We start from the raw sequence: 275,207 nt of genomic DNA, 5'->3' as shown, positions 1-275,207 counted from the left end.
CTCTTGCGTCAGTGTTCTAGAACTCCCAGTCTTAGTGTTTTAAATGATCCTTCGGGACGACATATCACCAGCCCAATGTTCCATTCTAACCACGAGATTTCCAAACTGCTCTACACACACTCTCTGATCCAATGCCAGAACACATTGAAACAGAGGAGTGTCTTTCCAAGGGTTGAATGGAGACACACACACACAGCCAACACTCCTAAGGAATCCACACAAACACAGAGCAGCAATCTAGGGCCAACAACACAATGAGAGAGGGCTGTCATAAGAAGGAGTGCGTGCTATGTCAAATGTTGTGTCTTTGTGTCTGCTTTTATAGCAGTGTTTTGACAGTGAGTCAGAAAGCTTGGTGACCTTTCAGGACATCACATCCAGTATTTCCTGTTTCCCATACATCTACAGATGTAGGATCTTAATTTGAGCCAGTTTGCTACAACATGAAAATAATCCTGAAGCAACAGGAAATGTGAATTATTATAATAATTATTATAATAATTTTTTATACTTTACTATACTGTTTTTTATAAAAAATGTTATTAACCAGTTAAAAACATAAACACACGAACAACAACTTACAGATGCACACGAACAACGATTACATCTCATCTGCCCAGACCCACATGCTCACACCCCCATCCCTACTGCTTGCATTATTGTTTGCCATATGGCCTTAAATTGTCCCAATTAGTTTTTCTCAGTTGCCCATGCTATTTCAATAATAAATCATTCGATTTTTTCTATTGTGTTAATGATGGAGGATTGATTGATATCCAGGTCATTAGTATACGTTTTTTTTCTAGATGAGTGATGAGAAGAGAATCGTCCAGCCCGTTGGGAATCTCACTACACTCCTATTCGCTATGTCTTAAAATATGCAGGCAGACGGATTAAAAGTACGTTTACATTGTAATACATCTGACAGCGAACTTTCTAGCTCCACCCATAACTTTTGGACTTTATAGCATTGACTCACTAATCCATGCTTTCTGGGAATGCTACAAAGTCCAAAAGAAAGGTGAATTATTATGTGGATTATTATAATTAACGACAATGGGGAAATCAAGACTGAAATTTCTAAGTGGAAATTACAAACTTCAGAAGCGTTTTCAAACCTCAAGTACACTACAGGTAAAAAATGCCCTGCATTGCAGCAAAGTTCTCCTGCAACAGGGCGATCAAATTAAGATCCTACATCTGTAATAATGTACTATATTATGTGCATCTTCACATAATGGATAATTATGACCTGAATAAGGGTTGTGTGCCTATGTGTTGCATGTATCTGTATATCATATTTGTTCTAACAATGTTTAATTGAGGGTCGTAATAAAGTTATGAAGCCTCTCTCCCTCTTCGGTATTTACAGTTCCACTGCTGGGTTTTTCCATACTGACACCAACAATAAAAGCGGCCTGCATCCTTAGGGGTGTGTGTGACTTCACAGGGGTGTGTGATGGAGGGGTGGCCTCTGTAAGCCTCTCTGCCAACCTCATATAAACCCATGCACACCCACACCACACACCCATCCAAACACACTCTCTCACACACACACTCCGGCCGAGTACAGAACACACACAGAGATGGACTTTCTGAAAGGATCTGGGAAGCAGGTGGATGCAGTGATCGACAAAGCAGGTGAGAAAAAGATATGTGTAAGAAAAGTGGATAATGGTGTGTTTACTTGGTTGAATGATGGGGGTCATTCATGTGAAGCATTGATAAGTTTAAACCCTAAAGCACAGCAAAATGGGTTGTTATATAGACTAATGTATAGTTTAGCTTTAATTTAGTGTTCATTTTTGTGTTATCAGCCTTCAAAATGTTCAAACTGGGCTTTGGAATTTTAAACGGCGCTGCAGTTGATGAGTCAACAACATTCTTACACCAAATATTTTCATTTTTGAAAAACTTGGCTCTGTACTTTTTGGCACTGCTCATACTTCTAAAATTAGTTATTTGGGTTTGTCTAGATTTCAAAGTAGAGGAGCTAATTTCTACTAGAAATGGAAAAATATACAAAGATTCTGTGGCATCCCGTCATGACAGTTCTTGCTGATACAAGCTCCCTAACAAGACATAACAAGAGAAAAATCCACCAATTATCTCATCATGTGGAGCCAGAAGGTGCGAGTGCATGTTTGACAGCCCCCCTCTCTCCCTCTGTCTAGCTGTTGTGGTGAAGGAGAAGGTGGGAGAGATGATCGGAGGAGGAGCTAAGGAGGAGAAGAAAGATGAAGGTGATCTGTCTATTCTGGGTTACCATGGACACTAAATCACACAGACATATAGCCTTGCCTGTAACACGCTACCTACATACAATACACACACAACACACTACCTACACACAATACACACCACACATAATCTACACTACAAACCAATTCAGTTTCTCCCCCCTCATAGAATAACAAATCACTTCTGCTCTATTCGTTGCCTTTCTATCTGCATTCAGTCCGTTGCTGCCTGCTTAACGTGACACCGCTGTAAGAGATATAATGGTAGTGTGTTGCAGTCCCATGTCTTTGTATGTACAGTATTGTTGAAATGGTGTCTGATGTTGTGGTTGTTCCTCCAGGTATTGGTGGCATGGTGTCTGATGTTGTGGTTGTTCCTCCAGGTATTGGTGGCATGGTGTCTGATGTTGTGGTTGTTCCACCAGGTATTGGTGGCATGGTGTCTGATGTTGTGGTTGTTCCACCAGGTATTGGTGGCATGGTGTCTGATGTTGTGGTTGTTCCTCCAGGTATTGGTGGCATGGTGTCTGATGTTGTGGTTGTTCCACCAGGTATTGGTGGCATGGTGTCTGATGTTGTGGTTGTTCCTCCAGGTATTGGTGGCATGGTGTCTGATGTTGTGGTTGTTCCTCCAGGTATTGGTGGCATGGTGTCTGATGTTGTGGTTGTTCCTCCAGGTATTGGTGGCATGGTGTCTGATGTTGTGGTTGTTCCTCCAGGTATTGGTGGCATGGTGTCTGATGTTGTGGTTGTTCCTCCAGGTATTGGTGGCATGGTGTCTGATGTTGTGGTTGTTCCACCAGGTATTGGTGGCATGGTGTCTGATGTTGTGGTTGTTCCTCCAGGTATTGGTGGCATGGTGTCTGATGTTGTGGTTGTTCCTCCAGGTATTGGTGGCATGGTGTCTGATGTTGTGGTTGTTCCTCCAGGTATTGGTGGCATGGTGTCTGATGTTGTGGTTGTTCCTCCAGGTATTGGTGGCATGGTGTCTGATGTTGTGGTTGTTCCTCCAGGTATTGGTGGCATGGTGTCTGATGTTGTGGTTGTTCCTCCAGGTATTGGTGGCATGGTGTCTGATGTTGTGGTTGTTCCTCCAGGTATTGGTGGCATGGTGTCTGATGTTGTGGTTGTTCCTCCAGGTATTGGTGGCAAGGTGTCTGATGTTGTGGTTGTTCCACCAGGTATTGGTGGCATGGTGTCTGATGTTGTGGTTGTTCCTCCAGGTATTGGTGGCATGGTGTCTGATGTTGTGGTTGTTCCTCCAGGTATTGGTGGCATGGTGTCTGATGTTGTGGTTGTTCCACCAGGTATTGGTGGCATGGTGTCTGATGTTGTGGTTGTTCCTCCAGGTATTGGTGGCAAGGTGTCTGATGTTGTGGTTGTTCCACCAGGTATTGGTGGCATGGTGTCTGATGTTGTGGTTGTTCCTCCAGGTATTGGTGGCATGGTGTCTGATATTGTGGTTGTTCCACCAGGTATTGGTGGCATGGTGTCTGATGTTGTGGTTGTTCCTCCAGGTATTGGTGGCAAGGTGTCTGATGTTGTGGTTGTTCCTCCAGGTATTGGTGGCATGGTGTCTGATGTTGTGGTTGTTCCTCCAGGTATTGGTGGCATGGTGTCTGATGTTGTGGTTGTTCCTCCAGGTATTGGTGGCATGGTGTCTGATGTTGTGGTTGTTCCTCCAGGTATTGGTGGCATGGTGTCTGATGTTGTGGTTGTTCCTCCAGGTATTGGTGGCATGGTGTCTGATGTTGTGGTTGTTCCTCCAGGTATTGGTGGCATGGTGTCTGATGTTGTGGTTGTTCCACCAGGTATTGGTGGCATGGTGTCTGATGTTGTGGTTGTTCCACCAGGTATTGGTGGCATGGTGTCTGATGTTGTGGTTGTTCCACCAGGTATTGGTGGCATGGTGTCTGATGTTGTGGTTGTTCCACCAGGTATTGGTGGCATGGTGTCTGATGTTGTGGTTGTTCCACCAGGTATTGGTGGCATGGTGTCTGATGTTGTGGTTGTTCCTCCAGGTATTGGTGGCATGGTGTCTGATGTTGTGGTTGTTCCTCCAGGTATTGGTGGCATGGTGTCTGATGTTGTGGTTGTTCCTCCAGGTATTGGTGGCATGGTGTCTAATGCCGTGAAAGGGGCTGCAGCAGATGCAGCTATGGACAGTGCTGCAGACAAGGCCATGTCTTTCGGAAAGAGCCTTTTCAACTGAATCCCCAAACATGGACTGAACCATGTCTCAACCCTGGACTGTACCATGTCTCAACCCCGGACTGTACCATGTCTCAACCCCGGACCGTCCTTCCCATCAACCAATCCCATCTTTATACTATTACTGAGATCTGTATAATGTTTATAGGATGTCATAAACATGAATAAAACACCAATCTTTCAACACTAGTCTCTGTCTGTCTGCACGTCACATACTGCACTTACACATCACAGTTTTCGCCAAATTTTATTGGTTTTCAACAAAAAAAGGCAATACAAATTTCCCCAAGCAATTTCCGTGCAAGGGCTTGGACGGCTTTTTGGAGAAGAAGAACGCTTGTTCCCATGATCCTCTCCTCCTCTCTCTCCCTCACGGCAGAGCGGAGGGTTTGGGGGAGGGTCAGATTGGACAAGATAGGAGCAGAAGGTAGGGAAGGTTGGGGGGCTTATGGCGGGACTGATATAGGGAAGAAGGGTGTAGAACTTTACTAAGAACCAAACCCAGTAGAACCCTGTGTTCCTCAGCACAACCCTGAGCCCTGACCTCTAACCCTGAGCCCTGACCTCTAACCCCGCTGTGAGGAGAACTGAGGAACACATATGATATCACCATTCCCTGACAAAGTGAGAGCTTAAAACTATTCTTTCTTTAAATAAAGTATATGTTTGGAGATAACATTAAATGGATTTCAGTATAGGTGGGGTATGTGTGTCTCTTCAGTACAAAGCTCCCTCAGAGCTAAGGCAACTTCATTGTTGTGGTCTGAAACCATGGCAACACATGGGTCAAACAAGATAAAATGGCCGACAGGGAACTCTGATAGGAGGGGGGGGGGAGTCTTAAAGCTATCTTCCTGCTACAATCTGCTCCTTTCACAAACTGAACGACAATACTGAAACAGAACGACACAGAAATACTGAGTTACCCACGTGATACTGGGAGATATGGCGAGGTCATGGGACACAGAACGTGTCAGTGTGTGTGTATAAAGGGGAGGCGGGGGTCTCTAATGTAAACACTGGTATGTACTGAAGCCTGATTGCAAAAATGGGGAGGCAGGATGAACCAATAGCAGGGTGGTGTGGGAGTGGTCTGGCTGTGACAAGGTGATCATGTGACGGTGATGCCGGCCTCGTTGTAGACCTTGAACACCTTCTCGATGGCGTTGACGTACGCAGCCGTCCGCAGGTCCAGACCCAGGTTGTACTTACTGGCTGTACGCATGATTTGCTGCAGGGAGACAAAACACACTACAATTACACACACCAGACCGGGTCACACTGGCAAAACAAGTGGTATGCACACACACACACACACACACACACACACACACACACACACACACACACACACACACACACACACACACACACACACACACGTAGTGTGGTTGAGAGGTGCCCCAGGTCAGCAAAATGCAATTATAGGTTCTGTATGGTCTGACACACCTGTTCTAACTTTGCACGTACACACACACACACACACACACACACTCTCTCTCTCTCTCTCTTACCCTAGCAGACCTCTCCATGGTGTAGGCCAGCCCAGAGTGGACAATGTCCTTCTCAGAAGCACCCTGTAAAGGAAAAGAGAGATGTTATCCAACTAGCCTGGATGTAACCCCCCACATAGGTTTACATATGTATAGATATAACCCCCGTATGCATATGGTTGACTCTGTGTGTGTACTCACAGCGACTCTGGCCTGGAAGTCAGCGGTGGGGACAACAGGGATTGGTCCTCCCTGCTTTCCAAACTTCCTCTCCAAACTCTCCTGAACGGACACTGACAGAGAGAGAGAGAGAGAGAGAGAGAGAGAGAGTACTTGATGGTAAGTTACAGAAGCAAGGTATTATATGGGGAGACTGGAAGGTTAGAGGTCAGGACTTACTGAGGAGGTGGTAGTTGGAATCTCTCTCGTATTTGAAGGTGAGTCTTCCATAGCTGACGTGGTTCAGGTTCTTCAGCCACTCAAAGTAGGAGACAGTCACACCACCTGCGTTCAGGTACATGTCCTGAGGGAGGGCCAAACAGAGAGAACGGTCAGAACAGACACATATCTCTGGGATTGTTGAGTGTGTCCTGTTAATGAGAGAACTCAACCCAGCAAACATGCCCACACACAGAGTGGCCTGCCCTCACTTTGCCTGAAATAAGCACATTGTTAGCCTGTGTTGGGCTGGTGTGGGCCAGGCCAGGCCGTGTTGGGCTGGTGTGGGCCAGGCCGTGTTGGGCTGGTGCGGGCCAGGCCAGGCCGTGTTGGGCTGGTGCGGGCCAGGCCAGGCCGTGTTGGGCTGGTGCGGGCCAGGCCAGGCCGTGTTGGGCTCGTGCGGGCCAGGCCAGGCCGTGTTGGGCTGGTGTGGGCTTGGTGCCCACCTTGCCCACCAAATACCCACATGGGGCCATTGGGGTCATGTTTGCTGGATAGATACTGTGAATGTGTGTATGACTGCCTTAACATGCAAATGTGTGTTTTGTAAGTTTGTGTGTGTGTGTATATATGAATGTATGTATGTATGTATGTATGTATGTATGTATGTATGTATGTATGTATGTATGTATGTATGTATGTATGTATGTATGTATGTATGTGTGTGTGTGTGTGAGTGTGTGTGTGCCTCTTCTTACAGGGATGACCATGACATTGTTCTCCAGGAAGATCTTGTCAGCATCAGGGGTGGTGGGGCCGTTGGCTCCCTCAGCAATGATCTGGAACAAACAACAATAAACAACAATGACAACAGGGCATTGTGGGTAGTGTAGTTTAGATGGGGGGGGGTTGTGGGTAATGAAGTACCTTGGCCTTGATCCTGTGGGCATTGTTGCGTGTGAGCTGCTTCTCGCTGGCGGCAGGGATCAGGATGTGACACTGAGCTTCCAGAAGGCTGCCCTCGTACGGCTTAGCCCCGGGGAAACCTACGATCGAACCGTGTTGCTGCACACACACACAGTTTAGTCAAATGCGAGAGACAGAGGAAGCCTTTCTTGGTTATAGCTCATATTCAGAACGAGGGGGCGGAAAAGTGAGAGAGAAAGAGAGACAGAGAAAATGAGACTGAGGAAGTTCAAAAGGAGAGTAAGAGAGTATTCGAACCAGTTTGTAGTCCTCCAGCTGCTTGGGGTCAATGCCCTCTGGGTTGTATATGTTGCCGTCATACTCAGCGATGCCCACACACTTAGCACCGTACCTGTGGAGGTACCGCATGGAGTGGAGACCCACATTACCAAAGCCCTGAGAGAGAGAGTGATCATTACTATGGCCTCCATCACACACACCATCATCAGCTCTGCTACAGAGTACACTAAAGACATTACACTTGGACCCTGGCGCCCCCCATGTGGCCCACCTCTGTCACTGCAGTAGCCTCAGACCCACTGATAACTAGCTAATAAACTGACACAGCAAATCAGCGGACAGACAGAGAGGACTGAAACCAAGCAGGTAATATAAAATATTATCCCGTCTGGTACAGCTGTGAAATATACCTTTAACTATAATGAGCATCGAGACACAGAATGCTGCTATTGGCCCTTAACAATAGATGGTTGACAGTCGTTTCCACAGCAGCAAGGTCTATAAACTGAGATCAGCTCCTCCCCTCAATATATCTCTACATTATCCTCTCTCTCCTCTGCTATCTACACGATGTCACCACACATCTGCGTATTTGCTAAATCTCCAAGAAAATCGAATCACACAACTACATAATCCAGCCACACACACACACGCACACACAGTCTGTGTCAGACACGAAGGTGAGATGTTTTTTTTTGTTTCTATAAAATGAATACTTGCTAGTCACTGAATACTAACGTTGGTTCGGATATTCAAATATTCAATTAACCGTGCCCATCAATGTTCCCTCAAAATTTTGCCGACTGTACAAGCTTGAAGTTACAGTTTAAGACAGTTGTCAAGTAGGCTACTGTGGCTATTTTCTCATAATGTAGGCCTACCATTTGTAAACAATGGAGAAAATGCATACCATAACATTTTAACATGGAAATAGCTGTTCTATCATTCAGCCTACAGTAGCAGCCAATGTGTGGTGTTCAATGTAGGCCGACATTGTCACGAATCCCACCGAAGGTGGCTCCCCTGCCTGCTCGGGCGGCGCTCGGCGGTCGTCATCACCGGCCTACTAGCCGCCGCTGATCCCTTTTTCCTTTTCGTTTGGTTTGTCTTATTGTTTGCACCTGTTCCTCATTTGGGTCTTTTGATTTTGGGTATTTAAGCCTGGTTAGCCCGCCCAGTTTTGTGCGGGATTATTTAGCGTCAGGTTGTGTTTTTTGTAGTTGGATGTGCTGGCGATCTACTGCTGTTATATTTTATGCATGCTGTGCACCTGTTCTGGGCACGTTGCATTTGTTCCACGCCGTTTGTGTTGGCGTCGATCGGGTTGTGTTTTGTTTAAATAAACACAAAGTTCCTTACCTCTGCTCTCTGCGCCTGACTCCTACCACCACTCCTAGCAACTACTGACAGACATTCCATGAGACTTTTGAATAAAACATGCAGGGCTTGACATTAACCTGTTTATCCACTTGTCCTTCAGACAAGGAGGTGACTGAAAATGCTGTTGTGTTGTTTGATGCAAGAAACCACTTTACAAAATAAAATTATTATTTCCATACCATTATTACAGAGAATCAGATCAATTATGACACCCTCTGCCTATTGTCTACTTGGGCTTATTCAAGATGTCTCAAAATACACCACTGCCCCTTTAAGAAAAGAAAAAGCTCTTTACCCGAATCACTTTTCAAAGATGTCTAGAAATGTACACATTTGGTGCTCTTGTAGGAAGCAATCCGTCCCCCATTGCTGACTACAAATAATCTATAAATGGGCTAATAATTTACTAACTACACTGCACACGTGGCTAAATACAGCTATAGCTTTGATCTCAAAACAAGCACATCTACTCACGACCCTCATGCTGTAAACACAGTCCAGTTCAAAGTGAACGGCACAGATCCATTATTGGCAATGGTCTATTTGCATATAGGCCTACTGCAGCTCTGATTGGTTATGCCACACAGGTCTGTGTAGAGTACGGCTGAGTTGTGAGTGTCAATGCAATAGAATCCCACTCCGATACGTTCTGCCTACAACAAAATCTCTTGCATAGTTAGTTTTGTTGTTTCGGTATGTTGCATTGAAAGTGGCTAGTGGTGTGTTGATTCGATCACAATTCCCACAGTAAAGGGAAACGTTGACCGTGTTAACTAAGGGGGAAAACTGTAGAAAGTTGAGTGATGTTCAATCTCGCGCTTCTCTGTGCAGGCTGATATTTCTTCTGTGAGGCAGTCCCGGGGGGGAACTGCGCGCCCGCACACACGCACAGCTTAGAGGGAACATTGGTGCCGATCCTTACTCACTACTAGTGTTGCAAAGTATACCCAAACTTTGGTACTTTTTTTGCAAAAAAATAAACGTTTAGTTCAGTACTTCTTTAAAATGTTTCTTACGTGATTGAAGAGGAGTGGAACACCATTCCACAGTCCACAATCAACAGCCTGATCAACTCTATGTGAAGGAGATGTGTTGCGCTGCCTGAGGCGAAGGAGATGTGTCGCGCTGCATGAGGCAAATGGTGGTAACACCAGATACTGACTGGTTTCTGATCCACACCCCTACCCTTTTCTTTTTTTAAAGGTATCTGTGAACTAAAGAAGGCATATCTGTATTCCTAGTCATGTGAAATCCATAGATTAGGCCTTAATTAAATTGACTGATTTCCTTATAACTCAGTAAAATCTTTGAAATTGTTGCATGCTGGATTTACATTTTTGTTCAGTATATCTAAATTACTTCTGAGTATTTAGTCATTTGTATAACACTGGGCTGAAATACACTCCAACATATTTTGTAAAATATACTTTCGAGAACAGTAATTTGTATTTTCAAAATACAAAATACTTTTCTATACCATTTTTTAAAGCGGCTCACAATTTTGTGGCTCCTTTTCAGCCTCCATTGGTATCAGAAGTCTGATGGCACTATGGTGTGATAGGAGCGTCTGCTAAATGAACTAAATATATATGTATATGTAAAAATGAACAATTGCAAAGCATGCTGAGTAGTATTCTAATGAGCTCGACCCTGAAACAAGGACAATAATAATAATACCCAGTGTGCATTGCAGTCCATTTTGGTTTGTTCATATTCACATATGCATTTTGGTCATTTATCCAGAGTGACTGTCAGTCAGTGCATTGAACTAAGGTAAATAAACAACCACATATTACAGTAAAAGCAAGTAAAACGTTTCTATAACAGTTACTGAGAATGTTGCTGTTCGGGCCAGCTACTTGCCAAATGTATTTCTGTATTTTAAAATACATGTATTTTAATTAAATAAAAAATACAAGTAGATTGATCTTAATGGTATTTTGTAATTGCATTTTGTCATTTTTGCCCATTTTCAAAGCTGATTGAGTGAATGAATAAAGTTTTTAGAAACAGTCTCCCTCGCCACCAAAAACTCCTTCACCTCCCGAGTGCCATCTGGTTTCCACTTGATGCCATAGCCACAGTCAAATCCCACAGCCACATTCTGCCTCCCAAATGACCTCATTACTTTCTTAAAAAGATACAGCGCACACTTTTATAAATGAAGAGATTGCTTCTTCTATGCAAATGTTGTTAATTGGTACAATAAAATATGTTCTCTTAGTAGTTGCCAATAAAGTAAGTCCTAAATGGAAAGGATTGTTTGTCATCTGTAGCCCCATGAAGTCAGCTACAACAAGCTCAATAACTCACTGCATGCACACACTCCTATTGAATAATACGCATTCACCTGTATTGTGAATGGACCTAGGCTACATCTCCATTTAACCAGTGTATCAGTAGAGATTTACCATTCAAATAAATGTTCACCATTCTGCTGTTTTGTAGTTAGATTGGTATAAACAAAGTGAAATTGATTGTATGATTATATCATTGATTCATTAACACATACATACTACGCTCTCTAAAATAATGTCTGGATCAAGTGCCCTTCTGTGACTTTGGCTAATAAGCTTTCTTTTTTGTTGTTGTGGTATCATTTTAGTGTGTGTGTGTGTGTGTGTGTGTGTGTGTGTGTGTGTGTGTGTGTGTGTGTGTGTGTGTGAAGGAAGTCTCGTGTGTCAGAGGGAACTGAGAGTCCTGCAGAAAGCTGCACTTTGACCTTTAGTCCGTCTCACACGTCGCGGCACAGAGTGGGAAGTGGGACCTACGGACCAGTGTAAACCAGATCTGTGTGGTGTGATACTGCTGCTGAACCCTGCCACCGCGTCTCTGACGTCCCAGACCGTCACAGAGAGACCAATACTAACTCACCCCTGCAGATATTTAACAAAGTTCACATCAAAATCTGTTGACCAGATCAGCGTAGAACAACTTTTACGCAATCTTTGACAAATGTCAGAGTGTGTGTGTGTACCTGGATGATGAAGGTCTTGTCCTGGAAGCCGGGGGTCAGGCCCAGCATGCTCATGTAGGACGCCTCGTTGATGAAGTTCTCAATTCCGTGGAACACTCCGCGACCGGTGGCCGAGATACGCCCGTGGATACCGCCCTGACTGATGGGCTTGCCTGTCACACACGCGTGGGCGTTGATGTCCTGCACAGAGACACGCCCAGAGAGACACAGAGCCACACACACACACACACACACACACACACACACACACACACACACACACACACACACACACACACACACACACACACACACACACACACACACACACACACACACACACGTTAGAGTGTATGTTTAATTGCATTAGATCTGTTTGTCAGACTGTGAGATCGAGTCTTCAACATAGTTCAGCATGAGAGGTCAGTGCAGGACACATACTGCTCTGGGGCCAAACTACAGAACTACAATACCCATACTGCCCTGGGGCCAGACTACAGAACTACAATACCCATACTGCCCTGGGGCCAGACTACAGAACTGCAATGCCAGACTACAGAACTACAATACCCATACTGCCCTGGGGGACCAGACTACATAACTACAATACCCACACTGCCCTGGGGGCCAGACTACAGGACTACAGTGTATGTGTGTTTGTGTGGTAACTCACGGTATGTGCGATGGTGTTGGCGTATGTGTCCGCGATCCAGGACATCTCCCTCTCTCCAGTGCTCATGTCCGGAGCAGGAACATCAATACCAGGCCCTGAGGAGGGTAAGGGGGGAGGAGGGGTGAAGGTTTCTGTGAGGACTGGAAGCAATTTACACACAACCTACATCAGGGGTCCCCAATTACATTCAACCGTGGGACGATTTTTCCTTGAGCGGATAGGGGGCCAGAACATAGTTCTGAATAACACATTTTGTACACTGCAAATTAACCGCAGAAATCCCAAACAGATAGTGATTAACAAAAAACAGAATCATTACAAACCTTGATTACATTGAGATACGATCACATATGCATCTTGATTTATGCGTGGGAATACTTGGGAACAGATTTCCTAAATTAAAATCACTTTGAGCCGATTTCCTGGTGATTTTAATCTTTTATGTCCAACATCAAAAATGATTAAAAAAATATATTATTTGGCTCAGAAAACTTGGGGGGCAAAAAAAATGTAATGACCCATGGGCCACCTAGTGGTGAACCCTGCCCTCCATCTTTATTTCTGTCTCTTTCCCACACGTAAACACATACTACACAGGTTTGAGATAAAGTTACTAGCAATTAAATATCTATAGTTATACCTATTCTATATATAGACAGTGGCTGACTGGAGGGCTCAGAACGCCCACTTTACCCTGGTGGCAGACAGAGACATGTCTAAATGCCAGTCTCTCTCCCTCTCTGTGGTATAAACAGGATGGTATGCAGCGAGGGACATTCTCATGTGTTCACTGGGCCCCGACATCCAAAAGCAGAAGTGGACAGAGGGAGGGAGGAGAGGGGGGCGAGGAAAGGGGGAGGATCTGACTGGAAGAGGGGTCCACTACCCACGTCACCACTGTTACACAGAAGCCTTTCCACTGCAACAGCAGTGTTCCACTTCAGCAATAAGGCCGAGGGGGTGTGGTATATGGCCAACGTGGAGTGCCTGGATACAGCCCTTAGCCGTGATATATTGGCCATATAACACAAACCCCCGAGGTACCTTATTGCTATTATAAACTGGTTATCCTGTCTTCTCTGTGTTTTGAGGTAGCACGTGACAGTCATTAGCATACAGGATCATAGGGGACAACTGGCTACATGAAGGACACACTTACCAATAAAGCCTTTCTTGGCCAGCTCAATGGTGAACCTTCTTGTGATCTTCTCCAACTCATTGTCCTAAAGAAAGAGAGATAAATGATTGATCACAGAGTGCATGAGGAGAGAGAAAGGTTTCCTGTGTGTCTGCCAGCTAACAGCTAAGCATTTCAGCTCCACTTAGCTCTGAAGGGCATACTACACCACACACACACACGCACGCCATAATGTGGTGACAGATAAACAGATAAAGCTGTAGCGATCATCCCTAAAGAGCCCATCTCTCTAGGATATGAATAAAGAGCCTATCTCTCTAGGATATGAATAAAGAGCCCATCTCTCTAGGATATGAATAAAGAGCCTCTCTCTCTAGGATATGAATAAAGAGCCCATCTCTCTAGGATATGAATAAAGAGCCTCTCTCTAGGATATGAATAAAGAGCCTCTCTCTCTAGGATATGAATAAAGAGCCTCTCTCTCTAGGATATGAATAAAGAGCCTATCTCTCTAGGATATGAATAAAGAGCCTCTCTCTCTAGGATATGAATAAAGAGCCCATCTCTCTAGGATATGAATAAAGAGCCCATCTCTCTAGGATATGAATAAAGAGCCTCTCTCTCTAGGATATGAAGAAAGAGCCTCTCTCTCTAGGATATGAATAAATAGCCTATCTCTCTAGGATATGAATAAATAGCCTATCTCTCTAGGATATGAATAAAGAGCCTCTCTCTCTAGGATATGAATAAAGAGCCTATCTCTCTAGGATATGAATAAAGAGCCCATCTCTCTAGGATATGAGCAAAGAGCCTCTCTCTAGGATATGAATAAAGAGCCTCTCTCTCTAGGATATGAAGAAAGAGCCTATCTCTCTAGGATATGAATAAAGAGCCTATCTCTCTAGGATATGAATAAAGAGCCCATCTCTCTAGGATATGAATAAAGAGCCTCTCTCTCTAGGATATGAATAAAGAGCCTCTCTCTCTAGGATATGAATAAAGAGCCTATCTCTCTAGGATATGAATAAAGAGCCCATCTCTCTAGGATATGAATAAAGAGCCTCTCTCTCTAGGATATGAATGAAGAGCCCATCTCTCTAGGATATGAATAAAGAGCCTATCTCTCTAGGATATGAATAAAGAGCCTATCTCTCTAGGATATGAATAAATAGCCTATCTCTCTAGGATATGAATAAAGAGCCTCTCTCTCTAGGATATGAATAAAGAGCCTATCTCTCTAGGATATGAATAAAGAGCCTATCTCTAGGATATGAATAAAGAGCCTCTCTCTAGGATATGAATAAAGAGCCTCTCTCTAGGATATGAATAAAGAGCCTATCTCTCTAGGATATGAATAAAGAGCCTATCTCTAGGATATGAATAAAGAGCCTATCTCTCTAGGATATGAATAAAGAGCCTCTCTCTAGGATATGAATAAAGAGCCTCTCTCTAGGATATGAAGAAAGAGCCTATCTCTAGGATATGAATAAAGAGCCTATCTCTCTAGGATATGAATAAAGAGCCTCTCTCTAGGATATGAATAAAGAGCCTCTCTCTAGGATATGAATAAAGAGCCTCTCTCTAGGATATGAATAAAGAGCCTATCTCTAGGATATGAATAAAGAGCCTCTCTCGCTAGGATATGAATAAAGAGCCTCTCTCGCTAGGATATGAATAAAGAGCCTCTCTCTCTAGGATATGAATAAAGAGCCTCTCTCTCTAGGATATGAATAAAGAGCCTATCTCTCTAGGATATGAATAAAGAGCCTCTCTCTCTAGGATATGAATAAAGAGCCTCTCTCTCTAGGATATGAATAAAGAGCCTCTCTCTCTAGGATATGAATAAAGAGCCTCTCTCTCTAGGATATGAATAAAGAGCCTCTCTCTCTAGGATATGAATAAAGAGCCTCTCTCTCTAGGATATGAATAAAGAACCCATCTCTCTAGGATATGAATAAAGAGCCCATCTCTCTAGGATATGAATAAAGAGCCTATCTCTCTAGGATATGAATAAAGAGCTTCTCTCTCTAGGATATGAATAAAGAGCCTATCTCTCTAGGATATGAATAAAGAGCCTCTCTCTAGGATATGAATAAAGAGCCTATCTCTAGGATATGAATAAAGAGCCTATCTCTCTAGGATATGAATAAAGAGCCTCTCTCGCTAGGATATGAATAAAGAGCCTCTCTCTCTAGGATATGAATAAAGAGCCTCTCTCTCTAGGATATGAATAAAGAGCCTATCTCTCTAGGATATGAATAAAGAGCCTCTCTCTCTAGGATATGAATAAAGAGCCTCTTTCTCTAGGATATGAATAAAGAGCCTATCTCTCTAGGATATGAATAAAGAGCCTCTCTCTCTAGGATATGAATAAAGAGCCTCTCTCTCTAGGATATGAATAAAGAGCCTCTCTCTCTAGGATATGAATAAAGAACCCATCTCTCTAGGATATGAATAAAGAGCCCATCTCTCTAGGATATGAATAAAGAGCCTATCTCTCTAGGATATGAATAAAGAGCTTCTCTCTCTAGGATATGAATAAAGAGCCTATCTCTCTAGGATATGAATAAAGAGCCTATCTCTCTAGGATATGAATAAAGAGCCTATCTCTCTAGGATATGAATAAAGAGCCTATCTCTCTAGGATATGAATAAAGAGCCTATCTCTCTAGGATATGAATAAAGAGCCCATCTCTCTAGGATATGAATAAAAAGCCTATCTCTCTAGGATATGAATAAAGAGCCTATCTCTCTAGGATATGAATAAAGAGCCTATCTCTCTAGGATATGAATAAAGAGCCTCTCTCTCTAGGATATGAATAAAGAGCCTATCTCTCTAGGATATGAATAAAGAGCCTATCTCTCTAGGATATGAAGAAAGAGCCTATCTCTCTAGGATATGAATAAAGAGCCTATCTCTCTAGGATATGAATAAAGAGCCTATCTCTCTAGGATATGAATAAAGAGCCTCTCTCTCTAGGATATGAATAAAGAGCCTATCTCTCTAGGATATGAATAAAGAACCCGTCTCTCTAGGATATGAATAAAGAGCCTATCTCTCTAGGATATGAATAAAGAGCCTCTCTCTCTAGGATATGAATAAAGAGCCTATCTCTCTAGGATATGAATAAAGAGCCTCTCTCTCTAGGATATGAATAAAGAGCCTATCTCTCTAGGATATGAATAAAGAGCCTATCAGTTGTTCTGTGGTGAGTCTGTGTTGACAGAAGGCCGGCGTCTGCTCTGTCCTTTCCTCTCCAGCATGGAAGAAATCAGCGAGTTTGTCTGCGTGCGTGTGTGTGTGTGTGTGTGTGTGTGTGTGTGTGTGTGTGTGTGTGTGTGTGTGTGTGTGTGTGCGCGCATTTGTGTGCATCTGTGTGTGTGTGTCTGCATGTGTCTGTGAGTGTGTGCATTTGTGTGTGTGAGTGTGCATTTGAGTGTGCGTGTGTGTCTGCGTGTGTGTCTGCGTGTGTGTCTATAAGGGTTTACTGGAATAGATCATTGATGTGACATGGGGTAAAATATACTTCCTGTGCATTAGAGCGTTCCCACAATAATCATCTACCCTGGTGTGTGGTAGAGAACAGCCTCCAGTAAGCCACACTCTTTCCTCCATACAACACAAACACCTGTCTGTGTGTGCGTGTGTGTGTGTGTGTGCGTGTGTCTGTGTGTAACGGACTTACAGAGTAATTTTTGACGTTGATCTTGACACCAGCTTTAGCCCCCCCGAATGGTACATCTGGAGAGAGAAAACAGAACACACACACACACACACACACACACCATTGCTTTAACAACAGCTATCTGAAAATGCTAATAACAATCTCTCAGATCAGTGTGTATGTTTACATGAAATCAGGAGCACTGAGGCATGAATGAGATGTGAGCAGAGAGGAGAGGCGAGGAGAGGAGAGGCGAGGCGAGGCGAGGCGAGGCGAGGCGAGGCGAGGCGAGGCGAGGAGAGGAGAGGAGAGGAGAGGAGAGGAGAGGAGAGGAGAGGAGAGGAGAGGAGAGGAGAGGAGAGGAGAGGAGAGGAGAGGAGAGAAGTGGAGAGAAGTGGAGAGAAGTGGAGAGAAGTGGAGAGAAGTGGAGAGAAGTGGAGACTTACCGACCACGGCACACTTGTATGTCATCAGAGAGGCCAGAGCCTTCACCTCATCAACAGACACCTCTTCACTGTAACGGATCCCTGCACACAGACAGACACAAACGGAGTCAACACACGGAGCCCAACAATACCACACACACACTCTAAAGTTGACAGGAAGACAGGCTTGAGTCTATTCTGTGTCCAGTACAGGTACACTACCTGGGGTTACACTGTGTCCTACACCAGCAGTACAGGTACACTACCTGGGGTTACACTGTGTCCTCTACACCAGCAGTACAGGTACACTACCTGGGGTTACACTGTGTCCTCTACACCAGCAGTACAGGTACACTACCTGGGGTTACACTGTGTCCTCTACACCAGCAGTACAGGTACACTACCTGGGGTTACACTGTGTCCTCTACACCAGCAGTACAGGTACACTACCTGGGGTTACACTGTGTCCTCTACACCAGCAGTACAGGTACACTACCTGGGGTTACACTGTGTCCTACACCAGCAGTACAGGTACACTACCTGGGGTTACACTGTGTCCTCTACACCAGCAGTACAGGTACACTACTTGGGGTTACACTGTGTCCTCTACACCAGCAGTACAGGTACACTACCTGGGGTTACACTGTGTCCTACACCAGCAGTACAGGTACACTACCTGGGGTTACACTGTGTCCTCTACACCAGCAGTACAGGTACACTACCTGGGGTTACACTGTGTCCTCTACACCAGCAGTACAGGTACACTACCTGGGGTTACACTGTGTCCTCTACACCAGCAGTACAGGTACACTACCTGGGGTTACACTGTGTCCTCTACACCAGCAGTACAGGTACACTACCTGGGGTTACACTGTGTCCTCTACACCAGCAGTACAGGTACACTACCTGGGGTTACACTGTGTCCTACACCAGCAGTACAGGTACACTACCTGGGGTTACACTGTGTCCTCTACACCAGCAGTACAGGTACACTACTTGGGGTTACACTGTGTCCTCTACACCAGCAGTACAGGTACACTACCTGGGGTTACACTGTGTCCTCTACACCAGCAGTACAGGTACACTACCTGGGGTTACACTGTGTCCTCTACACCAGCAGTACAGGTACACTACCGGGGGTTACACTGTGTCCTCTACACCAGCAGTACAGGTACACTACCTGGGGTTACACTGTGTCCTCTACACCAGCAGTACAGGTACACTACCTGGGGTTACACTGTGTCCTCTACACCAGCAGTACAGGTACACTACCTGGGGTTACACTGTGTCCTCTACACCAGCAGTACAGGTACACTACCTGGGGTTACACTGTGTCCACTACACCAGCAGTACAGGTACACTACCTGGGGTTACACTGTGTCCTACACCAGCAGTACAGGTACACTACCTGGGGTTACACTGTGTCCTCTACACCAGCAGTACAGGTACACTACCTGGGGTTACACTGTGTCCTCTACACCAGCAGTACAGGTACACTACCTGGGGTTACACTGTGTCCTCTACACCAGCAGTACAGGTACACTACCTGGGGTTACAATGTGTCCTACACCAGCAGTACAGGCACACTACCTGGGGTTACACTGTGTCCTCTACACCAGCAGTACAGGTACACTACCTGGGGTTACACTGTGTCCTCTACACCAGCAGTACAGGTACACTACCTGGGGTTACACTGTGTCCTCTACACCAGCAGCACAGGTACACTACCTGGGGTTACACTGTGTCCTCTACACCAGCAGTACAGGTACACTACCTGGGGTTACACTGTGTCCTCTACACCAGCAGTACAGGTACACTACCTGGGGTTACACTGTGTCCTCTACACCAGCAGTACAGGTACACTACTTGGGGTTACACTGTGTCCTCTACACCAGCAGTACAGGTACACTACCTGGGGTTACACTGTGTCCTCTACACCAGCAGTACAGGTACACTACCTGGGGTTACACTGTGTCCTCTACACCAGCAGTACAGGTACACTACCGGGGGTTACACTGTGTCCTCTACACCAGCAGTACAGGTACACTACCTGGGGTTACACTGTGTCCTCTACACCAGCAGTACAGGTACACTACCTGGGGTTACACTGTGTCCTCTACACCAGCAGTACAGGTACACTACCTGGGGTTACACTGTGTCCTCTACACCAGCAGTACAGGTACACTACCTGGGGTTACACTGTGTCCTCTACACCAGCAGTACAGGTACACTACCGGGGGTTACACTGTGTCCTCTACACCAGCAGTACAGGTACACTACCTGGGGTTACACTGTGTCCTCTACACCAGCAGTACAGGTACACTACCTGGGGTTACACTGTGTCCTCTACACCAGCAGTACAGGTACACTACCTGGGGTTACACTGTGTCCACTACACCAGCAGTACAGGTACACTACCTGGGGTTACACTGTGTCCTACACCAGCAGTACAGGTACACTACCTGGGGTTACACTGTGTCCTCTACACCAGCAGTACAGGCACACTACCTGGGGTTACACTGTGTCCTCTACACCAGCAGTACAGGTACACTACCTGGGGTTACAATGTGTCCTACACCAGCAGTACAGGCACACTACCTGGGGTTACACTGTGTCCTCTACACCAGCAGTACAGGTACACTACCTGGGGTTACACTGTGTCCTCTACACCAGCAGTACAGGTACACTACCTGGGGTTACACTGTGTCCTCTACACCAGCAGTACAGGTACACTACCTGGGGTTACACTGTGTCCTCTACACCAGCAGCACAGGTACACTACCTGGGGTTACACTGTGTCCTCTACACCAGCAGCACAGGTACACTACCTGGGGTTACACTGTGTCCTCTACACCAGCAGCACAGGTACACTACCTGGGGTTACACTGTGTCCTCTACACCAGCAGTACAGGTACACTACCTGGGGTTACACTGTGTCCTCTACACCAGCAGTACAGGTACACTACCTGGGGTTACACTGTGTCCTCTACACCAGCAGTACAGGTACACTACCTGGGGTTACACTGTGTCCTCTACACCAGCAGTACAGGTACACTACCTGGGGTTACACTGTGTCCTCTACACCAGCAGTACAGGTACACTACCTGGGGTTACACTGTGTCCTCTACACCAGCAGTACAGGTACACTACCTGGGGTTACACTGTGTCCTCTACACCAGCAGTACAGGTACACTACCTGGGGTTACACTGTGTCCTCTACACCAGCAGTACAGGTACACTACCTGGGGTTACACTGTGTCCTCTACACCAGCAGTACAGGTACACTACCTGGGGTTACACTGTGTCCTCTACACCAGCAGTACAGGTACACTACCTGGGGTTACACTGTGTCCTCTACACCAGCAGTACAGGTACACTACCTGGGGTTACACTGTGTCCTCTACACCAGCAGTACAGGTACACTACCTGGGGTTACACTGTGTCCTCTACACCAGCAGCACAGGTACACTACCTGGGGTTACACTGTGTCCTCTACACCAGCAGCACAGGTACACTACCTGGGGTTACACTGTGTCCTCTACACCAGCAGCACAGGTACACTACCTGGGGTTACACTGTGTCCTCTACACCAGCAGTACAGGTACACTACCTGGGGTTACACTGTGTCCTCTACACCAGCAGTACAGGTACACTACCGGGGGTTACACTGTGTCCTCTACACCAGCAGTACAGGTACACTACCTGGGGTTACACTGTGTCCTCTACACCAGCAGTACAGGTACACTACCTGGGGTTACACTGTGTCCTCTACACCAGCAGCACAGGTACACTACCTGGGGTTACACTGTGTCCTCTACACCAGCAGTACAGGTACACTACCTGGGGTTACACTGTGTCCTCTACACCAGCAGTACAGGTACACTACCTGGGGTTACAATGTGTCCTACACCAGCAGTACAGGTACACTACCTGGGGTTACACTGTGTCCTCTACACCAGCAGTACAGGTACACTACCTGGGGTTACACTGTGTCCTCTACACCAGCAGTACAGGTACACTACCTGGGGTTACACTGTGTCCTCTACACCAGCAGTACAGGTACACTACCTGGGGTTACACTGTGTCCTCTACACCAGCAGCACAGGTACACTACCTGGGGTTACACTGTGTCCTCTACACCAGCAGCACAGGTACACTACCTGGGGTTACACTGTGTCCTCTACACCAGCAGTACAGGTACACTACCTGGGGTTACACTGTGTCCTCTACACCAGCAGCACAGGTACACTACCTGGGGTTACACTGTGTCCTCTACACCAGCAGCACAGGTACACTACCTGGGGTTACACTGTGTCCTCTACACCAGCAGTACAGGTACACTACCTGGGGTTACACTGTGTCCTCTACACCAGCAGCACAGGTACACTACCTGGGGTTACACTGTGTCCTCTACACCAGCAGCACAGGTACACTACCTGGGGTTACACTGTGTCCTCTACACCAGCAGTACAGGTACACTACCTGGGGTTACACTGTGTCCTCTACACCAGCAGTACAGGTACACTACCTGGGGTTACACTGTGTCCTCTACACCAGCAGTACAGGTACACTACCTGGGGTTACACTGTGTCCTCTACACCAGCAGTACAGGTACACTACCTGGGGTTACACTGTGTCCTCTACACCAGCAGTACAGGTACACTACCTGGGGTTACACTGTGTCCTCTACACCAGCAGTACAGGTACACTACCTGGGGTTACACTGTGTCCTCTACACCAGCAGTACAGGTACACTACCTGGGGTTACACTGTGTCCTCTACACCAGCAGTACAGGTACACTACCTGGGGTTACACTGTGTCCTCTACACCAGCAGTACAGGTACACTACCTGGGGTTACATTGTGTCCTCTACACCAGCAGTACAGGGAAACAGAGGGTGAGTGCCAACTTGGGCTGACCTATATTGGGCTATGTCGCTCTGACAGACCACGACCGAGAGCCAAGGGCACCGAACACTGACCGGAGACTGCAGCCAGCCCACTATAGAGGACAGAGAGAGGGCGTGCATGTGAGTGACATCATCTCAAAGCGCCACGGCGTGTACTGAGGCCCAGTCCAGAAAACAGCCCCTACGCTAGCGAGCCACTAGTCCCCTGCTGCGTTAGCAGCATGGTGTTCAGGAGAGGAGGGCACACATTAGCAACGCCTCCATAACATGACCTTAAGAGACCAGACAGCCTACAAGTCCCCCATATTAAGCTGGAGCTGCTGGAAGGCATGACCTTAACAACGTAGACCCTGCTTTGAACTACACTATAGACAACACTGACTGAGGTAAGGCCACTTTACTTTGATACAGCAGCAACAGGGAATGTCAATTATTATGTGGATTATAATTAAAATGGACATTCTCCTGCAACAGAGTGATCAAATTAAGATCCTACATCTGAAGGCTAATTCAATTCACTGAACAAGAACATTCTTTATACCCATAACCTTTCAACCATTAACCCCTCCCCCTTTGATTCTCTTCTCTCCTACCGCAGCACAGGAAAAAAACATGTTGAGAAACATTCCAATGGAATGAGTCTCTGGGTTGGCTAGGACACACACACACACACACACACACACACACACACACACACACACACACACACACACACACACACACACACACACGAGTGTAAGTTATGTATATACATGAAAAATGTATGAAAACAGATGATACCCATGAACAAACATACTGTACACCCACACAGACAAACCCAACCGCCCAAGAGCCCACAGAGATGTCCATTGATGTGGAAGGGAGCCCACCGTGGGTTGTTAGTCACAGTGGAAATAAGAGCCGCAGGCTTCCTCTTCTGCTTGGAAAGGAGAAGGACATGTTGGACGTTTAGCAGACTAAACATTCTTTGAGAGTGAGCCACTTCCTGACACTCCCTAACACTGAGTCACGCCTGCACAAACACAGTTCTCTGCAGTGGTCCAGCTAGAGAATGTGAGGTTCTGCAGTATTGTAGCAGAACCAGGATTTCTATGTAGAGCAGTGTGTGTGGGTCTGACTGACTGTCTGTCTGTCATATCAGCAACAGCCTTTGTACTTTGTCTACACATACAGTATCAGCCCATTACCTCTAGTCTCTACCCCACTAGTACACTGACTGTAACAGCCTTTACCCTGTAGTCTCTACCCCACTAGTACACTGACTGTAACAGCCTTTACCCTGTAGTCTCTACCCCACTAGTACACTGACTGTAACAGCCTTTACCCTGTAGTCTCTACCCCACTAGTACACTGACTGTAACAGCCTTTACCCTGTAGTCTCTACCCCACTAGTACACTGACTGTAACAGCCTTTACCCTGTAGTCTCTACCCCACTAGTACACTGACTGTAACAGCCTTTACCCTGTAGTCTCTACCCCACTAGTACACTGACTGTAACAGCCTTTACCCTGTAGTCTCTACCCCACTAGTACACTGACTGTAACAGACTTTACACCATCTAGCCTAACCATCAGGCGTTTGTGTCCCAAGTAACTGTGTTTTCCACTGAGCTAACCCTAACCCAAGGCATTAGCTAGGGGAACTAACAAGTCTTCAGGTCACAGGCAAGGTCATACTAACCAGCTCTGTTACATAGTCTACGCTGACAGGACGGCAATACGGCTGGATCACACAGAACGGAGGGTATGGAAACCATGAGAAGTGTAGCTGTAGTCAGAGAAGAGGAGAATGGAAACCATGAGAAGTGTAGCTGTAGTCAGAGAAGAGGAGAATGGAAACCATGAGAAGTGTAGCTGTAGTCAGAGAAGAGGGGAATGGAAACCATGAGAAGTGTAGCTGTAGTCAGAGAAGAGGGGAATAGAAACCATGAGAAGTGTAGCTGTAGTCAGAGAAGAGGAGAATGGAAACCATGAGAAGTGTAGCTGTAGTCAGAGAAGAGGGGAATGGAAACCATGAGAAGTGTAGCTGTAGTCAGAGAAGAGGGGAATGGAAACCATGAGAAGTGTAGCTGTAGTCAGAGAAGAGGGGAATGGAAACCATGAGAAGTGTAGCTGTAGTCAGAGAAGAGGGGAATGGAAACCATGAGAAGTGTAGCTGTAGTCAGAGAAGAGGGGAATGGAAACCATGAGAAGTGTAGCTGTAGTCAGAGAAGAGGGGAATGGAAACCATGAGAAGTGTAGCTGTAGTCAGAGAAGAGGGGAATGGAAACCATGAGAAGTGTAGCTGTAGTCAGAGAAGAGGGGAATGGAAACCATGAGAAGTGTAGCTGTAGTCAGAGAAGAGGGGAATGGAAACCATGAGAAGTGTAGCTGTAGTCAGAGAAGAGGGGAATGGAAACCATGAGAAGTGTAGCTGTAGTCAGAGAAGAGGGGAATGGAAACCATGAGAAGTGTAGCTGTAGTCAGAGAAGAGGGGAATGGAAACCATGAGAAGTGTAGCTGTAGTCAGAGAAGAGGGGAATGGAAACCATGAGAAGTGTAGCTGTAGTCAGAGAAGAGAAGAATAGAAACCATGAGAAGTGTAGCTGTAGTCAGAGAAGAGGGGAATGGAAACCATGAGAAGTGTAGCTGTAGTCAGAGAAGAGGGAATGGAAAGTGTGACTAAGCTGCAGAAAGTGAAGAGGGATTTGATCACTTCTCTAAAACAGGTTTGAGGGAAGCATCTGCTCTGCTGGCGTGTGACGACCTCTGACCTCCCCATGATGATGCGTTTGCCATCATTAAACATCTATACGCCACACTAATCAGAAAGTCTATTCAAATTTGACTTGTCACATGCGCTGAATACAACAGGTGTAGACCTTACAGTGAAATGCTTACTTACAAGCCCTTTACGAACAGTGCAGTTTTAAGAAAATACAACAACAAAAAGTAAGAGACAAGAATAAGAAATAATTAAAGAGCAGCAGTAAATAACAATAGCGGGGCTATATACATTAACACACAACCAATGTCCCCTCCAGTGTTCAAATATACTCTCTGTCAGTCTGTCAGAACATGCACTTGATTCAGCTTGCCTGGCACAATGGATGGGTGGTGACTTTGCACTTTAAGGCCAGTTGGTTCAACAAGAGAAAACTCACTGGATGAGCTAAATAAAGTGAACACTCCTCCCTCCTCCTGTCAAAACGCTGACGAATAGGAACGCTTAGTGAACACTCCTCCCTCCTCCTGTCAAAACGCTGACGAATAGGAACGCTTGGGTACATTACCACCCCTTCCCCTACTCCACTCCTCAATCAACTGTTCCTCCCTCTCTCGCTCCCCCCTCACGGGAAATGTCACATCCTAATCCTCACAAATCACCCACAATGCAGAGCTGAACAAGTCTTGAACCTTGACTTGATCCCTGAACTACCACCCCCCCCTCCTAAAACAGACACACCCTGCAGCCCTGGCCCTACCACACCTGGTGTCTGTACAAATGCAGCATTATCTCACACACACACACACGTATTAGCCAATCATTGGTGACAGCCAACTGTCTACTTGTACCTACACATGGACAACAACAATCAGTGACAACGTCTGTATCTAGCTGCTAGTTACTGGGAGTGTGTGTTGATCAGATACACAGCTACAGAAAGACTAACACCAACATAGAGTGTCTTGATAGGGCGTTGGGCCACCACAAGCCACCAGAACAGCTTCAATGAAATGTGGCAGAGATTATACGTGTCTGGAACTCTATTAGAAGGATGCGAGACAATTCTTCCACAAGTAATTTCAGAATTTGTTGATGGTGGTGGAAAACACTGTCTCAGATGTGTTCAGTGTTCAATCGGAGACAGACAGACAGACAGACAGACAGACAGACAGACAGACAGACAGACAGACAGACAGACAGACAGACAGACAGACAGACAGACAGACAGACAGCTTCTAGCCTGGTAGCCATAATAATAAAATAATGAGCAACTGGGCTTTTTTTATACATGACCCTAAGCATGATGGGATGTTAATTGCTTAATTAACTCAAGAACCACACCTGTGTGGAATCACCTGCTTACAATATACTGTGTATCCCTCATTTACTCAAGTGTTTCTTTTAGTTTGGCAGTTACCTTAGCAACGTGCATGCCCCGCCCACCTGAGGATCTGTCTATTTCCTGTGTTTGAGGGGTGTAAATCCACTTGTCACTTAAATATCGCTGGCTTGATTGCTTTCCTTTTAGTACTGTGACCCTTTTCTACTCTTGCTTGTGCCTGTTGTTTTTTCCCCCCATTAACGTTACGAAATGTTTGTAATGGCCTGTCAAACACACCCCGGTAATGGCTGAAACGAGCTGGAATACACTGTCTTTCTGTTGCATCTATAAGAACGTTAAAGCTTCGTCAGGGATTTAAACGCATCGCCTCCACACATCACAAGATCATTTTATTTTGATGGGCGTTCCTTTTTGGTGGATTTTTTTTTAAATGAACACAAATCTGAAATTAAATTCAAGCAACTTCCAAAAAGGAACAGTCAGATTCTAGATATAATGTCTGATCTCTCAAACAATGTAAAGCCTGTTGATTTTTTATCTGAGGGTATCCTGATATTGACACACTTGTTGAATTATGCAACAGAACGTGACAACAACAATAATTGATAAGGCAGGCTAGTGCAGGTAGGTATAGCCAGGTAGGTATAGCCAGGTAGGTATCGCCAGGTAGGTATAGCCAGGTAGGTATAGCCAGGTAGGTATAGCCAGGTAGGTATAGACAGGTAGGTATAGCCAGGTAGGTATAGCCAGGTAGGTATAGACAGGTAGGTATAGCCAGGTAGGTATAGCCAGGTAGGTATAGCCAGGTAGGTATAGCCAGGTAGGTATAGCCAGGTAGGTATAGACAGGTAGGTATAGACAGGTAGGTATAGCCAGGTAGGTATAGCCAGGTAGGTAAAGCCAGGTAGGTATAGCCAGGTAGGTATAGCCAGGTAGGTAAGGACAGGTAGGTATAGCCAGGTAGGTATAGCCAGGTAGGTATAGACAGGTAGGTATAGACAGGTAGGTATAGACAGAACAGGTTTCTGGTGGTCGCAGCCCTGTTGCACCATTTTATGTTCATTTATTAATAGATAAAAATACACCAAGTGTATTTATGCAAATTCAGCACGTATGAGTGCATTCTAAGAATTGTTTTTGTTGCTTAAATTTTACAATAAATGTAATACCTGAATTCCAAACAAAATCCCTGAATTCCATTCATTATTTGTTTGTGCCAGTAAAATGTTTTATGTGACATAATTCAATCAATATCTGATGGGTTTTAAAAAACTGATCGGCGGCTATGCTACTAGCATAGCGGGGTTGTACTGTCACCCTGAAGGTATTTTACGGTCATCAGACATCGTCGGACTAAAATATGAGGTAAAACTGTCATTCAGATGGTCTCAGCGACATGAACATAACATAGCAGGTTACCAAGTAGAGCTTCGTAGTTACGTTTTGATGTATGGGTTGTCATGGATCGAACCAAATTCCCCATTTCCATGACGAGTGCTAGCTTGCTGGTTGTGTGGGAGTGGCTGATGTCATTCACTTATGGCAGTGAGCCGGGAGAGAGGCAGTGCTGAGCAGAATTGGCTGTATGGTTTTATTCTTTCAACTAAAAACTAAAAAGAAGTCTGTGGCTATAGCCCTACATTCATTAAAAACATAGCTAAATACCAGTTCATTGAAAATGTGTCCCATCCATATTTTTGTGCAGCTGGCAGGCAGCTCACTGACTCCGTCTCATCTGAGCCTAGACTAATTATTTGCTGGAAACAGTGCCGTTTATCCACCCATCACCAGAGCAACTCATCAACACCCAAAATAACATTCCAATGTAAGCCAACCTCCGCTTACTTCTGAGGTAGACCTACAGCTATGTTATTAGACTAGTAGCCTTCTGTCTTAGTTAATTACCAAAAGTGCCCTCTTTGACCTCTTGGGTCGAATGTTATTCATATTTTATTAACCCGGCTTCCCTGTGGCTCAGTTGGTAGAGCATGGTGTGTGCAACGCCAGGGGTGTGGGTTCGATTCCCACGGGGGGCCAGTACAAAAAAGAAATGTATGCACATTTCTGATACAGCTAAATGACTATAATGTATAATGTATAACCCATTCATAAAAATAAAAATTAAACTGATGAAAATCCGGTGTTTCTATGTCAAACGGTTTTGTTATATTTCCATCTTCTGTGATAAAGTGTAATATAAAGTGTAATATTGGGATGCAACTCAAAATGTAATACATTTAAACTCCATATCTGACATTGTCCAGGTGTCTTCTTTCTTTAAACCCATAACCATGTGTGTGAGGTGTATACTTTTGTATCAGAGTAGATTTGTTTAAGACCACCAATAATCACTCTGTGGTACCCCGATTTAACCCACTGCAGTATTCATAGGAAATGTGTGTCAGTGTGAGGCTGTGTGTGTCCATGTTATGTGTGAGGCTGTGTGAGATGTGTGAGGCTATGTGTTATGTGTGAGGCTGTGTGAGATGTGTGAGGCTATGTGTGATGTGTGAGGCTATGTGTGATGTGTGAGGCTATATGTGTGTGTGTGTGTGTGTGTGTGTGTGTGTGTGTGTGTGTGTGTGTGTGTGTGTGTGTGTGTGTGTGTGTGTGTGTGTGTGTGTGTGTGTGTGTGTGTGTGTGTGCACACAGGTGGCACAGGATTAGGCGTATGATTTGTCACTCTAGGCCTACTAAATATAACATAAGTGTGATATATACAGTACCAGTCAAAAGTTTTAGAACACCTACTCATTCAAGGGTTTCTTTATTTTTACTATTTTGTAGAATAATAGTGAAGACGTCAAAACTATGAAATAATACATACGGAATCATGTAGTAACCAAAAAAAAGTGTTAAACAAATCAAAATATATTTAACATTTGAGATTCTTCAAAGTAGCCACCCTTTGCCTTTTTTTTACCATTATTTTACCAGGTAAGTTGACTGAGAACACATTCTCATTTACAGCAACGACCTGGCGAATAGTTTCAGGGGAGAGGAGGGGGATGAATGAGCCAATTGTAAGCTGGGGATGATAAGGTGGCCTTGACGGTATGAGGGCAAGATTGGGAATTTAGCCAGGATACCGGGGTTAACACCCCTACTCTTACGATAAGTGCAATGGGATCTTTAATGACCTCAGAGAGTCAGGACACCCGTTTAATGTCCCATCCAAAAGACAGCACCCTACCATGGGATATTTTTTAGAGCAGAGGAAAGAGTGCCTCCTACTGGCCCTGCAACACCACTTCCAGCAACATCTGGTCTCCCATCCAGGGACTGACCAGGACCAACCCTGCTGAGCTTCAGAAGTAAGGCAGCAGTGGGATGCAGGGTGGTATGCTGCTGGTAACATCTTGATGACAACTTTTCACAATGTTGGCATTCTCTCAACCAGCTTCATGAGGTAGTCACCTGGAATGCATTGAAATTAACAAGTGTGCCTTGTTAAACGTTCATTTGTGGAATTTCTTTCCTTGTTAATGGATTTGAGCCAATCAGTTGTGTTGTGACAAGATAGGGGTGGTATACAGAAGATAGCACTATTTGGTAAAAGACCAAGTCCATATTATGGCAAGAACAGCTCAAATAAGCAAAGAGAAATGACAGTCCATCATTACTTTAAGACATGAAGGTCAGTCAATACGGAAGATGTCAAAAACGTCAAGTTTCTTCGGATGCAGTCGCAAAAACCATCAAGCTCTATAGTGAAACTGGCTCTCATGAGGACCGCCACAGGAAAGGAAGACCCAGAGTTACCTCTGCTGCAGAGGATAAGTTCATTAGAGTTAACTGCACCTCAGATTGCAGCCCAAATAAATGCTTCACGGAGTTCAAGTAACAGACACATCTCAACATCAACTGTTCAGAGACTGCGTGAACCAGGCCTTCATTGCTGCAAAGAAACCACCACTAAAGGACACCAATAAGAAGAAGAGACTTGCTTTGGCCAAGAAACATGAGCAATGGACATTAGACCGGTGGAAATCTGTCCTTTGGTATGATGAGTCTTTGTGAGGTGCAAAGTAGGTGAACGGATGATCTCCGCATGTGTGGTTCCCACCGTGAAGCATGGAGGAGGAGGTGTGATGGTGCATTGCTGGTGACACTGTCAGTGATTTATTTAGAATTCAAGGCAAACTTAACGAGCATGGCTACCACAGCATTCTGCAGCAATACGCCATCCAGGCTGTGTAAGGGCTATTTGACCAAGAAGGAGCGTGATGGAGTGCTGCATCAGATGACCTGGCCTCCATAGTCACCCAACCTCACCCAATTGAGATGGTTTGGGTTGAGTTGGACCGCAGAGTGAAGGAAAAGTAGCCAACAAGTTCTCAGCATATGTGGGAAAGACTATTGGAAAAGCATTCCAGGTGTGAGTGTGTACAATATGACCACTTTACTTTAAATGAACTTGCTGTATTTTTTCACCCTGTTGTACAGACGAATTAGCATATTAAGAACCATTTGCATAAAGCAATATAAAAGTTATTCTAATTTCATAAATTATTATAGACTCTTAGTCCTGCATGACTATTTGTTAATAACATGACCACCCTAGTTTACATTATTGGGCTTAAAGTACTGAAATGATGTATTATGCCTCATTTGCGTATTAAATGGTTCATTTGCATAATACAGCATTTTAATGTAATGTTTTTATTTTGTTTGAGTCATCTCTGTGAACCTTGAAAATGTCAAAACAATATGACCATCCTATCTTGAGCTATTTAGAGTTATTGGACAAAAGTAAGTAAGCATTTCACTGTAAGGTTTACACCTGTTGTATTCGGCACATGTGGCAAATCAAATTTGGTGTAGAATTTAGGAATCCGGAGAGGTGATTTGGTGCCTTATTGAGAACAGATTATAGTAACATTGACCTGTCCGCGACCTTTTCTGATCACTTGACAAGAAGATATTTCAGCAATGGTAAGTCTTCTCCTCATGAAATAAAACATTCTGTGTTCCTGACAAGCCGCTCTACAATTTGGAATGGAAAGTATAAACCCAGAACCCATTTTTTACATTTTAGTCATTTAGCAGACGCTCTTATCCAGAGCGACTTACAGTAGTGAATACATAAATTTCATTTTCATTTCATGAATTTTTTTTTTTTTTTTTTTGTACTGGCTCGCTGTGGGAATCGAACCCACAACCCTGGCGTTGCACACACCATGCTCTACCAACTGAGCCACAGGGAAGGCCCAGTTTTATTTTGTCCCCTAACACCCTACTTGTGTAGCTAAGAGATGCAGCTAGCTATCTATATAGTAACTAGCTAACGTTAGCTAAACAGAGTCAGTGCAGCTGTTCTGTCAGCTGAGTAATGCGATCGTCAAATTAGCTACCAAGCTAGCTAGTTCATTTAGCAACCGCACAGCCACTCGAAGGACAGTTGAGAAGCAGGAAGCGGCGCTTGGCAGTATATCTTACCCCCCTTGCAGGGCGTCCTGTGCTGGCTGTGCTGGGCGCGGTAGCCCTCCACGACCTCCCACTCTCCGTTGTCCCTCTTGATGGGGAAAGAGACGCTGAGGACGTGGTTGCAGGGCTTGATGATGCGGAGAATCCCCTTCACTCGTTTCATCTTCTGTTCGGGGGTCTCCTTGCTCTTTAGGTCCTCAACAAGCTTGTCCTGAACGATGGCGGCTCCGCGGTCGAAGAAACCCTCCACCATGCGAAAGAAGTTGGGGTCGTCGGGCTGTTCACTATACTGTCGGACCCGCATCAGAGCAGCGGATGCTGGGAGAGCAGAGTCCACGCAGCCCGAGGCCAGGGCACTGCCCGCCCCGCGGGATAACAGCTCCCCGAAGTACCGGTACATTATTGGTCTAGTTGACTAACCGTTTAACGGGGAAAAAAACAACAGCGACGGGGGGTAGCTATCTATCTATTTATTAACCAGTGAGAGGGATGACTGAACCGCACAGCAGCACACCTTCACTGTGTCCCCTCTTTCGACTGAATGGCCGTTAGAAGTGCGCGCCCGTTCGCTTTAAGTCTGCGCTGACCACCTCGGCTAGGACGCCTCCGGGACCGGGATGCACGCGGAAGAGGAGGGCACAGTTCTATGAGGAGGTTCATTTCGGGGCGCGCGTCCGCAAGAGCCAGAAAACAAAGCGCGATCCCGTGTGTGTCTCTCTGAATGCAGTTGTAGGTGGCCTATGTCAAATGTTTATTGTGCAAGTGCGATATATAGCCTACATATTCACAGATAAATCCAGCTTCTGAATCTTCTAATGAGACAATTGTGGAGTTATTCTGATGGGATCCTGAGCATTTAATTTTGTGGTATTCTATGTCTTTATGCCTGCACACAAACATGTCCACTGTAAACAAATATACATAATTAACACTGCAAATAACTTTTAAACGGCTCAAAGGTTTTTTTGGGTCAGTATGGTTCCACATAGAACTACTACCCTTACCAAAGAACCCTTGAGGAACCCACATTTTTTATGTGTAGGCTTCTCAAACATTTAACACTGTTATGGTGTCTTCATGGTTCCACACAGACAACACTTTCCGTGTTGATTTAACACTCTGGAGAGTTTCCTGTGTACTATGATAGTCTGACTGAAAATAATGGAAATCAAAAAATATTAGTTAGTTATTTTAATGAGAAAGTAAGACCAAAGAATGTAGGCCTACACACAAAAGAATGTGGGTTCCTCAATGGTTCTTTGGTAAGGGTGATGGTTCTATGTGGAACCATACTTCCCCCAAGAACCCTTTGAGTCCTTCAATGGTTCTTTTGAATTGAATTTCAATTGAATTGAATTTGTCAATTTGAATTGAATTTGTCAATAAACATAGTAAGAAAACCTATGGATTTTTTATATAATATGGCTGTTAAACCAGAATTGAAAACCCTGTATGGTTCTACAAAGAACCTATGAGATTGAGAACGGTTATTTATAGAACCATTCTCCATAAAGGTTCTATAAAGAACCATGAAAAAGTGTTCCATATAGCACCAAAAAGGGTTTAAAAAAAAGGGTTTATTTCCTCTTTGACACGCTGTGGTTACAAGCCAAACAACCCTTATTTGGCACTATATAGAACCTTTTGTTTTTAGTGTGTATGACTGTGAAACATGCAGAAGGTCGTAATGGTTATTCCATAAAAGTTACCCCTATATAATGAAAGACAAGATCCTATCGTCAATGCACCTGTCTGTTACAGATTGCTCTCTCGTTCGCTGTCAAATCACGTAGTGAGACCATCTTTTAGAACAGATCAGATGTATACTTAAGAAAGGAATAACAGACAAGGTCATCGAAAATACTAATTGCACATCATTCAGTATAAGCTGATGTCTTCATCAGTCTCTGGTGTATAAGTAGAAGCATGACAGGAAGTGTCTGCTCAGAGAGACAGATCTGCACCCAGCGGAGACTGGCTGAGGTAAAGAACGAGCTGAGCCAGTGGTTCTGAGATGCCGATATGGATCTGCACTTTGTCTCCCTCTCCTCTTTCCCTTCCAAAGGGTCGCCTCTCCTGCTTTGATCAGCTCAGATAGAGGGAGGGAGAGAGATATCAAAGAGTGCGAATATCATTTTATTGTAGTTATTGTTGAATGATTATATTATTTATGGCTGTCCTCAATTGCTGTGTTTGTCAGTAGGACTAATTTACTGCCTGGTCTGGAGTCTGAGCCAATCATAAACCAGAGATAAGACAGCCTCCAATCAGGATGTGGCCCTCTGACCAACCTGTTTTTCCTTTGCTGGGTCCAGGGTGCACTCTCTTCTGTACCACCACGAGTAGAAGAGATCTACCAGAGTGACAAGACAGTATGAAGGGTAGTGGTCTAATACCTAGCGCTCCCCTCCTCTCACCCCTGGCAGAGGTCCATTTTGAGACGTGCACCCTCTCTTGTCCACTGATGCCCTGCTTTAACAAGACTCACACACCGGCAGCAGGTTCTATCTGGTGCTCTCTCCCTGGCAGCTCAACTCTCACTGCTCTCTCCCTGGCAGTTCAACTCTCACTGCTCTCTCCCTGGCAGTTCAACTCTCACTGCTCTCTCCCTGGCAGTTCAACTCTCACTGCTCTCTCCCTGGCAGTTCAACTCTCACTGCTCTCTCCCTGGCAGCTCAACTCTCACTGCTCTCTCCCTGGCAGTTCAACTCTCACTGCTCTCTCCCTGGCAGTTCAACTCTCACTGCTCTCTCCCTGGCAGTTGAACTCTCACTGCTCTCTCCCTGGCAGCTCAACTCTCACTGCTCTCTCCCTGGCAGCTCAACTCTCACTGCTCTCTCCCTGGCAGCTCAATTCTCACTGCTCTCTTCCTGGCAGTTCAACTCTCACTGCTCTCTCCCTGGCAGTTCAACTCTCACTGCTCTCTCCCTGGCAGTTCAACTCTCACTGCTCTCTCCCTGGCAGTTCAACTCTCACTGCTCTCTCCCTGGCAGTTGAACTCTCACTGCTCTCTCCCTGGCAGCTCAACTCTCACTGCTCTCTCCCTGGCAGCTCAACTCTCACTGCTCTCTCCCTGGCAGTTCAACTCTCAATGCTCTCTCCCTGGCAGTTCAACTCTCACTGCTCTCTCGATAACAGATCTGCAGATATTCACGGCCACACCATTGACCATTCCTGTTCTCTCTTTAAGACAGAGCCTTGTGTCTACACCGTTCCTGTCTACCTGGACGTTCTGGGACATTCGTTAGAATTTTTTTTGTAATTTGATTTGATTATGTTGTGTAAGGAAGCTAATAAGCTACCAATGACTGATGGAATAGCTAAGCTACAGCAAAGCTACCCTTGAGTGGAAAGTCAGTAACTATACTGAGTAGCCCTTTACAGCAGTCAAAGACCAAACCGCCCTCTAGTGGCCTCATGGGTGGAATGTTATTCATATATTTCATCATGAATACACTTTTTTTCCACCAAAAATCCGGTGATTCTATGTCAAACGGTTTTGTTAGACTTCAGTCTTCTGTGATGTATATAAAGTGTAATATTGGGATGCAACTCCAAATGTAATACATTTAAACTCTATATCTGACATGGTCCAGGTGTCTTCTTTCTGTAAACCCATAACCATGTGTGTGAGGTGGATACTTTTGTATCAGAGTAGATTTGTTTAAGACTACCGCGAAACACTCTGTGTGAACTACGAAAAGTAGCTTTCAAACGACAGGAAAATGTAGAGACGCTCCATGTAGTGTAAATAGTCCCCAAAACTAGATGGACAGTCAGGGAGTAGACTGATCAGATCAAGTTCATTCTGGAGTTTAGTTCATTATCTGTGGATAGCATCCACACAACTACACACAACCCCACCCGTGGAAATATGAACACAACGACAGGTTTTTAGGAATTCTGACAACACACGTGCGTGTGTGTGCGTGTGTGTGTGTGTGTGTGTGTGTGTGTGTGTGTGTGTGTGTGTGTGTGTGTGTGTGTGTGTGTGTGTGTGTGTGTGTGTGTGTGTGTGTGTGTGTGTGTGTGTGTGTGTGTGTGTGTCTAGTACCTTTGACAAATTCCTAAAAACCTGTCCGAGTGTCCCGTATTGCCACTGGGTGTGTAGCTAGCTGTATGTAGTCGTGTGAGGTTGTACGTTGCTCTGTGTAGGAGATCTACAGATATTCAACCAAATTGTGTTGAGACTGTCTGAATAGAAGCCCTGACCCCAGCCTGCACCTATTGGACTCTGAACAGCAGATAACATCTGATCCTCCGGGTCCTGGTACAGACACACACGCTTACACAAACCCAGCGCGAACATCACATTATTATTGGATTTAAGGTGAGGCCATCTGGGATCACACACACACACACGCTCACCTCTCCACTGAGGAAAAGGTGTGTGGTTAGCTGCTGTGTGTGTAAAGGCCGAGTCTGTCTCAGAGCGATGTGTAATCAATGCAATGTTTCCTCATCTGTCTGATAAAATAATGTCCTGCCTCTGTAGTTATAATGTAATAATTCCTTATGTCCTATCTCTATTCTGCCAGGCCAAGCACCTCCATGAACTGACGGATGAAGACTGGCCATGAAACAGCCACCTCAACCTTTCACTGTTATATTTACCACCAAACACATGTCAATGTCACTGGACACACACACACACACACACACACACACACACACACACACACACACACACACACACACACACACACACACACACACACACACACACACACACACACACACACACACACACACACACACACATGTCAATCAAAGGTTACTCAACATCTGAGCGTGGTTCACCGAGGCACTCAACACAGAGACAACACAGTTTCAAACCCAGTCAGTCACACATCACTTCACTATGACGCATCTGTCCTAGAGCTGTGTGTCTCCTGATTACAATCCCTGTCCCATTATAACAGGTGTTCTATTAGTACAATACTAATAATGATTAGAGAGGGATGGACTCTGACCCTTCTCTCTCTCTCTCTCTCTCTCTCTCTCTCTCTCTCTCTCTCTCTTTCTCTCTCTCTCTCTCTCTCTCTTAACTCTCTCTCTTTACTCTCTCTTTCAACTCTCTCTCTCTTTACTCTCTCTCTCAACTCTCTCTCTCTTAACTCTCTCTTTCAACTCTCTCTCTCTTTACTCTCTCTCTCAACTCTCTCATCTCTCTCAACTCTCTCTCTTTACTCTCTCAACTCTCTCTCTCTCAACTCTCTCTTTCCTCTCTCTCAACTCTCTCTTTCCACTCTCTCTCTTTACTCTCTCTCTTTACTCTCTCTCAACTCTCTCTCTCTTTATTCTCTCTCTCAACTCTCTCTCTCTTTACTCTCTCTCAACTCTTCTTTTACTCTCTCAACTCTCTCTTTCTCTCTCTCTTAACTCACTCTCTTAACTCTCTCTCAACTCTCTCAACTCGTTCTCTCTTTACTCTCTTAACTCTCTCTTAACTCTCTCTCTCTCTCTTAACTCGCTCTCTTAACTCTCTTTCTCAACTCTCTCAACTCTCAACTCTCTCTCTCAACTCTCTCTCTCAACTCTCTCTCTCTTAACTCTCAACTCTCTCTCTCTCAACTCTCTCTTAACTCTCTCTCTCAACTCTCTCTCTGTAAACTCTCTCTCTTAACTCTCTCACTTAACTCTCTTAACTCTCTCTCTCCCTCCCTCTCTTAACTCTCTTTTTATCTATCTATCTATCTATCTATCTATCTATCTATCTATCTATCTATCTATCTATCTATCTATCTATCTATCTATCTATCTATCTATCTATCTATCTATCTATCTATCTATCTATCTATCTATCTATCTATCTATCTATCTATCTATCTATCTATCTATCTATCTATCTATCTATCTATCTATCTATCTATCTATCTATCTATCTATCTATCTATCTATCTATCTATCTCTCTTTCTTAACTCTCTCTCTTTCTCTCTCTCTTAACTCTCTCTCCCTTAATTCTCTCTCTCTTTCTCTCTCTTAACTCTCCCTCTCTTAACTCTCTCTCTCCCCTCTCTTAACTCTTTCTCTATACCCTTTCCTCTCTCTCCTTTTCTTTCTACCCCTTTTCTCTTTCTCTCTCCACATTACATTTTTCTCACTCACTCCCTCCCCCTCTCCTCCTCCCCCCTCTCCTCCCCCTTGTTGTCCGCTCTACGCTGCCAGTCAGTGATTTATCATGGTCATGTGTCAAAGGGTGAACGCTGGCCCGTCATTGGCTGATGACCGGACAACACCCACCGACCACTGGCTGAGGAGGGGGGAGGGGGATGAGGAGGTTGTAAACAGAGGTCTGTTCAGGAGGGCGACAACGTTACCGAACGTTCAGATATAAATACACTGTGTAGAACAAACATGTAACTCATGTCACATAGAATATGATAAATAAAGCGTTAGTTCTTTTTACGTTTCCAAAGAAAAGAGCTGAGCTTGGAACTGAGGAGAATCAGAGGAGCGAGATGGAAACTGTTACAGTCAAAACTCAATAACCAGGAGAATTCTCCCTCTCTCTCTCTCTCTCCCTCCCTCCTCTCTTTTTCTATCTTGCTCCACTCTCTCATGAGAATGTCTCAATATAGACCTATGTAAAGTCAAAGTGTCCCTCTCCATCTCCCTCTTGTCTCTTCACAGTGAGCGAATTGAAGAGAGAAGAGGGAGGGAACAGAAGCGTTATCTATACAATTATCTTCACCTTTGATTAAATCTCTTACTTTAGTTAAGTCACTAATTTGTCAAAAAGGGCTGTTCCAGTCACATAGGTTAACCCCTCACTGACTGACTGTTACTGTTTCAGGGTGACACTTCCTGGTTTTGACCCTGCTTATAGTCAAGGTGACCCAGTGGAGTGTGAGGGACATGGGGCCTGGTGGAGCTCCAGGAGCCTGGCTCTTGCCTGAGCAGCCTAGCCCAGCCACAGCTGCCTTCCCAGGGTTGAGAGAAATGTGATATGGGGGTATGCAGAACGTTAATGTGCATGTGGACAGAGAGGGGGTGGGGGGGTTAGGTTGCCCCCAGCAGATCATTCAGACTACTATGCTGCCTCCATCTGGCCACCATAGTGTATTACACTGCCCTGTAAAAACACAATAGTAACAGCTGATAAGAGGAGCATTGACACCTATTAGCCACTAGATGGCTCCAGCAGCCCTCCAGCACCTGCTGATGCTCTCAGTGCAGTTTACATTTAGATTTCAGTCATTTAGCAGACGCTCTTATCCAGAGCGATTTACAGGAGAAATTACAGGAGAGTGCCTTGCTCAAGGGCACATCAACACATTTTTAATCTAGGGGATTCGAACCAGCAACCTTTCAGTTACCCGCTGGGATACCTGTCGCCCCGACTCAACAGTCTACAGTGTCTTCCTCTCATCAAATCATTTCAAAGCAAACTTTATTTGTCACAGGTGTAGATCTTACCATGAAACACTTACTTACAAGCCCTTAACCAACAGTGCAGTTCAAGAAGATTTAAGAAAATATTTACCAAATAAACTAAAGAAATAATAAAAAGTAACACAATAACATAAGAATAAAGAGGCTATATACAGGGGGTACCGGTACCGAGTCAGTGTGTGGGGGTACAGGTTAATTGTACATCCCATCTTCTCCTCATATAACCCATATATCTCATTCATCTGATCTGACTACACATCAGAACTGAGGAAAGTAGTATGGAGCATGACTATAATGTTTACTTTGTCTTGTCCAGTTTTTTTCACATCAGTGCAGGTTGAAGGAAGTAGATGAAGAAAATAAAATACAGTAGATTATTGAGACCAGGGCTGTCTACAGTAAATTATTGAGACCAGGGTTGTCTACAGTAAATTATTGAGACCAGGGTTGTCTACAGTAAATTATTGGGACCAGGGCTGTCTACAGCAGGTTATTGAGACCAGGGGTGTCTCTGTAGAAGGAAACTACAGTACATTATTGAGACCAGGGGTGTCTACAGTAGATTATTGAGACCAGGGCTGTCTACAGTAAATTATTGAGACCAGGGCTGTCTACAGTAAATTATTGAGACCAGGGCTGTCTACAGTAGATTATTGAGACCAGGGCTGTCTACAGTAGATTATTGAGACCAGGGCTGTCTACAGTAAATTATTGAGACCAGGGCTGTCTACAGTAAATTATTGAGACCAGGGCTGTCTACAGTAGATTATTGAGACCAGGGCTGTCTACAGTAGATTATTGAGACCAGGGCTGTCTACAGTAGATTATTGAGACCAGGGCTGTCTACAGTAAATTATTGAGACCAGGGCTGTCTACAGTAGATTATTGAGACCAGGGCTGTCTTTGTAGAGGGAAACTACAGTAGATTATTGAGACCAGGGCTGTCTACAGTAGATTATTGAGACCAGGGCTGTCTACAGTAGATTATTGAGACCAGGGCTGTCTTTGTAGAGGGAAACTACAGTAGATTATTGAGACCAGGGGTGTCTCTGTAGAGAGACGCTACAGTAGATTATTGAGACCAGGGGTGTCTCTGTAGAGAGACGCTACAGGGGTGTCTCTGTAGAGAGACGCTACAGGGGTGTCTCTGTAGAGAGACGCTACAGTAGATTATTGAGACCAGGGGTGTCTCTGTAGAGAGACGCTACAGTAGATTATTGAGACCAGGGGTGTCTCTGTAGAGAGACGCTACAGTAGATTATTGAGACCAGGGGTGTCTACTGTAGATTGAGACAAGGGGTGTCTACTGTAGATTGAGACCAGGGGTGTCTCTGTAGAGGGATGGGTCTGAAGTAGAGGGAGTGTGTAATGCATCAGTGTGTGTGTGTGTGTGTGTGTGTGTGTGTGTGTGTGTGTGTGTGTGTGTGTGTGTGTGTGTGTGTGTGTGTGTGTGTGTGTGTGTGTGTGTGTGTGTGTGTGTGTGTGTGTGTGTGTGTGTGTGTGTGTGTGTGTGTGTGTGTGTGTGTGTGTGTGTGTGTGTGTGTGTGTGTGTTGGAAGGTTGAGAGGTGAAGAGTTGAAAAGGTTCCCACGAGAACACCCCAGTTGTATGTCTCTTTGCAGGAAGCTGTGGTTGCTGTGGTTTCGTTTCGTGTCTGTCTGTTTGTTCACGTCTCAGATGGATCTCCAGTTGGCCTCAGGTGTGTGTGTGTGTGTGTGTGTGTGTGTGTGTGTGTGTGTGTGTGTGTGTGTGTGTGTGTGTGTGTGTGTGTGTGTGTGTGTGTGTGTGTGTGTGTGTGCGTGCGTGACACTGCAGTCAGGTGGTGTCGCCCCATATGTCATGTGACCCTGACGAAAACCTCACAGGATGTATAGCCTAGTTGTATGCTGCGTTCTCATGCTATCCTAGTTATCGGAAGTTCCGACTGGGAAGTTTCACTTGAACGATCCTCTAAATCGAAAATGTTTTTTCCAGAGTTGCGAAGTTTCACCACTTACCTTTGACATTTTCAACCAAAAGATGACGACAAATCAGTTTTTGACAACTACAATATGGATAATGTAGCTGGTTTGACCATATTGTCAATGTTAAGCAAGCTAGCTAACTTTATTATGAGCACGTTAGCTAGCTTATCAAGCTAGCAAAAATCTTATTGGTTGAAACATTTTCGACCAAAAAACACATGAATGAAACAAAGTCGCATTTCCGACAACACAACTAGGAAACAGGAAGCTCTGACGAGTACCTGAACACAGCATAAATTCAGAAAGGCCAGGGAGAGGTCGTGATGATATGAGAAGGGGAAAACCGTTGTATAACGTTAGTCAAAACCCAAGACTTCCTGCATCTTTGATTATAACCTTTGCTCAACAGTCTATCAACCACGAACCACAGGCCAAAGGCAACAAAAGCATTGTACACTGCAGATGCGTGTTCCACAGAGAGAGAAGTGGATATGATTATTTATTAGCAAACCGTTAATATCTTCACAGTGTCTGTTTCACAATATGTAGCTACAGCTATACTAAATAAAGCTAAGATTTTATGTAGAAAATGCAGAATTGTTTTATAGAATGAAAAATGTCCTTCCTGAAGAGGTCCAGGGAGGGGCTAGAGGTTACTCCCCTCAGTTCATCTGGCCCAGAGAGAGCAGCTGAGTTGGCTCCTCAACACCACTGAAACACATACGCACACACACACATACACGCTGCCCTTAGACACACACACGCTTACAACAACAATGTGACAACAACTGTGACACAGTTGCAACAATGCTACAGCTACAATGCTATCCCTTTAACATTATCTCTACAATGATATCTCTTTAATATTATCTCTACAATGATATCTCTTTAATATTATCTCTACAATGATATCTCTTTAATATTACCTGTACAATACTCTCTCTTAAATACTATCTCTACAATGATATCTATTTAATATTGTCTCTACAATGATATCTCTTTAATATTATCTCTACAATGATATCTCTTTAATATTATCTGTACAATACTATCTCTTAAATATTGTCTCTACAATGATATCTATTTAATATTGTTTCTACAAGGATATCTCTTTAATATTGTCTCTACAATGATATCTCTTAAATATTATCTCTACAATGATATCTCTTTAATATTATCTGTACAATACTATCGCTTAAATATTATCTCTACAATGCTATCTCTTAAATATTATCTCTACAATGCTATCTCTAAAATACTCTTTACAATACTATGGCTACAGCATACAGTGAGGGAAAAAAGTATTTGATCCCCTGCTGATTTTGTACGTTTGCCCACTGACAAAGAAATGATCAGTCTATAATTTTAATGGTAGATTTATTTGAACAGTGAGAGACAGAATAACAACAACAAAAATCCAGAAAAACGCATGTCCAAAATGTTATAAATTGATTTGCATTTTAATGAGGGAAATAAGTATTTGACCCCTCTGCAAAACATGACTCTGTACTTGGTAGCAAAACCCTTGTTGGCAATCACAGAGGTCAGACGTTTCTTGTAGTTTGGCAGCAGGTTTGCAAACATCTTAGGAGGGATTTTGTCCCACTCCTCTTTGCAGATCTTCTCCAAGTCAATAAGGTTTCAAGGCTGACGTTTGGCAACTCGAACCTTCAGCTCCCTCCACAGATTTTCTATGGGATTAAGGTCTGGAGACTGGCTAGGCCACTCCAGGACCTTAATGTGCTTCTTATTGAGCCACTCCTTTGTTGCCTTGGCTGTGTGTTTTGGGTCATTGTCATGCTGGAATACCCATCCACGACCCATTTTCAATGCCCTGGCTGAGGGAAGGAGGTTCTCACACAAGATTTGACGGTACATGGCCCCGTCCATCGTCCCTTTGATGCGGTGAAGTTGTCCTGTCCCCTTAGCAGAAAAACACCCCCAAAGCATAATGTTTCCATCTCCATGTTTGACGGTGGGGATGGTGTTCTTGGGGTCATAGGCAGCATTCCTCGTCCTCCAAACATGGCGAGTTGAGTTGATGCCAAAGAGCTCCATTTTGGTCTCATCTGACCACAACACTTTCACCCAGTTGTCCTCTGAATCATTCAGATGTTCAGACGGGCATGTATATGTGTTTTCTTGAGCAGGGGGACCTTGCGGGCGCTGCAGGATTTCAGTCCTTCACGGCATAGTGTGTTACCAATTGTTTTCTTGGTGACTATGGTCCCAGTTGCCTTGAGATCATTGACAAGATCCTCCCGTGTAGTTCTGGGCTGATTCCTCACCGTTCTCGTGATCATTGCAACTCCACGAGGTGAGATCTTGCATGGAGCCCCAGGCCGAGGGAGATTGACAGTTCTTTTGTGTTTCTTCCATTTGCAAATAATCGCACCAACTGTTGTCACCTTCTCACCAAGCTGCTTGGCGATGGTCTTGTAGCCCATTCCAACCTTGTGTAGGTCTACAATCTTGTCCCTGACATCCTTGGAGAGCTCTTTGGTCTTGGCCATGGTGGAGAGTTTGGAATCTGATTGATTGATTGCTTCTGTGGACAGGTGTCTTTTATACAGGTAACAAACTGAGATTAGGAGCACTCCCTTTAAGAGTGTGCTCCTAATCTCAGCTCGTTACCTGTATAAAAGACACCAGGGAGCCAGAAATCTTTCTGATTGAGAGGGGGTCAAATACTTATTTCCCTCATTAAAATGCAAATCAATTTATAACATTTTTTATATGCGTTTTCTGGATTTTTTTGTTGTTATTCTGTCTCTCACTGTTCAAATAAACCTACCATTAAAATTATAGACTGATCATTTCTTTGACAGTGGGCAAACGTATAAAATCAGCAGGGGATCAAATACTTTTTTCCCTCACTGTACATAACGTGAACACTCTGTGGCCCCTCCTACCTGAGGATGTAAGTGACACAAGCGACGAAGAGTGGCGGTGAGGGCTTAGATTGGTGTGGATCTGATGGGCGGGGTTTGGAGATGACAGCACTGTGAGTCTCTGCCCACATGTACCCTCCCCCTCTAACCAACACCCTGTACACCCCACTCACTGACTGACCCTTAGAACACACTGGAGGGAGGGGGGGTAGAGGAAGAGCATCTTGTTAGTTCCTCTAATACAGGACATAAAAGTGTGTGTGTGTGTGTGTGTGTGTGTGTGTGTGTGTGTGTGTGTGTGTGTGTGTGTGTGTGTGTGTGTGTGTGTGTGTGTGTGTGTGTGTGTGTGTGTGTGTCTACTCACGGTTTAGGTGGCTTTTGGTCAGAGTGTGTAAGTCCAGAGTGTGACACAGATCATACACAGAGACACCCAGCAACTCCTCTGGACGATAACTTAACAACCCAGTCACCCTACAACACACACACACACACACACACACACACGCACACACACAAACAGATGATGGTTTTGTGTATATTTTATGTGTGTTTGTGGGAGTGCGTGTGTATCTGTATGTTTGTGCATGCGTGTGTTTGTGTGTGAATCTGAGTGTGTGTGGGCGTGTGTGTGTTACCTTTGGTCACAGTAAGTGAACCTCATGTCCATGCTGTGATGGCTGGTGAAGGTGTGTGTGTGTAGGAGTGTGTGTGTGAGGGACAGGGGCTGGCAGGTGAAGAGCACACAAGTAAGAGAGGGTCCTGACACACACACCTTCAAACACCCTCGACACTGCAGCACCTGACACAACAACAGTAACACACACACACACACATAAACACACACATTTAACTGGAATTTACAAATGGTAAATACACCTTTTTCTAGTCACCAAAAAGATGTTGTTTGTCAACCCTATCATGATGACATGCCACAGGGACAATTTGGCAGGAAAAGTGTTACTAAAGGTTTGTTTGAAGTTAATCGTCACCCTCCAGCCGGCTGATCGGAGGTTGACAGTTCTTCCTTTGTGAGTCACTGTACACTTCATCCTCATCAGAAAGTCTCTCAGCCCTCCACACCCGTTCTGCCCTGGAAGTACAAACAAACACAATTCAACCATCACACAACTATCACACAACCATTTCACAACTATGACAAAACCATTTCACAACTATCACGCAACTGTCTCACAAATATCACACAGCTATTTCACATCTATCACACAACCATTTCACATCTATCACACACCCATTTCACATCTATCACACACCCATTTCACATCTATCACACAACCATTTCACATCTATCACACACCCATTTCACATCTATCACACAACCATTTCACATCTATCACACACCCATTTCACATCTATCACACAACCATTTCAGAATCATGTCTTGACTTAGATATTCAGCAAATTTTGGGAACAAATATTTTGTAATGAAATGCCATACCTAGTCAGTAAAAGCAGAACACACCCCTAACGCACATACAGTACCAATCGAAAGTTTGGACACACCTACTCATTCAAGGGATTTATTTTATTTTTACAATTTTCTACATTGTAGAATTATAGTGAAGACACCAAATCTATGAAATAACAGATATGGAATCATGAACCCAAAAAGTGTTAAACAAATCAAAATATATTTGATATGTTTGATTCTTCAAAGTAGCCACCCTCTGCCTCGATGTATAGCTTTGCACACTCTTGGCATTCTCTCAACCAGCTTCACCTGGAATGCTTTTCCAAAAGTCTTGAAGGAGTTCCCACATATGCTGAGGACTTGTTGGCTGCTTTTCCTTCACTCTGCGGTCCTACTCATCCCAAACCATCTCAATTGGTTTGAGGTCGGGTGATTGTGGAGGCCAGGTCATCTGATGCAGCACTCCATCACTCTCCTTCTTGGTCAAATAGCCCTTATACAGCCTGGAGGTGTGTTGAGTCATTGTCCTGTTGGGAAAAAAATGATAGTCCCACTTAGCGCAAACCAGATGGGATGGCAGATGGGATGGCGTATCGCTGCAGAATGCTGTGGTAGCCATGCTGGTTAAGTGTGCCTTGAATTCTAAATAAATCACTGACAGTGTCACCAGCAAAGCACCCCCACACCTCCTCCTCCATGCTTCACGGTGGGAACCACACATGCAGAGATCATCCGTTCACCTACTCTGCATCTCACAAAGACACAGCGGTTGAAACCAAAATTCTCAAATTTAGACTCATCAGCCCAAAGAAAAGATTTCCACCGATCTATTGTCCATAGCTCATGTTTCTTTGCCCAAGCAAGTCTCTTCTTCTTATTGGTGTCCTTTAGTAGTGTTTTTTTTTCTTCAGCAATTCGACCATGAAGGCCTGATCCATGCAGTCTCCTCTGAACAGATGTGTCTGTTACTTGAACTCTGTGAAGCATTTATTTGGGCTGCAATTTCAGAGGCTGGTAACTCTGGCTCTTCCTTTCCTGTGGCAGTCCTCATGAAAGCTAGTTTCATCATAGCACGTGATGGTTTTTGCGACTGCACTTGAAGAAACTTTAAAAGTTCTGACCTTCATGCCTTATAGTAATGATGGACTGTCGTTTCTTTTTGCTTATTTGAGCTGATCTTGCCATATGGTCTTTTACCAAATAGGGCTATCTTCTGTATACCACCCCTACCTTGTCACAACACAACTGATTGGCTCAAACGCATTCATTTTTAATTTTGTAATTTTTTATTTAACCTTTATTTAATTAAGAAGGAAAGAAATTCCACAAATTAACTTTTAACAAGGCACACCTGTTAATTGAAATGCATTCCAGGTGACTACCTCAAAAAGCTGGTTGGGAGAATGCCAAGAGTGTGCAAAGTTGTCATCAAGGCAAAGCGTGGCTGCTTTGAAGAATCTAAAATCTAAAATATATTTTGATTTGTTTCTTTTTGGGTTACTACATGATTCCATATGTATTATTTCATAGTGTTGATGTCTTCACTATTATGCTACAATGTAGAAAATAGTAAAAATAAGGAAAAACCCTTGAATGAGTAGGTGTGTCCAAACTTTTGACTGATACTGTATATGTACAGATGTAGGATCTTAATTTGAGCCAGTTTGCTACAGAAGGAAAATAATTGTGCAACAACAGGAAATGTGGATTATTATGTGGATTCTAATTAATGGCAATTTTTTTGTAGGGGTTGATATAATTTTCGTTAGGTCAAATTAAGTCTGAAATTTAAAATGGAAATTACAAACTTTAGAAATGTTTTTACATCTCGAGTACACTGCAGGACAATTATCAACAACAAAAGAGCAATCAAATGAAGTTCCTACATCTGTTTACACACCTGCAGTGAGGTCAAGGTTGTCTCTGATTTCCTTATGGTCACAGGGGTGTGTGAAATCATATATGCTATGCCCCATCAACTCCACCTGGAGAAAAACATTCATATATAAATCACTCAGGTGTGTGTGTGTGTGTGTGTGTGTGTGTGTGTGTGTGTGTGTGTGTGTGTGTGTGTGTGTGTGTGTGTAAGTACCTGAGTTAGACCCATGTATTCTCTGATGTTATCTGACAGGTAGATCATGTCTCCTTCTGTCGTTACCACGACGACAAAGCCACCCAGAATCCTCAGGTACAGATCTGTCTCCCCCATCTCCTTCTTTCGCTCCTCCCTCCTCTCCCCGAGCTCCCTGTCTCCCGCCTCCCTGTCTCCCTCCTCCCTCCTCTCTCTCACTCCCTCCTCCCTCCTCTCCCATGTATCCCTCTCTCCCTCCTCGTCCCTCCTCTCCCACGTCTGTCGGTCAGCAAAGCCTAAGATAAAGAGACATAAACAACATGAGTGTGTGTGTGTGTTTGTTTGTTTGTTTGTTTATGAGTGAGTGTGTGTGTGTGCATGAGAGAGAGATGTTTATTTGTGTGTTTGTGTGTGTGTGTGTGTGTACCAGAGAGCAGTGTGTGTATGCGTAGGTAGCTGATGGTTAGTCGTATGATGGAGGGTTTGTCTAGCTGTGGGCGGAGGGAGGAAGGGAGGGGGAGGAGTTGAGACATGTCAATCAACACCTGAGACTCTGCTCTCCGCCTAGCCCTCGCTGCTTCACAACTCATTATCCTAAGGGAGAGAGACAGAGAGAGAGAAAGATAGAGAGAATTAGTTCAATCATGATGACAGGTGTGTGTGGTGGGGTGCATGATGGGTAAACTCTTCATACCCTACATCTAAGGCACACCACAACAACCACTTTCTATGGAGTTCCATTAATGCCTAAAAAGTGTTGACTACTCTGTACCATCCAAAGGCACATGTCGACTGACTGGTTGTCTTGTGGCGTGAAAGACTGATTCAAAGGTTTCCTTGAAGATTGAATAATAAGGAAACACAGTGGGATTTATTTTATACAGTATTTTCTGCTCGTCTATATCAAGGGTGCCAGTAAATTTGGACCTGATTGTATGCTCAAGTATACAATACAATTACTCAAGCAAATACATGTAGGTCAAATGCGCTATGAATAAGATAATGTATCATTTAAAAACATTTACATCTGTGAACTGATTCTCTATTTTTAGTCATGATATTAAACGTGTTTTCTGTACTACGATCTGATGTGAAGCTAAAGATCCTACCTCCTCCTCTCTCTCTCCGGGGTCATGCTGTGTAGAGATGGTGCTCTCAGCTCTTCTGCTCCGGATTTCGTAACACAGTTTTCACTCACACCAATCAATAAATGAAAATTTAAGTTGAACAAAATCTACTAAATGTATTAGTCCGGTCGGTTCGGCTGGTCTGATGGTAGACAGCTGTCGTTTCCTCCACTATCCACTTGTGACTGGCCCCTAAAACCCCAATGCGTGATAGGTCAATTTACTAGGATCCTGCCCCAAAACACACCTTAACATGGTTCATCCACACACGTGTGGAAACATCCTGTGTGTGTGTGTGAGATAGAGAGAGAAACAGAGCTAGACAGAGAGCAAAAGAAAGCTTGTTGCAGAGTTATGCAGTTATGCTGCCCTCTACTGCCAGTACTGATGTGAACCTGCACCATCACAGGGCGGTTGTCAGGAATCAGGACTTCAATCTGGAACATAGAGGTAGACAGAGGGCTCTAGATTTATAGAACCAGTTTCAGCATGGACATTGCCATTGAGGCCTTCCACCATTTTAAAGTGGTCAACTGGGTGGGGATTCCTATGGGTTGGGAGTGATCAGCCAAAGATCAGAGCATCGTCTTCTTCTTCAAATTGGGCTTTATGGTTTGTAAATGTCTTTAAACTATATCACCGCCACATAGTGGCCACAATAAAATGAATTACACACAATATTTGTTTCAGGACTCCACCATTGTAGGTGGTGGTGAATCACCAATATCAGCTTAATGCTTTTTTTTTAAAATGGAGATAGCCTAAATGGCACTGCCCATGTTGTCACAGACACCATAATGGCAAAGATACAAAGATGAGTCCTCTTTTTTCACCTTCCCTCGGTTTAAGGAAGAAGAAACTCAAGCCCAATTCAGATTCTCCCCCTCTCCTCCTGTATCACCCTCCCCTCCTCTATTCCCTTCTCCTCTGCATTTCTGTTTCCAAAACTTCTCATTTACCACCTCCCCTACATACTCCTGAACGTCCCCTACATACTCCTGAACCTCCCCTCCATACTCCTGAACCTCCCCTCCATACTTCTGAACCTTCTCCCCTCAAAACTCCTGAACCTCCTCCCCTCAATACTCCTGAACCTCTTCCCCTCATTACTCCCAAACCTCCCCTCAATACTCCTGAACCTCCCCTCACTACTCCTGAACCTCCTCCTCTCAATATTCCTGAACCTCCCCTCAATACTCCTGAACCTCCCCTCCATACTCCTGAACCTCCCCTCCATACTCCTGAACCTCCTCCCATCAATACTCATGAACCTCCCCTCAATACTCCTGAACCTCCTCCCATCAATACTCATGAACCTCCCCTCAATACTCCTGAACCTCCCCTCCATACTCTTGAACCTCCCCTCAATACTCCTGAACCTCCTCCCATCAATACTCATGAACCTCCCCTCAATACTCCTGAACCTCCTCCCCTCAATACTCCTGAACCTCCCCTCAATACTCCTGAACCTCCCCTCAATACTCCTGAACCTCCCATCCATACTCATGAACCTCCCCTCAATACTCCTGAACCTCCCCTCCATACTCCTGAACCTCCCCTCTATGCTCCTAAACCTCCTCTCCTCTCTCCTCTATATACTCCTGCACCTCCTCTCCTCTCTATATATACTCCTGCACCTCCTCTCCTCTCTCCTCTCTCCTCTATATACTCCTGCACCTCCTCTCCTCTCCCCTCTATATACTCCTGAACCTCTTCTCCTCTCCCCTCTATATACTCCTGCACATCCTCTCCTCTCTATATATACTCCTGCACCTCCTCTCCTCTCTCCTCTATATACTCCTGCACATCCTCTCCTCTCTATATATACTCCTGCACCTCCTCTCCTCTCTCCTCTCTCCTCTATATACTCCTGCACCTCCTCTCCTCTCTCCTCTATATACTCCTGCACCTCCTCTCCTCTCTCCTCTATATACTCCTGAACCTCCTCTCCTCTCTCCTCTATATACTCCTGAAGCTCCTCTCCTCTCCCCTCTATATACTCCTGAACCTCCTCTCCTCTCTCCTCTATATACTCCTGCACCTCCTCTCCTCTCTCATCTATATACTCCTGCGCCTCCTCTCCTCTCTCCTCTATATACTCCTGCACCTCCTCTCCTCTCTCCTCTCTCCTCTATATACTCCTGCACCTCCTCTCCTCTCTCCTCTCTCCTCTATATACTCCTGCACCTCCTCTCCTCTCTCCTCTATATACTCCTGCACCTCCTCTCCTCTCTCCTCTCTCCTCTATATACTCCTGCACCTCCTCTCCTCTCTCCTCTCTCCTCTATATACTCCTGCACCTCCTCTCCTCTCTCCTCTCTACTCTCTCCTCTATATACTCCTGCACCTCCTCTCCTGGTAATGTATTATCAAACTGAAATGAAAAACAATGCAACTTCATATTTCATATGTTCAATAATATACAACACTTGATCATTTGCATTAGCACATACCAACTGTTTATTTTTTATAATAACCTGCTGAACAACAATTCTATTGGATATAATTAATTTCCTGCAAATGAAGGACAGTATGATTGTAAGCTCAATATAAATGTGTTTAACGGTCAAATTTTTCAATATCAATAGTTCTTTATTTGAAATCCCAGAAATGTTTGCAGAACTGGTCATTAAAGGTACCCCTTTTTCCTACAGGTGAAACTGTTACACCTTTCACTGAGAACACAAGGACAGAATAAAGCACAAATGCAGAATAATGAGAAAATACAAAGTACTCTTAAGTACATTTATACTACAAAGGAAACAAACTGTTTTTCTAATCAGTTACTAGTCATGCAGCATATAGAACACACATTTATAATCAAACAATTAACAATCAATAATCTGTGCAATAAACACTACATTTATCAGATAACCTGGGTGACTTCTGTACTGAACAAAAATCTAAATGCAACATGCAACAATTTTTAAGATTTCAATTGAAATAAGTTCATTAGGCCCTAATCTATTGATTTCACATGACTGGGAATACAAATATGCATCTGTTGGTCAAAGATACCTTAAAAAAAAGGGGTAGGGGCATGGACCAGACAACCAGTCAGTATCTGGTGTGGCCACCATTTCCCTCATGCAGCGTGACACAGGTCCTTCGCATGGAGTTGATCAGGCTGTTGATTGTGATCTGTAGAATGTTGTCCCAGCAAACCGCTCGCCACACGACACCATACACGTGGTCTGCGGTTGTGAGGTCAGTTGGACGTACTGCTAAATTCTCTAAAACGACATTGGAGGTGGCTTATGGTAGAGAAATTAACATTCAATTCTCTGGCAACAGCTCTGGTGGACATTCCTGCAGTCAGCAGGCCAATTGCACGCTCCCTGAAAACTTGAGACATTTGAGGCATTGTGTTGTGTGACAACACTGCAGATTTTAGATTGGCCTTTTGTTGTCCACAGCACAAGGTGCAGCTGTGTAATTATCATGCTGTTTTATCAGCTTCTTGATATGCCACACCTGTCTGTCAGGGCTGTGCACTGCTGGTGGAGAAGTCAGGTGCAAGAGAGCAGGGAGTATTGAACAAGCGCACACTTTATTATGGCAGTAGAGAAAATAACAGAAGAACGCAGCTTCTTGAAAACCTCCAGCCCACAAGGCAAAAGTGTAAGGCATGATAAATGTTCAATACAAGACACTGTAATGCAAAATAAACAAACCGTGTGCAAAAAACACAGAAACATGAAAACCCAGTCTGGCGCGTAACGATAACCACGTAACACGAAACAATTACTCACAAAGACATGGAGGGGAACAGAGGACTAAATACATGCAGTGTGATTATGGAATGAAAACCAGGTGTGTATGGAACAAGACAAAACAAATGGACATATGAGAAATGGAGCGACGATGGCTAGAAAGCCGGTGACGTCGATCGCCGAACGAACAAGGAGAGGAGGCGACTTCGGCGGAAGTCGTGACACTGTCAGGTGGATGGATTGTCTTGACAAAGGAGAAATGCTCACTAACAGGGATGTAAACAAATTACTAACAGGGATGTAAACAAATTTGTTCACACAATTTGAGAAATAAGATGTGTGTATGGACATTTCTAGGATCTTTGATTTCAGCTCATGAAACATGGGACCAACACTTTACAAGTTGCATTTATATTTTTGTTCAGTGTATGTTAGCAGAGATTAATTTAAAGACATGCTCTGGAACTTTGATGTTATGAAACCCTTTTTACATCAGCCGATGTCACAAAGTGTTGTACAGAAACCCAGTCTAAAACCCCAAACAGCAAGCAACGCAGATGTAGAAGCACGGTGGCTAGGAAAAACTCCCTAGAAAGAAACCTAGAGAGGAACCAGGCTCTGAGGGGTGGCCAGCCCTCTTCTGGCTCTGCCGGGTGGAGATTATAACAGTACATGCCAAGATGTTCAAGCGTTCATAGATGACAGGCAGGGTCAAATAATACCGAGAGACTGAAAAACAGCTTCTATCTCAAGGCCATCAGACTGTTAAACAGCCATCACTAATATATAGTGGCTGCTGCCAACATACAGACTCAAATCTCTTGCCACTTTAATAAATGTAATAAATTGATTTAATAAAGTTATCACTAGTCACTTTAAATAACGCCACTTTAATAATGTCTACATATCCTAGATTACTAATTTCATATGTATATACCGTACTATATACCATCTACTGCATCTTGCCTATGCCACACGGCCATCGCTCATCCATATATTTATATGTACATATTCTTATTCATCCCTTTACATTTGTGTGTATAAGGTAGTTGTTGTGAATTTGTTCGATTACTTGTTAGATATCACTGCACTGTTGGAACTAGAAGCACAAGCATTTCGCTATACTCGCATTAACATCTGCTAACCATGTGTATGTGACCAATAAAATTGGATTTGATGGTTGTAGAGTGGTTGTAGAGGGTGCAACAGGTCAGCACCTCAGGAGTAAATGTCAGTTGGCTTTTCATAAATGTCAGTTGGCTTTTCATAAATGTCAGTTGGCTTTTCATAGCCGAGCATTCAGAGTTCGAGACAGCAGGTGCGGTAGAGAGAGAAAGTCGAAAACAGCAGGTCCGGGACAAGGTAGCAGGTCCATAGCCACAGGCAGAACAGTTGAAACTAGTGCAGCAGCACGACCAGGTGGACTGGGGACAGCAAGGAGTCATCAGGCCAGGTAGTCCTGCGGCATGGTCCTAGGGCTCAGGTCCTCCGGGAGGGGAGGGAGAGGGAGAGAATTAGAGGGAGCATACTTAAATTCACACAGGACACCGTATAAGATAGGAAAATTTCACCAGATATAACAGACTAACCCTAGCCCCCCAACACAAACTACTGCAGCATAGATACTGGAAGCTGAGACGGGAGGGGTCGGGAGACACTGTGGCCCCGTCCGGCGATACCCCCGGACAGGGCCAACCAGGCAGGATATAACCTCACCCACTTTGCCAAAGCACAGCCCCCACACCACTAGAGGGATATCTGTAAACCACCAACTTACTACCCTGAGACAAGGCTGAGTATAGCCCACGAAGATCTCCCCCACGGAACGAATCCGAGGTGGCGCCAACCCGGACAGGAAGATCACGTCAGTGAAACCTCCCAACTTGGGCTGGATGTGTCAATGTGTAGTTCATACATCTATGAGCAGAATTATTGTCTTTCCTTAATTATCAACGAGATCCCTAGTTTGAAAGCATCTGTTTTTCTGGAAGCTGTGCAGCACCATTTTCCCCCCACATGCCCCCCTAGAAATTTGAGTTCAATCAATGAGCTTCAGCCCCTTGCCATATTACTGACAGCTAGCAAGATGCACATGACAGCAGAGCAAGAGAGAGAGAAAGCAACAACATGGTACACATATCTGCACATGTGACCCGTTTCAGGAAGCTGTCACACATCACTACTTCACACGTCACTACTTCACAGGAGAGGCATTTGAAAGCATACGGTTAACTAGCTCGCGAACGTTAGCTTGCTGGCTAGCTAGCGAACGTTAAATGTATAACCAGTGTAGTAATATTATTTATATCTAAAGTGTCCACATCCTGGCTCTGTGTGTGTGTGTGTGTGTGTGTGTGTGTGTGTGTGTGTGTGTGTGTGTGTGTGTGTGTGTGTGTGTGTGTGTGTGTGTGTGTGTGTGTGTGTGTGTGTGTGTGTGTGTGTGTGTGTGTGTGTGTATTTTTACCTGGAGTAGGCTACTACTTTTACCACTTTTAGTCTTGTAATCTTCGGTTGTTTACTACACTACCTTAGTCACTCTGTTTAGCACATGTGAATCCTTAAGGAGTTGGGTTTAAGAGGTTTAAGAGGGTGTGAACGATGATGAATGGGTGTAGACAAAGAAGAGCTCTTCTGTAGGTGTACCAAAACATTCTAGGGCCATTTTATCAAAAGTGGGGTTACAAGTTCATCAACTTTCAAAGCAGAATTACTTTCCCATTGTGTCCTCAAATGCAGTGTATGATATACCATTTTGTAGCTCTGGGTCTCTACTTTTATCTGATGTAAAAAATAAAATAAAAAACATTTCAAATGTTGCAACATAAGACCGAATCAAGGTGGTCAGTCACGTGACGTACGCAGTTTTTGGGGACCACTGTTGTCTCATGAGTGTTACATTCAGAACTATTGTAAAGGAGAATCCCTTTACAATGCTTAGAAATACTCTATTCACATTGTACTTCCCCTTAAACCAATGTAAGGAACATATACATTTCAACAGGTGACAAATTCAATTTAAAGAAGTTTCCTCAATGTTGGCTCCATGGATAACTCATTCTCAGAGATGCCTCTGATTGGCAGATTCTGATTGGTCCTTTGGACCAATCAGATCAGCTCTTTTAACAATAATTGGTCAAAAGATCAGAATTGGGCTGCCTGTGTACATTCAGCAAAATACTTTGTTTCTCCTTTAAGGGCCTCAGGGCTGCCTCGTTCCTCCTGCAATGAGACAAAGGTTGAGTTCCTGTCCGACTACACCGCAGACACATGTCAGATCTTACAACGCCTGGATAGGTATTTAACATACAGTATCAACTAATACCATTATATGATATAACAATCTGATGCCCGACTGCAGTTGATGACGTTGCATGCAACCATTGGATGACGCAATGCAACGCCTGCACATCTAAAATCGGACAGGAAGTCGAACAATGGGCTTCTTCAACATTGCCAAAAGTAGCAGGGAGCCCACACTGGAAATGTTCTGTACTTGTAGAGCAGGGTGGAGGGCCTAGTGTCTGCAGAGTTTTTTCCTTTCAATGAAACCCTAGAAAACTATGTATGGCGAGTTCCTTACTAATTACTGATCTTAATTCATCCATCAAGTACATTCGAGGAGCGGAAACCCACAGACACTCGACCCCCCGTGAAATGAGTTTGACAAGTGTTGTAGAGTATATTGTTTAATTGTATGTTGTCCAAAAAACAAATAAAATCAAAGGGTACTTAAGACATTCACTTTTATATATTCAATTATCCATAAATGAATGTACAGATATTATATTCTTAATCTAAACACTAGATTTCAAATGACAACACGACTGTTTGTAGCAGCATCTACAGACTAATGTAGTGTCTTAAAGAAAGCCTAGGAAGGCCAAAACGTCACACATTTCCCAACTTCATTCAGTTATTTCTCAATACAGTGTTCAACAGTATGCCACACATCCTTTGACCCCCAAATAACCTTTCTATGGATTTCAGTCCCAAAACATCTTAAATATCTTTGGGCCATTCTTGTATGGAATCCCCCCAATATCTGATAACACATTGCTAATGAACAGATAAGAGGATTAGGGCCTCATCACAAATATATGTAGATATGTTTTATTTTTAATGAAGTGATGATGATATTGGGGGATAACAAATATACTTTTATTCAGATGGAGTCAGCCACACTCAGACTCTTCTGTAGGAATGCCAAGGATGCAAGCTGGGGCTCCACCAAACACAGAAATATTTAGAGAATGAAACCAAAAAGAGAAGCATATTCAAATTATTTTAGAATATTATTGACATATACCAGAAACCTGAACCTGTTTTGACTGAGTAAAGCCCTCAAGGATTAGCAGTCTTGTTTTTTTTACTGTCAAACAAAGGTATTGGCTGTAAATATGTTTTGTAAGAAAACGTGACTTCTCACTGCCATGTTCTGCTAGCAGCACATAAGTAGCATATCCACCGCACACGCAGTCATGCAGCTTGCTTTCATCTATCCCACACAGAGTCCAACCTCCCTCCTTAGCTCTCCAGACTGTATGCCTTTACACAGCGCTCCTCACTAGAGGGTGGTAAAGACTCTTGAATGCTCTCTCACACACAACCAGGACGTGGGCAGGTAGTAGGTCACAGTATTTAGAGCAGAGTGAGGACTATAGATAGTAGCATAGACTTAGACACACAGTAATGAACTGTCACTTCACTCACGCACACACACACACACACACACACACACACACACACACACACACACACACACACACACACACACACACACACACACACACACACACACACACACACACACACACACACACACACACACACACACACACACACACACAGCCCTATTCCCCTCTATGTTGTGTGTGAACGCCTGTGTTGGGGTACTGCACTCCCTGAGCCCCTAGGCTCATTGATCACCATGTCCTAGGACAAAAGAAGGAGGAGGGAGAGAGACAGGAGAGGAGGAAAGTGGGGTAAGCTAGGGAGAGAGAGAGAGAGAGAAGATGAAAGTGGGGTAAGCTAGGGAGAGAGAGAGCGAGAGAGAGAGAGAGAGAGAGAGAGAGAGAGAGAGAGAGAGAGAGAGCGAGAGAGAGAGAGAGGAAAGTGGGGTAAGCTAGGGAGAGAGAGAGAGAGGAGGAAAGTGGGGTAAGCTAGGGAGAGAGAGAGCGAGAGAGAGAGAGAGAGAGAGAGAGAGAGAGAGCGAGAGAGAGAGAGAGAGAGAGGAAAGTGGGGTAAGCTAGGGGGAGAGAGAGAGGAGGAAAGTGGGGTAAGCTAGGGGAGAGAGAGGAGGAAAGTGGGGTAAGCTAGGGAGAGAGAGGAGGAAAGTGGGGTAAGCTAGGGAGAGAGAGAGAGAGAGAGAGAGAGAGAGAGAAAAATGGGGTAAGCTAGGGGGAGAATGAGAGAGGAAAGAACCAGCCCAGCATCCTCGAGCCCCAGCCCAGCATCCTCCAGCCCCAGCCCTTCTCTTTTGCTGTGAATGAAAACAACATCCACAGTGACAAAGCATATCCTAAAGCAAGACAACTCAATATGACACAGCGAGACACACACACACACAGTCTAATAACCTCATCTGATGCATTATTGATGTGATGAAAAGATGACAGTGGCATTAAAGGAGTAATCTGCAGTTTTTACATACATATTTGGACATAAATTAACATTGATTATTGAACAATGTAACTTATAAATGCCTCATGAGCATAGTTCAACTGTCGTACCCCATCACCCCAAAATATATATTTTTTTACTCCTGTGTTTGTAAACAATGCAATTGTAAACAAACACTGTAGGGTTTAAACTATAATTTTGATCTCATGGATGGCCAGTCCTTGCAACCATAGCTCTGTCTATGAATTTGAGAGTGGTAACATTTCTATATCCCCATAGCTGTTTACTAAAACAGTTGGCGAGGTGGCCACTTTGCTGTTGTTTCAACTACAGCTTGCCCCTTTAAGTCAAACAGTAAAACAGTGTTAGAGTTAGTTTTGTATGGCCTGGTGCCCCGGGTGGGCGGAGTTTGCTCATTTTAGACCTTTCCATTGGCCCTTAAGTGAAATCTCCACCCACCCGGGCCATGCCAAACAAACTTCACCAGTATGACATTCTCCCTCTCTCTGCTGAACCCAACTGAAATCTCTTTCCTAGTCTCTTTTTTCTCTCTCTTCGTTTTGTCTTTCTCACAGAGTGTGTAGGGAGGGTGAGGTAAAGGAGTTACTATTACATAAACATTGTAGGAGGAGGAAGAGGAGGAGAGGGCAGGGCAGGGTCGGCAAGTGGTTGAAGGAGGGGGAGGAAACTGCTATATCGCAGTGCTACACACACCTACCTCTGTGTTGGCCGCATCACTACATGATAAGTGCACAACTTGTATGTGTTTCTGAGGTAAACTGGGTCTGTCAGCATCTCTCTCTGACCCCTTTCCTTCTTTCTCTGTAGTCCTCAATTGAAGCTCTCCATTAAACTGGACTGTGTCATCTCTACTCTGAATGACTCTTCGGCGTTTATGGTCTCTCCATTGAGACTGCTGAGAGAGCAATGCTACTCAGGAAGCACTTTCACACACACACACCTGATGGTCTCCGGCGAATGCTACATTAAACATTTAGCAAACCACTCTGGGTCTCTGTGACATCATCTCTTAGCACCACTCAGCTTCAGCATTAATAGTATGGATAATGTCTCTGATAACGATAACGTCTCTCACACTCTCGCTCTCATTCTGATTCACTGGGCTAGAGTGGTCTCCTGTCAGAGCAGACACATTGATTTATATATATATTGATCGCAGGTTGAATGTGTGTGTGCGTTTGTGTGAATGAGGAGAGGAATTCCTGTTGCTTATTGAGTAGGAGTCAAGATCCTAAGACAATGCTGCCATCGGGATCTCAGCGAGGCCAATGTGTAGACCTACAACTGTCCCGAATCCTGACACTGTCAATAATCGTTGCATGCAAAATGGGTTTAGAAACCTCAGAAACTACTTTCATATCACCCCAAAATAAAGTTTTACAAATGCAAAGATACAGAGCACCATTTTAACAGATTCCCACAGGAGTTCTTTGTGCGTTTCCCTGAAATACGACACTTCTTGAGCTAATGGAAACTCGCAAGGTAACACACCAAAAATGTTGTCTCAAAGCCATAGCTGCGGGAAGTATACTGAACAAAAATATAAATGCAACATTGGTCCCATGTTTCATGAGCTGAAAAAAATAATCCCAGAAATGTCCCATATGCACAAAAAGCTTATTTCTCTCAAATTTTGTCCACATATTTGTTTACATCCCTGTTAGTGAGCATTTATCCTTTGCCAAGATTATCCATCCACCTGACAGGTGTGGCAAGACACTCATTCCACAGGCGCACCTTGTGCTAGGGACAATATAAGACCACTCTAAAATGTGCAGTTTTGTCACACAACACAATGCCACAGATGTCTCAAGTTTTCATAGTCACTCAAACCATTTTCCACTTTCCCCTTTTTATTATCTTTATTATCATCTTCTCCTTCACCAGATCTTCCAGAAGGCTTGTGCAATCCCCCACTCCATATTTATTCAGAATATGTTCCACTTTCTTCCTTTTTTCTTGTCCACCATCTTACCGCGTCTCAGCTCATCACCAACAGCTCAGACACTGAGGTCCGGTTCTAATGCTCTACCGTTCACGCCAGAAATGAATGAACTTACAAACAGCCAGAGCTTCAGTAGTGGCTGGCTGGCTGACTGGCTGGCTGGCTGGCTTCTTCTTCTTCTTCTTAGTTCCAAGGACTCAGATTGGAAATCTGCCAGTTTAATAAATACCTGACCATAGAGTACTCCTGCCATGGGCGCCATCTGTCATCACGTGACCATAGAGGTGGGTAGAGGGCGATAACCAATCAGGGAATTCTGTACTGCTGGAATAGTTCTCATGGCCTAACTTTTTGTTGATAGTATGACCATCTGTAGATCATCTATATGGGAATATCCAAATAAATTGTGACCGCACAGAAACCAGGTTGAAGTCTAGCTTTGTGTTTTCTTTAAGTTTGTGTCGTGTTTGCTTTATTTTTGTCCTGCATTTTTGTCCACATGTTTTGGAACTCCACATGTTTTTGTAAAATTAACCTGGGCCCATTTTTTCAAAACTTTGAATCTGGATCAGAATCATCTGGATTCTGTAATCCTCTTTTTTGCTATCCAGGATCCGATCGATCTGGTTGTTTTTTAGCTGTTTGTTTGTCTGTGAAAAATAAGCAGATAGGATCATTCTGATCCAGATGCCACAATATCAAAATCACAGAATCTGGATTTTCTGAGCTTTGAACTGGCCTACACATTGCCATCTACTGGACAGGTTGTGTTACTACTTCTACACTGTCATAGTGAAACAAAGATGAGGAAACTATACATTAATTAAAGTAAGAGAAAAAAAATTGAGACTGCATATCACTTATAATTAAGTAGAAGCATTTAATTGACACTTCACAATGTAACAACTGACCACATACCTATACTAGGATCAATTAAACATAATAAACCTTTGGTTGTCAGATTTACTTTAGTTGCATTGACATTTCTTGGTTGTAGTGGCTTTCACTTTTCTAAATCCACCCTGAATCCATCCTTCCAGTGGGATAAAGATAATCCCCATTTTCATCACAAAAACCATCTTAATCACTACCTTTGACTTTCAAAAAACACAAAAATGAAATTTGATCCTGATTAAAGGTCAGATTAGATTACCAAATCCTTATCCCTCTCTGTAGGATCGGAATCAAATTTTCCAAAATCACATAACTTGCTGCCTCCGCTGTTTTGCTTTCAAGCCAAGCCTACTGCTTGACCAACCCTACATGATGGTGATTCAGTGTGCAATAAAGGCATTGCTTCATTTCATCCCTTGCATGGATGATCAACAGAATAGATGAGAATAATGTAATCTTTTTTTTTGGGGGGGGGGGCTCCTGGATTGAACAGGTGAAGACTTTTGGCCAGGGGTGTTCAGCTCTTACCTTATGAGGTCTGGTGCCTGCTGGTTTTCTGTTCTACCTCATAATTAATTGCACACACCTGGTATCCCAGGTCTAAATCAATCCCTGATTAGATGTGAACAATGAAAAAACTCAGTGGAACTGGCTTCCAGGTCCCAGAGTTGAGTTTGAGGGTTGTAGATAATGGCCACCCAGTGAACAAAATTATGTTGAAATGAGGTTCATTTGGGTTTTGAATGAAAGTCGAAATATGTTTTTTCCGGATATTGAAAAGACATTTACAGAAGTTGAAAATACGTATTTTACAGATGTTGAAAAGACATTATTTCTACAGCCAAATTTCAATCCGTACATGCATTCACTTATATCTTCATGTCAATGAAGAAAGCATTATCAAATTCAACATTTTTTATTAAAATAGGAAAATAGAGAAAAATGAAGATTGCAGTATGGAATATGTATTATTCCTCCTATCACATTCCCTTACTGTGCCTTCGGAAAGTGTTTAGACCCATGAACTTTTTCCACATTTTGTTACAGCCTTATTCTAAAATAGATGTAATTGTTTTTTCCCCCTCTTCAATCTACACACAATACCCCATAATGACAAAGAAAAAACAGTTGACATTTTTGCAAATGTATTAAAAATAAAAAACTGATATCACATTTACATAAGTATTCAGGCCCTTTACTCAGTACTTTGTTGAACTACCTTTGTCAGAGATTACAGCCTTGAGTCTTCTTGGGTATGACACTACAAGCTTGGCACACCTGTATTTGGGGGAGTTTCTCCCATTCTTCTCTGCAGATCTCCTCAAGCTCGGTCAGGTTGGATGGGGAGCGTCACTGCACAGCTATTTTCAGGTCACTCTAGAGCTGTTCGATCGGGTTGAAGTCCAGGCTCTGGCTGGACCACTCAAGGACATTCAGAGACTTGGCCCTGAAGCCACTCCTGTGTTGTCTTGGCTGTGTGCTTAGGGTCGTTGTCCTTTTGGAAGGTGAACCTTCGCCCCAGTCTGACGTCCTGAGCGCTCTGGAGCAGGTTTTCATCAAGGATCTCACTGTACTTTGCTCCCTTCATCTTTCTATCGATCCTGACTAGTCTCCCAGTCCCTGAACAACATCCCCACAGCATGATGATGCCACCACCATGCTTCACCGTAGGAATGGTATTGGCCAGATGAGTGGTGACAGGTTTCCTCCAGACGTGACTCTTGGCATTCAGGCCAAAGACTTCAATCTTGGTTTCATCAGACCAGAGAATCTTGTTTCTCCTGGTCTGAGAGTCCTTTAGGTGCCTTTTGGAAAACTCCAAGCGGGCTGTCATATGCCTTTTACTGTGGAGTGGCTTCCGTCTGGCCACTCTACCATTGGTGGAGTGCTGCAGAGATGGTTGTCCTTCTGGAAGGTTCTCTCATCTCCACAGAGGAACTCTGGATCTCTGTCAGAGTGACCATTGGGTTCTTGGTCACCTCCCTTACCAAGGCCCTTCTCCCCCGATTGCTCAGTTTGGCCGGGAGACCACCTCTATGAAGAGTCTTTGTGGTTCTAAACTTCTTCCATTTAAGAATGATGAAGGCCGTTGTTCTTGGGGACCTTCAATGCTGCAGACATTTTTGGTACCCTTCCCAGATCTGTGCCTCCACACAATCCTGTCTCGGAGCTCTACGGACAATTCCTTATTCCTCATGGCTTGGTTTTTGCACTGTCAACTGTGGGACCTTATAGCCAGGTGTGTGCCTTTCCAAATAATGTCCAATCAATTGAATTTACCACAGTTGGACTCCAATCAAGTTGTAGAAACATCTCAAGGATAATCAATGGAAACAGGATGCACCTGAGCTCAATTTCAAGTCTCATAGCAAAGGGTCTAAATACTTGTTATACATTTTTTGATACATTTGCAAAAGCTTCTAAAAACCTGTTTTCGCTTTGTCATTATAGGGTATAATGAGGGGAAATAATTATTGTTCTTATTTTAGAATGAGGCTGTAATGTAACAAAATGTGGAAAAAGTGAAGGGGTATGAATACTTTCGTAATGCGTTGTATGTTAGCTTTTTCAAACGCTTTAGAACTGACAGTGACTATATTCAAAGTTTCCAGACAAACAGAAAAATCAACAGAACACTTCCAACTACAATATAATTCTCAGTAACAGTTACATAAAAGTTGGTCTTGCTATGATTGTGATATGTGGTTGTTTATCTACCTTAGTTTCATATACTGACTGTAAGTATCTCTGTAAAGGCGTGTCTGCTATAAGCCCAGAATGTAAACGTAAACAGGAACACTTGCAAAGCATGCTGGGTATTATTCTAATTCTAGTACTCTAAATTTGGTCTGTCTCGACGTCAATGTCTCACAAGTTTGGACCGCGTGTTACAGTACAGTTTAGTTCAGTACAGTTTAGATCAGATCAGAAGAGTATAGTACAGTATATTATACTGCACTACACTAATACTCTACATTACTGTACTGAACTCTGCTATACTGTACTGTCTTAATTTGTGAAACATAGACATCTATGAATGGTTCAGATTTGGTCTGGACAAAACAAAGTACATCTGTGGATGTTGAAATCAAGGCCAGGGCGGACGGACCAAATTTCAACATCCATGAACGTTGGCGTTTGACGGTGGTCAATGGGCAGTGTTCCTTTAGGCCACGTTGCTGTCACATATCAACTTATCTCGGTCAGACCAATGATGAATTCAAGACATTGAGAGCAAGGGTTTTGAAAAGTCTTCAAACAGAATCCGTACAATAAGTCGTTTTCCGTTAAAGCTGATTCACACCGAATAATACTCCTACCCCGCTCTGATTACACGACTGCTCAAAAACCCTGCTCAACTCTCGCGTGACTGCCTCCGCTCTTCCCCGGTCTCTCTCCACCTCCGCCAACACCTCCCTTCTCTCTCTCCCAGCCTGTCAGTGCCGTAGCTAGTATCGGAGGTTAACAATCCTCTCCTAGACCCAGAGAGCGACCCAGCCTGCCGTAAACCTGACCGAGGCTTGGAACCCACTCTCAGCCATGGCTACTACTATCGTTACCTCCACCCGCTTTACCGATGAATACCAACTCTACGAGGAGCTCGGGAAGTAAGCGACTGTCCGTCATTAGCTAGCCTGGTTACTGCTCTGCCTTGCCGTCTGTCTTTCCTTCTTCTCCCCACCCCGTACGCTACTCTCTCCTTCTTTAGCCAGCTAGCTAACTGGGATAGCCTGATCCTATTGTCTTTATCTGGTTGTTTGACTAAAATGCAGCTCTATTGCGTGTCGTAGGTTAGGGACAGGACTTACAGCGTATGTTTTTACTTCACCCTGTCTGTAAATGCGATAGCACAGCTAGCAATGTCTACTAGTGTGTCAACGCCTTGTCTTTCCGTCTGCTGAATTAGTCAGGCAGGAAGCGTTTGAGCGAAAGCACTCTGACATTTGCTGGCATGGCACGTTGGCAGCCTGCTTGACAGCGCTGAATGTTAGCATACATGCTAGCTAGTTTAACTGTGTGTTTGTAGAATATTAGGCGATTTGTCTCAACTGCAGTTGTCGAACGTAGACGATAGTTATAGCCCACACCGCCTCCTTCCAAAGCTGAATTATGTTTGCACATTATGTAAAACACCACCCGCTTTCACGCAGCAGCCGTTCATAAATGCCATATGTAGCGTTATAAGCCTCTCAGCACAGACTATGCCGCTGTGGCTTAAAAGTGCAGGGGTGATGCTGTTTCTCGGAATCTCGATGGCTTGTTTTTTTCCCCCTGGGAGAACCGGGCCGTTGTATTATTACGGGCATCTGTCGGAGGCACGATCCTCTCTGGACTCTGTAGAGGGATGTCTTGTATTATTATTGCGTTAGCCCCAGACCCTGGGTATAGTCTAAGTGTCTAGGGCTTCTCTTATCTCGCTGGCATTTTATTGATCCACTGATTGGTTGATCAAAGTGCACACACCTGGGGTGCGTTCTGTAGGGCACAACGTTGTGGACATGTCAGATGTTTCTCTGACATGTAGTCTACTCTTGTCATTATCAACAACAACGGTGTAGTGATATAGGGGGAACAGTCAGTTGTTCTTGAACCAGTAACTCAGCAGTTACAGGGAAAGGCACACTATCCCCTGTGTCATAAAGGCACATACTATTTTATTAATATACACTGAGTTCACAAAACATTAGGCACACCTGCTCTCATGACAGGCTGACCAGGTGAAAGCTATGATCCCTTATTGATGTCGCCCGTTAAATCCACATCAATCGGTGTAGATGAAGGGGAGGAGACATGTTAAAGAAGGATTTTTAAGCCTTAAGACAATTGACAGAGATTGTGTATGTGTGCCATTAAGGGTGAATTGGCAAGACAAAATATTTAAGTGCCTTTGAATGGGGTATGGTGGTAGTTGCCAGGCGCACTGGTTTGAGTGTTAAGAACTGCAACGCTGCTGGGTTTTTCATGCTCAACAGTTTCCTGTGTGTATCAAGAATGGTCCACTACCCAAAAGGAAATCCAGCCAACTTGATACAACTGTGGGAAGCATTGGAGTCAACATGGGCCAGCATCCCTGTGGAATGCTTTCGACACTTTGTAGAGTCCATGGCCTGAAGAATTGCGGCTGTTTTGAGTGCAAAAGGGGTGCAACTCAATATTATGAAAGGTGTTCATAATGTTTTGTAGACTGTTTATATAACATGCCATTTAGGAGACACTTATAGTGCTGTGTTTTATTCATTTCTTATGGGTGGCCCCAGCAGGAATCAAACCCACATTCCTGGTGTTGCAATCATCATGCTATACCAACAGATCTACGCAGTTACTGTAGCAGTGGGCTAGTGCCAGTGAGCTAGGAGAGGAGTTTAACTCTCTGTCCTCTAGTTTAGGTGTGGCCAACCCTCCTGGAGGGCTACTGGCTCACGCCTGCAGGGTTTAGCCTAGTTTCAGCTCTGCTCTAACACACCTGTTAAATCTAAGACTTTGATTCGCTGTGTGATAGAGCAGGGCTGGTCCAAAAGCATGCGGGTTGGTCATCCCAGCTCTATTGTACATACACTGGTAGCTAGCCTAAAGTCTATACTACAGCAAATCTAATCCTGGTCTGCGGTACGACTGGTTTTCTCTAGAAGGTCTGCTTAGTAGTTCATTGATTTACGAGGGGAAGGAAGAAAACCAACGGTGCTGTGGACCTGTATTTGAGAAAGGGAGCTCTGCAATCTCGGTGTCCTTAATTACGGCAGACTGCCATCATTTCAGTTGTATGGCTCCATGCTATGTATCAGTGTTGATGGTATGGCCAACGTGTGCGCACGCGTGTGTGTGCCAGTGTGTGTTGTCCTGCATGTTTGTTGCAACAACAACAAAAAATCCCCCTACCCAGAACTGACCGTTGCTTTCCTTGTTTCCAGGGGAGCGTTTTCAGTGGTGCGCAGATGTGTGAAGAAGTCATCAGGTCAGGAGTTCGCCGCCAAAATCATCAACACCAAGAAACTCTCCGCCAGAGGTACAGTAACACACACACACACACACATATAAAGGGAAAGCGGTGTGCCACTGCTAAATACATATAGCGGAAACACTGCTGTGAGCTGTCGGTTATCTGCTGTATAGACCTGTGTGTGTAACATGTCATAGTAGGGCTTTGGTGATATGGCCAAAATATCAAATCACGATCTTTCAACATTTTTGAGTTATTTGACTGTATTTTGTGTTTCTGAATAATGAAAGTTGTAAATGTGTTTAGCGCATAATCCTTGAATGACAACAAATGAATTCTAGGTGATCCGTTGTGATGGTTTTATACTCAACTAAACTAGGACAAAACTGACACTAAAGTAGTCAATTTTGTAGCACTTTTCATTTAATTTAGCATTGTTGGGAATGTTGTTTAAGAAGCATGTGACAAATAACATTTGGTTTGTATCAAAAATATTTTTATAGATGGTAAAAAATCTATACCAGTATTAGCGATACATCGCCCAGTCCCTATGTCAGATGTGTAGAGCTCTGCTACCCGTGCGTGACGGTCCTCAACATTGTACATCGGGTAGGGCCTGTTCGTTCATTAACAACGAGGGTATGGGCTGGGGGTATTATTTTCAAAAATGACACAAAAAAAAACGAGTGCGTGTGTGGTGGTGGTTGTTGATGCTAGCTAGTTGCACTTGCAATGGATATGGAGGATGTGAAACATAAAACTCCAAAGTAGAGCTTGTAAAAATCCCAAATGAAGTGGAAAAGGCTGGCATGTGGAAATCTAGTTTTGACCGTCGAGCCTGCCCCGTGATTTTGAAGTACGGCAGCAAGAGAACCGGCACCTCTCTCGAGCGCCACATTGAGTCAAATCAGAAATCACAAGTGTGTTGCTTTCTGTTGCAAAGATATTATGTCCTTCCACACAGTTCAAGGCAGGGTGTTTGTTGATATATCTCCAGCTAATAAATGTGTGGTTAGTCATGGCCGCATCTCTGCAACTGTGCTCCCAGACCCCACAACCATATCACGGAGATGCCACAAAACGGCACTCATGAAGAGGATTGAAGTGGTCAACAATATCAACAATGCAAAAGCTGACATAAATTACTTGGGGATGATCACAGATATGTGGACTGACGATTACCGCAAGGTAAATGACATGGCAGTAACCTGCCCTACGTTACCCCTGAGTTTGAGCTGAAAAGCAGAGTGCTGGCTACAGCAACGTTCCGCCCAGAAGATGCCAAGACAGGAGTAACTGTGCTTTGTTTTGATCCAGCCGTGCTGAAAAGTTGCCTGGGTAAAGGACCAGGGATCGAATATGATCGCTGCACCCTACCGATGGCTTGACTTCCAGGATCACTTGTATAACACCGTGCTAAAATACGCACTTGACACTGCTGAGCTGGAAGATGCGGTTCCGGGGGGGCAGAAGCTTTGCTTGCAGCCAAGTCATTGGTGAGATTTGTAAAGCTATCAGACTTGCAGCCCAGTTGTCAAAGGTTGTGTCTACACTTGACACATGCATGTGACTTCTGCTGTCAGAATACGAAGATCGCATTGAGAAGACTGGTCTAGACACACAAGTGTCTTTGTGGTGTGATTGTGTTCAGATCTGTCTGACCACTTCAGAAGGTGGTCAGGGATGGATTGTGTGCGGATTTCTCCTCAGTCTGGTCGCAATCAGGATACCGAAAGCGCATACAGTGGGCGACGTCATCAGCACTCCCACAAGTCTCTAGAAAACTTGTGTTTTGGGACCGAGAGGCACCTTTTCATTATAACGTTGGAGGAAATGCATTCCTAGCGTGTGAGGAACGTGTTTGCTGGCCTTATAAATGCTAGGTAATATTTAGAAAAAATGGTTTTGTTTGTTTGGCTAGAGTTATGCTAACCTGTTTGCAATCCCTTTATCGTTGCTTGTTAGCTAGCTAGCTAGCTACAGAGGTTAGCTGGATAGTTAGCTACAGTAGTTAGCTACTACCATCAATTGTGTTTTCATATTTAGCCTATTCCACCAGGAATCCAGACACACTGTGGACACGGTAAAGACATTTTAAATGTACTTAGGTGTATACGCCTGTTCAGAATTCCATGATCTGAACTCTATGATCAGAATAATACATCTGCATGAACTGTCAAGTCTAGACATGGCCAAAGACTGAGACATAGGTGAAAACAAGATTCATCACTGTGTACCTCACCCTGTACTCCAAGGGAGTATACACTGAACTCTGAAAAGCTTGAGAGCCCCGACGTGCTGCTTTCTCATTGGACTTTCTCTGCCCCTTACGAGGCGCTGGGGGGGCTGGTCTTCCTGTGATGGGACAGGCTGCCATCCTGTAGGTATGGACCCCCCGCCCCCACCAGGTTATCTCCCATGGGCAGATTGCGTGTAGACCTCAGACTCTGCCGGGACTGAATGGGATGCGTGAGATAACAAGCTGCAGTAGTTGTGGGCTGTTTTTTTCCGGCACTGATTATATGGACAAACCAGGATTGGGCGAAGGCGGTGGTTAAACTGCTTTGCTTCCGAGTGCTTCACAACTCCTATTCATTTGGAGTGTTATGTTATGACCATATAGTTAAACTTGTCTTAACTTGAGGAGTCCTGTTATTGTTGGCTAAGTTCTGTGGGTGAAATTTGGACTGGAGTGGCAGACAGAGGAGTTACTTCGAAAGGTAACTGGATTTTTGAGCCTACTGCTTAGGTTGAGGCCTCACCTGAATGGTCAATAGCCTACATTTGATCTATTTGTGCTTGTTCTGAATAGCCTAATGAATCTAGTTAGTAATACGTTTGGATATTTAACCTGTGCTCAGTGTGCTGGTTCTGAACAGTGCTGATAATAAACTAAAAGTTGCCGCTGTAGACATTAGCCTAACATTACTAGCAACATGTTGGAATACCAGTTGCACATGGGTATTTCGTGTGTATTTTATTTGTTACGTTTAACCATATCAGCAATGGTTCTTTTATAAAGGGTTAAAAAAAAAAAAAATATATATATATATATATATATATAAACTTAAATACAGAAGACACATTTAAGTTGAATGCGTTCAGCTGTACAACGGACTAGGTATGTAGTTCATTAGTAATAAGGTCCTATTCATCAGTAATAAGGTCCTCAATCAGCTTTCTGAATTTCCCAAGAGGCACCACAACATCACATTTAAGAACATTTTGAAGATAGTTCTACAAACATGGTGCAAGAACTAAAAGCTGATTTACCGAACTCAGTAGAGACCAAAGGAATTCCCAGAGTTAACCATCCTTGAGACCGGGTGTGGTAACTCGTATGTCTAAAGTTTAGTAATGATGTTTGGTACAGTGGGACGTTTTGTAAAAGGGCTTTATAAATGAAACATAGCAATGTATCAACCTATGTGACATCAGAGACGGCCAACCAACTTCCTGGTAGAGAATGCAGTGATGAATACTAGAATTGTCGCCCGTAATAAAGAGCAATGCACTATGATTAAAGAACATTTTGAAGAAATTAACAATGAATATTAAATCAGTAAATTCATACATTATGATAATAAACAAAGATGTATATGTAATATGCTCGCACACGCTTTTTCAGTTCTGCACACACATTTTCTATAGGATTGAGGTCAGGGCTTTGTGATGGCCACTCCAATACCTTGACTTTGTTGTCCTTAAGCCATTTTGCCACAACTTTGGAAGTATGCTTGGGGTCATTGTCTATTTGGAAGACCCATTTGCAACCAAGCTTTAACTTCCTGACTGATGTCTTGAGATATTGAAGCAACATGTCCACATAATTTTCCTGCCTCATGATGCCATCTATTTTGTGAAGTGTACCAGTCCCACCAGCAGCAAAGCACCCCCACAACATGATGATGCCACCCCCGTGCTTCACGGTTGGGATGGTGTTCTTTGGCTTGCAAGCATCTGCCTTTTTCCTCCAAACATAACGATGGTCATTATAGCCAAACAGTTCTATTTTTGTTTCATCAGACCAGAGGACATTTCTCCAAAAAGTACGATCTTTGTCCCCATGTGCAGTTGCAAACCATAGTCTGGCTTTTTTATGGCGGTTTTAGAGCAGTGGCTTTATCCTTGCTTTTCAGGTTATGTCAATATAGGACTCGTTTTACTGTGGATATAGATACTTCTGTACCCGTTTCCTCCAGCATCTTCACAAGGTCCTTTGCTGTTGTTCTGGGATTGATTTGCACTTTTCGCAACAAGGTACGTTCATCTCTAGGAGACAGAACGCGTCTCCTTCCTGAGCTGTATGATAGCTGCGTGGTCCCATGGTGTTTATACTTGCGTACTATTGTTTGTACAAATGAACGTGGTACCTTCAGGCGTTTGGAAATTGCTCCCAAGGATGAACCAGACTTCTACAATTGTCTTTCTGAGGTCTTGGCTGATTTCTTTTGATTTTCCCATGATGTCAAGCAAAGAGGCACAAGGTAGGCCTTGAAATACATCCAGGTACACCTCCTATTGACTCAAATGATGTCAATTAGCCTATCAGAAGCTTCTAAAGCCATGATATAATTTTCTGGAATTTATCAAGCTGTTTAAAGACAGTCAATTTGGTGTATGTATACTTCTGATCCACTGGAATTGTGATACAGTGAGATAATCTGTCTGTAAACAATTGTTGAAAAAATTACTTGTCATGCACAAAGTAGATGTCCTAAACGACTTGCCAAAACTATAGTTTGTTAACAAGAAATGTGTGTATTGGTTGAAAAACAAGTTTTAATGACTCCAACCTAAGTGTATGTACACTTCTGACTTCAACTGTATACATGATCTTAAATTAATCCTGCAGCGACAGGAAATGTGGATTATATAATGGACATTTTTGTAGGGGTTGAAATTTCGAAGTGGAAATTACTAACTTCAGAAGCCTTTTTAAACCTTGAATACTGAACATGTAAAAAATGTCCTGCATTGCTATGCAGTCATAACAAGGCCGACTTTAAATTGAAGCAACCGGCTGGAGGCCGCGGGGAATGGACAGTGCCTCTGCTCATCCCATGTAGCCTAATGATAAGGCGAAGCTCCCACTGTGCAGTGGTACTGAATAGACAGCGCCACGTGTCTGTATTCAGAAACTGTGTGTAAACGGTAGATTTGACATGGTATTTGTTGCAATATGAAATATATATTGAAATATATATTGGTAGTATCTAATTTTCCAGGCCTGGGTAGGGCTTGAACGTCACTGGCCCGGCCCGGGTAGGGCTTGAACGTCACTGGCCCGGCCCGGGTAGGGCTTGAACGTCACTGGCCCGGCCCGGGTAGGGCTTGAACGTCACTGGCCCGGCCCGGGTAGGGCTTGAACGTCACTGGCCCGGCCCGGGTAGGGCTTGAACGTCACTGGCCCGGCCCGGGTAGGGCTTGAACGTCACTGGCCCGGCCCGGGTAGGGCTTGAACGTCACTGGCCCGGCCCGGGTAGGGCTTGAACGTCACTGGCCCGACCCGGGTAGGGCTTGAACGTCACTGGCCCGGGCAGGGTAGGGTAAGGCTTGAACGTAACTCCCGGGCAGGGTAGGGTAGGGTTGGGTAAGGCTTGAACGTAACTCCCGGGCAGGGTAGGGTAGGGTAAGGCTTGAACGTAACTCCCGGGCAGGGTAGGGTAGGGTAAGGCTTGAACGTAACTCCCGGGCAGGGTAGGGTAGGGTAAGGCTTGAACGTAACTCCCGGGCAGGGTAGGGTAAGGCTTGAACGTAACTCCCGGTCAGGGTAGGGTAAGGCTTGAACGTAACTCCCGGTCAGGGTAGGGTAAGGCTTGAACGTCACTGGCCCGGGCAGGGTAGGGTAAGGCTTGAACGTAACTCCCGGTCAGGGTAGGGTAGGGTAAGGCTTGAACGTAACTCCCGGGCAGGGCCATCCAGAGGTGCAGCTGATGGGATGTCTTGAGTTGACCATAAGTAGTGTGTGTGTGTGATCTCTTGTGATGACAGATGTTATCTTGTGTTTTAACATTTTGTTAAATATTCTGGTGCTGTAGACCAGTACCACCAGGTGTCTTTTTTTTTCTTCTGGAAGTTATTTGGAATAATAATGATTTGATGCATACTCAAGATTTACTTCTGTGTTCTGAGTGTGGGTGGTAGTTGCTGATGTGGTAACTATGTTTACCCAGAAAGCAAAGCTCCACTGTGGGCTGTTGTAGGTCTACAGGGCCGTTACTGTTCTCAGCATGCAGGCCTCTGCCACACGGTGTGTCTGGGGACTGTGTGCTGCATCTCAGCTCAGAGCTGCCCTCCTCTGCAGTCAACACACATTCTCTTGCTCGCTCTCCCTCCCTCCCTCTTTTTTTCTTTTTTCTTCTGTTCTTCTTTGAGCAGTCTTGGCTCTATGCTCTATGCCTGTTCCCTCTCTCCCTCCCACTGTCAGTAGCTAGGAGATTGGTCAGTATTGAGGCTAATCCAGTTAGACTAAATGTATCTCAGCAGGGGCCAAGACCCCACAGGATCTCACACACCTCCCTGTTAGCCCCTTTGTTGTGTGTGTGTGTGTGTGTGTGTGTGTGTGTGTTATGATAATGGGTATCACTGGGCTGGTATTTGGTATTCTGAAGAAGAAGAAAGTTTCAGCAATATCTAGAAGCTTTTTGTGGTAGCAGTCAATTATTAAGAGTTGCACAGTACAGCATGAAAGTGTGTGTGTGGGCCAAGATGGGAGGGGCTCCGACAGCCTTGCAGTGATCTGTGTCGAGAGAGGGAGAGGAGGAGAGTGTTCAGGGAGGAGGAGGAAGAGTGAGAAGGAGCATTAAAGGAGTACTCATACAGTACACACGGTGTGTGTGTGGTGGCAGTGTGCCTAGTAGGATTTGAGTGTTGTTATTAGCACCATTGGGCCTGTGTGAGCTAGTGCACTGCCCCATGGGTAATAAGTATCTGAAAGTAGCGCTAAACACCGTCATAATCTGAGGGGGGCTAAAGGTGTGTGTGTCGCGTACCTCTCCTTCTCCCCCTGCTGCAACATGGCTGTGGAGCAGATGGTCAATTACAGGACAGTAGGAAGTGCCAGTAATTAATTAGCCGGCAGCACTCTCTGCACCATCTACTACCCTTATGGGAAAAACCACATGATTTCACCTGTGACATTTCCACATGTTTTGCCCAAGTGAAACCATATGTTTTTGGAACAGTTCACGTGATCACAACCTTTCACATGTGGATTTAGACTTTCACATGAAATGTCGTTATGATACAAACAGTGCTTTTAACACTTACGCGGTGACACTGCAGAAACAGCAATCCACTCCCAACCACAAGGTTGCAAGTTCAAATCCACAAATAATAAATGTACAGTCGTGGCCAAAAGTTTTGAATGACACAAATATTCATTTCCACAAAGTTTGCTGCTTCAGTGTCTTTAGATATTTTTGTCAGATGTTACTATGTGTACTGAAGTATAATTACAAGCATTTCATACGTGTCAAAGGCTTTGATTGACAATTACATGAAGTTGATGCAAAGAGTCAATATTTGCAGTGTTGACCCTTCTTTTTCAAGACCTCTGCAATCCACCCTGGCATGCTGTCAATTAACTTCTGGGCCACATCCTGACTGATGGCAGCCCATTCTTCCATAATCAATGCTTGGAGTTTGTCAGAATTTGTGGGTTTTTTGTTTGTCCACCCGCCTCTTGAGGATTGACCACAAGTTCTCAATGGGATTAAGGTCTGGGGAGTTTCATGGCCATGGACCCAAAATATCAATGTTTTGTTCCCCGAGCCACTTAGTTATCACTTTTGCCTTATGGCAATGTGCTCCATCATGCTGGAAAAGGAATTGTTCGTCACCAAACTGTTCCTGGATGATTGGGAGAAGTTGCTCTCCGAGGATGTGTTGGTACCATTCTTTATTCACAGCTGTGTTCTTAGGCAAAATTGTGAGTGATCCCACTCCCTTGGCTGAGAAGCAACCCCACACATGAATGGTCTCAGGATGCTTTACTGTTGGCATGACACAGGACTGATGGTAGCGCTCACCTTGTCTTCTCCAGACAAGCTTTTTTCCGGATGCCCCAAACCATCGGAAAGGGGATTCATCAGAGAAAATGACTTTACCCCAGTCCTCAGCAGTCCAATCCCTGTACCTTTTGCAGTTTATAAGTCTGTCCCTGATGTTTTGGCCACGACTCTGTGTCTAAGCGTCCTTGAACACTTCACATTCATTTCATGAGGACATGTTGTCACGTTTTCACATTAACCTCACATTAAATCACACACAGTTCATGTTGTTTTTCCCGTAAGGGTACCACCACACACACACCACATGCATTGTACACCCGTGCACGCCCACACACAGGCACACGTCAACAAATAATTGAATGAATCAGCAATAGTTGCGGTAAACCATACTATCTTCACACGCGCAATGGGGAGTTGTGATCCCCTTCCTGCATATGGACATTTCATGTAATCCTCTCGGTTTCCCTCTCCCTTTCTCTATCTGCTGCATCAGTAGTGGAATGAGACTAGGGTTGCAGTAGTTTGTCCCTGCAGAAGAGAGAGAGAATCTAGAGCCTACATGGGGAGGAGAAAATGGGGAGGGAGATGGGTAGTAGGAAACAGAAAGATGGGAGGTGAGGGAGTGCGAGGTGGTAGGAAAGGTTGAAGGGGAGAGGAATGGAAGGAGGCAGAGAAGTGATGGGGGATCAGAGGAGGGATTAGGGGATGAAGGAGAGATGGATGAAGGGGGAGAGGGAGGGCTAGGATTATTTGGTGAGGAGATGTGAGGCTGTTTAGCAGCAGTATTTATTGGGCTGAAATTATAAGGTGATGAGAGAGCCAGTTGTGTGTGTTAGTCTGTTTGACCACGGGTCTGATACTTGTTTGTTAGCCAGGGGGTCTGATAATGAAATTGGCAGTTGTTGTTGTTATTGAGTTTAAGATATTCAGTGTTGCGATATTAAATGGGATGTGCTGCAATGTGTATTCAAATGAGTGTTTAGTGAAAAACATTCGGCAAGGGTCTGTGAAATCAAACTGCAATACTCTGATTAAATGAATGTAAATAAATGATGCGAGGAGTCTGTTTTGGAGCCCTGCAGCAGTTGATATTTCATTAGAATATTACGAGTCAACACAGTCTGACTCACTCCCAGCCAGGGTCACCCCGGATTACCTCTGACCTCTCACAACTGTTGTTAACGGTGACGACGGTGGGGGGGGGGGTTGTGTGTCAGAATTATGTAAGAATGTATGAGGTGAAAGGCAGGTGTGTGTGTGTGTGTGTGTGTGTGTGTGTGTGTGTGTGTGTGTGTATATTCCAATTTCATCATGTGTCCCCTGCTAGGCAAAAATGCTGGCACAGCAATGTTCCACAGCTGGGGCTGCGAGCAACATCCACACACACAGTATACACACCTTACTTACACCCTGTGTGTGGGGCGGCCTCACCCTGTGTGTGGGGCGGCCTCACCCTGTGTGTGGGGCGGCCTCACCCTGTGTGTGGGGCCCTTGTTATATACCTTTCATTAGCCTGTTTTCTAACTGAATAAGCTCTCATTGGCCGGTTATAACAGGGTTTTTCTCTCCTCTCCTCAGATCACCAGAAGCTGGAACGAGAGGCTCGTATCTGCCGTCTGCTCAAACATTCAAACATAGGTAGGTCGGGCTGTCTGTTTGTCTGTCTACGTTTTATTTTCAATTTGAGGTTTATGAAGAGTCAACTATTTGAAGACAATAAAACTTGAATGAATGGGACTTCAATAAAGCTTATTTTCTGTTCAAATCAAAGCTGTTGTTTAAAAAAAACAAATGGCCAGGAGGATGAAGGCGGGAGGTAGAGGAAGAGATGAGGCCATACTGATGAGTCAATGACAACTTTGTACTGTCTCTTTCAGTTGCATCCCTCTATCATCTATCCCTCCTTCCCTCTCCCTCCTTTCTGGCTCTCTCTTCAGTGTCCCAGATTGCTCTGCCCCTCCCTCCTCTCTTCTCATGCTCCCCCTTGTCTTTCTCTCCTTTTTATAGTTTCTCTATTCTGTCTATCTTTCTCTCTCTCCTTCTCATTCTGCCTCTCTCTCCTTCTCATTCTGCCTCTCGCTCCTTCTCATTCTGTCTCTTTCTCTCTCCTTCTCATTTGTCTGAGCTTCATATAAACCTTGGACAGGGAGAGATGAACACTCATACTGTACTTGCTGCAGGGAGGACCTGCTACTTATTACACACAAATGTACCTTTTTACATAACCTTTAACCTCCAACCCTTAAACAAAACTATACATTAGGTCAGATATAGAATGTCAAACTAAGTAGCCATTACGTATTCCACTGTTGAATCTCATAATTCCCTTTCTCTCCCTCTTCTCCACCCTCTCTTTCTCTCTAGTGAGACTACATGACAGTATCTCAGAGGAAGGCTTTCACTACCTTGTCTTTGACCTGTGAGTATAACACACACACACACCGACATTCCAGGCTTGTGCATGTGCCTCCATGAATGAGCTTTCTTTATGTATGATAACAATCTGTTCCTCCTTCCCCTGTCTTTCTCCTTCCCCTGTCTTTCTCCTTCCCCTGTCTTTCTCCTTCCCCTGTCTTTCTCCTTCCCCTGTCTTTCTCCTTCCCCTGTCTTTCTCCTTCCCCTGTCTTTCTCCTTCCCCTGTCTCTCCTCTGTCTCTCTGTCTCTCAGGGTGACAGGAGGAGAGTTGTTTGAAGACATCGTTGCTAGGGAGTACTACAGCGAGGCCGACGCCAGGTGGGCCCTCCCTACTTACTGTTACCATGGTTACGCAGCTGCGTGGCACAGCGCAGGTCAAAACCGTGGGAGAGTGGCATGATTTCTTATCTTTGCTAACTGGCCTATCCACATGGGGTACCTGGGAAGTCTCAAAAGAACATGGGCCTGTTGGTCAAATGCTCATTAGGGGGTACTTCAGGGGTTCTCCAAGCATAGCTCAATGTAACAGTAACAAAACAAAGGCTGAGAACCACTATTGTAGTAACCTGTTGAGCTTTCAGTACAAACATACATGTTTAGTGATGACTGGACCATTGCTTTTCTCCTCTTTTCTCTCCTCCAGTCAGTGTATTAACCTGATATCTCCTCTCCAGTCTGTGTATTAACCTGATCTCTCCTCTCCAGTCTGTGTATTAACCTGAGCTCCTCTCCAGTCTGTGTATTAACCTGATCTCTCCTCTCCAGTCTGTGTATTAACCTGATCTCTCCTCTCCAGTCTGTGTATTAACCTGAGCTCCTCTCCAGTCTGTGTATTAACCTGATCTCTCCTCTCCAGTCTGTGTATTAACCTGAGCTCCTCTCCAGTCTGTGTATTAACCTGAGCTCCTCTCCAGTCTGTGTATTAACCTGAGCTCCTCTCCAGTCTGTGTATTAACCTGAGCTCCTCTCCAGTCTGTGTATTAACCTGAGCTCCTCTCCAGTCTGTGTATTAACCTGAGCTCCTCTCCAGTCTGTGTATTAACCTGAGCTCCTCTCCAGTCTGTGTATTAACCTGAGCACCTCTCCTCTCCAGTCTGTGTATTAACCTGAGCTCCTCTCCTCTCCAGTCTGTGTATTAACCTGAGCTCCTCTCCTCTCCAGTCTGTGTATTAACCTGAGCTCCTCTCCTCTCCAGTCTGTGTATTAACCTGAGCTCCTCTCCTCTCCAGTCTGTGTATTAACCTGAGCTCCTCTCCTCTCCAGTCTGTGTATTAACCTGAGCTCCTCTCCTCTCCAGTCTGTGTATTAACCTGAGCTCCTCTCCTCTCCAGTCTGTGTATTAACCTGAGCTCCTCTCCAGTCTGTGTATTAACCTGAGCTCCTCTCCTCTCCAGTCAGTGTATTAACCTGAGCTCCTCTCCTCCCCAGTCAGTGTATTAACCAGATCTTGGAGAGTGTTCAACATATCCACCAGCATGACATCGTCCACAGGGACCTCAAGGTGAGTGGTGAGCGTGTGTGTGGCCGCCTGTTGCTATGACTACCACACACACCTTTGCTCGTGGCCATGGCAACGCACTGCTCTTGTCGCTCCATCCCTCCCACAAACCCTTGTTTCACTTGTCCCCTCCCTCTCTCTGTTTCCCCCTCTCTAGCCCTCATCTTTTTTCACTTTCTCTCTCTCTCTCTCCATCTCCTCCCTCTCTGCACAGTATATCACATGTCTGTCCTTGACCAGAGGGGGGGGGGGGTGTTAGTGTCATCTGCACGTAAGCAGGGAGGGGGCAACCTTATGGTCTACTCTCCCCAATGGCAAGGAAACAAGGATTCAGTCACTGACCACTCACTCACACTCACACACAGTCCTGACTCAAAGTAAAGGTGTCCAAGACAAGAGAAGGAAAGATTAACCCTGCGGTTACCATGACAACCCCCGTGACATCACTGCAGCCTGGCTCCTCGCGGCTGATTGGTTCGGATAAACATAATGGATTCTTATCAGATGGGTCTTCCAATGAAACACCATGAAGACACATCACTGGATGTCACTTTGTTATGTGACTCTGAATAGATGGAACACAGAAATGAATCGCTTTGACATAGTCTGAGAATGTATCTGGTAGGGTTTGAAATAATTTCACTATGAAATGGTTTTATTTCTTTTTTGCCGGAGATCCAGATATTTGAAATGCATGTAAACATTTACCTGAGCACTACTGTGCACAAGTGAGGCTGGAGCTCTATTGCTGCGCTGCGACGCGATAAGACGGACGGAGAGAGAGAGGGAGACGCAGTAGCCGACTCCCCTGCGGCTCGCCAGCTCCCCTACAGCTCACCGGCTCCCTTACAGCTCCCCTACAGCTCCCCTACAGCTGTCCGACTCCCCTACAGCTCCCCTACAGCTCGCCGGCTCCCCTGCGGCTCGCCGACTCCCCTACAGCTCGCCTACAGCTCGCCGACTCCCCTACAGCTCCCCTACAGCTCGCCGACTCCCCTACAGCTCGCCGACTCCCCTACAGCTCGCCTACAGCTCGCCGACTCCCCTACAGCTCGCCTACAGCTCGCCGGCTCCCCTACAGCTCCCCTACAGCTCGCCGGCTCCCCTACACTGCTCCCCTACAGCTCCCCTACAGCTCCCCTACAGCTCGCCGGCTCCCCTACAGCTCCCCTACAGCTCGCCGGCTCCCCTACAGCTCCCCTACAGCTCGCCGGCTCCCCTACAGCTCCCCTACAGCTCGCCGGCTCCCCTACAGCTCACCGGCTCCCCTACAGCTCGCCGACTCCCCTACAGCTCCCCTACAGCTCACCGGCTCCCCTGCAGCTCCCCTACAGCTCGCCGGCTCCCCTGCAGCTCCCCTACAGCTCGCCGGCTCCCCTACAGCTCACCGGCTCCCCTACAGCTCGCCGTCTCCCCTACAGCTCCCCTACAGCTCGCCGGCAGCTCCCCTACAGCTCCCCTGCAGCTCCCCTGCAGCTCCCCTACAGCTCCCCTGCAGCTCCCCTGCAGCTTTTTGTGGGGCACATGTCATTCAAAAATACATTTGAAAAGTTTGTTTTATTAAATTAATCATTTGAAATGTCATGGTGTGTCCTTGTATGTAACAATGTTACATGGATAATTTAATTTAGAAAAAGCCTTTTCAGTGTTTTTAAAATAGACTTATTTTGAATATTCTAATAACCATGCACATTCCTGGTGTCTGAGGATAGCTGTATTACCTCTTGTTTACTGTCTGTCTGATTTGTTGGCCTTTTATCCTGAGTCTGCTTTTACTGCAGTCCTTTACACACACACACACAAACGAGCGCATACACGCAGTACACTTAGCATGCAGTCTGCAGGGCTGTTTAAATGACTCCCCAAGTGGTTTCCATGACTACAACCCTATGTCCATATATGGCCGTAGAGAGAATCGTAGGAGAGATGGAGACCCGCACACTGTCAAATGTGGACAAATCCAAAACAGATGCTTAAATGCAAAAATACAGATGATTTGTTGGGCCATCATGATGCCCAAAAAGTGCATTGTGCATAAAATGAAAGGGTAAAAATAAAATACAAACGTTTTGGTATCAAACTCTCATCAGTGTTAAGGCGAGTACACACACCAGGCTTGTATTTGAAGGTTAATTACATACGTCACATGATCCAGTGAGTAAATGCATCCAATCATATATACTTAAGCAATAAGGCCAGAGGAGCTGTGATAGCCGTGGTATATTAGCCATATAAGGGCTGTTTTTATGCACGACACCACGAGGACTGCCTGGATACAGCCCTTAGTCGTGGTATATTGGCCATATATCACAAACTCCCCGAGGTGCCTTATTGCTATTATAAACTGGTTACCAATGTAATTAGGGAAATGTTTTGTCATAGCCGTGTAATACGATCTGATATACCGTTGCGGTCAACCAATCATCATTAAGGGCTCGAACCACCCAGTTATAAATGCAAATTGAGTACCTAGTACAATAGAATGCATGATTTTAATTATATGAGAGATCGTTACTCATCTTTCTCTTATGCTCCTTCTGTTCCTCCTTCATGTCTCCTTACTCCCTCCTTTTTTTCCTCTCCCAACTGAATGTAATAATAATCATCTTTTATTGATGTGATATGCATGTGTAAATGTTGCTTAGGCAGAACAGTTTGAAGATCAAAAGCAATTACACATTGACAAATGCATCTCTGTCCCGCTCTCTCTGTTTCTACTTCCCCTGTACACACACACTTTTCTCCACCTCTGTGTTTCTACCCTCCCCAGCCTGAGAACCTGTTGCTGGCCAGTAAGATGAAGGGAGCAGCGGTGAAGCTGGCAGACTTTGGCCTGGCCATCGAGGTGCAGGGTGACCAGCAGGCATGGTTCGGTAAGACCACACACACACCCTTCATCCAACGTTTTTAGGTTTCTACGTTTTATTTATTTGCACCAAAGAAAACGAAGTGAAATCCGAAACGGTGTGCAGGTTAGGTTGGAAGCCTTGAAAAATCCACAAAAATGTAATTAAGTACAAACATTTTAGTCATTTTACAAACAAAAGTTTGTTAAATCTGTTAAACAAGCACACACCGTTTTTTTTTTACATGATATACACAGTAAACAACAACCATGTTTGATTATGTGTGAGAGCCAGGCTACATGGAGGGGACTAGTGGGTAGTTTGGTTCATCAGGCTGACCCCTAGTCATTGAGGGATGATGAGAGTTCCAGAGTATGGAACCTCTGTATCTAACAGAGAAGTGACTATGTGAGATGCGGGGAGGGTGAAGGTTATCGCAGTGTCTTGTTGTATGCGTGGATTTGGGAGTTAACCTGGAAGAATCCATCGAAGGGTTTAGGTAGGCTGTCTGGGAGGGATTTGTAGATGCGTCTGATTATATTCATGTTGTAGATAGACAATTGAGTTTCTTTAACAGACTGGTGGCTAGTCTTGCAAATTTATTTTGTGTGATGAGTAATTTGTGTAGGTAGGAAGCATATGTACTGGCTCAGACAGTATTGCAGTAAATGAGATATGGGTTGCTTAAGCTTGTAGTAGTGTTAGGAAACAAGCCTGATGAACCAAACCACAAACCATCCGTCTGGTGACACCAGGCCACTCATCCGTCTGGTGACACCAGGCCACTCATCCGTCTGGTGACACCAGGCCACTCATCCGTCTGGTGACACCAGGCCACTCATCCGTCTGGTGACACCAGGCCACTCATCCGTCTGGTGACACCAGGCCACTCATCCGTCTGGTGACACCAGGCCACTCATCCGCCTGGTGACACCAGGCCACTCATCCGCCTGGTGAACCAAATGGATTTCAACACTTTGCTGCAGACAAAGTGAATAGGATCTTTCCAGGACAATGTAAATCTAAAACAATTTTGTTTTATCTGTCGGGCAGGTTTCGCGGGCACCCCTGGTTACCTGTCCCCTGAGGTCCTGAGGAAGGACGCCTACGGCAAGCCTGTGGACATATGGGCCTGTGGTAAACCTTTAACCTCTTAACTGTAGACGAAGAACAAATCTAAATAACCATCTAGTGACTACTGGGTAACTTGTCACCATCCCACTGCTTAAGAGAGGCCATGGTGTAGAGGTCATACATCTTAGACCAGGGTTTACAGAAAACTTAACCAATCTAAACTCTCTCTCTCTCTTTCTCTCGCTCTTTCTCTCGGTCTCTTTCTTTCTCTCTAGGTGTTATTCTGTATATCTTGTTGGTGGGCTATCCTCCATTCTGGGATGAAGACCAACACAAACTCTACCAGCAGATCAAGGCTGGGGCCTATGATGTGAGTGTGTGTATCTGTGTTTGGCTGGACAGCTGGTGAATTTTGAATAGTGTCAGATTGAGAGCTGCACCCCAGCTATTGATCCTATCAGCCTCCTGACGCATTGCAGAGGTGTGTGAGGGGTATCCTCTCCTCTCTAGTATTCAGGTTATATAGTTAATGAAGACTGGTTCTGAGACGTTCAGACACACGTTAATATTCTGAATTGTAGGCAGACTGATTGTTTACATGATGTGAAACGTGAAGAAATACGTTTGTTATGGACATGATGCATCATGGTCATGGTCTTTTCTGTTCCTCTTCCTGTCTGTCTCTCTTCTCCCACCCAGTTTCCCTCTCCAGAGTGGGACACTGTTACTCCAGAGGCTAAGAACCTTATTAATCAGATGTTGACTATTAATCCTTCCAAGAGGATCACTGCTGATCAGGCTCTCAAACATCCATGGATCTGCGTAAGCGCACGCACACACACGCGCATACGCACGCACACACACACACACACACACATACTACTTACTAAAACGACATACTGTGTACAGCATTCTAGACTCCCCCATACTGAGAATGTGTCATCTAATACTAGTCTCCCCCATACTGAGAATGTGTCATCTAATACTAGACTCCCCCATACTGAGAATGTGTCATCTAATACTAGACTCCCCCATACTGAGAATGTGTCATCTAATACTAGACTCCCCCATACTGAGAATGTGTCATCTAATACTAGACTCCCCCATACTGAGAATGTGTCATCTAATACTAGACTCCCCCCATACTGAGAATGTGTCATCTAATACTAGACTCCCCCATACTGAGAATGTGTCATCTAATACTAGACTCCCCCATACTGAGAATGTGTCATCTAATACTAGACTCCCCCATACTGAGAATGTGTCATCTAATACTAGACTCCCCCATACTGAGAATGTGTCATCTAATACTAGACTCCCCCATACTGACAATGTGTCATCTAATACTAGACTCCCCCATACTGAGAATGTGTCATCTAATGAGGAGTATTTCTGTATGTAATAAAAAACTAATTCTGATTGCCTCAGCCTGGCTGCCCAGTGAGTGGTCCTATGCCCTCCCAGGCCCACTCATGGCTGCACTCCTGCCCAGTCATGTGAAATCCATAGATTAGGGCCTAATTAATTTATTTCAATTGACTGATTTCCTTATATGAACTGTAACTCAGCAGAATCTTTTTAATTGTTGCATGTTGGGTTAATATTTTGGTAATGTATAGATGTGAAGCTGAAATAAGCATGACATTCTGGCGTTTAGTGCAGACTGAATTTTAGACATGTCACCTAATATAAAACCTATTTTTGCATGCTAAAAAAGCCTACTATTTAGAACTTAACCTCTTACATCTAGACGTTCCGCTAGCGGAACACCTGCTCCAATATCCAATGATAGGCGTGGCGCGAATTACAAATTACTCAAAAATACAAAAACTTCAATTTTTCAAACATATGACTATTTCACAGCATTTTAAAGACAAGACTCTCCTTTATCTAACCACACTGTCCGATTTCAAAAAGGCTTTACAGCGAAAGCAAAACATTAGATTATGTCAGCAGAGTACCAAGCCAGAAATAATCAGACACCCATTTTTCAAGCTAGCATATAATGTCACAAAAAACAAAACCACAGCTAAATGCAGCACTAACCTTTGATGATCTTCATCAGATGACAACCCTAGGACATTATGTTATACAATGCATGCATGTTTTGTTCAATCAAGTTCATATTTATATCAAAAACCAGCTTTTTACATTAGCATGTGACGTTCAGAACTAGCATACCCCCCGCAAACATCCGGTGAATTTACTAAATTACTCACGATAAACGTTCACAAAAAACATAACAATTATTTTAAGAATTATAGATACAGAACTCATCTATGCACTCCATATGTCCGATTTTAAAATAGCTTTTTGGTGAAAGCACATTTTGCAATATTCTCAGTAGATAGCCCAGCCATCACGGCTAGCCATTTAGACACCGACCAAGTTTAGCCCTGATCAAACTCCGATTTACTATTACAAAAGTTTCATTACCTTTGTTGTCTTCGTCAGAATGCACTCCCAGGACTGCTACTTCAATAACAAATGTTGGTTTGGTCCAAAATAATCCATCGTTATATCCGAATAGCGGCGTTTTGTTCGTGCGTTCCAGACACTATCCGAAATGGTAAAGAAGGGTTGCGCGCATGGCGCAATTCGTGACAAAAAAAATCTAAATATTCCATTACCGTACTTCGAAGCATGTCAACCGCTGTTTAAAATCAATTTTTATGCCATTTTTCTCGTAGAAAAGCGATAATATTCCGACCGGGAATCTCCTTTTCGGCAAACAGAGGGAAAAATCACAAAGACGGGGGCGGCCAGGTCACGCGCCTAAGCCCAGAGTCCCTTGATCGGCCACTTGAGAAAGGCGATAATGTGTTTCAGCCTGGGGCTGGGATGACGACATTCAGGTTTTTCCCGGGCTCTGAGCGCCTACGGACGACGTAGGAAGTGTCACGTTAGAGCAGAGATCCTTAGTAAAAGATAGAGATGGCAAAGAAGTTCCAGAAATGGTCAGACAGGCCACTTCCTGTAAAGGAATCTCTCAGGTTTTGACCTGCCATTTGAGTTCTGTTATACTCACAGACACCATTCAAACAGTTTTAGAAACTTTAGGGTGTTTTCTATCCATATATAATAAGTATATGCATATTCTAGTTACTGGGTAGGATTAGTAACCAGATTAAATCGGGTACGTTTTTTATCCAGCCGTGAAAATACTGCCCCCTAGCCATAAGAGGTTAATTAAGTACAGGTACTCGGACATGGACACAGAGAGATATAGAGATTTTATATACACACACACACAGTTTTGAATAGTGTTTGATACTTGTCTCTGTCCCCTCCTATAGCAACGTTCCACCGTGGCATCTATGATCCACAGACAGGAGACAGTGGAATGTCTGCGCAAGTTCAACGCTCGGAGGAAACTCAAGGTACACTACTACTACTGCTGCTACCTCCTACACTCTCTCTTCCTCCTCCTACACGTCTCTTCCTCCTCCACCTGTCTTCCACCTCCTCCTCCCAATATTCCTCCCCCTCGACCACCTCCTCCTCCCTATATACCTCCCCCCTAGACCACCTCCTCCTCCCTATATACCTCCCCCCTAGACCACCACCTCCTCCCTATATACCTCCCCCCTAGACCACCACCTCCTCCCTATATACCTCCCCCCTAGACCACCTCCTCCTACCTATATACCTCCCCCCTAGACCACCTCCTCCTCCCTATATACCTCCCCCTAGACCACCTCCTCCTCCCTATATACCTCCCCCCTAGACCTCCTCCCCCCTAGACCACCTCCTCCTCCCTATATACCTCCCCCTAGACGACCTCCTCCCTATATACCTCCCCCTAGACCACCTCCTCCCTATATACCTCCCCCTAGACCACCTCCTCCTCACTATATACCTCCCCCTAGACCACCACCTCCTCCCTATATACCTCCCCCCTAGACCACCACCTCCTCCCTATATACCTCCCCCCTAGACCACCTCCTCCTCCCTATATACCTCCCCCCTAGACCACCTCCTCCTCCCTATATACCTCCCCCCTAGACCACCTCCTCCTCCCTATATACCTCCCCCTAGACCACCTCCTCCTCCCTATATACCTCCCCCTAGACCACCACCTCCTCCTCCCTATATACCTCCCCCTAGACCACCACCTCCTCCCTATATACCTCCCCCCTAGACCACCTCCTCCCTATATACCTCCCCCTAGACCACCTCCTCCCTATATACCTCCCCCCTAGACCACCACCTCCTCCCTATATACCTCCCCCTAGACCACCTCCTCCCTATATACCTCCCCCTAGACCACCTCCTCCTCCCTATATACCTCCCCCTAGACCACCTCCTCCTCCCTATATACCTCCCCCTAGACCACCACCTCCTCCCTATATACCTCCCCCCTAGACCACCTCCTCCTCCCTATATACCTCCCCCTAGACCACCTCCTCCTCCCTATATACCTCCCCCCTAGACCACCTCCCCCCTAGACCACCTCCTCCTCCCTATATACCTCCCCCTAGACCACCTCCTCCCTATATACCTCCCCCTAGACCACCTCCCCCTAGACCACCACCTCCTCCCTATATACCTCCCCCCTAGACCACCTCCTCCTCCCTATATACCTCCCCCCTAGACCACCTCCTCCTCCCTATATACCTCCCCCCTAGACCACCTCCTCCCTATATACCTCCCCCTAGACCACCTCCTCCTCCCTATATACCTCCCCCTAGACCACCTCCTCCTCCCTATATACCTCCCCCTAGACCACCTCCTCCTCCCTATATACCTCCCCCTAGACCACCTCCTCCTCCCTATATACCTCCCCCTAGACCACCAACTCCTCCCTATATACCTCCCCCTAGACCACCACCTCCTCCCTATATACCTCCCCCCTAGACCACCACCTCCCTATATACCTCCCCCTAGACCACCACCTCCCTATATACCTCCCCCTAGACCACCACCACCTCCCTATATACCTCCCCCTAGACCACCTCCTCCTCCCTATATACCTCCCCCTAGACCACCTCCTCCCTATATACCTCCCCCCTAGACCACCTCCTCCTCCCTATATACCTCCCCCCTAGACCACCTCCTCCTCCCTATATACCTCCCCCCTAGACCACCTCCTCCTCCCTATATACCTCCCCCCTAGACCACCTCCTCCTCCCTATATACCTCCCCCCTAGACCACCTCCTCCTCCCTATATACCTCCCCCCTAGACCACCTCCTCCTCCCTATATACCTCCCCCCTAGACCACCTCCTCCTCCCTATATACCTCCCCCCTAGACCACCTCCTCCTCCCTATATACCTCCCCCCTAGACCACCTCCTCCCTATATACCTCCCCCCTAGACCACCTCCTCCCTATATACCTCCCCCTAGACCACCACCTCCTCCCTATATACCTCCCCCTAGACCACCTCTTCCTCCCTATATACCTCCCCCTAGACCTCCTCCTCCTCCCTATATACCTCCCCCCTAGACCTCCTCCCAATTTACCTCCCCCTAGACCACATTTTAACCAATATGTTATTGGGCCCATTTCTGGATGTGGAAATCCAGTAATGGTGTCAGCGTCATTTTATTGTCATATATTTTGGAGTAGAATGTCCTTTTAAGAAGTCACCAGAACTGAGCTTCTCAGTCCTTCTACATAAAACCAACGGGACTGGAATTGGTCAAACTCGCAGTTTAATACATGTACGAAGTGATCCTCTATCCCCCCCCCCTCATGTGATCAGATCTCTTCATTACTTATCCCTTCTCTCTCTCCTAGGGAGCGATCCTCACCACCATGCTGGTGTCCAGAAACTTCTCAGGTGGGTGTGTCTCCTTCTCCCTCACTCCAGTTAGACTGAGGGAGGAGGACAGAGAGCTCTACTCTCCCTCCTCCCTGGAGTCTACCTAATGTAGGTTTTTAGGCCAAGTGGAGGAGGAGTGTGTGTGTGTTTTCAGAACACAAGTTCTGAAGGAGAAGAGTAGGTGAAAGGAGGTGCCATAAGGTGTCAGTGCTAGGAGGAGGTGCCATAAGGTGTCAGTGCTAGGAGGAGGTGCCATAAGGTGTCAGTGCTAGGAGGAGGTGCCATAAGGTGTCAGTGCTAGGAGGAGGTGCCATAAGGTGTCAGTGCTAGGAGGAGGTGCCATAAGGTGTCAGTGCTAGGAGGAGGTGCCATAAGGTGTCAGTGCTAGGAGGAGGTGCCATAAGGTGTCAGGGCTAGGAGGAGGTGCCAGTGCTAGGAGGCAGTGCTAGGAGGAGGTGCCATATGGTGGCAGTGCTAGGTGGAGGTGCCAGTGCTAGGAGGCAGTGCTAGGAGGAGGTGCCAGTGCTAGGAGGCAGTGCTAGGAGGAGGTGCCATATGGTGGCAGTGCTAGGAGGAGGTGCCATATGGTGGCAGTGCTAAGAGGAGGTGCCATATGGTGGCAGTGCTAAGAGGAGGTGCCATATGGTGGCAGTGCTAAGAGGAGGTGCCATATGGTGGCAGTGCTAAGAGGAGGTGCCATATGGTGGCAGTGCTAAGAGGAGGTGCCATATGGTGGCAGTGCTAAGAGGAGGTGCCATATGGTGGCAGTGCTAGGAGGAGGTGCCACCATATGGTGGCAGTGCTAGGAGGTGCTAGGAGGAGGTACCATTCTAGAATGTAATATTTCCAGCAGTACTATGTGTTTACATCTATGTCTCTAACACTTTTCTCCCTCTCCTTGTCGGCTCTGGAGTGTGTCAGTACTAGGAGGTGTACTGTGTGGTTTGACAGAGGACGGGCCATATTTAAGGCTGTACTTTCTCTCCTTTACGAGCGAAGATGATTAAAGGTTAAGACCTGGCCCTAAAGGAAGGGGGGTTATTACGTCCTAAATGGCATCCTACTCCTCATGTTGTGCACTACTTTTGGCTACGATATGGAGAATAGGGTGTCATTTGTGATTGGTCACTGTATTGGGTTAGGCCAGCCCAGATTTGCATAGCTCCTCCCAATTTGAGTATTTGTGTCCAATAGTGGGCCGGCAGCATACCAACCCTGCTGCTGTGTCCTCCACCGCCTCGCTGGCGCAGGAAGGTACGTCACAGAGACACGCCCTCTTACTTCCTCTACACACACGTCCGGCTTCCTGTTTAAGCCCCTCCCACATCATACTAAAAGGAAGCACCATGGTTTCTTTAACTTCTGAAGGGGTCAGCAGGTTATCTATCCCCTTTTTCTCCTGCATGCAGCTCACGCTAGCCACACACACGAACGAGAGTATGATATGGATGTTTTTAAGGATGATGCTGATACCATGCACACAGGCTATATGCATGTAAAACTACACATAGTCTGTCAACAATACCACTCAGCCTCATATCATCATCAGAAAGCATCAAATTCATCAGTATATCAACCCCCCTCCCCACCTTCGTCCTGTGGTCACGGCCATGAGGGGGTTGAGGGGGGAGGGATTGGTGGGGGGGGGCGTGTATCTGTGGTGACTGACTGACTGGAGGATGAACAGAAGCGGGAGAGGCACGCTGCCATCGTCTGACCTGGGGGGGGACTAAGGTCGGCGATCCCATGTGGACTAGGAAACGGTATAAGGTTTAAGAAAGGGTTGGATGGATAGGTGTAAGCAATATGGCAAAAATGTTATCCAGCCAATCATAGTGGAGCTACTACCATAATATTTACACCTATCAAATCCTTTCATATCTATAGGTGTTTCTAGAAGGCAGGGTTATAGTAGAGTGTTGAAGCGATAACAAGGGGCGGGAGTTAGTGTCTCCCCTGAGCGTGCGATTGGTGCTCTAGGGTTCCGCATGAGGGGGATTGACAGAAGCGTACGGTAGAGCCCTTCAATCACAGGGCTCTCCTCTGAAAGCGGACCAATCGCCTGCCAGTAAGTCCTGACGACGGATGACATCGCCCCAGTAAAAGGCATCTGCAGCTTAGCCTCCCCGCCATCATGTCACTGCTTGCCCCTCCCCTCCGCTGTGTATGGCTGAGGCGGTCTTTGCTCTCTGCTTATGATGCGCTCTCTTCCCCAATCACATCGTCACACAGGAAAGTGTGACGAATTGCAGTCAATACAAGATGTCAAGTGTGAACAATGCGGCTGTGTTACCTTGCTGCACACTCCGTTTACCCTTCTCCCTGAAGTGTGCACTCGTTCACTTCCCCTCCTAGATGTAAAAGGATTGGACTGGTTTGAGTGCACACATGAGGAAGAACAGGGAGAAACGGGATTGGACAATTTGAAAGTTACTCTTCCCTTCGTGTCCTCCTGAAAATAGCCACTGTTGTAAGGTGAATGTTCTTAGTGGTGGCCACGTTCCAGGACAACTACACTGCAGAGGCCTGCCTGCCTGCCTGCCTGCCTGCCTGCCTGCCTGCCTGCCTGCCTGCCTGCCTGCCTGCCTGCCTGCCCGCCCGCCCGCCTGCCTGCCCGCCTGTCCGCCCGCCCGCAGGTGTTTAACATGTCAGTTAATCCTACGCCCACTACCATGTTGTGGCTATCAGCCATTGGTTGTTGCAATGAAACGTAGTCTGTAATGTAGTTGACCTGGAACTCGACCGATACATCCGACCGCGATCATTTGGAAGAATTTGGGGCAGGGTGCATGTTGAGGGTGTTTGAACGGGTTCCGGTGGGCAGCTGGGTTGAAGACGTGGCAGGGCTGAATGGTTAGCCAGTCAGGGCCCAGTTCTGCTGTGTGTTGAATGGTAGGTATGCACCTTGGGAACTGTGGATGACGTGGATGCTGCATGGTCGGTCCGTTGTTTATCCTAACCGTTCCTCTGCATGACGTAAAGCGCATGGCGTGGAACGGCTCTGATCAAAGCTCCAGCCCCGAGTCGGAGCATGCTCAGTCTGCTCCGCCCGCCGCTCCACTAGGGAGCAACACTGTCCCTGTAACAGCCAATACCACAGCACAGTAAGAACACACGCACAGCAGTGCACAAACCATCACCGACAACTAAAGGATGCCCGCTGCCTAAAACATGTCTTCCTCTCTCTCTTTTCTTCCTCCTCTCTCCCACTTGTTAACGGAAGGTAAGCATCCCCAAGACGATGCATGCAGCCCAGAATTGTGTGTGTTTCAGCAACACATTAAAAACAGTGACAACAGCAGTAGAATGACGAGCTTTAGATGAGCTCAGTGAGAGGACTGACTGACTGACACTGACTGACTGACTGGAGCCTCCTGAAGGAAATCAGTAGTTTACATTAACTTCCACCTGTCTCTGCTATAGCTCTCCCTGAAGTGTACACTTGTTCACTCCCCTTTGTGGATGAAGAATAGACTGACTTGGGTGTCATGAATAGTGTTGAAAATACCCTTTAGTCAATGTTCACACCAATCCAATGCTTTTCAATCCATGAAGGGGAGGCTGCTGCAGGGAGCTGGTATATGCAATCACACTGCAGTCTAAGGGTGGTTGTGTTGCTTGACTGATGTTACATCGTGTGGGGACCAGGTTGAATAGGAGAGAGTGAGGTGACTCTTCTATTGCTTTATCTCTCTCTCTCTTTACAGCATGCAAAAGTTTACTTAACAAGAAGGCGGATGCTGCTAAGGTAAGGAGTTAAATCTGATGTCGTATAGCTAGCTGTCACACTCTCTCTGCCTCTCTCTGCCACTCTACCTCTCTCTCTCTGCCACTCTACCTCTCTCTCTCTGCCACTCTACCTTCTGGCGCTCGCTCTCTCTCTGCCCATCTCTCAATGGCCATCTCGCTCTCTGCCCATCGCACGCTCTCTGCCTCACTCTCTCACACACACACACACACACACACACACACTCTCTCTCTCTCTCTCTCTCTCGCTCTCTCTCGCTCTCTCTCGCTCACACAGAGAGGGAAATCAAAGAGAAATTATGATTTTACTTTCTTTGTGTGTCTCAGCCTACGACCAACAACAACAGTAAGAACAGCATAGTGAGTGCCATCAATGCCATGAAGGACAACAGCGTGGCCGCCGCACAAATGGTACATAACCTTAATCACCACCTACTCTATGTTCCCCTCAGCCTCGTCTCCTCTCCTAGCACCCTAACCTCCTCTCCTCCCCCCGTTCCCTTCATCACGGTCTCCTCTCCTAGCACCCTAACCTCCTCTCCTCCCCCCGTTCCCTTCATCACGGTCTCCTCTCCTAGCACCCTAACCTCCTCTCCCCGTTCCTTTCATCACGGTCTCCTCTCCTAGCACCCTAACCTCCTCTCCTCACCCCGTTCCCTTCATCACGGTCTCCTCTCCTAGCACCCTAACCTCCTCTCCTCCCCCCGTTCCCTTCATCACGGTCTCCTCTCCTAGCACCCTAACCTCCTCTCCCCGTTCCCTTCATCACGGTCTCCTCTCCTAGCACCCTAACCTCCTCTCCTCCCCCCGTTCCCTTCATCACGGTCTCCTCTCCTAGCACCCTAACCTCCTCTCCCCGTTCCCTTCATCACGGTCTCCTCTCCTAGCACCCTAACCTCCTCTCCTCCCCCCGTTCCCTTCATCACGGTCTCCTCTCCTAGCACCCTAACCTCCTCTCCTCCCCCCGTTCCCTTCATCACGGTCTCCTCTCCTAGCACCCTAATCTCCTCTCCTCCCCCCGTTCCCTTCATCACGTTCTCCTCTCCCAGCACCCTAACCTCCTAGCAACTTAAAGTCCATGATCCCTCCCTAGCAACCTACCCTCCATACTGTTCTCCCGTCCCTTCCTAGTGGTCCTATGTATGTTGGAGTCTAAGTGTTTAAGCTTGGACCCTTCATGGACCTCTAACCCCTTCCTACCCCATCCTCCATCTTAATATCAACTCCAACCCTAACCCCCAGGTGTGTGTGTGTGTGTGTGTGTGTGTGTGTGTGTGTAACCAGACTTAACTCTATGCTCCCCTTCTCCCAGGAATCTCAAAATACAGTGGTTGCTGCTGATGGGGTCAAGGTGAGGGTGTTGGTGTGCAGGTAGTGTGTCTGACTTGTATGTTGTTAACCTATGTGTTGTTAATCTCTCTCTATCACTATCTCTCTCTCACTATCTCTCTCTCACTATCTCTCTCTCACTATCTCTCTCTCACTATCTCTCTCTCACTATCTCTCTCTCACTATCTCTCTCTCTCACTATCTCTCTCTCTCACTATCTCTCTCTCTCACTATCTCTCTCTCTCACTATCTCTCTCTCACTATCTCTCTCTCACTATCTCTCGCTCACTATCTCTCGCTCACTATCTCTCGCTCACTATCTCTCGCTCACTATCTCTCGCTCACTATCTCTCTCTCGCTCACTATCTCTCTCTCGCTCACTATCTCTCTCTCGCTCACTATCTCTCTCTCGCTCACTATCTCTCTCTCGCTCACTATCTCTCTCTCGCTCACTATCTCTCTCTCGCTCACTATCTCTCTCTCGCTCACTATCTCTCTCTCGCTCACTATCTCTCTCTCGCTCACTATCTCTCTCTCGCACACTATCTCTCTCTCTCGCTCACTATCTCTCTCTCGCACACTATCTCTCTCTCTCGCTCACTATCTCTCTCTCTCTCTCTCTCTCTCTCTCTCTCACTATCTCTCTCTATCACTATCTCTCTCTCCAGGGTTCTACAGAGAGTAGCAACACAAATGAGGATGAGGATATGAAAGGTAGTAAAATGAATCTCTTCCTCTCTTTGTGGTCTAACATATTGTTTCTGATAGGATGACCTGCCTGTGCTATACAGCTAGCTGTGTGTGTGACTCACCCGTGTGTGTGTGTACATGCGCATTATTTCCTGTGTCTTTGTCTGTCCGTGTGTTCTAATCTAGCGGACAGCGTTGTGATGATGAGTCAGGGAAGTGCTACAGACGAGATGCCCTCTCTTCTGACCTCGTCTGACAACTCGCCTGCCAGTAAGTGTTTTCACGGCAACCACAACCTTTTGTGGTTGTCCCAATGACCCCCACACTTCCTGATATCTGACCTTGTCTGTTCTGCTTTTCCACTACGCAAACTTGGACCTGTATATCTACCCCTCTTTTTCCCCTAGCCTCCAGCATTGGGAGCCTATGCTCTCTTTCCTCTTTGTTCTTGCTGAGTCCCAAACCAGTCCTTTCCTCTGGCCCCTCTTCCCTGAATTTGCGCATTCACACGTGCCTCCACCAAAGGCAGAAAAGTGCCCTAAAGCTGAGGGAGTACAGATTGTCTAGGACGTAGAGGCTAATTGGATTATATTCACCGGTTTTTGATTCTTATTTCCAGACTTGACACATGTAACTGATGAAATAGCTCCCAAATTAAATGTTTAACTGTTGAGGTTTATATATTGTTAAACAATTAATAAAAAATGTGTAAATTGTATTATTTAAATGTGTGTGTGTCCCGATGTTGATGGGTTTGATTTTTCTCTCCTCTGAAAGTCACCCTCTGAGTTTAGTCAGCAACACGTGACAACAGAGGGCCCCCCGAGGGAGTTGGTAGGGGTGAGGGGCTGGTTTGGGATTCAGCCTCCCTCTCTTTCTCCGTCTTCACTGTGTCCATCTCTGTAACAGGATGGTGAAGGACAGGTCTCTTCCTCCTCCAGTGTTTCTTCTCCTTTTTCCTCTTCCTCCCCCACGGTGCTGCCCTTCTCTCGCTCCTCCTCTCTCAAAACGCTGCTCTCCTGTTGGCCAGTGCTCTTACATGCTGTGATCCAATGGCAGGCCTCTGTTCTGCTTCTCAAATTGCTGATTGGAGAGCCATCCTTAATGTGTTTCGTCAGTTTTCATAGAGAGAAGTGTGTTTCTGCACTGTGGAATGAAGGGACACGTAGGGTAATATGATGCAGGAAGTAGATTTCTTCCCCGTCAGCTGAGCTGCTCAGAGCCCCTCAACCCCCCCCACGGTCCGTCTGTCTGTTTCAATGTCTTTTTCATGAACTGACATCCATCATTACTGTTCCTTCATGTTGTGTGTACGAGTGGTATGCATGTGTCTAACTGCATGTGTGTGTGTGTGTGTATGCGAGTGACCATGCGTTGTGTGTTCCAGCCGTTCCTCTGCATGACGTAAAGCGCATGGCGTGGAACGGCTCTGATCAAAGCTCCAGCCCCGAGTCGGAGCATGCTCAGTCTGCTCCGCCCGCCGCTCCACTAGGGAGCAACACTGTCCCTGTAACAGCCAATACCACAGCACAGCACAGTAAGAACACACGCACACACACGCACACACACACACGCACGCGCACACACACGACAGAGGTGGAACACACTAGTATGGAGCTGTCAGAGAAAAAGAGAAGAGGTAGAGAGAGAGTAGAACTATGGTGCCGGGTAAGATGTGAAGTAGTTCCTATTTAGCTAGATCGCTGAACTTCTCTCTCTCTCTCTGCTCTCTGCCCTCTGCTCTCTGCCCTCTGCTCTCTGCCCTCTGCTCTCTAGCTCGTAAGCAGGAGATCATCAAGATAACTGAACAGCTGATTGAAGCTGTGAACAATGGAGACTTTGAGGCCTACACGTGAGTACAGCTACGTTGTTTCACACGTCTGATTAGTTACTAGCATGAACCTAATGTTGTCGCTCTCTCTTTTTCTCTTCTCCCTCATCAGGAGGATCTGTGATCCAGGTCTGACTTCCTTTGAGCCTGAAGCTCTGGGGAACCTGGTGGAGGGAATGGACTTCCACAAGTTCTACTTTGAAAACTGTGAGTCTTTCAGTATTTCACACACACACACACACACACTTCTGAACATACAACGAAGGAGTTCAGCAGAGATCCAAACATGTTTTATGTGTTCCTACAGTGCTGAGTAAGAACAGTAAGCCTGTCCACACCACCCTGCTGAACCCTCACGTTCATCTGATTGGAGAGGAGGCTGCCTGCATCGCCTACATCCGCCTTACACAATTCGTCGATGGCCAGGGCCGCCCCCGCTCCAGCCAATCGGAGGAGACCAGGGTGTGGCATCGCCGCGACAGCAAGTGGCTCAATGTCCACTTCCACTGCTCTGGTGCCCCGGCCGCACCGCTGCAGTGATCTGGTACGTACACACAAATTAAGTGTGTGTGTGTGTGTGTGTGTGTGTGTGTGTATAACTAACCTTGTGGAGACACAATTGATTTTCATTTGTATATATTACTGAACCTTAACCCCAAAGCCTAACCCTAGCTCCTAAGCCTAACCTTTAACCCCTAATTCTATCCCTAACACTAATTTGAACCTGAATCCTAATCCCCTAGAAATACCATTAGTCCTTGTTGGGACTAACAGAATGTCTCCTGTTGGTAACATTTTTGTTAGTTTCTTATTTTTATTGGACTTCTGGTCCCCACAAGTATAGTGAAATATATATATATATATATATATATATATAAACCTTTTAGAACTTTCAATGGATTAAAGGTTTGCTCCCATTCTCTCTTTTTTTGTCTTTCTTTCTCTCTCTGTGTTTCGATCTCCCTCAGGTGTCCAAACACTCCAGTCGGAGTGTGAGTTTTGGGGAGTGTTTTCGGCTAGTGTGTTTTGGGGGCGTGTCCTCTTTGTGGATTGGCCCATGCCAGGAGCCCGGCCGGGCAAGACTGCACCCTCTCTGCAACACCAACCAATCCTGTCTATCCTTTGATCCGCTGGGGGCCGGCCGAGTGTGGACTCCGCCCCTGTGGGAATGATGCATGCATCTGACGCCCAATAGGAGGGCTTGTCCTTTGACCTCTGACCCCTCCCACCCGGCAGCCATTTTGAGATGATGAGAGGAGCGGGGGGAGGAAGGGTTAATGAACTTGTAATGCCAGATATGACAATGAGTTGTAAGTATACAGGATAATATATGACTAGTATCAGACAACACCCAACCCTACCAAGCATTTATATATACGTGGAATGAGAGGAGAGGAGAATGTGTGTGATTTGTAAGAGGTGACATGTTGGGTTTTGTAAATGGAGAATTCTGTACGGAAGGACAGTCGGTTCGATCAGAAAGGATGTAATAACTTGATGTAAGGAAACACCAAAGTGTACAACTGTAGGCTTTTTACACGTTTCTGTGTTTTTGCTGGTTTAGTTTTTTTGAGAGAAGGGAAGGTAGGGGGGTGCATTCGAGAGCGGTTTTGTTTCTGTTGTGTTTTTAGCCTTGTGTTTACGTTGCGTTTCTGTGGACTGTGAGTCTGTTTGAGACAAATTGTAAGTGACTGAGTTTTAAAAAGGGGTTTTATTGTAAAAGTGAAGCTGCAGTGTGGCCTGTCTGTTTTATCTGTCTGCAGTGGGAGAGAGGGACTTTTGGGAAAAGGCGTCTGCATTTGCATGTTTTCTCTCGCTCTCTCCCTTTCCTCACCCCTCTCCATTTCACTCTCCCACCCTCTGGCTGTGTTTTAGATGGTGTGTGTGTGTGTGTGCGTGTGTGTGCGTGTGTGTGCGTGTGTGTGCGTGTGTGTGTGTGTGTGTGTGTGTATACGTCTAAGAGACTCATTCAGAGTGCACGACAAAGGGTTGAACACGATCTGGTCACACACACCAGCCGTAGTCCCATGTTCCTGGCCCCATTTTGACATAACCTCTGACATCTACATGTGGTTGGCGCTGGGTGACGATCAACAAGTCCCCCTCAAGGCGCTCACACGTCAACACATGCTCGCCTCCCGCCCAAATTCTTACTCTATCCTCACGTCCTGAGCCTCCAGTCTCACACGGTCTGTGTAAATGCATATCGTGAACTCACTTGCTCACAACTACACACTGGTGTGTGTCAGGTGTTGTAACATATCTTCACCGCTGCACCGTCTCATGGTGAAACCCTGGCAGTGTGTTTTCATCTGTTCTTTGTGCGCTGTCCCTCCATTAGTAACAGTGCCCTTCATTCTCCCCATTTGTAGAGCGGTGTTTGTTTCTCTGTTTGAATGTGTCTCTCTCTCTGTGTGTCTGTCTCCTGGTTTGGGTTTTGTTGACAAGGTTTTTGTTGTTTTTGTTATCACACACACTAAAGTTACGCCAACATTTAACTGATCAGACTAGCTGGTTATAATATCACAGGGAAGGAAGGGACTTAATCAAGATCAGTTGTTGAGGATAGAAATCTGTTACACAGGAAAAAGGGAATAGAGGGTGAACGTGGAAACAACATAATCAATTAAAATAAACAGTAAATGTATTCATTTAATTTCACCCCCTCAGTGGTATTTCAGTCCTTATATTGGCCATTCAGGTGAGAGAAGAGCGGTAGTGTTCAGAGATCACATAATTATTTGTGGAATTAAACCAGAGAGAGCTGTATGCATGTTTTCAGTTTAAGCATCTCCACCGTGCACCTACCTGAACTAGGGTAGAGGATAGGGTATATACTAACTATATCATATTTGCATCTTTTGAAATAAAAATGAAAAACCCGCCTCAATCCAGAATATTGAATAGGTGACATGAGATTTAAAAATATAATACTATTTAATTACAAAAAGGATTGCGGAGCCTTCGCTTGGTATGAAGCTCATTGTCAGTACTCTCCCTGCGTTGTGATGTTAACCTGTCAGCCTGCGCTTTCTTTCCCCAGCAGTCGTTGGACGCTGGACTTTTCTTTTTGTTGCATGATCATGATGTACGGTAAAATAAAACCATGAATTGAGGACGATCACATGTTTGTCTCAATGTTAGTAGGTCCTTTATCATAGCTTTGTTATTCAACTTGGATCTTGAAAGTATTTAATAAAAATATTTCAGCACCGTTTTGTGTCTCTGTCTCTTCATGTCCGAAACAGACAGTTTAACCAGTGTTCCAATGTCCTGCTAGCACTTAGAATGTGTGTCCTGTACATCACTTCCAGTGGAGGCTGGTGGGAGGAGCTATAGGAGGATGGGCTCATAATGTCTGCATTGGAATTAATGTAACGGAGTCAAACATGGTTTCCATATGATTGTCGTGTTTTGATACCGGTCCATTTATTCCATCGCAGCCATTACAATGAGCCTGTCCTCCTATAGCACCTCCCACCAGCCTCCACTGATTGCTTCATACTAATGATACTGTAGTGCATGGTCTGATTAACATGGTCCTACTCTGCTACTGTAACTGGTCACCTGAATCTATTGATAGTGTGTGTCTGCCTTAGAAGTCTCTTAAGATTTCCAGTCATGTTGTGTTCTCATTAAAGGCGACACGGCGGTGTTAAATAGTCTGCACCTATTTAGGGCAGTATTGTTACCTTATTTAAGGCAGACTGTGTAACCTTATTTAAGGCGGACTGCGTACTCCCGTGTGTAACCTTATTTAAGGCGGACTGCGTACTCCCGTGTGTAACCTTATTTAAGGCGGACTGCGTACTCCCGTGTGTAACCTTATTTAAGGCGGGCTGCGTACTCCCGTGAGTGTGTGTCAGATGTAGGACAAGTCTCTTGGTCCCGGTCTTCTCTGTGATTAATGAGGACACTGCTGCAGGTCAGCTTCTACACACACAATATCCACCACTGCCACACACGTTCATGCACACACACCCACACTAATACTGACTCACACACACATTCACTGACCTACCGTCACATTTCCAGCATGCTGTCCCATCTCTCTGGCCATCTGTCGCTCTCTCTTGTTCTCTACCCGTTTGTCTTCTCAAAGGTTACAGACGTCATGTTGACATGAGCTGGGAATAAAAACCCTGAGCTCATTCTCAAGTCTTTCCTCAATTCCTTGTTTCTCTCCCGTCTTCTGCCCGCCTCCTCAAAATGTCAGAGGGACGCCATCCTTCTCCAATCTTGTTACTTAGGTCTTGATTCAATCCGTGTTGCATGACTTCAGCGCTATAGCACGATTTAATTTTAAAGGCAATGTTCGCGCGTTCATGGAGACGGCATTCACGTTAAATGCTGCAATCGGAAACTACCTTTTACATTTCAAGCTCGGAAATTCCACAATACGGATTGAATTGAGCCCTAAGCCTACCTCTGACGTTTTGAGACGAAAGTGAGGAGAAGGGAAACAAGGAAAACCCGCTTGTAATGTCCTCGAATACTCTCTTCGCTTCCCTTTGATAGGTTGAGACAGCCAGGGAGAGGACGAGGAATTTAAGGAAAGACTATTGAGAATTACCCCAGGTCTCCACCGGTGTCTTAAGTCCATTTATATTGTCATTGCATCACATGGTCTGGTGCCCTGGGTTAAGATGTAGCACTGAAGGAGTCACTAGAGAATAGCTTTATCTGAGGACAACAAGGTGGCATTGGAGCTTCATGCTGTAGATCAGCTTCAATAGACAACCTGTTCTTTCTGTCAGATTAGTGATTTTTGATGTATTTCTATGCTTCCCGTTCTTAAGTTTTGTTTTTGTATCTTTTACTTTCAGTTTGGTACACCAGCTTCAAACAGCTGAAAGAAATGTCACAGTGGTTTAGATGGTACAGTGATTCTCTACACTCTGAGTGTTTGTTTAAAAAAATAAAAAATAATAATTCACCTTTATTTAACCAGGTTGGCTAGTTGAGAACAAGTTCTCATTTACAACTGCGACTTGGCTGTTTTGTCACATCAAGTGAAATTAGGCGAATTATTTTAATTTTAGCAACCAGGAAATGGCGGAGTGATTTCTACATATTGCACCTTTAATCAACATGTAGGCCTAAACACCACACAACATTTTGTAATTTAGCAAACTTATCAAAAGTTCTTATCCAAACGGATTTACAATGAATGCATTAAAATGAAGTAGCACAATCAGGTCTCTGTATCCACCTCAGTTTGGGGTTTTCCTGTAAGTTATGTGGGACTCCATCCAGCTGTGTAGCCATCATGTCAACTCTCCTGCTCTATCCGCCTGAGCATTGAGCAGGCAGAGGCTTCATTCAACACCTTGTTCGATAGCACCCCCCAGTGGTTATTATGATGTAAATACAGCCATTAGAAACGACACTCACTGTCATCAAGCAGCCGTTCCACAGTAATACTCCTCCACTAAGACCAGACGAGACTAGCACAATACCCTTCAATAGTCCACCGTGTTTCAGTACAGACCAGTCAGAGGAACACACAGATGTCTGTAAGACCGTTTTCCGTTTCTACTGAGTCAGACTCTTCACAGCTTCAAACAGAGACATGGTGAACTCTTGTCTCGAATTCAATCAAACCCACAGAAGCATTGTTTATGCAGTGTCTGTGTTTACAAACTACTGCTTCCTATTCGCAAACACACACTGGGTACAGTATGCAATGTGGGTTTGGTGGAATATGTCCAGTTATGGAAATATTTACATTGATTTAGGACTCTAGTCAATCTGGATCGCTGAAGACTTACAGTGGAAATGTAAAGCTCATTTCACATTGAGACGACATATATGGTGTTTACCGTGAACACATCTCCACTAACGCAGCAACATTGCCTTTAAATTTAAATCACGCTGTTACACTGAACTTCAGCGATACGGATTGAATAGAGGCCTTAGTATGACTGTACAGTTTTACTCAAACATGAAGTCACAAGGAGTTTAATGTAATGATAATACATGACAAACCTCATGTTACTGGATAGACAGGAGGAGTTTAATGTAATGATTATACATGACAAACCACATGTTACTGGATAGACAGGAGTTTAATGTAATGATAATACCTGACAAACCACATGTTACTGGATAGACAGGAGGAGTTTAATGTAATGATTATACATGACAAACCACATGTTACTGGCTAGACAGGAGTTTAATGTAATGATTATACATGACAAACCACATGTTACTGGCTAGACAGGAGTTTAATGTAATGATTATACATGACAAACCACATGTTACTGGATAGACAGGAGTTTAATGTAATGATTATACATGACAAACCACATGTTACTGGATAGACAGGAGTTTAATGTAATGATTATACATGACAAACCTCATGTTACTTGATAGAGAGGAGTTTAATGTAATGATAATACATGACAAACCACATGTTACTGGCTAGACAGGAGTTAAATGTAATGATTATACATGACAAACCACATGTTACTGGCTAGACAGGAGTTTAATGTAATGATTATACATGACAAACCTCATGTTACTGGATAGACAGGAGTTTAATGTAATGATTATACATGAGAAGCCTCATGTTACTGGATAGACGGGAGGAGTTTAATGTAATGATTATACATGACAAACCACATGTTACTGGATAGACAGGAGTTTAATGTAATGATTATACATGACAAACCTCATGTTACTGGATAGACGGGAGGAGTTTAATGTAATGATTATACATGACAAACCTCATGTTACTGGATAGACAGGAGTTTAATGTAATGATTATACATGACAAACCTCATGTTACTGGATAGACAGGAGGAGTTTAATGTAATGATTATACATGACAAACCTCATGTTACTGGATAGACAGGAGTTTAATGTAATGATTATACATGACAAACCACATGTTACTGGATAGACAGGAGTTTAATGTAATGATTATACATGACAAACCTCATGTTACTGGATAGACAGGAGTTTAATGTAATGATTATACATGACAAACCATGTTACTGGATAGACAGGAGGAGTTTAATGTAATGATTATACATGACAAAACTCATGTTACTGGATAGACAGGAGTTTAATGTAATGATTATACATGACAAACCTCATGTTACTGGATAGACAGGAGGAGTTTAATGTAATGATTATACATGACAAACCACATGTTACTGGATAGACAGGAGTTTAATGTAATGATTATACATGACAAACCACATGTTACTGGATAGACAGGAGTTTAATGTAATGATTATACATGACAAACCTCATGTTACTGGATAGACAGGAGTTTAATGTAATGATTATACATGACAAACCTCATGTTACTGGATAGACAGGAGTTTAATGTAATGATTATACATGACAAACCTCATGTTACTGGATAGACAGGAGTTTAATGTAATGATTATACATGACAAACCTCATGTTACTGGATAGACAGGAGTTTAATGTAATGATTATACATGACAAAACTCATGTTACTGGATAGACAGGAGTTTAATGTAATGATTATACATGACAAACCTCATGTTACTGGATAGACAGGAGGAGTTTAATGTAATGATTATACATGACAAACCTCATGTTACTGGATAGACAGGAGTTTAATGTAATGATTATACATGACAAACCACATGTTACTGGATAGACAGGAGTTTAATGTAATGATTATACATGACAAACCTCATGTTACTGGATAGACAGGAGTTTAATGTAATGATTATACATGACAAACCATGTTACTGGATAGACAGGAGGAGTTTAATGTAATGATTATACATGACAAACCTCATGTTACTGGATAGACAGGAGTTTAATGTAATGATTATACATGACAAACCTCATGTTACTGGATAGACAGGAGGAGTTTAATGTAATAATTATACATGACAAACCACATGTTACTAGATAGACAGGAGGAGTTTAATGTAATGATTATACATGACAAACCACATGTTACTGGATAGACAGGAGTTTAATGTAATGATTATACATGACAAACCACATGTTACTGGATAGACAGGAGTTTAATGTAATGATTATACATGACAAACCTCATGTTACTGGATAGACAGGAGTTTAATGTAATGATTATACATGACAAACCTCATGTTACTGGATAGACAGGAGTTTAATGTAATGATTATACATGACAAACCACATGTTACTGGATAGACAGGAGGAGTTTAATGTAATGATTATACATGACAAACCACACGTTACTGGATAGACAGGAGGAGTTTAATGTAATGATTATACATGACAAACCTCATGTTACTGGATAGACAGGAGTTTAATGTAATGATTATACATGACAGACCACATGTTACTGGATAGACAGGAGGAGTTTAATGTAATGATTATACATGACAAACCTCATGTTACTGGATAGACAGGAGGAGTTTAATGTAATGATTATACATGACAAACCTCATGTTACTGGATAGACAGGAGTTTAATGTAATGATTATACATGACAAACCTCATGTTACTGGATAGACAGGAGTTTAATGTAATGATTATACATGACAAACCTCATGTTACTGGATAGACAGGAGTTTAATGTAATGATTATACATGACAAACCTCATGTTACTGGATAGATGGGAGGAGTTTAATGTAATGATTATACATGACAAAACTCATGTTACTGGATAGACAGGAGTTTAATGTAATGATTATACATGACAAACCTCATGTTACTGGATAGACAGGAGGAGTTTAATGTAATGATTATACATGACAAACCTCATGTTACTGGATAGACAGGAGTTTAATGTAATGATTATACATGACAAACCACATGTTACTGGATAGACAGGAGTTTAATGTAATGATTATACATGACAAACCTCATGTTACTGGATAGACAGGAGTTTAATGTAATGATTATACATGACAAACCATGTTACTGGATAGACAGGAGGAGTTTAATGTAATGATTATACATGACAAACCTCATGTTACTGGATAGACAGGAGTTTAATGTAATGATTATACATGACAAACCTCATGTTACTGGATAGACAGGAGGAGTTTAATGTAATAATTATACATGACAAACCACATGTTACTAGATAGACAGGAGGAGTTTAATGTAATGATTATACATGACAAACCACATGTTACTGGATAGACAGGAGTTTAATGTAATGATTATACATGACAAACCACATGTTACTGGATAGACAGGAGTTTAATGTAATGATTATACATGACAAACCTCATGTTACTGGATAGACAGGAGTTTAATGTAATGATTATACATGACAAACCTCATGTTACTGGATAGACAGGAGTTTAATGTAATGATTATACATGACAAACCACATGTTACTGGATAGACAGGAGGAGTTTAATGTAATGATTATACATGACAAACCACACGTTACTGGATAGACAGGAGGAGTTTAATGTAATGATTATACATGACAAACCTCATGTTACTGGATAGACAGGAGTTTAATGTAATGATTATACATGACAGACCACATGTTACTGGATAGACAGGAGGAGTTTAATGTAATGATTATACATGACAAACCTCATGTTACTGGATAGACAGGAGGAGTTTAATGTAATGATTATACATGACAAACCTCATGTTACTGGATAGACAGGAGTTTAATGTAATGATTATACATGACAAACCTCATGTTACTGGATAGACAGGAGGAGTTTAATGTAATGATTATACATGACAAACCTCATGTTACTGGATAGACAGGAGTTTAATGTAATGATAATACATGACAAACCTCATGTTACTGGATAGACAGGAGTTTAATGTAATGATTATACATGACAAACCACATGTTACTGGATAGACAGGAGGATTTTAATGTAATGATTATACATGACAAACCACATGTTACTGGATAGACAGGAGGAGTTTAATGTAATGATTATACATGACAAACCTCATGTTACTGGATAGACAGGAGGATTTTAATGTAATGATTATACATGACAAACCACATGTTACTGGATAGACAGGAGGAGTTTAATGTAATGATTATACATGACAAACCTCATGTTACTGGATAGACAGGAGTTTAATGTAATGATTATACATGAGAAACCTCATGTTACTGGATAGACAGGAATTTAATGTAATGATTATACATGACAAACCTCATGTTACTGGATAGACAGGAGTTTAATGTAATGATTATACATGACAAACCTCATGTTACTGGATAGACAGGAGGAGTTTAATGTAATGATTATACATGACAAACCTCATGTTACTGGATAGACAGGAGGAGTTTAATTTAATGATTATACATGACAAACCACATGTTACTGGATAGACAGGAGGAGTTTAATGTAATGATTATACATGACAAACCTCATGTTACTGGATAGACAGGAGTTTAATGTAATGATTATACATGACAAACCACATGTTACTGGATTGACAGGAGGAGTTTAATGTAATGATTATACATGACAAACCTCATGTTACTGGATAGACAGGAGGAGTTTAATGTAATGATTATACATGACAAACCTCATGTTACTGGATAGACAGGAGTTTAATGTAATGATTATACATGACAAACCTCATCTTACTGGATAGACAGGAGGAGTTTAATGTAATGATTATACATGACAAACCTCATGTTACTGGATAGACAGGAGGAGTTTAATGTAATGATAATACATGACAAACCTCATGTTACTGGATAAACAGGAGTCTCAAGAGGATTAAAAAAACCCAAAAAGGAATAGGAGCATTTCCTGTTTGAGAAACAGTTAGTTATGGAACACAAGATGCTTCACCTGATTGAGCAAGTTAGAAACAAAAAAACATCATCAGGGCCATACTGTATATGGAGCTGGTAGAAGTTTCACCTAACCACTGGTTCTGGGTCAGAACTTTTTGCATCCTCCCCACAGGAAGTTGGTGGCACCTTAATTGGGGAGGAAGGGCTCGTGCTAATGGCTGGAGCAGAATAAGTGGAATGGTATCAAATACATCTAACACATGGTTTCCATATGTTTGATGCCATATCATTTGGAGTTGGCTAATCTGATCCTTGATCTCGTGTTAGGGGCAACTTCTCCCTCAAGCATGTGATAAATTATGCCTCTGAATATGACAACACCGTCTACTACTGAGGTCATAGAAAAACGAGAGGAATATTCAACTACAGGAAGTCTAACTGTTTGGTCATTGAAATCAGACATTAATGAATGCAACACATAAACAATCAGAAGTATTTACACACAGCGTTACCAACTACAGCCATTCAGGGAGATCAGTAGAAAAAGATACATACGATCCATCCCTTCCCATGGCTTTGACAGGAGAGAGAAAAATACAGTAGCATAGAATATCAGTTTGTGTTTTATGACGTCGCAATGTCGTTGAGAGGCACAGCGTATGCCACAGCGCAGAATCCCTGGAGCAATTTGATGGAGCAGTAGAGAGTCTTGCTGTAGGGCACAACGGCAGATGGTAGCTGGGAACGGACACCAACAACCTCAGGTTACTGGCCTAAACCTCAAGGCTAACTGCCGCCAAATAAAGAGTCCAGTTTTGAGCACCCCCCCCCAAGAAAGTCCAGTTTATTTGAAACGAGAGAGAAGAGCTTCTCCAGTTCACATTTGAAAGAAGCGACAGTCCCATCCAAGGTAGATAGCATCTTCAGGAATACAAAACGTGGTATTAGATATTCGAGAACAGCTTTTGAACAACAGCTTACATATTTCTTTTTTTACCACTGGTTAAGGAATAACAGATCATTCTGGACAAACTTCACATTCAAATAGGGCATCACAAGAAACTCAACCCAACTGTCAGAGAAATGACTACCTAAGCATGTCATCTAGCTAAACATTATCACTACAGCACCTCCCCTCCCAGACACACATATGATACACACACAGATGGCACACATACATGAATGCACACTCCCCATAGCTAGTGTAATACACATGCACACACCCCATAGCTAGTGTAATACACATGCACACACCCCTTAGCTAGTGTAATACACATGCACACACCCCATAGCTAGTGTAATACACATGCACACACCCCTTAGCTAGTGTAATACACATGCACACACCCCATAGCTAGTGTAATACACATGTACACACACACAAGTCTATATGGTCAGGGGGGCAGAGGAAGATCTCTTCTCGTTCTTCTTCTTCTCTTGTATTTTTCCTCTTTCTCTCCCTCCTTTTCCAACATGTACTCCTCTTCCATCATCATCTATCCTTCCTCCTCTTCCTCTGACAGTCACATGACACGGCCGGTGAGCCAATGGCGTGTCCTGGATCAGACAAGAGTGTGTGTGTGTTTATTGTGAGTGTGTGTATGCTGATTTTGTGTGTTTTCATTGTGATCGTGTATGTGTGTGTATATTTCTGTGCTGATCGTGTGTGTGTATGAATTGATCGTCAGTGTGTTTGTTTCAACTCGTCATGATTGTGTGTGTGTGTGACTTCATCGATCCAGCCCCGGAACCGTCTGACCCGTGTGTAGAGCGCCGGGGTTGAGGGGTCGCTGCAACCGTAACCCCCGGAGACGATCCCGGTCAACACCCATCGCCCTCCCTCCCCCTGGCATACCAGCCCACCGCCCCAGTTGCCCTGGCAACCGTTGTTCCCGTGGAGACGACGTGTGTCAGGGGGGCTGCCGGCGCACAGCGTGCCGTGGGAAGAGTAACCATCGCCATAACGCTTCTTACACTGCCATGACGTCAGGAGGGGTACCCAGGACTGGAGCACAGCATCTGAGGGGGAAGAGGATATGTACAGTAGGGAGGAATAAGTTACTAACGTCTCAGCACTAAACCATATATCCTAAGAGGTTGTAGTTAAGAGGTAGTGGAAAGTGAGGCGTACCTGGGCCGTCCCAGCCAGCGGTAACCACGGCAATGCAGGACAAGGGGGTCTTTCCCCCTGCAGCGTCCGGGGTGGGGAGGCAGGCGGCGTTGGTGTGAGGGTCAAAGGTCAAACAGTGATCCTTGGGGCTGGGCAGCCTCAGCAGGGCCAGGTCATGACCCCCAGGGCCCTGATCTGCTCTGAACTTTCTATGGACCACCACTCGCTCCGGGGTCAGAATTCGGTCAGAACCCCCCACGCGCACCACATACTGAGATGGGCCAATACCAAACCTGGGAGGGAGAGGGAGAGATAGCAGGTGTAAGTGTTTGGAAAACGGGGACATAAAATTGGATGGAAAGAAATGAAGGCTGAAAAAGAAGGTGTGAGCACTGAAAGTAGAAGAAAGGAATGACTAAAAAAAGGAAAGGAGAAAGGAAAAGGAGAGGAGGTCTCACCTGGTGAAGCAGTGAGCGGAGGCCAGGGCCCAGCAGGGAGAGATCAGAGTACCACTACAGATAGGATGGCCATCTTTCCCCTCAGAACCCAACCACACTGACACCTGCCATGGCCACGATGTCCTAGAGGAGAGGGGGAGGGGGGAGTGTCTGGGTGTGGTGTGTGTGCGCGTTAACTTGTGTCTTCTCATGAGTGGTGTGATATTCTGTGTATCTACGCTGTACGTAAAGCTTCTCTTACCTGAGTACATTCTCTCCTCCTCCTCCTCCACTCTTCCTCTCGTTCCCTTCCTCCACAATCTTCCTCACTCCACAGGTGAGCTCACTTGGCCTGGCCCTGCCCTCTGTTGCCCGGGGGGCGTGGTCACAGCTCACCCCTGCATCCTGTCTCCATCTGCAGCCGTCACGGCCCCAGCCCAGAGACGGACACTCCCCCAGGAAGTCCTCCTTCCCGGTACACCTCACCTGGTCCAGGTGGACAGGACCCTTCCCCCGACCGAACCCACCTGCTGCTACAGCATGACCACTGAGGTGGGAGGAGGAGGACAGGATGAAAAGGAGAACAGGAAAAGGGGAAAGAGTGGGAGAGTGAAAGACGGAGATATAGAGAGATATTACAAATGCTGTATTAATTGAAGCTACAACACTCTTCAACACAAAGGTCTGTGAACACACACAGACACACTCACCTGTGGCCCAGCTGTCTGCAGACCACGGCAGCGTTTAGATCGTTCCAGCCTGAGTCACAGATACTCCCCCAGTCTCCATGGAGATAGACTTCCACACGACCTTCGTTATGGCTACCACCCCCAACCAGACGCAACAGAGGACCTGCAACACAAACATACTCGTACAAGCTAATGAAAAGGCCTGATGGTCGCTCGGCCGTATTGCTGTCGGAGTAAGCCTCACCTGTGGCAGGAGCAACAGCCGGCACCTCATTGGTCTCTTCCTCTTTAGCTCCGGCCCTGCATCGCACGCCCACGTCCTCTCCATGGGAACAATCGCTATGGCCCCAGGTGCCATGGCGACAGTCCAGCAGAGACGACTCCGTCCCCTCACAACGCACATCGTCCAACAGGATGATACCAGAACCCTCGCCAAACGTTCTGTCAGTCACCACCTCAGCATGCCCTCTAGAGGTGAAGATGAAATGACATCAACTTAAAAAGGTACAATGTGGTAGTTGTTGTCTAAACTGTTTACGATGATGTCACATTACTGAGTCTACATTTAAACAGCTTTCTGGTTACAGGAATCATCAACAAGACTCTTCCCAGTGTAATCCCTAGGGCTGTGGCGGTCATGAAATTTAGTCAACCGGTTATTGTCATGCCCAAGACTGCCGGTCTCACGGTAAATGACCGTTAATTAACGTAGACAGTTAAGCGCCTCTGCGCATACAAGCCGCTGATGCAGATCTTTGAAACATTTTACATTTTAAAAAGTTGAATAAATCTATTTAATATATACTACCACAATAAATCCTTGATTTTATTCAGGTCTAAAGAAACATTATGACATGAAGAAAATGTGTTTCAGAAGAACAGAATATGGGTTGGCCTACTGTATGTTATCTGGCTATGCTCCATGCCATAGGCACTGGGACACAGGGCTTGTTCATTTAGCTGACATGATATGCTTATAAGTCCCATGGCATTATTTTATATTATATGATTTTATAGTAAGAAGAATTTAATTGAACTTAACTTTCGGAGCAGAGTGAGCATATGAAGTGTCTACGTTGAGTGTAAAAGTGAACATTTGAACCAGGCCCTATATGCTATATTTACAGTTATTTGGCAACTATGTGAATGATACAAACCTTAGAATGTCTTAGAAATCAAAACATATATGGGCTGCATGATGTGACTATAGGCTATTCTTGCCCTTTGTGCTGTTGTCTGTGCTCAATAATGTTTGTACCATGTTTTGTGTTGCTACCATGCTGTGTTGTCATGTGTTGCTGCCTTGCTATGTTGTTGTCTTAGGTCTCTCTTTATGTAGTGTTGTCTCTATTGTTGTGATGTGTGTTTTGTCCTATATTTATATTGTATTTATTTTTTATTTTTAATCCCAGCCCCTGTCCCCGAAGGAGGCCTTTTGCCTTTTGGTATGTCGTCATTGTAAATAAAAATTTGTTCTTAACTGACTTTATCATATTTTCACTATTCTCAATTTAATCTTGTCTTTACTAATATGTCAAATTTGTTTCGATTTAGAATGGCCCATCATCAAATGGGCAGGAACAGGTGCAGGGGAAAAACAACATGTCATCCATATGCACAGGAATAGCGAATGGAGGTCGCGTTCCTGCTGGTTCAATACTCCTGCTCCATGAGAGCGCTCTAACTCTGTACTAACACTATACGCCATGAGATCGCTCTAACTCTGTACTAACTCTGTACGACATGAGAGCGCTCTAACTCTGTACTAACGCTGTACGCCATGAGAGCGCTCTAACTCTGTACTAACGCTGTACGCCATGAGAGAGCTCTAACTCTGTACTAACTCTGTACGACATGAGAGCGCTCTAACTCTGTACTAACTCTGTATGCCGTGAGAGCGCTCTAACATTGTACTAACGCTGTACGCCGTGAGAGCGCTCTAATTCTGTACTAACGCTGTACGCCGTGAGAGCGCTCTAACATTGTACTAACGCTGTATGCCGTGAGAGCGCTCTAATTCTGTACTAACGCTGTACGCCATGAGAGCGCTCTAACACTGGACTAACGCTGTACGCCGTGAGAACGCTCTAACACTGTACTAACGCTGTACGCCGTGAGAGCGCTCTAACACTGTACTAACGCTGTACGCCGTGAGAGCGCTCTAACACTGTACGCCCTGAGGGCGCTCTAACGCTGTACTAACGCTGTACGCCGTGAGAGCGCTCTAACTCTGTACTAACGCTGTATGCCGTGAGAGCGCTCTAACTCTGTACTAATGCTGTACGCCGTGACAGCGCTCTAACTCTGTACTAACTCTGTATGGCGTGAGAGTGCTCTAACTCTGTACTAACGCTGTACGCCATGAGAGCGCTCTAACACTGTACTAACGCTGTACGCCGTGAGAGCGCTCTAACACTGTACTAACGCTGTACGCCGTGAGAGCGCTCTAACACTGTACTAACGCTGTACGCCGTGAGAGCGCTCTAACACTGTACGCCCTGAGAGCGCTCTAACGCTGTACTAACGCTGTACGCCGTGAGAGCGCTCTAACTCTGTACTAACGCTGTATGCCGTGAGAGCGATCTAACGATGTACTAATGCTGTACGCCGTGACAGCGCTCTAACTCTGTACTAACTCTGTATGCCGTGAGAGCGCTCTAACTCTGAACTAACGCTGTACGCCATGAGAGCGCTCTAACGCTGTACTAACGCTGTACGCCGTGAGAGCGCTCTAACAATGTACTAACGCTGTATGCCGTGAGAGCGCTCTAATTCTGTACGCCGTGAGAGCGCTCTAACTCTGTACTAACTCTGTACGCCATGAGAGCGCTCTAACTCTGTACTAACGCTGTACTAACACTGTATGCCGTGAGAGCGCTCTAACTCTGTACTAACGCTGTACGCTGTGAGAGCGCTCTAACACTGTACTAATGCTGTATGCTGTGAGAGCGCTCTAATTCTGTACTAACGCTGTACGCCGTGAGAGCGCTCTAATTCTGTACTAACGCTGTACGCCATGAGAGCGCTCTAACTCTGTACTAACGCTGTATGCCGTGAGAGCGCTCTAACACTGTACTAACGCTGTACGCCGTGAGAGCGCTCTAACTCTGTACTAACGCTGTACGCCCTGAGAGCGCTCTAACTCTGTACTAACGCTGTATGCCGTGAGAGCGCTCTAACTCTGTACTAATGCTGTACGCCCTGACAGCGCTCTAACTCTGTACTAACGCTGTATGCCGTGAGAGCGCTCTAACTCTGTACTAACGCTGTACGCCGTGAGAGCGCTCTAACTCTGTACTAACGCTGTATGCCGTGAGAGCGCTCTAACTCTGTACTAATGCTGTACGCCGTGACAGCGCTCTAACTCTGTACTAACTCTGTATGCCGTGAGAGCGCTCTAACTCTGAAATAACGCTGTACGCCATGAGAGCGCCCTAACGCTGTACAAACGCTGTACGCCGTGAGAGCGCTCTAACGCTGTACTAACGCTGTATGCCGTGAGAGCGCTCTAATTCTGTACGCCATGAGAGCGCTCTAACTCTGTACTAACTCTGTACGCCATGAGAGCGCTCTAACTCTGTACTAACTCTGTATGCCGTGAGAGCGCTCTAACTCTGTACTAACGCTGTACGCCATGAGAACGCTCTAACTCTGTACTAACGCTGTACGCCATGAGAGCGCTCTAACGCTGTACTAACGCTGTACCCTGTGAGAGCGCTCTAACACTGTACTAATGCTGTATGCCGTGAGAGCGCTCTAATTCTGTACTAACGCTGTACGCCGTGAGAGCGCTCTAATTCTGTACTAACGCTGTACGCCATGAGAGCGCTCGAACTCTGTACTAACGCTGTATGCCGTGAGAGCGCTCTAACTCTGTACTAACGCTGTACGCCATGAGAGCGCTCTAACACTGTACTAACGCTGTACGCCATGAGAGCGCTCTAATGCTGTACTAACGCTGTACGCCATGACAGCGCTCTAACACTGTACTGAAGCTGTATTCCGTGAGAGCTCTCTAACACTGTACTAACTCTGTACGCCATGAGAGCGCTCTAACTCTGTACTAACTCTGTACGCCATGAGAGCGCTCTAACTCTGTACTAACGCTGTACTAACTCTGTATGCCGTGAGAGCGCTCTAACTCTGTACTAACACTGTACGCCATGAGAACGCTCTAACTCTGTACTAACGCTGTACGCCATGAGAGCGCTCTAACACTGTACTAACGCTGTACGCCGTGAGAGTGCTCTAACACTGTACTAACGCTGTACGCCGTGAGAGCGCTCTAACACTGTACTAACGCTGTACGCCGTGAGAGCGCTCTAACACTGTACTAACGCTGTACGCCGTGACAGCGCTCTAACTCTGTACTAACGCTGTATGCCGTGAGAGCGCTCTAACTCTGTACTAATGCTGTACGCCGTGACAGCGCTCTAACTCTGTACTAACTCTGTATGCCGTGAGAGCGCTCTAACTCTGTACTAACGCTGTACGCCATGAGAGCGCTCTAACACTGTACTAACGCTGTACGCCGTGAGAGCGCTCTAACACTGTACTAACGCTGTATGCCGTGAGAGCGCTCTAACACTGTACTAACGCTGTACGCCGTGAGAGCGCTCTAACACTGTACGCCCTGAGAGCGCTCTAACGCTGTACTAACGCTGTACGCCGTGAGAGCGCTCTAACTCTGTACTAACGCTGTACGCCGTGAGAACGCTCTAACACTGTACTAACGCTGTACGCCGTGAGAGCGCTCTAACACTGTACTAACGCTGTACGCCGTGAGAGCGCTCTAACACTGTACTAACGCTGTACGCCGTGAGAGCGCTCTAACACTGTACGCCCTGAGGGCGCTCTAACGCTGTACTAACGCTGTACGCCGTGAGAGCGCTCTAACTCTGTACTAACGCTGTATGCCGTGAGAGCGCTCTAACTCTGTACTAATGCTGTACGCCGTGACAGCGCTCTAACTCTGTATGGCGTGAGAGTGCTCTAACTCTGTACTAACGCTGTACGCCATGAGAGCGCTCTAACACTGTACTAACGCTGTACGCCGTGAGAGCGCTCTAACACTGTACTAACGCTGTACGCCGTGAGAGCGCTCTAACACTGTACTAACGCTGTACGCCGTGAGAGCGCTCTAACACTGTACGCCCTGAGAGCGCTCTAACGCTGTACTAACGCTGTACGCCGTGAGAGCGCTCTAACTCTGTACTAACGCTGTATGCCGTGAGAGCGCTCTAACTCTGTACTAATGCTGTACGCCGTGACAGCGCTCTAACTCTGTACTAACTCTGTATGCCGTGAGAGCGCTCTAACTCTGAACTAACGCTGTACGCCATGAGAGCGCTCTAACGCTGTACTAACGCTGTACGCCGTGAGAGCGCTCTAACAATGTACTAACGCTGTATGCCGTGAGAGCGCTCTAATTCTGTACGCCATGAGAGCGCTCTAACTCTGTACTAACGCTGTACTAACTCTGTATGCCGTGAGAGCGCTCTAACTCTGTACTAACGCTGTACGCCATGAGAATGCTCTAACTCTGTACTAACGCTGTATGCCGTGAGAGCGCTCTAACACTGTACTAACGCTGTACGCCGTGAGAGCGCTCTAACTCTGTACTAACGCTGTACGCCCTGAGAGCGCTCTAACTCTGTACTAACGCTGTATGCCGTGAGAGCGCTCTAACTCTGTACTAATGCTGTACGCCCTGACAGCGCTCTAACTCTGTACTAACGCTGTACGCCGTGAGAGCGCTCTAACTCTGTACTAACGCTGTATGCCGTGAGAGCGCTCTAACTCTGTACTAATGCTGTACGCCGTGACAGCGCTCTAACTCTGTACTAACTCTGTATGCCGTGAGAGCGCTCTAACTCTGAAATAACGCTGTACGCCATGAGAGCGCCCTAACGCTGTACAAACGCTGTACGCCGTGAGAGCGCTCTAACGCTGTACTAACGCTGTATGCCGTGAGAGCGCTCTAATTCTGTACGCCATGAGAGCGCTCTAACTCTGTACTAACTCTGTACGCCATGAGAGCGCTCTAACTCTGTACTAACTCTGTATGCCGTGAGAGCGCTCTAACTCTGTACTAACGCTTTACGCCATGAGAACGCTCTAACTCTGTACTAACGCTGTACGCCATGAGAGCGCTCTAACGCTGTACTAACGCTGTACCCTGTGAGAGCGCTCTAACACTGTACTAATGCTGTATGCCGTGAGAGCGCTCTAATTCTGTACTAACGCTGTACGCCGTGAGAGCGCTCTAATTCTGTACTAACGCTGTACGCCATGAGAGCGCTCGAACTCTGTACTAACGCTGTATGCCGTGAGAGCGCTCTAACTCTGTACTAACGCTGTACGCCATGAGAGCGTTCTAACACTGTACTAACGCTGTAAGCCGTGAGAGCACTCTAACACTGTACTAACGCTGTACGCCATGAGAGCGCTCTAATGCTGTACTAACGCTGTACGCCATGACAGCGCTCTAACACTGTACTGAAGCTGTATTCCGTGAGAGCTCTCTAACACTGTACTAACTCTGTACGCCATGAGAGCGCTCTAACTCTGTACTAACTCTGTACGCCATGAGAGCGCTCTAACTCTGTACTAACTCTGTACTAACTCTGTACGCCATGAGAGCGCTCTAACTCTGTACTAACTCTGTATGCCGTGAGAGCGCTCTAACTCTGTACTAACACTGTACGCCATGAGAACGCTCTAACTCTGTACTAACGCTGTACGCCATGAGAGCGCTCTAACACTGTACTAACGCTGTACGCCGTGAGAGTGCTCTAACACTGTACTAACGCTGTACGCCGTGAGAGCGCTCTAACACTGTACTAACGCTGTACGCCGTGAGAGCGCTCTAACACTGTACGCCCTGAGAGCGCTCTAACGCTGTACTAACGCTGTACGCCGTGACAGCGCTCTAACTCTGTACTAACGCTGTACGCCGTGAGAGCGCTCTAACTCTGTACTAACGCTGTATGCCGTGAGAGCGCTCTAACTCTGTACTAATGCTGTACGCCGTGACAGCGCTCTAACTCTGTACTAACTCTGTATGCCGTGAGAGCGCTCTAACTCTGTACTAACGCTGTACGCCATGAGAGCGCTCTAACACTGTACTAACGCTGTACGCCGTGAGAGCGCTCTAACACTGTACTAACGCTGTATGCCGTGAGAGCGCTCTAACACTGTACTAACGCTGTACGCCGTGAGAGCGCTCTAACACTGTACGCCCTGAGAGCGCTCTAACGCTGTACTAATGCTGTACGCCGTGAGAGCGCTCTAACTCTGTACTAATGCTGTACGCCGTGACAGCGCTCTAACTCTGTACTAACTCTGTATGCCGTGAGAGCGCTCTAACTCTGAACTAACGCTGTACGCCATGAGAGCGCCCTAACACTGTACTAACGCTGTACGCCATGAGAGCGCTCTAACGCTGTACTAACGCTGTACGCTGTGAGAGCGCTCTAACACTGTACTAACGCTGTATGCCGTGAGAGCGCTCTAATTCTGTACGCCATGAGAGCGCTCTAACTCTGTACTAACGCTGTACGCCGTGAGAGCGCTCTAACACTGTACTAACGCTGTATGCCGTGAGAGCGCTCTAATTCTGTACGCCATGAGAGCGCTCTAACTCTGTACTAACTCTGTACGCCATGAGAGCGCTCTAACTCTGTACTAACGCTGTACTAACTCTGTATGCCGTGAGAGCGCTCTAACTCTGTACTAACTCTGTATGCCGTGAGAGCGCTCTAACTCTGTACTAACGCTGTACGCCATGAGAGCGCTCTAACACTGTACTAACGCTGTACGCCGTGAGAGCGCTCTAACACTGTACTAACGCTGTATGCCGTGAGAGCGCTCTAACACTGTACTAACGCTGTACGCCGTGAGAGCGCTCTAACACTGTACGCCCTGAGAGCGCTCTAACGCTGTACTAACGCTGTACGCCGTGAGAGCACTCTAACTCTGTACTAACGCTGTATGCCGTGAGGGCGCTCTAACTATGTACTAATGCTGTACGCCGTGACAGCGCTCTAACTCTGTACTAACTCTGTATGCCGTGAGAGCGCTCTAACTCTGAACTAACACTGTACGCCATGAGAGCGCCCTAACACTGTACTAACGCTGTACGCCATGAGAGCGCTCTAACGCTGTACTAACGCTGTACGCCGTGAGAGCGCTCTAACACTGTACTAACGCTGTATGCCGTGAGAGCGCTCTAATTCTGTACGCCATGAGAGCGCTCTAACTCTGTACTAACTCTGTACGCCATGAGAGCGCTCTAACTCTGTACTAACGCTGTACTAACTCTGTATGCCGTGAGAGCGCTCTAACTCTGTACTAATGCTGTACGCCATGAGAACGCTCTAACTCTGTACTAACGCTGTACGCCATGAGAGCGCTCTAACGCTGTACTAACGCTGTACGCCGTGAGAGCGCTCTAACACTGTACTAATGCTGTATGCCGTGAGAGCGCTCTAATTCTGTACTAACGCTGTACGCCGTGAGAGCGCTCTAATTCTGTACTAACGCTGTACGCCATGAGAGCGCTCTAACTCTGTACGCCCTGAGAGCGCTCTAACGCTGTACTAACGCTGTACGCCGTGAGAGCGCTCTAACTCTGTACTAACGATGTACGCCGTGAGAGCGCTCTAACTCTGTACTAACGCTGTATGCCGTGAGAGCGCTCTAACTCTGTACTAATGCTGTACGCCGTGACAGCGCTCTAACTCTGTACTAACTCTGTATGCCGTGAGAGCGCTCTAACACTGTACTAACGCTGTACGCCGTGAGAGCGCTCTAACGCTGTACGCCGTGAGAGCGCTCTAACTCTGTACTAATGCTGTACGCCGTGACAGCGCTCTAACTCTGTACTAACTCTGTATGCCGTGAGAGCGCTCTAACTCTGAACTAACGCTGTACGCCATGAGAGCGCCCTAACACTGTACTAACGCTGTACGCCATGAGAGCGCTCTAACGCTGTACTAACGCTGTACGCCGTGAGAGCGCTCTAACACTGTACTAACGCTGTATGCCGTGAGAGCGCTCTAATTCTGTACGCCATGAGAGCGCTCTAACTCTGTACTAACTCTGTACGCCATGAGAGCGCTCTAACTCTGTACTAACGCTGTACTAACTCTGTATGCCGTGAGAGCGCTCTAACTCTGTACTAACGCTGTACGCCATGAGAACGCTCTAACTCTGTACTAACGCTGTACGCCATGAGAGCGCTCTAACGCTGTACTAACGCTGTACGCCGTGAGAGCGCTCTAACACTGTACTAATGCTGTATGCCGTGAGAGCGCTCTAATTCTGTACTAACGCTGTACGCCGTGAGAGCGCTCTAATTCTGTACTAACGCTGTACGCCATGAGAGCGCTCTAACTCTGTACGCCCTGAGAGCGCTCTAACGCTGTACTAACGCTGTACGCCGTGAGAGCGCTCTAACTCTGTACTAACGATGTACGCCGTGAGAGCGCTCTAACTCTGTACTAACGCTGTATGCCGTGAGAGCGCTCTAACTCTGTACTAATGCTGTACGCCGTGACAGCGCTCTAACTCTGTACTAACTCTGTATGCCGTGAGAGCGCTCTAACACTGTACTAACGCTGTACGCCGTGAGAGCGCTCTAACGCTGTACGCCGTGAGAGCGCTCTAACTCTGTACTAATGCTGTACGCCGTGACAGCGCTCTAACTCTGTACTAACTCTGTATGCCGTGAGAGCGCTCTAACTCTGAACTAACGCTGTACGCCATGAGAGCGCCCTAACACTGTACTAACGCTGTACGCCATGAGAGCGCTCTAACGCTGTACTAACGCTGTACGCCGTGAGAGCGCTCTAACTCTGTACTAACTCTGTACGCCATGAGAGCGCTCTAACTCTGTACTAACGCTGTACTAACTCTGTATGCAGTGAGAGCGCTCTAACTCTGTACTAACGCTGTACGCCATGAGAACGCTCTAACTCTGTACTAACGCTGTACGCCATGAGAGCGCTCTAACGCTGTACTAACGCTGTACGCCGTGAGAGCGCTCTAACACTGTACTAATGCTGTATGCCGTGAGAGCGCTCTAATTCTGTACTAACGCTGTACGCCGTGAGAGCGCTCGAATTCTGTACTAACACTGTACGCCATGAGAGCGCTCTAACTCTGTACTAACGCTGTATGCCGTGAGAGCGCTCTAATTCTGTACTAACGCTGTACGCCATGAGAGCGCTCTAACACTGTACTGAAGCTGTATGCCGTGACAGCGCTCTAACACTGTACTAACGCTGTACGCCGTGAGAGCGCTCTAACACTGTACTAACGCTGTACGCCATGAGAGCGCTCTAACGCTGTACTAACGCTGTACGCCATGAGAGCGCTCTAACACTGTACTGAAGCTGTACGCCGTGAGAGCGCTCTAACACTGTACGCCCTGAGAGCGCTCTAACGCTGTACTAACGCTGTACGCCGTGACAGCGCTCTAACTCTGTACTAACGCTGTACGCCGTGAGAGCGCTCTAACTCTGTACTAACGCTGTACGCCGTGAGAGCGCTCTAACTCTGTACTAATGCTGTACGCCGTGACAGCGCTCTAACTCTGTACTAACTCTGTATGCCGTGAGAGCGCTCTAACTCTGTACTAACGCTGTACGCCATGAGAGCGCTCTAACACTGTACTAACGCTGTACGCCGTGAGAGCGCTCTAACACTGTACTAACGCTGTATGCCGTGAGAGCGCTCTAACACTGTACTAACGCTGTACGCCGTGAGAGCGCTCTAACACTGTACGCCCTGAGAGCGCTCTAACGCTGTACTAATGCTGTACGCCGTGAGAGCGCTCTAACTCTGTACTAATGCTGTACGCCGTGACAGCGCTCTAACTCTGTACTAACTCTGTATGCCGTGAGAGCGCTCTAACTCTGAACTAACGCTGTACGCCATGAGAGCGCCCTAACACTGTACTAACGCTGTACGCCATGAGAGCGCTCTAACGCTGTACTAACGCTGTACGCTGTGAGAGCGCTCTAACACTGTACTAACGCTGTATGCCGTGAGAGCGCTCTAATTCTGTACGCCATGAGAGCGCTCTAACTCTGTACTAACGCTGTACGCCGTGAGAGCGCTCTAACACTGTACTAACGCTGTATGCCGTGAGAGCGCTCTAATTCTGTACGCCATGAGAGCGCTCTAACTCTGTACTAACTCTGTACGCCATGAGAGCGCTCTAACTCTGTACTAACGCTGTACTAACTCTGTATGCCGTGAGAGCGCTCTAACTCTGTACTAACTCTGTATGCCGTGAGAGCGCTCTAACTCTGTACTAACGCTGTACGCCATGAGAGCGCTCTAACACTGTACTAACGCTGTACGCCGTGAGAGCGCTCTAACACTGTACTAACGCTGTATGCCGTGAGAGCGCTCTAACACTGTACTAACGCTGTACGCCGTGAGAGCGCTCTAACACTGTACGCCCTGAGAGCGCTCTAACGCTGTACTAACGCTGTACGCCGTGAGAGCACTCTAACTCTGTACTAACGCTGTATGCCGTGAGGGCGCTCTAACTATGTACTAATGCTGTACGCCGTGACAGCGCTCTAACTCTGTACTAACTCTGTATGCCGTGAGAGCGCTCTAACTCTGAACTAACACTGTACGCCATGAGAGCGCCCTAACACTGTACTAACGCTGTACGCCATGAGAGCGCTCTAACGCTGTACTAACGCTGTACGCCGTGAGAGCGCTCTAACACTGTACTAACGCTGTATGCCGTGAGAGCGCTCTAATTCTGTACGCCATGAGAGCGCTCTAACTCTGTACTAACTCTGTACGCCATGAGAGCGCTCTAACTCTGTACTAACGCTGTACTAACTCTGTATGCCGTGAGAGCGCTCTAACTCTGTACTAATGCTGTACGCCATGAGAACGCTCTAACTCTGTACTAACGCTGTACGCCATGAGAGCGCTCTAACGCTGTACTAACGCTGTACGCCGTGAGAGCGCTCTAACACTGTACTAATGCTGTATGCCGTGAGAGCGCTCTAATTCTGTACTAACGCTGTACGCCGTGAGAGCGCTCTAATTCTGTACTAACGCTGTACGCCATGAGAGCGCTCTAACTCTGTACGCCCTGAGAGCGCTCTAACGCTGTACTAACGCTGTACGCCGTGAGAGCGCTCTAACTCTGTACTAACGATGTACGCCGTGAGAGCGCTCTAACTCTGTACTAACGCTGTATGCCGTGAGAGCGCTCTAACTCTGTACTAATGCTGTACGCCGTGACAGCGCTCTAACTCTGTACTAACTCTGTATGCCGTGAGAGCGCTCTAACACTGTACTAACGCTGTACGCCGTGAGAGCGCTCTAACGCTGTACGCCGTGAGAGCGCTCTAACTCTGTACTAATGCTGTACGCCGTGACAGCGCTCTAACTCTGTACTAACTCTGTATGCCGTGAGAGCGCTCTAACTCTGAACTAACGCTGTACGCCATGAGAGCGCCCTAACACTGTACTAACGCTGTACGCCATGAGAGCGCTCTAACGCTGTACTAACGCTGTACGCCGTGAGAGCGCTCTAACACTGTACTAACGCTGTATGCCGTGAGAGCGCTCTAATTCTGTACGCCATGAGAGCGCTCTAACTCTGTACTAACTCTGTACGCCATGAGAGCGCTCTAACTCTGTACTAACGCTGTACTAACTCTGTATGCCGTGAGAGCGCTCTAACTCTGTACTAACGCTGTACGCCATGAGAACGCTCTAACTCTGTACTAACGCTGTACGCCATGAGAGCGCTCTAACGCTGTACTAACGCTGTACGCCGTGAGAGCGCTCTAACACTGTACTAATGCTGTATGCCGTGAGAGCGCTCTAATTCTGTACTAACGCTGTACGCCGTGAGAGCGCTCTAATTCTGTACTAACGCTGTACGCCATGAGAGCGCTCTAACTCTGTACGCCCTGAGAGCGCTCTAACGCTGTACTAACGCTGTACGCCGTGAGAGCGCTCTAACTCTGTACTAACGATGTACGCCGTGAGAGCGCTCTAACTCTGTACTAACGCTGTATGCCGTGAGAGCGCTCTAACTCTGTACTAATGCTGTACGCCGTGACAGCGCTCTAACTCTGTACTAACTCTGTATGCCGTGAGAGCGCTCTAACACTGTACTAACGCTGTACGCCGTGAGAGCGCTCTAACGCTGTACGCCGTGAGAGCGCTCTAACTCTGTACTAATGCTGTACGCCGTGACAGCGCTCTAACTCTGTACTAACTCTGTATGCCGTGAGAGCGCTCTAACTCTGAACTAACGCTGTACGCCATGAGAGCGCCCTAACACTGTACTAACGCTGTACGCCATGAGAGCGCTCTAACGCTGTACTAACGCTGTACGCCGTGAGAGCGCTCTAACTCTGTACTAACTCTGTACGCCATGAGAGCGCTCTAACTCTGTACTAACGCTGTACTAACTCTGTATGCAGTGAGAGCGCTCTAACTCTGTACTAACGCTGTACGCCATGAGAACGCTCTAACTCTGTACTAACGCTGTACGCCATGAGAGCGCTCTAACGCTGTACTAACGCTGTACGCCCTGAGAGCGCTCTAACTCTGTACTAACGCTGTATGCCGTGAGAGCGCTCTAACTCTGTACTAATGCTGTACGCCCTGACAGCGCTCTAACTCTGTACTAACGCTGTATGCCGTGAGAGCGCTCTAACTCTGTACTAACGCTGTACGCCGTGAGAGCGCTCTAACTCTGTACTAACGCTGTATGCCGTGAGAGCGCTCTAACTCTGTACTAATGCTGTACGCCGTGACAGCGCTCTAACTCTGTACTAACTCTGTATGCCGTGAGAGCGCTCTAACTCTGAAATAACGCTGTACGCCATGAGAGCGCCCTAACGCTGTACAAACGCTGTACGCCGTGAGAGCGCTCTAACGCTGTACTAACGCTGTATGCCGTGAGAGCGCTCTAATTCTGTACGCCATGAGAGCGCTCTAACTCTGTACTAACTCTGTACGCCATGAGAGCGCTCTAACTCTGTACTAACTCTGTATGCCGTGAGAGCGCTCTAACTCTGTACTAACGCTGTACGCCATGAGAACGCTCTAACTCTGTACTAACGCTGTACGCCATGAGAGCGCTCTAACGCTGTACTAACGCTGTACCCTGTGAGAGCGCTCTAACACTGTACTAATGCTGTATGCCGTGAGAGCGCTCTAATTCTGTACTAACGCTGTACGCCGTGAGAGCGCTCTAATTCTGTACTAACGCTGTACGCCATGAGAGCGCTCGAACTCTGTACTAACGCTGTATGCCGTGAGAGCGCTCTAACTCTGTACTAACGCTGTACGCCATGAGAGCGCTCTAACACTGTACTAACGCTGTACGCCATGAGAGCGCTCTAATGCTGTACTAACGCTGTACGCCATGACAGCGCTCTAACACTGTACTGAAGCTGTATTCCGTGAGAGCTCTCTAACACTGTACTAACTCTGTACGCCATGAGAGCGCTCTAACTCTGTACTAACTCTGTACGCCATGAGAGCGCTCTAACTCTGTACTAACGCTGTACTAACTCTGTATGCCGTGAGAGCGCTCTAACTCTGTACTAACACTGTACGCCATGAGAACGCTCTAACTCTGTACTAACGCTGTACGCCATGAGAGCGCTCTAACACTGTACTAACGCTGTACGCCGTGAGAGTGCTCTAACACTGTACTAACGCTGTACGCCGTGAGAGCGCTCTAACACTGTACTAACGCTGTACGCCGTGAGAGCGCTCTAACACTGTACTAACGCTGTACGCCGTGACAGCGCTCTAACTCTGTACTAACGCTGTATGCCGTGAGAGCGCTCTAACTCTGTACTAATGCTGTACGCCGTGACAGCGCTCTAACTCTGTACTAACTCTGTATGCCGTGAGAGCGCTCTAACTCTGTACTAACGCTGTACGCCATGAGAGCGCTCTAACACTGTACTAACGCTGTACGCCGTGAGAGCGCTCTAACACTGTACTAACGCTGTATGCCGTGAGAGCGCTCTAACACTGTACTAACGCTGTACGCCGTGAGAGCGCTCTAACAGCTGTACTAACGCTGTACGCCGTGAGAGCGCTCTAACTCTGTACTAACGCTGTACGCCGTGAGAACGCTCTAACACTGTACTAACGCTGTACGCCGTGAGAGCGCTCTAACACTGTACTAACGCTGTACGCCGTGAGAGCGCTCTAACACTGTACTAACGCTGTACGCCGTGAGAGCGCTCTAACACTGTACGCCCTGAGGGCGCTCTAACGCTGTACTAACGCTGTACGCCGTGAGAGCGCTCTAACTCTGTACTAACGCTGTATGCCGTGAGAGCGCTCTAACTCTGTACTAATGCTGTACGCCGTGACAGCGCTCTAACTCTGTATGGCGTGAGAGTGCTCTAACTCTGTACTAACGCTGTACGCCATGAGAGCGCTCTAACACTGTACTAACGCTGTACGCCGTGAGAGCGCTCTAACACTGTACTAACGCTGTACGCCGTGAGAGCGCTCTAACACTGTACTAACGCTGTACGCCGTGAGAGCGCTCTAACACTGTACGCCCTGAGAGCGCTCTAACGCTGTACTAACGCTGTACGCCGTGAGAGCGCTCTAACTCTGTACTAACGCTGTATGCCGTGAGAGCGCTCTAACTCTGTACTAATGCTGTACGCCGTGACAGCGCTCTAACTCTGTACTAACTCTGTATGCCGTGAGAGCGCTCTAACTCTGAACTAACGCTGTACGCCATGAGAGCGCTCTAACGCTGTACTAACGCTGTACGCCGTGAGAGCGCTCTAACAATGTACTAACGCTGTATGCCGTGAGAGCGCTCTAATTCTGTACGCCATGAGAGCGCTCTAACTCTGTACTAACGCTGTACTAACTCTGTATGCCGTGAGAGCGCTCTAACTCTGTACTAACGCTGTACGCCATGAGAATGCTCTAACTCTGTACTAACGCTGTATGCCGTGAGAGCGCTCTAACACTGTACTAACGCTGTACGCCGTGAGAGCGCTCTAACTCTGTACTAACGCTGTACGCCCTGAGAGCGCTCTAACTCTGTACTAACGCTGTATGCCGTGAGAGCGCTCTAACTCTGTACTAATGCTGTACGCCCTGACAGCGCTCTAACTCTGTACTAACGCTGTACGCCGTGAGAGCGCTCTAACTCTGTACTAACGCTGTACGCCGTGAGAGCGCTCTAACTCTGTACTAATGCTGTACGCCGTGACAGCGCTCTAACTCTGTACTAACTCTGTATGCCGTGAGAGCGCTCTAACTCTGAAATAACGCTGTACGCCATGAGAGCGCCCTAACGCTGTACAAACGCTGTACGCCGTGAGAGCGCTCTAACGCTGTACTAACGCTGTATGCCGTGAGAGCGCTCTAATTCTGTACGCCATGAGAGCGCTCTAACTCTGTACTAACTCTGTACGCCATGAGAGCGCTCTAACTCTGTACTAACTCTGTATGCCGTGAGAGCGCTCTAACTCTGTACTAACGCTTTACGCCATGAGAACGCTCTAACTCTGTACTAACGCTGTACGCCATGAGAGCGCTCTAACGCTGTACTAACGCTGTACCCTGTGAGAGCGCTCTAACACTGTACTAATGCTGTATGCCGTGAGAGCGCTCTAATTCTGTACTAACGCTGTACGCCGTGAGAGCGCTCTAATTCTGTACTAACGCTGTACGCCATGAGAGCGCTCGAACTCTGTACTAACGCTGTATGCCGTGAGAGCGCTCTAACTCTGTACTAACGCTGTACGCCATGAGAGCGTTCTAACACTGTACTAACGCTGTAAGCCGTGAGAGCACTCTAACACTGTACTAACGCTGTACGCCATGAGAGCGCTCTAATGCTGTACTAACGCTGTACGCCATGACAGCGCTCTAACACTGTACTGAAGCTGTATTCCGTGAGAGCTCTCTAACACTGTACTAACTCTGTACGCCATGAGAGCGCTCTAACTCTGTACTAACTCTGTACGCCATGAGAGCGCTCTAACTCTGTACTAACTCTGTACTAACTCTGTACGCCATGAGAGCGCTCTAACTTGTACTAACTCTGTATGCCGTGAGAGCGCTCTAACTCTGTACTAACACTGTACGCCATGAGAACGCTCTAACTCTGTACTAACGCTGTACGCCATGAGAGCGCTCTAACACTGTACTAACGCTGTACGCCGTGAGAGTGCTCTAACACTGTACTAACGCTGTACGCCGTGAGAGCGCTCTAACACTGTACTAACGCTGTACGCCGTGAGAGCGCTCTAACACTGTACGCCCTGAGAGCGCTCTAACGCTGTACTAACGCTGTACGCCGTGACAGCGCTCTAACTCTGTACTAACGCTGTACGCCGTGAGAGCGCTCTAACTCTGTACTAACGCTGTATGCCGTGAGAGCGCTCTAACTCTGTACTAATGCTGTACGCCGTGACAGCGCTCTAACTCTGTACTAACTCTGTATGCCGTGAGAGCGCTCTAACTCTGTACTAACGCTGTACGCCATGAGAGCGCTCTAACACTGTACTAACGCTGTACGCCGTGAGAGCGCTCTAACACTGTACTAACGCTGTATGCCGTGAGAGCGCTCTAACACTGTACTAACGCTGTACGCCGTGAGAGCGCTCTAACACTGTACGCCCTGAGAGCGCTCTAACGCTGTACTAATGCTGTACGCCGTGAGAGCGCTCTAACTCTGTACTAATGCTGTACGCCGTGACAGCGCTCTAACTCTGTACTAACTCTGTATGCCGTGAGAGCGCTCTAACTCTGAACTAACGCTGTACGCCATGAGAGCGCCCTAACACTGTACTAACGCTGTACGCCATGAGAGCGCTCTAACGCTGTACTAACGCTGTACGCTGTGAGAGCGCTCTAACACTGTACTAACGCTGTATGCCGTGAGAGCGCTCTAATTCTGTACGCCATGAGAGCGCTCTAACTCTGTACTAACGCTGTGCGCCGTGAGAGCGCTCTAACACTGTACTAACGCTGTATGCCGTGAGAGCGCTCTAATTCTGTACGCCATGAGAGCGCTCTAACTCTGTACTAACTCTGTACGCCATGAGAGCGCTCTAACTCTGTACTAACGCTGTACTAACTCTGTATGCCGTGAGAGCGCTCTAACTCTGTACTAACTCTGTATGCCGTGAGAGCGCTCTAACTCTGTACTAACGCTGTACGCCATGAGAGCGCTCTAACACTGTACTAACGCTGTACGCCGTGAGAGCGCTCTAACACTGTACTAACGCTGTATGCCGTGAGAGCGCTCTAACACTGTACTAACGCTGTACGCCGTGAGAGCGCTCTAACACTGTACGCCCTGAGAGCGCTCTAACGCTGTACTAACGCTGTACGCCGTGAGAGCACTCTAACTCTGTACTAACGCTGTATGCCGTGAGGGCGCTCTAACTATGTACTAATGCTGTACGCCGTGACAGCGCTCTAACTCTGTACTAACTCTGTATGCCGTGAGAGCGCTCTAACTCTGAACTAACACTGTACGCCATGAGAGCGCCCTAACACTGTACTAACGCTGTACGCCATGAGAGCGCTCTAACGCTGTACTAACGCTGTGCGCCGTGAGAGCGCTCTAACACTGTACTAACGCTGTATGCCGTGAGAGCGCTCTAATTCTGTACGCCATGAGAGCGCTCTAACTCTGTACTAACTCTGTACGCCATGAGAGCGCTCTAACTCTGTACTAACGCTGTACTAACTCTGTATGCCGTGAGAGCGCTCTAACTCTGTACTAATGCTGTACGCCATGAGAACGCTCTAACTCTGTACTAACGCTGTACGCCATGAGAGCGCTCTAACGCTGTACTAACGCTGTACGCCGTGAGAGCGCTCTAACACTGTACTAATGCTGTATGCCGTGAGAGCGCTCTAATTCTGTACTAACGCTGTACGCCGTGAGAGCGCTCTAATTCTGTACTAACGCTGTACGCCATGAGAGCGCTCTAACTCTGTACGCCCTGAGAGCGCTCTAACGCTGTACTAACGCTGTACGCCGTGAGAGCGCTCTAACTCTGTACTAACGATGTACGCCGTGAGAGCGCTCCAACTCTGTACTAACGCTGTATGCCGTGAGAGCGCTCTAATTCTGTACTAACGCTGTACGCCGTGACAGCGCTCTAACTCTGTACTAACTCTGTATGCCGTGAGAGCGCTCTAACACTGTACTAACGCTGTACGCCGTGAGAGCGCTCTAACGCTGTACGCCGTGAGAGCGCTCTAACTCTGTACTAATGCTGTACGCCGTGACAGCGCTCTAACTCTGTACTAACTCTGTATGCCGTGAGAGCGCTCTAACTCTGAACTAACGCTGTACGCCATGAGAGCGCCCTAACACTGTACTAACGCTGTACGCCATGAGAGCGCTCTAACGCTGTACTAACGCTGTACGCCGTGAGAGCGCTCTAACACTGTACTAACGCTGTATGCCGTGAGAGCGCTCTAATTCTGTACGCCATGAGAGCGCTCTAACTCTGTACTAACTCTGTACGCCATGAGAGCGCTCTAACTCTGTACTAACGCTGTACTAACTCTGTATGCCGTGAGAGCGCTCTAACTCTGTACTAACGCTGTACGCCATGAGAACGCTCTAACTCTGTACTAACGCTGTACGCCATGAGAGCGCTCTAACGCTGTACTAACGCTGTACGCCGTGAGAGCGCTCTAACACTGTACTAATGCTGTATGCCGTGAGAGCGCTCTAATTCTGTACTAACGCTGTACGCCGTGAGAGCGCTCTAATTCTGTACTAACGCTGTACGCCATGAGAGCGCTCTAACTCTGTACGCCCTGAGAGCGCTCTAACGCTGTACTAACGCTGTACGCCGTGAGAGCGCTCTAACTCTGTACTAACGATGTACGCCGTGAGAGCGCTCTAACTCTGTACTAACGCTGTACGCCGTGAGAGCGCTCTAACTCTGTACTAATGCTGTACGCCGTGACAGCGCTCTAACTCTGTACTAACTCTGTATGCCGTGAGAGCGCTCTAACACTGTACTAACGCTGTACGCCGTGAGAGCGCTCTAACGCTGTACGCCGTGAGAGCGCTCTAACTCTGTACTAATGCTGTACGCCGTGACAGCGCTCTAACTCTGTACTAACTCTGTATGCCGTGAGAGCGCTCTAACTCTGAACTAACGCTGTACGCCATGAGAGCGCCCTAACACTGTACTAACGCTGTACGCCATGAGAGCGCTCTAACGCTGTACTAACGCTGTACGCCGTGAGAGCGCTCTAACTCTGTACTAACTCTGTACGCCATGAGAGCGCTCTAACTCTGTACTAACGCTGTACTAACTCTGTATGCAGTGAGAGCGCTCTAACTCTGTACTAACGCTGTACGCCATGAGAACGCTCTAACTCTGTACTAACGCTGTACGCCATGAGAGCGCTCTAACGCTGTACTAACGCTGTACGCCGTGAGAGCGCTCTAACACTGTACTAATGCTGTATGCCGTGAGAGCGCTCTAATTCTGTACTAACGCTGTACGCCGTGAGAGCGCTCGAATTCTGTACTAACACTGTACGCCATGAGAGCGCTCTAACTCTGTACTAACGCTGTATGCCGTGAGAGCGCTCTAATTCTGTACTAACGCTGTACGCCATGAGAGCGCTCTAACACTGTACTGAAGCTGTATGCCGTGACAGCGCTCTAACACTGTACTAACGCTGTACGCCGTGAGAGCGCTCTAACACTGTACTAACGCTGTACGCCATGAGAGCGCTCTAACGCTGTACTAACGCTGTACGCCATGAGAGCGCTCTAACACTGTACTGAAGCTGTACGCCGTGAGAGCGCTCTAACACTGTACGCCCTGAGAGCGCTCTAACGCTGTACTAACGCTGTACGCCGTGACAGCGCTCTAACTCTGTACTAACGCTGTACGCCGTGAGAGCGCTCTAACTCTGTACTAACGCTGTATGCCGTGAGAGCGCTCTAACTCTGTACTAATGCTGTACGCCGTGACAGCGCTCTAACTCTGTACTAACTCTGTATGCCGTGAGAGCGCTCTAACTCTGTACTAACGCTGTACGCCATGAGAGCGCTCTAACACTGTACTAACGCTGTACGCCGTGAGAGCGCTCTAACACTGTACTAACGCTGTATGCCGTGAGAGCGCTCTAACACTGTACTAACGCTGTACGCCGTGAGAGCGCTCTAACACTGTACGCCCTGAGAGCGCTCTAACGCTGTACTAATGCTGTACGCCGTGAGAGCGCTCTAACTCTGTACTAATGCTGTACGCCGTGACAGCGCTCTAACTCTGTACTAACTCTGTATGCCGTGAGAGCGCTCTAACTCTGAACTAACGCTGTACGCCATGAGAGCGCCCTAACACTGTACTAACGCTGTACGCCATGAGAGCGCTCTAACGCTGTACTAACGCTGTACGCTGTGAGAGCGCTCTAACACTGTACTAACGCTGTATGCCGTGAGAGCGCTCTAATTCTGTACGCCATGAGAGCGCTCTAACTCTGTACTAACGCTGTACGCCGTGAGAGCGCTCTAACACTGTACTAACGCTGTATGCCGTGAGAGCGCTCTAATTCTGTACGCCATGAGAGCGCTCTAACTCTGTACTAACTCTGTACGCCATGAGAGCGCTCTAACTCTGTACTAACGCTGTACTAACTCTGTATGCCGTGAGAGCGCTCTAACTCTGTACTAACTCTGTATGCCGTGAGAGCGCTCTAACTCTGTACTAACGCTGTACGCCATGAGAGCGCTCTAACACTGTACTAACGCTGTACGCCGTGAGAGCGCTCTAACACTGTACTAACGCTGTATGCCGTGAGAGCGCTCTAACACTGTACTAACGCTGTACGCCGTGAGAGCGCTCTAACACTGTACGCCCTGAGAGCGCTCTAACGCTGTACTAACGCTGTACGCCGTGAGAGCACTCTAACTCTGTACTAACGCTGTATGCCGTGAGGGCGCTCTAACTATGTACTAATGCTGTACGCCGTGACAGCGCTCTAACTCTGTACTAACTCTGTATGCCGTGAGAGCGCTCTAACTCTGAACTAACACTGTACGCCATGAGAGCGCCCTAACACTGTACTAACGCTGTACGCCATGAGAGCGCTCTAACGCTGTACTAACGCTGTACGCCGTGAGAGCGCTCTAACACTGTACTAACGCTGTATGCCGTGAGAGCGCTCTAATTCTGTACGCCATGAGAGCGCTCTAACTCTGTACTAACTCTGTACGCCATGAGAGCGCTCTAACTCTGTACTAACGCTGTACTAACTCTGTATGCCGTGAGAGCGCTCTAACTCTGTACTAATGCTGTACGCCATGAGAACGCTCTAACTCTGTACTAACGCTGTACGCCATGAGAGCGCTCTAACGCTGTACTAACGCTGTACGCCGTGAGAGCGCTCTAACACTGTACTAATGCTGTATGCCGTGAGAGCGCTCTAATTCTGTACTAACGCTGTACGCCGTGAGAGCGCTCTAATTCTGTACTAACGCTGTACGCCATGAGAGCGCTCTAACTCTGTACGCCCTGAGAGCGCTCTAACGCTGTACTAACGCTGTACGCCGTGAGAGCGCTCTAACTCTGTACTAACGATGTACGCCGTGAGAGCGCTCTAACTCTGTACTAACGCTGTATGCCGTGAGAGCGCTCTAACTCTGTACTAATGCTGTACGCCGTGACAGCGCTCTAACTCTGTACTAACTCTGTATGCCGTGAGAGCGCTCTAACACTGTACTAACGCTGTACGCCGTGAGAGCGCTCTAACGCTGTACGCCGTGAGAGCGCTCTAACTCTGTACTAATGCTGTACGCCGTGACAGCGCTCTAACTCTGTACTAACTCTGTATGCCGTGAGAGCGCTCTAACTCTGAACTAACGCTGTACGCCATGAGAGCGCCCTAACACTGTACTAACGCTGTACGCCATGAGAGCGCTCTAACGCTGTACTAACGCTGTACGCCGTGAGAGCGCTCTAACACTGTACTAACGCTGTATGCCGTGAGAGCGCTCTAATTCTGTACGCCATGAGAGCGCTCTAACTCTGTACTAACTCTGTACGCCATGAGAGCGCTCTAACTCTGTACTAACGCTGTACTAACTCTGTATGCCGTGAGAGCGCTCTAACTCTGTACTAACGCTGTACGCCATGAGAACGCTCTAACTCTGTACTAACGCTGTACGCCATGAGAGCGCTCTAACGCTGTACTAACGCTGTACGCCGTGAGAGCGCTCTAATACTGTACTAACGCTGTACGCCGTGAGAGCGCTCTAATTCTGTACTAACGCTGTACGCCATGAGAGCGCTCTAACTCTGTACGCCCTGAGAGCGCTCTAACGCTGTACTAACGCTGTACGCCGTGAGAGCGCTCTAACTCTGTACTAACGATGTACGCCGTGAGAGCGCTCTAACTCTGTACTAACGCTGTATGCCGTGAGAGCGCTCTAACTCTGTACTAATGCTGTACGCCGTGACAGCGCTCTAACTCTGTACTAACTCTGTATGCCGTGAGAGCGCTCTAACACTGTACTAACGCTGTACGCCGTGAGAGCGCTCTAACGCTGTACGCCGTGAGAGCGCTCTAACTCTGTACTAATGCTGTACGCCGTGACAGCGCTCTAACTCTGTACTAACTCTGTATGCCGTGAGAGCGCTCTAACTCTGAACTAACGCTGTACGCCATGAGAGCGCCCTAACACTGTACTAACGCTGTACGCCATGAGAGCGCTCTAACGCTGTACTAACGCTGTACGCCGTGAGAGCGCTCTAACTCTGTACTAACTCTGTACGCCATGAGAGCGCTCTAACTCTGTACTAACGCTGTACTAACTCTGTATGCAGTGAGAGCGCTCTAACTCTGTACTAACGCTGTACGCCATGAGAACGCTCTAACTCTGTACTAACGCTGTACGCCATGAGAGCGCTCTAACGCTGTACTAACGCTGTACGCCGTGAGAGCGCTCTAACACTGTACTAATGCTGTATGCCGTGAGAGCGCTCTAATTCTGTACTAACGCTGTACGCCGTGAGAGCGCTCGAATTCTGTACTAACACTGTACGCCATGAGAGCGCTCTAACTCTGTACTAACGCTGTATGCCGTGAGAGCGCTCTAATTCTGTACTAACGCTGTACGCCATGAGAGCGCTCTAACACTGTACTGAAGCTGTATGCCGTGACAGCGCTCTAACACTGTACTAACGCTGTACGCCGTGAGAGCGCTCTAACACTGTACTAACGCTGTACGCCATGAGAGCGCTCTAACGCTGTACTAACGCTGTACGCCATGAGAGCGCTCTAACACTGTACTGAAGCTGTATTCCGTGAGAGCGCTCTAACACTGTACTAACGCTGTAAAGTGTTAGAGCGCTCTAACTCTGTACGCCGTGAGAGCGCTCTAACTCTGTACTAACTCTGTACGCCGTGACAGCGCTCTAACTCTGTACTAACGCTGTACGCCATGACAGCGCTCTAACTCTGTACTAACTCTGTAAGCCGTGAGAGCGCTCTAACGCTGTACTAACGCTGTACGCCATGAGAGCGCTCTAACACTGTACTGAAGCTGTATTCCGTGAGAGCGCTCTAACGCTGTACTAACGCTGTACTAATGCTGTACTAACGCTGTACTAATGCTGTACAGCGTTAGAGCGCTCTAACTCTGTACGCCGTGAGAGCGCTCTAACTCTGTACTAACACTGTACGCCGTGACAGCGCTCTAACTCTGTACTAACGCTGTACGCCATGACAGCGCTCTAACTCTGTACTAACTCTGTATGCCGTGAGAGCGCTCTAACTCTGTACTAACGCTGTACGCCATGAGAGCGCTCTAACTCTGTACTAACGCTGTACGCCATGAGAGCGCTCTAACACTGTACTAACGCTGTACGCCGTGAGAGCGCTCTAACACTGTACTAACGCTGTACGCTGTGAGAGCGCTCTAACACTGTACTAATGCTGTACGCCGTGAGAGCGCTCTAACTCTGTACTAACGCTGTATGCCGTGAGAGCGCTCTAACTTTGTACTAATGCTGTACTCCGTGAGAGCGCTCTAACTCTGTACTAACTCTGTACGCCGTGAGAGCGCTCTAACTCTGTACTAACTCTGTATGCCGTGAGAGCGCTCTAACTCTGTACTAACTCTGTATGCCGTGAGAGCGCTCTAACTCTGTACTAACGCTGTACGCCGTGAGAGCGCTCTAACGCTGTACGCCGTGAGAGCGCTCTAACTCTGTACTAATGCTGTACGCCGTGACAGCGCTCTAACTCTGTACTAACTCTGTATGCCGTGAGAGCGCTCTAACTCTGAACTAACGCTGTACGCCATGAGAGCGCCCTAACACTGTACTAACGCTGTACGCCATGAGAGCGCTCTAACGCTGTACTAACGCTGTACGCCGTGAGAGCGCTCTAACTCTGTACTAACTCTGTACGCCATGAGAGCGCTCTAACTCTGTACTAACGCTGTACTAACTCTGTATGCCGTGAGAGCGCTCTAACTCTGTACTAACGCTGTACGCCATGAGAACGCTCTAACTCTGTACTAACGCTGTACGCCATGAGAGCGCTCTAACGCTGTACTAACGCTGTACGCCGTGAGAGCGCTCTAACACTGTACTAATGCTGTATGCCGTGAGAGCGCTCTAATTCTGTACTAACGCTGTACGCCGTGAGAGCGCTCGAATTCTGTACTAACACTGTACGCCATGAGAGCGCTCTAACTCTGTACTAACGCTGTATGCCGTGAGAGCGCTCTAACACTGTACTAACGCTGTACGCCGTGAGAGCGCTCTAACTCTGTACTAACGCTGTACGCCGTGAGAGCGCTCTAACACTGTACTAACGCTGTATGCCGTGAGAGTGCTCTAACTCTGTACTAACGCTGTACGCCATGAGAGCGCTCTAACTCTGTACTAACTCTGTATGCCGTGAGAGCGCTCTAATTCTGTACTAACGCTGTACGCCATGAGAGAGCTCTAACACTGTACTGAAGCTGTATGCCGTGACAGCGCTCTAACACTGTACTAACGCTGTACGCCGTGAGAGCGCTCTAACACTGTACTAACGCTGTACGCCATGAGAGCGCTCTAACGCTGTACTAACGCTGTACGCCATGAGAGCGCTCTAACACTGTACTGAAGCTGTATTCCGTGAGAGCGCACTAACACTGTACTAACGCTGTACAGTGTTAGAGCGCTCTAACTCTGTACGCCGTGAGAGCGCTCTAACTCTGTACTAACTCTGTACGCCGTGACAGCGCTCTAACTCTGTACTAACGCTGTACGCCATGACAGCGCTCTAACTCTGTACTAACGCTGTAAGCCGTGAGAGCGCTCTAACTCTGTCCTAACGCTGTACGCCATGAGAGCGCTCTAACACTGTACTAACGCTGTATGCCATGAGAGCGCTCTAACGCTGTACTAACGCTGTACTAATGCTGTACTAACGCTGTACTAACGCTGTACAGCGTTAGAGCGCTCTAACTCTGTACGCCGTGAGAGCGCTCTAACTCTGTACTAACACTGTACGCCATGACAGCGCTCTAACTCTGTACTAACTCTGTATGCCGTGAGAGCGCTCTAACTCTGTACTAACGCTGTACGCCATGAGAGCGCTCTAACTCTGTACTAACGCTGTACGCCATGAGAGCGCTCTAACACTGTACTAACGCTGTACGCCGTGAGAGCGCTCTAACACTGTACTAACGCTGTACGCTGTGAGAGCGCTCTAACACTGTACTAATGCTGTACGCCGTGAGAGCGCTATAACTCTGTACTAACGCTGTATGCCGTGAGAGCGCTCTAACTTTGTACTAATGATGTACTCCGTGAGAGCGCTCTAACTCTGTACTAACTCTGTATGCCGTGAGAGCGCTCTAACTCTGTACTAACGCTGTACGCCATGAGAGCGCTCTAACACTGTACTAACGCTGTACGCCATGAGAGCGCTCTAACGCTGTACGCCGTGAGAGCGCTCTAACACTGTACTAACGCTGTATGCCGTGAGAGCGCTCTAATTCTGTACTAACGCTGTACGCCGTGAGAGCGCTCTAACACTGTACTGAAGCTGTATGCCGTGAGAGCGCTCTAACACTGTACTAACGCTGTACGCCGTGAGAGCGCTATAACTCTGTACTAACGCTGTACGCCATGAGAGCGCTCTAACTCTGTACTAACGCTGTACGCCGTGAGAGCGCTCTAACACTGTACTAACGCTGTACGCCGTGAGAGCGCTCTAACACTGTACTAACGCTGTATGCCGTGAGAGCTCTCTAACACTGTACTAATGCTGTACGCCGTGAGAGCGCTCTAACTCTGTACGCCATGAGAGCGCTCTAACTCTGTACTAACTCTGTACGCCATGAGAGCGCTCTAACTCTGTACTAACGCTGTACTAACTCTGTATGCCGTGAGAGTGCTCTAACTCTGTACTAACGCTGTACGCCATGAGAACGCTCTAACTCTGTACTAACGCTGTACGCCATGAGAGCGCTCTAACACTACTGAAGCTGTACGCCATGAGAGCGCTCTAACTCTGTACTAACGCTGTACGCCATGAGAGCGCTCTAACTCTGTACTAACGCTGTATTTCATGAGAGCGCTCTAACTCTGTACTAACGCTGTACGCCATGAGAGCGCTCTAACTCTGTACTAACGCTGTACGCCATGAGAGCGTTCTAACTCTGTACTAATGCTGTACGCCATGAGAGCGCTCTAACTCTGTACCAACGCTGTACGCCATGAGAGCGCTCTAACTCTGTACAAACGCTGTACGCCATGAGAGCGCTCTAACTCTGTACAAACGCTGTACGCCATGAGAGCGCTCTAACTCTGTACAAACGCTGTACGCCATGACAGCGCTCTAACTCTGTACTAACTCTGTACTAACTCTGTATGCCGTGAGAGCGCTCTAACTCTGTACTAACTCTGTACTAACGCTGTACGCCGTGAGAGCGCTCTAACTCTGTACTAACTCTGTACTAACTCTGTACGCCGTGAGAGCGCTCTAACTCTGTACTAACGCTGTACGCCGTGAGAGCGCTCTAACGTACGCCGTGATAGCGCTCTAACTCTGTATGCCGTGAGAGCGCTCTAACTCTACTAACGCTGTATGCCGTGAGAGCGCTCTAACTCTGTACGCCGTGAGAGCGCTCTAACTCTGTACGCCGTGAGAGCCCTCTAACTCTGTACGCCGTGAGAGCCCTCTAACTCTGTACGCCGTGAGAGCCCTCTAACTCTGTACGCCGTGAGAGCCCTCTAACTCTGTACTAACTCTGTACGCCGTGACAGCGCTCTAACTCTGTACTAACGCTGTACGCCATGACATCGCTCTAACTCTGTACTAACTCTGTATGCTGTGAGAGCGCTCTAACGCTGTACTAACGCTGTACTAACGCTGTACGCCGTGAGAGCGCTCTAACATTGTACTAACGCTGTATGCCGTGAGAGCGCTCTAATTCTGTACTAACGCTGTACGCCATGAGAGCGCTCTAACACTGTACTGAAGCTGTATGCCGTGAGAGCGCTCTAACACTGTACTAACGCTGTACGCCGTGAGAGCGCTCTAACACTGTACTAATGCTGAACGCCATGAGAGCGCTCTAACTCTGTACTAACTCTGTACTAACTCTGTACGCCGTGAGAGCGCTCTAACTCTGTACTAACGCTGTACTAACGCTGTACGCCGTGAGAGCGCTCTAACATTGTACTAACGCTGTATGCCGTGAGAGCGCTCTAATTCTGTACTAACGCTGTACGCCGTGAGAGCGCTCTAACACTGTACTAACGCTGTATGCCGTGAGAGCGCTCTAACACTGTACTAACGCTGTACGCCGTGAGAGCGCTCTAACACTGTACTAATGCTGTACGCCGTGAGAGCGCTCTAACACTGTACTAACGCTGTATGACGTGAGAGCGCTCTAACACTGTACTAACGCTGTACGCCGTGAGAGCGCTCTAACTCTGTACTAACGCTGTATGCCGTGAGAGCGCTCTAACTCTGTACTAATGCTGTACGCCGTGACAGCGCTCTAACTCTGTACTAACTCTGTATGCCGTGAGAGCGCTCTAACTCTGTACTAACGCTGTACGCCATGAGAACGCTCTAACTCTGTACTAACGCTGTACGCCATGAGAGCGCTCTAACACTACTGAAGCTGTACGCCATGAGAGCGCTCTAACTCTGTACTAACGCTGTACGCCATGAGAGCGCTCTAACTCTGTACTAACGCTGTATTTCATGAGAGCGCTCTAACTCTGTACTAACGCTGTACGCCATGAGAGCGCTCTAACTCTGTACTAACGCTGTACGCCATGAGAGCGTTCTAACTCTGTACTAATGCTGTACGCCATGAGAGCGCTCTAACTCTGTACCAACGCTGTACGCCATGAGAGCGCTCTAACTCTGTACAAACGCTGTACGCCATGAGAGCGCTCTAACTCTGTACAAACGCTGTACGCCATGAGAGCGCTCTAACTCTGTACAAACGCTGTACGCCATGACAGCGCTCTAACTCTGTACTAACTCTGTACTAACTCTGTATGCCGTGAGAGCGCTCTAACTCTGTACTAACTCTGTACTAACTCTGTACGCCGTGAGAGCGCTCTAACTCTGTACTAACGCTGTACGCCGTGAGAGCGCTCTAACGTACGCCGTGAGAGCGCTCTAACTCTGTATGCCGTGAGAGCGCTCTAACTCTACTAACGCTGTACGCCGTGAGAGCGCTCTAACTCTGTACGCCGTGAGAGCGCTCTAACTCTGTACGCCGTGAGAGCGCTCTAACTCTGTACGCCGTGAGAGCGCTCTAACTCTGTACGCCGTGAGAGCGCTCTAACTCTGTACGCCGTGAGAGCCCTCTAACTCTGTACGCCGTGAGAGCCCTCTAACTCTGTACTAACTCTGTACGCCGTGACAGCGCTCTAACTCTGTACTAACGCTGTACGCCATGACATCGCTCTAACTCTGTACTAACTCTGTATGCTGTGAGAGCGCTCTAACATTGTACTAACGCTGTACTAACGCTGTACTAACGCTGTACTAACGCTGTACGCCGTGAGAGCGCTCTAACATTGTACTAACGCTGTATGCCATGAGAGCGCTCTAATTCTGTACTAACGCTGTACGCCATGAGAGCGCTCTAACACTGTACTGAAGCTGTATGTCGTGAGAGCGCTCTAACACTGTACTAACGCTGTACGCCATGAGAGCGCTCTAACACTGTACTAACGCTGTACGCCGTGAGAGCGCTCAAACACTGTACTAACGCTGTACGCCGTGAGAGCGCTCTAACACTGTACTAACGCTGTATGACATGAGAGCGCTCTAACGCTGTACTAACGCTGTACTAACGCTGTACTAACGCTGTACAGTGTTAGAGCGCTCTAACTCTGTACGCCGTGAGAGCGCTCTAACTCTGTACTAACTCTGTACGCCGTGACAGCGCTCTAACTCTGTACTAACGCTGTACGCCATGACAGCGCTCTAACTCTGTACTAACTCTGTATGCCGTGAGAGCGCTCTAACTCTGTACTAACGCTGTACGCCGTGAGAGCGCTCTAACACTGTACTAACGCTGTACGCTGTGAGAGCGCTCTAACACTGTACTAATGCTGTACTCCGTGAGAGCGCTCTAACTCTGTACTAACGCTGTATGCCGTGAGAGCGCTCTAACTTTGTACTAATGCTGTACTCCGTGAGAGCGCTCTAACTCTGTACTAACTCTGTACGCCGTGAGAGCGCTCTAACTCTGTACTAATGCTGTACGCCGTGACAGCGCTCTAACTCTGTACTAATGCTGTACGCCGTGACAGCGCTCTAACTCTGTACTAACTCTGTATGCCGTGAGAGCGCTCTAACTCTGTACTAACTCTGTATGCCGTGAGAGCGCTCTAACTCTGTACTAACGCTGTACGCCATGAGAGCGCTCTAACACTGTACTAACGCTGTACGCCATGAGAGCGCTCTAACGCTGTACGCCGTGAGAGCGCTCTAACACTGTACTAACGCTGTATGCCGTGAGAGGGCTCTAATTCTGTACTAACGCTGTACGCCATGAGAGCGCTCTAACTCTGTACTAACGCTGTACGCCGTGAGAGCGCTCTAACACTGTACTAACGCTGTACGCCGTGAGAGCGCTCTAACACTGTAATAACGCTGTATGCCATGAGAGCTCTCTAACACTGTACTAACGCTGTACGCCGTGAGAGCGCTCTAACTCTGTACGCCATGAGAGCGCTCTAACTCTGTACTAACTCTGTACGCCATGAGAGCGCTCTAACTCTGTACTAACGCTGTATTTCATGAGAGCGCTCTAACTCTGTACAAACGCTGTACGCCATGAGAGCGCTCTAACTCTGTACAAACGCTGTACGCCATGAGAGCGCTCTAACACTGTACTGAAGCTGTACACCATGAGAGCGCTCTAACTCTGTACTAACGCTGTACGCCATGAGAGCGCTCTAACTCTGTACTAACGCTGTATTTCATGAGAGCGCTCTAACTCTGTACAAACGCTGTACGCCATGAGAGCGCTCTAACTCTGTACAAACGCTGTATGCCATGAGAGCGCTCTAACTCTGTACAAACGCTGTACGCCATGACAGCGCTCTAACTCTGTACTAACTCTGTACTAACTCTGTATGCCGTGAGAGCGCTCTAACTCTGTACTAACTCTGTACTAACGCTGTACGCCGTGAGAGCGCTCTAACTCTGTACTAACTCTGTACTAACTCTGTACGCCGTGAGAGCGTTCTAACTCTGTACTAACGCTGTACTAACGCTGTACGCCGTGAGAGCGCTCTAACATTGTACTAACGCTGTATGCCGTGAGAGCGCTCTAATTCTGTACTAACGCTGTACGCCATGAGAGCGCTCTAACACTGTACTGAAGCTGTATGCCGTGAGAGCGCTCTAACACTGTACTAACGCTGTACGCCGTGAGAGCGCTCTAACACTGTACTAATGCTGTACGCCGTGAGAGCGCTCTAACACTGTACTAACGCTGTATGACGTGAGAGCGCTCTAACACTGTACTAACGCTGTACGCCGTGAGAGCGCTCTAACACTGTACGCCCTGAGAGCGCTCTAAAGCGGTACTAACGCTGTACGCCCTGAGAGCGCTCTAAAGCGGTACTAACGCTGTACGCCGTGACAGCGCTCTAACTCTGTACTAACTCTGTATGCCGTGAGAGCGCTCTAACACTGTACGCCCTGAGAGCGCTCTAAAGCGGTACTAACGCTGTACGCCCTGAGAGCGCTCTAACTCTGTACTAATGCTGTACGCCGTGACAGCGCTCTAACTCTGTACTAACTCTGTATGCCGTGAGAGCGCTCTAACTCTGTACAAACGCTGTATTTCATGAGAGCGCTCTAACTCTGTACAAACGCTGTACGCCATGAGAGCGCTCTAACTCTGTACAAACGCTGTACGCCATGACAGCGCTCTAACTCTGTACAAACGCTGTACGCCATGACAGCGCTCTAACTCTGTACTAACTCTGTACTAACTCTGTATGCCGTGAGAGCGCTCTAACTCTGTACTAACTCTGTACTAACGCTGTACGCCGTGAGAGCGCTCTAACTCTGTACTAACTCTGTACTAACTCTGTACGCCGTGAGAGCGCTCTAACATTGTACTAACGCTGTATGCCGTGAGAGCGCTCTAATTCTGTACTAACGCTGTACGCCATGAGAGCGCTCTAACACTGTACTGAAGCTGTATGCCGTGAGAGCGCTCTAACACTGTACTAACGCTGTACGCCGTGAGAGCGCTCTAACACTGTACTAATGCTGTACGCCGTGAGAGCGCTCTAACACTGTACTAACGCTGTATGACGTGAGAGCGCTCTAACACTGTACTAACGCTGTACGCCGTGAGAGCACTCTAACACTGTACGCCCTGAGAGCGCTCTAAAGCTGTACTAACGCTGTACGCCGTGAGAGCGCTCTAACTCTGTACTAACGCTGTATGCATTGAGAGCGCTCTAACTCTGTACTAATGCTGTACGCCGTGACAGCGCTCTAACTCTGTACTAACTCTGTATGCCGTGAGAGCGCTCTAACTCTGAACTAACGCTGTACGCCATGAGAGCGCCCTAACACTGTACTAACGCTGTACGCCATGAGAGCGCTCTAACGCTGTACTAACGCTGTACTAACGCTGTACGCCGTGAGAGCGCTCTAACACTGTACTAACGCTGTATGCCGTGAGAGCGCTCTAATTCTGTACGCCATGAGAGCGCTCTAACTCTGTACTAACTCTGTACGCCATGAGAGCGCTCTAACTCTGTACTAACGCTGTATGCCGTGAGAGCGCTCTAACACTGTACTAACGCTGTACGCCGTGAGAGCGCTCTAACTCTGTACTAACGCTGTACGCCGTGAGAGCGCTCTAACACTGTACTAACGCTGTACGCCGTGAGAGCGCTCTAACTCTGTACTAACGCTGTACGCCGTGAGAGCGCTCTAACTCTGTACTAACGCTGTACGCCGTGAGAGCGCTCTAACGCTGTACTAACGCTGTATGCCGTGAGAGCGCTCTAATTCTGTACGCCATGAGAGCGCTCTAACGCTGTACTAACGCTGTACCCTGTGAGAGCGCTCTAACACTGTACTAATGCTGTATGCCGTGAGAGCGCTCTAATTCTGTACTAACGCTGTACGCCGTGAGAGCGCTCTAATTCTGTACTAACGCTGTACGCCATGAGAGCGCTCTAACTCTGTACTAACGCTGTATGCCATGAGAGCGCTCGAACTCTGTACTAACGCTGTATGCCGTGAGAGCGCTCTAACTCTGTACTAACGCTGTACGCCATGAGAGAGCTCTAACACTGTACTAACGCTGTACGCCGTGAGAGCACTCTAACACTGTACTAACGCTGTACGCCATGAGAGCGCTCTAATGCTGTACTAACGCTGTACGCCATGACAGCGCTCTAACACTGTACTGAAGCTGTATTCCGTGAGAGCTCTCTAACACTGTACTAACTCTGTACGCCATGAGAGCGCTCTAACGCTGTACTAACGCTGTACTAACTCTGTATGCCGTGAGAGCGCTCTAACTCTGTACTAACGCTGTACGCCATGAGAACGCTCTAACTCTGTACTAACGCTGTACGCCATGAGAGCGCTCTAACACTGTACTAACGCTGTACGCCGTGAGAGTGCTCTAACACTGTACTAACGCTGTACGCCGTGAGAGCGCTCTAACACTGTACTAACGCTGTACGCCGTGAGAGCGCTCTAACACTGTACGCCCTGAGAGCGCTCTAACGCTGTACTAACGCTGTACGCCATGAGAGCGCTCTAACTCTGTACTAACGCTGTATGCCGTGAGAGCGCTCTAACTCTGTACTAATGCTGTACGCCGTGACAGCGCTCTAACTCTGTACTAACTCTGTATGCCGTGAGAGCGCTCTAACTCTGAACTAACACTGTACGCCATGAGAGCGCCCTAACACTGTACTAACGCTGTACGCCATGAGAGCGCTCTAACGCTGTACTAACGCTGTACGCCGTGAGAGCGCTCTAACACTGTACTAACGCTGTATGCCGTGAGAGCGCTCTAATTCTGTACGCCATGAGAGCGCTCTAACTCTGTACTAACTCTGTACGCCATGAGAGCGCTCTAACTCTGTACTAACGCTGTACTAACTCTGTATGCCGTGAGAGCGCTCTAACTCTGTACTAACGCTGTACGCCATGAGAACGCTCTAACTCTGTACTAACGCTGTACGCCATGAGAGCGCTCTAACGCTGTACTAACGCTGTACGCCGTGAGAGCGCTCTAACACTGTACTAATGCTGTATGCCGTGAGAGCGCTCTAATTCTGTACTAACGCTGTACGCCGTGAGAGCGCTCTAATTCTGTACTAACGCTGTACGCCATGAGAGCGCTCTAACTCTGTACTAACGCTGTATGCCGTGAGAGCGCTCTAACTCTGTACTAACGCTGTATGCCGTGAGAGCGCTCTAACACTGTACTAACGCTGTACGCCGTGAGAGCGCTCTAACTCTGTACTAACGCTGTACGCCGTGAGAGCGCTCTAACACTGTACTAACGCTGTATGCCGTGAGAGTGCTCTAACTCTATACTAACGCTGTACGCCGTGAGAGCGCTCTAACACTGTACTAACGCTGTATGCCGTGAGAGTGATCTAACTCGGTACTAACGCTGTACGCCATGAGAGCGCTCTAACTCTATACTAACTCTGTATGCCGTGAGAGCGCTCTAATTCTGTACTAACGCTGTACGCCATGAGAGCGCTCTAACACTGTACTGAAGCTGTATGCCGTGACAGCGCTCTAACACTGTACTAACGCTGTACGCCATGAGAGCGCTCTAACGCTGTACTAACGCTGTACGCCATGAGAGCGCTCTAACACTGTACTGAAGCTGTATTCCGTGAGAGCGCTCTAACACTGTACTAACGCTGTACAGTGTTAGAGCGCTCTAACTCTGTACGCCGTGAGAGCGCTCAAACTCTGTACTAACTCTGTACGCCGTGACAGCGCTCTAACTCTGTACGCCATGACAGCGCTCTAACTCTGTACTAACTCTGTATGCCATGAGAGCGCTCTAACGCTGTACTAACGCTGTACTAACGCTGTACTAACGCTGTACAGTGTTAGAGCGCTCTAACTCTGTACGCCGTGAGAGCGCTCTAACTCTGTACTAACTCTGTACGCCGTGACAGCGCTCTAACTCTGTACTAACGCTGTACGCCATGACAGCGCTCTAACTCTGTACTAACGCTGTACGCCATGAGAGCGCTCTAACACTGTACTAACGCTGTACACCGTGAGAGCGCTCTAACACTGTACTTACGCTGTGAGAGCGCTCTAACACTGTACTAATGCTGTACGCCGTGAGAGCGCTCTAACTCTGTACTAATGCTGTACTCCGTGAGAGCGCTCTAACTCTGTACTAACTCTGTACGCCGTGAGAGCGCTCTAACTCTGTACTAATGCTGTACGCCGTGACAGCGCTCTAACTCTGTACTAATGCTGTACGCCGTGACAGCGCTCTAAATCTGTACTAACTCTGTATGCCGTGAGAGCTCTCTAACACTGTACTAACTCTGTACGCCATGAGAGCGCTCTAACTCTGTACTAACTCTGTACGCCATGAGAGCGCTCTAACTCTGTACTAACTCTGTACGCCATGAGAGCGCTCTAACTCTGTACTAACGCTGTACTAACTCTGTATGCCGTGAGAGCGCTCTAACTCTGTACTAACGCTGTACGCCATGAGAACGCTCTAACTCTGTACTAACGCTGTACGCCATGAGAGCGCTCTAACACTGTACTAACGCTGTACGCCGTGAGAGTGCTCTAACACTGTACTAACGCTGTACGCCGTGAGAGCGCTCTAACACTGTACTAACGCTGTACGCCGTGAGAGCGCTCTAACACTGTACGCCCTGAGAGCGCTCTAACGCTGTACTAACGCTGTACGCCATGAGAGCGCTCTAACTCTGTACTAACGATGTACGCCGTGAGAGCGCTCTAACTCTGTACTAACGCTGTACGCCGTGAGAGCGCTCTAACTCTGTACTAACGCTGTACGCCGTGAGAGCGCTCTAACACTGTACTAACGCTGTATGCCGTGAGAGTGCTCTAACTCTGTACTAACGCTGTACGCCATGAGAGCGCTCTAACTCTATACTAACGCTGTATGCCGTGAGAGCGCTCTAATTCTGTACTAACGCTGTACGCCATGAGAGCGCTCTAACACTGTACTGAAGCTGTATGCCGTGACAGCGCTCTAACACTGTACTAACGCTGTACGCCGTGAGAGCGCTCTAACACTGTACTAACGCTGTACGCCATGAGAGCGCTCTAACGCTGTACTAACGCTGTACGCCATGAGAGCGCTCTAACACTGTACTGAAGCTGTATTCCGTGAGAGCGCTCTAACACTGTACAAACGCTGTATGCCGTGAGAGCGCTCTAACTCTGTACTAATGCTGTACGCCGTGACAGCGCTCTAACTCTGTCCTAACTCTGTATGCCGTGAGAGCGCTCTAACACTGTACTAAAGCTGTACGCCGTGAGAGCGCTCTAACGCTGTACGCCGTGAGAGCGCTCTAACTCTGTACTAATGCTGTACGCCGTGACAGCGCTCTAACTCTGTACTAACTCTGTATGCCGTGAGAGCGCTCTAACTCTGAACTAACGCTGTACGCCATGAGAGCGCCCTAACACTGTACTAACGCTGTACGCCATGAGAGCGCTCTAACGCTGTACTAACGCTGTACGCCGTGAGAGCGCTCTAACACTGTACTAACGCTGTATGCCGTGAGAGCGCTCTAATTCTGTACGCCATGAGAGCGCTCTAACTCTGTACTAACTCTGTACGCCATGAGAGCGCTCTAACTCTGTACTAACGCTGTACTAACTCTGTATGCCGTGAGAGCGCTCTAACTCTGTACTAACGCTGTACGCCATGAGAGCGCTCTAACGCTGTACTAACGCTGTACGCCGTGAGAGCGCTCTAACACTGTACTAATGCTGTATGCCGTGAGAGCGCTCTAATTCTGTACTAACGCTGTACGCCGTGAGAGCGCTCGAATTCTGTACTAACACTGTACGCCATGAGAGCGCTCTAACTCTGTACTAACGCTGTATGCCGTGAGAGCGCTCTAACACTGTACTAACGCTGTACGCCGTGAGAGCGCTCTAAGTCTGTACTAACGCTGTACGCCGTGAGAGCGCTCTAACACTGTACTAACGCTGTATGCCGTGAGAGTGCTCTAACTCTGTACTAACGCTGTACGCCATGAGAGCGCTCTAACTCTGTACTAACTCTGTATGCCGTGAGAGCGCTCTAATTCTGTACTAACGCTGTACGCCATGAGAGCGCTCTAACACTGTACTGAAGCTGTATGCCGTGACAGCGCTCTAACACTGTACTAACGCTGTACGCCGTGAGAGCGCTCTAACACTGTACTAACGCTGTACGCCATGAGAGCGCTCTAACGCTGTACTAACGCTGTACGCCATGAGAGCGCTCTAACACTGTACTGAAGCTGTATTCCGTGAGAGCGCTCTAACTCTGTACTAACGCTGTACTAACTCTGTATGCCGTGAGAGCGCTCTAACTCTGTACTAACTCTGTACGCCATGAGAGCGCTCTAACTCTGTACTAACGCTGTACTAACTCTGTATGCCGTGAGAGCGCTCTAACTCTGTACTAACGCTGTACGCCATGAGAACGCTCTAACTCTGTACTAACGCTGTACGCCATGAGAGCGCTCTAACACTGTACTAATGCTGTATGCCGTGAGAGCGCTCTAATTCTGTACTAACGCTGTACGCCGTGAGAGCGCTCTAATTCTGTACTAACTCTGTACGCCCGTGACAGCGCTCTAACTCTGTACTAACGCTGTACGCCATGACAGCGCTCTAACTCTGTACTAACGCTGTATGCCATGAGAGCGCTCTAACGCTGTACTAACGCTGTACTAATGCTGTACTAACGCTGTACTAACGCTGTACAGTGTTAGAGCGCTCTAACTCTGTACGCCGTGAGAGCGCTCTAACTCTGTACTAACTCTGTACGCCGTGACAGCGCTCTAACTCTGTACTAACGCTGTACGCCATGACAGCGCTCTAACTCTGTACTAACGCTGTACGCCATGAGAGCGCTCTAACACTGTACTAACGCTGTACGCCGTGAGAGCGCTCTAACACTGTACTAACGCTGTACGCTGTGAGAGCGCTCTAACACTGTACTAATGCTGTACGCCGTGAGAGCGCTCTAACTCTGTACTAACTCTGTACGCCGTGAGAGCGCTCTAACTCTGTACTAATGCTGTACGCCGTGACAGCGCTCTAACTCTGTACTAATGCTGTACGCCGTGACAGCGCTCTAACTCTGTACTAACTCTGTATGCCGTGAGAGCGCTCTAACTCTGTACTAACTCTGTATGCCGTGAGAGCGCTCTAACTCTGTACTAACGCTGTACGCCATGAGAGCGCTCTAACACTGTACTAACGCTGTACGCCATGAGAGCGCTCTAACGCTGTACGCCGTGAGAGCGCTCTAACACTGTACTAACGCTGTATGCCGTGAGAGCGCTCTAATACTGTACTAACGCTGTACGCCATGAGAGCGCTCTAACACTGTACTGAAGCTGTATGCCGTGAGAGCGCTCTAACACTGTACTAACGCTGTACGCCGTGAGAGCGCTATAACTCTGTACTAACGCTGTACGCCATGAGAGCGCTCTAACTCTGTACTAACGCTGTACGCCGTGAGAGCGCTCTAACACTGTACTAACGCTGTACGCCGTGAGAGCGCTCTAACACTGTACTAACGCTGTATGCCGTGAGAGCTCTCTAACACTGTACTAACGCTGTACGCCGTGAGAGCGCTCTAACTCTGTACGCCATGAGAGCGCTCTAACTCTGTACTAACTCTGTACGCCATGAGAGCGCTCTAACTCTGTACTAACGCTGTACTAACTCTGTATGCCGTGAGAGCGCTCTAACTCTGTACTAACGCTGTACGCCATGAGAACGCTCTAACTCTGTACTAATGCTGTACGCCATGAGAGCGCTCTAACACTACCGAAGCTGTACGCCATGAGAGCGCTCTAACTCTGTACTAACGCTGTACGCCATGAGAGCGCTCTAACTCTGTACTAACGCTGTATTTCATGAGAGCGCTCTAACTCTGTACTAACGCTGTACGCCATGAGAGCGCTCTAACTCTGTACTAACGCTGTACGCCATGAGAGCGTTCTAACTCTGTACTAACGCTGTACGCCATGAGAGCGCTCTAACTCTGTACCAACGCTGTACGCCATGAGAGCGCTCTAACTCTGTACAAACGCTGTATGCCGTGAGAGCGCTCTAACACTGTACTAACGCTGTACGCCGTGAGAGCGCTCTAACACTGTACTAATGCTGAACGCTGTGAGAGTGCTCTAATTCTGTACTAACGCTGTACGCCGTGAGAGTGCTCTAATTCTGTACTAACGCTGTACGCCATGAGAGCGCTCTAACTCTGTACTAATGCTGTATGCCGTGAGAGCGCTCTAACACTGTACTAACGCTGTACGCCGTGAGAGCGCTCTAACTCTGTACTAACGCTGTACGCCGTGAGAGCGCTCTAACACTGTACTAACGCTGTATGCCGTGAGAGTGCTCTAACTCTGTACTAACGCTGTACGCCATGAGAGCGCTCTAACTCTGTACTAACTCTGTATGCCGTGAGAGCGCTCTAATTCTGTACTAACGCTGTACGCCATGAGAGCGCTCTAACACTGTACTGAAGCTGTATGCCGTGACAGCGCTCTAACACTGTACTAACGCTGTACGCCGTGAGACCGCTCTAACACTGTACTAACGCTGTACGCCATGAGAGCGCTCTAACGCTGTACTAACGCTGTACGCCATGAGAGCGCTCTAACACTGTACTGAAGCTGTATTCTGTGAGAGCGCTCTAACACTGTACTAACGCTGTATGCCGTGAGAGTGCTCTAACTCTGTACTAACGCTGTACGCCATGAGAGCGCTCTAACTCTGTACTAACTCTGTATGCCGTGAGAGCGCTCTAATTCTGTACTAACGCTGTACGCCATGAGAGCGCTCTAACACTGTACTGAAGCTGTATGCCGTGACAGCGCTCTAACACTGTACTAACGCTGTACGCCGTGAGACCGCTCTAACACTGTACTAACGCTGTACGCCATGAGAGCGCTCTAACGCTGTACTAACGCTGTACGCCATGAGAGCGCTCTAACACTGTACTGAAGCTGTATTCCGTGAGAGCGCTCTAACACTGTACTAACGCTGTACAGTGTTAGAGCGCTCTAACTCTGTACAACGTGAGAGCGCTCTAACTCTGTACTAACTCTGTACGCCGTGACAGCGCTCTAACTCTGTACTAACGCTGTACGCCATGACAGCGCTCTAACTCTGTACTAACTCTGTATGCCGTGAGAGCGCTCTAACTCTGTACTAACGCTGTACGCCATGAGAGCGCTCTAACGCTGTACTAACGCTGTACGCCATGACAGCGCTCTAACTCTGTACTAACTCTGTATGCCGTGAGAGCGCTCTAACTCTGTACTAACTCTGTACGCCGTGAGAGCGCTCTAACACTGTACTAATGCTGAACGCTGTGAGAGCGCTCTAATTCTGTACTAACGCTGTACGCCGTGAGAGCGCTCTAATTCTGTACTAACGCTGTACGCCGTGAGAGCGCTCTAACTCTGTACTAACGCTGTATGCCGTGAGAGCGCTCTAACACTGTACTAACGCTGTACGCCGTGAGAGCGCTCTAACTCTGTACTAACGCTGTACGCCGTGAGAGCGCTCTAACACTGTACTAACGCTGTATGCCGTGAGAGTGCTCTAACTCTGTACTAACGCTGTACGCCATGAGAGCGCTCTAACTCTGTACTAACTCTGTATGCCGTGAGAGCGCTCTAATTCTGTACTAACGCTGTACGCCATGAGAGCGCTCTAACACTGTACTGAAGCTGTATGCCGTGACAGCGCTCTAACACTGTACTAACGCTGTACGCCGTGAGAGCGCTCTAACACTGTACTAACGCTGTACGCCATGAGAGCGCTCTAACACTGTACTAACGCTGTATGCCATGAGAGCGCTCTAACGCTGTACTAACGCTGTACTAACGCTGTACTAACGCTGTACGCCGTGAGAGCGCTCTAACATTGTACTAACGCTGTATGCCATGAGAGCGCTCTAATTCTGTACTAACGCTGTATGCCGTGAGAGTGCTCTAACTCTGTACTAACGCTGTACGCCATGAGAGCGCTCTAACGCTGTACTAACGCTGTACTAATGCTGTACTAACGCTGTACAGTGTTAGAGCGCTCTAACTCTGTACGCCGTGAGAGCGCTCTAACTCTGTACTAACTCTGTACGCCGTGACAGCGCTCTAACTCTGTACTAACGCTGTACGCCATGACAGCGCTCTAACTCTGTACTAACTCTGTATGCCGTGAGAGCGCTCTAACTCTGTACTAACGCTGTACGCCATGAGAGCGCTCTAACTTTGTACTAATGCTGTACTCCGTGAGAGCGCTCTAACTCTGTACTAACTCTGTACGCCGTGAGAGCGCTCTAACTCTGTACTAATGCTGTACGCCGTGACAGCGCTCTAACTCTGTACTAATGCTGTACGCCGTGACAGCGCTCTAACTCTGTACTAACTCTGTATGCCGTGAGAGCGCTCTAACTCTGTACTAACTCTGTATGCCGTGAGAGCGCTCTAACTCTGTACTAACGCTGTACGCCATGAGAGCGCTCTAACACTGTACTAACGCTGTACGCCATGAGAGCGCTCTAACGCTGTACGCCGTGAGAGCGCTCTAACACTGTACTAACGCTGTATGCCGTGAGAGCGCTCTAATTCTGTACTAACGCTGTACGCCATGAGAGCGCTCTAACTCTGTACTAACGCTGTACGCCGTGAGAGCGCTCTAACACTGTACTAACGCTGTATGCCGTGAGAGCGCTCTAACACTGTACTAACGCTGTATGCCGTGAGAGCTCTCTAACTCTGTACTAACTATGTACGCCATGAGAGCGCTCTAACTCTGTACTAACGCTGTACTAACTCTGTATGCCGTGAGAGCGCTCTAACTCTGTACTAACGCTGAACGCCATGAGAACGCTCTAACTCTGTACTAACGCTGTATTTCATGAGAGCGCTCTAACTCTGTACAAACGCTGTACGCCATGAGAGCGCTCTAACTCTGTACAAACGCTGTACGCCATGAGAGCGCTCTAACACTGTACTGAAGCTGTACGCCATGAGAGCGCTCTGACTCTGTACTAACTCTGTACTAACTCTGTATGCCGTGAGAGCGCTCTAACTCTGTACTAACTCTGTACTAACGCTGTACGCCGTGAGAGCGCTCTAACTCTGTACTAACTCTGTACAAACGCTGTACGCCATGAGAGCGCTCTAACTCTGTACAAACGCTGTACGCCATGAGAGCGCTCTAACACTGTACTGAAGCTGTATGCCGTGAGAGCGCTCTAACACTGTACTAACGCTGTACGCCGTGAGAGCGCTCTAACACTGTACTGAAGCTGTATGCCGTGAGAGCGCTCTAACACTGTACTAACGCTGTACGCCGTGAGAGCGCTCTAACACTGTACTAATGCTGAACGCTGTGAGAGCGCTCTAATTCTGTACTAACGCTGTACGCCGTGAGAGCGCTCTAATTCTGTACTAACGCTGTACGCCATGAGAGGGCTCTAACTCTGTACTAACGCTGTATGCCGTGAGAGCGCTCTAACACTGTACTAACGCTGTACGCCGTGAGAGCGCTCTAACTCTGTACTAACGCTGTACGCCGTGAGAGCGCTCTAACACTGTACTAACGCTGTATGCCGTGAGAGTGCTCTAACTCTGTACTAAAGCTGTACGCCATGAGAGCGCTCTAACTCTGTACTAACTCTGTATGCCGTGAGAGCGCTCTAATTCTGTACTAACGCTGTACGCCATGAGAGCGCTCTAACACTGTACTGAAGCTGTATGCCGTGACAGCGCTCTAACACTGTACTAACGCTGTACGCCGTGAGAGCGCTCTAACACTGTACTAACGCTGTACGCCATGAGAGCGCTCTAACACTGTACTAACGCTGTATGCCATGAGAGCGCTCTAACGCTGTACTAACGCTGTACTAACGCTGTACTAACGCTGTACTAACGCTGTACGCCGTGAGAGCGCTCTAACATTGTACTAACGCTGTATGCCATGAGAGCGCTCTAATTCTGTACTAACGCTGTACGCCATGAGAGCGCTCTAACACTGTACTGAAGCTGTATGCCGTGAGAGCGCTCTAACACTGTACTAACGCTGTACGCCGTGAGAGCGCTCTAACACCGTACTAACGCTGTATGCCATGAGAGCGCTCTAACACCGTACTAACGCTGTACTAATGCTGTACTAACGCTGTACAGTGTTAGAGCGCTCTAACTCTGTACGCCGTGAGAGCGCTCTAACTCTGTACTAACTCTGTACGCCGTGAGAGCGCTCTAACTCTGTACTAATGCTGTACGCCGTGACAGCGCTCTAACTCTGTACTAACTCTGTATGCCGTGAGAGCGCTCTAACTCTGTACTAACTCTGTATGCCGTGAGAGCGCTCTAACTCTGTACTAACGCTGTACGCCATGAGAGCGCTCTAACACTGTACTAACGCTGTACGCCATGAGAGCGCTCTAACGCTGTACGCCGTGAGAGCGCTCTAACACTGTACTAACGCTGTATGCCGTGAGAGCGCTCTAATTCTGTACTAACGCTGTACGCCATGAGAACGCTCTAACTCTGTACTAACGCTGTATTTCATGAGAGCGCTCTAACTCTGTACAAACGCTGTACGCCATGAGAGCGCTCTAACTCTGTACAAACGCTGTACGCCATGAGAGCGCTCTAACACTGTACTGAAGCTGTACGCCATGAGAGGGCTCTAACTCTGTACTAACGCTGTACGCCATGAGAGCGCTCTAACTCTGTACTAACGCTGTATTTCATGAGAGCGCTCTAACTCTGTACAAATGCTGTACGCCATGAGAGCGCTCTAACTCTGTACAAACGCTGTACGCCATGACAGCGCTCTAACTCTGTACTAACTCTGTACTAACTCTGTATGCCGTGAGAGCGCTCTAACTCTGTACTAACTCTGTACTAACACTGTACGCCGTGAGAGCGCTCTAACTCTGTACTAACTCTGTACGCCGTGAGAGCGCTCTAACTCTGCTCTAATTCTGTACTAACGCTGTACGCCATGAGAGCGCTCTAACACTGTACTGAAGCTGTATGCCGTGAGAGCGCTCTAACACTGTACTAACGCTGTACGCCGTGAGAGCGCTCTAACACTGTACTGAAGCTGTATGCCGTGAGAGCGCTCTAACACTGTACTAACGCTGTACGCCGTGAGAGCGCTCTAACACTGTACTAATGCTGAACGCTGTGAGAGCGCTCTAATTCTGTACTAACGCTGTACGCCGTGAGAGCGCTCTAATTCTGTACTAACGCTGTACGCCATGAGAGCGCTCTAACTCTGTACTAACGCTGTACTAACTCTGTATGCCGTGAGAGCGCTCTAACTCTGTACTAACGCTGAACGCCATGAGAACGCTCTAACTCTGTACTAACGCTGTATTTCATGAGAGCGCTCTAACTCTGTACAAACGCTGTACGCCATGAGAGCGCTCTAACTCTGTACAAACGCTGTACGCCATGAGAGCGCTCTAACACTGTACTGAAGCTGTACGCCATGAGAGCGCTCTAACTCTGTACTAACGCTGTACGCCATGAGAGCGCTCTAACTCTGTACTAACGCTGTATTTCATGAGAGCGCTCTAACTCTGTACAAACACTGTACGCCATGAGAGCGCTCTAACTCTGTACAAACGCTGTACGCCATGAGAGCGCTCTAACTCTGTACAAACGCTGTACGCCATGACAGCGCTCTAACTCTGTACAAACGCTGTACGCCATGACAGCGCTCTAACTCTGTACTAACTCTGTACTAACTCTGTATGCCGTGAGAGCGCTCTAACTCTGTACAAACGCTGTACGCCATGAGAGCGCTCTAACTCTGTACAAACGCTGTACGCCATGAGAGCGCTCTAACTCTGTACAAACGCTGTACGCCATGACAGCGCTCTAACTCTGTACTAACTCTGTATGCCGTGAGAGCGCTCTAACTCTGTACTAACTCTGTACTAACGCTGTACGCCGTGAGAGCGCTCTAACTCTGTACTAACTCTGTACTAACGCTGTATTTCATGAGAGCGCTCTAACACTGTACTAACGCTGTATGCCGTGAGAGCTCTCTAACTCTGTACTAACTCTGTACGCCATGAGAGCGCTCTAACTCTGTACTAACGTTGTACTAACTCTGTATGCCGTGAGAGCGCTCTAACTCTGTACTAACGCTGAACGCCATGAGAACGCTCTAACTCTGTACTAACGCTGTATTTCATGAGAGCGCTCTAACTCTGTACAAACGCTGTACGCCATGAGAGCGCTCTAACTCTGTACTAACGCTGTACGCCATGAGAGCGCTCTAACTCTGTACTAACGCTGTATTTCATGAGAGCGCTCTAACTCTGTACAAACGCTGTACGCCATGAGAGCGCTCTAACTCTGTACAAACGCTGTACGCCATGAGAGCGCTCTAACTCTGTACAAACGCTGTACGCCATGACAGCGCTCTAACTCTGTACTAACTCTGTACTAACTCTGTATGCCGTGAGAGCGCTCTAACTCTGTACTAACTCTGTACTAACGCTGTACGCCGTGAGAGCGCTCTAACTCTGTACTAACTCTGTACTAACTCTGTACGCCGTGAGAGCGCTCTAACTCTGCTCTAATTCTGTACTAACGCTGTACGCCATGAGAGCGCTCTAACACTGTACTGAAGCTGTATGCCGTGAGAGCGCTCTAACACTGTACTAACGCTGTACGCCGTGAGAGCGCTCTAACACTGTACTAATGCTGTACGCCGTGAGAGCGCTCTAACACTGTACTAACGCTGTATGACGTGAGAGCGCTCTAACACTGTACTAACGCTGTACGCCGTGAGAGCGCTCTAACACTGTACGCCCTGAGAGCGCTCTAAAGCTGTACTAACGCTGTACGCCGTGAGAGCGCTCTAACTCTGTACTAACTCTGTACTAACGCTGTATGCCGTGAGAGCGCTCTAACTCTGTACTAATGCTGTACGCCGTGACAGCGCTCTAACTCTGTACTAACTCTGTATGCCGTGAGAGCGCTCTAACTCTGTACTAACGCTGTACGCCATGAGAACGCTCTAACTCTGTACTAACGCTGTACGCCATGAGAGCGCTCTAACACTACTGAAGCTGTACGCCATGAGAGCGCTCTAACTCTGTACAAACGCTGTACGCCATGAGAGCGCTCTAACACTGTACTGAAGCTGTACGCCATGAGAGCGCTCTAACTCTGTACTAACGCTGTACGCCATGAAAGCGCTCTAACTCTGTACTAACGCTGTATTTCATGAGAGCGCTCTAACTCTGTACAAACGCTGTACGCCATGAGAGCGCTCTAACTCTGTACAAACGCTGTACGCCATGAGAGCGCTCTAACTCTGTACAAACGCTGTACGCCATGACAGCGCTCTAACTCTGTACTAACTCTGTACTAACTCTGTATGCCGTGAGAGCGCTCTAACTCTGTACAAACGCTGTACGCCATGAGAGCGCTCTAACTCTGTACAAACGCTGTACGCCATGAGAGCGCTCTAACTCTGTACAAACGCTGTACGCCATGAGAGCGCTCTAACTCTGTACAAACGCTGTACGCCATGACAGCGCTCTAACTCTGTACTAACTCTGTACTAACTCTGTATGCCGTGAGAGCGCTCTAACTCTGTACAAACGCTGTACGCCATGAGAGCGCTCTAACTCTGTACAAACGCTGTACGCCATGACAGCGCTCTAACTCTGTACAAACGCTGTACGCCATGACAGCGCTCTAACTCTGTACTAACTCTGTATGCCGTGAGAGCGCTCTAACTCTGTACTAACTCTGTACTAACGCTGTACGCCGTGAGAGCGCTCTAACTCTGTACTAACGCTGAACGCCATGAGAACGCTCTAACTCTGTACTAACGCTGTATTTCATGAGAGCGCTCTAACACTGTACTAACGCTGTATGCCGTGAGAGCTCTCTAACTCTGTACTAACTCTGTACGCCATGAGAGCGCTCTAACTCTGTACTAACGTTGTACTAACTCTGTATGCCGTGAGAGCGCTCTAACTCTGTACTAACGCTGAACGCCATGAGAACGCTCTAACTCTGTACTAACGCTGTATTTCATGAGAGCGCTCTAACTCTGTACAAACGCTGTACGCCATGAGAGCGCTCTAACTCTGTACAAACGCTGTACGCCATGAGAGCGCTCTAACACTGTACTGAAGCTGTACGCCATGAGAGCGCTCTAACTCTGTACTAACGCTGTACGCCATGAGAGCGCTCTAACTCTGTACTAACGCTGTATTTCATGAGCGCTCTAACTCTGTACAAACGCTGTACGCCATGAGAGCGCTCTAACTCTGTACAAACGCTGTACGCCATGAGAGCGCTCTAACTCTGTACTAACGCTGTACTAACGCTGTACTAACGCTGTACTAACGCTGTACGCCGTGAGAGCGCTCTAACATTGTACTAACGCTGTATGCCATGAGAGCGCTCTAATTCTGTACTAACGCTGTACGCCATGAGAGCGCTCTAACACTGTACTGAAGCTGTATGCCGTGAGAGCGCTCTAACACTGTACTAACGCTGTACGCCGTGAGAGCGCTCTAACACCGTACTAACGCTGTATGCCATGAGAGCGCTCTAACACCGTACTAACGCTGTACTAATGCTGTACTAACGCTGTACAGTGTTAGAGCGCTCTAACTCTGTACGCCGTGAGAGCGCTCTAACTCTGTACTAACTCTGTACGCCGTGAGAGCGCTCTAACTCTGTACTAATGCTGTACGCCGTGACAGCGCTCTAACTCTGTACTAACTCTGTATGCCGTGAGAGCGCTCTAACTCTGTACTAACTCTGTATGCCGTGAGAGCGCTCTAACTCTGTACTAACGCTGTACGCCATGAGAGCGCTCTAACACTGTACTAACGCTGTACGCCATGAGAGCGCTCTAACGCTGTACGCCGTGAGAGCGCTCTAACACTGTACTAACGCTGTATGCCGTGAGAGCGCTCTAATTCTGTACTAACGCTGTACGCCATGAGAACGCTCTAACTCTGTACTAACGCTGTATTTCATGAGAGCGCTCTAACTCTGTACAAACGCTGTACGCCATGAGAGCGCTCTAACTCTGTACAAACGCTGTACGCCATGAGAGCGCTCTAACACTGTACTGAAGCTGTACGCCATGAGAGGGCTCTAACTCTGTACTAACGCTGTACGCCATGAGAGCGCTCTAACTCTGTACAAATGCTGTACGCCATGAGAGCGCTCTAACTCTGTACAAACGCTGTACGCCATGACAGCGCTCTAACTCTGTACTAACTCTGTACTAACTCTGTATGCCGTGAGAGCGCTCTAACTCTGTACTAACTCTGTACTAACACTGTACGCCGTGAGAGCGCTCTAACTCTGTACTAACTCTGTACGCCGTGAGAGCGCTCTAACTCTGCTCTAATTCTGTACTAACGCTGTACGCCATGAGAGCGCTCTAACACTGTACTGAAGCTGTATGCCGTGAGAGCGCTCTAACACTGTACTAACGCTGTACGCCGTGAGAGCGCTCTAACACTGTACTGAAGCTGTATGCCGTGAGAGCGCTCTAACACTGTACTAACGCTGTACGCCGTGAGAGCGCTCTAACACTGTACTAATGCTGAACGCTGTGAGAGCGCTCTAATTCTGTACTAACGCTGTACGCCGTGAGAGCGCTCTAATTCTGTACTAACGCTGTACGCCATGAGAGCGCTCTAACTCTGTACTAACGCTGTACTAACTCTGTATGCCGTGAGAGCGCTCTAACTCTGTACTAACGCTGAACGCCATGAGAACGCTCTAACTCTGTACTAACGCTGTATTTCATGAGAGCGCTCTAACTCTGTACAAACGCTGTACGCCATGAGAGCGCTCTAACTCTGTACAAACGCTGTACGCCATGAGAGCGCTCTAACACTGTACTGAAGCTGTACGCCATGAGAGCGCTCTAACTCTGTACTAACGCTGTACGCCATGAGAGCGCTCTAACTCTGTACTAACGCTGTATTTCATGAGAGCGCTCTAACTCTGTACAAACGCTGTACGCCATGAGAGCGCTCTAACTCTGTACAAACGCTGTACGCCATGAGAGCGCTCTAACTCTGTACAAACGCTGTACGCCATGACAGCGCTCTAACTCTGTACAAACGCTGTACGCCATGACAGCGCTCTAACTCTGTACTAACTCTGTACTAACTCTGTATGCCGTGAGAGCGCTCTAACTCTGTACAAACGCTGTACGCCATGAGAGCGCTCTAACTCTGTACAAACGCTGTACGCCATGAGAGCGCTCTAACTCTGTACAAACGCTGTACGCCATGACAGCGCTCTAACTCTGTACTAACTCTGTATGCCGTGAGAGCGCTCTAACTCTGTACTAACTCTGTACTAACGCTGTACGCCGTGAGAGCGCTCTAACTCTGTACTAACTCTGTACTAACGCTGTATTTCATGAGAGCGCTCTAACACTGTACTAACGCTGTATGCCGTGAGAGCTCTCTAACTCTGTACTAACTCTGTACGCCATGAGAGCGCTCTAACTCTGTACTAACGTTGTACTAACTCTGTATGCCGTGAGAGCGCTCTAACTCTGTACTAACGCTGAACGCCATGAGAACGCTCTAACTCTGTACTAACGCTGTATTTCATGAGAGCGCTCTAACTCTGTACAAACGCTGTACGCCATGAGAGCGCTCTAACTCTGTACAAACGCTGTACGCCATGAGAGCACTCTAACACTGTACTGAAGCTGTACGCCATGAGAGCGCTCTAACTCTGTACTAACGCTGTACGCCATGAGAGCGCTCTAACTCTGTACTAACGCTGTATTTCATGAGAGCGCTCTAACTCTGTACAAACGCTGTACGCCATGAGAGCGCTCTAACTCTGTACAAACGCTGTACGCCATGAGAGCGCTCTAACTCTGTACAAACGCTGTACGCCATGACAGCGCTCTAACTCTGTACTAACTCTGTACTAACTCTGTATGCCGTGAGAGCGCTCTAACTCTGTACTAACTCTGTACTAACGCTGTACGCCGTGAGAGCGCTCTAACTCTGTACTAACTCTGTACTAACTCTGTACGCCGTGAGAGCGCTCTAACTCTGCTCTAATTCTGTACTAACGCTGTACGCCATGAGAGCGCTCTAACACTGTACTGAAGCTGTATGCCGTGAGAGCGCTCTAACACTGTACTAACGCTGTACGCCGTGAGAGCGCTCTAACACTGTACTAATGCTGTACGCCGTGAGAGCGCTCTAACACTGTACTAACGCTGTATGACGTGAGAGCGCTCTAACACTGTACTAACGCTGTACGCCGTGAGAGCGCTCTAACACTGTACGCCCTGAGAGCGCTCTAAAGCTGTACTAACGCTGTACGCCGTGAGAGCGCTCTAACTCTGTACTAACTCTGTACTAACGCTGTATGCCGTGAGAGCGCTCTAACTCTGTACTAATGCTGTACGCCGTGACAGCGCTCTAACTCTGTACTAACGCTGTACGCCATGAGAGCGCTCTAACACTACTGAAGCTGTACGCCATGAGAGCGCTCTAACTCTGTACAAACGCTGTACGCCATGAGAGCGCTCTAACACTGTACTGAAGCTGTACGCCATGAGAGCGCTCTAACTCTGTACTAACGCTGTACGCCATGAAAGCGCTCTAACTCTGTACTAACGCTGTATTTCATGAGAGCGCTCTAACTCTGTACAAACGCTGTACGCCATGAGAGCGCTCTAACTCTGTACAAACGCTGTACGCCATGAGAGCGCTCTAACTCTGTACAAACGCTGTACGCCATGACAGCGCTCTAACTCTGTACTAACTCTGTACTAACTCTGTATGCCGTGAGAGCGCTCTAACTCTGTACAAACGCTGTACGCCATGAGAGCGCTCTAACTCTGTACAAACGCTGTACGCCATGAGAGCGCTCTAACTCTGTACAAACGCTGTACGCCATGAGAGCGCTCTAACTCTGTACAAACGCTGTACGCCATGACAGCGCTCTAACTCTGTACTAACTCTGTACTAACTCTGTATGCCGTGAGAGCGCTCTAACTCTGTACAAACGCTGTACGCCATGAGAGCGCTCTAACTCTGTACAAACGCTGTACGCCATGACAGCGCTCTAACTCTGTACAAACGCTGTACGCCATGACAGCGCTCTAACTCTGTACTAACTCTGTATGCCGTGAGAGCGCTCTAACTCTGTACTAACTCTGTACTAACTCTGTATGCCGTGAGAGCGCTCTAACTCTGTACTAACGCTGAACGCCATGAGAACGCTCTAACTCTGTACTAACGCTGTATTTCATGAGAGCGCTCTAACACTGTACTAACGCTGTATGCCGTGAGAGCTCTCTAACTCTGTACTAACTCTGTACGCCATGCGAGCGCTCTAACTCTGTACTAACGTTGTACTAACTCTGTATGCCGTGAGAGCGCTCTAACTCTGTACTAACGCTGAACGCCATGAGAACGCTCTAACTCTGTACTAACGCTGTATTTCATGAGAGCGCTCTAACTCTGTACAAACGCTGTACGCCATGAGAGCGCTCTAACTCTGTACAAACGCTGTACGCCATGAGAGCGCTCTAACACTGTACTGAAGCTGTACGCCATGACAGCGCTCTAACTCTGTACAAACGCTGTACGCCATGACAGCGCTCTAACTCTGTACTAACTCTGTACTAACTCTGTATGCCGTGAGAGCGCTCTAACTCTGTACTAACTCTGTACTAACGCTGTACGCCGTGAGAGCGCTCTAACTCTGTACTAACTCTGTACTAACTCTGTACGCCGTGAGAGCGCTCTAACTCTGCTCTAATTCTGTACTAACGCTGTACGCCATGAGAGCGCTCTAACACTGTACTGAAGCTGTATGCCGTGAGAGCGCTCTAACACTGTACTAACGCTGTACGCCGTGAGAGCGCTCTAACACTGTACTAATGCTGTACGCCGTGAGAGCGCTCTAACACTGTACTAACGCTGTATGACGTGAGAGCGCTCTAACACTGTACTAACGCTGTACGCCGTGAGAGCGCTCTAACACTGTACGCCCTGAGAGCGCTCTAAAGCTGTACTAACGCTGTACGCCGTGAGAGCGCTCTAACTCTGTACTAACGCTGTATGCCGTGAGAGCGCTCTAACTCTGTACTAATGCTGTACGCCGTGACAGCGCTCTAACTCTGTACTAACTCTGTATGCCGTGAGAGCGCTCTAACTCTGTACTAACGCTGTACGCCATGAGAACGCTCTAACTCTGTACTAACGCTGTACGCCATGAGAGCGCTCTAACACTACTGAAGCTGTGCGCCATGAGAGCGCTCTAACTCTGTACAAACGCTGTACGCCATGAGAGCGCTCTAACACTGTACTGAAGCTGTACGCCATGAGAGCGCTCTAACTCTGTACTAACGCTGTACGCCATGAGAGCGCTCTAACTCTGTACTAACGCTGTATTTCATGAGAGCGCTCTAACTCTGTACAAACGCTGTACGCCATGAGAGCGCTCTAACTCTGTACAAACGCTGTACGCCATGAGAGCGCTCTAACTCTGTACAAACGCTGTACGCCATGACAGCGCTCTAACTCTGTACTAACTCTGTACTAACTCTGTATGCCGTGAGAGCGCTCTAACTCTGTACTAACTCTGTACTAACGCTGTACGCCGTGAGAGCGCTCTAACTCTGTACTAACTCTGTACTAACTCTGTACTAACTCTGTACTAACTCTGTACTAACTCTGTACGCCGTGAGAGCGCTCTAACTCTGCTCTAATTCTGTACTAACGCTGTACGCCATGAGAGCGCTCTAACACTGTACTGAAGCTGTATGCCGTGAGAGCGCTCTAACACTGTACTAACGCTGTACGCCGTGAGAGCGCTCTAACACTGTACTAATGCTGTACGCCGTGAGAGCGCTCTAACACTGTACTAACGCTGTATGACGTGAGAGCGCTCTAACACTGTACTAACGCTGTATGACGTGAGAGCGCTCTAACACTGTACTAATGCTGTACGCCGTGAGAGCGCTCTAACACTGTACTAACGCTGTATGACGTGAGAGCGCTCTAACACTGTACTAACGCTGTATGACGTGAGAGCGCTCTAACTCTGTACTAACGCTGTACGCCATGAGAACGCTCTAACACTACTGAAGCTGTACGCCATGAGAGTGCTCTAACTCTGTACTAACGCTGTACGCCATGAGAGCGCTCTAACTCTGTACCAACGCTGTACGCCATGAGAGCGCTCTAACTCTGTACAAACGCTGTACGCCATGACAGCGCTCTAACTCTGTACAAACGCTGTACGCCATGACAGCGCTCTAACTCTGTACTAACTCTGTACTAACTCTGTATGCCGTGAGAGCGCTCTAACTCTGTACTAACTCTGTACTAACGCTGTACGCCGTGAGAGCGCTCTAACTCTGTACTAACTCTGTACTAACTCTGTACGCCGTGAGAGCGCTCTAACTCTGTACTAACGCTGTACTAACGCTGTACGCCGTGAGAGCGCTCTAACATTGTACTAACGCTGTATGCCGTGAGAGCGCTCTAATTCTGTAGAAACGCTGTACGCCATGAGAGCGCTCTAACACTGTACTGAAGCTGTATGCCGTGAGAGCGCTCTAACACTGTACTAACGCTGTACGCCGTGAGAGCGCTCTAACACTGTACTAATGCTGTACGCCGTGAGAGAGCTCTAACACTGTACTAACGCTGTATCACGTGAGAGCGCTCTAACACTGTACTAACGCTGTACGCCGTGAGAGCGCTCTAACACTGTACGCCCTGAGAGCGCTCTAAAGCTGTACTAACGCTGTACGCCGTGAGAGCGCTCTAACTCTGTACTAACGCTGTATGCCGTGAGAGCGCTCTAACTCTGTACTAACGCTGTATGCCGTGACAGCGCTCTAACTCTGTACTAATGCTGTACGCCGTGACAGCGCTCTAACTCTGTACTAATGCTGTACGCCGTGACAGCGCTCTAACTCTGTACTAACTCTGTATGCCGTGAGAGCGCTCTAACTCTGAACTAACGCTGTACGCCATGAGAGCGCTCTAACGCTGTACTAACGCTGTACGCCGTGAGAGCGCTCTAACACTGTACTAACGCTGTATGCCGTGAGAGCGCTCTAATTCTGTACGCCATGAGAGCGCTCTAACTCTGTACTAACTCTGTACGCCATGAGAGCGCTCTAACTCTGTACTAACGCTGTACTAACTCTGTATGCCGTGAGAGCGCTCTAACTCTGTACTAACGCTGTACGCCATGAGAACGCTCTAACTCTGTACTAACGCTGTACGCCATGAGAGCGCTCTAACGCTGTACTAATGCTGTATGCCGTGAGAGCGCTCTAATTCTGTACTAACGCTGTACGCCGTGAGAGCGCTCTAACTCTGTACTAACGCTGTACGCCGTGAGAGCGCTCTAACACTGTACTAACGCTGTATGCCGTGAGAGTGCTCTAACTCTGTACTAACGCTGTACGCCGTGAGAGAGCTCTAACTCTGTACTAACGCTGTATGCCGTGAGAGCGCTCTAACTCTGTACTAATGCTGTACGCCGTGACAGCGCTCTAACTCTGTACTAACTCTGTATGCCGTGAGAGCGCCCTAACTCTGAACTAACGCTGTACGCCATGAGAGCGCCCTAACACTGTACTAACGCTGTACGCCATGAGAGCGCTCTAACGCTGTACTAACGCTGTACGCCGTGAGAGCGCTCTAACACTGTACTAACGCTGTATGCCGTGAGAGCGCTCTAATTCTGTACGCCATGAGAGCGCTCTAACTCTGTACTAACTCTGTACGCCATGAGAGCGCTCTAACTCTGTACTAACGCTGTACTAACTCTGTATGCCGTGAGAGCGCTCTAACTCTGTACTAACGCTGTACGCCGTGAGAGCGCTCTAACTCTGTACTAACGCTGTACGCCGTGAGAGCGCTCTAACACTGTACTAACGCTGTATGCCGTGAGAGTGCTCTAACTCTGTACTAACGCTGTACGCCGTGAGAGCGCTCTAACTCTGTACTAACGCTGTATGCCGTGAGAGCGCTCTAACTCTGTACTAATGCTGTACGCCGTGACAGCGCTCTAACTCTGTACTAACTCTGTATGCCGTGAGAGCGCCCTAACTCTGAACTAACGCTGTACGCCATGAGAGCGCCCTAACACTGTACTAACGCTGTACGCCATGAGAGCGCTCTAACGCTGTACTAACGCTGTACGCCGTGAGAGCGCTCTAACACTGTACTAACGCTGTATGCCGTGAGAGCGCTCTAATTCTGTACTAACGCTGTACGCCGTGAGAGCGCTCGAATTCTGTACTAACACTACACCATGAGAGCGCTCTAACTCTGTACTAACGCTGTATGCCGTGAGAGCGCTCTAACACTGTACTAACGCTGTACGCTGTGAGAGCGCTCTAACTCTGTACTAACGCTGTGCGCCGTGAGAGCGCTCTAACTCTGTACTAACTCTGTATGCCGTGAGAGCGCTCTAATTCTGTACTAACGCTGTACGCCATGAGAGCGCTCTAACACTGTACTGAAGCTGTATGCCGTGACAGCGCTCTAACACTGTACTAACGCTGTACGCTTTGAGAGCGCTCTAACACTGTACTAACGCTGTACGCCATGAGAGCGCTCTAACGCTGTACTAACGCTGTACGCCATGAGAGCGCTCTAACACTGTACTGAAGCTGTATTCCGTGAGAGCGCTCTAACACTGTACTAACGCTGTACAGTGTTAGAGCGCTCTAACTCTGTACGCCGTGAGAGCGCTCTAACTCTGTACTAACTCTGTACGCCATGAGAGCGCTCTAACTCTGTACTAACGCTGTACTAACTCTGTATGCCGTGAGAGCGCTCTAACTCTGTACTAACGCTGTACGCCATGAGAGCGCTCTAATTCTGTACTAACGCTGTACGCCGTGAGAGCGCTCTAATTCTGTACTAACACTGTACGCCATGAGAGCGCTCTAACTCTGTACTAACGCTGTATGCCGTGAGAGCGCTCTAACACTGTACTAACGCTGTACGCCGTGAGAGCGCTCTAACTCTGTACTAACGCTGTACGCCGTGAGAGCGCTCTAACACTGTACTAACGCTGTATGCCGTGAGAGTGCTCTAATTCTGTACTAACGCTGTACGCCATGAGAGCGCTTTAACACTGTACTGAAGCTGTATGCCGTGACAGCGCTCTAACACTGTACTAACGCTGTACGCCGTGAGAGCGCTCTAACGCTGTACTAACGCTGTACGCCATGAGAGCGCTCTAACGCTGTACTAACGCTGTACGCCATGAGAGCGCTCTAACACTGTACTAACGCTGTATGCCATGAGAGCGCTCTAACGCTGTACTAACGCTGTACTAATGCTGTACTAACGCTGTACTAACGCTGTACAGTGTTAGAGCGCTCTAACTCTGTACGCCGTGAGAGCGCTCTAACTCTGTACTAACTCTGTACGCCGTGACAGCGCTCTAACTCTGTACTAACGCTGTACGCCATGACAGCGCTCTAACTCTGTATGCCGTGAGAGCGCTCTAACTCTGTACTAACGCTGTACGCCATGAGAGCGCTCTAACTCTGTACTAACGCTGTACGCCATGAGAGCGCTCTAACACTGTACTAACGCTGTACGCCGTGAGAGCGCTCTAACACTGTACTAACGCTGTACGCTGTGAGAGCGCTCTAACACTGTACTAATGCTGTACGCCGTGAGAGCGCTCTAACTCTGTACTAACGCTGTATGCCGTGAGAGCGCTCTAACTTTGTACTAATGCTGTACTCCGTGAGAGCGCTCTAACTCTGTACTAACTCTGTACGCCGTGAGAGCGCTCTAACTCTGTACTAATGCTGTACGCCGTGACAGCGCTCTAACTCTGTACTAATGCTGTACGCCGTGACAGCCCTCTAACTCTGTATGCCGTGAGAGCGCTCTAACTCTGTACTAACTCTGTATGCCGTGAGAGCGCTCTAACTCTGTACTAACGCTGCACGCCATGAGAGCGCTCTAACACTGTACTAACGCTGTACGCCATGAGAGCGCTCTAACGCTGTACGCCGTGAGAGCGCTCTAACACTGTACTAACGCTGTATGCCGTGAGAGCGCTCTAATTCTGTACTAACGCTGTACGCCATGAGAGCGCTCTAACACTGTACTGAAGCTGTATGCCGTGAGAGCGCTCTAACACTGTACTAACGCTGTACGCCGTGAGAGCGCTATAACTCTGTACTAACGCTGTACGCCATGAGAGCGCTCTAACTCTGTACTAACGCTGTACGCCGTGAGAGCGCTCTAACATTGTACTAACGCTGTACGCCGTGAGAGCGCTCTAACACTGTACTAACGCTGTATGCCGTGAGAGCTCTCTAACACTGTACTAACGCTGTACGCCGTGAGAGCGCTCTAACTCTGTACGCCATGAGAGCGCTCTAACTCTGTACTAACTCTGTACGCCATGAGAGCGCTCTAACTCTGTACTAATGCTGTACTAACTCTGTATGCCGTGAGAGCGCTCTAACTCTGTACTAACGCTGTACGCCATGAGAACGCTCTAACTCTGTACTAACGCTGTACGCCATGAGAGCGCTCTAACACTACTGAAGCTGTACGCCATGAGAGCGCTCTAACTCTGTACTAACGCTGTACGCCATGAGAGCGCTCTAACTCTGTACTAACGCTGTATTTCATGAGAGCGCTCTAACTCTGTACTAACGCTGTACGCCATGAGAGCGCTCTAACTCTGTACTAACGCTGTACGCCATGAGAGCGTTCTAACTCTGTACTAATGCTGTACGCCATGAGAGCGCTCTAACTCTGTACCAACGCTGTACGCCATGAGAGCGCTCTAACTCTGTACCAACGCTGTACGCCATGAGAGCGCTCTAACTCTGTACAAACGCTGTACGCCATGAGAGCGCTCTAACTCTGTACAAACGCTGTACGCCATGACAGCGCTCTAACTCTGTACTAACTCTGTATGCCGTGAGAGCGCTCTAACTCTGTACTAACTCTGTACTAACGCTGTACGCCGTGAAAGCGCTCTAACTCTGTACTAACTCTGTACTAACTCTGTACGCCGTGAGAGAGCTCTAACTCTGTACTAACGCTGTACGCCGTGAGAGCGCTCTAACGTACGCCGTGAGAGCGCTCTAACTCTGTATGCCGTGAGAGCGCTCTAACTCTACTAACGCTGTACGCCGTGAGAGCGCTCTAACTCTGTACGCCGTGAGAGCGCTCTAACTCTGTACGCCGTGAGAGCCCTCTAACTCTGTACGCCGTGAGAGCCCTCTAACTCTGTACGCCGTGAGAGCCCTCTAACTCTGTACTAACGCTGTACGCCATGACATCGCTCTAACTCTGTACTAACTCTGTATGCTGTGAGAGCGCTCTAACTCTGTACTAACGCTGTATGCCATGATAGCGCTCTAACGCTGTACTAACGCTGTACTAACGCTGTACGCCGTGAGAGCGCTCTAACATTGTACTAACGCTGTATGCCGTGAGAGCGCTCTAATTCTGTACTAACGCTGTACGCCATGAGAGCGCTCTAATACTGTACTGAAGCTGTATGCCGTGAGAGCGCTCTAACACTGTACTAACGCTGTACGCCGTGAGAGCGCTCTAACACTGTACTAATGCTGAATGCTGTGAGAGCGCTCTAATTCTGTACTAACGCTGTACGCCGTGAGAGCGCTCTAATTCTGTACTAACGCTGTACGCCATGAGAGCGCTCTAACTCTGTACTAACGCTGTATGCCGTGAGAGCGCTCTAACACTGTACTAACGCTGTACGCCGTGAGAGCGCTCTAACACTGTACTAACGCTGTATGCCGTGAGAGTGCTCTAACTCTGTACTAACGCTGTACGCCATGAGAGCGCTCTAACTCTGTACTAACTCTGTATGCCGTGAGAGCGCTCTAATTCTGTACTAACGCTGTACGCCATGAGAGCGCTCTAACACTGTACTGAAGCTGTACTAACGCTGTACGCCGTGAGAGCGCTCTAACATTGTACTAACGCTGTATGCCGTGAGAGCGCTCTAATTCTGTACTAACGCTGTACGCCATGAGAGCGCTCTAATACTGTACTGAAGCTGTATGCCGTGAGAGCGCTCTAACACTGTACTAACGCTGTACGCCGTGAGAGCGCTCTAACACTGTACTAATGCTGAATGCTGTGAGAGCGCTCTAATTCTGTACTAACGCTGTACGCCGTGAGAGCGCTCTAATTCTGTACTAACGCTGTACGCCATGAGAGCGCTCTAACTCTGTACTAACGCTGTATGCCGTGAGAGCGCTCTAACACTGTACTAACGCTGTACGCCGTGAGAGCGCTCTAACACTGTACTAACGCTGTATGCCGTGAGAGTGCTCTAACTCTGTACTAACGCTGTACGCCATGAGAGCGCTCTAACTCTGTACTAACTCTGTATGCCGTGAGAGCGCTCTAATTCTGTACTAACGCTGTACGCCATGAGAGCGCTCTAACACTGTACTGAAGCTGTATGCCGTGACAGCGCTCTAACACTGTACTAACGCTGTACGCCGTGAGAGCGCTCTAACACTGTACTAACGCTGTACAGTGTTAGAGCGCTCTAACTCTGTACTAACTCTGTACGCCGTGACAGCGCTCTAACTCTGTACTAACGCTGTACGCCATGACAGCGCTCTAACTCTGTACTAACTCTGTATGCCGTGAGAGCGCTCTAACTCTGTACTAACGCTGAACGCCATGAGAGCGCTCTAACACTGTACTAACGCTGTATGCCATGAGAGCGCTCTAACGCTGTACTAACGCTGTACTAACGCTGTACTAACGCTGTACTAACGCTGTACGACGTGAGAGCGCTCTAACATTGTACTAACGCTGTATGCCATGAGAGCGCTCTAATTCTGTACTAACGCTGTACGCCATGAGAGCGCTCTAACACTGTACTGAAGCTGTATGCCGTGAGAGCGCTCTAACACTGTACTAACGCTGTACGCCGTGAGAGCGCTCTAACACTGTACTAACGCTGTACGCCGTGAGAGCGCTCAAACACTGTACTAACGCTGTACGCCGTGAGAGCGCTCTAACACTGTACTAACGCTGTATGCCATGAGAGCGCTCTAACGCTGTACTAACGCTGTACTAACGCTGTACTAACGCTGTACAGTGTTAGAGCGCTCTAACTCTGTACGCCGTGAGAGCGCTCTAACTCTGTACTAACGCTGTACGCCATGAGAGCGCTCTAACTCTGTACTAACGCTGTACGCCATGAGAGCGCTCTAACACTGTACTAACGCTGTACGCCGTGAGAGCGCTCTAACACTGTACTAACGCTGTACGCTGTGAGAGCGCTCTAACACTGTACTAATGCTGTACGCCGTGAGAGCGCTCTAACTCTGTACTAACGCTGTATGCCGTGAGAGCGCTCTAACTTTGTACTAATGCTGTACTCCGTGAGAGCGCTCTAACTCTGTACTAACTCTGTACGCCGTGAGAGCGCTCTAACTCTGTACTAATGCTGTACGCCGTGACAGCGCTCTAACTCTGTACTAATGCTGTACGCCGTGACAGCGCTCTAACTCTGTACTAACTCTGTATGCCGTGAGAGCGCTCTAACTCTGTACTAACGCTGTACGCCATGAGAGCGCTCTAACACTGTACTAACGCTGTACGCCATGAGAGCGCTCTAACGCTGTACGCCGTGAGAGCGCTCTAACGCTGTACTAACGCTGTATGCCGTGAGAGCGCTCTAACTCTGTACTAACGCTGTACGCCGTGAGAGCGCTCTAACACTGTACTAACGCTGTACGCCGTGAGAGCGCTCTAACACTGTACTAACGCTGTATGCCGTGAGAGCTCTCTAACACTGTACTAACGCTGTACGCCGTGAGAGCGCTCTAACTCTGTACGCCATGAGAGCGCTCTAACTCTGAACTAACTCTGTACGCCATGAGAGCGCTCTAACTCTGTACTAACGCTGTACTAACTCTGTATGCCGTGAGAGCGCTCTAACTCTGTACTAACGCTGAACGCCATGAGAACGCTCTAACTCTGTACTAACGCTGTACGCCATGAGAGCGCTCTAACACTGTACTGAAGCTGTACACCATGAGAGCGCTCTAACTCTGTACTAACGCTGTACGCCATGAGAGCGCTCTAACTCTGTACTAACGCTGTATTTCATGAGAGCGCTCTAACTCTGTACAAACGCTGTACGCCATGAGAGCGCTCTAACTCTGTACAAACGCTGTACGCCATGAGAGCGCTCTAACTCTGTACAAACGCTGTACGCCATGACAGCGCTCTAACTCTGTACTAACTCTGTACTAACTCTGTATGCCGTGAGAGCGCTCTAACTCTGTACTAACTCTGTACTAACGCTGTACGCCGTGAGAGCGCTCTAACTCTGTACTAACTCTGTACTAACTCTGTACGCCGTGAGAGCGCTCTAACTCTGTACTAACGCTGTACGCCGTGAGAGCGCTCTAACGTACGCCGTGAGAGCGCTCTAACTCTGTATGCCGTGAGAGCGCTCTAACTCTAACGCTGTACGCAGTGAGAGAGCTCTAACTCTGTACGCCGTGAGAGCGCTCTAACTCTGTACTAACTCTGTATGCTGTGAGAACGCTCTAACTCTGTACTAACGCTGTACTAACGCTGTACGCCGTGAGAGCGCTCTAACATTGTACTAACGCTGTATGCCGTGAGAGCGCTCTAATTCTGTACTAACGCTGTACGCCATGAGAGCGCTCTAACACTGTACTGAAGCTGTATGCCGTGAGAGCGCTCTAACACTGTACTAACGCAGTATGACGTGAGAGCGCTCTAACACTGTACTAACGCTGTACGCCGTGAGAGCGCTCTAACACTGTACGCCCTGAGAGCGCTCTAACTCTGTACTAACGCTGTATGCCGTGAGAGCGCTCTAGCTCTGTACTAATGCTGTACGCCGTGACAGCGCTCTAACTCTGTACTAACTCTGTATGCCGTGAGAGCACTCTAACTCTGAACTAACGCTGTACGCCATGAGAGCGCCCTAACACTGTACTAACGCTGTACGCCATGAGAGCGCTCTAACGCTGTACTAACGCTGTACGCCGTGAGAGCGCTCTAACACTGTACTAACGCTGTATGCCGTGAGACCGCTCTAATTCTGTACGCCATGAGAGCGCTCTAACTCTGTACTAACTCTGTACGCCATGAGAGCGCTCTAACTCTGTACTAACGCTGTACTAACTCTGTATGCCGTGAGAGCGCTCTAACTCTGTACTAACGCTGTACGCCATGAGAACGCTCTAACTCTGTACTAACGCTGTATGCCGTGACAGCGCTCTAACACTGTACTAACGCTGTACGCCATGAGAGCGCTCTAACGCTGTACTAACGCTGTACGCCATGAGAGCGCTCTAACACTGTACTGAAGCTGTATTCCGTGAGAGCGCTCTAACACTGTACTAACGCTGTACAGTGTTAGAGCGCTCTAACTCTACGCCGTGAGAGCGCTCTAACTCTGTACTAACTCTGTACGCCGTGACAGCGCTCTAACTCTGTACTAACGCTGTACGCCATGACAGCGCTCTAACTCTGTACTAACTCTGTATGCCGTGAGAGCGCTCTAACTCTGTACTAACGCTGTACGCCATGAGAGCGCTCTAACACTGTACTAACGCTGTATGCCATGAGAGCGCTCTAACGCTGTACTAACGCTGTACTAACGCTGTACTAACGCTGTACGCCGTGAGAGCGCTCTAACATTGTACTAACGCTGTACGCCATGAGAGCGCTCTAACTCTGTACTAACTCTGTACGCCATGAGAGCGCTCTAACTCTGTACTAACGCTGTACTAACTCTGTATGCCGTGAGAGCGCTCTAACTCTGTACTAACGCTGTACGCCATGAGAACGCTCTAACTCTGTACTAACGCTGTACGCCATGAGAGCGCTCTAACGCTGTACTAACGCTGTACGCCTTGAGAGCGCTCTAACACTGTACTAATGCTGTATGCCGTGAGAGCGCTCTAATTCTGTACTAACGCTGTACGCCGTGAGAGCGCTCTAATTCTGTACTAACGCTGTACGCCATGAGAGCGCTCTAACTCTGTACTAACGCTGTATGCCGTGAGAGCGCTCTAACACTGTACTAACGCTGTACGCCGTGAGAGCGCTCTAACTCTGTACTAACGCTGTACGCCGTGAGAGCGCTCTAACACTGTACTAACGCTGTATGCCGTGAGAGTGCTCTAACTCTGTACTAACGCTGTACGCCATGAGAGCGCTCTAACTCTGTACTAACGCTGTACGCCATGAGAGCGCTCTAACACTACTGAAGCTGTACGCCATGAGAGCGCTCTAACTCTGTACTAACGCTGTACGCCATGAGAGCGCTCTAACTCTGTACTAACGCTGTACGCCATGAGAGCGTTCTAACTCTGTACTAATGCTGTACGCCATGAGAGCGCTCTAACTCTGTACCAACGCTGTACGCCATGAGAGCGCTCTAACTCTGTACAAACGCTGTACGCCGTGAGAGCGCTCTAACTCTGTACGCCATGAGAGCGCTCTAACTCTGTACTAACTCTGTACGCCATGAGAGCGCTCTAACTCTGTACTAACGCTGTACTAACTCTGTATGCCGTGAGAGCGCTCTAACTCTGTACTAACGCTGTACGCCATGAGAACGCTCTAACTCTGTACTAACGCTGTACGCCATGAGAGCGCTCTAACACTACTGAAGCTGTACGCCATGAGAGCGCTCTAACTCTGTACTAACGCTGTACGCCATGAGAGCGCTCTAACTCTGTACTAACGCTGTATTTCATGAGAGCGCTCTAACTCTGTACTAACGCTGTACGCCATGAGAGCGCTCTAACTCTGTACTAACGCTGTACGCCATGAGAGCGTTCTAACTCTGTACTAATGCTGTACGCCATGAGAGCGCTCTAACTCTGTACCAACGCTGTACGCCATGAGAGCGCTCTAACTCTGTACAAACGCTGTACGCCATGAGAGCGCTCTAACTCTGTACAAACGCTGTACGCCATGAGAGCGCTCTAACTCTGTACAAACGCTGTACGCCATGACAGCGCTCTAACTCTGTACTAACTCTGTACTAACTCTGTATGCCGTGAGAGCGCTCTAACTCTGTACTAACTCTGTACTAACGCTGTACGCCGTGAGAGCGCTCTAACTCTGTACTAACTCTGTACGCCGTGAAAGCGCTCTAACTCTGTACTAACGCTGTACGCCGTGAGAGCGCTCTAACGTACGCCGTGAGAGCGCTCTAACTCTGTATGCCGTGAGAGCGCTCTAACTCTACTAACGCTGTACGCCGTGAGAGCGCTCTAACTCTGTACGCCGTGAGAGCGCTCTAACTCTGTACGCCGTGAGAGCCCTCTAACTCTGTACTAACTCTGTACGCCGTGACAGCGCTCTAACTCTGTACTAACGCTGTATGCCATGAGAGCGCTCTAACGCTGTACTAACGCTGTACTAACGCTGTACGCCGTGAGAGCGCTCTAACATTGTACTAACGCTGTATGCCGTGAGAGCGCTCTAATTCTGTACTAACGCTGTACGCCATGAGAACGCTCTAACACTGTACTGAAGCTGTATGCCGTGAGAGCGCTCTAACACTGTACTAACGCTGTACGCCGTGAGAGCGCTCTAACACTGTACTAATGCTGAATGCTGTGAGAGCGCTCTAATTCTGTACTAACGCTGTACGCCGTGAGAGCGCTCTAATTCTGTACTAACGCTGTACGCCATGAGAGCGCTCTAACTCTGTACTAACGCTGTATGCCGTGAGAGCGCTCTAACACTGTACTAACGCTGTACGCCGTGAGAGCGCTCTAACTCTGTACTAAGGCTGTACGCCGTGAGAGCGCTCTAACACTGTACTAATGCTGTATGCCGTGAGAGTGCTCTAACTCTGTACTAACGCTGTACGCCATGAGAGCGCTCTAACTCTGTACTAACTCTGTATGCCGTGAGAGCGCTCTAATTCTGTACTAACGCTGTACGCCATGAGAGCGCTCTAACACTGTACTGAAGCTGTATGCCGTGACAGCGCTCTAACACTGTACTAACGCTGTACGCCGTGAGAGCGCTCTAACACTGTACTAACGCTGTACGCCATGAGAGCGCTCTAACGCTGTACTAACGCTGTACGCCATGAGAGCGCTCTAACACTGTACTGAAGCTGTATTCCGTGAGAGCGCTCTAACACTGTACTAACGCTGTACAGTGTTAGAGCGCTCTAACTCTGTACAACGTGAGAGCGCTCTAACTCTGTACTAACTCTGTACGCCGTGACAGCGCTCTAACTCTGTACTAACGCTGTACGCATGACAGCGCTCTAACTCTGTACTAACTCTGTATGCCGTGAGAGCATTCTAACTCTGTACTAACGCTGTACGCAATGAGAGCGCTCTAACACTGTACTAACGCTGTATGCCATGAGAGCGCTCTAACGCTGTACTAACGCTGTACTAACGCTGTACGCCGTGAGAGCGCTCTAACATTGTACTAACGCTGTATGCCATGAGAGCGCTCTAATTCTGTACTAACGCTGTACGCCAAGAGAGCGCTCTAACACTGTACTGAAGCTGTATGCCGTGAGAGCGCTCTAACACTGTACTAACGCTGTACGCCGTGAGAGCGCTCTAACACTGTACTAACGCTGTACGCCGTGAGAGCGCTCAAACACTGTACTAACGCTGTACGCCGTGAGAGCGCTCTAACACTGTACTAACGCTGTATGCCATGAGAGCGCACTAACGCTGTACTAACGCTGTACTAACGCTGTACTAACGCTGTACAGTGTTAGAGCGCTCTAACTCTGTACGCCGTGAGAGCGCTCTAACTCTGTACTAACTCTGTACAGCGTGACAGCGCTCTAACTCTGTACTAACTCTGTATGCCGTGAGAGCGCTCTAACTCTGTACTAACGCTGTACGCCATGAGAGCGCTCTAACTCTGTACTAACGCTGTACGCCATGAGAGCGCTCTAACACTGTACTAACGCTGTACGCCGTGAGAGCGCTCTAACACTGTACTAACGCTGTACGCTGTGAGAGCGCTCTAACACTGTACTAATGCTGTACGCCGTGAGAGCGCTCTAACTCTGTACTAACGCTGTATGCCGTGAGCGCGCTCTAACTTTGTACTAATGCTGTACTCCGTGAGAGCGCTCTAACTCTGTACTAATGCTGTACGCCGTGACAGCGCTCTAACTCTGTACTAATGCTGTACGCCGTGACAGCGCTCTAACTCTGTACTAACTCTGTATGCCGTGAGAGCGCTCTAACTCTGTACTAACTCTGTATGCCGTGAGAGCGCTCTAACTCTGTACTAACGCTGTACGCCATGAGAGCGCTCTAACACTGTACTAACGCTGTACGCCATGAGAGCGCTCTAACGCTGTACGCCGTGAGAGCGCTCTAACACTGTACTAACGCTGTATGACGTGAGAGCGCTCTAACACTGTACTAACGCTGTACGCCGTGAGAGCGCTCTAAAGCTGTACTAACGCTGTACGCCGTGAGAGCGCTCTAATTCTGTACTAACGCTGTACGCCATGAGAGCGCTCTAACACTGTACTGAAGCTGTATGCCGTGAGAGCGCTCTAACACTGTACTAACGCTGTATGACGTGAGAGCGCTCTAACACTGTACTAACGCTGTACGCCGTGAGAGCGCTCTAACACTGTACGCCCTGAGAGCGCTCTAACTCTGTACTAACGCTGTATGCCGTGAGAGCGCTCTAACTCTGTACTAATGCTGTACGCCGTGACAGCGCTCTAACTCTGTACTAACTCTGTATGCCGTGAGAGCGCTCTAACTCTGTACTAACGCTGTACGCCATGAGAGCGCTGTAACACTGTACTAACGCTGTACGCCATGAGAGCGCTCTAACGCTGTACTAACGCTGTACGCCATGAGAGCGCTCTAACACTGTACTGAAGCTGTATTCCGTGAGAGCGCTCTAACACTGTACTAACGCTGTACAGTGTTAGAGCGCTCTAACTCTATGCCGTGAGAGCGCTCTAACTCTGTACTAAGTCTGTACGCCGTGACAGCGCTCTAACTCTGTACTAACGCTGTACGCCATGACAGCGCTCTAACTCTGTACTAACTCTGTATGCCGTGAGAGCGCTCTAACTCTGTACTAACGCTGTACGCCATGAGAGCGCTCTAACACTGTACTCACGCTGTATGCCATGAGAGCGCTCTAACGCTGTACTAACGCTGTACTAACGCTGTACGCCGTGAGAGCGCTCTAACATTGTACTAACGCTGTACACCATGAGAGCGCTCTAACACTGTACTAACGCTGTATGCCGTGAGAGCGCTCTAATTCTGTACGCCATGAGAGCGCTCTAACTCTGTACTAACTCTGTACGCCATGAGAGCGCTCTAACTCTGTACTAACGCTGTACTAACTCTGTATGCCGTGAGAGCGCTCTAACTCTGTACTAACGCTGTACGCCATGAGAACGCTCTAACTCTGTACTAACGCTGTACGCCATGAGAGCGCTCTAACGCTGTACTAACGCTGTACGCCTTGAGAGCGCTCTAACACTGTACTAATGCTGTATGCCGTGAGAGCGCTCTAAGTCTGTACTAACGCTGTACGCCGTGAGAGCGCTCTAAGTCTGTACTAACGCTGTACGCCATGAGAGCGCTCTAACTCTGTACTAACGCTGTATGCCGTGAGAGCGCTCTAACACTGTACTAACGCTGTACGCCGTGAGAGCGCTCTAACTCTGTACTAACGCTGTACGCCGTGAGAGCGCTCTAACACTGTACTAACGCTGTATGCCGTGAGAGTGCTCTAACTCTGTACTAACGCTGTACGCCATGAGAGCGCTCTAACTCTGTACTAACGCTGTATGCCATGAGAGCGCTCTAACACTACTGAAGCTGTACGCCATGAGAGCGCTCTAACTCTGTACTAACGCTGTACGCCATGAGAGCGCTCTAACTCTGTACTAACGCTGTATTTCATGAGAGCGCTCTAACTCTGTACTAACGCTGTACGCCATGAGAGCGCTCTAACTCTGTACTAACGCTGTACGCCATGAGAGCGTTCTAACTCTGTACTAATGCTGTACGCCATGAGAGCGCTCTAACTCTGTACCAACGCTGTACGCCATGAGAGCGCTCTAACTCTGTACAAACGCTGTACGCCGTGAGAGCGCTCTAACTCTGTACTAACGCTGTACTAACTCTGTATGCCGTGAGAGCGCTCTAACTCTGTACTAACGCTGTACGCCATGAGAACGCTCTAACTCTGTACTAACGCTGTACGCCATGAGAGCGCTCTAACACTACTGAAGCTGTACGCCATGAGAGCGCTCTAACTCTGTACTAACGCTGTACGCCATGAGAGCGCTCTAACTCTGTACTAACGCTGTATTTCATGAGAGCGCTCTAACTCTGTACTAACGCTGTACTAATGCTGTACGCCATGAGAGCGCTCTAACTCTGTACCAACGCTGTACGCCATGAGAGCGCTCTAACTCTGTACAAACGCTGTACGCCATGAGAGCGCTCTAACTCTGTACAAACGCTGTACGCCATGAGAGCGCTCTAACTCTGTACAAACGCTGTACGCCATGACAGCGCTCTAACTCTGTACAAACGCTGTACGCCATGACAGCGCTCTAACTCTGTACTAACTCTGTACTAACTCTGTATGCCGTGAGAGCGCTCTAACTCTGTACTAACTCTGTACTAACGCTGTACGCCGTGAGAGCGCTCTAACTCTGTACTAACTCTGTTCTAACTCTGTACTAACGCTGTACGCCGTGAGAGCGCTCTAACGTACGCCGTGAGAGCGCTCTAACTCTGTATGCCGTGAGAGCGCTCTAACTCTGTATGCCGTGAGAGCGCTCTAACTCTACAAACGCTGTACGCCGTGAGAGCGCTCTAACTCTGTACGCCGTGAGAGCGCTCTAACTCTGTACGCCGTGAGAGCCCTCTAACTCTGTACTAACTCTGTACGCCGTGACAGCGCTCTAACTCTGTACTAACGCTGTACGCCATGACATCGCTCTAACTCTGTACTAACTCTGTATGCTGTGAGAGCGCTCTAACTCTGTACTAACGCTGTATGCCATGAGAGCGCTCTAACGCTGTACTAACGCTGTACTAACGCTGTATGCCGTGAGAGCGCTCTAATTCTGTACTAACGCTGTACGCCATGAGAACGCTCTAACACTGTACTGAAGCTGTATGCCGTGAGAGCGCTCTAACACTGTACTAACGCTGTACGCCGTGAGAGCGCTCTAACACTGTACTAATGCTGAATGCTGTGAGAGCGCTCTAATTCTGTACTAACGCTGTACGCCGTGAGAGCGCTCTAATTCTGTACTAACGCTGTACGCCATGAGAGCGCTCTAACTCTGTACTAACGCTGTATGCCGTGAGAGCGCTCTAACACTGTACTAACGCTGTACGCCGTGAGAGCGCTCTAACTCTGTACTAACGCTGTACGCCGTGAGAGCGCTCTAACACTGTACTAACGCTGTATGCCGTGAGAGTGCTCTAACTCTGTACTAACGCTGTACGCCATGAGAGCGCTCTAACTCTGTACTAACGCTGTACGCCATGAGAGCGCTCTAACACTACTGAAGCTGTACGCCATGAGAGCGCTCTAACTCTGTACTAACGCTGTACGCCATGAGAGCGCTCTAACTCTGTACTAACGCTGTATTTCATGAGAGCGCTCTAACTCTGTACTAACGCTGTACGCCATGAGAGCGCTCTAACTCTGTACTAACGCTGTACGCCATGAGAGCGTTCTAACTCTGTACTAATGCTGTACGCCATGAGAGCGCTCTAACTCTGTACCAACGCTGTACGCCATGAGAGCGCTCTAACTCTGTACAAACGCTGTACGCCGTGAGAGCGCTCTAACTCTGTACTAACGCTGTACTAACTCTGTATGCCGTGAGAGCGCTCTAACTCTGTACTAACGCTGTACGCCATGAGAACGCTCTAACTCTGTACTAACGCTGTACGCCATGAGAGCGCTCTAACACTACTGAAGCTGTACGCCATGAGAGCGCTCTAACTCTGTACTAACGCTGTACGCCATGAGAGCGCTCTAACTCTGTACTAACGCTGTATTTCATGAGAGCGCTCTAACTCTGTACTAACGCTGTACTAATGCTGTACGCCATGAGAGCGCTCTAACTCTGTACCAACGCTGTACGCCATGAGAGCGCTCTAACTCTGTACAAACGCTGTACGCCATGAGAGCGCTCTAACTCTGTACAAACGCTGTACGCCATGAGAGCGCTCTAACTCTGTACAAACGCTGTACGCCATGACAGCGCTCTAACTCTGTACAAACGCTGTACGCCATGACAGCGCTCTAACTCTGTACTAACTCTGTACTAACTCTGTATGCCGTGAGAGCGCTCTAACTCTGTACTAACTCTGTACTAACGCTGTACGCCGTGAGAGCGCTCTAACTCTGTACTAACTCTGTTCTAACTCTGTACTAACGCTGTACGCCGTGAGAGCGCTCTAACGTACGCCGTGAGAGCGCTCTAACTCTGTATGCCGTGAGAGCGCTCTAACTCTGTATGCCGTGAGAGCGCTCTAACTCTACAAACGCTGTACGCCGTGAGAGCGCTCTAACTCTGTACGCCGTGAGAGCGCTCTAACTCTGTACGCCGTGAGAGCCCTCTAACTCTGTACTAACTCTGTACGCCGTGACAGCGCTCTAACTCTGTACTAACGCTGTACGCCATGACATCGCTCTAACTCTGTACTAACGCTGTATGCCATGAGAGCGCTCTAACGCTGTACTAACGCTGTACTAACGCTGTATGCCGTGAGAGCGCTCTAATTCTGTACTAACGCTGTACGCCATGAGAACGCTCTAACACTGTACTGAAGCTGTATGCCGTGAGAGCGCTCTAACACTGTACTAACGCTGTACGCCGTGAGAGCGCTCTAACACTGTACTAATGCTGAATGCTGTGAGAGCGCTCTAATTCTGTACTAACGCTGTACGCCGTGAGAGCGCTCTAATTCTGTACTAACGCTGTACGCCATGAGAGCGCTCTAACTCTGTACTAACGCTGTATGCCGTGAGAGGGCTCTAACACTGTACTAACGCTGTACGCCGTGAGAGCGCTCTAACTCTGTACTAACGCTGTACGCCGTGAGAGCGCTCTAACACTGTACTAACGCTGTATGCCGTGAGAGTGCTCTAACTCTGTACTAACGCTGTACGCCATGAGAGCGCTCTAACTCTGTACTAACTCTGTATGCCGTGAGAGCGCTCTAATTCTGTACTAACGCTGTATGCCATGAGAGCGCTCTAACACTGTACTGAAGCTGTATGCCGTGACAGCGCTCTAACTCTGTACTAACGCTGTACGCCATGACAGCGCTCTAACTCTGTACTAACTCTGTATGCCGTGAGAGCGCTCTAACTCTGTACTAACGCTGTACGCAATGAGAGCGCTCTAACACTGTACTAACGCTGTATGCCATGAGAGCGCTCTAACGCTGTACTAACGCTGTACTAACGCTGTACGCCGTGAGAGCGCTCTAACATTGTACTAACGCTGTATGCCATGAGAGCGCTCTAATTCTGTACTAACGCTGTACGCCATGAGAGCGCTCTAACACTGTACTGAAGCTGTATGCCGTGAGAGCGCTCTAACACTGTACTAACGCTGTACGCCGTGAGAGCGCTCTAACACTGTACTAACGCTGTACGCCGTGAGAGCGCTCAAACACTGTACTAACGCTGTACGCCGTGAGAGCGCTCTAACACTGTACTAACGCTGTATGCCATGAGAGCGCTCTAACGCTGTACTAACGCTGTACTAACGCTGTACAGTGTTAGAGCGCTCTAACTCTGTACGCCGTGAGAGCGCTCTAACTCTGTACGCCGTGAGAGCGCTCTAACTCTGTACTAACGCTGTACGCCGTGACATCGCTCTAACTTTGTACTAATGCTGTACTCCGTGAGAGCGCTCTAACTCTGTACTAACTCTGTACGCCGTGAGAGCGCTCTAACTCTGTACTAATGCTGTACGCCGTGACAGCGCTCTAACTCTGTACTAATGCTGTACGCCGTGACAGCGCTCTAACTCTGTACTAATGCTGTACGCCGTGACAGCGCTCTAACTCTGTACTAACTCTGTATGCCGTGAGAGCGCTCTAACTCTGTACTAACTCTGTATGCCGTGAGAGCGCTCTAACTCTGTACTAACGCTGTACGCCATGAGAGCGCTCTAACACTGTACTAACGCTGTACGCCATGAGAGCGCTCTAACGCTGTACGCCGTGAGAGCGCTCTAACACTGTACTAACGCTGTATGCCGTGAGAGCGCTCTAATTCTGTACTAACGCTGTACGCCATGAGAGCGCTCTAACTCTGTACTAACGCTGTACACCGTGAGAGCGCTCTAACACTGTACTAACGCTGTACGCCGTGAGAGCGCTCTAACACTGTACTAACGCTGTATGCCGTGAGAGCTCTCTAACACTGTACTAACGCTGTACGCCGTGAGAGCGCTCTAACTCTGTACGCCATGAGAGCGCTCTATCTCTGTACTAACTCTGTACGCCGTGAGAGCGCTCTAACTCTGTACTAACGCTGTACTAACGCTGTACGCCGTGAGAGCGCTCTAACATTGTACTAACGCTGTATGCCGTGAGAGCGCTCTAATTCTGTACTAACGCTGTACGCCATGAGAGCGCTCTAACACTGTACTGAAGCTGTATGCCGTGAGAGCGCTCTAACACTGTACTAACGCTGTACGCCGTGAGAGCGCTCTAACACTGTACTAATGCTGTACGCCGTGAGAGCGCTCTAACACTGTACTAACGCTGTATGACGTGAGAGCGCTCTAACACTGTACTAACGCTGTACGCCGTGAGAGCGCTCTAACACTGTATGCCCTGAGAGCGCTCTAAAGCTGTACTAACGCTGTACGCCGTGAGAGCGCTCTAACTCTGTACTAACGCTGTACGCCGTGAGAGCGCTCTAACTCTGTACTAACGCTGTACGCCATGAGAGCGCTCTAACACTGTACTGAAGCTGAACGCCATGAGAGCGCTCTAACTCTGTACTAACGCTGTACGCCATGAGAGCGCTCTAACTCTGTACTAACGCTGTATTTCATGAGAGCGCTCTAACTCTGTACAAACGCTGTACGCCATGAGAGCGCTCTAACTCTGTACAAACACTGTACGCCATGAGAGCGCTCTAACTCTGTACTAACTCTGTACTAACTCTGTATGCCGTGAGAGCGCTCTAACTCTGTACTAACTCTGTACTAACGCTGTACGCCGTGAGAGCGCTCTAACTCTGTACTAACTCTGTACTAACGCTGTACGCCGTGAGAGCGCTCTAACGTACGCCGTGAGAGCGCTCTAACTCTGTATGCCGTGAGAGCGCTCTAACTCTACTAACGCTGTACGCAGTGAGAGCGCTCTAACTCTACGCCGTGAGAGCGCTCTAACTCTGTACTAACTCTGTATGCTGTGAGAGCGCTCTAACTCTGTACTAACGCTGTACTAACGCTTTACGCCGTGAGAGCGCTCTAACATTGTACTAACGCTGTATGCCGTGAGAGCGCTCTAATTCTGTACTAACGCTGTACGCCATGAGAGCGCTCTAACACTGTACTGAAGCTGTATGCCGTGAGAGCGCTCTAACACTGTACTAACGCTGTACGCCGTGAGAGCGCTCTAACACTGTATGCCCTGAGAGCGCTCTAAAGCTGTACTAACGCTGTACGCCGTGAGAGCGCTCTAACTCTGTACTAACGCTGTATGCCGTGAGAGCGCTCTAACTCTGTACTAATGCTGTACGCCGTGACAGCGCTCTAACTCTGTACTAACTCTGTATGCCGTGAGAGCGCTCTAACTCTGAACTAACGCTGTACGCCATGAGAGCGCCCTAACACTGTACTAACGCTGTACGCCATGAGAGCGCTCTAACGCTGTACTAACGCTGTACGCCGTGAGAGCGCTCTAACACTGTACTAACGCTGTATGCCGTGAGAGCGCTCTAATTCTGTACGCCATGAGAGCGCTCTAACTCTGTACTAACTCTGTACGCTATGAGAGCGCTCTAACTCTGTACTAACGCTGTACTAACTCTGTATGCCGTGAGAGCGCTCTAACTCTGTACTAACGCTGTACGCCATGAGAACGCTCTAACTCTGTACTAACGCTGTACGCCATGAGAGCGCTCTAACGCTGTACTAATGCTGTATGCCGTGAGAGCGCTCTAATTCTGTACTAACGCTGTACGCCATGAGAGCGCTCTAACACTGTACTGAAGCTGTATGCCGTGACAGCGCTCTAACACTGTACTAACGCTGTACGCCGTGAGAGCGCTATAACACTGTACTAACGCTGTACGCCATGAGAGCGCTCTAACGCTGTACTAACGCTGTACGCCATGAGAGCGCTCTAACACTGTACTGAAGCTGTATTCCGTGAGAGCGCTCTAACACTGTACTAACGCTGTACAGTGTTAGAGCGCTCTAACTCTACGCCGTGAGAGCGCTCTAACTCTGTACTAACTCTGTACGCCGTGACAGCGCTCTAACTCTGTACTAACGCTGTACGCCATGACAGCGCTCTAACTCTGTACTAACTCTGTATGCCGTGAGAGCGCTCTAACTCTGTACTAACGCTGTACGCCATGAGAGCGCTCTAACGCTGTACTAACGCTGTACTAACGCTGTACTAACGCTGTACGCCGTGAGAGCGCTCTAACATTGTACTAACGCTGTACGCCATGAGAGCGCTCTAACACTGTACTAACGCTGTATGCCGTGAGAGCGCTCTAACACTGTACTAACGCTGTACGCTGTGAGAGCGCTCTAACTCTGTACTAATGCTGTACGCCGTGAGAGCGCTCTAACTCTGTACTAACGCTGTATGCCGTGAGAGCGCTCTAACTTTGTACTAATGCTGTACTCCGTGAGAGCGCTCTAACTCTGTACTAACTCTGTACGCCGTGAGAGCGCTCTAACTCTGTACTAATGCTGTACGCCGTGACAGCGCTCTAACTCTGTACTAATGCTGTACGCCGTGACAGCGCTCTAACTCTGTACTAACTCTGTACGCCGTGAGAGCGCTCTAACTCTGTACTAACTCTGTATGCCGTGAGAGCACTCTAACTCTGTACTAACATTGTACGCCATGAGAGCGCTCTAACACTGTACTAACGCTGTACGCCATGAGAGCGCTCTAACGCTGTACGCCGTGAGAGCGCTCTAACACTGTACTAACGCTGTATGCCATGAGAGCGCTCTAATTCTGTACTAACGCTTTACGCCATGAGAGCGCTCTAACACTGTACTGAAGCTGTATGCCGTGAGAGCGCTCTAACACTGTACTAACGCTGTACGCCGTGAGAGCGCTATAACTCTGTACTAACGCTGTACGCCATGAGAGCGCTCTAACTCTGTACTAACGCTGTACGCCGTGAGAGCGCTCTAACACTGTACTAACGCTGTACGCCGTTAGAGCGCTCTAACACTGTACTAACGCTGTATGCCGTGAGAGCTCTCTAACACTGTACTAACGCTGTACGCCGTGAGAGCGCTCTAACTCTTTACGCCATGAGAGCGCTCTAACTCTGTACTAACTCTGTACGCCATGAAAGCGCTCTAACGCTGTACTAACTCTGTATGCCGTGAGAGCGCTCTAACTCTGTACTAACGCTGTACGCCATGAGAACGCTCTAACTCTGTACTAACGCTGTATTTCATGAGAGCGCTCTAACTCTGTACTAACGCTGTACGCCATGAGAGCGCTCTAACTCTGTACTAACGCTGTACGCCATGAGAGCGTTCTAACTCTGTACTAATGCTGTACGCCATGAGAGCGCTCTAACTCTGTACCAACGCTGTACGCCATGAGAGCGCTCTAACTCTGTACAAACGCTGTACGCCATGAGAGCGCTCTAACTCTGTACAAACGCTGTACGCCATGACAGCGCTCTAACTCTGTACTAACTCTGTACTAACGCTGTACGCCATGAGAGCGCTCTAACTCTGTACTAACTCTGTACTAAATCTGTACGCCGTGAGAGCGCTCTAACTCTGTACTAACGCTGTACGCCGTGAGAGCGCTCTAACTCTGTATGCCGTGAGAGCGCTCTAACTCTACTAACGCTGTACGCCGTGAGAGCGCTCTAACTCTGTACGCCGTGAGAGCGCTCTAACTCTGTACGCCGTGAGAGCCCTCTAACTCTGTACGCCGTGAGAGCCCTCTAACTCTGTACTAACTCTGTACGCCGTGACAGCGCTCTAACTCTGTACTAACGCTGTACGCCATGACATCGCTCTAACTCTGTACTAACTCTGTATGCTGTGAGAGCGCTCTAACTCTGTACTAACGCTGTATGCCATGAGAGCGCTCTAACACTGTACTAACGCTGTATGCCATGAGAGCGCTCTAACGCTGTACTAACGCTGTACTAACGCTGTACGCCGTGAGAGCGCTCTAACATTGTACTAACGCTGTATGCCGTGAGAGCGCTCTAATTCTGTACTAACGCTGTACGCCATGAGAGCGCTCTAACACTGTACTGAAGCTGTATGCCGTGAGAGCGCTCTAACACTGTACTAACGCTGTACGCCGTGAGAGCGCTCTAACACTGTACTAACGCTGTACGCCGTGAGAGCGCTCAAACACTGTACTAACGCTGTACGCCGTGAGAGCGCTCTAACACTGTACTAACGCTGTACGCCGTGAGAGCGCTCTAACTCTGTACTAACGCTGTATGCCGTGACAGCGCTCTAACTCTGTACTAATGCTGTACGCCGTGACAGCGCTCTAACACTGTACTGAAGCTGTACGCCATGAGAGCGCTCTAACGCTGTACTAACGCTGTACGCCGTGACAGCGCTCTAACACTGTACTGAAGCTGTATGCCGTGAGAGCGCTCTAACACTGTACTAACGCTGTACGCCGTGAGAGCGCTCTAACTCTGTACTAAAGCAGTATGCCGTGTGAGCACTCTAACACTGTACTAACGCTGTACGCCATGAGAGCGCTCTAACTCTGTACAAACGCTGTACGCCATGAGAGCGCTCTAACTCTGTACCAACGCTGTACGCCATGAGAGCGCTCTAACTCTGTACAAACGCTGTACGCCATGAGAGCGCTCTAACTCTGTACAAACGCTGTACGCCATGACAGCGCTCTAACTCTGTACTAACTCTGTACTAACGCTGTACGCCATGAGAGCGCTCTAACTCTGTACTAACTCTGTACTAAATCTGTACGCCGTGAGAGCGCTCTAACTCTGTACAAACGCTGTACGCCATGAGAGCGCTCTAACTCTGTACAAACGCTGTACGCCATGAGAGCGCTCTAACTCTGTACAAACGCTGTACGCCATGAGAGCGCTCTAACTCTGTACTAACGCTGTACCCTGTGAGAGCGCTCTAACACTGTACTAATGCTGTATGCCGTGAGAGCGCTCTAATTCTGTACTAACGCTGTACGCCGTGAGAGCGCTCTAATTCTGTACTAACGCTGTACGCCATGAGAGCGCTCTAACTCTGTACTAACGCTGTATGCCATGAGAGCGCTCGAACTCTGTACTAACGCTGTATGCCGTGAGAGCGCTCTAACTCTGTACTAACGCTGTACGCCATGAGAGAGCTCTAACACTGTACTAACGCTGTACGCCATGAGAGCGCTCTAATGCTGTACTAACGCTGTACGCCATGACAGCGCTCTAACACTGTACTGAAGCTGTATTTCGTGAGAGCTCTCTAACACTGTACTAACTCTGTACGCCATGAGAGCGCTCTAACGCTGTACTAACGCTGTACTAACTCTGTGCCGTGAGAGCGCTCTAACTCTGTACTAACGCTGTACGCCATGAGAACGCTCTAACTCTATACTAACGCTGTACGCCATGAGAGCGCTCTAACACTGTACTAACGCTGTACGCCGTGAGAGTGCTCTAACACTGTACTAACGCTGTACGCCGTGAGAGCGCTCTAACACTGTACTAACGCTGTACGCTGTGAGAGCGCTCTAACACTGTACGCCCTGAGAGCGCTCTAACGCTGTACTAACGCTGTACGCCGTGACAGCGCTCTAACTCTGTACTAACGCTGTATGCCGTGAGAGCGCTCTAACTCTGTACTAATGCTGTACGCCGTGACAGCGCTCTAACTCTGTACTAACTCTGTATGCCGTGAGAGCACTCTAACTCTGTACTAACGCTGTATGCCATGAGGGCGCTCTAACACTGTACTAACGCTGTACGCCGTGAGAGCGCTCTAACACTGTACTAACGCTGTATGCCGTGAGAGCGCTCTAACACTGTACTAACGCTGTACGCCGTGAGAGCGCTCTAACACTGTACGCCCTGAGAGCGCTCTAACGCTGTACTAACGCTGTACGCCATGAGAGCGCTCTAACTCTGTACTAACGCTGTATGCCGTGAGAGCGCTCTAACTCTGTACTAATGCTGTACGCCGTGACAGCGCTCTAACTCTGTACTAACTCTGTATGCCGTGAGAGCGCTCTAACTCTGAACTAACGCTGTACGCCATGAGAGCGCCCTAACACTGTACTAACGCTGTACGCCATGAGAGCGCTCTAACGCTGTACTAACGCTGTGCGCCGTGAGAGCGCTCTAACACTGTACTAACGCTGTATGCCGTGAGAGCGCTCTAATTCTGTACGCCATGAGAGCGCTCTAACTCTGTACTAACTCTGTACGCCATGAGAGCGCTCTAACTCTGTACTAACGCTGTACTAACTCTGTATGCCGTGAGAGCGCTCTAACTCTGTACTAACGCTGTACGCCATGAGAGCGCTCTAACACTGTACTAACGCTGTACGCCGTGAGAGCGCTCTAACACTGTACTAACGCTGTATGCCGTGAGAGCGCTCTAACACTGTACTAACGTTGTACGCCGTGAGAGCGCTCTAACACTGTACGCCCTGAGAGCGCTCTAACGCTGTACTAACGCTGTATGCCGTGAGGGCGCTCTAACTATGTACTAATGCTGTACGCCGTGACAGCGCTCTAACTCTGTACTAACTCTGTATGCCGTGAGAGCGCTCTAACTGAACTAACACTGTACGCCATGAGAGCGCCCTAACACTGTACTAACGCTGTACGCCATGAGAGCGCTCTAACGCTGTACTAACGCTGTACGCCGTGAGAGCGCTCTAACACTGTACTAACGCTGTATGCCGTGAGAGCGCTCTAATTCTGTACGCCATGAGAGCGCTCTAACTCTGTACTAACTCTGTACGCCATGAGAGCGCTCTAACTCTGTACTAACGCTGTACTAACTCTGTATGCCGTGAGAGCGCTCTAACTCTGTACTAACGCTGTACGCCATGAGAACGCTCTAACTCTGTACTAACGCTGTACGCCATGAGAGCGCTCTAACGCTGTACTAACGCTGTACGCCGTGAGAGCGCTCTAACACTGTACTAATGCTGTATGCCGTGAGAGCGCTCTAATTCTGTACTAACGCTGTACGCCGTGAGAGCGCTCTAATTCTGTACTAACGCTGTACGCCATGAGAGCGCTCTAACTCTGTACTAACGCTGTATGCCGTGAGAGCGCTCTAACACTGTACTAACGCTGTATGCCGTGAGAGTGCTCTAACTCTGTACTAACGCTGTACGCCGTGAGAGCGCTCTAACACTGTACTAACGCTGTATGCCGTGAGAGTGCTCTAACTCGGTACTAACGCTGTACGCCATGAGAGCGCTCTAACTCTATACTAACTCTGTATGCCGTGAGAGCGCTCTAATTCTGTACTAACGCTGTACGCCATGAGAGCGCTCTAACACTGTACTGAAGCTGTATGCCGTGACAGCGCTCTAACACTGTACTGACGCTGTACGCCATGAGAGCGCTCTAACGCTGTACTAACGCTGTACGCCATGAGAGCGCTCTAACACTGTACTGAAGCTGTATTCCGTGAGAGCGCTCTAACACTGTACTAACGCTGTACAGGGCGCTCTATCTGCGCCGTGAGAGCGCTCTAACTCTGTACTAACTCTGTACGCCGTGACAGCGCTCTAACTCTGTACGCCATGACAGCGCTCTAACTCTGTACTAACTCTGTATGCCGTGAGAGCGCTCTAACGCTGTACTAACGCTGTACTAACGCTGTACTAACGCTGTACAGTGTGTACTAACTCTGTACGCCGTGAGAGCGCTCTAACTCTGTACTAACTCTGTACGCCGTGACAGCGCTCTAACTCTGTACTAACGCTGTACGCCATGACAGCGCTCTAACTCTGTACTAACGCTGTACGCCATGAGAGCGCTCTAACACTGTACTAACGCTGTACACCGTGAGAGCGCTCTAACACTGTACTTACGCTGTGAGAGCGCTCTAACACTGTACTAATGCTGTACGCCGTGAGAGCGCTCTAACTCTGTACTAATGCTGTACTCCGTGAGAGCGCTCTAACTCTGTACTAACTCTGTACGCCGTGAGAGCGCTCTAACTCTGTACTAATGCTGTACGCCGTGACAGCGCTCTAACTCTGTACTAATGCTGTACGCCGTGACAGCGCTCTAAATCTGTACTAACTCTGTATGCCGTGAGAGCTCTCTAACACTGTACTAACTCTGTACGCCATGAGAGCGCTCTAACTCTGTACTAACTCTGTACGCCATGAGAGCGCTCTAACTCTGTACTAACGCTGTACGCCATGAGAGCGCTCTAACACTGTACTAACGCTGTACGCCGTGAGAGCGCTCTAACACTGTACTAACGCTGTACGCCGTGAGAGCGCTCTAACACTGTACTAACGCTGTACGCCGTGAGAGCGCTCTAACACTGTACTAACGCTGTACGCCGTGAGAGCGCTCTAACACTGTACTAACGGTACGCCGTGAGAGCGCTCTAACGCTGTACTAACGCTGTACGCCCTGAGAGCGCTCTAACACTGTACTAACGCTGTACGCCGTGAGAGCGCTCTAACACTGTACTAACGCTGTACGCCGTTAGAGCGCTCTAACACTGTACTAACGCTGTACGCCGTGAGAGCGCTCTAACTCTGTACTAACTCTGTAGCTAACTTGTATGCCATGAGAGCGCTCTAACTCTGTACTAACGCTGTACGCCGTGAGAGCGCTCTAACGCTGTACTAACGCTGTACGCCGTGAGAGCGCTCTAACTCTGTACTAACGCTGTATGCCATGAGAACGCTCTAACTCTGTACTAACGCTGTACGCCATGAGAGCGCTCTAACTCTGTACTAACGCTGTACGCCATGAGAGCGCTCTAACTCTGTACTAACGCTGTACGCCATGAGAGCGCTCTAACTCTGTACTAACGCTGTACGGCATGAGAGCGCTCTAACTCTGTACTAACGCTGTACGCCATGAGAGCGCTCTAACTCTGTACTAACGCTGTACGCCATGAGAGCGCTCTAACTCTGTACAAACGCTGTACGCCGTGACAGCGCTCTAACTCTGTACTAACTCTGTACTAACGCTGTATGCGAGGGGGCTAACTCTGTACTAACTCTGTACTAACGCTGTACGCCGTGAGAGCGCTCTAACTCTGTACTAACGCTGTACGCCGTGAGAGCGCTCTAACTCTGTACTAACGCTGTACGCCGTGAGAGCGCTCTAACTCTGTACTAACGCTGTACGCTGTGAGAGCGCTCTAACTCTGTACTAACGCTGTATGCCGTGAGAGCGCTCTAACCTGCTAACTTAAGCTGTACGCCGTGAGAGCGCTTTACACTGACAAGCTGTATGCCGTGAGAGCGCTCTAACACTGTACTAACGCTGTACGCCGTGAGAGCGCTCTAACTCTGTACTAACGCTGTACGCCGTGAGAGCGCTCTAACTCTGTACTAACGCTGTACGCCGTGAGAGCGCTCTAACTCTGTACTAACGCTGTATGCCGTGAGAGCGCTCTAACTCTGTACTAACGCTGTACGCCGTGAGAGCGCTCTAACACTGTACTAACGCTGTACGCCATGAGAGCGCTCTAACGCTGTACTAACGCTGTACGCCGTGAGAGCGCTCTAACGCTGTACTAACGCTGTACGCCGTGAGAGCGCTCTAACTCTGTACTAACGCTGTACGCCGTGAGAGCGCTCTAACACTGTACTGAAGCTGTATTCTGTGAGAGCGCTCTAACACTGTACTAACGCTGTACGCCGTGAGAGCGCTCTAACACTGTACTAACGCTGTACGCCGTGAGAGCGCTTCTAACTCTGTACGCCGTGAGAGCGCTCTAACTCTGTACTAACGCTGTACGCCATGAGAGCGCTCTAACTCTGTACTAACGCTGTACGCCATGAGAGCGCTCTAACTCTGTACTAACGCTGTACTAACGCTGTACGCCGTGAGAGCGCTCTAACTCTGTACTAACGCTGTACGCCGTGAGAGCGCTCTAACACTGTACTGAAGCTGTACGCCATGAGAGCGCTCTAACGCTGTACTAACGCTGTACGCCATGAGAGCGCTCTAACACTGTACTAAAGCTGTACGCCGTGAGAGCGCTCTAACTCTGTACTAACGCTGTACGCCGTGAGAGCGCTCTAACTCTGTACTAACGCTGTACGCCGTGAGAGCGCTCTAACTCTGTACTAACGCTGTACGCCATGAGAGCGCTCTAACTCTGTACTAACGCTGTATGCCGTGAGAGCGCTCTAACTCTGTACTAACGCTGTACGCCATGAGAGCGCTCTAACAAAATACATTTTTAAATGGTTTCTGCCGTGAGATAGTATGTATAATTAATAATAATTATTTTAATTCAGATTTTTTTTATGGGTATATAGGCTATGGAAACTCTAATATGTTCTGGCTGTTTAGAATTTTTCAGAATGGATATTTTATTAGGTATTTTATTAGGATCCCCATTCATGGGAGTCCATTCATCATTAGTTATTAATCAATACCTAGAAAGTGCAATCCATTTGCCAGGTAGAAAAGAACATCCACATAACCATGTTTTTTTGCACTCAGTTTCAACCCTGTTCAATTTCAAATTGATCAAGTCGAGGTGAGCTCAAAAGATGACATTGCTTTCATTAAGTGTTTGATGTGGATTTTCAAAAGCATCTGTATTGATGTCAGAGTGGTTAGAGGGACAATAGAGCTCCTGAGTACCAGGTCATTAGACTGATGGAGGGACAATAGAGCCCTGATTACCAGGCCATTAGGACCTGATGGAGGGACAATAGACCTCTGAGTACCAGGTCATTAGACTGATGGAGGGACAATAGATCCCTGATTACCAGGCCATTAGCACCTGGATGGAGGGACACAGAGCCCTGAGTACCAGGTCATTAGACCTGATGGAGGGACAATAGGAGCTCTGATTACCAGGCCATTAGGACCTGATGGAGGGACAATAGAGTTTAGTACCAGGCCATTAAACCTGATGGAGGGACAATAGAGCCCTGAGTACCAAAGAAAATAGCACCTGATGGAGGGACAATAGAGTCCTAAGTACCAGGTCATTAGGACCTGATGGAGGGACAATAGAGCCTCGAGTACCAGGTATTAGGACCTGATGGAGGGAACATTAGAGCCCTGATTACCAGGCCATTAGGACCTGATGGAGGGACAATAGAGCCCTGAGTACCAGGAAGCCATAGAATGATGGAGGGACAATAGAGCCCTGAGTACCAGGCCATTAGCACCTGATGGAGGGACAATAGAGCCCTCAAGTACTTGTAGGTCATTAGGACCTGATGGAGGGACAATAGAGTTCTTCTGGCACAGTGAGGAAGGGACTGATGGAGGGACAATAGAGCCCGAGTAAGGCCAGGAGGGACAAGAGCCCTGAGTACTGCGGGCAGTCATTAGCACTGATGGAGGGACAACAGAGCCTCTACCAAGCCAAGGTTTATGATGATAGCGAGATGGGTATTACCAACATATGTCCAGAGTGCATAATGTACGAAATTTTATGCGGGTATGACTTATGATAGCCGGTGTGGCGCAGTGTTATATGGCTTCCACCATGCGTAGGGGAAAAGTAAGACATTGACACACACACACACACACCTGTATCCGAGCTGTCGACAGACCACCTGTGTGTGTGTTGAGTCCAGTGGTCGTCACACACGATCGCACCAGAGGAAACAACAACCCAGGAATTACAACCGCACAATCTGGAACAAAACACACGAAATAATGTGTGACGTAATCGTGGGAGGTGTGCGTGCATTGCAAGTGAAAGGGGATGAATTATGTGTGTGTGTACTGTGTAGGGGCTGCAGGATACATTAATGGTACAGGGTGTTAGTTCGAAGAACTGGTCAGGAAGACTTGATTTCCTGTACACCTAGTCCAATAGGATGGGACCTGAGCTCTGTCGAAGTGGGCCACGACAGTCCACACCCTCTAAACACACAGGGTAAAAAACAATAATGACTTTCCTCAATAATTACCACAGTGTTCACAAACACACACAAACACAAACACACACACACACACACACACACACACGAAGCAGCTGTGAAGATCACCTCTCATCCACGTCCCATTGGTAATGTCGCAGACAGAGCCCCACGGCTACCACTGTGGAACACCTCCACACGCCCTCAAAGTATTTCTCCTCCAACTAATCGAGAGGAAGACCACCGCCTGAGGGAGGAAACAATAGCACAATATGCATGCTGAGTAGGGGCACCGAGGTACACACTGTGTTCTTCTAGCTTCCTACGAACCTTCTGGTGGAGCACACACAACTCCCGCCTTCCATGGCTACAGTTCGGTAACAAATGTCTGGCTCTGGCATTAGGCTGACGGAGCTCTAGCAACTCACGAAGGAAGAGCCAGAGCCTGAGCGAACTGGATTGGTGCAAAGCAGTGTCGATCTCACTGACGGACACACACAGTCTTACAGTTGAAACGGAAATGTGCGATGCTAAATGCAATTCCAATGAGGAGGCGTATACACACACAAACATAACACTAAACCTACAATCCCAGTGTCTGCAGATCACACTGGCATCTCCTGTCTGTCAACAATGAGAGTCAACAGACGCCCCACGGACCCATTCAGGTACACCTCCACACGCCCACTTCCTGACGATGTCCGCCCACAGCGAGAAAATTGAAAAGAGAGGGGGAGAAGGACAGGTACATCAGCCAATCAATAGTCTGGAATGAGTGAATTGTACAGGCAGAGGAGGCTGATGGGAGTGAGTTAGGAGACAGTGAAAGGCTAGGCAGTCGCCAAGGCCCAGCATATAATACTGGATTTGCTGAGTATATTGTCTTGATGTGTACATAAAGTATGTTTGTTATAAACCTACCCTGGTGGCAGTAGTCCCAGCCGATGGCCCAGAGGTCGTCTGAAGTAAGCACCAGGGGTGGGACCTCTGTCAGGGTTATGGCAGTAGCGTGTGACCCAAGGCCTCGACCAGGGTACTGCAGAAGTGGAAACCTGCCCACCGCAGGTGAGAAAGATTAAGAAAACTCGTAAAACCCTCCGAACAGGAGAGAGGGCTGACAAGAAAGAGAGAGAGAGAGAAGAAAGAGAAAAATTAATGAAGAGAGAGTGTAACATTGTTTTTTCTCAACTCTATCTGGAAACCCCTTCAAAACAGGAAGAGAGAGAGAGAGAGAGAGAGAGAGGATATGGGTTTATAACTATGACCTGAACAAGAGAGACAGATGGGATGGGATGTGCCGATAGCAAGAGAGGAGATATGGAGAGGAGATATGGAGAGGGAGATATGGAGAGGAGATAGGGGGAGGAGATATGGGGAGGAGATAGGGAGAGGAGATAAGGAGAGGAGATAAGGAGAGGAGATAGGAGAGAGGAGATATGGAGAGGAGATATGGAGAGGAGATAAGGGAGAGGAGAAAGGAGAAAAGAAGGAGATGGGAAGAGGAAAATGTAAAAATCCGTTATATTATGTAAGAAAGATTAATAGATATATCAAATGGACACAGCAGGAGACGCTCTATAACACACATCCACTAAACAATCACAGTCGAGAAAGGAGAAAACTGTGACTTTAAGGTGGAATTAGTGGAGGAGGATAAACAACAAACAAAGGCTAAAATGAAACTGCAGGCTGATGCAAAAACATAACCTGAACCAAAGAGACACACACACACACACACACATAACACACACAGCAGCAAGAGGTAGAGAGTGAGAGGCAGAGAGAGAGAGGCAGAGAGAGAGAGAGAGAGGGCAGAAAGAGAGCAAGAGCGAGGCAGAGAGAGAGCAAAGAGGGAGAGCTGAGAGAGAAAGAGACAGGAAAGAGAGAGAGAGGAAGAGAGAGAAAGAGGCAGAGAAAGAGAGAGGAGAGAAAGAGAGAGAAGAGGGGTGAGAGAGAGGAGGAGAGGAAGAGAGAGAGAGAGATAGAGAGAGTGAGACCCGAGAAAGAGAGAGACAGAGAGAGAGGCAAAGAGAGAGAGGCAGAGAAAGAGAAAGAGAGAGGGAGGTCTTATTGGAGAGTTGAGAGAGAGAAAGAAAGGTAAAGAGAGAGAGAGAGAGGCAGAGAGCAGGGAGCAAGGAGAGAGAGAGGCCGAGAGAAATAGAGGGGAGGCCCGAGAGAGAGAGAGAGAGAGGCCGTGGAGAGAGGCAGAGAGAGAGCGAGGGATAGGGCTGAGCGAGACCGAGAAAGAGAAAGGCCGAGAGAGAGAGAGAGAGGCAGAGAGAGAAAAGGCTAGAGAGGACAAGAGAGAGAGGGGGAGAGAGAGAGAGAGACATAGAGAGCACAGAGAGGGCAGAGAAAGAGAGACAGAGAAAGAGGCCGAGAGAGAGAGAGAGGTGAGGTGGAGAGAGAGGGAGAGAGAGAGAGGAAAGAGAGAGAGAGAGCAAGGCAGAGGAGAGAGAGGGAAGGAGGCTGAGATAGAGAGAAGCAAGAAAGAGAGGCAGAGAGGAGGCGAGAGAGAGAGGCCCAAAGAGAGAGGTCCTAGAGAGAGAGAGTAAGAGAGGCCGAGAAGGATGGGGAAGAGAGAGAGAGAGACAGAGAGAAAGAGAGGATGAGAGAGAAAGAGAGGCAGAGAGAGAGAAAGAGAAAGAGAGAGAGACAGAGAGAGCGGGAGAGAGAGAGAGAGAGAGAGTGAGAGAGAGAGAGAGGGGGGGCCGAGAAAGAGAGGGGGGCCGAGAGAGAGAGAGAGAGAGAGGAAGGGCCGAGAGAGAAGCATCAAAGCCAAAGGAACTAAGAATATTAACAAATGCTATAGATGGAAGTAAAGCAGTGTAGAAACCTACCAAAAAACAACAAATTCAAGCCTTTTAGACAACTTCCTGAACAAAACGTTCACTGTAATAGTGAAGGTGTAAACGGCAGTAGAAAGCTAACATATATTTGATACTTCCCATCAAATCTAAAAATGTCAAGTAGACAACCCAAGTAAAAATTAAACAACAATGACAAATAGTTTGATGAATGCAAAAACCTAAGAAAGAATTTGAGAAACCTGTCAACCAAAAAGAGAACCAGAAAATATAGCCATAGTGAATCACTAAAACAATACAGAAATACAGAAAAACTACATTGTGAATAATAGTGAAGACATCAGAACTATGAAATAACAATATGGAATCATGTAGTAATCCAAAAAGTGTTAAAACACATCAAAATATATTTTAGTTAGATTTTCAAAGTATTAACCCTTTGCCTTATGACGTTTTGCATACACGGGAATAAAATACACAAAAAAACAAATAATCAGCAATATTGAAAATCAACATCATCCTCAGCGCATTCCAATATTTGGAGCAGGATCACCCAATCAAAAAGGAGATAGATTGACCTAACGGGGATATGGACAGCGATAAAGCAATTGGGAAAATCCTCTGCACTGCTCATTAAAACACAAAAAAGATAATACCTAAACATCAGAAGTAAATCTCACAAATGGAAGATTGAGAGAATGGAGAAAGGCATAACGCACAAAAGGAAAGAAATGAATAAAAGGATTGGCTAAAAATATGAATCAGTTATAGAACCCATCGCCCTATGGTTGTTGGGTCTGGAGGTTCCGCTTACCAACCAAGAATTCACAAAATGGGACAAACACCAAATTGAGACTTGTATGGAGAATTCTACATGCGAGAATCAAGGTAACGTAAAAACAAATAAGCAGCAAAGCAAATAGAATCAATTATCAAAATAGAAAATAAGTGTCAACCCCTACAACCACCTAAATAAAGAAGTGATCAAACCTTCCATAAAGAAAATACCGATAGAGAGATGAACCATGGAGAAGAGTCCCCTGAGGAAGTTGGTCTTGGGCTCTGTTACAAACATCAAACAGACCCACAGAGCCCTAGGACTGCCAATAAACAATTAGACACAATCAAATCATGAGAAAAACAAAAAGATAAATTGAACATTGGAAAAAATATTAACAAAAAAAAACTGAGCGAACTAGAATGCTATTTGGCTAAATAGAGAGTACATAGTGGGAAGAGAATACCTGACCACTGTGACTGACCCAAACTTAAGAATTTGATATGAGGACAGTGAGCATAGATTGAGAAAGGGTAGGCAGACCGGTTCAAGAGAAGACAGGCATGTGTAATGCAACCACAAAACTGAGGTGGAAACGATGAAACTTCCTAACCTCCTGCCAAAGGAGACATATTAGGTAGACACATATTTCCCTCAGATTACACAGATCACAAAGAATTCGAAAACAAACCCTATTTTCTGATAAACTCCCATATTTATGGGTGAAATACACAGTAGGCCATCACAGCAGCAATATTTGTGACCTGTTGCTAGAAGAAAAAGGGCAACCAGTGAAGAACAAACACCATTGTAAATACAACTCCATATTTGTTATTTATTTTTCCTTTTGTACTTTTAACCATTTGTACATCGTTACAACACTGTATATATAGACATAATGTGAATTTGACAATATCTTTACTATTTTCTGACTTCTGTGAGTGTAATGTTTACTTGTTAATTTTTACTTGTTTATTTCACTTTTGTTTATTTACATTTCACTTCTGCTTGGCTTGTATACAAGAAAAAGCTTGAATAGAGAGAGAGAGAGAAGAGGGGGTGAGAGAGCGAGGAGAGAAAGAGGGGCAGAGAGAGAGAGGCAGAGAGAGGCAGGGAGAGAGAGAGAGAGAGAGGGGAGAGAGGAGAGGAAGAGAGAGAGCAGGGAGAGAGGAGGAGGGAGAGAGAGAGGCAGAGAGAGGCAGGGAGAGAGAGAGAGGAGGAGAGAGGAGAGAGAGGCAGGGGAGAGAGAGAGAGAGTGAGAGGCAGAGAGAGGCAGGGGAGAGAGAGAGAGAGGCAGAGAGAGAAGGGAAGATGTAGAGAGTATAGAGTAGAGGATAGACCCATTGTCACTGAGCGAATCTGATACAGATATGCACACACACTCTGCCAGACACACACACATGGAGGCTGAGCTACACTTACACGTGCACACGCACACACACCCTGTGATTAATGGCCAGGGGCAGAGAGAGGAGCTGCAATAGTTATCTCTCACAAAAACACAGCTTGGCTTTCCTTGAACATCATCTAACATGCTAAAAACACAATCTTTTTCCGAGAGGCTGTATCACACCTCATTCCAATCTGGAAGAGGAAGATAGAAGAAAGAGAGTAAAAGAGGGGAGAGGAAGGGAGAGAAAGAGGAAGAAAGAGGAAAGAGAGTGAAAGAGAAGAGAAAGAGAAGGGGAGTAAAGAAAAAGCAGCCTAGCCCCCGGACCAAAGAGCCCCGACTAAACAGCTCCGGACTAAAGAGCCCCGGACTAAAGAGCCGGACTAAAGAGCCCCGGACTAAAGAGCCCCGGAAAAGAGCCCGGACTAAAGAGACAAAAGCCCGGAAGCCCGGATAAACAGATAAAGAGCGATAAAGAGGACTAAAGAGCCCCGGACTTAAAGAGCTCCGACAAAGAGGATAAAGAGGACTAAAGAGCCCCGGACTAAAGAGCGGACCTAAAGAGCCGGATAATAGAGCCCGGATTAAAGAGCTGGACTAAAGAGCCCCGGATAAAAGAGCCCCGGACTAAAGAGTCCTGGAATAATGAGCCCCGAATAAAATAAATTGAATAAAAAGCCATTGAATAAAGAGCCCTGAATAAAGAGTGCCCTGGAATAGAGAGACATGGACTCTCCATTGAAAGTGATTCTTAGTCCAAGACTAGGCTTGATCTGTATCAGGAAAACGGTGTTATGATAGAAGCTAAAACCATCATCTTGTAGTAACAGAGATTTGATTTTTACGACTCAAAACGCAATGGCTTATTAAAGCAATGGAACGTTAACCTTTGGTTTCTGAGAATCTGACAGAGCCATGTTGCAGGCATAAGCGGTTAGCTTAAGGGTAAGACAATCTATACAAACGTAGCCGGGCGGAGATCCGCTTGCATCACTCTCATATTAGCTGGGGAATTTTTGAACGATGCAACGGACCATCCTAAAGGACCGTTCCAGAAAATTAGCGGGTTAACTTACTATGGCAAAATGACTTGAATTTTATGAAATGTGTTATAAACTGCAGTTAACGAGGAGAATGGAATTGAGGAAATCAACTCAAACGGAAATGTTTTTTCTACTGTAAAATTGGCCACGAGTTTGCCCCGCCCCCAACCAAATGTCACGTAGGGCCCCCCAGAATGCTAGAACGTGCTAGAACGTGAAAACAAGAGATTAAAGGATATGAAATATAACGCTGTCTTAAGAGAAAGATATGCAAAAGAGCAGATAAGGAAAGAGTTGATGACATCGTGTTGAAGTGAAAGTTAAATATAGATGAGGAAACTGATAAGCAGAAACAACATTATCCGTTAGAAAGACAACAGCATTGGAGCTTAAGAGTAACGTAGAGAAATTAAAGGAAAATATAAGATTTTTAGGTGAGTAAGAGAAATAGAGACAGAGGGAGATGGAAAATACCTTGACAACAGGACCACAAACTACCATTCAGGATACCGAGGTCACTGTGAGAGTGAGAAAAAAACTGCACCATTTACGGTTAAATGCTGACTCATTCTAGGACTGTGTTGCTCTGTTATTGTGCTCAGAAATGGCGTCCCCTAGTTCGTCTGAAGAGCAGTTCAGTGGTCATCTGTAACTGGAGTGTTCACTGAGCCTGTCTCCACTCCATGTGGAAAATTTGCAAGATAGCGGATATGGGATAGATGACTGTGCACTGTCAATTGTGTAAACAAATATTCCACCAAAGACCAGAGCTAAAAACAACACAGCATTAGAGATGTTGTAGAGCATTTTAAGATGATAGAAATCAGAGACACAGATCGACCCCCTGCCGAGGCTGGAGAAGTGTTGTGACGTTGCACTGGGACAAGGCCAAGGCCTGAAGTTGCCGGATGTGAGAGCCAACTGCAGCCATCAGAGAGTACCGCTGAAAAGGCACAAGTTAATAGACCCCCTGTGGAGAATCTGGAAGACAGGAGTGTAAGAAGCATGACAGACTGCTGGAGCCGTTCTGTAGGACCGACCAGACGTGTGTAGTTTGCATTGAGACAGACTATAAGAATCACCACACTGTCCTCTAGAGGAAGAGTGTGGAGAGAGGAAGGTTCAGCTGGGGAAGACGTTATAGATACGAGATGATCCAGGAGCGAATGGAGAAGGTTCAGGAGGTAAACATTCAGTAGAGCTCAACAAGAGAGACGAAGAGAGAAATAGGGAGTGCAGGTTTACTGCTCTGGTGTATATTCAGAGAAGCCAGGCTGATTATGGAAGTGGTTGAGGAGAAGCAGAAAGCAGCAGAGAGTGTGCTGATGGGCTCATTAAAGATGAGAGGAAATGACTGAGCCGACAGAGGACAAGCACTGAGCTGGAGTAGCACCTTCACACACTGAGGACCACCTCCACCCCCCCCCAGACATCTGTGACGAAACAAAAAGATGGTTGAGGTCAGTGTTCACAGGATATGTGTTTGGGGGACTGAGGAGGGCTGTGTCTGGAGCTGGAGCGGACACTTCAGGAAGAACTAGACAGAGCGGTGAAGAGAGGTTGGGTGATGTTGAGCTGAAGACAATTCAGCAGTGGTCAGGGATGTGACCCTGGACCATGATAAGCATCATTCCTCGTCTTGTTAGGGACCGAAACAAGTGAGATATGGAAGGAGGAGAAACTCCCCTGACAACGCAAAGAAATAAAGAGAGTTGAATCACGTCTGGGAAAAGAGATTAGGGAGATCTCTACTATGAGGTGGAGGTGAAGTGGAAAAGTGGGAGTGGTTTTTAGGAGGGGGAGGGAGTCATCAACAGGAAGGTGACATAAATAGGACTGATGGTGGACTGTGTAAGGAGGGGTGAGGAGGGATCTATGAGGCTACACCCCCCCCATGCCTCCTAGAGAGAGAAGCCCCAGAAAGTGGGGGGGTTTGTGGGATTATGAGGGGGGCCTCGGGTCTCCTTCTAAATGTGGAGACCAGGGCCCATATCTACTCTTTCATTGGCTGCACCTCCGCTGGAGAAACCCCATCCTATATTCAACACCGGGAAATGAATTGGTCAAACTTAGCCCCATCGGAATCTGTCGTCAATCACACAGACTGAATGTAATGTGTACTTTAGCACATGATATTATCTGTAATTAGTGTGGACATGTAATCCATGGCGTAATGATGAGAAGAAATAACATCTGGAGTAATATGGTGTTATGAATTGAAGGGAGAAGTTAGATAGCCAAATATATATTTAAAATCAGTTTTTCACAATTTGAGATTAATTCTATAAAAATTCCCGTTTTAGGTCAGTTAGGATACCATTTATTTTAAGAATGTGAAATGTCAGAATAATAGGAAGATGATTTATTTTTTATTTTATAATTCAGTGGGTAGAAGCAATAAATTTGAGCATTGCCTTTAAATTGGAACTATGGGTGAGCCTTCCACAAGCTTCCACAATAATTTGGGAATGATTCCTCTGACAGAGCTGGGTAGGAGTCAGGTTTGTGTAGGTGCATAACACTTTAGTTTGCTCACAAATTTTCTATAGGATTGAGGTAGGGGGGATGGTACTCAATATTTTGGACTTGTTGTCTATTTGAATAACTTGAAGTATGCTTGGGGTATTGTCCACTTGGAAGACCCATTTGAGTATTCAAGCTTTAACTTCTGACTGATGGTTTGAGACGTAGCTAATATATCACATAATTTTTCTTCCACATGATGCTATCTTATTTTGTGAAGTGCACCAGTCCCTCCTGCAGCAAAGCAACCTCAAAACATGATACCGCCATCCCATGCTTCACGGTTGGGATGGTTTTTTGGTTGTCCTTTTTCCTCAAAATAAATGGTATTATGGCAAACATTTATTTTGTTTATCAGACCAGATAGGAATTTTCAAAAATACGATTTTGACCCAGTGCATATTGCTTTTTGGCGGTTGGGAGCAGAGAGGTTCTTAGCTGAGCGGCCTTTCAGGCTATGTGTCGAGAGTATGGCTTTTTTTATGTGGATATAGATACGTTAGGTGGTCTGTTTCTCCAGCATTCTCAAGGTATTTGCTGTGTTCTGGGATTGATTTGCGATTATTTAATGTAGAATTAGGAGACAAAAGAACGCGCCTCCTCCGAGGTATGAGACGCGGGTACATGGTGTTTATATTCTGCGTACTATTGTTCATACAGATGAACGTGGTACCTTCAGGCGTTTGGAAATTGCTCTAAGGATGAACCAGACTTTTGGAGGTCTACAATTTTTTCTGGGGTTTGGCTGATTTTTTGATTTTCGCCAGATGTAACAAAGAGGCAATTGAGTTTGAAGGTAGGCCTGGAAATACATTCACAGGTATACCTCCAGACAAATGATGTAACATTAGCCTATCGAAGCGATATTAAATCATCTATTTGAGCTTTTTAAAGGACAGTCAACTTAGGTATGTAAACTTTGACATATGGAATTGTGATATAGTGAATTATAAGAGAATAATCTGTCTGTAAACAATTGTTGGAAACATGACTGATGTTAACAAATTGCCAAAACTATAGTTTGTTAACAAGAAATTTGTGGAGTGGTTGGTAAACAAAAGTTTTAATGATCAATCCAAGTAAAAACGACTTCAACTGTTTATAGTTATAGATAAAATGGGTATGTACTGGGTGAATATTATGACCATATAACTATAAATGTGGAGGCCAGGTTTATATCTACTAGTTTATTGGCTAACCTTGGAAAATGGATTTAAACGTGGATAACTGAATAAATGATAGCCCATTGAAGTGTGATCTATGGTTAAAGTTATCGAATAGTGAAAATCATCGACGTGCCCCTGAGCAAGGCAATTTATTAAACCTTTAGTGTCGGATAAGAGGGTGATAAAAACATACTGCAAAACACGATAACAATATGCGTTTGAAAACCACACCCCCCATCAGGGAACATAATCCTCAGTCATAATCCATTTAATGTTCTTCAATGAGTATTTGACATCGGTGTTCACAAAACACACAGAGAGTTGAGAACCACATGGGGGGTGAGTGTGTGTCTGTGCTCCTAACTTACACAAGAGTTGAGACCATATGGGGGGTTGGTGTGTGTCTGTGCACACAATCAGGAAAGCTATACTGAGCTGTACTGGACGCTAATCAAACCAAGGAGGGCCTTTTGCATCATCATATCCCAGACAAATCTTCACGCACATTTCATCCAATCAGAACCATCCCCTGCCCAGTTAGAGACTCATGCCTTCATGATTTAACAAAATGATTTAGACAGGATGAGGGAGAAAAATGTTGTTATGCGTTTACATGCAGTGTGTTTTGATGTTGGTTTAGTGTGATTGTTGTGTGTTGTAAATAAACAATTGTTAATTTGGTACAAAAAAAGTATAATAATTTTTGAAGACTCTTCTGTCTGATTGGCCAGAGGACAGTGGGAGGGGTTTATCATCAAAGGTCTCTACGAATCATTACGCACTGCAGGGATTTGGCTGCTTGTGTGTGTGCATACAGTATGTGTGCTTTGTGGATTTTGACACTTGGAGTGAGACCAGAAATGATGAATCAGCTGGTCTTTGCAGTGAGCGAGAGAACCCGACCCCCATCAGCAACCACCAGCCACAGAGAGAAAGAGGGAATAGAGATGGATGGAGTAAATGGGAGGAGGGGAAAAAGAGTCTAAAAAGAAGGACATGGGTGGGTAGGAATGGAGACTATATGAGTAGGGGAAGAAGGGGTGGGAGATTTTGAGTGGAGTTTACACAAAGAAAATGGGGAGAGGGAAAGGGGGAGGGAATAGGAGAGGGGAAAAGGGAGGAAGAATAGGAGAGGAAAGGGGGAGGAAGATAGGAGAGGGAAAGGGGGAGGAAATACGAGAGGGGAAAGGGGGAGAACAAGAGGAAAGGGGAGGAAATACGAGAGGGAAAGGGGGAGGAAATAGGAGAGGGAAAGGGGGAGGAAATAGGAGAGGGAAAGGGGGGAAGAGGAGAGAGAGGAAATAGGGAGAGGGAAAGGGGGAGGAAATAGGAGAGGGAAAGGGGGAGGAAATAGGAGAGGGGAGGGGGGAGGGGAAGAGGAGATGGAAAAAGGGGGATAGGAGAGGGGGAGGGGCATAGGAGAGGAGGGGCATGGGAGAGGGAAAGGGGGATAGGAGAGGGGGAGGGGAATAGGAGAGGGAGGAGGAGGGGAATAGGAGAGGGAAAGGGGTGATAGAGAGGGGGGAGGGGGAATAGGAGAGGGGAGGGAGGGGAAAGGGAGGGAAAGGGGGATAGGGAGAGGGGGGAGGGGAATAGGAGAGGGAATGGGGAGAATAGGAAGAAGAGAATAGAAGGGATTGTTAGCCTACCTGCGTTTTGCACCTCGTTTAAATAACTGTCATCATCATCACCTGAGAGGGAGAAGAACACAGGACATTGTTTCAGATTCACATAACGTCAGATAACACAACCTACCGTCAACATTTCACATCATATCTGTTACACAACAAATAAATACTATATTGACCCTCAGAGGGAAAATTGGGTTTACCACCAATAAAAGACAAAAGTAACCAAAGTGGTTTGTTGGACCCCGCTCGCATGATGAATGACCTTGTCTAAGAGGCTTTAGCTCAGTGGGCTTGTCTTGTGATATGCAGACGATGCAGGTTAAATCCCGTCCTGTCACACGTACAAACATTTCGACACACAGACATGCAGAATACAGAGACCTCGGGTCATGAAGAAGCAAGTATTAGACAGTTTCAGATAGTATCTGACAGAATGCTTTCGTGTAGTACAGTTTCTCATAGTCACAGAAACCAGGTCAGAGAGGAGAGACAAGAAGAGGAGAGGAAACTGGATAAAAGAGGACTCAGATAACATCTATAAACATTTCATCCTCTTCACCTTGATTTCGACAGTTCATTTCCACTCAAGGGAGTTAGAATGCAAGCACAGGCCACACACACACACACAGGCGCACACACACACACACACACACAGGCACACACACACACACACACACAGGCACACACAGGCACACACACACACACACACACACACACACACACACACACACACACACGACACACACACACACACACACACATCATCTCCCAGTGGTAATGCCCTGGCTAATCATATTACACAGTGAACAGGTGTTTCTGATGAAAACCTAACATGCTGATGATTTCTCCACTCATATCAATCTCCCAGTTACCATACTGTTACAGCAGATCAGATGTTACCACAGCACGGCCGAGACCAAAACCAACACATCCAATTTTCACACTAACATGCCACTTAGAATGAATCAGTGTACTGGACATGCATTCTAAATGGTCAAATTGTGTTGGTATTGGAACCGATAGCCTCAAAACCTGTATACTACCACACACAGAGACAGGGTTACCAGAACAGGTACAGAGACACACACAGATATCCACCATAAGACAGTCAGCAGAGCCCGCTAAGCTAAAGCCTAAGCAATAGCTCTGGGAGCTAACACAAGTCTTCAGGACTCAGGCAAGGTTTCTCTTCACATGAGTGTTCGCATGACTCACCAAACCAGTTGTGTATCATTAACACCACACACTGGCTTCCCCCCTGACCCTCCCACAACCAGTCGTGGCCACACACACCTCAACAGACAGAAGTTACTATTTGTAGCAGGTTAGGAGAACTTAAGCAGCAGGTTAGGAGAATTGGGTCAAGGTTAGGAAAATGATTTGGTTTAGCTAAAATGCTCTACTAACCTACTACGAAAAGTCATTTCCATCCATAGCTGTAAACCATCTAGCCGCAACCCACCTCACCGCCCGTCCAATTTCCTTAACTTAAAGATGCTTGTTGAGGGATCCATGAGACAGTAATATAGTACCAACTCGGAATTATCTCGCAAGAATCTGGACCAACAGTTCTAGGCCATTTGAGAAATGATTCACTCGTAAGCCTATATAGGCAATAGGCTACATTGTGTCTCAATACAACATAATACATATTGCAGATACAGATGGTGCTGATGTTCTGCTGGAGGGGAGAGGGGGGGCTGAGGGGCTGACGGGGTGTGATGGGGGGCTGAGGAGGGCTGACGGGGGTGAGGGGGCTGAGGAGGGCTAACTGGGGTGAGGGGGGGCTGATGGGGGTGAGGGGGGCTGAGGGGGGGCTGAGGAGGGCTGACGGGGGGTGAGGGGGGGACTGAGGAGGGCTGATGGGGGGTGAGGGGCTGAGGAGGGCTAACGGGGATGAGGGGGCTGAAGAGGGGTGAGGGGGCTGAGGAGGGCTGACGGGGTGAGGGGGGGCTGACGGGGGGCTGAGGGGGGGCTGAGGAGGGCTGACGGGGGGCTGAGGAGGGCTGACTGGGGGTGAGGGGGGCTGACGGGGGCTGAGGAGGGCTGAGGGGGGCTGACAGGGGTAAGGAGGGCTGACGGGGGGTGAGGGGGCTGAGAGGGCTGACTGGGTTGAGGGGGCTGAGGAGGGTTGACGGGGGCTGAGGAGGGCTGAGGGGGGCTGACGGGGTGAGGGGGGCTGACGGGAGGTGAGGGGGCTGACGGGGGGTGAGGGGCTGAGGAGGGCTGACTGGGGCTGAGGAGGGGCTGACGGGGGTGAGGGGGGCTGACGGGGTGAGGGGGCTGAGGAGGCTGACTGGGGCTGGAGGAGGGCTGACGGAGTGAGGGGGGGGGCTGACGGGGGGGCTGACGGGGGTGAGGGGGGCTGGGGGAGGAGGGCTGGACGGGGGTGAGGGGGCTGACTGGGGTGAGGGGGGCTGAGGAGGGCTGACTGGGGTGGGGGTGGGCTGAGGAGGGCTGACGGGGGCTGAGGAGCGGCTGACGGAGGTGGGGGGGCTGAGGAGGGCTGACTGGGGTGAGGGGGGCTGAGGAGGGCTGACGGGGAGTGATTGAATTGCTGCGACAACGGGAAACAGCGCGTGGTGCAACTGTACATCCACGCGCCACCAGGGGAAAACAGGCAGGGGCTGGTTCCTATGATACCCCGTGAGTGTGTGTGTGTGTGTGTGTGTGTGTGTGTGTGTGTGTGTGTGGGCGTGTGTGTGTGTGTTGTGTGTGCGCGCCTCGCTTTATCCGCTCAATTAGACAAAGACATCAAGCAGACTCCTGTGTGCAAACACTGACGCAGAACAATAATGTATATTATTAATGCCTGACTAATAATAAAGGCTAAGGCATGCATGCACCTACATTCAAACTGCTTCGTCCAGGCACAATGAGCCTCTCTGTACCCCCTTGTGGTACCTATAGGCTAAAACGAAGTATTGTTGAATGAAATGATAATGAAAAACGCAACAAAACGTAAATAATGTTCCATTTGAATGAAGTATGTGATTCCAACCATTATGAAACGTAGCACTATAGCACCTAGCCTAATGACCGTTATGTCGGTGGAGAAAATATGGGGCGCACCTTCAAAAAGAGGCACTGTTTTATTTGACCGTATTTCTCAAGGTTAATTTCATTTAGATCAAATCTGTTTTGCAAGATATGCTTTTTCCAAGATATCCGCAAGAGTAAACATAGTCTACGTACGGGATATGAAAGTGTGAGGAAAAAGGGCTCACCTTGAAAGGAACGCAATTATAGCACATAGGGGCCACTAAATTGGCTACTGATCGTAGTAGCTTACCTCTGAAAGCACTTGGAGCCAGAGGCAGCTGAGGCCGATGAGAAGCATCATTTTCCGGGTGTTTGGATCCATCCTGGCCGCTGTGTCAGTGTCACAGCCTGGTAAAGAAATGACACCCCTCTCCCATCTCTGTCGCAAACTGACCGCGAGGTGGATCGCTATTCACCACCGCGCACGGACTCGACAGAGGATGCCAAGAGAGCGCGCGAAGGTGTGAGGCCTGGTAAACTGGTTTTATGAATGATACGACAGAAACATCTCCCGTTTCAAACCCAAAACCTCTCCTTTTCTTTTCTCTCTCTGATGATATGAGGTGTCGGGGGAAAAACACACACCCTTCGAGTGAACACACCCACCACTTCCGCGCCTTGAGTGGAGGAGGCGACTAAGCGCCACTTTCGGTTGAGATCTAATTGTTCCATGAGTTGATCCTGACTCTCAAACTGACAAGTTAACCACACCATGGGGATACGGCGCCTACTGCTGCTTCTCATATACCTGGACCCCCTGAGCGTTCTCTGCGCCGCCACCGGAGGCAAGAAGGTGAAGCACAAGGCGATTGAATCCACGCGTCGCCGCGGCGATTCCCACCGCTTCCCCTGCAGGACAACACTCGACCGAGGACCACGAGACATACCTGGGTTACGGACACGATACGTACCTGGGTTACTACATGACGTGAGCGGACAAATGAGAAAGAGTTCGAGTGTCTCAACACATCTCACCCCTACTGCTGGAGGTCTATTACCACTGGTACTGCTGTCAGTTCAAAGGAAGACTAGCCTAACATCAGGACAGCCTTTTGACCCGAGTATGGACCAGACGAACACTGCGGTGCACATCACTTTTGCAGTTCTGGCGTAAAAAAACTGTTTTGTGGTGAGAGTTTCGGCTAAAGTTGCCTATGATGAAGCCACAGAGCCCCTCCGGAAATGAATATCAATAGATATGCCATAGAGAATATATATTCGTAGAATGAATCGAAATAATTAAAAGGATGTCCAATTACAAAAGCATATTTTGACCATTGGTTAATTGTGTAAATAATCCTCTAAGAAAACCAACGGTCCAAACCTCATGTCTCTATCTTAATCAGTTCAAAAGTTATTGGAGTTTTTACCTTTGTAGGATGGCCAGAATTATGGTGACTAAATCAAGGGTATTTAACCAGGGGTCCGCGGGCACCTAAGGGTCTACAGAGGTACTGCACATTATTTTATTTTAAAAGTGGATTTTAAAAAAAAAGTATTATTTCACTGTTTTTATGAATATCGCTAGTGTCCTGTCACAAATAACTTTGATATTCCTGTTTATTTAAATCGCTGAACTAAAATACAGTTAATTTGGTTACATCAGAGGTCATACACATGTTTTTATTTATTTAACTAGGCAAGTCAGTTAAGAACAAATTCTTATTTGCAATGACGGCCCAAACCCAGATGACAGTGGGCCAATTGTGCACCGCCCTATGGGACTCCCAATCACGGCTGGATGTGATGCAGCCTGGATTCGAACCAAGAACTGCAGTGACGCCTCTTGCACTGAGGTGCAGTGCCTTAGACCGCTGCGCCACTCAGGAGCAAGGGACAAAAGTATGTCGACACCCCTTCAAATTAGTGGATTCGGGCCTACCAGCCCGGACCAAGCTACAGAGCCTACCAGCCCGGACAAGCTACAGGGCCTTCCAGCCCCGGACCCAAGCTACAGGGCCTACCAGCCCGGACCGGGCTACAGGGCCTACCAGCCCGGGACCAAGCTACAGGGCCTACCAGCCCCGGACCAAGCTAAGAGCCTACCAGCCCGGACCAAGCTACAGGGGCCTACCAGCCCGGACCAAGCTACAGGGCCTACCAGCCCGGACCAAGCTACAGGGCCACAGAACGCTTGACGCTGAAGACTTCACAGAGCTGAAACAAGCATACAGTATGTGATCAGTAGCCTTGCTTAAATATGTTTTATGTAACGCACACAAGAATGGTGTATAGGTACCTTGTAGTAAAGACAAGTATACAATTCTTATATAAACATAAAAGAGCAGTAAGACAGAAAAAGAGAGTTATAGGTAAAAAAAAATATATATATAATACAAAATAAGATATACAGATCAATGACAGGTAAACAGAAAGAGGAGTGGTGTCCACATACTTTTGTATATAGTGTTCTATATAGAACTATATAGTGTTCTATATAGAACTCTTTGGTTCTTTTGTGTGTGTGCGTGCCTGTGTGCCAGAAGGGAGATGTTAAAAATGAGAGATTTGGAGCTTTACTTGTCCGTTTCATACCAACGGTTTTAGCGTGGGGATTGGCTCATTTCGATGAGACGGTTTTGGGAATGGGGAGTGTGGGGGGGTGGTACTGGGTTTTGGAGCCAGAGCCTCTCACATCCATTCTACTGAACAGAAACACAAGGATCTCTTGGAAGATTAGTCCAAAACAGGCCGGAAAGAGATCCTAATCAAATAACACACCACCACTGCACCTTGAGGAGACGAGCACCACTTTCAGTTGAGAACTGTCCCATAAACCACTGCAGAGTTAGAATTGGAACCATTGGAATTGACCCCAGTCCTGATCTAGGCACTGTACAGCCCTTAGGATGTTGATGATAAACTCCTATTATCGTCATCTTAGCTTTAGTAACACCCACACTTGCCGTTGTTTTATAGGCTACATGATCTTTGGTTTGTAGCCTTGCGCTCTTATGACAATGTTGCATGTCTCTATCTCACCCCTCTGATAGCCAGTAGCTACCTGGGTGGCTGTTTATTGATAGCCTACACAGGATAGTCTAATGTCATTGACTATATTAACATTTGTATGCTTGTTGTTCTAATGACGATTCACTCTTTTACACAGCGAAGATGAACTGTTCTGATCATTTCCGATTTCAACTCTGCGACAACCTTTTACTGTCGGTTTTCTTTCTGACATTATGCCTCGTCACTGGCTCTACAGAAAGCTGAGTCTTTGGATGGATTTCTTGGCATCAGCTCGATGCTCCTGTTTATGTGCACATTAGTAGGGGAACATGTAAGCCTGGCTGGTTTTCTATACCATACTCGGCTCTGAAATGAAACCATTGGATTTTAGTATTGTGAATCGAGAGGTTATCCCCCATTTTGAAGTGACTTTTACAGAAGACCTTGACCAGACAACTCCTCCTCTATGTCCCATATAGGCCTATGGTTGTCCATGCTATATGTTCCTTGTTGACTTATGTCTTACTTGATTAATGTGTATCTGCTTGTAGAATAACCCTGACGTTTTTTCAACAAGAAGCTAACAAGTTTTGCTTTAGGTGATGCCAACAACAACATAAAATCCATGCGCGGTGTCCACATGAAATCATACTCTTCTCCCTTTGATGTCACACACAATGCTAGACAAATATGGGAATGTGCAAAGGATCTCTTTGTGTTGAAATGGTGCATATGGTTAAATCTGCCTGTTGTCACTGCCTAACCTTTAGGTAGCCTAGTGGTTAAGAGCATTGGGCCAGTAACTGAAAGGTCGCTGGTTCCAAATCCCCAAACCGACTAAAAAACAAATCTGTCTACGTGCCCTTGAGCAAGGCACTTAACCCTAATTGCTTCACCCCTAAAGTCGTGCTTGATAAGAGTATCTGCTAAATTACTAAAATGCAAATATGAATATCTGTCATGAATTGGCGTTGCCTTGAACCTGGCACATAGGACTTACAAGTTATGGAATTCATATTGATATCTGATTTACAAAAGCAGTCAGTGAGGTTTGGATCTCAGTCCCAAAGTTTATTGCATATCTTTGAATGTGATTTTGTTATGTTTGTTGCATTCCACAACTCTGTCTTCAGAAACACAACAGTGACTTGGTTACAGAAACCATTTAGTCCATGTTTGAAGATGCAGCAATGTCTCTATTTTCTGTTAATAGATTTGAACACATTTTAGTTGCATGACCCTTACTGGTTTAGAAGTTTATATTTAACCAGGCAAGTCGTTAATAACAAATTCTTATTTACAATGACGGCCTACCCCAGCCAAACCTGGATGATGCTGAGCTAATTGTGCACCACCCTGTGGGACTCCCAATCACAGCCAGATGTGATGCAGCCTGGATTCAAACCAAGTACTGTAGTGATACCTCTAGAACTGAGATGCAGCACCCCTAGACCCCTGCGCCACTTGAGTACCCATACTATTAGAAACTTTTATGACCTGTCTGTTGAGAACATGAAAATCATTTTGAAACCAAAGTCAGACACCTGCACACATAAGTTTGCCAAATTCTAATCCGATATGAACCTACATTTTAATTTTCACATCACATAGAATGTTGTGATGTTCATTCAATGTTGTTTTTCAACTGTTTTACAGAACAATGTTTTGTCTGTTCCTATTCATCTAAACTTGATCATTGATTTATGGTTTTAATATTTTCAAGGCAAATTTCCTTTCAAGAACGGGGAAGCTAATTCAATCTAAACTTTAATATTTCCTTAAAGAAAAATGTAATACTTCTGATAGTGTAACTTTAATGATTTTCCCTATTTTATCTCAATTTTTTTAAATAAAATTTTACCCCCATTTTAGTCAATTGGTATTTACGATCTTGTCTCATTGCTGCAACTCCCCAACGGCTTGGGAGAGACTGAAAAGATTTGGCATGGGCCCCCAGATCCTCAAAAGGTTCTACAGCTGCACCATTGAGAGCATCCTGACCGGTTGCATCACCGCCTGGTATGGCAACTGCTCGGCATCTGACCGTAAGGCGCTACAGAGAGGCAGTGCAAACGGCCCAGTACATCACCGGGGCCAAGTTTCCTGCCATCCAGGACCTACCGTAATTTCCGGACTATTGAGCGCACCTGGAATATAAGCTGCACCCACTGAATTTTTAAACCTCCTGTGCAGCAGCTCTATTTCCTTTTCCAACAGCCAGATCAATCGCCTTCAACTTGAAAGCTGCATCATATGCATTTCTCCGTGTCTTTGCCATGATGAGGGTGACAAAATGACTGCTGTAATCAGAATGATGGGAAGTTTGAGCGCGCTGATTTAATCTAAACAGTAAACAAAAAGTTGTTTGACCTTAACCCGTTCGGCAATTTCATTGGTCTAATGAAAGCTTCATGCCGCCAAAAAACTGAGCACGTCACAGAATGTGTATATATATTTTTTTTTAAAGCGGGAAAAATCCATATATTAGCCGCGTTATTGTTTAAGCCGCGAGGTTCAAATCGTTGGAAAAAAAGTAGCGGCTTATAGTCCGGAAATTACGGGTATATAATAGGCGGTGTCAGAGGAAAGCCCATAAAATTGTCAGAGACTCCAGTCACCCAAGTTATAGACTGTTTTTGTCTGCCACCACACGGGGCAAGCTGGACCGGAGCGCCAAGTCTAGGACCAAAAGGCTCCTCAACAGATTCCTACCCCAAGCCATTAGACTGCTGAACAATTAATACAAATCACCACCGGATAATTTACATTGACAAAAATAGGCCATAATGGCCATAATGACCATAGTTATTTTGGGAGAAAAAAGGGGGAGGCTTGCAACCCGAAAAACACCATCCCAACAGTGAAGCAACGGGGGTGGCAGCATCATGTTGTGTGGGTGCTTTGCTGCAGGAGGGACTGGTGCACTTCATAAAATAAGTGGCATCATGAGGCAGGAAAATTATGTGGATATATTGAAGCAACATCTCAAGACATCAGTCAGGAAGTTAAAGCTTGGTCGCCAAATGGGTCTTCCAAATGGACAATGACCCCAAGCATACTTCAAAGTTGTGGCAAAATGGCTTAAGGACAACAAAGTCAAGATATTGGAGTGGCCATCACAAAGCCCTGACCTCAATCCCATAGAACATTTGTGGGCAGAACTGAAAAAGTGTGTGCAAGCAAGGAGGCCTACAAACCTGACTCAGTTACACCAGCTCTGTCAGGAGGAATGGGACAAAATTCACCTAACTTATTGTGGGAAGCTTGTGGAAGGCTACCTGAAACGTTTGACCTAAGTTAAACAATTTAAAGGCAATGCTACCAAATACTAATTGAGTGTATGTAAACTTCTTACCCACTGGGAATGTGATGAAAGAAATAAATGCTGAAATAAATAATTCTCTCTACTATTATTCTGACATTTCACATTCTTTAAATAAAGTGGTGATCCTAACTGACCCAAGACAGAATTTGTACTAGGATTAAATGTCAGGAATTGTGAAAAATGTTGTTTAAATGAATTTGGCTATGGTGTATGTTAACTTCCAACTTCAACTGTATCTGCATGGCATTTTGTCTTAATTTTGGCCGATGAACTCATGTTTATTTCTAAAGATTAACTCATGTTTTTGCTCCGTTTTTCTTCTCAGGCCAGGCAACAACCCATACTGCAGGCCTACTGTTCCATAAAGAAGTCAGCCAGCGTTTGTACCAAGATTCGCATGGGCCATCATTCAAACAAAGAGATGGCTCCCTGGCCACCAGTACATGTTTCAAATTATGTTAGCATTACCTGATCTGTGTTTGAATCGTGACTGTGATGACAATACAATCTAAAAACTATGCTGGTAGTCTTTTGTCCATTCTTTAATTTTTTATTATATTTTTTGCAATTTTAGTGCACTATTTTTGTTTAATCGTGATTAATCACGTTTGTCTGAAAGTGTTCAAAACACACTGAAAACACACTGAAAACACACTGAAAACAACACCATGTAAAAACAAGTTGACATTGAGGTTAAAGAAAGTGTGCTTTTTCAATTGACCTAATTTTGCTAACCGTTTCTTTAGACAACATCAATATGTCAATATTAGTGTAATGTTTTTATATGAACAAAATCTTAATTTCAGAATTTGCGATTAATCGTAATAAATCCTGTGATTAACTCAATTACATTTTAATCATTTGACAGTCCTAATTTTAATATATTCTTTAAGAAATATTACTATTCATTAGTAGTAGCCTTAATTAATAAATTGCACCATACAGGTGCAATTTAAATTGCACTTATAAATAGGGCTACCTTTGGTTCAGTGAAGAAGAATCCCTAGGGTTCTGATGAAAGAACCCTACAAAAGGGTTCTAGAACTTTAAGGGGTATGAAGCAAGCAATAGAACCCTTTTCGGTTCTTTATGGAACGTTTTTTTCTTGATTGTAGAGAGATTAGTACAAACTACTCCTCTTTTTTAGACTTTGTTTATCTACCGACTTCAGGGGCATAAGATCCCTCATGAAATTAAAAGCTAAATGTGTTTTTGTCTTCACAAGACTTTGAAGTTTGGTGTTCATTGTTAACGGTTTGTTATCTCTAACCCAAATCTCTGTTCTGCCTGTGTGAGTGTGTGTGTGTGTACTGAGAAGGCAACTGCTGACTCTCTGGTTAGCTCTGTGCTGAGCTGTAAGCCAATGCAATGTGTAGATGATTATCTTCTCTCTCTCTCATCCAACTCTCCTTGTCTCCTTCTTCACCTCCTCCAGCCAAAGAAGAGGCATGGTTCAAATCATATCATTTGCACCCTTCCTTTGGCTCTTGTTGACTCTCCTTATGATGGAGGCTAGTGAGGGGATTGGAATCGGGCTGAATCACAACTACCTATTACCTTGTTACTACTCAGCAAAACAGGGCACACTCACACACACAACCTGTCCATGTTTCTTTGTTGCTGTTGTTCCATACCCATCTTGTACCTCGCCTACTACACAGAGAGTCACATGGTACAGTGCTGATTTTACAAACTCCCAGTTGTCATGGCAACACAAGGGTTACTACATGTCTGAGTGGTTGACAGAGCGCTCTCCAGTTCCTATTGCTAATTTGAGAACCTACAATAGCACTCTATACTCTTCGGGACAGGGGAGGATGTGACCAGGGATAATCCCGTATAGAATACATTAGAATTAGAATTTAGAATTAGACGGCAGAATTAGAGTTAGACGTGGAATCAGGCCATGAGTCGGCTTCTGTCCTATTCTGATGGATATAGTCACTGGGCCATAATAGGGGCGGAGCTTTTGAAGATTTAACTTCACTTAACACACAGGCTGAGTGATGACAGCACACCAATCCCATTACCCCATCCCCAAACCGTCCCATAAAACAGCCAGCTCCCACAGCTAAGACAGTTGTTATGGTAACGGATCAGTAAAACTCCAAGTCTCTCCTTTTTAACACCCTTCCTCTCAGGCAACCAGACACACACAGAACTAACCCTCCTGTGTGGGTTGTAAGGATGTGTGAATATGCTGCACTGCTAGAGAGAGGGAGAAAGAGAGCGAGGGGGTACAGGGACAGAAAGGGGGGGAGCACAGACAGACAGACAGAGAGTCAGACAGGAAAACAGGAAAACAGACAGGTACAGAGACGAACAGAGAGCGAGGCGGTACAGGGACATAAAGACAGACAGACAGACAGACAGACAGACAGACAGATAGAGAGTCAGACAGGAAAACAGACAGGTAAGAGATGAACAGAGAGCGAGGGGGGGGTGTTTGTCTTCAGCACTGTGTAGCGACAGATCGTTTATCATCTCCTGCCACCGGCACGGATGGTGTTCAGCGATATCATCCACCGCAGAGTGTGTGTCTGTCAGGAGATGTTTACAGGAACTCTCTCTTCCACCGGCATCTCCACCCCTCCATATGGAGTCAGCGATGAGAAGAGGTGTGTGTGTGTGTGTGTGTGTGTGTGTGTGTGTGTGTGTGTGTGTGTGTGTGTGTGTGTGTGTGTGTGTGTGTGTGTGTGTGTGTGTGTGTGTGTGTGTGTGTGTGTGTGTGTGTGTGTGTGCTAAGCTTGAGTGAGTGGAGATTAAAGTGTGGCCACACCCATTTTAAGGTCAATGTCATACATAACCATTACTTTCCAAATGTAACCTCTGACTGAACCGGAAATTCTGATGATTATGGGGCAACACACTAACACTGTACTATGAGCCCCAGGTAGTCACAACAGGAAATGGGGTGAGTCCACACAGAAACCAGGACAACAACAAAAAAATACCATGATTTGGGGGATTTTCAGGAAATCTAATTCACAGAATGGTAATATGGAGGAAGGATTGTTGACATATGTCATTAATTAATGTAAGAAAATTGTTATTGAAATAAAAATGCTACTCTCATATTACATATATATTTATTAGACCAATATCTGCTTTGTAGCACCTACAGATGAAATACTGTGGAGTCTTAAAGAAGGCCCTGGGTATTGCCAAAATGTCATAAATATGCCAAAATATGAATTATATCTATTGTGCTTTTAGATATAAATGAAAACAATGTGAACAATACTTCTTCGAAGGACTATGTATTAAAGTTAATGGAAATCCCCCAAAATACACAGTACCAGTCAAAGTTTGGACACACACTTCTCATTCAAGGGTTTTCTTTATTTTTACTATTTTCTACATTGTAGAAAAATAGTGAAGACATCAAAACAATGAAATAACACATGTGGAATCATGTAGTAACCAAAAAAGTGTTAAACAAATCAAAATATATTTTATATTTGAGATTCTTCAAAGTAGCCACCCTTTGCCTTGATGACAGCTTTGCACACTCTTGGCATTCTATAAACAATTTTCATGAGGTAGTCACCTGGAATGCATCTCAATTGAATTGGTGTGCCTTGTTAAAAGTTAATTTGTGGAATTTCTTTCCTTCTTAATGTGTTTGAGCCAATCAGTTGTGTTGTGACAAGGCAGGGTTGGTATACAGAAGATAGCCCTATTTGGTAAAAGACCAAGTCCATATTATGGCAAGAACAGCTCAAATAAGCAAAGAGAAAGGACAGCACATCATTACTTTAAGACATGAAGGTCAGTCAATGCGGACAATTTCTAGAATTTTGAACGTTTCTTCAAGTGCAGTCGCAAAAACCATCAAGCGCTATGATGAAACTGGCTCTCATGAGGACCGCAACAGGAAAGGACGACCCAAAATGACCTCTACTGCAGAGGATAAGTTCATTAGAGTTACCAGCCTCAGAAATTGCAGCCCAAATAAATGCTTCACAGAGTTCAAGTAACAGACACATCTCAACATCAACTGTTCGGGGGAGACTGCGTTAATCTGGCCTTCATGGTCGAATTGTTGCAAAGAAACCACTACTAAAGGACACCGATAAGAAAAAGAGACTTGCTTGGGCCAAGAAACACAAGCAATGGACATTAGACCGGTGTTCTTTGGTCTGATGAGTCCAAATTTGAGATTTTTGGTTCCAACCACTGTGTCTTTGTGAGACAGAGTAGGTGAATGGGTGATCTCTGCATGTGTGGTTCCCACCGTGAAGCATTGAGGAGGAGGTGTGACGGGCGTGGGGGTGCTTTGCTGGTGACACTGTCGGTGATTTATTTAGAATTCAAGGAACATAACCAGCATGGCCACCACAGCATTCTGCAGCGATACGCCATCCCATCTGGTTTGGCGCTAGTGGGACTATCATTTGTTTTCAACAGGACAATGAACCAACACACCTCCGGACTGTGTAAGGGCTATTTGACCAATAATGAGAGTGATGGAGTGCTGCATCAGATGACCTGGCCTCAACAGTCACCCAACCTCAAACCAAATGAGATGGTTTGGGATGAGTTGGACCGCAGAGTGAAGGAAAAGCAGCCAACAAGTGCTCCAGCATATGTGGGAACTCCTTCAAGACTGTTAGAAAAGCATTCCAGGTGAAGCTGGTTGAGAGAATGCCAAGAGTGTGCAAAGCTGTCATCAGGCAAAGGGTGGCTACTTTGAAGAATCTCAAATCTAAAATATATTTTCATTTGTTGAACAATTTTTTGGTTACTATATGATTCCATATGTGTTATTTCATAGTTTTGATGTCTTCACTATTATTCTACAATGTAGAACACAGTAAAAATAAAGAAAATCCCTTGAATGAGTAGGTGTGTCCAAACGTTATACTGGTACTGAATATATGTTATATATTGTGAGTGTTGTGTTAGATGGTAGGGGTATTTGCATATTCACTTATTTTTTTCAAGCAAAGTATAAGGGCGTTATTCTCCAGTCTAGTAGGTGGCGGTAATGCAACCTTTATTGGATGCCAACCACCGTTAAACCTCATCAAAGAAGAAGAATAAGATCTAGAGCTGATTTGCAACCCGCCGAAGCAGGTCTGGAGAAGAAGGAAAATGTCTCCTGTCTCCACACGCACCGTTCTAGGATCAGCTGGCCGTTAGGAAAACGCAAACAGTAAAGTGGTGAGTCGGAAAACCCTCACTAGTTGCACTGCAGTGAAGGTTTGCGCGAAAATGTTGCGCAACCTGTTCTGAATGTGTTATATTATAATTTCGATTGGGCCTTATCAAAGGCGCAACCTTCCCCTTTTGAGGCCTAGCCAGCCATGTTTAGGTTTAGACGAAAATAGCGAATTTTGACGGTTTACTACTAAACAGAATTGCGACTGTGGTTCGGGGTAACTTGCAACGGTAGCAGTTACTGTGGAGTTATAACAAACTTTATTGGGCCCAATCTATCATCTGAATAGCTAGCTACATGCTTTTAATGAATGCACTGTGTCGGATTTACAAGGAAGCAGGTGTCCTTGCCAAATAGAAGATACCTAGCTTGCTGGCAACGTCCGGCCGGAGCGCCTCCGGTGTGCGCGTGGGTGACCAACAGAGGGCGATTTAGAATGTGACGTCAAAACTCTAATGTTGTTTTTTGCATGACGATAAATCGTTCTTATTACGAGCCCACAGTATGTCATACAAATGTTATAGACATTCATTATTTACCAGAATAAAATCTTAAATATAAGTAATATACATTGCTGAATTGGAGAGGGTGGAAAGAGGATAAATATCTGCGACTGGTGGGAATGATTTATTTAATTGGTGAGTTGAGTACCTCAACTCCATGATGATTCACGAGTTGGGCACAGACTAGAGTTCTTGAAACGAACCTCCGACTCGCTGTGTAGTCGATACTTCGAAAGTGAAAATTCTTAAACTCTTATTATGTACCTATGTTTCTCATCTGCGTGTTTGTTTGCTGAAATACATACTTTTTAATAAACCGTTATTCAAAAACAACCACCGACTGCTTTCTCATTGCTGTTCCTCTAAGATGGCAACTTGCCAATTGAAAATCAACAAGGAAATAGTCGGTCGTTGTATTTTATTAACGTTTTAAAAGGTATGGATTTCAGCAAACAAAAAATGGCGAGCTAACGTAAGGTTTAAGAATTCACATTTTTGATGCATCGACTGCATAGCGACTCGATGAGACAGAGATTCATAAAAACAACAACCCTATTCTGGATGTGAGGTACTTGGGGAATCTATTTTTTAATTATTGTAATGGCTTATTAATGATGACTATTAATCTGTAGACTACAGTTTGATGTCTGTTTTTTTCTGTCCTATAGACTTTACCCATAACTGATCTTAGAGCAGTGTGTAGGCTCATTCCTCATCCTACCCCGGACACTGCGACAAATACAGAAAGGTTCAGGAGAAACTCCTCCACACTCCAAAACAGTCACCCAGGAATTAAAGAGGAAGTGACATCAGAGCAGATGGAATCAAATCCCAGCCTGGCGGGGTGGACTCCCAGGGCAACATGGTGTTCAGAGTGGTTAAACCGTCATGGGCATCTTCCAAGTGTCCTCAGAACAGACCAACTCTGTCGGACAGGGAGGGTGAGCAGATGATGGTTGGGGGGCTGACGGGGTTACAAGGGTTATCCAACCTCCCCTCCATGGTGCTGGGGGATGGACAGGGTCAGGGCTAACAGCTGAATGGGGGACGTGAACCAGATGCAAGCCCAGATTCAGATCCCGGCAGAGGACATGTCCCAGACCCAGGTTGCCGCTCCGAACCACAACCACGCACTCCCATGTTCCGTTTGCAGAGGTGTCGTCTCTCTTGGACCCCAACATGAAGAGTTCCAAGGCCCGTAAGTACCACAGCCAGAGACGGAGGGAATCAGGCCAGGTGCAGCCCCTCCTACTGGAGACCTCTCTTCCTGCAGGATGTTCTTGGGCTCCCGGAAGTGGCGCAGCGGTCTAAGGCACTGCATCTCAGTGCAAGAGGTGTCACTACAGTCCCTGGTTCAAATCCAGGCTGTATCACATCTGGCTGTGATGGGGAGTCCCATAGGGGGGTGCACAATTGGCCCAGCATCGTCCGGGGTAGGCTGTCAGTTGTAAATAAGAATATTTTCTTAACTGACTTGCCTAGTTAAATTAAGGTTAAATTGAAAATAAAAAAAATACTACCGAACACACCTGGTTCTACTAATCAGCTGATTCTTAGGACCATAATTACCTGAATCAGTTGTTAGAGCAGTGCTGGAGCAAAACCCTGCACACCCAGTAGCTCTCCAGGTGGAAGGTTAGCCTCACCTGCTGTAGTATGGAATAAGTAGAAAACTCAACACAATGTGTCTGTTGTTCCTCTGGTCCTAGGTAAGTACCTGATACCCTATGACGAGATCAAGCGTCGTCTGGAGGCTCCAGGAGAAGATGTCTCTGCGTTCCCTAGCAGCCCACACCAGGGTCAGCCGTGGCCCGGCCAGCAAGAAAACCCTGCAGGAGTCTCTAAATATACTGGGCCTTACTCCTGGTACTACTACTTCTGTGTCCTCTTCCTTTTCCAAGCTCACAGAGGGTAAGCGTCTGTGTGCGTGTGCGTGTGTGTGTGTGTGTGTGTGAGCATCTCTCGTGCTTTATAGATTGTTGTGTTTTCCAGGTGACACCAAAGCCCTGTGTAATGACATGAAGGACTTTGCCCATGACTACATAGACTTTGGCAACATGGCAAAGCAGCTTATTCCAGAGACCAACACTGTCCAACACTGGTCCAAGGTCATAGAAACCAGGTTAGTGTGGTTACAGCACGGTGTAATCACGAGTTAACTATGTAGGAGACAGACCCTAACACACCTGTTCTGCGATAGGAGCCACCTGGAGGCGATGAGAAAGTGTTTTCGTGACCGGTCAACAGTGCGTCGTTCGACAACGTGACTCACGGCTTGGGCCTCGGGATGCTCGAGCCGCCCTCGACAGATTACCATGGTGATTGACAAACAAATTCGATCCTGTCCGGTGCTGCGGCAACCGATCCCGTCGACACCGGCCCTCCAATGAGACGCATCCGCCGCCGCCACCGCAAAGCCCCGAGACACCGGTAACGACAAACCGCACGGTCGTTGGGTGGGGTTAAAGGTCAAGACAAAGGGTCAGGGAAGGGCAAAGGGAGGGGCAGAGGCAGGAAGAAGATGCGGCTGCAGGAGTCTGGAGCTCCAGTTGGTGTTGCCATGGAGTACAACCCAGCAGCAGGATCAAGAGCATTGTCAGCCGGAGGATGTGGAGAGCAGTGTTCTCACACTCGCTCTGTTGGTTACGAGACCATCTCCAGTGGGCTCAATGCCACAGGGCAGATCTAAAGATGTTTAACGGTTGAACAAACAATGCTTAACGGAGAATCGGACTTTGCTTAATATTTTCCCATGGGGAAGCTGGGAGCAGAACTGTCTTAGTAACGTTGTGGAACATTGTGGAACGTTGTGATGTTTAGACGCAACCGGCTCTGGCCCACAGAACCCCAAACACTGAGAGGGAGGCATTCAGTGATGTCACAGCATTCTAGTTTAGAGTTTTGTTTTTGAGTGTTGCAGCTCTTGCCTACTGATAATTCAATCAGTTGAATGTAGTTTTTTTGTCAGTTAGCACAGAGGTGATGAACGCAGCTTTGTTGAAGTGGAATTCAAGTCAATCCAAAGATAAGTGATTATATTGGAAAACCTACAATGTAGAAATTAGTCTTAATTCTGGTCTTTGGTTAAGGCAATCCCTTCATTCCACCTACTCATCTGGTATTTGATAGCCCTGTTTATTTCTATCATGACTGGACTAGTTATAGCCCTCTCTCAATCTCCATGATTCTAACATGGGGAACACATCATGCCAGTACTTTGTCAATGATTGTATGTTTATATTGAAACCTGGATTGCTGAAATACTTGTATTAAAGCTTTCATTTTATTAACCAGCATGAATTTCTTTATTTCTGACAGAATCAATGGCATAGTTTCTGATCTATTTCACTGAGGGAGTTTGACTAAGCTGAACCGGTGGCCTGTGACGGACTGGGAAAAAGCGATAAGGAAGGAGCGCCCATCTCAAATTGAATAGTAATCTGTGCCGCCCGGTCATATTGTCAACAGGGCAGCAGCATTCAGAAACATGGTGCATCTTTTCAAAGTAATTTTCATTGAGGAGGCAGATAAAGTACATCATGTGTTTTTATCACGACAGCAAAAATGTTTTTCATGTGAAACCTTGGAATCTTAAGTCATAACTCCACGTGCTTGACATACGGGCAAGCGTTTTATGATACTGGTGGTTTGTACGGTTGTGGTACCAGTACGCATCTAGTTGTCTGGGATAACCGTTATTAACAACTGTAGCATTTTACCTAACCCTTTCCTAACCTTAACCTCAGTGGGGTGGCAGTGTAACCTAGTGGTAAGAGTGTTGGACTAGAACTGAAAGGTTGCAAGTTCAAATCCCCGAACGACAAGGTACAAATCTGTCGTTCTGCCACTGAACAAGGCAGTTAACCCACTGTTTCTAGGCTGTCATCGAAAATAAGAATTTGTTCTTAACTGACTTGCCTAGTTAAATAAAGGGGAAATCCATTTTTTTATTTTTAAGAAGGAGCGTTTAAAACAACTGGGTACTCGGGCATCTTTCGACCTGTTGTCTTGAAAGCACCAAGATGCCCAATTATCACGTTATTTGTCACATGCCTGAGCAACGGTAAAATAACTACAGCGAGGCTATATAGGGGTACCGTACAGAGTCAAGTGCGGGGGCACCGGTTAGTCGAGGTAATATGTACATTTACGAAGTTTTATCCAAGTCAGATTTCGAGTTCCGGAGCTGGAAGTTGATGTGAACGGGACATTTATATTCACTTTGAAGATATATGATTGGGTCGTTGTAGATTCAAGCCAATCACTGTGCACTATTATTTTCAGCGTCAAACCAATCAGACAGCAGATATTTTTGGCCGCACATCAACGTTATTTTATAGCGCATCATCAACATGGAGCCCTCAGGTAGCTTGCTAAATTATTTCACCCTCGCATAGACTTACTAGCGATTGGGAGTGCATGGATATTATTTACTAAATATTAACGTAACTATTTACATTTCACAAAGTGTTTGTTAGCTAACGTTACAATCTGTGTTTGCTAGTTAACTGTAGTACTAGCAAAGTAGCTAACAAGCTAGCTAACAAGCGATAGCTAGTTTGTGATGCTTGCTTTGATTTGCTTCGCTTTGCTAGCCAGTCAGAAAATGAACGAGTTTGTGACTGTTTGCATTTCAAATGCATGTAGTTTATGTGTTAGCTGTATGCTGGTTATTGCCTATTAGCATGATGTTGTCGCTAATTAGCTAGCATGTTGGGTATGATGATGACATCACAGCTTGAACAATGATCCAGATTCACCGGATGTAAAAATTCTTAAGATCCGGTTGGCGTTTCCACATGCTGATGAAAGGAAGCCCAGTGGCCGGCAGTGGGAGGAGATGGAGTGAGATGGATTTTGGCTGACATTCAGATAATTTTCTCATCAATTAAACATTAGATATCATTACAGTTTTCTGTTCCCAAAACTAAAATCTGTTATGAACAGAGTTGACAAAGTTTTGTAGACTTTACCGAAGTTTCTAAAAAAGTGTTGTTTAGGATTGCAAGGACGAATGAGTTATTACGCACTTCACAGGGTTCCATAACGGAAATATGCAAATAATTCTAGAATGCGCCCATAAGATCTCACTGGCTTGTAAGCTTGGGTCTGCCCACCCCCTTGCTTGTTCTACCTACTATGATTCATTTGCTCTCATTGGAAATCGACAGGTTGTGGTCTATCTTGGGTTAGTAATAAAAATCTTTTATATGTCTGGACTGTCACAGACAGATCAGGAGGAGAGAGAAAAGGATGGCGCTTTCAAGACAACTGTTGCCGTGTTCAAAACAACTGGGAACTGGCAAATCTCAGACTTCAGTGCTTTCAAAAGAAGAAAAAAAAAGCTTTGACTGGGAAAAATCGATTGAACGGTCATCCACTCAGAATTCAAACTCGGGAGCTCTGGCCTTTTTCTGGAGAGCAGACTTTCTGACCTGAAGATCACAGACTTCATGATTTGACATGGAGTTGTTTAGAAACGCGACTTGTGAACTTGGAAAAAATGAGGTCAAACCATGACGTCAGTGATCTTCAGGTCAGAAAGTCAGTTCTAGAAAGATGCAGAGTTTCTGACTTGGGAGACCGTTCAAAAACGATTTCAGCTTCCCAGAGTTCCCAGTTGTTTTGAACGCGGGAGGGGAGTGTGTGGGAGGGAAGGTGGTGATTAGGTGTATGCATTGACTTGCAACGCTTCCTTACATTTTAGCTGTGCACTGCCAATAACACACCTGACCTGACAAACTAGTATCAGCTAATTATCCAGTCCTTGATTGGCGATTTAAGTGTTAGTACTGGACAATAATGAAATGTGTACACATCTCCAAGACCAGGATTGATAAGAATCCCTGCTTTGCTGGTGACTAAGGACTTCTCTAATTTAATTGCAGGGAACAGAACGCCGGAGGGGAAGGATATAATCCATCTGACCAAGGATGCAGAGAAATATGCAGGTATGTAGATGGCTAACCTATACATTGTCTGAAGCATGAATTTAAGGTTGCCTTATTAATCAGACTTTTGAATACACATTTCAATGCTTGATGTAAAGTCTGAAACTTATCCCTGCAAAATTGTCAAAGTTTTCCTTAGAAGCCAAAATGTTGACAAAATGACATTTGAACTTACTCTACCAGTTGTCCGAGCAGTTAGTCCTTCAAATCCTCAAAATTTGATACAAATGTCCGCAGGGAATAGTTGTTAACCCGACTTTTTAGAGAGCGGTAGGTATGGTTCTCTCCGCTTGTATTTTTGTGACGAGAGAAAAGGCAGAGCATTTAGCATGAACTTGGAGGTGCTGGCTGAATCCACTTTAATAAACGAATGAATACTGCAATTTGCAACAAATTGCAAAGTACATGTTGTCAGAAAACAACACAGTTACTGTGGATTTAAATGCTTTTACTTCCCTCCAAACTGCCAGGGCCTTCCCAGGTCCCGACCCAGTTGTGGTTGTGACCCACTCTCAAACATCAGTCGGTGTCCCCAAGAAGCGCATCTACGTAGTACCCATGCCCCGGCGGGCTCCTAAAGAGCCACAAATCCAGATTCAGACTCCCGCTGCAGATGCAACCCAAACCCTGACTCCAGTCCCATCCACAAAACACATCTTTATTGTATCCCAACCTTTCCCGCTCGGGGCTCGACGTAAACCCAGGTACCAGGCACTAGGAAACACATCTACGTAGTAGCTCAGCCCCAGAATGCTGCTGGGGTCAGGACCCAACCCCAAACTACAGCCAGGATCACGACTCAACCCCAAACTACAGCTGGGAAAATAGACCCACTTAAAGTGCCAGGACAGTCCCAGATCAAGACTCCAACTGGGGTCACAGTTAAATCCCAGATTGTAGCCAGTGTCAAAGCCCAAACCCAGCCTCCAGTAGGGAGAACAGACCCTCCTAATGCTCCAAGGCAGACTAGGAAGATGGTTCACTTCCAATACCAGCCTCCGACAGCCAGGGGTGCAGCCCCAACCAAGACTGATGCCCAGACTCAGACCCCTACCGTCGTGGCAGAGGTGGTCTCTATGCTGCAACACGGAGATGTGAGACCTGCACCGCAGCCATACCTGGTCCACAAAGAAGAGGTAATAGTAAATATCATATATTGAACAAAAATATAAACGCAACAATTTCAACTATTTAAGCCTCCCAAGTGGCGCAGTGGTCTAAGGCACGATCGCCGTGCTTGAGGCGTCACTACAGACCGGGTTGATGGGCTGTGTCTGCAGCCCGCCACCGGGGGACCCATAAGTTGGCGCACAATTGGCCCAGCGTTGTCCGGGTTAGGGGAGGGTGGCGGCGCTAGGCTCCTGTGAGCGGTCCAGGCGCATGTGTGACACGGTCGCCAGTTGTACGGTGTTTCTGGCTTCCAGGTTAAGTGAGTATTGTGTCAAGAAGCAGTGCGGCTTAGCAGGGGTCGTGGTTTCAGAGGACTCATGACTGGACCTTCGACTCCCGAGTCCATACGGGGAGTTGCAGCGATGGGACAAGATTGCAACTACGAATTGGATATTAGGAAATTGGGGAGGGCTAAAAGATTTTATAAAATAAAGTTATAGTTCATGTAAGGAAATCAGTCAATTGAAATAAATTGATTAGGACCTAATCTATCGATTTCACATGACTGGGCAGGGGCTCAGCCAGTGGATGGGCCTGGGAGGAGCAGAGGCCCACCCACTGGGGAGCTAGGCCCAGCCAATCAGAATATGATTTTCCATACAAAAGGGCTTTATTACATACAGAAATACTCCTCAGTTTCATCAGCTGTCCTGGTGGCTGGTCTCAGACCGATCCTGCAGGTGAAGAAGCCGGATGTGGAGGTCTGGGCTGGCGTGGTTACATGTGGATGCGGTTGTGAGGCCAGTTGGATGTACTGCCAAATTCTCTGTAATGGTATTGGAGGCGGGTATGGTAGAGAAATTAACATTAAATTCTTAATGCAACAGCTCTGGTGGACATTTCTGTAGTCAGCATGCCAATTGCACGCTCCCTCAACTTGAGATATCTGTGGTAATGTGCGACAAAACGGCAGATTTTAGAGTGGCCTTTTATTGTCCCCCAGCACAAGGCGCACCTGTGTAACGATCATGCTGTTTAATCAGCTTCTTGATATGCCACACCTGTCAGGTGGATGGATTATCTTGGCAAAGGGAGACATTTGTGCACAACATTTGAGAGAAATTAGCTTTGTGCGTATGGAACATTTCTGGGATCTTTTATTTCAGCTCATGAAACATGGGACCAACACTTTACATGTTGCGTTTATATTTTTGTTCAGTGTATATATTGTTTTAATTTAAAGGTACACTTTGGGAACTGAGACTGTTCAATGGTCATTTAAATTATTGATATTTACCCATTGATTGATAGGTGCTGAGGAGGATGGATGCGCCAGAGAAGATGTCAGTGAGGACATTGCTGATGTACACTGGGAAGAACTCGGCAGACCTAGACAGCAAGAACAGATTGGTGAAAAACCTGATTAAGGCTGGAATCTCTCCCTGTCGAGACCCCTGCCTATATCACCAGTGCCTTCACCAGGCTCACCGAGGGTAAGAGGGAGAGAGAGATTTTCTCCAGGTGACACAAGAACGTGGTAGTGGCATGTCCCTAGCTACCTAAAAATGATTACCTCAACTTCTGTAACGGTGTGTGTTCCTTCAGGCGACACCACAATGCTGTGTAGTGACATGAAGTCCCTAGCTATCAAACACCTCAACTTCACCAACATGGCCGAGCAGCTCATAGAAGAGACCAACCCTGTGCAGCACTGGTCCAAGATCATCGATATCAAGTAAGCTCTAATAGATGTATACTGTCTGTTGGATCCAAGGTCATCCATTCATCAATACCAGTTACTACTGGTATTTCAAAGCATCTTAACTTCTGAATATGTCCCATAGATAGAATGATGTATCCGTCATCGTTTTAATCTTTTCCTATTTGTCAGTTTGTTAATTAGTCCTCTCACTCCTCCCCCACCCCTCTCAGAGCCCAGCTAGAGGAGATGAGACTGTGTTTCAGGGACCCAGCTAACAGTCGTCTGATGGACAATGTGACCCACGGTATGAGCACGGGCGTGATGGACGCCGCCTTCGACATCATCTCTACCCTCATTGACTACCAGGTGCAGCTAATCGCCTAGAAAACCATGCCTTCACACCAAACTCCCACCAGGACGGCTGTCAAAACTAGGCCTTCCCCGGCCCTTCAGACTTCGTATCCCTCGTCAAAACCCCTGTTATCACCATTCCGACGCCCGTGGGCCCATTCGCCTCCTTACCCCCCCTGAAACGGCTCTATGTGATAGCTCCAGCCACACAACAACGGGACTCAAACCCAGCCCCTGCTGGTGCCAAGAGACCCAGAACGGGACCCAGACAGACACCCAGCTCCCCTAAGAAACCACTGAAACAGCAGAAGGGTCGAGGCGTCCAGCTTGGCCCCAGGGGATCTTACAGGAAGAGAGCGCTCAGGGGCCTCAGACAGGAAACAGGAAGCGGCTCAGGAGAAGGGGAGGGGAAGAAGGTTAAGCTAAACCCCCTCCCCACACGTGCCATGGATACCGAGGAAGAGGGGAATGCAAAGACGACCAAAGAGAGAACTCCTGTCAACACAGAAGGAAACTGCAGCTGGATGTTCACAAACTAATTGAAAAGTTAGAGAATGTGCAGCTGCAAACTCCAGCAGAAAGGAAACCCAAACAGTTGCGCCAACAGAAACACAGCCTCGTTCGAGAAACAATTTCTGGCTCCTACACTTGTGTAGGCCTAGATATGAGGGGATTGGATAGGGTGAAAGCAATTGGATAGGTATAGCAAATCAAATTTTATTTGTCACATGCGCCGAATACAACAGGTGTAGACCTTACCTTGAAATGCTTACTTACAGGCCCTTAACCAACAATGCAGTTCAAGAAAGAGTTAAGAAAATATTTACAAAATAAACAAAAAATTAAATGTAACACAATAAAATAACAATGCTATGTACAGGGGGTACCAGCACTTGGTCAATGTGAGGGGTACAGGTTAGTCGAGGGGGGGCAATGTAAATAGTCTTGTTGGCCATTTGGTTAATTGTTCAGCAGTCTTATGGCTTGGGGTAGAAGCTGTTAAGGAGCCTTTTGGACCTAGACTTGGCGCTCCGGTACTGCTTGCCGTGGTGGTAGCAGAGAGAACAGTCTATGACTTGGGGAGACTAGAGTCTTTGACAATGTTTTGGGCCTTCTCTGACACCGCGTAGTATTTAGGTCCTGGATGGCAGGAAGCTTGGCCCCAGTGATGTAGTGGGCGTACGTACTTACCCTCTGTTGCGCCCTTACGGTTGGATGCCGAGCAGTTACCATGCCAGGCGGTGATGCAACCGTCAGGATGCTCTCAATGGTGCAGCTCTAGGACTTTTGAGGATAATGGGACCCATGCCAAATATTTTCACTCTCCTGAGGGGAAAAAGGTGTTGTCGTGCCCTCTTCACGACTGTCTTGGTGTGGTTGGGCCATGATATTTTGCCGGTGATGTAGACACCAAGGGACTTCAAACTCGACCCGCTCCACTACGGCCTGTCGAGGTGAATGGGGGAGTGTTCGGCCATTCTTTTCCTGTAGTCCACGATCAGCTCCTTTTGTCATGATCACGTTGAAGTAGAGGTTGTTATCCTGGCACCACACTGCCAGGTCTCTGATCTCCTATAGGCTGTCTCGCGTTGTCGGTGATCAGGCGACCACTGTTGTGTCGTCAACAAACTTAATGATAGTGTTGCAGTCGTGCTTGGTCACGCAGTCGTCGTGGGTGAACAGGGAGTACAGGAGGGACTAAGCACGCACCCCGTGTTGAGGATCAGCGTGGTAGATGTGTTGTTGCCTACCCACCAACACCTGGGGGTGGCCGTCGGGAAGTCCAGGATCCAGTTGCAGAGGGAGGTGTTTAGTCCCAGGGTCCTCAGCTTAGTGATGAGCTTTGTGGGCACTATGGTGTTGAACGCTGAGCTGTAGTCAACGAACAGCATTCTCACATAGGTGTTCCTTTTGTTCAGGTGGGAAAGGGCAGTGTGGAGTGCGATTGAGATTGCGTCATCTGTGGATCTGTTGGGGTGGTATGCGAATTGGAGTGGATCTAGGGTTTCCAGGATGATGGTGTTGATGTGAGCCATGACAAGACTTTCAAGCATTTCATGGCTACTGACGTGAGTGCTACAGGGCAGTAGTCATTTAGGAAGGTTACCTTCGCTTTCTTGGACACAGGGACTATGCTGGTCCGCTTGAAACATGCAGGCATTACAGACTTGGTCAGGTAGAGGTTGAAAATGTCGGTGAAAACACTTGCCAGTTGGTCCGCATGCTCTGAGTACACATCCTGGTAATCTGTGAATGTTGTCCTGTCTTAAAGATCTTGCTCACATTGGCTAACGGAGAGTGTGATCACACAGTCGTCTGGAACAGCTGGTGCTCTCATGCACGCTTCAGAGTTGCTTGCCTCAAAGCGTAGCATGTGGTGTACCGCAGGGCAGCTCTAGGCCCTCTACTCTTTTCTATTTTTACCAATGACCTGCCACTGGCATTAAACAAAGCATGTGTGTCCAGTGTATGCTGATGATTCAACTGTATGCGCATCAGCAACCACAGCTAATGAAGTCACTGAAACCCTTAAAGAGTTGCAGTATGTTTTGGAATAGGTGGCCAGTAATAAACTGGTCCTGAACATCTCTAAAACTAAAAGCATTGTATTTGGTACAAATAATTCCTTAAGTGCTAGACCTCAGCTGAATCTGGTAATGAATGGTGTGACTGTTGAACCAGTTTAGGAGACTAAATTACTTGCCATTACCTTAGATTGTAAACTGTCATGGTCAAAACATATAGATACAATGGTTGTAAAGATGGGGAGAGGTCTAGCCATAATAAAGATGCTCTGCTTTTTTGACACCACACTTCAAAAAGCAAGTTCTGCAGGCTCTAGTTTTGTCTAATCTCGATTATTGTCCAGTCGTGTGGTCCAGTGCTGCAAGGACAGACCTAGTTAAGCTGCAGCTGGCCCAGAACAGAGCAAGCCGGCATTTGCTCTTAATTGTATTCAGAGGGCTGATATAAATACTATGCATGCCAGTCTCTCTTGGTTAAGAGTTGAGGAGAGACTGACTGCATCACTTCTTATTTTTATAAGAAACATTAATGTGTTGAAATCCCAAATTGTTCCATAGTCAACTTACACACAGCTCTGACACACACACTTGTCCCACCAGACATTCAACCAGAGGTCTTTTTACAGTCCCCAAATCCAGAACAAATTCAAGAAAACATCCGATATTATATAGAGCCCTTGTTGCATGGAACTTCCTTCCTTCTTATATTGCTCAAATAAACAGCAAATCTGGTTTCAAAAAACAGATAAAGCAACACCTTGTGGAACAACGCCGCCCCCATTTGACCTAGATAGTTTGTGTGTATGATTGATATGTAGGCTACGTGTGACTTTCAAAAAATGCACGTACAGTGGGGGAAAAAAGTATATGATCCCCTGCTGATTTTGTAGACGTTGACACTGATAAAGGATCAGTCTATAATTTTAATGGTAGGTTTATTTGAACAGTGAGAGACAGAATAACAACAAAAATATCCAGAAAACGCATATAAAAATGTTATAAATTGATTTACATTTTAATGAGGGAAATAAGTATTTGACCCCCTCTCAATCAGAAAGATTTCTGGCTCCCAGGTAGTCTTTTATACAGGTAACGAGCTGAGATTAGGAGCACACTCTTAAAGGGAGTGCTCCTAACCGCAGCTTGTTACCTGTAAAAAGACACCTGTCCACAGAAGCAATCAATCAATCAGATTCCAAACTCTCCACCATGGCCAAGACTAAAGAGCTCTCTCCAAGGATGTCAGGGACAAGATTGTAGACTTACACAAGCCTGTAATGGGCTACAAGACCATCGCTAAGCAGCTTGGTGAGAAGGTGACAACATTTGGTGCGATTATTCGGCAAAATGGAAGAAACACAAAAGAACTGTCAATATCCCTCGGCCTGGGGCTCCATACAAGATCTCACCTCGTGGGGTTGCAATGATCAAGAGAACGGTGAGAATCAGCCCAGAACTACACGGGAGGATCTTGTCAGTGATCTCAAGGCAGCTGGGACCATAGTCACCAAGAAAACAATTGGTAACACACTACGCCGTGAAGGACTGAAATCCTGCAGCGCCCGCAAGGTCCCCCTGCTCAAGAATACATATACATGCCCGTCTGAAGTTTGCCAATGAACATCTGAATGATTCAGAGGACAACTGGTGAAAGTGTTGGGGTCAGATGAGACCAAAATGGAGCTCTTTGGCATCAACTCAACTCGCCGTGTTTGGAGGAGGAGGAATGCTGCCTATGACCCCAAGAACACCATCTCCAGTGTCAAACATGGAGGTGGAAACATTATGCTTTGGGGGTGTTTTTCTGCTAAGTGGACAGGACAACTTCACCGCATCAAAGGGATGATGGATGGGGCCCATGTACCATCAAATCTTGGGTGAGAACATCCTTCCTCAGCAGGGCATTGAAAATGGGTCGTGGATGGGTTTTCCAGCATGACAATGACCCAAAACACACAGCCAAGGCAACAAAGGAGTGGCTCAAGAAGAAGCACATTAAGGTCCTGGAGTGGCCTAGCCCGTCTCCAGACCTTAATCCCATAGAAAATCTGTGGAGGGAGCTGAAGGTTCGAGGTTGCCAAACGTCAGCCTCGAAACCTCTAATGACTTGGAGAAGATCTGCAAAGAGGAGTGGGACAAAATCCCTCCTGAGATGTGTGCAAACCTGGTGGCCAACTACAAGAAACGTCTGACCTCTGTGATTGCCAACAAGGGTTTTTCCACGAAGTACTAAGTCATGTTTTGCAGAGTGGTCAAATATTTATTTCCCTCTTTAAAATGCAAATAATTTTATAACATTTTTTGACATGTGTTTTTCTGGATTTTTTGTTGTCTCTCACTGTTCAAATAAACCTACCATTAAAATTATAGACTGATCCATTTCTTTGTAAGTGGGCAAACATACAAAATCAGCAGGGGATCAAATACTTTCCCCCCCCACTGTAGTTCTGTCCTTGAGCTGCTGTTTTCTATTGATATTCTATATTATGCCATTCTGTATTATGTTTTGTGTGGACCCCAGGAAGAGTAGCTGCTGCTTTTGCAACAGCTAATGGGGATCCTAATAAAATACAAAATACCAAATAAAAGGCATTAGCTTGTCTGGTAGGCTCGTGTCACTGGGCAGTTTGTGGCTGGGTTTCCCTTTTTGTAGTCCGTAATAGTTTGCAAGCCCTGCTACACCCGGCGAGCGTCAGAGCCGGTGTAGTAGGATTCATTCTTAGTCCTGTATTGACGCTTTGCCTGTTTTTAATAGTTTGTCTGACGGCATAGCGGGATTTCTTATAAGTGTCCCGCTCCTTAAAAGCAGCAGCTCTAGCCTTTAGCTCGTTCGGATGTTGCCTGTAATCCATGGCTTCTGGTTGGGATATGCGTACATATGGTCACTGTGAAGACGATGTCGCCGATGCACTTATTGATGAAGCCAGTCACTGAGGTGGTATAGTCCTCAATGTCATTGGATGAATCCCTGAACATATTCCAGTCTGTGCTAGCAAAACAGTCCTGTAGCGTAGCATCCGCATCATCTGACCACTTCCGTATTGATCGAGTCACTGGTAATTCCTGCTTTAGTTTTTGCTTGTAGGCAGGAATCAGTAGGATAGAATTATGGTGAGATTTGCCAAATTGAGGGCGAGCTTTGTATGCATCTCTGTGTGTGGAGTAAAGGTGGTCAAGAATATTTTTCCCACTGGTTGCACATGTGACATGCTGGTAGAAATTAGGTGAGGTAAAATGAGGTTAAACGGTTTAAAACGTGCCTGCATTAAAGTCTCTGGCCACTAGGAAGCCTCTTCTGGATGAGCATTTTCTTGTTTGCTTAGACCTTATACAGCTCGTTGAGTGCAGTCTTAGTGCCAGCATCGGTTTGTGTTGGTAAATGGACTGCTACGAAAAATATAGATAAACTCTCTTGGTAAATAGTATGGTCTACAGCTTCTCATGAGGTACTCTACCTCAGGCAAGCAATACCTCAGACTTCCTTAACATTAGACATCGCACACGAGCTGTTATTGACAAATAGACACACACCCCCACCCCTCGTATTAGCAGACGTAGCTGTTCTGTCCTGCCGATGCACGGAAAACCCAGCCAAATGTATATTATCCGTGTACGTCGTTCAGCAACGACTCAGTGAAACATAAGATATTTAGTTTTTAATGTCCCGTTGGTAGGACAGTCTCGAACGGAGATCATCCAGTTTATTTTTCAGTGATTGCACGTTGGCCAAAAGAACCGATCTCCGCCCCTGTATTTCATTATTTTCTTCATCGCGAATGACATGGATTTGGGCCTGGTCCTCGGAGAAGCAGTATATCCTTCGGCGCGGACTCATTAAAGAAAATATCTTTGTCCAGTTCGGAGGTGAGTAATCGCATTTCTGATGTCCAGAAGCTCTTTTCGGTCATAAGAGACGGTAGCAGCAACATTATGTACAAAATAAGTTACAAACAATGTGAAAATAACACACAAAAATAGCACAATTGGTTAGGAGCCTGTAAAACGGCAGCCATCCCCTCCGTGCCATTATTATACCTAGGGGGTAGGGGGCCAAGTTTTGATTTGGGAAGTGGACTTAGCACTCAGTGATGTGAGGACAGAGAAATGGAAGAAGGATGTAAGAGGCAAAAGAGTTTAAGTGCCTTGGAACACATTGACTAAATTGTAAATTACTGTAATATATTTACATTGACTATTGGGACAACTTTATATTAAAAGTTGTAATTTTCCAAAGCATGGTGATTCCTTTGTGTAGAGAGAGCCAAGCCTAGATCAGGGTTCTCTGACTCTGGTCCTGAAGAGCTACTGCTAACACCTGATTCAGATAATCAAGGTCTTGATGAACAGACAATTAGTAGAATCAGGGGTGTTAGAGCAAGGATGGACCAAAATCCTGCACATGCAGTGGAGTTTGAGAATACTTTTCTATAGAGTTGCTGAAGCTAGTTGATGTCTCTATCTCACTGTTTTGGCGGTTGGGTGTTTTAGTACATTCAGAGAGATTTTAGGGAGCGAGGAGCTCTGCCTCACATGTAGAGATAGGTGGTGGACTAGATGGATATAACCCGTTTTAGCATGGACATTGCCATTGAGGCAGAAAATATATATGTAGCCTAGTGCAGACTCTGTAAATTGACGTGGTTTGGTAAATGTTTCACATAGACATGTCGTTATACTTTTTAGCTCTTGGTTACTTCTGTTTTGTTTACAATTATAAATAAAATGTTGCTTGCACAGAAGACTTGAACATGTCTCTGACTTGCCCTCGTTCACGTGCTAGTCCGAACTAGGAAACTCAGTAATGTCCCACTCGATTGTAGTTATACACGTTGCCGCGTTCAACCAAATTTCAGAGTTTCCTATGTCCGATTTAGCGTGTGTTTAATTCCAACCATCAACAGGTTATTAGTGCGTAACAACAGGTCTGAGATTGAAACTAAGACACAGTGGCAATCTGGTTCTTGCGTTTGATGAAGCGCTAACAGACTGACATGCCTATCTAATTAGCTAGATTATCCTATTGATGGTTAGAAAGGTTGGGTTTATTACACATTTAAAATCAACAAATCCAACAGCATGCAAGGCCAAAAACTGCCTGCGAGCCTAAGCTTCAATCATAGCAAGTCGAAGGCTGTACATCCATTTTAGAACAGCAAAAGTAAAATTGGGAGGGTTAATTGCTTTTTCACTACATCTAAAAAAAACATGTACATCTAAAGAAAATGTTTTATGTTTAATATCAATAAACTAAAGACAACCAGACAGTAACCATAAAACCCTAATATTCCTGTCACTCATTGATTAATTACTAACAGTCAGCCTCTGGCTGTATCAAACACACACTCATTGGACTATAAAGGCTAAACCTCAAGTTAGATAAACAGATGCTGCAGAAATCTTAAAGTATTTAACGCATGAGATAAACCTTCCTCCCATCTGGACAGGCAGGATCATAGATCACTCTTTCCTGCTGTTCTCACAGCTTGCAGTGGGGAGTTATTCACCTGTAGAGGGCTTCCACAATTTTAAAGTAAACTGGGTGGGCATTCCTATGGGTTGGGAGCGATCAGACAATGATCAGAGCATTATTAGCCTTAAGCTTTTTTTCAAAACACAAATAAGGAAATGTACTACTTTAAAATTGTTTGAGCAAGATGCTGTGCAGAACCACTGATCTACAAATCGGTCCTGCATTCTAAAGAACTACGCAGTAAGAAATCCTCACTACAAGGATTAGCGAAACACCTTGCTCAGTCAGCCAAATGTAAATCGGTCGAGTCAACCAAGCCAAGGGCCTATCAAGCCCCATACAACTGGCGGTCAAACAGGGAAATGGTTCCAATCCTTTTTCCACCATTCATTGTTCCCAAAGGGGATTTTAGAAACGCCTAAAATCAGGGCTGTGTTTCATGTAGGCTTACCCTGGCATGGCGTTTTGATAACCATGTAAATCTCTTTTGGACAAGGTTGACTTTATTCAATGTATTCGGCTCTGATTCAAAATTGCTAATTAACATCAAAGTGGACATAATGCAAGACCATAAATCCCTGCCAAGTCCTGCACCTCTTCTCTAGCTGACACCTTTGCTAACAGGTATTGTGTCAATTTAGAACTTGCACAAGACAGTTCAGAATTGTCAATTTAAAGAAATGTTGCCAATTTATTCATTACAACATTTAGCTAACTTTAGATAGTTAATCCAGAGATGTTTCATTTTGCCTCGATTTGGCAGCCTCGGTCCAGATCATCATGGCATTTGTAGTTCTTTATGAAAGCCACATTAGCAGCTAATCAGCATTTCATTTGATGAGGGTAAATACAGGCAAATATATTGAGAAAAGGAATTGTAAGTGTTTCTAAAATCCCATAGAAGAATTAAGGGTAGAAAAACGATTGGAACCATGTCCCTGTTTGACCGCTAGGTTGTAAGGATATGTTTACTGTGGTACTGTACTACCTGCCAACACAGCGGGTGAAAGGGAGGGAGTGACCGAGGGAGAGCAGCTTTGCAGGGAATTAGGATTTACTCTGTATTAGTGTAGAGGAGGGAGGGAGGGAGGGAGGGAGGGAGAGCACAGGAGTAAGAGTAGGAGAGAAAGAAACACGCCTGAAAGAGCGGGAGTACGGAATATGTAACATAAAAAGCAAGAAGGAAATAAATGGATTCGTAGCTTGCTGAGCTTATCATAGAGAAAGGGACAGTGAGGAAGAGGGACGAGGTAGAAAGAAAGGAGAAGACGGTGTCTGAAACAGCAACAGACAGATGTTCCAGAAAGCTGGCGAAGAGATACGGATAAGAAAAGGGGAAAGGAGGAGAGGGGAAGTGCAGAGAACATTGTTTGGCTGACAGAAGATTTGAGAAACGACTGCAACAAAAAGGCCGGATGGGAGTCTATACTGACACGCATACACACCCACAACACAGACATGGATAGACTGCGGCCGACCAGTGACTCCGGTCGACTACTGCCAGTGGTACCCAAAGGTGAGTGATTAGTGTTGGTATGCGCGATTGTAGAGTAGAATTGCATTTTCTTTTAAGTTTGGTGTGTGAAGATGGACACTACGCTGTGTTGGACTGAGCCACACACCTATTAAACATACTATTGAGCACTGAGCATTACACCACGGATATCAGCTTCATTTGTTATGAACAGTAGCATGGCGCCAGTGTGTGCAGCGTGCCACGGGAGAGGAGATACTATGTGACCTGATACAGCTGCTGTTGCTATGGACCTTACACTTCTTTATCAGTACATTATAAACTGGGTGGTTCGAGCCCTGGGGTATGACTAAAGGTTTATTTTTTACTGCTAAATTACGTTGGTAACCAGTGACACCTCGGGGGTTTGTGGTATATGGCCAATATACCACGGCTAAGAGCTGTTCTTTTGCACAACGAAAAGCGGAGTGCCTTGATACAGCCCTTAGCCGTGGTATAATGGCCATATGCCACAACCCCGTGCCTTATTGCTTAAGTATAGACTGACATGGTCACTTATGTTTACACTACTCAGTAGGGTACGTGTTGTATGTGTCACAGGCGGGGAACTGAACCCGGGTCTCCAATGGGAGAAACCAACGTCTTGACCGTTAAACCAAGAGGTAATTCCCTCCTGGGCTGAAGGTGAAACTGATTTTGAAGTCGGGGGCAGGGGTACCTCATCACCAGGCCATGAGTCCGACTCACGTCTGCTACGTTTGCTTGTGGTGTCTATAGCGCTGTCATGTATATGTGGTACAATGTTATTCATTTCAAATCAGTACTTGAAGTGGGATGAAAACGATGCCAGAGCTCACCATCATTTTACTGTACCAGGGTTCATATTGAAGGGTCTTGACCCCAGGTCTCCCAGCCCATAGCCAAACGTATTAACCAATGCTGTAATATGGTTATAGGGAGATCGTAACAAGCTGAACTGGTACAGGAAGTATTCATATTCAATCATCTCTCCTCTCTCACCCTCTCAGACCCTCTCACTAATGCATTAGATGCCATTGTGGTCAGCACTGATCTCATCGAGGATGCACTCCGACCTCACCTGGAAACAGTACTTACTGTCATACAGGAAAAACGTGAGTCCCACACACACACACACACACACACTTCTGACCACAGCAAAGAGGACACTACCTGCCAACAAAACCAAAAATTACACAAAAACGTGGCCTTTCCTTCAAGGGAGAACTTTGATTTTGTCTATTCTCCAAAAGTATATTATGTACAGTAGCCAAGCCTTTTGTTAAACAGGATGGGAGGGAGGGTTTCCATTAGTTACCACAGCCACAAAGTCAAAATATCGTAGAAATTCATGAACACCAAAATGAGCTTTTGGTCTTATTTTAGGTTAGGGTTAGCAGTGTGTTTTTCAGTTTAGGGTTAAGGTTAGGTTTAAAATCACATTTTAAGAAGAGAAATTTGTGGTAACAAGTGAGGAACAAGGGAGAGAAGGAAGGAAGGGGTTGAGAGCGGGAGAGTTGGATGCGTGACCAATTGGACAAACAGCCGCTAAGCCATTTGTGTCTGAGAGAGAGAGAGAGACGGAGGGAGGGAGAAAGAGAGACGAAACGGAGAGAGAGGCGAAAAGGTCACAGGGTTGATTAACCTGCCTGGATTAAACTCACACACGCGTAAACAAACCATACACAATGTACATAAACTCACGCAAAAAAGAAACGTCCTCTCACTGTCAACTGCGTTTTTTCAGTAAACTTAACATGTGTAAATATTTGTATGAACTTAACAAGATTCAACAACTGAGACATAAACTGAACATGTTCCACCGACATGTGACTAACAGAAATGGAATAATGTGTCCCTGAACAAAGGGGGGGTCAGAAATCAAAAGTAACAGTCAGTATCTGGTGTGGCCACCAGCTGCATTAAGTACTGCAGTGCATCTCCTGACCGTTCCACAGGTGCATGTTCATTAATTGTTTATGGTTCATTGAACAAGCTTGGGAAACAATGTTTAAACCCTTTACAATGAAGATCTGTGAATTTATTTGGATTTGTATAAATTATCTTTGAAAGACAGGGTCCTGAAAAAGGGACGTTTCTTTTTTTGCTGAGTTTACATGGCACACAAGGTATTCACACAGCATATCATGGTTTACAATTAACGCACCATATTATGAACTAAAAACATTTTTCATTGACTATGAATATGGTATTCTATCAATGACAAACAGGAGAACTCATTCACACCTTCTTAGAGAGGAACGGACTACAAACATGGCATTTTATGGACTACAAACACGTTGACTCTGAAAGTCACTGCAGATACATCAGGACTGCAGACAGAAACCGAGATGACTGTGGGTGTTGTGGTTCTGGATGTACCTTACCTAATTAGAAATAAATCGGAGTTCAATTTTTTTCCAAAATTGACGTTAAAGGTTCAAATGTATTTCTTTATTTTGTTTTTAAGAAATTCTAAAATAGTTTGACAACCCTGTTTTGTTCGCTTTAAATGATATCAAACTCAACTGTTTATCTTTTTCAGTCAGTGATGAAGACATGTATCATGGTATGGTGGGGTATGCAAAATGGGTCAACTTTGAGCACCTTTATCTTTTGAAGGTTTTGGCATTCAGGTCCAAAATGTCCCTTTCTGACCACTTCTTAAATGGACAAACATTGTATGAAACATTTTGCTTAATCAAAAGTGATGCTGTCAAAAAGTGATTAAATTCAAATGGATTTCCCCCCACACACTACTAGGTCCGTATCGCGGCCGACAGGTTTGTTCATAACATTCATTATACACAATACAATCTTAGACTGAACTTCTTACTGTGTAGCTCTTTCTCTCTATCTCTAGGTTTTGTATCATACACAATGTTTAAAATGTCAGAACAGTACTTTTCTCATAAAAAATGTCATATGCAAGAACGGGTGACACTTGTAATTTCTGCAGTGCCATATAAAACCATGTTTTTGACAATTCGTTAGCCAATTTTACTACACCAGTATTTCATCCTCATTCTGCATAATTTTAACCTGTTGAATGTTAATGTTAAGTGCATGGCCTTGTAAAACATATCATCATGAAGGCCATGAACAGTACCCAGTAATGCCTTATACTGTTAGAAGGCTCAGATTTTGTGCTTTTTTTATTAGGTATTCATTATTTGTGATTTTATGCATTTTTTGCAGTAGTATGCACTTCTATAATCCGCCACAGTTCACGTGTCATAATACCGATAAAAACACAGAAATGGTTCCAATGGTTTTCCTGCCATTCATTTTTCACATTATGAATAAATAAAAAAGTATAATTAATTGTGTTTGGTGTAGGTTTACCTTGGCATGACGTTTTAATAGCCGTGTAATTCTCAGACAATGTGAGTTTTATTAATTAATTCGCCTCAATTTACTCTAAAAAATTCGCAATGCTAATTATTGATGAAAGTTACCTTGTCAGAGAGAGATTTGCGTGGTTATCGAAATGTCATGCCAGGGTAATCCTGGCATGCCTGAGTTTACATGGCACACAAGGTATTCACACAGTCACGTACACACAGTATTCACATGCATGCCTGGATGGCTTGCAGGTAAATGGAGGGAGAATACAGTAAAGAGTGTATATTGCGCTTGTTAATATGATGCTGTGCATTTAATCTCTGTTTGTGTGTATGGTGTGTAGAGCGTGGGGCTGCGGAACAGGTGGCAGTGAGTGGTGTATTACCTACTCTGGCTCAAGCCCTTAGGAGGAGAGGACCGCTTACTTTAATGACTGCTAAACTGGTGTCAGAACTGGCCAGAGAAAGTAAGTCTCTCTCTCTGCCTCTCTCGCTCTGCCTCTCTCTCTCTCTGCCTCTCTCTCTCCCTGCCTCTCTCTCTCTTTCTTTGCCTCTCTCTCTCTCTCTCTCTCTCTCTCTGTCTCTCTCTCTCTCTGCCTCTCTCTGCCTCTTTCTGCCTCTCTCTCGCTCTGCCTCTCATGGTTGTCATTCACTGCTTCTTTCTCCATCAGCGGTGATCAGGGAGAGGTGTGGTGAGACAGGGGTGTCATCTGCTCTGCTGTCTGTGCTGCTCTCCAGGGATCAGGAGCTGCTGATACACGCTGGCCGCGCTATCGCTCGTATCTGCTACGAGAGCCGTGAGTCATCGCTAACCACTGACCCCTAACCCTCGACCACAGCCTTATCTCTAACGCTTCAAGTCTAAGCCCTTAACCTACCCTTTCTTACACATATCTCTCTCTCTCAGGGTGTCAACAGGAGCAGTTGTTGCGTTTGGGGGCGGTCCCTAGGCTGGTCGGAATCCTGCTGGGTTTTAAAAGCAACCAGCCTCTGGAGGGTGTGTGTCTTGTGGCCCTGTGTAACCTAGGTGACATGGGAGAGGGGGGGAGGATGGAGGTATATCGTGGGAGAGAGGCGTGTCGCTTATGCCCCGAGGAGTCTGTGTTTCGTGGCGTGACTTGTCACTCCTGCGGCTTTGGCTCCATGGTTACAGTCGTCAGACTGACCCAGTGGTCGCCCGGGCAACACACCGTCAGCATCGAGGTGTTATCCCGTTACTCCATCGGGTTCTGGAGAATGCATAACAACCGCCGGACAGTGCGACGTTCGCCACTCTCTCACCTGGGAACGTGTCCTAGGTTCTACAAAGCCATCAAGTACTCCGTCCAGAACATTCCCAACAGTAGAAGCCTCAAGTCACTGATCTTCCACATCTTCCTTTGAGAGGGGAATGGACTACAAACATGGCAGCATATTATGGACTACAAACATGGCAGCATATCATGGTTTACAACACCACGCACCATATTATGAACTAAAAACATTTTTCATTGACTATGAATATGGTATTCTATCAATGACAAACAGGAGAACTCATTCACACCTTCTTAGAGAGGAACGGACTACAAACATGGCATTTTATGGACTACAAACACGTTGACTCTGAAAGTCACTGCAGATACATCAGGACTGCAGACAGAAACCGAGATGACTGTGGGTGTTGTGGTTCTGGATGTACCTTACCTAATTAGAAATAAATCGGAGTTCAATTTTTTTCCAAAATTGACGTTAAAGGTTCAAATGTATTTCTTTATTTTGTTTTTAAGAAATTCTAAAATAGTTTGACAACCCTGTTTTGTACGCTTTTAAATGATATCAAACTCAACTGTTTATCTTTTTCAGTCAGTGATGAAGACATGTATCATGGTATGGTGGGGTATGCAAAATGGGTCAACTTTGAGCACCTTTATCTTTTGAAGGTTTTGGCATTCAGGTCCAAAATGTCCCTTTCTGACCACTTCTTAAATGGACAAACATTGTATGAAACATTTTGCTTAATCAAAAGTGATGCTGTCAAAAAGTGATTAAATTCAAATGGATTTCCCCCACACACTACTAGGTCCGTATCGCGCCGACAGGTTTGTTCATAACATTCATTATACACAATACAATCTTAGACTGAACTTCTTACTGTGTAGCTCTTTCTCTCTATCTCTAGGTTTTGTATCATACACAATGTTTAAAATGTCAGAACAGTACTTTTCTCATAAAAAAATGTCATATGCAAGAACGGGTGACACTTGTAATTTCTGCAGTGCCATATAAAACCATGTTTTTGACAATTCGTTAGCCAATTTTACTACACCAGTATTTCATCCTCATTCTGCATAATTTGAACCTGTTGAATGTTAATGTTAAGTGCATGGCCTTGTAAAACATATCATCATGAAGGCCATGAACAGTACCCAGTAATGCCTTATACTGTTAGAAGGCTCAGATTTTGTGCTTTTTTTATTAGGTATTCATTATTTGTGATTTTATGCATTTTTTGCAGTAGTATGCACTGCTATAATCCGCCACAGTTCACGTGTCATAATACCGATAAAAACACAGAAATGGTTCCAATGGTTTTCCTGCCATTCATTTTTCACATTATGAATAAATAAAAAAGTATAATTAATTGTGTTTGGTGTAGGTTAACCTTGGCATGACGTTTTAATAGCCGTGTAATTCTCAGACAATGTGAGTTTTATCAATTAATTCGCCTCAATTTACTCTCAAAAATTCGCAATGCTAATTATTGATGAAAGTTACCTTGTCAGAGAGAGATTTGCGTGGTTATCGAAATGTCATGCCAGGGTAATCCTGGCATGCCTGAGTTTACATGGCACACAAGGTATTCACACAGTCACGTACACACAGTATTCACATGCATGCCTGGATGGCTTGCAGGTAAATGGAGGGAGAATACAGTAAAGAGTGTATATTGCGCTTGTTAATATGATGCTGTGCATTTAATCTCTGTTTGTGTGTGTGTGGTGTGTAGAGCGTGGGGCTGCGGAACAGGTGGCAGTGAGTGGTGTATTACCTACTCTGGCTCAAGCCCTTAGGAGGAGAGGACCGCTTACTTTAATGACTGCTAAACTGGAGTCAGAACTGGCCAGAGAAAGTAAGTCTCTCTCTCTGCCTCTCTCGCTCTGCCTCTCTCTCTCTCTGCCTCTCTCTCTCCCTGCCTCTCTCTCTCTTTCTTTGCCTCTCTCTCTCTCTCTCTCTCTCTCTCTGTCTCTCTCTCTCTCTGCCTCTCTCTGCCTCTTTCTGCCTCTCTCTCGCTCTGCCTCTCATGGTTGTCATTCACTGCTTCTTTCTCCATCAGCGGTGATCAGGGAGAGGTGTGGTGAGACAGGGGTGTCATCTGCTCTGCTGTCTGTGCTGCTCTCCAGGGATCAGGAGCTGCTGATACACGCTGGCCGCGCTATCGCTCGTATCTGCTACGAGAGCCGTGAGTCATCGCTAACCACTGACCCCTAACCCTCGACCACAGCCTTATCTCTAACGCTTCAAGTCTAAGCCCTTAACCTACCCTTTCTTACACATATCTCTCTCTCTCTCAGGGTGTCAACAGGAGCAGTTGTTGCGTTTGGGGGCGGTCCCTAGGCTGGTCGGAATCCTGCTGGGTTTTAAAAGCAACCAGCCTCTGGAGGGTGTGTGTCTTGTGGCCCTGTGTAACCTAGGTGACATGGGAGAGGGGGGGGAGGATGGAGGTATATCGTGGGAGAGAGGCGTGTCGCTATGCCCCGAGGAGTCTGTGTTTCGTGGCGTGACTTGTCACTCCTGCGGCTTTGGCTCCATGGTTACAGTCGTCAGACTGACCCAGTGGTCGCCCGGGCAACACACCGTCAGCATCGAGGTGTTATCCCGTTACTCCATCGGGTTCTGGAGAATGCATAACAACCGCCGGACAGTGCGACGTTCGCCACTCTCTCACCTGGGAACGTGTCCTAGGTTCTACAAAGCCATCAAGTACTCCGTCCAGAACATTCCCAACAGTAGAAGCCTCAAGTCACTGATCTTCCACATCTTCCTTTGAGAGGGGAATGGACTACAAACATGGCAGCATATTATGGACTACAAACATGGCAGCATATCATGGTTTACAATTACACGCACCATATTATGAACTAAAAACATTTTTCATTGACTATGAATATGGTATTCTATCAATGACAAACAGGAGAACTCATTCACACCTTCTTAGAGAGGAACGGACTACAAACATGGCATTTTATGGACTACAAACACGTTGACTCTGAAAGTCACTGCAGATACATCAGGACTGCAGACAGAAACCGAGATGACTGTGGGTGTTGTGGTTCTGGATGTACCTTACCTAATTACAAATAAATCGGAGTTCAATTTTTTTCCAAAATTGACGTTAAAGGTTCAAATGTATTTCTTTATTTTGTTTTTAAGAAATTCTAAAATAGTTTGACAACCCTGTTTTGTTCGCTTTTAAATGATATCAAACTCAACTGTTTATCTTTTTCAGTCAGTGATGAAGACATGTATCATGGTATGGTGGGGTATGCAAAATGGGTCAACTTTGAGCACCTTTATCTTTTGAAGGTTTTGGCATTCAGGTCCAAAATGTCCCTTTCTGACCACTTCTTAAATGGACAAACATTGTATGAAACATTTTGCTTAATCAAAAGTGATGCTGTCAAAAAGTGATTAAATTCAAATGGATTTCCCCCCACACACTACTAGGTCCGTATCGCGGCCGACAGGTTTGTTCATAACATTCATTATACACAATACAATCTTAGACTGAACTTCTTACTGTGTAGCTCTTTCTCTCTATCTCTAGGTTTTGTATCATACACAATGTTTAAAATGTCAGAACAGTACTTTTCTCATAAAAAAATGTCATATGCAAGAACGGGTGACACTTGTAATTTCTGCAGTGCCATATAAAACCATGTTTTTGACAATTCGTTAGCCAATTTTACTACACCAGTATTTCATCCTCATTCTGCATAATTTGAACCTGTTGAATGTTAATGTTAAGTGGATGGCCTTGTAAAACATATCATCATGAAGGCCATGAACAGTAACTAGTAATGCCTTATACTGTTAGAAGGCTCAGATTTTGTGCTTTTTTTATTAGGTATTCATTATTTGTGATTTTATGCATTTTTGCAGTAGTATGCACTGCTATAATCCGCCACAGTTCACGTGTCATAATACCGATTAAAAACACAGAAATGGTTCCAATGGTTTTCCTGCCATTCATTTTTCACATTATGAATAAATAAAAAAGTATAATTAATTGTGTTTGGTGTAGGTTAACCTTGGCATGACGTTTTAATAGCCGTGTAATTCTCAGACAATGTGAGTTTTATCAATTAATTCGCCTCAATTTACTCTCAAAAATTCGCAATGCTAATTATTGATGAAAGTTACCTTGTCAGAGAGAGATTTGCGTGGTTATCGAAATGTCATGCCAGGGTAATCCTGGCATGCCTGAGTTTACATGGCACACAAGGTATTCACACAGTCACGTACACACAGTATTCACATGCATGCCTGGATGGCTTGCAGGTAAATGGAGGGAGAATACAGTAAAGAGTGTATATTGCGCTTGTTAATATGATGCTGTGCATTTAATCTCTGTTTGTGTGTGTGTGGTGTGTAGAGCGTGGGGCTGCGGAACAGGTGGCAGTGAGTGGTGTATTACCTACTCTGGCTCAAGCCCTTAGGAGGAGAGGACCGCTTACTTTAATGACTGCTAAACTGGTGTCAGAACTGGCCAGAGAAAGTAAGTCTCTCTCTCTGCCTCTCTCGCTCTGCCTCTCTCTCTCTCTGCCTCTCTCTCTCCCTGCCTCTCTCTCTCTTTCTTTGCCTCTCTCTCTCTCTCTCTCTCTCTCTCTCTCTCTCTCTCTCTCTCTCTGCCTCTCTCTCTTCCTCTCTCTGCCTCTCTCGCTCTGCCTCTCTCTCTCCCTGCCTCTCGCTCTCTTTCTTTGCCTCTCTCTCTCTGTCTCTCTCTCTCTGTCTCTCTCTCTCTCTGCCTCTCTCTGCCTCTCTCTCTCTGCCTCTTTCTGCCTCTCTCTCGCTCTGCCTCTCATGGTTGTCATTCACTGCTTCTTTCTCCATCAGCGGTGATCAGGGAGAGGTGTGGTGAGACAGGGGTGTCATCTGCTCTGCTGTCTGTGCTGCTCTCCAGGGATCAGGAGCTACTGATACACGCTGGCCGCGCTATCGCTCGTATCTGCTACGAGAGCCGTGAGTCATCGCTAACCACTGACCCCTAACCCTCTACCACAGCCTTATCTCTAACGCTTCAAGTCTAAGCCCTTAACCTACCCTTTCTTACACATATCTCTCTCTCTCTCAGGGTGTCAACAGGAGCAGTTGTTGCGTTTGGGGGCGGTCCCTAGGCTGGTCGGAATCCTGCTGGGTTTTAAAAGCAACCAGCCTCTGGAGGGTGTGTGTCTTGTGGCCCTGTGTAACCTAGGTGACATGGGAGAGGGGGGGGAGGATGGAGGTATATCGTGGGAGAGAGGCGTGTCGCTATGCCCCGAGGAGTCTGTGTTTCGTGGCGTGACTTGTCACTCCTGCGGCTTTGGCTCCATGGTTACAGTCGTCAGACTGACCCAGTGGTCGCCCGGGCAACACACCGTCAGCATCGAGGTGTTATCCCGTTACTCCATCGGGTTCTGGACAATGCATAACAACCACCGGACAGTGCGACGTTCGCCACTCTCTCACCTGGGAACGTGTCCTAGGTTCTACAAAGCCATCAAGTACTCCGTCCAGAACATTCCCAACAGTAGAAGCCTCAAGTCACTGATCTTCCACATCTTCCTTTGAGAGGGGAATGGACTACAAACATGGCAGCATATTATGGACTACAAACATGGCAGCATATCATGGTTTACAAACAACGCACCATATTATGAACTAAAAACATTTTTCATTGACTATGAATATGGTATTCTATCAATGACAAACAGGAGAACTCATTCACACCTTCTTAGAGAGGAACGGACTACAAACATGGCATTTTATGGACTACAAACACGTTGACTCTGAAAGTCACTGCAGATACATCAGGACTGCAGACAGAAACCGAGATGACTGTGGGTGTTGTGGTTCTGGATGTACCTTACCTAATTAGAAATAAATCGGAGTTCAATTTTTTTCCAAAATTGACGTTAAAGGTTCAAATGTATTTCTTTATTTTGTTTTTAAGAAATTCTAAAATAGTTTGACAACCCTGTTTTGTTCGCTTTTAAATGATATCAAACTTAACTGTTTATCTTTTTCAGTCAGTGATGAAGACATGTATCATGGTATGGTGGGGTATGCAAAATGGGTCAACTTTGAGCACCTTTATCTTTTGAAGGTTTTGGCATTCAGGTCCAAAATGCTTAATAAAAAGTGATGCTGTCAAAAAGTGATTCAATTCAAATGGATTTCCGCCCACACACTACTAGGTCCGTATCGCGGCCGACAGGTTTGTTCATAACATTCATTATACACAATACAATCTTAGACTGAACTTCTTACTGTGTAGCTCTTTCTCTCTATCTCTAGGTTTTGTATCATACACAATGTTTAAAATGTCAGAACAGTACTTTTCTCATAAAAAAATGTCATATGCAAGAACGGGTGACACTTGTAATTTCTGCAGTGCCATATAAAACCATGTTTTTGACAATTCGTTAGCAAATTTTACTACACCAGTATTTCATCCTCATTCTGCATAATTTGAACCTGTTGAATGTTAATGTTAAGTGCATGGCCTTGTAAAACATATCATCATGAAGGCCATGAACAGTAACTAGTAATGCCTTATACTGTTAGAAGGCTCAGATGTTGTGCTTTTTTTATTAGGTATTCATTATTTGTGATTTTATGCATTTTTGCAGTAGTATGCACTGCTATAATCCGCCACAGTTCACGTGTCATAATACCGATAAAAACACAGAAATGGTTCCAATGGTTTTCCCGCCATTCATTTTTCACATGCGTCCGCGTCATCTGACCACTTCCGTATTGATCGAGTCACTGGTAATTCCTGCTTTAGTTTTTGCTTGTAGGCAGGAATCAGTAGGATAGAATTATGGTGAGATTTGCCAAATTGAGGGCGAGCTTTGTATGCATCTCTGTGTGTGGAGTAAAGGTGGTCAAGAATATTTTTTTCCCACTGGTTGCACATGTGACATGCTGGTAGAAATTAGGTGAGGTAAAATGAGGTTAAACGGTTTAAAACGTGCCTGCATTAAAGTCTCTGGCCACTAGGAAGCCTCTTCTGGATGAGCATTTTCTTGTTTGCTTAGACCTTATACAGCTCGTTGAGTGCAGTCTTAGTGCCAGCATCGGTTTGTGTTGGTAAATGGACTGCTACGAAAAATATAGATAAACTCTCTTGGTAAATAGTATGGTCTACAGCTTCTCATGAGGTACTCTACCTCAGGCAAGCAATACCTAGACATCGCACACCAGCTGTTATTGACAAATAGACACAGACCCCCACCCCTCGTATTACCAGACGTAGCTGTTCTGTCCTGCCGATGCACGGAAAACCCAGCCAAATGTATATTATCCGTGTCGTCGTTCAGCAACGACTCAGTGAAACATAAGATATTTAGTTTTTAATGTCCCGTTGGTAGGACAGTCTCGAACGGAGATCATCCAGTTTATTTTTCAGTGATTGCACGTTGGCCAATAGAACCGATCTCCGCCCCCTGTATTTCATTATTTTCTTCATGCGAATGACATGGATTTGGGCCTGGTCTCGGAGAAGCAGTATATCCTTCGCGTCGGACTCATTAAAGAAAATATCTTTGTCCAGTTCGAGGTGAGTAATCGCATTTCTGATGTCCAGAAGCTCTTTTCGGTCATAAGAGACGGTAGCAGCAACATTATGTACAAAATAAGTTACAAACAATGTGAAAATAACACACAAAAATAGCACAATTGGTTAGGAGCCTGTAAAACGGCAGCCATCCCCTCCGGTGCCATTATTATACCTAGGGGGTAGGGGCCAAGTTTTGATTTGGGAAGTGGACTTAGCACTCAGTGATGTGAGGACAGAAATGGAAGAGGAAGAGGCAAAAGAGTTTAAGTGCCTTGGAACACATTGACTAAATTGTAAATTACTGTAATATATTTACATTGACTATTGGGACAACTTTATATTAAAGTTGTAATTTTCCAAAGCATGGTGATTCCTTTGTGTAGAGAGAGCCAAGCCTAGATCAGGGTTCTCTGACTCTGGTCCTGAAGAGCTACTGCTAACACCTGATTCAGATAATCAAGGTCTTGATGAACAGACAATTAGTAGAATCAGGGGTGTTAGAGCAGGGATGGACCAAAATCCTGCACATGCAGTGGAGTTTGAGAATACTTTTCTATAGAGTTGCTGAAGCTAGTTGATGTCTCTATCTCACTGTTTTGGCGGTTGGGTGTTTTAGTACATTCAGAGAGATTTTAGGGAGCGAGGAGCTCTGCCTCACATGTAGAGATAGGTGGTGGACTAGATGGATATAACCCGTTTTAGCATGGACATTGCCATTGAGGCAGAAAATATATGTGTAGCCTAGTGCAGACTTTCTACTCTGTAAATTGACGTGGTTTGGTAAATGTTTCACATAGACATGTCTTTATACTTTTTAGCTCTTGGTTACTTCTGTTTTGTTTACAATTATAAATAAAATGTTGCTTGCACAGAAGACTTGAACATGTCTCTGACTTGCCTCGTTCACGTGCTAGTCCGAACTAGGAAACTCAGTAATGTCCCACTCGATTGTAGTTATACACGTGCCGCGTTCAACCAAATTTCAGAGTTTCCTATGTCCGATTTAGCGTGTGTTTAATTCCAACCATCAACAGGTTATTGTGCGTAACAACAGGTCTGAGATTGAAACTAAGACACAGTGGCAATCTGGTTCTGCGTTTGATGAAGCGCTAACAGACTGACATGCCTATCTAATTAGCTAGATTATCCTATTGATGGTTAGAAAGGTTGGGTTTATTACACATTTAAAATCAACAAATCCAACAGCATGCAAGGCCAAAAACTGCCTGCGAGCCTAAGCTTCAATCATAGCCGTCGAAGGCTGTACATCCATTTTAGAACAGCAAAAGTAAAATTGGGAGGGTTAATTGCTTTTTCACTACATCTAAAAAAAACATGTACATCTAAAGAAAATGTTTTATGTTTAATATCAATAAACTAAAGACAACCAGACAGTAACCATAAAACCCTAATATTCCTGTCACTCATTGATTAATTACTAACAGTCAGCCTCTGGCTGTATCAAACACACACTCATTGGACTATAAAGGCTAAACCTCAAGTTAGATAAACAGATGCTGCAGAAATCTTAAAGTATTTAACGCATGAGATAAACCTTCCTCCCATCTGGACAGGCAGGATCATAGATCACTCTTTCCTGCTGTTCTCACAGCTTGCAGTAGGGGAGTTATTCACCTGTAGAGGGCTTCCACAATTTTAAAGTAAACTGGGTGGGCATTCCTATGGGTTGGGAGCGATCAGACAATGATCAGAGCATTATTAGCCTTAAGCTTTTTTTCAAAACACAAATAAGGAAATGTACTACTTTAAAATTGTTTGAGCAAGATGCTGTGCAGAACCACTGATCTACAAATCGTCCTGCATTCTAAAGAACTACGCAGTAAGAAATCCTCACTACAAGGATTAGCGAAACACCTTGCTCAGTCAGCCAAATGTAAATCGGTCGAGTCAACCAAGCCAAGGGCCTATCAAGCCCCATACAACTGGCGGTCAAACAGGGAAATGGTTCCAATCCTTTTTCCACCATTCATTGTTCCCAAAGGGGATTTTAGAAACGCCTAAAATAAGGGCTGTGTTTCATGTAGGCTTACCCTGGCATGGCGTTTTGATAACCATGTAAATCTCTTTTGGACAAGGTTGACTTTATTCAATGTATTCGGCTCTGATTCAAAATTGCTAATTAACATCAAAGTGGACATAATGCAAGACCATAAATCCCTGCCAAGTCCTGCACCTCTTCTCTAGCTGACACCTTTGCTAACAGGTATTGTGTCAATTTAGAACTTGCAGAAGACAGTTCAGAATTGTCAATTTAAAGAAATGTTGCCAATTTATTCATTACAACATTTAGCTAACTTTAGATAGTTAATCCAGAGATGTTTCATTTTGCCTCGATTTGGCAGCCTCGTCCAGATCATCATGGCATTTGTAGTTCTTTATGAAAGCCACATTAGCAGCTAATCAGCATTTCATTTGATGAGGGTAAATACAGGCAAATATATTGAGAAAAGGAATTGTAAGTGTTTCTAAAATCCCATAGAAGAATTAAGGGTAGAAAAACGATTGGAACCATGTCCCTGTTTGACTTTAGGTTGTAAGGATATGTTTACTGTGGTACTGTACTACCTGCCAACACAGCGGGTGAAAGGGAGGGAGTGACCGAGGGAGAGCAGCTTTGCAGGGAATTAGGATTTACTCTGTATTAGTGTAGAGGAGGGAGGGAGGGAGGGAGGGAGAGCACAGGAGTAAGAGTAGGAGAGAAAGAAACACGCCTGAAAGAGCGGGAGTACGGAATATGTAACATTAAAAGCAAGAAGGAAATAAATGGATTCGTAGCTTGCTGAGCTTATCATAGAGAAAGGGACAGTGAGGAAGAGGGACGAGGTAGAAAGAAAGGAGAAGACGGTGTCTGAAACAGCAACAGACAGATGTTCCAGAAAGCTGGCGAAGAGATACGGATAAGAAAAGGGGAAAGGAGGAGAGGTGAAGTGCAGAGAACATTGTTTGGCTGACAGAAGATTTGAGAAACGACTGCAACAAAAAGGCCGGATGGGAGTCTATACTGACACATATGCACGCATACACACCCACAACACACACACATGGATAGACTGCGGCCGACCAGTGACTCCGGTCGACTACTGCCAGTGGTACCCAAAGGTGAGTGATTAGTGTTGGTATGCGCGATTGTAGAGTAGAATTGCATTTTCTTTTTAAGTTTGGTGTGTGAAGATGGACACTACGCTGTGTTGGACTGAGCCACACACCTACTTAAACATACTATTGAGCACTGAGCATTACACCACGGATATCGCTTCATTTGTTATGAACAGTAGCATGGCGCCAGTGTGTGCAGCGTGCCACGGGAGAGGAGATACTATGTGACCTGATACAGCTGCTGTTGCTATGGACCTTACACTTCTTTATCAGTACATTATAAACTGGGTGGTTCGAGCCCTGGGGTATGACTAAAGGTTTATTTTTTACTGCTAAATTACGTTGGTAACCAGTGACAGCTCGGGGGTTTGTGGTATATGGCCAATATACCACGGCTAAGAGCTGTTCTTTTGCACAACGAAAAGCGGAGTGCCTTGATACAGCCCTTAGCCGTGGTATAATGGCCATATGCCACAACCCTCGTGCCTTATTGCTTAAGTATAGACTGACATGGTCACTTATGTTTACACTACTCAGTAGGGTACGTGTTGTATGTGTCACAGGCGGGGAACTGAACCCGGGTCTCCAATGGGAGAAACCAACGTCTTGACCGTTAAACCAAGAGGTAATTCCCTCCTGGGCTGAAGGTGAAACTGATTTTGAAGTCGGGGGCAGGGGTACCTCATCACCAGGCCATGAGTCCGACTCACGTCTGCTTGTGGTGTCTATAGCGCTGTCATGTATATGTGGTACAATGTTATTCATTTCAAATCAGTACTTGAAGTGGGATGAAAACGATGCCAGAGCTCACCATCATTTTACTGTACCAGGGTTCATATTGAAGGGTCTTGACCCCAGGTCTCCCAGCCCATAGCCAAACGTATTAACCAATGCTGTAATATGGTTATAGGGAGATCGTAACAAGCGAACTGGTACAGGAAGTATTCATATTCAATCATCTCTCTCTCTCACCCTCTCAGACCCTCTCACTAATGCATTAGATGCCATTGTGGTCAGCACTGATCTCATCGAGGATGCACTCCGACCTCACCTGGAAACAGTACTTACTGTCATACAGGAAAAACGTGAGTCACACACACACACACACACACACACACACACACACACACACACACACACACACACACTTCTGACCACAGCAAAGAGGACACTACCTGCCAACAAAACCAAAAATTACACAAAAACGTGGCCTTTCCTTCAAGGGAGAACTTTGATTTTGTCTATTCTCCAAAAGTATATTATGTACAGTAGCCAAGCCTTTGTTAAACAGGATGGGAGGGAGGGTTTCCATTAGTTACCACAGCCACAAAGTCAAAATATCGTAGAAATTCATGAACACCAAAATGAGCTTTTTGGTCTTATTTTAGGTTAGGGTTAGCAGTGTGTTTTTCAGTTTAGGGTTAAGGTTAGGTTTAAAATCACATTTTAAGAAGAGAAATTTGTGGTAACAAGTGAGGAACAAGGGAGAGAAGGAAGGAAGGGGTTGAGAGCGGGAGAGTTGGATGCGTGACCAATTGGACAAACAGTCGCTAAGCCATTTGTGTCTGAGAGAGAGAGAGAGAGGGAGGGAGGGAGAAAGAGAGACGAAACAGGAGAGAGAGGCGAAAAGGTCACAGGGTTGATTAACCTGCCTGGATTAAACTCACACACGCGTAAACAAACCATACACAATGTACATAAACTCAGCAAAAAAAGAAACGTCCTCTCACTGTCAACTGCGTTTTTTTCAGTAAACTTAACATGTGTAAATATTTGTATGAACTTAACAAGATTCAACAACTGAGACATAAACTGAACATGTTCCACCGACATGTGACTAACAGAAATGGAATAATGTGTCCCTGAACAAAGGGGGGGTCAAAATCAAAAGTAACAGTCAGTATCTGGTGTGGCCACCAGCTGCATTAAGTACTGCAGTGCATCTCCTGACCGTTCCACAGGTGCATGTTCATTAATTGTTTATGGTTCATTGAACAAGCTTGGGAAACAATGTTTAAACCCTTTACAATGAAGATCTGTGAATTTATTTGGATTTGTATAAATTATCTTTGAAAGACAGGGTCCTGAAAAAGGGACGTTTCTTTTTTTTGCTGAGTTTACATGGCACACAAGGTATTCACACAGCATATCATGGTTTACAATTAACGCACCATATTATGAACTAAAAACATTTTTCATTGACTATGAATATGGTATTCTATCAATGACAAACAGGAGAACTCATTCACACCTTCTTAGAGAGGAACGGACTACAAACATGGCATTTTATGGACTACAAACACGTTGACTCTGAAAGTCACTGCAGATACATCAGGACTGCAGACAGAAACCGAGATGACTGTGGGTGTTGTGGTTCTGGATGTACCTTACCTAATTAGAAATAAATCGGAGTTCAATTTTTTTTTAAATTGACGTTAAAGGTTCAAATGTATTTCTTTATTTTGTTTTTAAGAAATTCTAAAATAGTTTGACAACCCTGTTTTGTTCGCTTTTAAATGATATCAAACTCAACTGTTTATCTTTTTCAGTCAGTGGTATGGTGGGGTATGCAAAATGGGTCAACTTTGAGCACCTTTATCTTTTGAAGGTTTTGGCATTCAGGTCCAAAATGTCCCTTTCTGACCACTTCTTAAATGGACAAACATTGTATGAAACATTTTGCTTAATCAAAAGTGATGCTGTCAAAAAGTGATTAAATTCAAATGGATTTCCCCCCACACACTACTAGGTCCGTATCGCGGCCGACAGGTTTGTTCATAACATTCATTATACACAATACAATCTTAGACTGAACTTCTTACTGTGTAGCTCTTTCTCTCTATCTCTAGGTTTTGTATCATACACAATGTTTAAAATGTCAGAACAGTACTTTTCTCATAAAAAAATGTCATATGCAAGAACGGGTGACACTTGTAATTTCTGCAATGCCATATAAAACCATGTTTTTGACAATTCGTTAGCCAATTTTACTACACCAGTATTTCATCCTCATTCTGCATAATTTGAACCTGTTGAATGTTAATGTTAAGTGGATGGCCTTGTAAAACATATCATCATGAAGGCCATGAACAGTAACTAGTAATGCCTTATGCTGTTAGAAGGCTCAGATTTTGTGCTTTTTTTATTAGGTATTCATTATTTGTGATTTTATGCATTTTTGCAGTAGTATGCACTTCTATAATCCGCCACAGTTCACGTGTCATAATACCGATTAAAAACACAGAAATGGTTCCAATGGTTTTCCTGCCATTCATTTTTCACATTATGAATAAATAAAAAAGTATAATTAATTGTGTTTGGTGTAGGTTAACCTTGGCATGACGTTTTAATAGCCGTGTAATTCTCAGACAATGTGAGTTTTATCAATTAATTCGCCTCAATTTACTCTCAAAAATTCGCAATGCTAATTATTGATGAAAGTTACCTTGTCAGAGAGAGATTTGCGTGGTTATCGAAATGTCATGCCAGGGTAATCCTGGCATGCCTGAGTTTACATGGCACACAAGGTATTCACACAGTCACGTACACACAGTATTCACATGCATGCCTGGATGGCTTGCAGGTAAATGGAGGGAGAATACAGTAAAGAGTGTATATTGCGCTTGTTAATATGATGCTGTGCATTTAATCTCTGTTTGTGTGTGTGGTGTGTAGAGCGTGGGGCTGCGGAACAGGTGGCAGTGAGTGGTGTATTACCTACTCTGGCTCAAGCCCTTAGGAGGAGAGGACCGCTTACTTTAATGACTGCTAAACTGGTGTCAGAACTGGCCAGAGAAAGTAAGTCTCTCTCTCTGCCTCTCTCGCTCTGCCTCTCTCTCTCTGCCTCTCTCTCTCCCTGCCTCTCTCTCTCTTTCTTTGCCTCTCTCTCTCTCTCTCTCTCTCTCTCTGTCTCTCTCTCTCTCTGCCTCTCTCTGCCTCTTTCTGCCTCTCTCTCGCTCTGCCTCTCATGGTTGTCATTCACTGCTTCTTTCTCCATCAGCGGTGATCAGGGAGAGGTGTGGTGAGACAGGGGTGTCATCTGCTCTGCTGTCTGTGCTGCTCTCCAGGGATCAGGAGCTACTGATACACGCTGGCCGCGCTATCGCTCGTATCTGCTACGAGAGCCGTGAGTCATCGCTAACCACTGACCCCTAACCCTCGACCACAGCCTTATCTCTAACGCTTCAAGTCTAAGCCCTTAACCTACCCTTTCTTACACATATCTCTCTCTCTCTCAGGGTGTCAACAGGAGCAGTTGTTGCGTTTGGGGGCGGTCCCTAGGCTGGTCGGAATCCTGCTGGGTTTTAAAAGCAACCAGCCTCTGGAGGGTGTGTGTCTTGTGGCCCTGTGTAACCTAGGTGACATGGGAGAGGGGGGGAGGATGGAGGTATATCGTGGGAGAGAGGCGTGTCGCTATGCCCCGAGGAGTCTGTGTTTCGTGGCGTGACTTGTCACTCCTGCGGCTTTGGCTCCATGGTTACAGTCGTCAGACTGACCCAGTGGTCGCCCGGGCAACACACCGTCAGCATCGAGGTGTTATCCCGTTACTCCATCGGGTTCTGGAGAATGCATAACAACCGCCGGACAGTGCGACGTTCGCCACTCTCTCACCTGGGAACGTGTCCTAGGTTCTACAAAGCCATCAAGTACTCCGTCCAGAACATTCCCAACAGTAGAAGCCTCAAGTCACTGATCTTCCACATCTTCCTTTGAGAGGGGAATGGACTACAAACATGGCAGCATATCATGGTTTACAACACCACGCACCATATTATGAACTAAAAACATTTTTCATTGACTATGAATATGGTATTCTATCAATGACAAACAGGAGAACTCATTCACACCTTCTTAGAGAGGAACGGACTACAAACATGGCATTTTATGGACTACAAACACGTTGACTCTGAAAGTCACTGCAGATACATCAGGACTGCAGACAGAAACCGAGATGACTGTGGGTGTTGTGGTTCTGGATGTACCTTACCTAATTACAAATAAATCGGAGTTCAATTTTTTTCCAAAATTGACGTTAAAGGTTCAAATGTATTTCTTTATTTTGTTTTTAAGAAATTCTAAAATAGTTTGACAACCCTGTTTTGTTCGCTTTTAAATGATATCAAACTCAACTGTTTATCTTTTTCAGTCAGTGGTATGGTGGGGTATGCAAAATGGGTCAACTTTGAGCACCTTTATCTTTTGAAGGTTTTGGCATTCAGGTCCAAAATGTCCCTTTCTGACCACTTCTTAAATGGACAAACATTGTATGAAGCATTTTGCTTAATAAAAAGTGATGCTGTCAAAAAGTGATTCAATTCAAATGGATTTCCGCCCACACACTACTAGGTCCGTATCGCGGCCGACAGGTTTGTTCATAACATTCATTATACACAATACAATCTTAGACTGAACTTCTTACTGTGTAGCTCTTTCTCTCTATCTCTAGGTTTTGTATCATACACAATGTTTAAAATGTCAGAACAGTACTTTTCTCATAAAAAAATGTCATATGCAAGAACGGGTGACACTTGTAATTTCTGCAGTGCCATATAAAACCATGTTTTTGACAATTCGTTAGCCAATTTTACTACACCAGTATTTCATCCTCATTCTGCATAATTTGAACCTGTTGAATGTTAATGTTAAGTGCATGGCCTTGTAAAACATATCATCATGAAGGCCATGAACAGTAACTAGTAATGCCTTATACTGTTAGAAGGCTCAGATGTTGTGCTTTTTTTATTAGGTATTCATTATTTGTGATTTTATGCATTTTTGCAGTAGTATGCACTGCTATAATCCGCCACAGTTCACGTGTCATAATACCGATAAAAACACAGAAATGGTTCCAATGGTTTTCCTGCCATTCATTTTTCACATTATGAATAAATAAAAAAGTATAATTAATTGTGTTTGGTGTAGGTTTACCTTGGCATGACGTTTTAATAGCCGTGTAATTCTCAGACAATGTGAGTTTTATCAATTAATTCGCCTCAATTTACTCTCAAAAATTCGCAATGCTAATTATTGGTGAAAGTTACCTTGTCAGAGAGAGATTTGCGTGGTTATCGAAATGTCATGCCAGGGTAATCCTACACGAAACACAGACCTTATATGAAGTAGTTATAAAATCCCAGATTGAACAATTGGAACCATTGAACCGTTTTATGACTCATACTGTGACACTCAACAGTAAATAGTATGAACAATAGTAAGTAGTAGATTTAATTTTCACATTTCATATGCTATGAACAACCTATTAATTAAAAATGGCAAAATAGGGCTTAACACGTTTTAGATAATCTACATATTCTCACAATTTTACAACTAACATGCTGTAAGATTTCAGCTGAATTATTACTGTAAGAATGTTTATATTTAATGGCCAAGGAAAATCTAACTAATTTCCTGGTGAGATAGCACAGCCACAAGATAGCACAGCCACAAAGGCAGAATTGGCTATATCGTTAAAATTCATGAAAACAAAAATGTGCTTTTTTGTCATAATTTAAGGTTAGGGGTAGATATAAGGTTAGCGGTGTAGTTAAGGTTTAAAGTCACCTTTTAAGAAGAGAAATTGTATAAATACGTGGGGATTTGACTTTGTGGCTGTGGTAACTATTCACGACCCTCCCCTGTGAACATACCTCAGCTGTCATCTAATATAATGTTTGCCCCTCTCGTGATGAACACAAAGTTTTTTCACATCTTTAAGTTGTCACACAATATTTATTTTAATTAAATTAGATATAAATAGATGTGTGTTTGTCGTAGAATGATGAGACTAGTATAGTATCATCTTTTGTACCTGTGATATTTGCATATTTCCGTTGGGAAACGCCTACTATGAAGTGCGCGTTTTCAATAACTCAACTCGCCTTTGCACTCCTAAACAATGCCATTTTTGAAATATTGGCAAAGGGTGGAGTCTACAAAACTTAGTTCACTCTGTTCGTAGCATATTTTAGTTTTGGGAACAGAAAACTGTATTGAGATGAAATGTTTCGTCGATTAGTAAATTAGCAGAATGTCGGCTATAATCCGCCACAGTTCACGTGTCATAATACCGATAAAAACACAGAAATGGTTCCAATGGTTTTCCTGCCATTCATTTTTCACATTATGAATAAATAAAAAAGTATAATTAATTGTGTTTGGTGTAGGTTTACCTTGGCATGACGTTTTAATAGCCGTGTAATTCTCAGACAATGTGAGTTTTATCAATTAATTCGCCTCAATTTACTCTCAAAAATTCGCAATGCTAATTATTGATGAAAGTTACCTTGTCAGAGAGAGATTTGCGTGGTTATCGAAATGTCATGCCAGGGTAATCCTACACGAAACACAGACCTTATATGAAGTAGTTATAAAATCCCAGATTGAACAATTGGAACCATTGAACCGTTTTATGACTCATACTGTGACACTCAACAGTAAATAGTATGAACAATAGTAAGTAGTAGATTTAATTTTCACATTTCATATGCTATGAACAACCTATTAATTAAAAATGGCAAAATAGGGCTTAACACGTTTTAGATAATCTACATATTCTCACAATTTTACAACTAACATGCTGTAAGATTTCAGCTGAATTATTACTGTAAGAATGTTTATATTTAATGGCCAAGGAAAATCTAACTAATTTCCTGGTGAGATAGCACAGCCACAAGATAGCACAGCCACAAAGGCAGAATTGGCTATATCGTTAAAATTCATGAAAACAAAAATGTGCTTTTTGTCATAATTTAAGGTTAGGGGTAGATATAAGGTTAGCGGTGTAGTTAAGGTTTAAAGTCACCTTTTAAGAAGAGAAATTGTATAAATACGTGGGGATTTGACTTTGTGGCTGTGGTAACTATTCACGACCCTCCCCTGTGAACATACCTCAGCTGTCATCTAATATAATGTTTGCCCCTCTCGTGATGAACACAAAGTTTTTTCACATCTTTAAGTTGTCACACAATATTTATTTTAATTAAATTAGATATAAATAGATGTGTGTTTGTCGTAGAATGATGAGACTAGTATAGTATCATCTTTTGTACCTGTGATATTTGCATATTTCCGTTGGGAAACGCCTACTATGAAGTGCGCGTTTTCAATAACTCAACTCGCCTTTGCACTCCTAAACAATGCCATTTTTGAAATATTGGCAAAGGGTGGAGTCTACAAAACTTAGTTCACTCTGTTCGTAGCATATTTTAGTTTTGGGAACAGAAAACTGTATTGAGATGAAATGTTTCGTCGATTAGTAAATTAGCAGAATGTCGGCCAAAATCCATCTTGTCCAACTGCCGTTCACTGGGCTTCCTCTCACGACCATATGTGGGAACGCCAAACGGATGTTCCACATTTATACATCCGGTGAAATATCTGCCTCATTGTTTTATCTGGGAGTGGGGTGTGTCGAATGTGCTCTGCTATTAGGTTAGAGGATTTTGATTGAGCTGTGTTTTTTTTCTTCTGTTTCTTGCCATGAAACTACCCTACATTGAGCTACCATACCGCTAGAGTTTGGATGAGTCTGAGTCGTATTTCACTGTTAGTTTTACACAAATAATTGTACAATTTTATTTATAAAACTGACAATTGTTTAATTTTAAATTGAAGTATTGATGATGACAAATGTTTAATTTATTTTTATTTAACCTTTATTTAACCAGGTAGGCCAGTTGAGAACAAGTTCTCATTTACAACTGCGAGCTGGCCAAGATAAAGCAAAGCACAGCAGTGCGACAAAAACAAAAACACAGAGTTACAGATGGAATAAACAAACATACAGTCAATAATACAATAGAGAAATCTATATACAGTGTGTGCAAATGTAGTAAGATCAGGGAGGTAAGGCAATAAATAGGCCATAGTGGCGAAATAATTACAATTAAGCATTAACACTGGAGTGATAGATGTGCAGATGATGATGTGCAAGTAGAGATACTGGGATGCAAAAGAGCAAAAAAATAACAATATGGGGATGAGGTAGTTGGGTGGGCTATTTACAGATGGGCTGTGTACAGGTGCAGTGATCAGTAAGCTGCTCTGACAGCTGATGCTTATAGTTAGTGAGGGAGATATTAGTCTCCAGCGTCAGTGACTTTTGCAATCCGTTCCAGTCATTGGCAACAGAGAACTGGAAGGAAAGGCGGACAAAGCAAGTGTTGGCTTTGGGGGTGACCAATGAAATATACCTGCTGGAGCGTGTGCAATTGGTGGTTGTTGCTATGGTGACCAGTGAGCTGAGATAAGGTGGGGCTTTACATAGCAAAGACTTATAGATGAACTGGAGCCAGTGGGTTTGGTGACAGATATGTAGTGAGGGCCAGCCAACGAGAGCTTTTGGGGCGACAGGTAGCCTAGTGGTTAGAGCGTTGGACTAAAAACCAAAAGGTTGCAAGATTGAATCCCCGAGCTGACGTGGTAAAGATCTGTCGTTCTGCCCCACAATAAAGCAGTTAACCCACTGTTCCTAGGCCGTCATTGAAAATAAGAATTTGTTCTTAACTAACTTGCCTAGTTAAATAAAGGTAAAATAAATACAGGTCGCAGTGGTGGGTAGTAAATGGGGCTTTAGTGACAAAACGGATGGCACTGTGATAAACTACATCCAATTTGCTGAGTAGAGTGTTGGAGGCTATTTTGTTAATGACATCGCCGAAGTCAAGGATCGGTAGGATAGTCAGTTTTACAAGGGTATGTTTGGCAGCATAAGTGAAGGAGGCTTTGTTTGCGAAATAGGAAGCCGATTCTAGATTTAATCGCGGGCAGCGATCGGTTGAAGAACATGCATTTAGTTTAACCGGCATTTAAGAGCAGTTGGAGGCCACGGAAGGAGTGTTGTATGGCATTGAAGCTCGTTTGGAGGTTTGTTAGCACAGTGTCCAAAGAAGGGCCAGATGTATACAGAATGGTGTTGTCTGCGTAGAGGTGGATCAGAGAATCACCAGCAGCAAGAGTGACATCATTGATATATACAGAGAAAAGAGTCGGCCTGACAATTGAACCCTGTGGTAACCCCATAGAGACTGCCAGAGGTCTGGACAACAGGCCCTCCTGATTTAATACACTGAACTCTATCTGAGAAGTAGTTGGTGAAGCAGGCAAGTCAGTCATTTGAGAAACCAATAAGAATGCAATAAGAATGCGGTGATTGACAGAGTCGAAAGCCTTGGCCAGGTCGATGGCGGTTATGATATCGTTTAGGACCTTGAGGCGTGGCTGAGGTGCACCCATTACCAGCTCGGAAACCGGATTGCATAGCGCAGAAGGTACGGTGGGATTCGAAATGGTCGGTGATCTGTTTGTTAACTTGGCTTTCAAAGACTTTAGAAAGGCAGGGCAGGATGGATATAGGTCTGTAACAGTTTGGGTCTAGAGTGTCTCCCCCTTTGAAGAGGTGGATGACCGCGGCAGCTTTCTAATCTTTAGGGATCTCAGACGATATGAAAGAGAGGTTGAATAGGCATTGCAACAATTGCAGCAGATAATTTTAGAAAGAGAGGGTCCAGGTTGTCTAGCCCAGATGATTTGTAGGGGTCCAGATTTTGCAGCTCTTTCAGAACATCAGCTATCTGGATTTGGGTGAAGGAGAAGAGGGAGGGGGGCTTGGGCAGGTTGCTGAAGCGGGTGCAGAGCTGTTAGCCGGGGTAGGGGTAGCCAGGTGGAAAGCATGCCCGGCCGCAGAAAAATGCTTATTGATATTCTCGATTATCGTTGATTTATCAGTGGTGACAGTGTTTCCTAGCCCCAGTGCAGTGGGCAGCTGGGAGGAGGTGCTCTTATTCTCCATGGATTTTACAGTGTCCCAAAACTTTTTGGAATTAGTGCTACAGGATGCAAATTTCTGTTTGAAAAAGCTAGCCTTTGCTTTCCTAACTGACTGTGTATATTGGTTCCTGACTTCCCTGAAAAGTTGCATATCGCGGGGGCTTTTCGATGCAATTTCTTTTTATTTTACCGTTATTTTACCAGGTAAGTTGACTGAGAACACATTCTCATTTACAGCAACGACCTGGGGAATAGTTTCAGGGGAGAGGAGGGGGTACACCACAGGAAGTTTTTGTGCTGGTCAAGGGCAGTCAAGTCAGGAGTGAACCAGGAGCTATATCTGTTCTTAGTTCTACATTTTGTGAATGGGGCATGCTTATTTAAGATGGTGAGGAAAGCACTTTTAAAGAACAACCAGGCATCCTCTACTGACGGGATGAGGCCAATATCCTTCCAGGATACCCGGGCCAGGTAGATTAGAAAGGCCTGCTCGCTGAAGTATTTTAGGGAGCGTTTGACAGTGATGAGGGGTTGTCGCTGACCCATTACGGACGCAGGCAATGAGGCAGTGATCGCTGAGATCCTGGTTGAAGACAGCAGAGGTGTATTTGGAGGGCAAGTTGGTCAGGATGATATCTATGAGGGTGCCCGTGTTTACAGATTTAGGGTTGTACCTGGTAGGGTCCTTGATAATTTGTGTGAGATTGAGGGCATCTAGTTTAGATTGTAGGACGGCCGGGGTGTTAAGTATATCCCAGTTTAGGTCACCTAACAGTACGAACTCTGAAGATAGATGGGGGCAATCAATTCACATATGGTGTCCAGGGCACAGCTGGGGGCTGAGGGGGGTCTATAACAAGTGGCAATAGTGAGAGACTTATTTCTGGAAAGGTGGATTTTTCAAAGTAGAAGCTCGAACTGTTTGGGCACAGACCTGGATAGTAAGACAGAACTCTGCAGGCTATCTCTGCAGTAGATTGCAACTCCGCCCCTTTGGCAGTTCTATCTTGAGGAAAATGTTGTAGTTGGGGATGGAGATTTCAGAATTTGTTGTGGCCTTCCTAAGCCAGGATTCAGACAAGGCTAGGACATCAGGTGAGCGCTACCATCAGTCCTGTGTCATGCCAACAGTAAAGCATCCTGAGACCATTCATGTGTGGGGTTGCCTCTCAGCCAAGGGAGTGGGTTCACTCACCATTTTGCCTAAGAACACAGCCATGAATAAAGAATGGTACCAACACATCCTCTGAGAGCAACTTCTCCCAACCATCCAGGAAGAGTTTGGTGATGAACAATGCCTTTTCCAGCATGATGGAGCACATTGCCATAAGGCAAAAGCGATAACTAAGTGGCTCAGGCAACAAAACATTGATATTTTGGGTCCATGGCCAGGAAACTCCCCAGACCTTAATCCCATTGAGAACTTGTGGTCAATCCTCAAGAGGCGGGTGGACAAACAAAAACCCACAAATTCTGACAAACTCCAAACATTGATTATGCAAGAATGGGCTGCCCTCAGTCAGGATGTGGCCCAGAAGTTAATTGACAGCATGTCAGGGCGGATTGCAGAGGTCTTGAAAAAGAAGGGTCAACACTGCAAATATTGTCTCTTTGCATCAACTTCATTTAATTGTCAATAAAAGCCTTTGACACTTATGAAATGCTTGTAATTATACTTCAGTATTCCATAGTAACAGCTGACAAAAATATCTAAAGACACTGAAGCAGCAAACTTTGTGGAAATTTATATTTGTGTCATTCTCAAAACTTTTGGCCATGACTGTATGTTTAGTTCGTAGATGGAAAGTGAGATTAAAATATATTCGAAAAAAACTAAAAACTTTACAGACTAACTAATATGGGACAAGACAAACACACGCCCGACTGCTACGCCATCTTGGATTGCTGTCAGTGGAGGCTGGTGGGGGGAGCAATAAAAGGACGGGCTCATTCTAAAGGCTGGAATGGAGTTAATGGAACAGTATCAAACACATCAAACATGGAAACCACATGTTTGACTCCGTTCCATTAATTCCATTCCAGCCATTACCATGAGTCTGTCCTCCTATAACTTGTCCCACCAGCCTCCACTGATGGCTGTACTGTTGCTTCATGCATTGTTTCCTTGTGCTTATTGTAACTGTGTATAAACCCTAGATAACTAACACGGGGAGCTGTATTGAAGCGACAGGCCAGCCATCTTGGCACTCCTCAATTGTAAAAAATATTTTGGAAGCTATAGAAATACATTTATTAATGTCTACATTCATTTTTGACACATTTATTCTATTACAGACACCTTAATGCAGACTTTTAAATTATATTATGTGACCTAAACAGAACAATAAAAAAATAAAAAATAAAACAAAATATTTTTTTAGAGTGTACTAATGCTACAGTGCCTACTACAACAACAACAAAAAACACATACATATATTTAATTTTGTCCTTATAACATTTCATTGAAATACTATAGAATGCCATTCATTCCAATGGAGGACTGTTCCTACTAGGGAGTGCCAATACGGCCGACCGGTGGCTTCAAAGGCTCTCAATGACCAATACATATCATCAGTAACTCAGGGTTTGAATACGTCATTGGTTACTATTAGGTAGCTACTTCCCACACCGTGGCCGGACAGTAGTGCTTGTCAAGCGGTAGTGAAGGGCACTGTGTCCCAGTGTTGTTGCCCTCTCCTTTGAGTAGTAGACTGTATGTACGTATATATGTACAGGTGAAGTCGGAAGTTTACATACACCTTAGCCAAATATATTTAAACTCAGTTTTTCACAATTCCTGACATTTAATCCTAATACAAATTCCCTGTCTTAGGTCAGTTAGGATCACCACTTTATTTTAAGAATGTGAAATGTCAGAATAACAGCAGAGAGTGATTTATTTCAGCTTTTATTTATTTCATCACATTCCCAGTAGGTCATACGTTAACATACACTCAATTAGTATTTGGTAGTATTGCCTTTAAATTGTTTAACTTGGGTAAAACGTTGTGAGTAGCCTTCCACAAGCTTCCTACAATAAGTTGGGTGAATGTTGGCCCATTCCTCCTGACAGAGCTGGTGTAACTGAGTCAGGTTTGTAGGCCTGCTTGCTCGCACACGCTTTCTCAGTTCTGCCCACACATTTTCTATAGGATTGAGGTCAGGGTTTTGTGATGGCCACTCCAATATCTTGACTTTGTTGTCCGTAAGCCATTTTGCCACAACTTTGGAAATATGCTTAGGGTCATTGTCCATTTGGAAGGCCCATTTGCGACCATGCTTTAACCTGTTGGGGCTAGGGGGCAGTATTTGCACGGCCAGATAAAAAACGTACCCGATTTAATCTGGTTACTACTCTTGCCCAGAAACTAGAATATGCATATAATTAGTAGATTTGGATAGAAAACACTCTAAAGTTTCTAAAACTGTTTGAATGGTGTCTGTGAGTATAACAGAACTCATATGGCAGGCCAAAACCTGAGAAGATTCCATACAGGAAGTGCCCTGTCTGACAATTTATTGTCCTTCTGTAGCCTCTCTATCGAAAATACAGCATCTGTGCTGTAACGTGACATTTTCTAAGGCTTCCATTGGCTCTCAGAAGGCGCCAGAAAGTGTAATGAGATGTCTGCAGTCTCTGGGCAAAGAACAGCAGCAGAGTTTGTTACTGGCCTGCCTGGGGACAGTGACACTGGAGATGCGCGTTCATGTGATTTCTCCATTTTGTTCTTTCAGTCTTTGAATGAATACAACGTCGCCCGATTGGAATATTATCGCTATTTTACAAGAAAAATCGCATTAAAATTGATTTTAAACAGCGTTTGACATGCATCGAAGTACGGTAATGGAATATTTTGCATTTTTTTGTCACGAAATGCACTCGCGCGTCAACCTTCGGATTGTGACCTGAACGCACGAAGAAAACGGAGCTATTTCAATATAACTATGGATTATTTGGAACCAAAACAACATTTGTTGTTGAAGTAGAAGTCCTGGGAGTGCATTCTGACGAAGAACAGCAAAGGTAATCCAATTTTTCTTATAGTAAATCTGAGTTTGGTGAGGGCCAAACTTGGTGGGTGTCAAATTAGCTAGCCGTGATGGCCGGGCTATCTACTCAGAATATTGCAAAATGTGCTTTCGCCGAAAAGCTATTTTAAAATCTGACACCGCGATTGCATAAAGGAGTTCTGTATCTATAATTCTTAAAATAATTGATATGCATTTTGTGAACGTTGATCGTGAGTAATTAAGTAAATTCACCGGAAGTTTGCGGTGTGTATGCTAGTTGCTAGTTCTGAACATCACATGCTAATGTAAAAAGCTGTTTTTTGATATAAATATGAACTTGATTGAACAAAACATGCATGTATGGTATAACATAATGTCCTAGGAGTGTCATCTGATGAAGATCATCAAAGGTTAGTGCTGCATTTAGCTGTGTTTTTGGTTTTTTGACATATATGCTTGCTTGAAAAATGGCTGTGTGGTTATTTCTGGCTATGTACTCTCCTAACATAATCTAATGTTTTGCTTTCGCTGTAAAGCCTTTTAGAAATCGGACAATGTGGTTAGATTAATGAGAGTCTTATCTTTCAAATGGTGTAAAATAGTCCTATGTTTGAGAACTTTGAATTATGACATTTTGTGGTTTTAAATTTGGCGCTCTGATGTGTCACTGGCTGTTGAATAGTGCGGGACGATTTCGTCCCACCTACCCTACTTCCTGACTGATGTCTTGAGATGTTGCTTCAATATATCCACATAATTTTTCTTCCACATGATGCCATCTATTTTGTGAAGTGCACCAGTCCCTTCTGCAGCAAAGCTTCTCCACAACATGATGCTGCCACCCCTGTGCTTCACGGTTGGGATGGTGTTCTTCGGCTTGCAAGTCTCACCCTTTTTCCTCGAAACATAACAATGGTCATTATGGCCAAACAGTTCTATTTTTGTTTCATCAGAACAGAGGACATTTCTCCAAAAAGTACGATCTTTGTCCCCATGTGCAGTTGCAAACCATAGTCTGTCTTTTTTATGGCAGTTTTGGAGCAGTGGCTTCTTCCTTGCTGAGCGGCCTTTCAGGTTATGTCGATATAGGACTCTTTTTACTGTAGATATAGATACTTTTGTACCTGATTCCTCCAGCATCTTCACAGGGTCCTTTGCTGTTCTGGGATTGATTTGCACTTTTCACACCAAAGTACGTTCATCTCTAGGATACAGAACACGTCTCCTTCCTGAGTGGTATGACGGCTGCGTGATCCCATGGTGTTTATACTTGGGTACTATTATTTGTACAGATGAACGTGGTACCTTCAGATGTTTGGAATTTGCTCCCAAGGATGAACCAGACTTGTGGAGGTCTACAAATTTCTTTCTGAGGTCTTGGCTGATTTCTTTTGATTTTCCCATGATGTCAAGCAAAGAGGCACAGAGTTTTAAGGTAGGCCTTGAAATACATCCACAGGTAAACCTCCAATTGACTCAAATTATGTCAATTAGCCTATCAGACGCTTCACAATGTCACGATTGGCCTCCTGGTGAATTCCATGAGAAGTTTCCTTCCTCTCTGGCATCTGAGTCAGGAAGGACGCCTGTATCCTTATAGTGGCTGGGTGTGTTGATTCACCATCCAAAGTCTAACTTCACCATGCTTAAAGGGATATTCAATGTCTGCTTTTTTTTTACTCATCTACCAATAGGTGCCCTTTGTGAGGCATTGGAAAACCTCCCTTGTTTTTGTGGTTGAATCTGTGTTTGAAATGCACCTTACAGACAATTGTATGTGTGGAGTACAGAGATGAAGTAGTCTTTCAAAATCATGTTTAACACAATTATTGTACACAGAGTGAGTGTGACTTGTTAGGGGAAAACACAACAAAAGCTATTCACCAGCAAAAAGACACTGAAGGCTGGTCACCAGCACAAATACAACAAAGGCTGGTCACCAGCACAAACACAACGAAGGCTGGTCACCATTGAAAACAAAACCAAGGCTGGTCATCAGTGAAAAGACAACGAAGCATGTTCACCAATAAAAAACAACAAAGGCTGGTCACCAGTGAAACACACACAATGCTGGTCACCAGCAAAAACACAACGAAGGCTGGTCAACAGCGAAAACACAATGAAGGCTGGTCACCATTGAAAACAATACGAAGCCTGGTCATCAGTGAAAACACAACGACGGCTGGTTCCCAATGAAAACACAATGAAGGCTGGTCAACAGCAAAAACACACACAATGCTGGTCACCCGCACAAACACAACAAATGCTGATCACCAGCGAAAACACAATGGAGGCTGGTCACCAGTGAAAACACACACAATGCTGGTCACCAGCACAATCACAATGAAGGCTGGTCACCAGCCAAAACACAATGAAGGCTGGTCACCAGCGAAAACACAATGATCAATATGGAGTTACATACAGGGAGTACCAGTACCAGTCACCATCGAAAGCAAAACGAAGGCTGGTCACCAGCGAAAACACAACAAAGGCTGGTCACCAGTGAAAACACAACGAAGGCCACACACACACACAAATCAAATCAAATGTTATTTGTCACATGCACCGAATACAACAGGTGTAGACTTAACTGTGGAATGTTGCTTATGAGCCCTTCCGGTACGATGACGAATAAAAAAAATGAATTGGTAACACAAGAGGAATAAAATACACAAGAATGGAGTTATATACAGAAGCAGCAGTACCAGATCAATGTGGAGCTATATACAGGGAGTACCAGTACCAGATCAATGTGGAGCTATATACAGGGAGTACCAGTACCAGATCAATGTGGAGCTATATACAGGGAGTACCAGTACCAGATCAATGTGGAGTTATATACAGGGAGTACCAGTACCAGATCAATGTGGAGCTATATACAGGGAGTACCAGTACCAGATCAATGTGAAGCTATATACAGGGAGTACCAGTACCAGATCAATGTGGAGCTACATAAAGGGAGTACCAGTACCATATCAATGTGGAGCTATATACAGGGAGTACCAGTACCAGATCAATGTGGAGCTATATACAGGGAGTACCAGTACCAGATCAATGTGGAGTTATATACAGGGAGTACCAGTACCAGATCAATGTGGAGCTACATAAAGGGAGTACCAGTACCAGATCAATGTGGAGCTATATACAGGGAGTACCAGTACCAGATCAATGTGGAGCTATATACAGGGAGTACCAGTACCAGATCAATGTGGAGCTATATACAGGGAGTACCAGTACCAGATCAATGTGGAGTTATATACAGGGAGTACCAGTACCAGATCAATGTGGAGCTATATACAGGGAGTACCAGTACCAGATCAATGTGGAGCTATATACAGGGAGTACCAGTACCAGATCAATGTGGAGCTACATAAAGGGAGTACCAGTACCAGATCAATGTGGAGCTATATACAGGGAGTACCAGTACCAGATCAATGTGGAGCTATATACAGGGAGTACCAGTACCAGATCAATGTGGAGTTATATACAGGGAGTACCAGTACCAGATCAATGTGGAGCTACATAAAGGGAGTACCAGTACCAGATCAATGTGGAGCTATAGACAGGGAGTACCAGTACCAGATCAATGTGGAGCTATATACAGGGAGTACCAGTACCAGATCAATGTGGAGTTATATACAGGGAGTACCAGTACCAGATCAATGTGGAGCTATATACAGGGAGTACCAGTACCAGATCAATGTGAAGCTATATACAGGGAGTACCAGTACCAGATCAATGTGGAGCTACATAAAGGGAGTACCAGTACCAGATCAATGTGGAGCTATATACAGGGAGTACCAGTACCAGATCAATGTGGAGTTATATACATTTTGTACCAGTACCAGATCAATGTGGAGTTATATACAGGGATTACCAGATCAATGTGGAGTTATATACAGGGAGTACCAGTACCAGATCAATGTGGAGTTATATACAGGGAGTACCAGTACCAGATCAATGTGGAGCTATATACAGGGAGTACCAGATCAATGTGGAGTTATATACAGGAAGTACCAGTACCAGATCAATGTGGAGCTATCTACAGGGAGTACCAGTACCACATCAATGTGGAGTTATATACAGGGAGTACCAGTACCAGATCAATGTGGAGCTATATACAGGGAGTACCAGTACTAGATCAATGTGGAGTTATATACAGGGAGTACCAGTACCAGATCAATGTGGAGCTATATACCAGGGAGTACCAGTACCAGATCAATGTGGAGCTATATACCAGGGAGTACCAGTACCAGATCAATGTGAAGCTATGTACAGGGAGTGCCAGTACCAGATCAATGTGGAGTTATATACAGGGAGTACCAGTACCAGATCAATGTGAAGCTATATACAGGGAGTACCAGTACCAGATCAATGTGGAGCTATATACCAGGGAGTACCAGTACCAGATCAATGTGAAGCTATATACAGGGAGTACCAGCACCAGATCAATGTGGAGATATATACAGAGAGTGCCAGTACCAGATCAATGTGGAGTTATATACAGGGAGTATCAGTACCAGATCAATGTGAAGCTATATACAGGGAGTACCAGCACCAGATCAATGTGGAGATATATACAGAGAGTACCAGTACCAGATCAATGTGGAGCTATATACAGGGAGTATCAGTAACAGATCAATGTGAAGCTATATACAGGGAGTGCCAGTACCAGATCAATGTGGAGCTATATACAGGGAGTACCAGTACCAGATCAATGTGGAGTTATATACAGGGAGTATCAGTACCAGATCAATGTGAAGCTATATACAGGG

At 46.2% G+C, this 275,207-nt stretch overlaps 6 protein-coding genes and 2 pseudogenes across 16 annotated transcripts; 5 read left to right on the top strand and 3 right to left on the bottom strand.

The window, feature by feature from the left end:
* Positions 1–4,682: 4,682 nt before the first annotated feature.
* Positions 4,683–32,757, bottom strand: gdh2 (glutamate dehydrogenase). Of its 2 annotated transcripts, NM_001123636.1 has the most exon segments (14): positions 4,685–4,963; positions 5,068–5,682; positions 5,966–6,028; positions 6,146–6,237; positions 6,344–6,467; positions 7,081–7,161; positions 7,250–7,387; positions 7,547–7,684; positions 11,886–12,065; positions 12,538–12,632; positions 13,697–13,760; positions 17,361–17,416; positions 17,786–17,866; positions 32,163–32,746. In NM_001123636.1, coding segments are annotated over 13 exon segments (1,620 nt in total). In that variant the 5' UTR covers positions 32,551–32,746; the 3' UTR covers positions 4,685–4,963; positions 5,068–5,562.
* Positions 32,758–41,972: 9,215 nt separating this feature from the next.
* On the bottom strand, positions 41,973–49,285 carry LOC106593585 (endothelial PAS domain-containing protein 1). The gene is made up of 9 exons (XM_045702386.1): positions 49,010–49,285; positions 48,328–48,494; positions 47,922–48,196; positions 47,730–47,814; positions 45,390–45,490; positions 45,036–45,199; positions 44,765–44,871; positions 44,422–44,593; positions 41,973–42,220 (listed from the first exon to the last, which is right to left on the bottom strand). The coding sequence occupies exons 1-9, from the start codon at positions 49,033–49,035 to the stop codon at positions 42,172–42,174; spliced, it is 1,146 nt and encodes a 381-aa protein (XP_045558342.1). The 5' UTR covers positions 49,036–49,285; the 3' UTR covers positions 41,973–42,171.
* A 15,164-nt stretch (positions 49,286–64,449) lies between these two features.
* LOC100380658 (calcium/calmodulin-dependent protein kinase type II subunit gamma) lies at positions 64,450–99,583 on the top strand. Of its 10 annotated transcripts, XM_014158178.2 has the most exons (23): positions 64,450–64,827; positions 67,129–67,223; positions 76,751–76,810; positions 77,537–77,591; positions 77,840–77,905; positions 79,016–79,088; positions 81,856–81,958; positions 82,985–83,068; positions 83,281–83,375; positions 83,705–83,827; positions 86,302–86,385; positions 88,747–88,789; positions 89,966–90,025; positions 92,479–92,519; positions 92,846–92,929; positions 93,831–93,869; positions 94,516–94,561; positions 94,724–94,807; positions 95,925–96,074; positions 96,314–96,389; positions 96,481–96,575; positions 96,676–96,912; positions 97,337–99,583. In XM_014158178.2, exons 1-22 carry the CDS (start codon positions 64,760–64,762, stop codon positions 96,906–96,908), a joined length of 1,857 nt encoding a protein of 618 aa, XP_014013653.1. In that variant the 5' UTR covers positions 64,450–64,759; the 3' UTR covers positions 96,909–96,912; positions 97,337–99,583. The 10 variants fall into 10 exon arrangements, with proteins under 10 accessions (XP_014013653.1, XP_014013655.1, XP_014013662.1 ...); XM_014158180.2 differs by lacking the exon at positions 89,966–90,025; XM_014158179.2 differs by lacking the exon at positions 93,831–93,869 and having other exon boundaries at positions 64,455–64,827.
* Positions 99,584–103,154: 3,571 nt separating this feature from the next.
* LOC106590915 (neurotrypsin) lies at positions 103,155–209,402 on the bottom strand. Its single transcript, XM_045701927.1, has 8 exons — positions 208,469–209,402; positions 206,825–206,866; positions 110,570–110,812; positions 110,347–110,488; positions 109,899–110,183; positions 109,658–109,780; positions 109,221–109,492; positions 103,155–109,108 (listed from the first exon to the last, which is right to left on the bottom strand). The coding sequence occupies exons 1-8, from the start codon at positions 209,400–209,402 to the stop codon at positions 108,774–108,776; spliced, it is 2,376 nt and encodes a 791-aa protein (XP_045557883.1). The 3' UTR covers positions 103,155–108,773.
* Positions 209,403–222,680: 13,278 nt separating this feature from the next.
* Positions 222,681–224,481, top strand: LOC123728968 (uncharacterized; annotated as a pseudogene).
* A 15,509-nt stretch (positions 224,482–239,990) lies between these two features.
* On the top strand, positions 239,991–261,506 carry LOC123729006 (uncharacterized; annotated as a pseudogene).
* On the top strand, positions 245,814–247,828 carry LOC106596211 (uncharacterized). Its single transcript, XM_045702383.1, has 3 exons — positions 245,814–246,846; positions 247,051–247,176; positions 247,289–247,828. Exons 1-3 carry the CDS (start codon positions 246,810–246,812, stop codon positions 247,762–247,764), a joined length of 639 nt encoding a protein of 212 aa, XP_045558339.1. The 5' UTR covers positions 245,814–246,809; the 3' UTR covers positions 247,765–247,828.
* On the top strand, positions 247,845–251,050 carry LOC123729007 (uncharacterized). The gene is made up of 3 exons (XM_045702382.1): positions 247,845–249,492; positions 249,831–249,956; positions 250,069–251,050. The coding sequence occupies exons 1-3, from the start codon at positions 249,456–249,458 to the stop codon at positions 250,542–250,544; spliced, it is 639 nt and encodes a 212-aa protein (XP_045558338.1). The 5' UTR covers positions 247,845–249,455; the 3' UTR covers positions 250,545–251,050.
* Positions 261,507–275,207: the final 13,701 nt, after the last annotated feature.

This window comes from Salmo salar, chromosome ssa19, assembly GCF_905237065.1.
Source record: "Salmo salar chromosome ssa19, Ssal_v3.1, whole genome shotgun sequence".
Lineage (NCBI taxonomy): Eukaryota > Metazoa > Chordata > Actinopteri > Salmoniformes > Salmonidae > Salmo > Salmo salar.
This window is presented reverse-complemented; position numbering and strand designations above follow the sequence as displayed.

Bases quoted from the DNA above. Each gene is read 5' to 3' on its own strand.
- gdh2 (XM_014158174.2), bottom strand. From the start codon at position 32,550: ATGTACCGGTACTTCGGGGAGCTGTTATCCCGCGGGGCGGGCAGTGCC. The intron at 12,633-13,696 runs GTAAGTGTGTCC...TACCCTCCTCAG, and splicing joins GGCCAAGAAAGGCTTTATTG to GGCCTGGTATTGATGTTCCT. The intron at 12,066-12,537 runs GTGAGTTACCAC...GTCTCTGTGCAG, and splicing joins CCAACACCATCGCACATACC to GACATCAACGCCCACGCGTG.
- LOC106593585 (XM_045702386.1), bottom strand. From the start codon at position 49,035: ATGACCCCGGAGAGAGAGAGGAGGAG. The intron at 45,200-45,389 runs GTGACGATTAAC...TTGTTGTGTCAG, and splicing joins TCCGATCAGCCGGCTGGAGG to GTGCTGCAGTGTCGAGGGTG. The intron at 42,221-44,421 runs GTAGGAGGGGCC...TATGTGTTTCAG, and splicing joins TGTGTCACTTACATCCTCAG to TGGTGTTGAGGAGCCAACTC.
- LOC100380658 (XM_014158178.2), top strand. From the start codon at position 64,760: ATGGCTACTACTATCGTTACCTCCACCCGCTTTACCGATGAATACCAA. The intron at 83,376-83,704 runs GTGAGTGTGTGT...TCTCCCACCCAG, and splicing joins TCAAGGCTGGGGCCTATGAT to TTTCCCTCTCCAGAGTGGGA. The intron at 90,026-92,478 runs GTACGTCACAGA...CTCTCTTTACAG, and splicing joins CGCCTCGCTGGCGCAGGAAG to CATGCAAAAGTTTACTTAAC.
- LOC106590915 (XM_045701927.1), bottom strand. From the start codon at position 209,402: ATGTACAGTTGCACCACGCGCTGTTTCCCGTTGTCGCAGCAATTCAAT. The intron at 206,867-208,468 runs GTATCTGCAATA...TCTCCCTCTCAG, and splicing joins GCAGAACATCAGCACCATCT to GTGATGATGATGACAGTTAT. The intron at 110,184-110,346 runs GTGAGTGTGTCT...CTCCCACCTCAG, and splicing joins TGCAGACAGCTGGGCCACAG to TGGTCATGCTGTAGCAGCAG.
- LOC106596211 (XM_045702383.1), top strand. From the start codon at position 246,810: ATGACTGCTAAACTGGAGTCAGAACTGGCCAGAGAAA. The intron at 246,847-247,050 runs GTAAGTCTCTCT...TTTCTCCATCAG, and splicing joins GTCAGAACTGGCCAGAGAAA to CGGTGATCAGGGAGAGGTGT. The intron at 247,177-247,288 runs GTGAGTCATCGC...TCTCTCTCTCAG, and splicing joins TCGTATCTGCTACGAGAGCC to GGTGTCAACAGGAGCAGTTG.
- LOC123729007 (XM_045702382.1), top strand. From the start codon at position 249,456: ATGACTGCTAAACTGGTGTCAGAACTGGCCAGAGAAA. The intron at 249,493-249,830 runs GTAAGTCTCTCT...TTTCTCCATCAG, and splicing joins GTCAGAACTGGCCAGAGAAA to CGGTGATCAGGGAGAGGTGT. The intron at 249,957-250,068 runs GTGAGTCATCGC...TCTCTCTCTCAG, and splicing joins TCGTATCTGCTACGAGAGCC to GGTGTCAACAGGAGCAGTTG.